Source organism: Zalophus californianus, chromosome 14, assembly GCF_009762305.2.
Source record: "Zalophus californianus isolate mZalCal1 chromosome 14, mZalCal1.pri.v2, whole genome shotgun sequence".
Classification (NCBI taxonomy): domain Eukaryota; kingdom Metazoa; phylum Chordata; class Mammalia; order Carnivora; family Otariidae; genus Zalophus; species Zalophus californianus.
Window position 1 is genome coordinate 54,878,826 of NC_045608.1, and position 288,358 is coordinate 55,167,183.

Consider the following 288,358-nt stretch of genomic DNA (forward strand, 5'->3'; position numbering starts at 1 on the left):
CCTAAACCCAGCACGAGAAGAGAAATAGTAAAGATCAGACAGAAATCAATGAAATAGAAACCAAAAGAACAGTAGAACAGATCAACGAAACTGGGAACTGATTCTTTGAAAGAATTAACAAGATTGATAAACCCCTGGACAGACCTATCAAAAAGGAAAGAGAAATGACCCAAATCAACAAAATCATGAATGAAATAGGAGAGATCACAACCAACACCAAAGAAATACAAACAATTATAAGAACATATTATGAGCAACTCTATGCCGGCAAATTAGATAATCTGGAAGAAATGGATGCATTCTTAGAGATGTATCAACTACCAAAACTGAATCAGGAAGAAATAGAAAACTTGAACAGACCTATAACCACTAAGGAAATTTAAGCAGTCATCAAAAATTTCCCAACAAAGAAAAGCCCAGGGCCAGATGGCTTCCCAGGAGAATTCTACCAAATATTTAAAGAAGAATTAATACCTATTCTCCTGAAACTATTCCAAAAATAGAAATGGAAGGAAAACTTCCAAACTCATTTTATGAGGCCACCATTACCTTGATCCCAAAACCAGACAAAGATTCCATCAAAAAGGAGAATTACAGACCAATATCCTTGATGAACATGGATGTAAAAATTCTCACCAAAATACTAGCCAATAGGATCCAACAGTACATTAAAGGGATTATTCACCATGACCAAGTGGGATTTATCCCTGAGCTGCAAGGTTGGTTCCAACATCCTCAAATCAATCAATGTGATACAATACATTAACAAAAGATAGAACGAGAATCATATGATCCTCTCAATAGATGCAGAAAAAGCATTTGACAAAGTACAGCATCCTTTCTTGACCAAAACTCTTCAGAGTATAGGGATAGAGGGTACATACCTCAACATCATAAAAGCCATCTATGGAAAACCTACAGCGAATATCATTCTCAATGGGGAAAAGCTGAGAGCTTTCCCCCTAAGGTCAGGAACGCCTCAGGGATGTCCACTATCACCACTGCTATTCAACATAGTATTAGAAGTCCTAGCCACAGCAATCAGACAACAAAAAGAAATCAAAGGCATCCAAATCGGCAAAGAGGAAGTCAAACTCTCACTCTTTGCAGATGATATGATACTGTATGTGGAAAACCCAAAAGACTCCACCCCAAAACTGCTCTAACTCATACAGGAATTCAGTAAAGTGGCAGGATATAAAATCAGTGCACAGAACTCAGTGGCATCCCTGTACACCAACAACAAGACAGAAGAGAGACAAATTAGGGAGTTGATCCCATTTACAATTGCACCCAAAACCATACGATACCTAGGAATAAATCTAACCAAAGAGGCAAATGATCTGTACTCAGAAAACTATAAAATACTCGTGAAAGAAATTGAGGAAGACACAAAGAAATGGAAAAACATTCCATGCTCATGGATTGGAAGAACCAACATTGTGAAGATGTCAATGCTACCTAGAGCAATCTACACATTCAATGCAATGCCCATCAAAATACCATCCACTTTTTTCAAAGAAATGGAACAAATAATCCTAAAATTTGTATGGAACCAGATGAGACCCCGAATAGCCAGAGGAATGTTGAAAAAAAAAAGCAAAGCTGGCGGCATCACAATTCCGGACTTCCAGCTCTATTACAAAGCTGTCATCATCAAGACAGTATGGTACTGGCACAAAAACAGACGCATAGATCAATGGAACAGAACAGAGATCCCAGAAATGGACCCTCAACTCTATCGTCAACTCATCTTTGACAAAGCAGGAAAGACTGTCCAATGGAAAAAAGACAGTCTCTTCAACAAATGGTGTTGGGAAAATTGGACAGCCACATGCAGAAGAATGAAACTGGACCATTGCCTTAGACCACACACAAAAATAGACTCCAAATGGTTGGAAGACCTAAATGTGAGACAGGAGTCCATCAAAATCCTAAAGGAGAACACAGGCAGCAACCTCTTTGATGTCAACCGCAGCAACTTCTTCCTAGAAACTTCGCCAAAGAAAAGGGGAGCAAGGGCAAAAATGAACTATTGAGATTTCAAGATAAAAAGCTTTTGCACAGCAAAAGAAACATTCCACAAAACCAAAAGACAACCGACAGAATGGGAGAAAATATTTGCAAAGGACATATCAGAAAGAGGGCTAGTATCCAAAATCTATAAAGAACTTATCAAACTCAACACCCAAAGAACAAATAATCCAATCAAGAAATGGGCAGAAGACATGAACAGACATTATTCCAAAGAAGACATCCAAATGGCCAACAGACACATGAAAAGTGCTCAACATCGCTCGGCATCAGGGAAATCCAAATCAAAACCTCCATGAGATACCACCTCACACCAGTCAGAATGGCTAGAATTAACAAGTCAGGAAACAACATATGTTGGCGGGGATGTGGAGAAAGGGGAACCCTCCTACACTGTTGGTGGGAATGCAAGCTGATGCAACCACTCTGGAAAACAGTATGGAGGTTCCTCAAACAGTTGAAAATAGAGCTACCATATGATCCAGCAATTGCACTACTGGGTATTTACCACAAAGATGCAAATGTAGGGATCCGAAGGGGTACATGCACCCCAATGTTTATAGCAGCAATGTCCACAATAGCCAAACTGTGGAAAGAGCCAAGATGTCCATCGACAGATGAATAGATAAAGAAGAAGTGGTATATATACACAATGGAATATTATGCAGCCATCAAAAGGAATGAGATCTTGCCATTTTCAACGACGTGGATGGAACTGGAGGGTGTTATGCTGAGTGAAATAAGTCAGTCAGAGAAAGACATGTATCATATGACCTCACTGACATGAGGAATTCTTAATCTCAGGAAACAAACTGAGTGTTGCTGGAGTGGTGGGGGGGTGGGAGGGATGGGGTCGCCGGGTGATAGACATTGGGTAGGGTATGTGCTATGGTGAGCACTGTGAATTGTGCAAGACTGTTCAATTACAGATCTGTACCTCTGAAACAAATAATGCAACATATTTTAAGAAAAAAAAAAGAAGAAGATAGCAGGGGGGGAAGAATGAAGGGGAGTAAATCAGAGGGGGAGACGAACCATGAGAGAGGATGGACTCTGAAAAACAAGGTGAGAGTTCTAGAGGGGAGGAGGGTGGGGGGATGGGTTAGCCTGGTGATGTGTATTAAAGAGGGCACATTCTGCGTGGAGGACTGGGTGTTATGCACAAACAATGAATCATGGAACACTACAACAAAAACTAATGATGTAATGGCTGGTGATTAACATAACAATAAAAAATTTAAAGTAAAAAAGGTAAATTACAAACTCTAATGCAGTAACAGTTTTTTGAAGTATAATTAATATGCTAAGAGAAGATAGAAAATAGAAACATATAATATACTCAGTTAAAACCTTAGAAGGAAGAAAATGAGCGGAAGATTTAAGAAAGGAAGAAATACAAATTATAATGAATAAGAAATACTTACAAACATGGTACATATTAATCTAACTATATCAATGATAGTTTAAATGTAAGTGGCCTAAATATTTTAAAGACAAAAGACTGTCAGAATAGGGGAAGGAAAAGAAACAAGACCCAACTACCTGTTATCCACAAAAATACTTCTTTATTATAAAATCAGACAGGTTCAAAGTAAAGGAATGGAGAAAAATAAAGATACTCCATGCTAACACTAATCAAAAGGAAGTGGGAGTAGCTGTATTGATTTCACCCAAAGCCAACTTCAGAACAAGGAAAATCAGGGTCAATTAGAGACATTAAATAGTGATAAAAGGGTCAGTTCTCCAAGAAGGCATGACAATCTTTATTCTGTATGCACCTAACAGCAGAATGTCTAAATACACAATACAAAACTGATAGAAATACGAGGAAAAATAGACAAATCCACTATTACAGTTAGAGACTTCAATACCTTTTTATCAGTAATGCCAACAGTGAAAGAAATCAATAAGTATATAGTTGAATTGAAAAGCACCATTAGTCAGGTTGGTCTATAAATTGACATTTTTAGAATGCTACGTACAATAACAGCAGAATACACATTCTTCTCAAGCACATATGAAATAGTCAACAAGATAGACCACATTCTAGGCCACAAAACATATCTTCACAAATTTAATATAATAGTAATCATTTAAACTATATGCTTATACCACAATGAAATTAAACTAGAAATGAATAACAGGAAAATAACTGCAAAGCAAAAAATATATGTATAGTGGAGATTAAATAATACTATCCTAAATAACGTGGGGATCAAAGAAGTCTCAAGAGAAATTTTTAGATATTTTGAATTAAATGAAAATGAAGATACAACTTAAAATTTGTGGGATGCAGCGAAAGAGAAGCTTACAGGCAAACATAGCATTGAATGCATATGTTGGAGAAGAAAAATACCTGAAATAGAAAATCTGAGCTTCTACCTTAGGAAATTACAGAAAGGAAAGCAATTTAAGCCAAGGCAAGTAATTTAAGCCAAAAGCAAGCAGCAGAAAAGAGAAATTAAAGCAGAAATCAGTAAAATTGAAAGCAAGGAAATCAATAGAATCAATGAAATCAAAAGCTGGTTCTTCAAAAATGTCAATTAAATGTATAAACCTCTGGCCAGATAAACCAAGAAAAATATTTCCAGCAGAGGGAAAATGATTCTAAACAGCCCCTTGGAAATGGAGTAAGATGAAAAAGCAATGAAATGGTAAGTGAGTGGGTACTTATAAAGTATACTGGCTGTACAGAATAATAATAGTAATGTGCAAAATTAACATGCATAACAATATTAGGGCAAATGATGAGAGGTAGGTAAATAGAATTGAAGAGTTTTAGGATCCAGCATTATCAGGGAAATGATAAAATTAATAATTTTATTAGATGCAATGTCACATTTCTATTCTCTAAGAAAGAGAGCTCTAAAAGAATAATAAAAGAATGTATAACCAGTTAAGGATGGAAAAATAATATAAAATATTTTATTAATTCAAAGAAAGACAAGAAAGAATAGAAAAGTGAACATAAAGAGATCAATCACATGTAAAGCAAGTTGCAAGATGGTAGGTATTGCTCCAAGTATACCAATATTTAGATGAAACAAGTATTTCAATTAAGGAGTAAGAATATTAGATTCCACTTTTAAAAATAACATGGCAATTAGAGGAGATACATCATAGATCCTGTGACACAGAACATTTGAACATAAAGGAGTGAGAATAACCAGAGTTACTTGGGGACATTTGATAATGATGAGACAATCCAACAAATAGGCATAAAAATACTAAGTCTATATGTGCACAATTTTGTATTTGAAAATTTATCAAAATTAAATAGTGATGCCAACATATTTCAATGCACCTTCTTTAATAGCTAATAAAACAACATAAGGAGTCATTCCTCTTAATTTGACTTCTATCCAAAAGACAAAACTTGAAACTCTAATAAGAAAAATTTTCATAAATAAAGAGTGATTATTTGTGGTTTTCTGGTGTCTGGACCTCTGTAATCACAGACTATATCTATTCTCCCTTGGAACTTACAAGGTTTTATAACCCGAGATCTGACCTTTCCTACTCATTATTGGACAGGATAACTGATACCTCCCAGAGGAAATGTCCTCACAAAATGAAACAAGATACTTGAAGAGAACAACTGCAAGGCAAAAGAATGCACTGCATGAAAGTCTTTCAGAAAGAGAAGCATTAGAATGAACAAAGCAAAAATTTTAAATATAGTATATTAAAAGATAAACAAGGTATTTTAAATGTGAACTATAATAAAAACACATTAAAAGAACAAACCAGAAAAACTATCTGAAAATAAGACAGTTGATATAAAGGGTACAATGGCTATACAGATTTGAAATGATATAAGTGAGGGAGGAATTAGTAATTGGAAGATCTACTTGAGTATCCAAAAGGAAGTAAAAGATAAAGAAAAAGAAAATATTTATAAAGGTTAAGAGATATGGAAGGTAGAATAAAAGTAGGATTTTAAAATATATGGATAAGAGACCCTAGGAAGAGCATAATAGAAACTAAAAAGAGGAATTTTTGAAAAAAATAATGGAGAAACATTTCCTGGAATTGAAAAGTAAATGAAACAATTCATACTGCAAGCATTCAGATTATTGAAAGGAAGAAAATTATTGAAAAGAACCCTAGGAATTAAAGAATATATCAAAGACAAGAAACCTCTAAAAGTTTTAGAAAGAGGGAGCAGACCAAGGAAAATGATCAGAACAATACATTTTTCAATGTCACTGGAAGCAATATGAAGATGGAACAGTATTTTGAAGGTATCAAAAGAACTACGTGATGGGCATTAAGGAGGGTACATGCTGTGATGAACACTGGGTGTTATACACAACTAATGAATCATTGAACATTATATCAGAAACTAATGATGTACTCTATGTTGGCTAATTGAACTTAAATTAGAAAAAAGGAATTTGAACATATATGCCAAACCAAATCTTCAAATTAGAGTATGATAAAAAAATATTCACATGAATTCAAAACTTTGGCTTTTCCCAAAAAAAGACTTGCATTTAAAATAGTTTTGGTTTAAAAAAAATAGTTTTGGTTTATAGCAGTATTGTCAACAATAGCCAAATTATGGGACAAGCCCAAATGTCTACCAACCGATGAATGGATAAAGAAGAATTGGTGTATATATACAATGGAGTATTACTCAGCCATCAAAAAGAATGAAATCTTACCATTTGCAACAGTGTGGATGGAGCTAAAGTGTATTATGCTAAGCAAAATAAGTCAGTCAGAGAAAGACAAATACCATATGATTTCACTCATATGTGGAATTTAAGAAATGAAACATATAAACTTAGGGGGGAAAAGAGAGAAGCAAACCATAAAACAATTTTAACTATATAGAACTGGGTGATCGGCATTAAGGAGGGCACATGATGAGGGTTGCTGGAGGGGTGGTCGGCGGGGGAATGAGCTAAATGGGTGATGGGTGTTAAGGATAGTACTTGTAGTGATGAGTGCTGAGTGTTATATGTAAGTGATAAAGCACTAAATTCTACTCCTGAAACTAGTATTACACTGTATGCTAAGTAACTGGAATTTAAATAAAAACTTGAAAAAAATGGGAATGGAATAAAAACTGAAATCATTTTGGATAATATTTTTAGTAGCCTTTAAAATCATATTTTTATCCTTAAGATAAATCTATGAGCTACTACACAAAACATTAAGAAAAAAGAAATGAAGAAGAGATTAAATATGTCAGTAAAGTTTGTTTTCTTTAAAAACACAGTGAGCATCAGAGAAAAAATACATACATATTAACCCAGAATTAAAATCAGATAACATCAAACTAAAAAGGAAGGAGAGAAGGAATAACAGAGGGATAAGAAAGTACGGTTAATAGATCATCTTGTTAGAGATAAGAGATAACAGTTGAAGACAATAAATAAAATGAATTTTAAAATAGACCTAGAAAATATGGAATAAGGTAGTAAACCAAAATACTAGATACAATATCTTAAGAATTAAACTAAATGTAAATTTTCTAAACTCACTGTTAAAGAAACTTTCATATTGGATTAAAAAGAAAACAAAATCAAGTATATGGTGTTTATAAGAGAAAGATCTAAAGAATAAAGACATGCAAAGACAGAAGCTTTTTAAAAAGGGAAAGCATTCCATCGAATAGCAATCAAAAGAAATCTGGTTTAGGTAAACCTACTATTAGAAAATTGTACATAGGGGCGCCTGGGTGGCTCAGATGGTTAAGCATCTGCCTTTGGCTCCCGTCATGATCCCGGGGTCCTGGGATTGAGTCCCGCTTCGGGCTCCCTGCTCCTTGGGAGCCTGCTTCTCCCTCTGCTTCTCTCTCTCTCTCTCTCTCTCTCTCTCTCTCTCCCTCTCTCTCCCTCTCTCATGAATAAATAAATAAAATCTTTAAAAAAATTACCCTTTAAAAAAAAGAAAATTGTACATAAAAAGCATTTGTGTATTCATTGAGCTTCTGTCCCTGAAGATTGCACTAACCTATGTGTGTACCATATGATCTATATAAAAGTGTGGGTTTCTCCATAGCATCACCAGCAGATGATGTTACCTAATTTTTAAATTTTTTCCAGTCTTACTATAGGAGGAAGTGGCATATCCATGTATTTTTAATTTGTGTTTCTCTTATTATGAATAAAGTACAATATCTTTTCATATGTTAAAAATTGTACTTAAAACCAGTACTAATTATGCACACAAGGTATAACCTATTTTGGTATGTACTACTGTTGGAGACATTTCTGATCTGTGACACGGGGAAGGGAACCAAAACAGTGGCAGGCAGTGTTACCAGTGGAGTGGAGGAGAGATAGATCAGGGTTCTGGGAGGCAAAGGCATCTGGAAATCGCCAGGCCATTGTAACAAAGAGGAGAGAACCATGCAGAAAAAGGGCTCCAGATGTCAAGTCTGACCACAGAATGACCAAGAAGGTGTAAGCTGGATAATCCACAGAGCTCACCCAGAGCTAGACACATACGTGTTTAGTCAGTCAGAAAACAGAATCTGTGAACACCTAAGGCATTCAGAAGAGACCTCTGAAGGGGTATGTCTTAGTAGAGGGCTAAATTTCAGAGAAAGGCACTATAAATGCACCATAAAACTCTTTAAACAAGCTTCCAATGGAAAAAAAAATAGAAAATCTTAATAGCCCTATGTCTCTTTAAAAAATTGAATTTAAAGTAAAAGTGTGCCAGATGGCTTTAATAGCAAATTCTGTGGAACATTTCATAAGGAATAATACCATTCCTATACAAAGCCTCAGACAATAGAGGAAAGAAGAACATGTGCCTACTCACTTCATGGAAAAGCATTGCCCTGATATCAAAACCAGAAAACTCTATTACAAAAGAGAAAGAAAGAAAGGAAGGAAGGAAGGAAGGAAGGAAGGAAGGAAGGAAGGAAGGAAGGAAGGAAGGAAGGAAGGAAGGAAAAAGGAAGGGAGGGAAGAAGGGAGGAAGTTAGTTAGTTATAGACCAATTGCTTTGATTGTTATTAAAAGGACACTTTCCCCAAACAATATTTTATCTTATCCTCCTGTTAAATATTCAGATTTGATAGTCTCAGGGCAATGCACCAAAGTAAGATTCTGGATGGATGAAGAGCAGGTGAGAAAGAAGAAACAAAATGATTTTAGGAAATGGCCTATATGGAAGTTCATGATTAGGAAACTGATATATTTAAAATTCATGTTACCTCTGATGTACTAATTTTGTAATCAAACTGAATTGCTAGTAATACTGTACAATCTGCCCTGTTGCTTCAACATGGCTTAAAGATTCTTCAGAAAGGGGATTCAGGCTCCTAGGACTCTGTTCTGCTCTGCCTTTTACTTGGTTTACAACTGTGTTTTATTTACATTTCATTTCAACTAGATTTTTACTCCCAAACATAATAAGCACAGAGATCATTTTATTTAAAAATCTCTATTATAATGTTATCTTGAAATATTTATTAGAGTTGTTATTGTTAGTTCATTTAGGCATGAGAATCCTGTACCCAATGACTAGATGATTATCTGATTGTGTTAGAATATTGTAGCATCTGCTTCCAATAAAAGTTTCATGCAAAGTACTTATCACAATTCCTTAAGGAGAGAGAGGTGGGACTTCAAGTCGAAAAGAATAGTTGTTTAGTATTTTTATACTTGCCTGCTAATAAATATTTAATTGTGGCAGAATTTGTCTAAGAATTGCTTTTATTATAACATACAACCTGCTAGAAAATTTGTTGGGGTGGTCTCTAAAGCTCTCACCTATCTGGGATTAATGAGGAATGTCACAATTCTGGATGGACAAACTGTCTGGGTCAGATCAGGTGACGATAATACCTCTTTTAAATTAGGAGTAAAAAATTTGATTTCTTATTATTCCCTTTCTTTCTTCACCCTTATATTCCTTCTCCTCCCTTCCCATAGGACAGAGTTCCAGCGTATGCATATAGATATTCCAATGTATTTAATCCCCATTAAATAGGTTCTTGGGGCGCCTGGGTGGCTCAGTTGGTTAAGCGACTGCCTTTGGCTCACGTCATGATCCCAGGGTCCTGGGATCGAGCTCCGCATTGGGCTCCCTGCTTGGCGGGAAGCCTGCTTCTCCCTTTCCCACACTCCCTGCTTGTGTTCCCTCTCTCGCTGTCTCACTCCATGTCAAATAAATAAATAAAATCTTTAAAAAAAAAATAGGTTAAGGATTTTTCCAGTTCTAAACAATCTCCTAAAAAATATAGTATTCTGATATTTCATAGCAGGTGCACCTCTTCCTGTAATGCTACAGTGGTCTAAAAAATGTACTGATATTTTTAAATAATGTAATTTAAATTTTAAAATATTTAAGGACTAGTAAGATCAATTTTTTAAATGTTGATTAATTGCATTGACTTTTCAGTACCTGCTGCATAGTGATTCTGCTTCTTCAAATAGAAATCCAGAACATTTTTGTATGTAAAAACACATACCACGTCTATTTCATCTTTGAACCTGCAACGTTAACTGCCAGCAGAAGTTCCTTGGGGGTTTTAAAAACATCAGTCAGTTTCACAGCTAGAGAGAAAGTACTTTTTCTTCCAGAACAATCTTAGCTAAAAGAAGAATCGGCTTTGTCATTTTCAAAAGACGTACAATGGGTTAACTTTAAGAAATTGCAAGACGCAACTTTTTACTCAACTGACTTATCTGAGAGAAAAAAAGTAGAGTAGGCAAATTGACTAAACACTTTATATCCTAGTTATGTCTCAGGACTACAGACAGTGAGCTGTGGTGATGACCACTGGGTAGGCTGGGCCTGGAGACACTACCACTTCAATCCTATAGAAAGGCCTTAATGTAACAGTGCTAGAGACAAAAGCACTTCTTTGTATTTATAGGTCTGATTCTGCTTTTGTCTGTGTATTCATTTGTTTTGATTTATAGGTTCCACAGTTATAGAATGAATAAGTCATGAGAATAAAAGGTACAGCACAGGGAATATAGTCAATGTATTGTAATAGCATCATATGGTGACAGATGGTAGCTACAGTTGTGGGGAGCAAAGAGTAACAGTTGTTGAATCACTATGTTGAACACCTGAAACTAATGTAACATTATAAACATTGTAACATTTTTATACTCAGAAAAAAAAAAAGGCAAGAGCACTTTATGATTTCTACTTATCCCTGAGACAAGATTTGAATCTTGACTGAAAAGGAAATCTAAAATCTCAAGTGAAAGCATTGCCCTTCACTTAGTTTACAGCTTGTGTTTTATTTACCTTTCACATGAACTACTTTGTTCTTACAAATATAATAAGCACACAAAGATGATTTCACAGAAATCTCTACTATAATTTTATTTTCCCATATTTGTTATAGTCTTATTAGTTCATTTAGGCAGAATGTGATAGTGAACTCATTGTATCTTCTTGGCATTTTAAAGGAAAATATAGGGTTTTTTTTTTAAAAGGATAATTATTTGACATATTCAATAAAGCTTGGTTCAGAGTAACTATGTTTTTACCAGTATTTTAAATAGGATAATTTTCTTCTTTATGTCATTGTCACAATATTTTGATCAATATGCAGAAGAATCAATGGGATACTTTTAGTCAATTAAGGTAAATGTAAAAAGGTACTATTGAATAAAGCTTGTTCATTTTGTATTGGTTCATACATATGAAAGACAACTATCATGTTGTATAACAATTGAGCTATTGCTCTTTTGAAAGTTTATAAATCTATGTCAAAAATATATTCATCTATGTGGCTAAAATGTGAACTAATAATTTGGTAATTGACATTTAATTTCACCCAAAGAATTGTCTTAAATAAACTGTAGAGATTTCCCTCAGAAAAATCCATCAAGCTTAGAAGCAAAGAATACTTTATTTCTTTTGTAATTTAACTAGCTTTTATGTCTGAAAATGGAAAAAAAATAGCATCAATTATGAAGATGGATTAATGTTAATAAAATCATTTGAAACCCTCATTTTTATATTTATTATGTAAATAGAAATTTATGAATAATAGGAACTCGAGTGTACATTAAAAGAACAACTTGAGACTTTCAGTTCTTTATTACAGATATTGCTCATATTATTTGTCTTCTCTTATTCTGACTGGCTGCAGTCTTCGAAATTATACATTTTATCTGGAATTTATTTGTCAGAATTCTCTTTACAGTTCAAATGTGCTATTATTGCTATCATTTATTTAAAGAGTTTACTTTTTCCATTAACAAAGAAAATATGGAAGGAGTTAGAAATAAAATAGCCTGATGATGAGTGGGGAGCCATTGGGGAATGGCAGGAGGAACAGTGAGCATTGTGAAGAAGGAAAAACACACTAGTTGAGGATTTATATGGAGTGATTCTGAGCACTTTATTTTTAACCTCACAGATATGTTGTTAGGTAATTATCATTTTCCACTTTAAAGGACCTGGGTATCAAGAAGATGAAGTAACTTGCCCCAGATCAGTTAATAAAAGCAGAGCTATGGCATGCAAAGGCAGGTCTGGCTGTCTCCAAGGCCTGCAAGGTGCCTAAATACAGTGTTTTGATCCTCCTGTGGAGTTCTGTAGAGGTGAGCATGAACCATATCCAGTAAAAACTGTGAAGCGGACAAAACTTTGGTTTACTGTTTCAAGGCTCTTTAATGCTTCCATTTCCTAGAACATGCCCCAGATGTAAACAAAGGTACTCTCCCATTCACCCAAGAGCCATCAGTAATGCCTTCCCAGTCCCTCCTGTTTCTTCCTGCTCTGCCTTTCACTATTCATTTATCTAAGTGTTCATTCATTCATTCATTAAATATTGTTTACTAAATGCCAGGCACTGCTCTGGCACCAAGGCTATAAACATGAACGAAACGGACCCCATTCTTGCCTTTGTGGAATTACCATCTAATAATATCTGAGAACAACCTTATGGAGGTATTCTAATTACACAAATAATAAACATTTAAATTGTAATCACTTCATTCTACATATCTCCATCATCAACCCCAGTCAATGTTATCCCTCAGGAACCATCTGAAAACTCAAATAAAATATAAATCTGTGCATTTTATCTTGTCACATTCTCATAAGAGTCCAACTACCAAATGAAAGGTGCCAAGGGGAAGAGGACACATACAAAGAAGAGCCTCTAGAGAAGGACAAGAAAGGCAGTACTAATCAAAAAAATCAAAAAGAGATGGAAAAAGCATAGATGATTGGTCAGGGCTGAAAGGAAAAGGCAGAAATAGAGCTAGCCTAGAGAAAATGCTTAAGGAGCGTTCTGATAGGCAAGTTGAGCTATGTACCATCTCTCTCCTTCTCTGCAAGACTCTAAGTGCCTTGAGGGAGGGACTGAACCTTTCTTACTATTTACTTACACATCATCGCCATGTCACCTAGCATTCTGTCTTGTACATAGTATGCGTATTATAACATTTGTTGAATGAAAGGAGGAGGGGAGAAACCCAATGTATTAGCCTAATCTGACTTATTAATATTAAATGCTAGTGATAATTGATAGGCAAGTTGTTAAATGCATACAACTCCATGCCTTCTGACTCCCAGAGCAGAGTTGAGGGATCTGCTTTTGGCTTTCAACTCTTTGGCCTATTTTCTGTGATAATCACAAAATCCATGAATTAGCCAGTGCTAAAGATTTTTTAGCTGTGGATTTAGCAGAGGAACATGAATGTCTATAATGTGCAAATTTCCTAAAGACCGTAACCGACAGAGTGGTCTCTCGGCTCTTTACCCTGATCCCTCAAGCCTTCTGAATGACCAGCTGGATACTGTACATTTAAATCAGGCATACCCACTCAAAGGCACACTAGCCTCGTTGAAAGTGATGTGTTATAGAGGCTCTTCTTGCCAACATTCTCTACTTCTCAGCACCAATCTGATTTCTGACCTTTTGATTTGGTCTCATGGATTTAGCCCCATGCTCAGGAGAAAATTGAGTTCTCATCCTTACACCTCAATACTCTCTAGGTCAGAGCTTGAGCTCACCCTTCAGCTCAACCTGCTCTTTCTTGGTTGCTTTAGATAACTGTAATGTAACATAACCCTTGTTCCTGGAACTGCATTTCAGCCAGTGTGACCTGATATCTTGCTCAGGCCTACTCCTCAGGAAGAAGAATTAAACTCTCACATGCCTAGGCCACTTTGAATTTCCTGCCTATGTGGATGAACAACTTGAATCTTGAATTTAGCTTGATACCACTATTGGATTCTCTCACCATTGACTAAGCTCATCCCTTCCCGTATACTCATATGCTCACTTTTTATCTTGCCTCCTTTATCTCTTCATGTTTGGCTTAACTGTTAGGTCAGCTTGGGAACGGGCATCCAGCTTTTCTTAGCCAGAATTTTTTATGACTGTGGAGTCCTTCTGTTTCTTAAACTCTAGGTCTTAACTTCTTACAAAAATATCTGGAAAACCAATTGGCTCTCAAATTGGGTAGACTATAGTTGGCCAAAAGGATGTCCTATACCCAAGAATTTCAGACTTCCCTCATTTTTCCAGAATTATTCAAGAAAACTCCAAATCACCCAGAGCAACACCATCTTTAGACTATCTCTTAGATCTTGACTATTCAACCTGATCCTCCCAAGAAAAATCTAGCAAAAGATGTGTAGTAGGTTCTACCATATTAAAAAAATATGAATATGAGGCTTTAGCCCTAGGAAAGTACCTGACAGCTAGAGAGAATAATAGAAGCCTTATGCTGTCTATTCTCTCAGATGGCATCCTATAATTCTCAGATTAAAAAAAGGATATAGAGTAAATAGTGGGGGGGAAAAAAACCTCTTTCATGCCTCTCAGTATTAGTGAGTCGAATGTTAGTGTGAATGTCTCTACGCATCTTTGTTACCATTTTTCTCTCTCCAGAGGCACAGGAAATAGGAAAGAATTGACTCAGCTCGACTGTTACTTATTTCATTGAGGCTAGTAAAGATTTATCAAGGTGTGAAAAGGGTTTCTAGTTCCATTTGGCACCCAATTTAAGATATCTGAATACTTACCTAAAAGACTTTATCAATTAAGACATATTTGCTTAAAAGAAAAAGAAATTCATCTAAGTTTACCCATGAGAATCTTCTGTTTCAAATTCCAGAATATCATTGTGCCAAATGCACAAATTACCATTTCTTCGATATATTTACAAATATGTATGTTTTTTTATTGCCTAAGGGAATGTTATGTCTCTTTTTCCATTGAATAAATGCATATTTAGTTGTGTTTATAGAAGAATAGAGGAACATTTGGGCAGAAAAAAGGAAGGCTCTCAAGGGCAAGTGTGACTTTCTGACCTGAGATTTACGGTCTCTCCTTGATGTGGAGACAGTTGTGCACGTAAATCTTTGTGCACCAAGAAGTGAATCTATTCCCTATGCTCTGTGTTAGGTTGGGGAAAAGAGAGCTCAGCAAGAACAGATGTGACCATTTGCTCAGTTACCCAATGAAAACAAGTAATTACCATGGCAACTAGAGAATATCACATGAGACACAAATTGACCTCTAAGACTCAGAGTGCTTTATGGTATAGAGATAGCATATGCATACTTGATTGTGATGTAGATTTTCTTCCTATGTGAGAGTACTACAATGTTAAGACAATTATTTTTTTTCTTTCTCCTTCTAATACTCTCCAGTTTTATTTGATCCAAAACTGAACAAACTGGAAAGGATATATAGTCCTTGATGTCAGAACTATAAAATATACTCTTAAAAGATGTAAATAAATGGTGAACCAGCATGAAAAGATGAAAGGACTCTTACTTACAAACAGCTCAGGAAATAAAAAGCTCAGGTTATGTTTGAAAGCATTTCAGCTAGCCTTCAAAATTCCTGCACACCAACCCAAAGCTGTATTCTTAGTCATATTTGTTTAATCCCTGTACCAACCACAGGTTCTTTCAACTGGAAAGTAACAACAAAACTGAATTGATAAATTGATTCCTGTAATAAATGGATATGTGTGTATAATGTGGATATTATAAAGATAAAAGTAAGTTAAAACAGGACAATTACACTGTAATTACACTGTGGTTAACATTCTCCATATTATGAACAATACCAAAACTTAACTTTTGCATGTGGAAACCTGAATTAATTCAGCTTTTACTAGAGAATTACTCTAAATATGAAAACAATTTTCTAGGGGCTGAATTTGGTAAAACTTCAAGTTAGATTCATTTCTGTTCCTTGCTACCTGCTAAGTGGAGTCACCAGGAAGAGCAGTGTGTGTGGTGAATGTGCACACTTACACTTCTCTTTAACTCATTGCTTTAAAAGGCCTAATATTAATCATGCTCTTATCTTTGTTCATTACAAAGTAAGTTGGTGTATCTAAAATCAGAGTACTAATTGTCCAATGTTACTCATTTCTGAAATGAAAGGAAACATACTAGTTAGAAATACCATAAACTTCTAATTCTGAAAAGCAAAATACATCTATTGGCTCTTGGGGCTCCTTTAGTTGTGAATCAATGGGAACTGAAGTGAATTGGGAATAAGTAGACATTGATGCTGCCTATACACCTCCTATGGATATTAGCTTTTTGGCCATAGCATTCTCTGTACTTTAGTGCTACCATGCGCAAAGGGAGAAAGATTATCTCTAAGGGTCCTTTAAGTGCTAAAATGTAGCAAGTTTGTGACACTAATCTTTAAAGTTCCATATCTCTTTTTCTTTAGATTTTATTTGTTTATTTGAGAGAGAGAGCAAGAGAGAGAAAGAGCGTGAGCATGGGGGCGGGGGGTGCTGAGGAAGAGGAATAAGCAGACTCCCCGCTGAGCAGGGAGCCTGACTCTGGGCTCAATCCTAGGACCTGAGATCCTGACCTGAGCCAAAGGCAGATGCTTAATCCCAGAGCCACCCAGGCACCCCTACAGTTCTAGATCTTTTAAAAATTCAAAGCTCACTGATGTTATTAATCATAGAAGCATAATAATTATAATATATTCCCAATAAGGTCATTCTTTCAAATACATTTTTCCTAAAAGTTAAAATACTATTTTTCAACCTAAATATTAAGTTGGAATTATAAGTCAAGAAGAACTGGAACAAGAATTGTTGATAATTATACTTTCGTGATCAATCAGAAGAGACATTATAATCTACATTTTTTTTCTTTTTTTTTCTGGTTACTTCAAGTTTTTTTTTTAATTTAATTTAATTTTATTATGTTATGTTAATCACCATACATTATAATTAAAAATAAATCATGTATATTAGTCAGCCCATAAAAAAGAAAGAATTCTTGCCATTTGCAACAAGAATGGATCTAGAGAGTATAATGCTAAGTGAAATAAGTCAGTCAGAGAAAAACAAATGCTATATGATTTCACTCATATGTGCAATTTTAAGAAACAAAACAAAGAAAAGAGACAAAACAAAACAAAAAACAGACTCTTAGCTGTAGAGAACAATCTGACATTTGTCAAAGGGGAGGTGGGTGGGGAGATGGGTGAAATAGGTGAAGGATTAAGAGTACATTTATCATGATGAGCACGGAGTCATGTGTAGAACTGTTGAATCACTATATTGTACATCTGAAATTAATATAACACTGTATGTTAACTATACTGGAATTAATGCTTTTTTAAAAGTCATGTATAGGGGCACCTGGGTGGCTCAGATGGTTAAATGTCTGCCTTCAGCTCAGGTCATGATCCCGGGGTCCTGGGTTGGAGCCCTGCATCGGTCTCCCTGCTCAGTGGGGAGCCTGCTTCTCCCTCTCCTTCTCCTGCTCCCCCTGCTTGTGCTCTCTCACTGTGTCTAATAAATAAAATCTTTAAAAAGAAAAGTCATGTATATAAAACACCATAATCAAATTTAAAAGATAAGCAACATACTAAAAGATATTTGCAACATAGTAAACAAAGATATTATATCTAGTATATATAAAGGTCCTTAGATAAATTTTAAAAATATTAAAAATGCAGTGAAACATAAAGTATTTGAATAGGAAATTAAGAAAAGAGAAAGTCTGAATATAAGAAAAAGTGCAACTAACATCATAATGAAATCTCTCACTCAGTTTTGACGTGTATTAAATGGCTGACACCATTATGTGTTGGCCAATAAGTAAGGAAACTGGAACTATTCACAACTGGTAGGAGTGTGCATTGGTACTTCGTTCAGTACACCTTGTTCAACTTTGTATTTTGTCTCTATATTACTATGTGGGAAGTATTTTGCATTACGATAGGTATCTTGAAAATTGTTGGCCATAGGGTGATACATATACGGAGTTGTTCACTGCAGAGTTGCTTATAACAGCAAAAACCTGGCTGTCAATAAGGAAATAGGTTTAAAAAATGTAGATTAGCAAAATGGGATCATATATAGCAGTAAATTAAATAAAGTAGTTAATTTTTTAAAGAACCATTTATTTATTTTTCTTTCAAATACCTTTATGGAAGGAGGAATGTGTATAGATAATATTCCTAATTCTAAATGAATCTGTACATCATTGATAATGGTAGGGTTTGATTAGAACTGCAGAAGTGAGGGATTTACCAATAGCCAGTGGGCTCATCTTTACCAGGTTAAGAAATAAAATCGACCTCTTCTAACAAATGCAAATTAGGTGAACAAACACAGTTTTTTGGAGTGATATTTGTTTATTGTTTGTTTGTTCGTACTTTTTCTGCATTAAGCCTGGAGTTCTTTTTTATTTTTCCAAATTTTTATTTAAATTCTAGTTAGTTAACAGACAGTGCAATATTGGCTTCAGGAATAGAATTCAGTGATTCATCTCTTCCATACAACACCCAGTGCTCCTCATAACAAGTGCCCTCCTTAATACCCATCACCCATCCATCCCACCCCCGACCCACCTCCCTCCATCAATCCTCAGTTTGTTCTCTATCTTTAAGAGTCTCTGATGTTTGTTTCCCTCTCTCTTTTTTTCCCCTTCCCATATGTTTATATGTTTTGTTTCTTAAATTCCACATATGATTGAAATCATACGGTATTTGTCTTTCTCTAGCTGACTTATTTCACTTAGCATAATACATTCTAGCTCTGTCTATGTCATTGCAAATAGCAAGATTTAGTTCTTTTTGTTGGCTGGGTAATATATATATATATATATATATATATATATATATATATATATATATACTACTTCTTTATCCATTCACCAGTCAATGGTCATTTGGGCTCTTTCCATAATTTGGCTATTGTTGATAATGCTGCTATAAACATCAGGATGCATGTACCCTTTGAATTTGTATTTTTGTATCCTTTGGGTAAATACCTAGTAGTGCAATTTCTGGGTAGTTAGGGTAGTTTTATTTTTGACTTTTTGAGGAACTTCCATACTGTTCTCCAGAGTAGCTGCACCAGTTTGCATTCCCAACAACACTTTGGGAGTGTTCCCCTTTCTTCACATCCTCACCAAAACCTGTTGTTAATTTTACCCATTCTGACAGGTGTGAGGTGGTAACCCATAGTAGTTTTGATTTGTATTTTCCTGATGATGAGTGATATTGAGCATCTTTTCATGTGTCTGTAAGCCATCTGGATGTCTTCTTTGGAAAAGTGTCTATTTGTGTCTTCTGCCCATTTCTTAATTGGATTATTTGTTTTTTGGGTGTTGAGTTAGATAAGTTCTTTATATATTTTGGATACTAACCCTTTATCAGACATGTCATTTGGAAATATCTTCTCCAATCCTGTAGTCTGCATTTTAATTTTGTTGATTGTTTCCTTCAATTGTTTCCTTCAAAGCTATGCAGAAGCTTTTTATCTTGATGAAGTCCCAGTTAATTCATTTTTGCTTTTGTTTCCCTTGCCTCCGGTGATGAGTCTAGTAAGAAATTGCTATGGCCAAGATCAAAGAGGTTGCTGCCTGTGTTCTCTAGGATTTTGATGGTTTCCTGTCTTACATTTAGGTCTTTCATCCATTTTGAATTTATTTTTGTATATAGTGTAATAAAGCGGTCCAGTTTCATTCTTCTGCACATTGCTGTCCAGTTTCCCAACACCATTTGATGAAGAGACTGTCTTTTCCATATGCTATTCTTTCCTGCTTTGTTGAAGATTAGTTGATCATGTATTTGTGGGTCCATTTTGTACCAGTATTTTACTGTCATTAATGACTACAGCTTTTTAATATAGCTTGAAGTCCAGAATCATGATGCCTCCAGTTTTATTTTATTTTATTTTTTCAGGATTGCTTTGGCTATTCAGGGTCTTTTGTGGTTCCATAAAAATTTTAAGATTGTTCTAGCTCTGTGAAAAATGCTGGTAGTATTTTGATAGGGATTGCATTAAATGTGTAGATTGTTTTGGGTAATAAAGACATTTTAACAGTATTTTTTCTTCCAATCCATGAGCATGGGATGCTTTTCCATTTCTTTGTGTCCTCTTCAATTTCTTGAATAAGTGTTCTATAGTTTTCAGAGTACAGATCTTGTAGGCTTATTCCTAGGTATCTTACTGGTTTGGGTGCAATTGCAAATGGGATCAATTCCTTGATTTCTTTTCCTGCTGCATCATTATTGGTGTACATAAATGCAACAGATTTTTGTAGATTGATTTTATATCCTACAACTTTGCTGAATTCATGTATTAGTTCTAGCAATTTTTTGGTGGTATCTTTCTGGTTTTCTACATAGAGTATCATGTCGTCTGCAAATAATGAAAGTTTGACTTCTTCCTTGATGATTTAGATGCCTTTTATTTCTTTTTGTTGACTGATTGTTGTGGCTAGAACTTCAAATACTATATTAAATAGTAATGGTCAGAATGGACATCCTTGCCTTGTTCCTGACCATAGAGGGAAAAAGGCTGTCAGTTTTTCCCCTTTGAGGACGTTATTACCTGTGGGTCTTTCATATATGGCCTTTATGATGTTAAGGTATTGTTCCATCTATCCCTACTTTGATGAGGGTTTTTGTCAAGATGGATGGTGTACTTTGTCAGATGCTTTTTCTGCATTTATTGAGATGATCAGATGGTTCTTATCCTTTCTTTTATTAATGTGATGTATCACATTGATTGATTTGCAAATATTGAACCGCCCTTGCAGGCCAGGAATAAATCCCACTTGATCGTGGTGAATAATTCTTTTAATATGCTGTTGAACTCAATTTGCTAGTATCTTGTTGAGAATTTTTGCATCCATGTTCATCAGGGGTATTGGCCTGTAATTTTCCTTTTTAGTGGGGTCTTTATCTGGTTTTGGAATCAAGGTAATGCTGGCCTCATAGAATAAATTTGGAAGCTTTCCTTCCATTTCTATTTTTTGGAACAGTTTGAGAAGAATAGGTATTAACGCTTCTTTAAATCTCTGGTAGAATTTCCCTGGGAAGCTATCTGGCCCTAGACTTTTGTTTGTTGGGAGATTTTTTATTACTGTTTTAATTTCTTTACTGGTTCAAATTTTCTATTTATTTTTATTTCAGTTTTGGTAGCTTGCATATTTCTAGGAATTTGTCCATTTATTCCAGATTGCCCACTTTGCTAGCATATAATTTTTCATAATATTCTTTTATAATTGTTTGTATTTCTGTGATGTTGATTATGATCTCTCCTCTTTCATTTGTGATTTTATTTATTTGGGTCCTTTCTCTTTTTGATAAGTCTGGCTAGGGGTTTATCAATTTTATTAATTCTTTCAAAGAACCAGCTCTTAGTTGCTCCACTGATACAGGATGGAAGTTGTAGGATAATCTTCCACATATTTGCATATCAGAAGAGCACCTATAAACTGAAGGACCAAAGAATTAGGGGTCTGATAAATGAGTATTTCATGTTTTTTAGTATATCAAGAACTGATACATTAGGACACTGGCTTCCTTAACATAACTGAAAGACTCTAAGCATGTTTAAAAGCATTATATATAAAAATCTGCAATCACAAGTGAATAAGATTGCAGATTTCATTGGTAAAGTGAAATATATATCAGCCCCGTCCTTCACTGTAGTAACTCAGTTAAAAGAAGAGTAAAGCTAAGTTCTATGAACTTCAGGTATAGCGCAAAAGAATCTCCAGGGGTATGTGACATTTACATTGTCTAAGAAAATGTAGAGCAAGATATTGTGATCCTATGTAGGATATTCAGATATTAAAAGAGCAAGTTAAAATTGTTTTAATTATGGGGCGCCTGGGTGTCTCAGTCGTTAAACATCTGCCTTCAGCTCAGGTCATGTTCCCAGGGTCCTGGAATCGAGCCCCGCATCGGTCTCCCTGCTCCCCGGGAAGCCTGCTTCTCCCTCTTCCACTCCCCCTGCTTGTGTTCCCTCTCTCGCTGTGTCTCTGTCAAATAAATAAAATCTTTAAAAGAAAAATGTTTTAATTATGATATTTAGACACTACAAATTACAGTGTTTCCTGGATGCTATGTTCTTCAAAATAATCTGAATAATGTCTTTTAAAGAAGAAAGGAAAAAATGATCTATCCTTTGTAAAGAATGATAAACAAAATGAGAGGTGGGTAGAAACCTACTTACTGGAGGATAGTTTTTAAAGCTTCCCGGCTTTGAGAAGTTACCTTCAAAAAGTTATAAACCATTTAAGCACTCAAGGGGGAAAAAAGTCCAGCAACTCTAGTTCCCAATAGGGGACATTCCCAACGTTTTTCTTTCCTGTGTATCTGAAACCAGAACTAATAATCTCATTATTTTTATTTATTTTTATTTATTTATTTATTTATTTTAAAGATTTTATTTATTTATTTGACAGAGAGAGACACAGTGAGAGAGGGAACACAAGCAGGGGGAGTGGGAGATGGAGAAGCAGGCTTCCTGCAGAGCAGGGAGCCTGAAGTGGGGCTCGATCCCAGGACCCTGGGATCATGACCTGAGCCAAAGGCAGACGCTTAACGACTGAGCCACCCAGACCCCCTAATCTCATTTTTAAAGTCAGTTAGTATTTCTCTGAATAGGATTAGTCTAGTTAACGAAAAGTGTACTTATGTGAAAGAGCTTATTTTCAAATATGTATCCCAAAAGAGTAAATATAAGGTTTCCAGAATTGGAGCCAGTCACAGTGCATGACAAAGAAACCAGAATAAAGCTTAGACAGTGAAAAGTAGAGTCAGAACAAGAGAGAAGGAATAAATAAAAATTAAGTTGGGATTAACTAGAGAGAGGTGGTTTGGGAAATAATACGATTAGGGAAGAAAGAAGCAAAAATATCTGGGAAAAGTGGAGAAAAGGCCTACTACACCTGGATTTTGTTGACATTTTAAGTAATTATGAAAACTGGCTTCTCTCAAATGGGTGCAGCTAACAGCGTCAGAGAGGAGCCAGATCTTCAGGTAAACACACATGCAGCAAACCACGTTCTTCTAAAATAATTTCCAAATACCTGGGAGCCAGCAAGTTAAACCACATTCTGAAGATTAGGGAAGACAGGATTTCACTGTACATTTTAGGACTTAAACTTAGCCTAAAGAGTCCCTACACATAAAAGTGTTAGGCCAGAGACTCAAGCAGAAATTTCTGGAAGGATTCAATCCTCACTCTTTATTAGCTACAAAATAAACCCCTCTCTAAAACTCCTGTAATTCAAATCCACATGTGCTGTGTTTAAAGTGGTATTAAATCTAGTTGAAGAGGTTCAGAAGTCTTAGATGATTCAGGTAACTTTCTCTCAATAAAGTGAGTTAATCCTGGAAGTACTCATAGAAGTTAACAGCTAATAGGTAGACAGCATTTGAAGATTTTCATTAATATAGGAGAAAAAAAATGGGAAAAAAATCCATCCAGATAAGGAAAGAACATCAAGAAAAATTTTGCCCTTATCTTTTCCTAAAATTTGACTCAATAAACCAATGGAGAGAAAAACCCACAGGCAGAAAAAGAAGACCTTCCATGTTAAAGATCATTATGCTAAGACAATGATTTTTAAGCTTGAGCCTGCATCAGTATCACCTCGAGAATTTATTAAAACATAGATTTCTGTGTCTCACCTCTAGAATTTCTAATTCAGTAGATATCAGATGGGGCCAAGAATCTTTTCCCATGTGCTTCTGCTCTGAGGCCTCCACTTTGAAAATCATTGATGTATGGGATGCGCATAGTTAGACATTGACAATTTTATAATGGAAGTTCTGAGTTTCACCTAGCTATTTTAACAGACTTTCGCTCATCTGTTTTCAGCCTTGCACTTTTTTGAGAATCAGGAGGTCACCCAAACAGAAGAGGATAATTTCTTCTCACTGAAGGATATTTCCCAACACTTCAACAAAGCACTCAGAGGTCAAGGGCAATTTATTCACTGGACCCTCCAGGAAGATCTTCAGAAAACCACTTAGAATTGCCATGGATTATCATCACACAGGACCATCCCCGATGTTGGTGTTAGAAGAAATTGTTTAACATATCAATCCATAGAAAAATCTAAATTAATCTCTATTTAACCACCACAATTTATTGATGTGTGAAGAGAAAGGACAAGAAACATGAGATCTCAAAAATGGATGTGAAGTGGATAAGTCCTTAGACATTTATTACATCAAAGCTATACTTCAAATGCCTCCTCTTACAACGTGCCTTATTGTTCCTTTGTGCTCCAGTCCTTCCAGCTAGATTGTAGACCCCAGGAGAATAGAGCATACCAAACTTGTCTAATATTTTGCCATGACCATAACTAAGCTATGAATTTCTGAGAGGGAAATTCTATTTGTGCAATGCAATGAAGATCTCTTTTACTCAAACCCAGAAAGCATACATTACCTTGGAGCTCTGTGGACTGTCATATTTTATGTGGCACAAGGCAGACTAAATTCTTAGCGGATTGATTCCTTCAAACCTCTACTTCTGAAAGTTTTCTGGTGAAATGGGAGTAGGAAGTATTCATCTTTGTATTTTTACATTTCTCTGGTCTTAAATTGGTTGTGGATCAAGTGAAGATATCAAGTGACCTAGGCAAGATACAAAAGCTAATCTAAATGCAAAAGGATATATTCCACTACTTCTCTAAATATTACCTTCAGACCCTTTGACATTGATGGCAATTTCCAACCAGTGATATGCCAGGGTTGGACTGCAGTGACCCACAAAAGCCAATGGTTCACATCTCTTCCCAACTCTGTGTCCAGTGACAACCATGCTAGAAACTTGAAATCAGGCATGGTGAGAATATTTACAGAACAGAACTGTCAAACCCCACAAATCAGGACTTCTGATTTTCTGGAGAGCCAGTGGTTAAACTGCTTCCAACTCAACACAACAGTACAGCATGTGTTTGTGACAAGTCAACAAGTTTCTGGACCAGTTGTTCAGAGCCTGTCACTGTTTCTTGTTGATTTTAAAAAGAGCTTGTAGTATTTGGTGAAAATATATATGCACTCCAATGAATGTGAAGCATTTGCCAATTCCACAAAGGGATAGTGGACTATCTATACTGAACAGGCAATATCAGCTGTTTGTTTTATGCACATAGCAACAATTTATCCCTAGACCATTTAATGAATAAACTTTATTTGACATAGAAGTACTTTATTTTACAGATGTTCAGCAATACCAGCAATGTGATTTTATGTCCTTTAATCTCCTAGATCCTTTGTTTTCTTATTTTTAAAACAGAAGAGAAAATCCCTTCTTTGTCTCAAAAGTTTGTTGTAAGAATCAAAAAGGTCAGGTATGTGAAAGTGCTATGTGAACTTTAAATCAGTATGCACATATTTAGTGTGAAAGGCATTTTTTAGAAGTAGGAAAGATAGCTATGCAATTTCTCTTATCTCTAACTCACATTTTGAAAATAACACATGTTTTCCTGCAGGTAAAATAAGTTGAAAATGCAGCCTTTTCTACTTTAGGATACTATTTGGATACATCTATTGAGGTTACGTAGCAGCATCATATACTATTCATACATGATTTAAATCATCCTAGATCAAAATAGCAATAAGTAAAATTAATTTGTCGACTTAATATTCGGGGAGATAAGACATAGAAAGAAGTGATTAATATCAGCAATTTACATTTTCACTTGAAGGATTTCAAAATACTTTGTAGTCAATAAAAGTACTCACACCTTATGGCATTTATTGTGTTGATTCTCTTCCAATTTGCCTCATTTAATGAAAAAAGCCACTTACTTAACTTCCTAGTGCACTTCATTAAATTAACTCTAAAATGTCTTGTTAGAGGTAATTTAGCCAAGAAAAAGCTCAATATTGTTTTCATTAACATCCATTTAGTCAAAGAGACTGTGGTGGATTTACCCACAGACTAGTCTAGAATGTGTAGTAGAACTTCAAAGACAGAGCAGTAAATTGATTAGGGGATGAGGCAAAGGAGTTTACCTTTAAAACCTGAATCACCTGGCCAGTTAACATAAAATCAGGCTGTGGTTATGACTTTTGCAATCAGATGATTCTCAGTTCAACCTTCCAAAAAGACAATTTTGCCCAGGCACGGTATTCTGAATTTACAGCTACACCCAACTGTAATTCAAATAATGGAAGTAGTATGTTTTCTTTAAAACTACCACATGGATGATTCTACGTGAAAAACATAATTAGTGCAAGGAAGTTTCAGAAATGAAGTGAATAATTACTCTACCACTTCTAGTTTAATACTATGAAGCTCATCACAGTTCCTCACATATTAGGGATACTAGCCCTTTGGCAGTGCTATAAATTGTAAATTTTTCTCCAGTTTGTCACTTATCTTTAGAGTTGCCTTATTGTGCTTTTTCATGCAAAGGTTTTCTTTAATATAGAAAAATCTGCTAATTTTTCAATATTACATCTGGGTTTTGAGTTATATTTAGAAATCCTTTTCTACACTGAGGTTATTGAGGAACTTGTATTTCCTTTTACTACTCATATGTATGTGTGTTTTATATTTAGGTTCCTGATCCATTTGGGTTTTTTTTCCCTTATATATGCTCTGTGACATGTATCTTCATCTTCATCTTTTTTAAAATGGCTACCCAGTTGTCGCAGCACCATTTATTAAAAATCCTATCTTTGCCCAGAGATTTGTGATCCCATCTTTATTATGTGCTTAATTTCCATATGTACTCTGGTCTGTTTCGAAATTTCTATTGTTCACTAGCCTATTTATGGGCCAGTACTCTACTGCTTTCATTATAGAAGCTATCTCATATGTTTTAATATCTTATGAGGCAAGTTCCTTATAGTTTCTCTCTTTCATCGTTTTTCTAGCTATTCTTCCATGATTATTTTTTTCACATGAAATTTAGTATCAAGTTTTCTAGCTGTATAAAACTAGTTTAGTGGTATTTTATTGAACTGTATAAAATTTACAAATTACTTTTGGGAGAACTGATATCTATATGATGTTGACTGGTTCTGTTGTGTTTCCTTTGTACAAGCCTATATTTGTGTATTTTAGGAATATTTCAAGCTTTTCTTCATACTGGTTTTGCTCATTTCCTATTAAATTTATTTTTAAGTAATTTTCTTTGATGTCTTAAAATGGGGTTTTCACTAACATTTTATCTTCTCACTGGTTATTTATATATATGAGGATTACTGATTTTTGCATATTATTTGTACATTCTGCTACCTTACTCATTTTTTTATTTGACAATATGATAATTGATTCTCAGGTTTTCTATGTATACTGTTGAATCTTTTGCTACTAGAGAATTTTTCACTTCTTTTCTAATTCATACTTCCCGATTTGATTTCTTCTAACTGCCTTGGGCAATACCTCCAGCACAGTGATAAATAATGGAAGGGAGAACGGGAGCATTTCCCTTTTCCTGATCATGAGTGTGGATGACATGAGAGAGGGATAACCAACCTTGCATTCTTGAAATAAATACCACTTAATTGTCATTACATAGTCAGTTTATCTTCATGAATTTTTTATTCATTGGTTTGTAACTTTCTTCTTGTGCTATTTTTATTTGGTTTAATTATTAATTTTAAACTAGCTTCAAAAAATTAAGGGCATTTTTCTTTGTTTACCCCACTTAATACATTATGTGTAGCATTTCAATTATCTGTTCTTTAGATATTTGGCATATTTCTCCTGGGACTCTAACTGGGCCTGGGGCTTTATTGTAGAGTAGCTCCTTAATAACTTTTTAAAAATTTCTACAGAGAAAGATGTTTTTTTTTTTAACATTCTATCTCTTGTGGCACCAATTTGCATGTTGTTTTCGTACATTTATTAATTTAAACTAGGTTTTCAAATTTGTTTGCATAGAGGTTTTCCAAGTAACCTCCTCCAATGTTTTTTAAAATAGTTCTTCTTGTGGCACCTGTGTGGCTCAGTCAGTTAAGTGTCTGCCTTCGGTTCAGGTCATGATACCAGGGTCCCTGCTCAGCGGGGAGTCTGCTTCTCCCTCTCCCTCTGCCTGCTGCTCTGCCTACTTGTGCTCTCTCTCTCAATGTGTCAAATAAAGAAATAAAATCTTTAAAAAAAATTAAATAGTTCTTCTCTGTTAGTGTTTTTATCTTCATGTTATTTCTTACTTTGTATGTCAATGTTTTCTTCACACATTAAATTAGCTGGAAGTTTGAATATTTTGTCATTTTTCAAAGAAAAACAGTATATTTACTTGTTAGAACTATCACTTATCCTGCTTTACCTCATTACTTTCTTCTTTTAAAACCACTTTATTTATTTATTATTATTGTTATTATTTTTGTGATAAGAACACTTAACATGGGGCACCTGGGTGGCTCAGTTGGTTGGCACCTGCCTTTGGCTCGGGTCATAATCCCAGGGTCCTGGGATCAAGTCCCACATCGGGCTCCCTGCTCAGCGGGGAGTCTGCTTCTCCCTCTCCTCTCCACTCATGCCCTCTGTCACTATTTCTGTCTGTCTGTCTTTCTCAAATAAATATGTAAAATCTTAAAAAAAAAAGAACACGTAACATAAGATTTATCTTCTTAACAAATTTTTAAGTATAACAATACAGTGTTGTTAACTATGGCACTATGCTGTACAGTAGATCTCTAGGACTTTTCATCTTGCATAACTGAAACTTTATACACTTTGTCTAATCCCTCCCCACTTCCCATCCACCTAGTCCCTTGCAAACACCATACTTGTATTGCATGATAACAGTGTTATTTATAACATTTCTCTATGAAAATCAATGATACATTTTTTTGTGACCTAACATATGACTAACTTTTGCAAAATTTTATGTTTAAGATTTTTTTAAAAGATTTTAAAAATTTATTTTATTTATTTGACAGAGAGAGACAAAGCGAGAGAGGGAACACAAGCAGGGGGAATGGGAGAGGGAGAAGCAGGCTTCCCGCAGAGCAGGGAGCCCAATGAGGGGCTCGATCCCAAGACCCTGGGATCATGACCTGAGCTAAAGGCAGATGCTTAACGACTGAGCCACCCAGGCACCCTATGTTTAGGATGTTTTAAGACAGAAAAACTGAGGAGCTATCGTAGACTGGAAAAGACTAATGAGATGAAGCAACCAAATGCAATATGGGATCCTTAATCGGATCCTATAACAGAAATTACATGATTTATTTTCAGAGTTAAGGATTTTATAATGCATGCTGTTCTGTGTCTCTGGTATATAAAATATACACTTAGCTTTAGTCTTTGTTTGCAATGCTACAGTTGTATCATATTTTACATCAACCATATATATCTAGTTGTTGAAACTAATTCTATTTTATACTCATTATTTTTCTAATTTTCTTTCCCCAAGTCCTCATAGTGTGATACTAGAAACAATGGGAGCTCTCAGGTTGGATCTAAATAGGTAGATAGATAGCTTGAATATTTTTTAAACTTTTCTTTTTTAAGTCATTTAAGTAATCTCTACACCCAGCTTGTGGCTTGAACTCACAACCCTGAGATCAAGAGAAGATCAAGATCCAACTGAGCCAATCAGGTGCCCCTAGATATCTTGAATATTAAAAAAAGACATGCAAGTACACTGTAAACATCATTACTCCATATCACGATAATTATTTTTATCTTCTTTTGTTTTATCAAACATCTCAGATCTGATCCAAAAAAAGTTTTAATCTCTATTCTCATTGTGTAAAATTTGATGTTTAGGTCTCCTGTACAATAACTTATATTTTGTTTTTGTATCAAAAGTGGTGTGTTAAAAATCTTTTATTATTAACATTTGTATCTATTTCTCTTTTTGTCTTCTGCTTTTTAAAGGTGGATACTGTGTTATTTGGAGCATAAATATTCATAAAAGTTATATCTGTATTGTAAAATATGGCTTTTAGACTTATAATACGTCCTTCTTTGTCATGGTTCAATGCTTTTTTACTTGAAGTCTACTCTGTTTTATATCAGAATTGCAAACTCTATTTTTATTTTGTTTTATTGTTTCACTCCAGTCCCCACTTTGGTTTTAGTGTTAGATCTACAATTGTCTACATTAAATGCTCACTACTAGTGTTTTCCTGTTTTCCCAGTTAACTCAGAAAAATTTAAAGAAAGGGGTTCCTGGGTGGCTCAGTCCATTAAGCATCTGACTCTTAAATCTCAGGTCAGGTCTTGATCTCAGGGTTGTGATTTCAAGCCCCGCATTGGGCTCTACACATAAATTTTCTACTTAAAAAAATTCATGAAAGGCATGAGCTTTAAGTTGAGGTTCATTTTTTCTGCCTATGAATATCCTATTGCTTCAGCACCAATTGTTGAAAGGACTATTCTTCCATTGAGTTACATGTTTTTTTGTCAAAAATGAGTTAGCTTGTATTTGTTTGGGTTATTTTCTGCCCTATATTCTGTTCCATCTATGTATCTATCCTTCTGCCAATACCACCCAGACTTAAATAGTGTAGCTATATAATTTGTGAAATAGAGTAAACTGATTCCTCATACTTTATTTTTTAAATAAAATTTATTATGTTAATGATTCTAATTCCTTTGCCTTTCCATTATAAGTTTTAAAATAATCTTGTTTATGCTTACACAAAGACTTGTTTTTCCTGCCTTCCTGGGGACTTTTGAACATTTTTTAGAGTTCCATTTTTATTTCTCCATAGTGTTTTTAGTGTCTCTGTATAGCTTTTTTAAGTGGTTGCTCTGGGTGTCACATTACCGTATTTCTGCATATTTTTGCTTACTGTGTTCTTTCTTCCTTCCTAATATTCAAAGATTCCATCTTTTATAATTTTCTTTCTGTTTAGAGAGCATCCTTTATCATCCATTCATTTTTGTTAGGTCTGTTGGCAACAAATTCTCTTAGTTTTTCTTTATCTGAGAATGTATTCTTATTTGTTTTATTATTATTATTATTATTATTATTATTATTATTATTATTATTATTAAGAGGGGGAGCAGGGAAGGGGCAGAGGGAGAGGGAAAAGAGAATCTTAAGCTGGGCATGGAGTCTGATGCCGGGCTCAATGCCAGGACCCTGAGATCATGACCTGAGCCGAAATCAAGAGTTGGACACAGCCAACTGAGCCACCCAGGGCCCCTGAGAATGTCTTCTTAAGTATTTTTGCAAAATATAGGATCCCAGATTAAGTATTCTTTCCCTCCAGCACTTTAAAAATATGTCACTTCCCTCTCGCCTCCATGGATCCTGATGAGAAATTTGTTGTTCATTCAAAGTGGGGTTCCCTTAAAAGTAAAGCAGTTCTCTGCTGCTTTCAAGATTTGTTTTCTTTTTGTCTTTAATTTTCAGAAGTTTAGCTGTGATGGGCTTTAGCATGGATTTCTTTCGGTTTGATGTTCACACAGCTTGGATCTATAGATTTTTTTCTTTTGCCAATTCTGGGAAGTTTTCAGACATTATTTCTTTGAGGTTTGTTTACTTCCTTCCTTCCTTCCTTCCTACCTTCCTTCCTCCCTCCCTTTCTTCCTTCTTTCCCCAGCTCTACCATATTTCTTCTCTCCTGGAATACCAAATACTAAATGTTAGATCTTTTGTTAAAGTCTCACATATCCTTAGCCTCTGTTCATCTCATTTTAGTTGATTTTCTCTCTGTTGTTTTGATTACATAATTTCTATTGTTCTACCCTCAAGTTCACTGTTTTGTCTTTTCATTCTGCTGTTGAGCCCATCCCCTAATTTTTTAATTACAGTTATTATATATTTTTGATCTAACATTTCCATTTTGTTCTTGTTTATATTTCTTATTTCTTACTGAGACTGTTTTTTCATTTGTTCAAAGTGTGTTTATAATTGCTCATTGAAGCATTTTTATGATGACTGATTTAAATTCTTTGCCAAATAATCCTTACATCTCAGTCATCTCAGCATTGGTATCTATTGATATGTTTTCTTATTCAAGTTGGGATATCTTAAGTCTTGATATGAGTGATTTTTGATGGATGCTTGAATATTTTGGGTATTATAAGACAAAAATTATTTGAATCTTGTGTTTTATCAGGTCTTCTCTGACACTGCTCCCATCCGGGAAAGGAAGACTCAGCCTCTTACTGCCAAATGACAGTGGAAGGTGTAGATTCTTCTTTAATACCTGAGTGGAGGGAAGGGGTGTTGAACAGGGTGGGAGTTCAGGCTCTGTATAGCCTCTGCAGTGAGGGTGTGGCTATTAACTCTGAGCTCTGGTGAAAGTCCTTAGGTCACCTCTGACACTACCCCTCCAGGGAAAGGAAAAAGTAACTTGTTACCACCAGTTCGGGGGTAAAGGTCTGGGCTCATTGTGTGGTTTTTACTGATAATGCAGAAGCAGGGAAGCTCTTTAATACCTGGAATGGATGAAAATCCCAGATTCCCACTCAGCTCTAACACGAGCCTGTCTTGAGGCAGGGGATATAGACAAGGGGGTTTGGGGCACTTCATTATGATTAGGTAAGAGTAAGTATAGACTCCCCATATGGCCTTTGCTAGCATGGGCGGAGATGCAGCCAGAGTTTTTTCCTTGGGGTATTTGGCTGTAATAGCACAGTAATTCTCTTAACATAGTCTGTTTTACTAGATTGTCCCTTTCCTGACCTAGATTGGCCCTCTTCTGGCCTTGATGGTTTTGTTTTATTTTGTTTTTTGTTTCTCTTTTCCCTGTACCCTTTGGTATTTCTGGGTAGTTTACTTCTCCAACACCCTGTTTGGGGATATATGAGGCAAAAACAGAACTGAGGGAATTCATTGCTTTGGGATTTGGATACCAAAGTTTCTAGCCAATCTTCTTCCTTCTCTTTACCTTTCAGTCTTCTTATGTTTGTTTATATGTAACGCCCTGGGTTTTTAGCCGTACTCAGCAGGGGGAATGGGGAAAAGTGTATCTTACGTGTCTTCCCTGAACCTGCAGTCCCCAGGACTGCCGTCTTTATTTTGTAAATCAGTTTAGTGTAAGCCTAGTTTTAAAAATATGAACATTTGAAATTAGACATCCTTGCTCTTTTATTTATTAAACACTGAGATCTTAAAAGTAATAATAATGATAGCTACCAGTTATTAAGCACTTAGCATATGTCAAACACTATGTTAAGAACTTTAAAAACAGTTTATTTAATCTTCAGAAGAAACCTATGAGGTAGGGATTAAGGTAACTGATACAGTGACTGTACCACTTCCTTAGTTCACACAGATGCAGATGGTGGGATTTGGTTTCAAACCCAGGTCAGAATCTGAAGTCCTTTTTATTCAGTAGCCCCTGTGACTACCTTTAGGAAGTCATGATCCAACAGATAAAGATAAGCATAAAAAGTAACCTGACGATTACACTGAATGTGAAGCTTGGCTGAATTTCACCATACTGCCTTTCAATGGCTTCACAAATATTTTAAATAATATCTTATGAAATATTAGTGAATTTCTCTTCTATATTGTAATCAGTCTCTTTCTTGGCTCTTTCTCTCAAGTGCTGGAGGCATAATCTCCTTCAAATTTAGAGCCAGTCCTGACTGAGGAAAAAAGCATATAGCATAGCCCCTAATACAACACCCCCAACACCCAACTGGTCTTGGAAAAGTCACACTCACATGTGGGATCTAATGGCCCACTGTGGCCACTCTGTTCCTTCATTCATTTCCACTCCTCTCCCATCAGACTTCCATTATGAGCTAAAGAATTTTAGGAATTTATTTTTAACCAGTTTGCTAAAATGATTAAAAATCCAACATCTTGGATTAATGCCAATTAGTTGCTTTAGCAACTAATTGGCATTGAAGAAAATGGAAATATATTAGGTGAACTTCAGCAAAACCTTTTCATTATTGGCGAATGTAGTTGACAAATGTGTATCATAATTTAGTAAGTGCAGCCAATGAAATCTTTCTTCCATTAGTTTTATGCATTTTTGTGAAGTACATTTTTCAGTTCTGTAGCCATTAGAAACAGGACTTGAAGCTAACCTAATTTATTTCTATTTCAATAAGTTAATTAATAGTTTAGGATTAAACTGTCTTGCTAAAAATAATAAAATATTTTTAATTATGATGTTCTCACTAAAAACTAATGTTGATTATTTGGTATTTCAGTGACAGCAAAAATATTTAGTACCATTAATAAATGAAGTGAAAAATGTCTTATTTAATCTTTAGAATTTTCTTTTAATTTTGTAATTTATGTATGTTTAATAATATATAAATTTGCCACCGTACCAACATTGCATATAGCAATATAGTGGTGCATATAATGCATTTTGATTTTTTTAACTCTTAGGGTGTATGCTTAGCAAAATGTATTGCAAGACCCTGCATTTGACCCTGTTAAGTGCCCTATAGGTCTTCCCTGAGGCTAATTGTACTCTAGGACTCCAAACCAATGTGAACAGGAGACAAAAAGGAGCTCCTGATCACAAACTCACAAATTCATAGCTGAAGTTATTTACATATAAAGACACAAACACATACACACAAAGGAAGTGCAAACGTAAGAATATATTAACTTTAATTATTGAATCTAAGTGGACAATATTATGTGTATTCATTCTTTTAGCTTTTAGCTTTGTTTACACATTTTTAAGCTAAAAAATGTGAAGACTAAAGCTCTTTATGTGTAGATCCAGTATGAAAAATTAATTTTTAATATTAATTTAGCTTCTAAATATCACTTCTATTCTGTAAGTACTTACTGGACTCCTGCTATATGAAGACATGTATTTGAAAGGAAATTTCTCTAATAATTGTTTTAATATTCCACTTTAATCTGTATTTCTCTCTATACATAGGCAATCCTAAATTGCAATTACAGCTAGAATGGATTCGTCACTAAGAAATATCATAAAAAGTATTTTTCCCTATAAAACAGTTCTAATACATTAGCAGTTCTAACACAGGATTTATTCTTGGCAGAATACATTCTACAGCTGCTATTTATATTCATTCCATTTTAATATTTTCTTTATCAATTTGTAAACAGGAGGCCAGACAAAAAAGATGAAAAACTCAAGAGGCTTGATGTTGCCTGAAAAAGGTGCTGAATACCCTTCGCCATGGGAACCATCCAGAAGACAAAAATGTACACAGATTTCCAGAACAGCCTTCCAAACCTTCAATTGCATTAAAGTTGAGTTTTATAGGTTTTCTCACTTCTGCATATGTATAAACTGAGAATAGAAACTATTCCCTATAAGGAGGCTTCTATACATATATCAAAGGATTTTGATGACATTATAATAACCAATAGAGTAGAGCTGGGGCAGTTTGTGATGATTCTGGAATCTCAAGACATTTCCTTTCTGTTATAAAATATTAATGAAACAGCTGACAAGCCAACAAAATTCTAAAGGAGCACGTCTCACAGGAGAGGAATTTGTTGACATTGACTTGGACTCTGAAGTGGGTTTTAAAAACTCACAGTTATGGATGTACCTATTACCTTTGTGTTAATTGTGTATTCAAGGAAGAGATGCAGCACTTTCAGAGATAGACATCATCATAACCTCTTTTATGATTCAATGTATTTCAAAGCTATAGGGCAGGGCAGAGCTTGGGCTGGTGCTATTTTAATCGCTTTTAAATAGAAGTGACTTATCTTGCAAAATGAATGTGGGTAGATTTTTTTGTTGTTTTGGTTAGGCATTTGTGGTTTAAATTTTTTTTTATTGCTGAAAGAATTCCAAGGCATGGTGCTTTTTCTTTTTTCTTTTTTTTCCCCAAACATATTTTATTTTATTTATTTATTTTTGTCATGATGTTTTTTATTAGGAGGAAAAAACATACCCGATGATGATCAGAAACATTTTCATCCATTGGTGGGGTGCAAGAGTGTAAGTTGCTATAGGAGCCAGGATGATGAGCTGCAGTATCAAAAGTAGCCTGCAAATCTGCCTACGGGGATAGAACAACTGACTTCCAGAGTATTCAACATTTATTTGGCTACTAATCCAACACATGCTTTACCTGTCCCCTGGGTATTTTTGTTTTGTTTTGTTTTTATTTATTCCAACAAGGCGATAAAAATCCACCACTTTCACAATATATACTTTGTGAGGCTGGGTTTTACCTGGATAAACGATTTAGAATATATTCTCTATAAGCAAGAATGTACATCTGCAAATCAGCAAGCAGTTAGAAGACTAGAAAACTTGCAGCATATAGAGGCACATGTATTCAAAACATTTTGTTGTATGAATCCAAATTGCTTATCTAAGACTTAACTTCAGTATTGACCTCACTAGCACCATCTTTTAAACAACCAAGTTGACTACAAACACATATTAAATGTGTCTCAAATGATCTTTGACAAAGTTTCCAAGATATTTCAATGGAAAATAGTCTTTTCAGCAAATGATGCTAGAACAACTGGACATCCATGTGCAAAAAAAAAAAAAATGAACCTAGCCATAGACCTTACACCTTTCGAACGGGATCATACATCTAAATGCAAAATGTAATACTATAAACCTTCAGAAAAGAAATGTATGTGACCTTAGGTGTGGTGGTGTGAATTTTTACCTACAATACACACAAAAATACACGATCTGTGAAAGAAAAAAAAAATTAGACTTGGAAAATATAAAATTTCTGCCCTGAGAAAGACTCTGTTAGGAGAATGAAGAAACAAGCCACAGACTGGGAGAACCTATCTGCAAAATCATATCTGATAAAGGATTTGTGTTTAAAATATACAAAGAACTCTTTAAACACAACAGTAAAAACATCCACAAAAATTAGGCAAAAGATATGTATAGACAATTCACCAAAGGAGACATACAAATGGCAAATAAGCATGTGAAAAGATGCTTAATATCATTTGTCATTAGAGGAATGCAAATTTAAAACAACAATAAGATACCACTACACACCTATTAGAATGCCTAAAACCCAGAAAAACAATTGGTGAGTATTGAGAGCAACAAGGAACTTTTATTCCTGGCTGGAGGGAATGTAAAGTCTTACAGCCACTTTGGAAGACAGTTTGGCAGTTTCTTACAAAGTGAGATAATAGTCTCACTGTATGATTTATCAATTGCACTTCAGTATTTACCCAAATGTTTTGAGAACTCATGTCCACACAAAAACCAAGTGTTTATAGCAGCATTCTTGATAATTACCTGAAACTAGAAGCAACCAAGTTGCCCTTTGATTGATGACTGGATAAACTATAGTACATCTATATAATGGAATATTATTCATCAATAAAAAGGAATGGGTTTTCAAGCCAATTAAAGATATGGATGAAGCATAAATGCATATTGGTATGTGAAAGAAGCCAGTCTAAATAGGCTATGGACTGTATGATTCCCATTACACGACCTCCTAGAAATAGGAGGTATAGAGATAGTAAACTGATTAGTGTCTGACAGGGTTTCAGGGGATAGGTGGGTGGTATGAATACAGGAGGCACAGAAAATTCTTTTAAGGATTTTACAGTATGACATGGTAATGTTTGATACATGACATTATAGAATGACAAAGTGGAATGCAGAATATGGCAAAGGAATCTAGCTTTATTAGAAATGTCTGAAACAATGTCATTGAAGGGGTGGACATCCGCCTTTTCATCATTTGTCAAAAAAGATGGTTTTCCATTGAAATATCTTGAAACAATGTCATTGAAGGGGTCAATGAAGAGTTCTTAAACATTATTAAGTTTTGTTGAAGTTTTTTTTTTGTTGTTTTTTTTTTTGCCATGGCAGTGCTGGGTAATTGTTCTAATATAGCTATGCATTTGTGCTGGAATTGAACAATTAAATAAATAGATGGCAGATGGTGGGAGTCAGGTTTCTCACTGTTGTAGTGGAAGGTTATAACTAGCCAAGGAGAGGAGGCTAGAATGATCCATGTGGTAATTAATTTGTTGAAGAGTGATTATATGAACTCATGTTTAGCTTAATATACATACAGATGGTTATATTTGGAAATATAGATACATGTATATACATAGGTTAGTATTCATACATATATTTCCTTGCTCTGTCAGCTGAGGAGGGCTAGAAAAAATACCTCAGGAGCAACAAGAACACTTAGCCATCAGATCTTGGTTTCTAATACCATTTTCCAATAAAAGCATGAGGGCTTCTTGGAGAAATGGCTGATTCTATAATTGGGGTAGGAAATGTACAAGATGAGCCTGGAGCATCTTGTAGTGCCTGAAGGTAGGGATGTGATTTAAAACAACAAGAACAACAACGAAAAGCAAAAAATACAATAATGGGGGTGTATCAAAAGGACATAGGGGCCACCTGAAAGAGACCCCAATGGCCAAATTGGAACAATTTGAGTAAAAAATAAATAATGTTGTATTGGTTTATAACCCATATGATATTAATAATGATCAAATAAATAAAATGTGGAGAACATACAAATTGTCATGCAGAAAAATCTAGCAATGTACCCACTTAAGTGTGAGTTGCACATACTGACAGCCTTCCAAAAAGTATAGTATGGAAATGAGGGGACAAAAGAAACTTCACAATGCAAAAATCTGACAAAAACTATCTCAGCCAGATGATCGAGGCCAACATCAACTGTGATAAAGCATGTTGATAGTATGTACTCTTAGAACGATGTGATGAAAATGGCAGTTTACCTCTGCGGTCTTCCTCACAAAAACCTGTAACTCCAGTCTAAGCATGAGAAAAATATCAAACAAATTCCAATAAAGGGGCATCTTACAATATACCTGAAAATATATCTGACCAGAAGTCCTCAAAACTGTCAAGCTTATCAAAAACAAGTCTGAGAAAATGTCACAGCCGAAAGGGGCCAAAGGAAACTTGATGGGCTACATGGACGATGATATCTTGATGAAATCCTAGAACAGAAGAAGAATGTTAGGTAAAAACTATGGAAATATGAAAAAAGTATGGACTTGAGTTAATAACAATATATCAATATTAATTCATCAATTGTGACAAATGTACATTATAATATAATAATATGGGAAACTAGATGTGGGGTGTGGGGAAACTTTATCTTTGCAGTTTTTCTGTAAATCTAAAACTAAACTAAAACACAAAGTTTATTTAAAAAATAATTGTCTCAAAGGGCCTAAGAAAGTTAAAGTACATGTTGGGTATTTTTTTTTATTTTATGTAGTTTTATCTATTTTTTTCCTTGACTACATTGTTATTGTGGATGATTATTAGTTATAATAATTATTAAATACCTAAGGAAAGTATTGTGTTTTCCAGTTTTCAAAGCTCTTTCACATATTAACTTATCTGGTCCTTTATTGCAAGTAACAAAATGTTAGTCTCATTTTATATCCAATGAAATTGAGGCTCAGAAAGGGGAAGAGAGTTACCTGAGATCACACAGCTAGTAGCAGCAGAGCTGGTAATTTTCCATGCCAATGCAGCGAAGCCCGTGTATGTTAAAGGACTTTTACATGTGCAAACATTTATATAACACAGCCTTATTAAGAATTGTACTTTTTTCAGCAATTAACCTAATTTTACTTATTAGTATCTATATCTTGTTGCGATGCTGGAAAGTGATACTACTATAATTTCCTTACGTTATGGAGTGCATGCTTTTCATTAAGTTGCACATATTTTTTTAAATAAACATGCATACACACACAAACATGAAAAAAAAGGGAAGCACTGCTTCTTTTAAAAATGTATGTGGATAAATTATGTAAATAATTTAACTGACTCAGTATCTTTCTTCGTGGCATATATTGCAGCAGAATTCTAGATACAGTAAAATATGTAGCCTTACTTTCACTTGTTAACAAAAGAGCAAAATATTTTATAGTAGAAAAAAATGCACACTGTCATGTGGTGGTGTGCTTAATTGGAGGAGGTGAAAGTAAGAAATTTTGACTCATTGCATAAAGTTTTATCTCAGCTCTGTCACTTGCAAGTTGTATGAACTTTTGCAAGATTTACTTAATCTCTCTGCAACCTAATTCCCTCATTTGTGAAAGAGGTATAATAATCGTATATAACTCATAATGTTCTTGCAAATAACAAGACCTTATAATAGCTGCTACAGCATAAGTGCTCAATAAATGGTGGCTATTGTTACAATTGGCATAACCCTAAGAACCAACCATTTCTACATATATATTGTCTTTAACATGGACAAATATTTGGCTATATCAATCCCTAAAAATAAGTCAGTAAAAGTCGTCTAAAGGTAGCTTTATAGATGTGAAGATCAGAAAATTCTTTATTGGTTATTAAGGCATTGAAAGGGAGAGTCCAAGTTCATCTCCTGTCTTTTCTTCCTCTCCATTTGTTTCTCTCTCAGTTTTTCCTTTTATTTTTCTTGCTCCTTTCAAGTGTGAGAATGACAGCATTTAAAAAAAATTTTAAAAAAATTACAAGGGAAAATGGAGAGGTCATATTAGAGTATCCTGACTGATGGTTGGTCTTAATTGTGCAAACCTAGATCCAACTGATGGTATATAATCCAACTAATGTGGTGATGTTCAGAGACATACTACTTAATCAAAATAAGTGAGTAGAACAAATGCTCTTTGTTGCTTTGCAATTCATGCATTAGTTCATTCAGATATTGCTTAACAACTGATATGTACTAAACCCTGGGCTAATCATAGTGCTACAATGCTGACAATAAAGATACCATTTCTTTCCTTAGAAAGCATCCAGTTAGTGAGGAGGTGGTGGAGGTTAAATACTAAATAGAAAAACCATTTGAAGATATAATGGATGAAATAGATGCAAGAAATTCAGTGAACCTCACACAAGAAACATGAAGCAAACTGCACCAAAAAACTTTATAATAAAATTTCTCAAAGCCGGGGCGCCTGGGTGGCTCTGTTGGTTAAGCGACTGCCTTCGGCTCAGGTCATGATCCTGGAGTCCCAGGATCGAGTCCCCGCATCAGGCTCCCTGCACAGCAGGGAGTCTGCTTCTCTCTTTGGGACACCTGGGTGGCTCAGTCGGTTAAGCGTCTGCCTTCGGCTCAGGTCATGATCCCAGGGTCCTGGGATTGAATCCCACATCGGGCTCCCTGCTCGGCGGGGAGCCTGCTTCTCCCTCTGCCTCGGCCTCTCTCTCTCTCTGTCTCTCATGAATAAATAAAATAAAATCTTTTAAAAAAATTTGCTCAAAGCCACTAATAATTTTTTAAAAATTTTAAAGCAGCCAGAGGGGAAAAAAGACTCATTATGAACAGAGGAACAAAGATGACAACTACTGCAGATTTCTCATCAAAAATAACACAAGGGAGAAAACAGTGGAGGGTTTTGATAGGGACTGCATATCAGCAGCCACCTTCCACCCCTATTTTGACAGAAATTGACAAGCTGATTCTAACATTTAAGTGAAATGTGAGGAATTTTGAATAGGTTAAACAACTTCAAAAAAGGGGAACAAAGTTGAAGATTTTACACAAGCTAATTTAAAAATATTTAACACTACAATAATCAAAACTGTGTGATATTGGTATAAGAATACATATATTGTATTGACTATATATAGAAGATCTAGATCTAGACCTATCTATAGAGCTATAAAGAATATATAGATAAAAATATATATGTACACATGTGTGTATATACATATACATACATATATATATGCAACCTAATAGATAGCCCAGAAAATTATCTATAAAATTATGGTCAATTGATCTTCAACAAATGTGCTGAGACACTTCAATGAATATTCTTTTCAACAAATGGTACTGAAATAATTGGATATTCATGTGCTACAACCAATAAACTGATTTACCTCATACCATACACAAATCCACACCATAACTCATGATCAATCATATATAAATATTTACAAGCTGAAATTAGAAAACCTCTAGAAGAAAACATACAAAAAATATTTGTGATCTTAGGTCAGGCAAAGATTTCTTAGATATGGTACCATAAGTCTACTACATAAAAGAAAAAAGCTGATTAATTGGGTTTTATCAAAATCAAAATCCTTTGCTCTTCAAAAGACACCATTAAGAATAAAAGAAAAATTGCTGCTATGAACATTGGGGTGCATATGGCCCTTCTTTTCACTATATAGCAGCAATGTCTACAATAGCCAAAATGTGGAAAGAGCTGAGATGCCCTTCAACAGACGAATGGATAAAGAAGATGTGGTCCATATATACAATGGAATATTACTCAGCCATCAGAAAGGAGGAATACCCAACTTTTAGATCAAAATGGATGGGACTGGAGGAGATTATGCTAAGTGAAATAAGTCAAGCAGAGAAAGTCAATTATCATATGGTTTCACTTATTTGTGGAACATCAGGAAGAGCATGGAGGACATTGGGAGAAGGAAGGGAAAAATGAAGGGGGGGAAATCGGAGAGAGAGATGAACCATGAGAGACAATGGACTCTGAGAAACAAACTGAGGGTTCTAGAGGGGAGGGGGGTGGGGGGATGGGTTAGCCTGGTGATGGGTATTAAGGAGGGCACGTACTGCATGGAGCACTGGGTATTATACGAAAACAGTGAAGCGTGGATCACTACATCAAAAACTAATGATGTATGGTGACTAACATAGTAAAATAAAATTAAATAAAAAGAATAAAAGAAAAATTACAGATTGGGAGAAAATATCTGTAAATCACATAATTGATAAATAAAAATAAAAAATTATTCTCTTATGAAGAATATATGAAGAACTCTTAAAACTCAATAATAACATAAGTGACAATAAAAAACGGGGAAAATATTTGAATATGCATTTCATCAAAGAATATAGTGCCACTTTGGAAACCAGTTTGTCAGTTTCTTAAAAATGTGAACATATTTAAAATAAGATACAGCAATTTAAAAGCTTATCTACTTAAGATACAGTAATTCCACTTGGTGTTTATAAAGAATAATGAAAATATATGTCCACATAAAGATGTGTATACAAATATTCATAGGAGTATTATTTATAATAGTCAAAAATGGAAACATTCCAGATATCCTTTCACTGGTGAATGGATAAATGAAATGTTGTATATTCATACAGTGGAATACTATGTAGAGATAAAAAGAAACAAAGTACTGATACATGCAACAAAATAGACACATGTAAAATAGATTATGCTAGGTGAAAGAAGCCAGACATAAAAACTACAGATAGTGTGATTATATGTCCTGCAAGAAGACTCAGGGTTTGAGTTTCATCCGGGCATGAGGGCATCTTTTGGGGTGATCAAAAGCTTCTAAAATTAGATTAAGGTTATGGATGCACAACCATATACATTTACAAAAATAAAAACATCAATTCATGGATTACATTGAGTAAATTTGTGGTGTATAAATTATACCTCAATAACATTGATAAAACTTTAACAAAATAGAATTCAGAGAAACAGTAGCGTGAATTAATAACTTTGCATATATTACAGAAAGCAAGGAAAATAAATAAAATGCATTAAATCAGAAAAACAGTGGACTTGTTATTTGTAAACAACATAATTATAGACATAGAAACTTTCCTTGAATCTATAACACCAATAAGTGAATTTAGCAAATTCAATATTGATCAAAGATCAATATTCAAAAACCAGTTTTGGGGCACCTGGGTGGCTCAGTCGTTAAGCGTCAGCCTTCAGCTCAGGTCAGGATCCCAGGGACCTGGGATCTAGCCCCGCATTGAGCCCCGCATTGGGCTCGCTGTTTGGTGGGAAGCCTGCTTCTCCCTCTCCCACGCCCCCTGCTTGTGTTCCCTCTCTGTCAAAAAAAAAAAAAAAACTTAAAAAAACCCAGTTTTATTTCTATGTATATCAGCAAAAAAACCCCTAAAATAAAATTAAAATACTATTTCCAAAAGTATAGAAAATACAAAAACTTGGGAATAAAAATAGAAGAATATTTGAAGCTGCGGTATACAAAGATTTCTTCAACAACAGTCAAAAGCCCTAATTGTAAAAGAAAAACAAATCAGGAACTGGACTTCATTAAATACCAGACACCATTACAAAAATGAATAGACAAGCTACAGGCAGGGGAAAATATTAACAGTCCATTAACAGGCCAAACTCTTCTATGGTGATTGAAGTCTGAAAGTGGTTATTTCTCTGAGGTGTGGGGAATGACTGGAAATAGCATAAGGAAACATTCTGGAGGTGATGGAAATGTTCTACATTTGCTGTGAATGATAGTTACCGAGGTGTATACAATTATCAAAAGTCATTGAACAAAACACTTGAGAGCTATGCATTTTATTATATGTTTCTTATACCTCAAGTAAAAAAAAAAAAGAACAGAAATAAAAAGACTTTTAAAAAAATTACCAGAGCCAAAACACTCCTTGCCTGGTTAAAGAACTCAGCAATAAGCTCACAAATAGAAGGGGAGAAGGAATTGGTTTAATGAAACTAAATAAATGATTATGGGTTAGGCAGAAGAATTGTGATCTAGACATTTTGGATCTTTACTACAGACTTAATCACCTCTTGGTCTCAAAAGAAAGAGAGTCTCCAGAGAAAATAATTTCCTGCTAAAAAATGCGCATTGATCAAAGTTCTTACCAGCAACTCAATCCAGATATTGTTCAAATGCATGATTCATTATTTTGACATCTAAATGTCATAACTATCTTTGATCCTTTTCCTTTGGGGATACCTTGCCTAAATGTGACAGAGTGGTAGAAAGTCAGGGGGAGTGGGTGAACAAGAATTTCTTTTTCTGGATCTCTCTATTCTCACACAAAAGGCAAATATGTTTAGCTCCACTCCTACCCTAAGCCTCACTGGGGCAATGAAAATCCTGGACAGATTTCAGACACTGCAGGGTCATTGTCCTCTCTTCTGCCTTTCCTCACTGCTAGGTGAGACTCTGAGTGGAGGTGGCAATTTCTGCACGCACCACTCCCCGCCTCCCACCAACTTCTTTTCTCTCACCACATAAACCAGTAGACAATTGGATGGCATTTCCTTGGCTACAATGGGCTCCTAAGAGATCTTCAAGTTATTCCCGCTATTTAGCTAATCAATCATGTCACCCACCCCATGGTTACTGGAAGTGTGTTGGCTCAGATGATCAGCCACGTCCCCCGCAATAAAACTCAATGGGAAAGCAATAAGAATTCTTCGGTTACAAAAGGAGCCCTATCTCCCCACCACTTCAATCCATCCTTGTAAAAGTTGTAGAATGGCCTTATATCTTCCTTTGAGTTTTTGGTGCTAGGCATGAAATGAAGAGGAAGTCCCACTTCTAGATTAATACCCACGGTGTATACTTTACATATCTTATGGTACAACTTAAAATAGCAGGTAGGTGAAAAAGTCACTGGAACAAATTCCTTGTTAGTGACTCCTCCAAAGTTCTTTTTTGGGGGTCTCAACCACAAACGTTACCCTTGGGTAAACATGGAAACTGAGGCAAGCAGATTATCAGTTAACATGGCCAAGATTTCCTTTGAATTACAGAGCCTGAAACAACAGTTGTCATCAGAATTCTAGTCTTTTCCTTTGTGAACTAAGAACATTCTTTCCACACAAAGATGAATTTAGCAGCATGTAATTTTCCCTCTTATCCACTAAATGTGGGATTGAATTAGAGTTTACCTAGAGAGATCTAATTTGTAGTTTTGAAAATAAGCAAAAAGCTGTTAGACGGTAATGTTGATATTCTGATCATGTTACATATGCATAAGAAGATAGTATCAAGCAAAGCTTTATTTACATTTCCTAAGTGTTTTTTCATTTTGTATAAACTAATGAGTGGTGCTGTTAGGGAATATGTGTATCCCTCTTTGTGTAATGGATTAAGCGTGAGTCCTGTTAAACACTAGGCCATAAATCAGACTGTGTTCTCTATGCCTAATTAAGGGTTTAAAGGGGGAAAAGGTAAATTCTTGAATGAAGGGCTCTACTCAGAAGCAGTGTGTTATTTCACAAAGGAAGTAGATAAAGCAGAAAAAAAAGAGGAAAACTATGAAAATATTTTGGCCACTTTATTCTACTTCTCCTCAGATTTAAGAATGCCTAAGTGTCCAGGTATAATGTAGAAATTTTTATTTTTTAATTAGTGCACTGAAATGTAGTAATAATACAGATTGACCAAAAAATTAAAAAAGACTGTCAAAGTAGCTCTGATAACTAAAAAAAAGAAAATTATATGCATTGACAATGCAAATAAAATCAGCTACAGAAAAGTTTTGAAGAAAATTCACAAGTGTTTTTTTTTTCTTTTTAGCTACACCTATCTATAATTACAGTGTACTAAAATCTCAACATATTAAACTATTGTAGATTTTGACTAAAAACCAAAATAATCACAGTTAATCCACTCATTTCCTAGTGGAAGAATTGTCATGAATTTTGATAAAATTAGTCTCAGATAATAGTATTAAAACACTTCTGTATGTTCCTGGAATGAGGATAATGTTTATATTCATAGTATAAACAGACTTTAAAATGAATATATTGAGAGACTTGAAAAGTGCATTATATAGCATATATAGGATTAGAATAAGAGAGACAAGGTCATAATTCATTAGCCCTTAGGAGCTCCACTCAGTAATATCTTACTATACATAATTAATAATGCTGATATTTGGCTTTATTTCACTTCACTTTGTATTACTCCTGAACTGTACAGTGAAATACAGGAGAGGGGTAGAAAAAGAAAACATTTTGCTATAATGAGAAAAAGAAATAGATCTTGATTGGACTTGTATTTACAATAAAAGATATCAATTTACTAAATGTCCAATCATTTATTTTTATTCAGCAAATATTTATTGAGGCCTACATTATGACAAGTAATTTGCTTCGTGCTGGAAATTCAGTGAATTGGGTAGGGGACAAAGCAGACAAGGTGACTCCCTTCGTGGACTTTCCAGACAAGTGAGATCCTAATTGGTCATTGACAAAAGATGTTTAGGAAAAATAAGATTATTAAATGTTCTTATCTGTAGAATTCAGATTCTCAGCTTATACAGAATAAAGATATTTCAGAAATAAAACTCACATTACATGGTCATCAAGACCACTGAAGAAGACCTCTTCCATCCCCCTGGCAACCTTTGCCTCCGTCTCTTCTCTCAACTTTTATTATTCCTTCCCACCCCACCTTCTGGTCTGTGTTCTGCCTGCTGGCAGGCATGTGTGGGGGAAGGGTGGAAGAGATTTCCATTAATTCTAGACTTCCACATGCCATGAGTGTGTGGGATGGCAGGAAAGCATTTCCTGTCCCTCATTCCTGACTGTAACACCTAAACTTGCACATACTTGGTCAACACTTTGATGAAGATTCATGGTGAATCCTTGTATTTCCTAAGAGACCAGTCATGACACTTCTGTCCCCAAATTTTTAAGGCTCTCTTCTCGTAGTACTGGAGCCTCATACAAACGTTAACCCTTGTCCAGCACACCATCACCTCTATTTTGTCTTATATAAATTGATATTCATTACTGTTTGGGTTTGGTTTGTATTGAGTGTTTATCAATTGTTAAACATCTCATAAAATAAAATGAAATAATATTCCTGGAGATGAAAAGAAAAGGTCTGCTGGAATTGACGAAGGCACACAAGTGCAACAGAAGTTTGAATTGTCGAATTTTGAACCTAAAAGCAGGAATGGCAATAAAGAAAGCAGGGTAAGGCAGAGAAGGTGCTGTTACATGCCAAATGAACATTGGAGTTATCCCTATTCTGTCTAATTGGATGGGCATCTATGAAAAGGAAGAATGTGTAGAGCAGTTCTAACTGGAACCTCTGCTCTTTGAGTTATTCCTCCTCATTTAAAGGAAGGATTCTTGAAATACATGTGATCTCATATGAAATTTAAATGAATGCCAACAGCACTTGGTAGATGTCATCTATCCATGTGAGTATTTTTCTCATTCTAAATTGTCCTGACTTGTACTGCACTCTATTTAGAAAAGCGTCTCTCCATTCTTACAAATGTGAACATTCAAATCCTTCCCATCCTTCAAATCTCATTTTTTAAAAATTTTTTATTGTTATGTTAATCACCATACATTACATCATTAGTTCTTGATGTAGTGTTCCATGATTCATTGTTTGTGCATAACACCCAGTGCTCCACGCAGAATATGCCCTCTTTAATACCCACCACCAGGCTAACCCATCCCCCCCACCCACCTCCCCTCTAGAACCCTCAGTTTGTTTTTCAGAGTCCATCGTCTCTCATGGTTCGTCTCCCCCTCTGACTTACTCCCCTTCATTCTTCCCCTCCTGCTATCTTCTTCTTTTTCTTTTTTCTTAACATATCTTGCATTATTTGTTTCAGGGGTACAGGTCTGTGATTCAACAGTCTTGCACAATTCACAGCGCTCACCATAGCACATACCCTCCCCAATGTCTATCACCCAGCCACCCCATCCCTCCCACCCTCCACCACTCAGCAACACTCAAGTCTCATTTTAAAGGACATCTCTTTCTTAAAGCCTTCTTTAATCTCCACAGTAGGGAGTTTTTTTTTTTTTTATTAGTTTTCACGTAATTTTACTTGTACACTTGTGACATTCATTCTTTCCTGCCTCTGTTAAAAAGATACTTGTATCATTTGCCAAACTACAAAAGAACTAACATTGATTCATATATTCCTTCCTTCCACTTCATTTATTGAGAGACTGAGTCATAAGGAAAAGTATGGCTGAACGTACATAGGTGAATGTAGAAGGAAAGAATATAACCATGGCAACAGCTTCTCTGCAGTGGGTGGCCCACCTCAGTCCTGGCGCTCTGTGAAATACGTTATTTTGGCATAAAACACAAGTCTTTAACTAAGAACTTACCAATTACAGACTATTTATACTCAGATATCCAAAAGTAGAGGTAGAATCTAAGAGTCTTCATAATATTGATTATTTATACTTGGCTCACTGTCAAAGAACCAGCGCACAAATAACTGCATTTAGTTTTAAGTTTTTTTGTTTTTAATGTACAATTTATACCCGCTTAAGTGGGATGATATATTTTCTCTTCTGAAAATATATATATTATGCTTCTGTCCTGTGCGCTCACCCTCACACTCTCTCTCTCTCTCTCTCTCTCACACACACACACACACACACACACACACACACACTCAAACTCAAACTCACTCCGCACTACTTCCCTCTGCTGGACTCCTTTAACCCTTTTCTGCTTGGCTGGGTGGATTCCCAGAGCCTTGCTGAAAGGGTACAAAACCAGCCTCTTACAGAACTAATACTGAACGTGCAACTTGACACAACATTGAGCCACCTACATCATCTTAAACAATGCAAGACCAAAGAGAATAATAAGTTACTGCAAAGCAACTGAATAAGTATGTTTTCCTTTAGCTGGCTCTAAAACTTCTTATTAAGCACTATTTCACAGAAAATAACAAATTATATGTTGTGGTCTGATTGCTTAAAAATAGGTATTTCTGAATAGAAGAGAAAACATTAGAATGAGAATACTTTGAAATATATCAATTGCTTTAGTTATAAAGAGAATTGTTGAAAATAAAAGCAGATGTGAACGTGATTCAAATTTAATATATTTGAAATGTAAAGTAAAAATATAATACACCTGGATAGAGTTATGCAAATTGCATGGGTAAATTTTTTCCCCTAGGGATAACTTCAGCGTGTTCTCTAAATCTACTTAAAAAAAGAAAGTAGGAAACTGGAGATAATTTTTAGATATTTCCTTAAACTGATGCATAGTTTTTTTATTATATTGAATTAATAAAGTAAATATTTTTAAAGAATTAATATAATCAGCTCTTTAGGATTGTGAACTGCCTCTGCTTAATTTTAGGAAATCAAACATTTTTATTACTTTAGTCATTTGACACTATTCACAACGGAATCACCTTACTAGTGTTGTTCTCATTCTTAGGCATATGTCTTTTCTTTAGATGTAGATGTTCATTTCTAGTTAGGTATATATATATATATATATATATATATATATATATATATAGACACACACACAGTTTACTGACTTGGGTTCTGTTCCTAAAACTGATTTGGCAAGGGATCTTGCATGAAATGTAATGTTTTTAAATTTCATTTCCTCATTTGTGCAGTAGACATAAAAATCTATGTTTGAGTGTCTTGTTTTGAAAGGGTCAAATGAGATAATGTATATGAAAAAACTCCAAGTACTATTTACATACCATTATTATTACATTTAGGAAATAACCTTACATAAATAATCCAGTATGAGCGTCCTTTTTGTTTTTTAGATACTCAAATACACACATAATTAATGTGTGGGTCATAAAGCCACTTCTTTCTTTGCTTAACAATAACTTTCTTAACCTAAACAATTTACCAGCGATCTAAGAAGGTGGAAAGGTTACAATAAACTTTCAAGTCTTAACATAACATTTTGTAGTTCGCTAACAAGGTTAACAATCCCACTTTTCATGCATTCCAAGCCCGGCAATTATAAATAATTTTCAAAACACGCAAGTGCTAGCTGTGCAATTAGTTATTTACAGATGCATCACGTTTTACGCTATGGAATGATGACCGTACGGTATTTAAAAATAGTGCTAAGGCATAGCATGGCACTGATCTACGCCACGGCCACAACTCTTTGGTCTTGCATTGTTTAAGATGATGTAGGTGGCTCAATGTTGTGTCAAGTTGCACGTTCAGTATTAGTTCTGTAAGAGGCTGGTTTTGTACCCTTTCAGCAAGGCTCTGGGAATCCACCCAGCCAAGCAGAAAAGGGTTAAAGGAGTCCAGCAGAGGGAAGTAGTGCGGAGTGAGTTTGAGTTTGAGTGTGTGTGTGTGTGTGTGTGTGTGTGTGTGTGTGTGTGTGTGTGTGAGAGAGAGAGAGAGAGAGAGAGAGTGTGAGGGTGAGCGCACAGGACAGAAGCATTGAGTTGCGGAGCGGACTCGTACACAAGTTCCAAAGGCCACAGCGTCCGCGGTTTTCGGCCCTAGCGGGCCCCGGGAACACGGCCTGCGCCCAGCGGGTAGCGCCCCGTGGATTTGGGGGGCTGGGTTGGAAGGAGAGGGGTCTGGCGAGGGTTTCAGGGCGTGGCTGGAGTGGGGGGCGCGCGGCGAGTGTGCGCGGGTGTGCGCGCGCGAGAGGGCGAGTGTGAGCGCGGCGAGTGTGAGCGCGGCGAGTGTGCGGCCGCGTCGCCATTCCCCGTGACGTCAGAGTGTATTGTTGTGAGCGGGGCCGAGCGGAGCATCCCTGGAGCTGTCACCGCGGCGGCCGCGGCGGCGGCGCAGCGCGAGCCCCGCACGAGCGAGCCTGGCCGGCGCCGCCCCCGCCCCTGTCCCCGGCCCAGCCGCCACCGCCCCAGCCCCCGCCCCCGGCCCGCCCGCCGCGCGCCGCCGCCGCCGCCCGCGCGCCCCCACCCACCCCACCCCACCCCCTCGCTCCATCCCTCCCGCCCGCCGCCGCCGCCGCCGCCGCCGCCCGCGCGCCTCCCCCCGCGGAGCGAGTGCGGGTCACCGGGTCACTGGGTCATTGTCTCCGCGCCCGAACCCCGAGCACCCCGTGGAATCCCCCACGTCATCATCAGAACCATCAATGAGATGCAAACATGAAAGACAAGAGGAAGAAGAAGGACCGCACCTGGGCCGAGGCTGCCCGCCTGGTACGTACCGCCCCCCGCCCGCCGCCCGCGCGTCCCGCCGGCCCCGCCGCTCGCCCCGCGCCGGCCCGCGGCGGCGGAGACGGCCACTTCCAGCCCGAGCCGCCGCCCGCTCGCCGGGCTCCTGCTCTTTGTTATTCTGCGGGAGTGGGCTCGCCCAGGGGCCCCTGAATGTGTGCGTGCGCGCGCGGAGGGGCGCAGCGATTATCTCGGGGAACCCCGCGCCCGCCGCGCCCGGGACCGCCCGGGACACTTATCCCGGTACTTCGCTCTCGGGGCTCAGCTGTGCCTTCGCCACGGGTGAATTTCCGAGCGCTCGGCCCCGCTCGACTTCCCTCTCTGCCGCTCCGGAGACCTTTGTGTGGCAATTACCACTCCCTCCCGGCCCCTCCACCTCCCGGAATTTCATCAATAACACTCTGTGCACGGTCTGTGTGTATGTTCGGCGTTTGTGAGTTCATACATTTTACACGTGCATGCACGGTGTGTGTCCGACACGGACTTGTGGGGCGTGTGTGCATGTGGGCTAGGTCGTGCGTGTCTGTGTGCCGTGTCGTGTGCATTATGTATGCACAGTGATACGTGCATGTTTTGTGTGGATCAAGTTCGTTTGTGTTTTGTAGGTATTGTGTTCTGCTCGATGTTTGTGTGTACATTCTGTGCACGTGTGTGCAGTTTTTGAGTGTGTGTGTCGAGGCGTGTGTGTGTTTGGTGAAGTTGGGTCAGTGTCATTTGTAGTGGGAGGTTATTAAGAGTGTACAGCTAGGTGTCTTTTAATGCTGGCTTCCTGGGCGGTGTTACTTGGCTTCTTTTCTTTAACCTTTCGGAGCTTACGTTTTAATCATCGAAAGAATGTCTCTATAGAAATGCTGGTTGGCAGAGGGGCGTCGGCGTCTTTGGTTTGATGCATGTGTATGTGTGGGTTTTTTTTTTTTTCTTCTTTTTCTTTTAAAGGACAGCTGTAAACGGATTTTTTAAAAAGGATATTTCTTTACAGTGTGCCTCACGGGAATGCGAGGCATTACATTTGAAGCTCAGCCTTTCAGGATTTGGGCTGCATAAATTAAATATTTATTTAGCGAACTTACTGTCTTTTATAATTGGCCAAAAGAAAGCAGACTGCATGCAATAGAGGGCGGGGTGTGGGGTGGAAGACTACAGAACATGTTATTGGGTTGACTTTGTAAAGATTGTCTTACTATAACTGGGTTTTTTTTTGTTTTTTTGTTTGTTTGTTTTTAAGCCTTGGAGTAACTGCATCATGCTCAAGGAGAACATTTGTCAAAAGTAATTATTTGAGTTTGGTTGAAGGGCCTTGCTGGTATGTTTCTGGATTGGAGCAAAGGGTTTTAAATAATTGACCCTATTGCCCTATGAAGCAGTGACAAAAGTCCTTTTTAATTACGGTCTAGTTATTGGAAGCTGAAGTGGATAGGCCCCTTTACTTCATCTCTTAATTTGTAGTAGTGTATATTATGATTTCTCCTCTTATCTGTGATTGTGTTAATTACTAAATCACTCACTGTCTGTGGATGAATGGGCAGGTGATAGTCATTCTCTAATGAACTGCATCTGGGAGAGGAAACTTATCTGTGAGGAATACGTGAAAAGTAAGCAGTAAGTGTTAAGTAGATGCCAGATTGATGTTATCACTGAATTTTTGCTAGAGCATAGTACGTTACTTATTGTTTGCTCAGCCACTAATTCGGAATTGTGTGGGGGTGTGCAAGGCTTCTGAACATGCATTATTCAGGTTCCTTAGAGTGGCAATCAAGTGTTATAGAGCTTCAGTGTATGTGTTTTAAACAAATGAGTGAGTTGACTTATAAATATTTTAAAACAATGCTTCATGAATTACCTATATCTGCCTGCAGAGAATTATTTAATAAATAACATCATCCTGATGGAATTTAAAGCTAACCATTTGTATTCAACCAGTATCTGTTACTATTCCTGAAAATACTGTGCTCTATTTGATGTAATCATAATGGATCTGTATTGATAAATCCTGAAATAGATTTCTTAGTTACAGCTTTTTGTTAAAAGTTGCCTTTTCCTCTTACAAAGTTTCATTGATGGGAAAAGACACACTAGGAGTCATCAACACAAAAGAATTAATCATAGACCAGATGTCTCTATTTTAACCAGACATATTGAACTTGTAGTTATGGTAATTTTTCAATTTGTTTCAAGTTATTTTTCCCCTGATAGTTGTATAAATGTGTATGTATTCAAAATGTGACAGTTGAAATAAAATACTGAACAAAATAGCAAGTAATTATACTAGAAATATCTTTCTGAGAAATTTGTGATTTGTGATTGTGACTTATGATCCTTCTTAACTTTGTGATTAAAAAGGGATCCATTTGAGTAATGGTGATTTTTTTCATATTTTTTTATGATTACATGAATACATATAGACTTAAACTCTCTTACAAACTTGCATGAAAAAATTTTTACTCTTATAATTTAGTATTAATTTACACTCAATTAAAAAGGAATGCTGTTTTGGGGGGCATTTCTGTGCTATAAATACTATCATTACACATTTCACACTGCCCCTGATGGTCTTGCTGTGGTTGTTGCTGTTAAGGACTTTTAGCCTTTTCTCCATCAAATGTTAAACTAGGTGTCTGATTTTAAAAGTAAAGACTGTGGATGGACAGAAAATATGCATGTGGTTCTTGAAATATATGAACTAAAGAAAGTATCCAAATTAACATTAAGAATAACCTTCCAATCATATCGTATATACTGTATATCTCCTACTGTAGTGTGTGTGTGTGTGTGTGTGTGTGTGTGTGTGTGAGTGAGATTATCTTAAAAGAGCGGGTATCAGGGGAGAGGAAATGCAAAATACATTTTTTGAACTGTGACCAAAAGCTTATGTTTCAATGTAGCTTTGCATTCATTTTTAAGAAAAATATAGATGGAAGAAGAACAGTTCTTTGCAGAGTAAGAACTTCCAGTCGACAACAGAATTTGTGCTTGCTTTCTTTGTGAGAAAAGTATATGGTCTGTAAATCTACAAACTCTGAGTGGCAACTCCAGGGATTTTGCCTTAGATAGAGATGCAGCTATCAAGCCCTACCAGTTTTCTCACAGAAGTATGTCATGTTTGTATGTGGTGAGCCTGCTTAGCTTAGGAAAGAAGGAATGGTAGTATAATTTTTCTGTATTTTCAGGAATGTCGTGATTATTAACAGGCTGCCATTTTAAAAACAGTAACACCACATCTTTTCTCTTTCTCTCTCTCTCTCTCTCTTTTTTTTTTTTTTGGTCTTTTTGCCCTGCATCAGTTGGAGAAATTTCAGCCTTTAGCGTCCTCCACTCCCCCTCAGCGTTCTGCAGTTGTGGTTGTTACTTTGCGCATTTCCATTTAATATGGAGGCTGCTCCTAAACCAGATGCATTTTCATCTGTTTTATCTGCTCTTCTAAGGTTATAGAGTCTCAGAGGATCCCACAATCACATGGAAGTATCTTCTGTCTTAATATTTGTAGACCACAATAAGAATAAAAATCAAAACCATAACTCATGTCGAGCTGGGGCTTTGACTTTAATCCTTTTGACTTTTATCTCAAGTCTTCACTCTGTTACTATAAATACAGTTTAAACCATTGTGAAAGGATCTTCATGCTTCTTTGTAAAAAAAAAAATGGGGATTTGACAGGACTTTGTTTTACTGCACTAAGGGGTTTCTTTGTTACTGACTTAACACAGAACATACTGTTATTTATATATTTATTCTAGTTTAATTCTTTTTTTTCCTGACATGCAAAAATGTTGCTTTGAGAAGTCCTTTTTGATAGTTTCATCACTTTGTTCTATAGGGGAATGCACTGGTAAGATAATGATTCAGTGTATTAATTTGTTCCCTGAGTTTCTTCTGTTTGTTTCATTCCTTACAATCTTTATTTAGTCTCACTGGCACCTGAAAATAAATCTTAACAATCTTCAGTAGCTTTGTGCTTGGTAACATGGCTGATTTATTTGCTTGTAGTTCACAAAGATAATGACTATTAGTAGGGGTTTTTTTTTTTGTGGGTTTTTTTGTTTTTGTTTTTGTTTTTTTGTTTTTTGGTAGTTCAAGGTGACCTTTGGGGGAAAAATTTTTTTAATGGAAAATTTGCCTCATTGTTGGGAGAAAACAGATACATATCTCTTTATGCCATAGCAAAGAGTTACTGAAGCTTTTAGTAAGTTGAAATTCTGTAAATCAGATTAAAAATTAAGTGGGGGTTTATGAATTAAAAGGAAATCTGTGTGAATCTTTTGCACAGAGAAGATTCTTTTGCATAATGCATTATATGCTAAATAAACTCTTAGGGTTCCTACGAAATAAAGCCGAATGATATTGGTAGCTGTTAACATAGAAAACAATTCACAATTGTTAATTTACTGGTTGCCTTGTCTTTTGTCTTTGTATTTTAGAAATATATATAATTTTTCAGGAATGATGAACATGGGGATGGAGGGGAGAGCATTGGTACTGCTTTTGGCATTTTCTCACTGTGCTTGGATTTCAGGTTATGACCAGGCCTTGACAGTTGAGAACATTTCTACTTGTGATTTGGGGTAAGCCCCAAAGGTGCACATGAGCATAATTGTGACAGTGCTTATTGGCTTATGAGCCTGGCTAACGTATATGGCAAATGGAGTTTTATTTTCAGTCGCTTACATTTCAATTGGTTTGATTCAGCTGTTTTCTGTGATCTACACGTAACATCATCTCTTTATGTCTGTATCTCATCATCTCTTCTTTCAGATGGGGAACCTAAATTTTCATTGCAATTTGAAAGATGGAAAAGAGTTTAGCAATCTCTCTGCCTCTGAGTTTCAAGTTGGGAAAAACGTGTTTGAAATAAATGAGAAATGTGAACTTAGGCCTAGTGTTTAGGTTGTTAATTTTTTATTTCCTGCTGACATGAAAGGGAATTTTAAGAGTTGATCCTTTCTTAAGTTTTTCTCTTCTTTGAGAAGTCTTTGGTAGCAGGTGATTCCTTGGATGTCAGAAATGGACTCTTGGTGTCTTCTGGCTTTTGTAGAGTTGTACCTGTAAAGGAATTTCACCACAGAGAAGTGAACTTATAAAGTAGTGAAATTTCATATTGAATAATATAATAGTTTCAACCTTCACTGAAATGCACTGGAAATGTGAAGTATGGTCCCTAACCATGTTGATGGTTCCTACATATACAGCTCAAATGCTGGAGAGGATACAAAGATACATCTTCAAGGAGTGTTGAGTTCAGTAGGGGAGACAAGGAAAACTGGAGGAAGACTGAGCAGACACCATCTGCAGGTGTCACAGGAATGATCAAGCAGGTGCTAGTTTATGGATTTACAGAAGGGAGAAGCTGTGTGGTATGTGGAGATTGCAGAAGGCTTAATGGATTAGGTGAAACTTGGTTTGTCCTTGAAATATGAGTAAGATGGAACCAGTGAGGAGAGGAGAACATTCTAAGAAGAGAGCCCTGCATGAGCAAAGGTGTCATGTCAGGCAAGAGGATGGGTTCAGGAGGCCATGAGTGGACAAGTCTAGAAATACCCAAAGACTTGAGGGGGGTTGGCATGGCAATAAAGTTGAAAGTTACATTGTGACCAAATTGGGGAGCGATTTGCAAGTTATTTCCAGAAAGTTGGGCTGGTGGGGTAGGTATAGAAATAGGATTTTTTTTTAAAAAACACACAAAACAAAATGACTATCTATTATAGAGAGAGGGGACACCAGTGCTCTGGGGATGTCTCTAAATGCTTCCATTATTGGGTAAAAGAGTCCGAAAACAAAATTGATGTTAGAAACATTTTAAATAACGCAACTTTATTCTGTCCCATAGCCTTTGCCAAATGAGGCAAAGTAAACATCAGTGAGTAATATACATTACATTTGTAGAAAACACACAGGGCACTCTGTTACCTAAAATACTCTCTTGAGATCAGTAGGTAGCTAGGGTTATTTCAGTAACTCAGTCGCCAAATGTGTGGTTTAATGATATGCCCAATATCATCACCCTGTCTGTAAGGAGCACAGGATTTTTTTCTTTTTTTTTTTTTTTTAAATCTGTGTTGTGTCTTTCTGATTTTTAAAAACGAACACAGGCATTTTAACTGATGTGAATTTAACTGATTTGTTGCATGGAGGCATAGGGAGGATCCAAGCCTCTAGCAGACTCATTTCCTGCTTTTCGGATGGACTGCTTTTCATTTCTCTTTCTCTTTTTCATCAAAAGTCTGCATAAAATTTTTATTATTAATTTATTATTATTAATTTATAATTTAAAATCCCCCCTCACCCCTCCTGCAGAAGTTGTCAATAGCAGGTCCAGGCTCCTTCCTGATAGGGCGGGGAGGAGGGGCATCTGTATAGAACCACTTTTAGCTATTTGCCAGCACTGAGTGCCTTGATTGTTCTGCTTTTGTCCCCGCACAGTTGGTAGCTGTGGAAATCTAGCCCGGATTGAAACTGTCCCTGAAGAGCCCTTGGGGAACAAATAGAAACATTATATGATTAGCCACATTGTTTTCATTATTAAACAAATCTACATAAAAGGGTAGCAATTAACAGCTTTATCAGCCTGAACTTAGACACCTACCTCTCCTCTCCCCTCAATATTCCCACTTGAAGTGGGAACAATTAAGTGTTGCTGGTTTTAATGTCAGCAACTGACAACATTAAATTGGGAATAGGCACTTCTCCTGGTTGATTGACATATGGCCCTCTGACACATTCTTACGTGTTTTAAGGCAAATTCATGCCCTGGGGTTAGAGCCAAAGGGCTTGTCAGAACATTGGCTTTAATAGCTGAAATGTATAACTTAAATGACATCCAAGACCTTAGCCTTTGGTGGAACTTTTAGAGCCTGAGGAATCCTCTAAGGCACTGCGATCTGTACTTAGTGGACACATTAGAAATTGTAAGATTTTTTTTCTAAGTATACAGATGTATAATTTATTTTACAATAGTTATTTACCATGGACTTATTTTGCATATATTAGCATAAATTAGTCCATGAAAAACTACATAATGATGTTTAAAATAACTCCAGAATTGCTGTTTTCTTTGGCAAGTGCTGTATTCTTCTTCAGTTATGAAGTTGTTGAGTTCCAAATATATTATTTATGAGTTAAAGGACGGAATAGGATGGACCCTCTTCACCTTATTCAGAAGACAGATGGCATTTCTGAGATTTCATTAACTAAAAGGTATTAGAACCTATTTTAATAACGTCGAGGAGTTAGAAATTGAGTTAGGATCTTTGGGCTTGTTTTCCAGATCAGTTACAGAGAAAACATGATATAATGAAGCTGTCGGTTATTCTTAGTTTTTTTTTTTTAATGTCAAAAATAAACGACTGCATATATAGTTTGTACATATATCAAAACCTTGTTGACTGAAGAACTGAGTTGCTGTTTGGATCATCAGGATTCTGTATGATGCTCTTTTAGTGTTCTGAGACTCAATTTCAGTGTGGGGGAAGGGGTCCCCACACATACAAGAGGCAACACCAGCAGGGTATCCAAGTATTCAACTCAGTTCTGCCACTGTCTACCCAGAGACACCATCAGATTCAACAGGTTAAGGCTTCAGTCCTACAGTACTTGCCCCCCACCCCCTTCAGAAGCCAATAGCAAGTCCAGGTGGTTATTACTTACGCTTCTGACTGACCGACAGGCTATAGATTGGAAGTTCCAATGACCTCTCCATGGACTTCAGAGGACAGTTGCAAGTCCAAGTTGTTACCTGTATTTCTGACTGGCTATAAAATCAGAGCTTCCCAAGACCTCTTCCTCAGGTTCAATTAATTTGCTACACAGTTCACAGAACTCTGAGAAACATACTACTTACTAGATTACTAGATCACTGGTTTATTATAAAGGTTATAACTCAGGAACAGCCAGATGAAAGAAATGCATAGGGCAAGATATGGGGTTAGGGAATAGAGCTTCCATGTCTCTCCAGGTGAGCCACTCTCTCAAAGTCTCCACGTGTTCACCAACCCAGAAGTGATCTGAATTCTGCCCCTGTTTTCATGGAGGCTTCATTACATAGTCATGATTGATCAAATCATGGGCCTTTAGCACTTTATTCAACCTCCAGCCCCTCCTCCTCCCCCAAGGTCCGGAGTAGGACTGAAAGTTCAAACCTTCTAATCACATGATTGGCTCCATTGTCAGCCAACCCCCATCCTTAGGTACTTTCCAGAAGTCATCTCATTAACATAATGAGACACTTTTATCATTCTCAACACTTGGGAAATTCTGAGGTTTTAGGAACTCTGTGCCAGAAAAAGGACAAAGACCAAATGCATATCATTATAAATCACAGCATCACCCCTTCACCCGCCCTCCCCCACACCGTGCACACACAACAGAGACTCTTATTTTTAAAAAGTGTTTATAAGAAAATCTCCTTCCTTTAAAATATGTTGTCTTCAAATTCTTGCAACCAGAAGTCGTCTTTCCTAAATCCTTTGTTTAATTTGTCTCTTTTAAAGCAATCCAGGAAATTAAATTAAAACATTTTGCATCAAACTTCTCTGATATTCTTCTTGTTCCCTTTCCATCACTATCCTTGCTCTTTCCTGCTTGTTTGAGGGTCTCTTCTCTCAGTTTCCCCTTTAGTGTCAATGTATATTAGAATGCTGCCTAGCCCCTCCATTTTATTCTCATATTCCTCCTGTCCATTGACCTTCTCGCCTGCTTCAGTGGTCATTCTCTCATGGTGAGAACTCTAGCCTTGATATTTTCCCTAAATTTCAAACTTACATTAACAATTCCTTTGTGTATCTCTAGGTACACTGGGTATTTCAAATGAAATTTATCCAGTTCATTTAAACAATTATTGGATATCTCCCACAAAAGTGTTGTTCATTGAGTACAAAAAGAGAAATGTGATAGCATTCTTATCTGGGTGGGGGTACTTATCTATGTACCACCTATCTAAACACCTGGTATCTGTGGGGAATGGTAAATTCTGTCTTAAATATAGTGCACATTTAGCTCCTCCTCTTTTCATTCACTATATTTTACATAGTTCTGACCTTCCAACTAATTTTGTCTCTAATCTCTTTTTCAAAATCTTAAGCTGTATTTCTCTTTCTAGAGTAGATCTGATCTTACTGAATCTTTTCTCTGCTTAAAAACTCTTGTGATTATCTTCAAGTTAAAGTCGAACAGGTCATGGGAAACCCTTTTCAATATTGGCAACACTTTTTAAAGTGGTATGTGATGATTGGTTTTCCTAATAATATGCAGAACTTTGCATTTTTTGTCCGTTATAAATCATCACACTGGTGTTCCAATTTCTACAGCCTTCTACAGATTTATATTCTTTTTAAAACACAATGAAGATAGTTAAACTTATCAGTGGGTAGTTACGCTTATCAACATTTTATCACCTTCTGTGCTCAACTCTGTTTCTTGTATCATACTCCCCCTTCTTTGTAAATTACTCCCCCTCCTTTTAACAGTTTTTGTTTTGTTTTGTTTTGTTTTTAAATGAGGGGACTCTGGGTTCACGAACAGTCTTCATATATCTAAAATGTTTTTGTTTTGCCCACTCCTTAATCTTTTTTATTAAGCTTTAATATTTTGAAAGAATTATAGACTCATATGAAGTTCTAAGAATTAAAAAAGAGAACTGCAAGCAAATGGCCACATGCTCCACTGTTATCCACACTCTCTCCCTAAATCCTTCCTATCCTCATAAATTTAATCTGAACACAGTCCAGATTGGGTGTACAAAAGTGACCAAGAGAAGCCTTTAGGAAGATTATCCCCCAAATATGTAGATTATAATTCAAAAAAGAGATGTCTTCACAAAGCTCACGACATCTTTCATTAAAAAAAAAAAAAAGTGGAGAAACTTGATAGGGAAAAACTAAAAGATATAATGTTCTCACCTTTGAGTGATAATTTATCTAGTTATAAAACTTTTAATTGACAGTTTTTTACTCTTAATATTTTGGAAATGTTTCTTCATTATGTTCTTGTATCAGTGGTTGTGACACTGTGTCTGGGGTAAGTTTATTACTTTTTACTACACTTGATCTTAGCCAAAAGGCCGAGAAGCGATGGTAAGTTTATTAGTTTTTAAGAGGTAATAAGCTTTTGTATCTGAGAGTTGTTATGTGTTCTCTTTACCCTTGAAATTCTGCAGTTTTAATACTCTGTCTTAAATGTTTATGGGTTGATTTGTCTTTGTTCTGCTTGGTATCGTGTGTGTGTGTGTGTGTGTGTGTGTGTGTGTGTGTGTGTGTGTGTGTATTTTAGAGTATATTTAATTGTTGCCTTCTTTATGCCTTACAATTTTAATCATGTTGTAGTGTAGAACTTACTTTTGGCATTGTATCCCCACCAGACCATGAATTCTTTGAAATCTTCTAAGAGTTCCCTCAACATGTAGTAGTTTAGCATATTCAGTTTTTGGTTTGGAAATGATTTAAGAACGATGCAGAAAGGACTCCCCCCACCCCCATACTGAACAAGATACAGCAGTGAATGCGTTAGCTTCATCAGTCAGGATTGTGGGTTGCAAGCAACAGAAAGCAAGTCTTGGTAACTTAAGTAGAAAAGGTTTTTTTGGAGTCCATAAAATAGTTCATATAATCATCAGGAAGGATCCAAAAAACCAGGCTGGAAAAATAGACAAGGATCAATATTGGCTGGGCAGCAGACACACACAAAGTCATGCTACAACAATAGTTGGGATATTGCTATGGGCACCACTTATGGTCACCACTGTGAGTTAGTGTTGACATAGGACACTGCCCTTGTTGCCAATGTATCATATGAATGTATCACAATCTGCTCTGTCTTTCCTCGCAGGTTCAAGATTCAAAATCACAGGCAGATGTGTTTAATTGTCTGTCAAATTCTAGTGCCCGTATTTATACCTTAGTTGTTAGGTACTGATGAAAAGGTGTAAAGGGCCTCTTCAGTACCATAGTGAAAATCTCTCCATCTGCATTTTCATAGCACTGATAAAGTCAACAAGATTAAAACCGAATGCCTCATTTCTTCCCCACCTCCTGCTTCCCAGCAAGTCTGCTCTTCCTCTCTTTCATCTCTTGGTGAAAGTCACCACCGTCTTCACAGTTGTTCAAGCCAGAAACCTTTTTGTCATCATTAATTTCTTTTTGTGTTTTTCCCCTATTATCCAGTAATCACTGAGTTGCACTAGTTTTATCTCTTTTTCTTCAAATCTTCAAATCATTATCTTTACATCCTATACTCTTATCCATTTCCACTGTAATTTACTTTGACACAGGCAGTATATAGGTTAGGAAGGAAAAGAATATAGAGTAATGATGGGCCTAAAAGTCACGTAGCTAATGTTTGAGTCTCAGTTCTGCCCCTTACTATGTATTTGACCTTGGGCAAATTATATAACATTTCTCAATTTTAGTTCATTGTGTATTAACAGGGAATAACATAAAAGAGTGGTTGGAATATTTAAATAAGGTAACATGTATAATGTATTTAGTACAGCGTCTGACATTAGAAGATGCCAGTTAATATCCATGTCTGCTAGTTTTCCTTTTCTCCTTAAGTTCCTGCAACAACCTTGTAATTGATTTCACTGACTACAGACTTGCCTCCACTCAGAGTTATTCTTCTTATTGCATCCATAACCGTGTCTTTAAAGGTGAAACTGGTTTATGGTACCCCTTGAGGCTGACTTAGTTTCTGTAGGAAACAGATGGTAGAATCTTAAAGGGGTGATTAAGTGAAGTTAGGACACCAGTAAAAGAAAAGAACAAGGGTTAGCGAGGCAAATCAGGGATGTTAGTAGCAAGAAACTGTCACTTCCCTTAGACTTGAGGGGCCAAGAAGAGTAGGGAATGGTTACTGCAGTGATGTGGTCTGTGCTTATAGGAGGAGGGTGCCTGACACAAACTGTGACCATAGGCAGAGGGATGTAGCCACTGGTGGTCTTTACTCCTGCTGGGGGGAGGGGGCACATCACATCAATACACTTACCCCTCTCCCTTCTATTCACTCATCTTCCCTTGGCTTCCTGTTGGCTGAACCCATCCGGAAGCTAGAGAACAGGGAAGTCTTGGTTGAGAAGATTCATAGATGTCAGCCTACTGGGTCACAGAGCTGTGTGGGGGAGGGCAGAGAGTGAATCTGGAGTTGCTAATGGGGAATATACAAAATGCCACTTTTTCAAAAACCTTTTATTAGCTTTGCATTATTCTAAAAGTATAGTCCATCTGTTTCAAAATCTTTTAGGTTTCTCTTATTTGTACTTCTCCAGTTTCATTGCTTGATTCTCTTCTCCAGTCATATAAAAGTTGTGTGAGATCTCTGAATTTATACTTTCCCATACTTTGCCTTAACTTTGTACATGTTGTTTTTTCTCTTTGTAACATCGTCCCGCTCCCCCTTCTTTTTATCTGACAAATTTCTGTGCTTTCTTCAGATTTCAGTCTCCCTAGAGAAGCTTTTATATGTTCTCAATGCATTATATAGTTGTGACAATATATTAATAATTAGTTGTTTACTTTCTTGTTTCTAATTGTTTCCTGAGTGCCTAATGCCCTACCTCGTTTTAAGTTGTTGCTGATTACAGTTGAATAAAGTGAAGGAGTCAAAGAGAGTTTTTCAGGGGAGCTGTTAGAGCTAAGTCTAAAAGTTTTCAACATATTTGTAGAACTATAAAACTTATGTCTCCTTGATTTATTTCCGTGCCATGCTGAATTGTCACTGTACAATCTAGAGAAGGGATCAAATTTCTCAAGAACCAACTGGACAACTGATGGATTTTGAAAGCCTCTGTCTACTTTCAGCTCACTAGCACCTTTTATTACTTTGGGATAATAATTTGATAGTCATCATGCGTAATGGCACTGGAAAATATTCAGTTCCTGCCATTAATATGTTAGGTGCCTTGGAAATGTAATAAGATATGGACCTTGACCTTTGGGAAATTAACTTTAAAAAAAAAAAACCAAAAAATTTCTTAGGGCCCAAGAGATACTTCGCTGTAAATTTAAAGTTATGTAGGGTAGGAGGAGTAAAAGTAATCTTCTGTATTTGATTTTAATAAGGCACAATGATGATTTATAAAGGCTTTCTGGGACTTCCAGAGCAAGAGAATTATCTAGTATATTGACTACAATGCAGATTGGAAATGTTTGCAGAGTGAATAATCTCCTTTTTACATATAAGTAAAATATTTATAAGCTTGGTGTCATAGCCATAGAGTATAGGAATCTTATATAACAACAGAATGGTCTTCTCGTGTCAGTTGCCATAAAATATTACTATTGCTAAAGTAACACTAATTAATAATAATAGCTAATAAGAACTAATAGTTATTGGGTACTTATATGCCTGACACTGCATTAACTTGTTATATGTGTTATATTGTTTAATCTTGAGAGCAACCCTAGAAGACACATTGTAATATTATCCACATTTTTAAAAAGATTATTTATTTATTTGACAGAGAGAGAGAGAGAGCGAGTGAGTGCACAAACAGGGGGAGCAGCAGAGGCTGAGGGAGAAGCAGGCTGTCCATCCCAGGACCCTGGGATCATGACCTGAGCAGAAGGCAGAAGCTTAAACGACTGAGCCAACCAGGCGCCCTCAATCCACATTTTTTTAAGTGAAGAAATTTAGATTTAGAATATCTTGTAGTTGAATTTCTGTCAGTTGAAAGTGCAATAAATTTAACTCAAACTGGTTTATGTAAAAAGGCTCACATAACCGAGAAATCCAAGGATAGACTTGAGTTCTAAGTAGATGTCAAGATTTAGAGACCGCCATCAAGGTATTTGCTTTCTCTATACTTTTGTCTTTGTTTTTGCTTGCCTTCAGGCAGGGTTCAAGCAGAGTTTTGGGCAAGAGAAGGTGGTCACTGGCACCCCAGACCTGTATCCTCTAAGCTTGGCACACCAGTATAAAAAAACTCAATCTTTTTCTATTCTTATTATTGGTTATTATTATAATGCTAATCCCAGGGAAGTCTTCACTCTGCCCTACTTGGTTGATATACTCATCCCTCACAGCAATGGCCAGGATCAGATAACATGATTGATTGCCACACAAGGATCACATGGAACAGAGGGAAATTACACAAAAGCACCAACAAAAAGCAGATGGAAAGTATGTTGGGAAAACAAATTATAAGTGCCCTTGCCTTTACTAGAGTGAGGGTGAATTAACTTGCTGTGCTAGTAAGTAGTGGAACAATGATTCAAATCCATGTCTGTCCAAATTTTGGGCTCTAGTCCTTGAGCATGTTAATGTGGCTACTTCCTCATTTGTTCTTTCTGGTATTATTTTTATGATACTCATTTTATATTAAAAAAAAATGTTAAAGCCAAGGCAGCTATTGCAAAGGTTCTAAAGATTTCTTTGGTCTGTTTCCTCTGAAATTTACTTTCCTGATTTAGAGGCTAAAAGTTACAATGGATGGTTTCTGTTCTATTTTCCCTCACAGACCAGTTTTAGAGTTCTATATGAACAGTCTATATATAACATTTACAACATAGTTTAACATAATTTAGGATCGGAATTCACAAAATATATAATTCTGGGTGAAGCTTCCAGGTACTTTCTGAATACAAGTAAATATTTTTATTCACCAACTAAATGCCACGGTTTCTTTATGGGGTTGACCATGACCCTTAAAGGATCTGAGCTTAGCAAAAGAGAGCGAACATTTCTGTAGTGTAAATCTTCATTTATTCTTCTGAATACTGAGATAAGATCAACATAATGACTCCTTATTTCATTTTAGAATTGTATGGACAATCTTACTGCTGTCACTTCTTGTCTACTCATCTAATAGTATTTCTCTTCTAGAGATTAAATGAATCAAAGATAGTGCTTTGGGAAATTTCTTCTTCCCCTTTGCCCAGTCTTATGGAAATTTGACCATACTTTCTCATTTTGGTTCAAGGTGCATGGTACTGAGAGTTGATGTTTATGTGTGGTCTGCTCTAGGTAGAGATGCTACTGTGTATAAAGAGAAGAACACTTTTAATCCACCAGGATTAAAAAGAAAGACACTCTTAAACATACGCAAGGATGTTGTCATCCTTTCTCCAGTTTTTATACGTCTTGTCACTTTTTGACTAATGCTGTCTTTACAAGCCAACTTCCAGTAACTAAATAAGAAAGACTGAAGAACAAATAGAGATATTGCATTTTTAAAAATCTTCTAATGACTCTGCCCCCCTTTTTTTCCCAGAATTCACTATTTACTGAGCTCAGCTCCATAGTAGGAAATGCAAGCTGCATGAAAGTTAAACATTTTTTTTCCCATTGTTAAAAGCTGGAGAGAAAAAGAGTTTTTTGTTTGTTTGTTGTTTTTTTTTTTTTAATTGTCCAGTCTTCCCACTCCATCTTTTCATGACATTTTGTCTCATTCTCTTGGCTCTAGGTGATATGAGAGGCAGCTTCCAGGGAAAAAAGCAACCCTAAGCACATACATGAAAGGTTTCACCCAGAAAAATGGATGGTGAAGAAACAAACAGTAGGACTTTAATAAACTTTAGCATTTTGTTACAGTCTTTTTCCTGTGTGTTTGTTCTTATATCTTTGTTTTGGATAGAGTCTACAGGGAAAAAAAGATTGTCTTCTGAGTTATTTAAAAGATCTTTCTCTATCTTTAACAAATGGTTGGCTGGATATTTTGTTAGTCAGTAGGCTGGTGCATGGTTCTTTCATTTTCCCTCCTTAGGGACAAATGGTGGGGCTGTACTTTGTCACCCCCTTGAAGTTAGGCATTAACCCTGTGAGCTGTTTTCTTCCCTCCAGTCAGCTTTTGATGCTCCTTATTTCTTTCTCAGTTGTGTTGATCACAGAAGCTGGTGACAAGATGGAATTTCAGTCATCCTGCTTCTAGAGATGTGGACATAGAGATGTGAGTGAGAAATAAGCATTTGTTTTAAGCCACAGAGATTTCAGGGTTTTTTTGGAGGGGGGGGTTGTTTTGTTTTGTTTTGTTTTGTTTTTACTATGTTCTATCCCTGCCTATCCTGTCAGAGGCAGCCCTTATAGCAAAACAGGTGTTTTTGTTCTAGGGCGCCTTCTACCTTTGTTTATGAGACACTAAATGTATAATTACATGCTTAAGAGGTAAGGGAGGCAAACAAGGTTAGGTCCCTTTTTTTCTTCTCCATTACATTAAATTGCTCTGTAAAAGCAGCCTCTCTCGTATTTATTCTTTGGTATTTTCAAACCAGTAAACAATAGGGAATTTTCATCGCCAGGAAAATTCTTTTATATTCCATCTTAAGATAATTCTGTTTATATTTTGGCTTTTTAAAATACTTGCTTTTCATTCTATCTGTCTACGGAGGAGGAAAGCTTTCTCACCAGAAGGAGTAGAACAATTAGGGTTCATAGGGAATTGAATTCCAAGATAGTTAAAGAGATAGAAAAAGGGCACCTGGACATTTTCAATGAGTTCACGTTCCCAAGTCCAGACAAATTGTACTTCATTGAAAAGGTATGACCAGATTTCCATACCGTTGAGAAGAGGAAGGCAGACACTGTAATAACACCTCTTTCTTTCTCTTTTTCTCTCTCTTTTGGCCTAGGGTAGAGGGAACACCCCCACTAAGGGATTAGGTTTCCTAGTCTGTCTCCATTTCCCTTCCAGTGAGGGCTCAGTCACCCTCGGGCTGTTTCCCACCAGTGTCCACTCTCCTCTAGGTAGAGCATACAGAAATTCCTGACAGCTGATAGACTCCCCGTTGAGTCTTACCCCTTCATGGAGCAAAAGGGGAAAAAAAGAGAAGAAAACTTGTCTTGAAAGCCTGCAGACTTTCACACCACAAGGAATGTGTTGACCAGATGCATCTTAAAACCAGATGAACAATGTTTGTCCAGCCCTTCCAGCTCGCCAGTGTGCAGCCCTGTCTGTTCCATGCTCTAAAGCAAAAACTCAAAACCAGATTTCCTACCAATCTTTTGCTCAAATAAGGATGGAGCTGTTAATACACAGTCCAGTACATGTTGAATTGTATTATTCATTTGCAGGGGACATTGATTTTCACAGTGAATTCCTTCAAATTTTTTGGCCTTTATATGGGGGCATATTAATTATAATTATCGTAGGCAAGGCCACTTCTGAGTTGCTAGGGTCACAAAACAGACTTTCATTTCCCTGTTTTAATTTCCAGTAATATGGAGATAATGTGTTTTATGTTTATTTCCCCTTTGCACCAGGATACCTACAGAATATTCCAGTGTTTTTTCTCCTATATGTTCTTTATACCTGATGGCAGACATAGTTATCTCTTAAAACCTGAACGGCAGAATAGTTAACGGAACTCTCAAAGCTTTTCCTATAGATAGCTTCTACAGGGAGCATTTGATTCCTTGTGGGCCTACTGCCTACTGCCTATAGTTGAGTGAATCCAAGAGAAAAACATCTGGCCTAATTTATCTTCAGGCATAATTTAATAATGCTGAATGGCAACCTCTGAGAAAAATCTACGTAAGACTTTATGTAACCACTAATTTAGAGTTGGTTAATAGGTAATTCTTATTTGTATTTCTTTTGAAGGAAATATGTATTTTGATTACATCAGAGCTAATCATTTTTCTTCATCCTGACATCTAAATGTGGTACTATAGTATAATGAGCTCCCAGCCTGGTTGTAGGCAGAACTCAACTGGTAGAATCAGGACTGAGGAAGGCTAGAAAGCAACAGGGACTATCTGATTTCATAAAGAATCTTTTGTTGGCGAAGGTAAGTTTTAATGCTCCTTTGCCTCCTTAAAGAGACTCAGCCCATATTTCATATCAACAAATATTGGCTGATTGAAAACAGTTCTGTTTGCTTTGTGCCCTGATAAATATGGGCTTTATTCCATTACATAGTTTAAGAAACAGGACAGAAAGGGGGGTAGGATGGAGAGGGTTGGAAAACTTGGCTAATATTAAGGTGGGTAGTACATCAAGTAGAGTATAAACATAATTGCCCCAGGAATGCACTTAGCATCAATCCATATGCAGATACTTAAATTATATTTTAATTCCTTGAGTATAGTAAATCTGATGGGAAATCTTTGACTTGGTTTTTAGTATAAACAGTTAGGCTAGATTCTTACTTTATGACTCCAGTTAGAAATGGGGACGGACATATCACATAACCCTTTTGGCCTTCAGAAGGCCTCTAGGATATATATCACAAAAATATTAAGGTACCTGCTTCATATTTTTAAAATGTTGGTCCTCTTTCTGAAGCATGGAATTCAGAAATTCTTTTAGCTGTTGCTCATCAAAGTTGTGTTCTAGGTAAGGACCTCTTACTGCAAGAATTATTTATAGCCTTGCCTGGTGAGTTCCCAATTTTATACAGTTTTTTAATTTTTAACTGTGTGTCTGGTTGGATCAAAGTGTGTATTTGACAAAGGGCTAACACTCTGCATTCCCAAGTTTTATTTCATTAAGAGTTTGGGTTGCCAATGATGAAGTAAGTGTTAGCAACAGCTACTCTTTTATTTATTTTCTAAAGGAATAAAACATTAACATTCAGGCTTAGAAACATGTCTTTTAAAAAATATCCTGTGAAAAGAACCAACTAAGGGCTTACTAATTAGTATAACGCACACATTAGTCATAAACATTTGGTCATGGGCAGTGACTAAAATCGAACTCTAACCAATTTAGTGAGAATTTATTGGACAACTTGTATAAGCCTAAAGCAGCATAGGAGATCAGAGGTCCTTAGCAACACCTGGAAAGAAGGAGTGAATGTGTCTAGGACTCCCTCATCTCTGTTTCCTCTCCATACAGAAGCCTTATTTTCTGGACCAGGCTCCTTCCACATGGCTAGAAACTTGGCTTCCTGCAGATCGCAGGCTCTCATCACATGGGGTTATTATCAGAAAGCAACTGAGATTTATTTTCTTGAGATTTAGGCCAACGTGTCCTGGGGAAGAACGATGATTGGCCCCCCTGTGTACCCAACCCCTTCCATCCCACCATTCCCATAGTTAGTAGATAACTCTGAAGTATCTACAGGAATATGATAGCTCCCATTCAGATCAAAACAGGAAAGGGTATTTTTCAGAAGGAGAGAATAAGGAGTTGTGTACACAAGACAATAAGTTCAGCACATTAGTTCTTGTCAGTTGTTCCTCTGGTTTTCATTCATTAGCCAAATTTTTATTAAGTGCCTACCTTGTGCCAGGTACTAGACATAAAGCAGTGACCAAAAAAAAAAAAAAAATACTGCGATGATTATCACTACTTGCATAGAATCTGAATTATAATACTACCCTTGGAAATGGCGTAGGCAAGGGTAATTTCTGTGTAGACTAAATTAGCATTTTGAATGAATATGAACGAAGGCATGTGGCGCGGTCTCCTTTCTTTTATTTTGAGTCCATTTCTAAGTAAATTAGCTATTTGCCACCCTCCCCTCCCTAACTGTAGTAAACCAGGGGATAAGTGTCTCTTGAGATGGTGATGACATGTTTTATTGTATTTCATTTTGGTGTATGTGTGTGCTTGGTAAATATTTGTTAAATCAATGAATTATTGAGGAGGTGATGTTGTTGTCTAACTATAGTCAGGAGAAAAGGGTGACTATTAACTGTGACAAAGCAAGCATCATTGTCTTTGTCATTCTTCAACATTTAAGTGGTCAGAATCAAATAATTCCATATAACAAAGTCATTTTCTGCAATTATCTCAAGATATATTTTGCAACTAATTCCTTCTGGCAGCTACATCTGGATGCTGTGTCATTTCAGATGAGTCTGTGAGAATTACACTGAAGAATTTTCCTGACTCAGATTGAATGATGAGTAATACTTGCTTTGGAAAAAATTCAATATACCTATATTTTATTTTCTCCACTGTGCTTTATAGTATAAGGTATATAACTGCTTCTGTTGCTGTTTGAGTATTCGTTTTTATTTTGTTTGAAGTGGATTTTTAAATTATTTATTAAATACTATGTAATTTATATAACATAGGCATAAATTATATAAATGGCATAATGTAGAGATTAATATACAATTTAAAGATTATGAAAGCAACTTGTGCTTCTAAATATGCAAGTATAAAAAAAGTATGACAGTTCCTCCTTGAACTTTTGCTTTTCTCTCCCTCTCCAGGGTAACAATTGTTAACTGCTAGAATATTTTTATGTGGTGTGAATGTGTGTGGGGGGGGTGTGTATGTGCATGGACAACACATACATTTGAATACATGCTTTCTCTATACGTGCTGTCATCCAGCCTGCTCAGTTTTACTCATCACCTTCTCACAGACATCTTTCTCCGTCAGTGCGTATTTTCTCTGCAATGCTGGTGTATTATTTTATGATATGTATGTGCCTTCATTTATTTAACTATCTCCCTCTTAGATTATCTTTTAAAAAAAATTTCAAATACTTCATTGAACCTGCAGGATGGGCTGTAGATTTCTGTAAGAAAAGTTTCTAAAGGTGAACAAATGGGACCACCTACTTTGTACATTTTAATAGTACTGCCGAATTACCCTCCGAGTATGTTGGCACCATGTACTACAAGATGGTATATTGTGATGGTGAAACACGTGGAGTCTGAGGGCTGGGGTTGGGTCCCAGGTTGTTTTCTTACTTAGGGATAACCTGGTAGAAGTGAACGAATGCATCTGTGTCCTCCTCTCAGTCCTCCTCTCCACAACATTAATACCTACCTTGACAGGTGGTTGTAAGAATTAAATATGTTAACGTAATTCAAGTTCTTGCAAAATTACCTAGCATGTTTCTATTACAGAATGCTTTCTAGCATTAGGTATGTACTACCTTCCATTAGCTTCCATACCACCACAAGCACCTTGTAAGAATTACCAAGATATGGAAATTTGGGGTCTCAACCAATTGCTGCTTCAGAATGTTATCTTGAGGAGAATGCTGCTTTGTCTATAGGTCTCCATGTAGACAGGTATTTAGTTTTCCAAGCGTGGACAAAAATATACATTAAGAGCCTTAATTTTCATAATATTGTATTTTGCCATCTGCAAACCTGGTTTTTAGTTCTTATATCCGTAATAATAAAATATAAATAAACTTCAAGTTGTTGGAGTATATAATCCTAATTTAATTATATTGGACCTTGGGAAGACTATCTATTTGGATGATTTTACCTAATTATTCTCAATTTTTATGTTTAGATTTTTACGAGAGGTTCTATGACAAAATTTATAACTGTCCTATGCTTGCTTTTGTGAAACTTTCATTGAAGATCTTGTTCATAACCCCCCAGTGCCACTATATGAATTTCCATAGGAGACAATTCTCGTAGTTTAGAAATAGGAAAACCTTTATTAACTCTGACAGGCTAATATTTCCTTCATTCAGCTAACAGGAGTTAACTGACTGTTTGCCTCTGCATTTTGGCTGCCATGAAATTAGTAAGATATTCCAGATCAGAGTGGTAACACCTTTATTACTAGGCATGATTTCTCAGTTTTGAAATATTTCATTACATTTTTCTCCTTTAAAATAGTACAGAAAATAAAGTAGTGCAGATTTTTTTAAGAAGGTGTGATAAAGAAAGTAACAGAGAAGTAATATGCACTGTATTTTAAATGGGACATGAAATGATGAAATGTGAGTTTGATGACAAGACACTGAAGGAATCTGCAGATAGGATAAGGAGTGCTGCTGATAATCGCTGGGAAAATCACAGAGACTGGGGAGTAATTGTCTAAGAATTGAACTACTGGGGTTCAAATCTTGGCTTTACTACTTTGTAGCTGTGTGACTTTGGGAGAATTAAATAAACCCCTTTGCACCTTAGTTACCTCATCCTGTCATAAAATGAGGGTGATAACAGTCCTTACGTGATAAGGGGGTGGCTATGAGGATTAAATGAATTTATATACATGTTAGAATAATGCCTGATGCAGAGTCACTGCTGTGTGTTTGCTATTGTTATTATTATAAAAAGAGATATAAGTGTTTGAAATCACAGATTATTGAGCTTTATCTCAACTCTCAGTGAAATTCTAGAGTGTATTATTAAACAGATGACTGTAAGCATTTAGAAATGGAAGTAGTGATCCCTGGAAGGCATTATGGATTCTCTAAGTTAATTCATGTCAAACTAAATTAATTTGTTTTTGATAGGCTTATTAGACTTACATATCGGGAGGATGCTCCTGTTGGAGCTAAATTTCAGCCAGTCATTTGAAGTATAATTAAATGAATTTTTAGAAGACTGAACATCTATAGCCAAGTATATTGATTGGCTAATCAGGATCCATCTGAAAGAAGATTCCAGCAGCAACCGCATGGTTGTGGCTTTGTTTTCCATTGGTTTGTTCAGCTCTGTCATGAGTAACTTGAAGGAATACATCAAAGTCATACTTGTCATATGTGCGGATATCACAAAATAAGGGAAACTGGACAGTTGAACAAGAGAATGATGATTCGAAAAGAACTTTATAAGGTAGAACAAACAACCTTCACCTAAAAAAATGAAATTTGACTGAGATAAGTATTTTTCAAATTTGTGGACACCACAAAGTTTAGCTGGTACCTGGAATAAAAAGATATTTTGGAAGAATAAGATTTCAGAGCCTGTAAAAATGGATTGAAACAAACACTGGTGCATTAAACAAATACACATTTACATCCAGCAAGTTTGGAAATATACACCACAGAATTATGCATGTGATTTCAGAAACAAATATTGAAATTTCTGGAAGTTTTAGTTGGTTGACGGTATGAGGACTGCTAAGAAAGAGTGAGTGTCATAGTAGGTTGTATTAATATAATTATATAAGTTAGGTAAAGGGAAGTAATAGTTTCACTATATTATGTTTTACTCAAACTACATTTAGGGTATTTGTTAGTGATATTTAGCTATTTTCTTTCAATTAGTATAATTCCTAAATCATGTATTTTACAAGTGACGGCAAACTCAAGAATGTTCAAAGGGTGTTTTGCGAGACAGTGTCTGCAAACTATTTTATGTGAGGAATGATGGAAGAAACTGAGGATCCATTAGCCGAGAGATAAAAGAAGACTGGGCCCTTAATACTGTGTTCAAAACAGGTGACAATATAGCATATGAATAAATGATTGGACCCCATTTTGTAAATTCATATAACACAATCACTTTGAGTTTTCATGTTAGGAAAGTGTTTGTAACTTAATATTAAATAATTGTCACATTCCAAGGCAAAAACTAGGACTACATAGTAGAAGTCATAGGAACCAGAATTTTTACTTGATGCGCAGAAAAAGCTTTTTAATGTTTAGTGGGTTTTAAATAGAGCACACTGCCTGCAAATTTCTGTGGGAGAAGAATTTCTTTCTTTAAAGAGCTGTTTTACTTTTTAAAATAGGTTTCATATGTATTATCATTTAAGTAGTTATTAATATTTTTCTTTTACCCCTTTTAGAATGTTGTAGAAATTCTGGGTTTCTCTCACTTTGTTTTCTTTCTGTGTTATAAGTAATGGCTACTGTTTCAAAAGATTAGAAACTTAATGAGGTAGAACAAAGTTGCCAAAACCCCACAGGAAATTAGAAGTCACCTCTCAGTCGCATAGAATTTTATCTACAAATTCAGGTAATGATCACTCTGAATTGTTCTAGGCCTCACAAAGCCATTTTTCTATTCTCAGCTGTGCTCAGTTTTATGAGGCTGAGCAATTAAAATAATCTTAGATTTTTTTTAGATGGATATTCAATGATACTCTGTTATAGTTGCTTGAAAGCTTGTCTTTAAGTGTATATACTCGGAAACAAGTAGTTACTGTTGATATTCTCTATTTTTACTTGATTTGTACCACAAGTATAACAGGATAATTTGTCCCTGTAGTGTGCTTTTCTTTCTGGGTAACACAGCAGTGTCTAAAAGAGTGCCATATTGTCTAACCCTTCTTGTTAAACACAGAAAGACTGTTGGATGATGAAACTAGGCACAGTGTGTGCAGTGTTTACCTGTGAGCCCGTGGTAGAAGAAGTTTGGCAGTGGTCAGGCGTTGAGGGATCACAGTAGGAGGCTCGCCCTATTTGTAGAAGCTCGAGTGCAGTTTACACAGGAAATCTCAAAGAGAGACATCTAATGCCCATCATTTTTTTTTTCAATAGCTCTCCTCATTTTCTAGGATGTGCTCAGAGGGGTCCCCACCTCCGAACCAACAGTGTTAACTAATGTTTATTAGCACATATTGCTCTAGGTAGTCATTTGACGTATTGGAATAATAAGTGCTTTACATTCATTATCTCATTTTGTCCTTGCAGCATTTTTATAAATGAGGAAATGAGGAAAGTGAGATCTAGGGAGGCTAAATATCTGAGATCAGACAGCTAGTGAGTAGGGGCTCCTGGTTCATCTGACTCCAGATCCCATAACCTTCTTTATTATTCCATAAACGTTCCTCAGACAGAGTGACTGAACACATCTCCCCAGATTAACTTGGTCTCTGTATAAGCCTGCTTGGTCGTGCTGCAGTCTGGGGATGTGGACATGAATGAGGGCCAAAGCTTGCAATGTAGCCACAATAGCATTAAACAGAGACTGCTAATTATCTATTTGACAGGTGCTACCGAGGGAAGATACCATTTAAACCATTATCTGAGAGTTCAAAGAAATATTCGATTGTTCTTAAGTGATAGATTGCTGAAGTGGGGATTATGAGGTAGATATTGTGTATAATATCTTGATTATAGACCCTCAGTTTCTGCACAACCCCTGCGCCCATGAGGAGAAGCAATTTAATGTAGTAGAAGAAGCAGACTTCTGTGTCAGAAGGGCCAGACTTCTCCCCTACTAGCTGCTGGACCTTGGGGGCATTTGATCTTGGGGGCGTCCTGGAGGATGCTGCTTCTGGGTGAAGTAGGCCTGATTCTCAAGGGTATTAAAACAAAATGTCCACATCTTTTAAGTTACACATTCATAAATACTGGGACAGCACATAGTTTCCCCCATAAAATGCATGCACGTAGAATAGAAAAATTGTGTCATCTTTAGACCCTTAACTAGCCCCCTCATATAAGAACAGCCTAACCGAGCTGCAGATACTGGGCAGTTGGTAAGGCGCTGTCACTTCTTACGTGGTTGATTTCCTCCTCGGAATACTGTCAGTGATCCAAATTCATGTGCCATCAGAATGACATGGGCCTTTGAGGTTTCTCAGGAATCGTGGAAGTAGGGAAAGCTAAAGACATGAATCCCAGAGTCTACTATAATACATGGAAAGCTCCTCCAGACTTTGCACAGAATTGTCTAATAAGTATGAACTATTCTTGTCACATTTAAACATTGCCATCATCAGTATTATCATGTATATAAGTCCCGTCCTCCCACTTACTAGCTTATGAGCTTGAACCAATTACTTCAACTTGGTGCATTGCTGACAAAGTTAATCCTGCCTCCTCTATGCGTCTCACCACGTTGTTGTAAGGGACAAATAAAATAATACGTGTTGTGTGAAAGCAAATACACTATGTTATGTGAAAGCACCCTTTTACTGTAGAGAGCTATATAATGGTTTATTGAAATAACCCCTTAATCATTTACCTAAGACGTGAGACCTTAAAGAGCTAAACATTTGAATGAATTGCCAACATGGACTAAGCAAGACATGTTGGTGTTAGAAAAGGGGAGGGAACTGGGTGCGGGATGGCCCCTGTAGGATTCCACAAATCTAATCGTATACCATTGACACGCTTTCAAATTGTGGAAATCTCTTTATTTTGCAATCTAATAAGCTCAGAAAATTTTATTTATTTAAAATTTTATTTATTTTATTTAGGACCAAGATTTTACCCATTAGATGAACATTGGTCTAATGTGTTTATCTTAGGGATGCTGGAGATGACTTTTGTGTTTGAGAGATACCAAGGAAATCTGGAGTAAGCCTTAAATAGAAACGTTTTATTTATTGGATTAAAATGTTTGAAACTAAAACATAGAAAAATACATTCTTAGCTTGGCCTGTGCCCTTAATGATATGGCAAACCAACTCTGTCCTTCTCTTAACTCTATTGCCATTCTTTCTTTGCAGGCTTTTTTTTTTTTTTTTTTTTCCTCCTTCTACTGGGACATGTAGAAGTCTGGAGGAGAGGGTTTCTGGGATGAGTCTGTCTTGTCTCAAAGTAGCATGAGGCTAGATGTTGTTGAGATAGGCTCCGAGATAGTCACATAAGTAGAGAAGGTGAAATCCGGTGGTGTATTTGGCAATCCTGTACATCTGTCGAGGTCCTGTGAAAAATACAAGGGGATCCATTTTGTATACAAACGTTGTATCCCTCGCCATGGAAATCCCCCTTCTTGGAGAGAGTGATGCTAAATTTGAAACCTCCTGGGGCATAGCACTGCCGAAGAAAGGAGGGAAAGGAGGATTGAAGAGACTTTGGTGCATCGGGCAGGCGGAAGCCTGAGAGGTGCAAGACACGGCTCCTAGAGAGTGAGAGTAGTAGACTCACAAATACGGCTTGAACACAGGAGCACGATTTGGTTTTACAAAGAAAGGGAGGGTATTTTATGTAAAGATTAAACACCGTGACAGACTGATTTGTCTAGAAGAGACATTGATATCTGGCCAGTGGTTCTAATTACAGTCCTCCCTTGGCAGGGCAGCTCTGAGAGTTGTAGCTCTGGATATTCTTTGTGAAATTCGGCCATTTTGGGGGCCTGTTTTTGAGGAAATAAATGACAAAGCAGCTTAATTTTCAGCAAAAAAAATTTTTGAAAGGGACTAGAAAAGATCAGTTTTTATCCAAAGTAAATAATATAGGAACGAGAAAACATAGAAGTGTTGGAAAGGAGACCCAATTCACATTATTTGTAGAAAACATGATTCTGTGCTTCTATACTGTTAGAACTATTAAGAATTCAATTAGCTGTTCATATAGATAGTAATTATCACAATTCAGTGGCTTTTGTGTGTTGTAGCAATAAAACGTGAGAATATTATATGAAAAAGTGTATTTATTCATAGTTGCAACTGAAAATATAAACAATAAAATGCTTATTACAGTTTATAAAACAAAACTTAAACACATGGAACACTGTGTAAATTGCTTAAAATTTAATTAGATGTCTCATTTAATTCCAGTCTGAATTTCATCTGGAAATATAAAGAAGTGAACAATTAAAAATTTAAGAAGGAATAATGAGAGCAGTGGCTGATCTAGATGGTGAAGTGTATTATAATATTAGAGCAATTTAAAACAGTGTGGTGCTGGCACAGCAGTTGAATGAAAGATCAGGGCATCTTTCAGGACCCCGGATGAGCCCCAGGGACAGTGGTTTAGTTCATTTTTTAGACACCCTGAAAATTCCCAGAAGTGCCTTTGGCCATTAGAGGGAATAAGTATGAGGGCTCTGAGCACTCTCATCTCCACCTTAACAAGAATAGCTCTGCTTTTGTGCATTTTATATATTGGGTTCCCACATTTATTTGGTTTCACATCCCAAAGAGTTTCCATTGCCCTAATATTAATATATGGTAGAGGATGACTCATTAACTCTGACTGGCTTATGAAACAAATTATAGTGGGGAATCTTATTCATAGGTGGTGGGGCTTAAGTCAGTGTTTCACCTTGCTACAAAATGATATAGATGAATTCCAAAGTAAAACCATAAAAATACTTGAAAAAATATTTGTAGATATTTGCTTGCTCTCTGGATAAAAGGAATTTCTAAACATAGGACAGAAGTCATAATGGAAAAAACTAACGGAGTTATTCATGTGAAAATAGAAAACTTTGCTTATCTCCCTAAAATACCCTCCCAAAAAGCAACAAAAACATAAATATCTATTATTAATATACAAAATAGTATTATTTTACTGTATGAAGGGCTTTTTACACATTAATAAGGAAAACGGAAATATCCTGTTATATCCCATATGATACTCATTTGAAAAAAAACAAAACTTTATCCCCATTAGTATTTACAGAAGTATGATTAGAATAACAATGAGCCATTACTTTTTGACCTACTAAGTTGACAAATACTACTAAAAGATAATGCTGAATATTGGCAAAGTTGTGGTAAGAGAGGCAGATTTAGTTCTGCTTGGTGAGAGTGTAAATTGTTAAAATCTTTTTGGAAGCAGTTGGCAAGAGACGTGACAAGAGCTCACATCCTTTGATTCAATAATACTCTAAGAAAGTTACATTCAACATAGTCTTTATTAATTGAATTTTTAAAAGACTATAAATCCCTATCTTCAGTGAAGTGTTAATTATGCCCATTTTGAAGAATTCGTATTGCATGGAGAAAATTCAGATAGCTAATAATATTTGCACATACTTTCTATAATTATATTAAATTGATATGTATGGATAGGAAAAACTAGAAGGAAGACACAAATATTCTTGTTTATGGGCTTATGGGTACATTTTGTTTTCCATAATATAGGTATGAGTTTGCATTTTTCCAATTTTTACTATCCAAAAATAAGATCATTTTAAATGATTATTATCCATGGAAAACTTTAGAATTTTCTGTTTTGTCACAATTAACATCATTACTGCCCAAGCCAGTTTCAACGTGTTTTGATTTTCTGAAATATTTACTGGCCCTATAACATCTTATTATGATAAAGAGTCTTAAAAATTGTGAGTAATCTTACTCTCTTCCGTGTCCTAATGCATCCTTGACCCCCGTTTCGAAAGAGGTAGGTACAAGATGGGAAACAAATCGGAGGAATGTGTTAACATCAACACAGGTATTACATAACCATGAAAACATATTCAAATATTAGTTGTATTTGAAACGTCACGAAGGATCATTCAGGAAGTTTAATTTTGCAGGGTGTATGAAACTGTTACACCTCACAGCCAGGAGAGCGCTGGGGCAAAGGGCGGTTACTCAGTCTGGTGTTTGGGCCTGGTAGCATAGCATGCTGTCTCACTCCGACTGTGGCTCGTGCCCACTGTGGTGTTTGAGTATGGCTGCCTGTGAGTCTGATTCATGTCTCCGCCATGTGTCGCGTTATTTCGATGGTATCAATGTTTTGTTCTGTGAAGGTAATTTCTCTCTCTCTTTTGTTCTGTCCATGTTCACACAGCTAGTTCAGTGAAGCTTGTTCACAACCAGGAACCTCTCCTTCTCTGTCTCCTTTCTCTGTCTTGCAGGAACTGAGGGTGGCTTCTGGTGTTCTGTGTGGCTTCATCATTTCCTTCCTGCCTCTCACCCACTTCATGATGTAATTCTTGGCACTTTTACTTCCTTTATAGAGTAGGATGTGATGTCATAGAGAAGGGGACAGGGCTATCCAAATTCTCTCAATTGCTGGGAGGAGCGGCCCAGGTGTGCTGAGGGGCCTGTACTCAGGAAGAGAAACAGGGAATCCTCCACAGTGAGTAACCCCACTTTTGAGTGCACCCAAATTTCCGTTAAAACGTTGCCCAGTACGCTGGAGTTTCCTCTTCGGCCCTTTCCAGATTTAATCAGTTTGCCTTTTGGACATTCCCAGTTCAGCTCAATTGTCCTCCTTTCGCTCCCTCGTGCCCTCTCCCCCCCTTTCTGCCGTCCTGTGTCTCTCCCCACCAGTTTCCCTCTTCCTTGCTTGCTTACTTGTGTCTGTCTGTGTCTTTTGACCTTCTGCCCATATCTCTTAGGAGAGACCATGAGTGTCGCCAGCATTGCCTGTCATTTGGGGTGATGCCCACCCTATATACAGTCCATGTGCCCACAGCATCTCCTTTCAGTAATTCATAAGTATGCACCGTTCTACTTACAGTTCTCGCCTTTTTGTTTTCATGTCTACTTCTTTCCCGCCTTTCTCTGTGATCTAATCTTCCTCCTTTTCAGCTCTACGATGCAGTTTCCTTCTTGCCTTTTTTTTTTAACCAATATTTTTACACGTTAGTCCTCTTCCCCATACAGCTGTGCCTATGTTTCTTTGTCCCCCTTCCCAGTTTTCAGGTGAGCTCTCCAGTGGCCTCCTCTGTGAGGACCATTTTCCTTCTTTCCTGTGGACAAACTCGTTGCCGTACCCGCTTTCTAGTGTAGCTCACGTTGCTGGGTTCTTTAAAGGACTTACCGACTACGGCTAAGGGACAGATCCGGACTGGGGAAAATGGGGACATTTCCTGAGAACTAGAGAGAGGGGAGAACAGGAAATTGGCCCCGGTGGTGAAGGCTGGAATGGGGCAGGCTGTCTGTAAGTCACCGGAGACCTTGGCCAATGCTAGTTGCAATTTGGCCCTGATAGTTAGGAGAGATCACAGAGCTATTTTGAACAGGTGCAGAAGCCTTTTCGATTTTTAGTTTTTAAAGTGACCCTGTTACTAATTATGATCGTTCTAGTAAATAATCCTAAATTAGAACTCTAGAATGTGCAGAAACTTCTGTACGGCATCTTTAGGTAGGTGTTGTCTACCCTTGGAGGAAGTCACTGTGAGGATGTGTGTAGACTTGGTTCTCATCCCCGGAGGTGGCTCCTGTCATCCGTGCTGGTGAGCAGTGTGGGCGCTCTTGTTGACTGCTTTCCCTACATGTAATGAAATCCCTGGATAAATAAAGAAACTTGATTTCCAGGTCTGATGGTCTAATGCCTGTGGAAATAATGAGCCAGGTCCCATGCATTCCCCACACTTTGTTTAAAACAACTCCCTTCCACTCAAAAATAAGGAGGCCAGAAGGGGAGAGAAAGAAAAATGGGACTCAGTTCATAAAACTGAGGTGGGCTGAGTGGGAAGAGGAAGGGGTTTACTTGAAATTAAGGAAAAAGGCAGAAGAAAGGAAACTGAGCTGAACTGGAACACACCCTGTAATGGCTTACTTGGGTTTCTGTAGGCTTTTTTCCCATTTTGGCCATGAAGGAATTTTTTTCCCCTCATTTTTTTTTTTTTTTAATATAAAAGAGGTTGATCAAAATGTGAATCCAGTGAGGTTATTTCTAACCAGCCCTTTGTTTTCTGCTGTTGCTAGTGTCCAGGCTCCATGTTTCCAAGGTCCTGGAGATTTAGGAAACATTTTAATAGCCTGAAAACCTGTCTTTAACCATAAAATATTGGTAATTTTTAATAAAGGAAATTATATACATTTATTAACTTGGTTTTTTCAGGTTTCACTTTTTTTTTTTTTGGTGTGTATGCCTTTGTGATATTTTTTTTTAAGAACGACCCCCATGTTGCAGAAATTGCCATAAATGTCCAGAAAAGAATTATTCTCACTTTAGACACCTGAACTGTGTGATGGGACCTTATGTTGACGTAATGGCCCCTTCCCCCTTTAAAATTTTAAGGAAGCCTTGCATGATTCACAAACATTTTTATTTCGTATGCTTTCATACAATAATACAGGAATTTTATGTTTATTTTTATTTTTTAGGCACTAGAAAAACACCCCAATTCACCAATGACAGCGAAGCAGATACTGGAAGTCATTCAGAAAGAAGGGTTAAAAGAAACAAGGTCAGTATTCATATTTACATTTTCTATTTTCATTGCCACTAATTGCAAAGCAGTAGATATATCTAGATTTTGATACTGTAGTTGATTGTGGATTAAGTAATTACCTGCAAATTCTTTTGTGATTGCCAAATATTTGGATGACCGAGGATTTCCTTGGAACTGCCTGTTGGCTTAATAAAATACATTAGACAGGTTAATATAGACTGTACTTTGTTAACAAAGAGCCTTGCTGCCTGAATTAGTCCTTCATTGGAGTTACTCCTCTTTCCCTGTGTCTTGTAAGAGGAGATTTTGTTTCTGAAAGTAAAGAGGAACACTTGTACGGGCTTACTAGATAGGTCCCAGGGTATAAAGATTAGGGCACTCTGATAAAATTCAAAGTGCTAATAAATGTGGTTGGAAATTTAGCCGTTTTCTCTTTAGACTTCCTCTACTTGGAGTGTCATTAATCAGTTATTAAAATTAATAACAATTTTATTGAGATATAATTCATATGCCATAAAATTCACCCCTCTAAAAGGTATGATTCAGTGGTTTTTAGTATATTCACAGAGTTGTGCAGTCAACACCACTATCTAATTTTAGGACATTTTTATCACCCTGAATGAAAGTCCATCCCCATCAAGCAGTCATTCCCCATTCCCTACTCCTTCCAGCCCCTGGTAACCATGATTTGACTTTTTGTGTCTGTGGATTTGACTGTTCTGGTCATTTCATATAAGTGGAATTATACAATATGTAGCCTTTTGTGTCTGGCTTCTTCCACTTTAGCAAAATGTTTTCAAGGTCCATCCATGTTGTAGCATTCATTCCCTTTTGTTGCCAGATAATATTCCATTGTATGGATATATACTGCGTTTTGTTTACCTATGATGAGCCTTTATTAATTTTACAGTTTGGCTTTTAGCCATCAGTTGAGGGCCATTTTGATATTACTCAAGGAGAAAAAAGAAGGTTGTTACAAAATAAAATAAACATAGAGCTGTCATATGAGTATGTAATCATCCATGTTACATAGAGTGAATTACTTTTGTATGACGTTGTCTGCCTATAAGCCATTGAGCATATAGTAGTTGCAGCTTGGTGAAAATTAGAGCTGCAGAGCTACCTTTTGGATGTTTTTACTGATAACTGAGGTAGAACTGCTGAGAGAAAGGAATATCTTCCCGATGCCAACTTTTCCTAAAAAAATCGGTATCACCTGTAACTCTTCTTACTGTAAAGGGTGGGTAACATCAGCTTCTAGCTGTTTAAAATGCATCCTTTGCAAGTTTGATCCACGAACATCACGACTTAGAGGGGTGTAGGACATCTGGGCTCAGATTTTCATGTCTGTGTTGGAGGCTCTTTCTGCCTGTTCTGAAGACACAGCCTGAGTATGTAGCTACACCGTTTGGAAGAATTGTGTCCCCAGCAGACTGGAGGCCACAGTGGGGAGAGAAGTTGCTGACAGAGCCTAACAGCTCTGCTAAGGGTAATCCTGTTCTTCGAAGCCAGATGTCAGCCTGCAGAGTTAGGGACCAAAATGGGGACCCCTGGAAATTTTCTCCTTGCTGCCTGTCAGAAGCCCCGAAAATATTTATGCCATTTAGAAAGCACTGAAAATGTTTGTACAGCAGCCAAAAGAAAAGAGGAGGTAAAAAACAATCTAAGGATATCAACTCCTGTTGCATGTAGGCTCTGTGCCAGTGGAATCTGCCAACGTAGACATAAAAAGCATCTCCTAGAAGCAGACATTTGAAATGTGTCCATTACGATATTCTTCTTAATAGGAGCGACTGTGCTGCCATCAGTCGTTGCATACCTTGAGATCTAAAATTCCTGTACTGTGCCTCTGAACAGCATTTTAATCACACTTATTATTGTAACAACATTATTTCATATTTTTCAAAAAGCTGGTCTTCCCAGAATGGTACATTAAAGGGCTTTACGCATAGGTAGTTTACAAAGCAAAACACAAAACAGCTCCTTGCAAGAATACTGAAATGGAAAAACGTAATCTGCTATTTCTCCGAATATAAACCTCCCTCTCTGCCCCCTCCACCCAATTATTATAAAGAAAAAAAAATGTTGGTTGTTACAAGTACTGATGAATCAGTATGGTAATATTGGATGTACCTGTGAGGAATTCACAAGTTGAATAGGAAAGGGAGCAGGCGAAGAAAGAGACCATAGTTCTCTTTGAATTCTATTCTGTAAAATCAGCTCTGCGTCAACGGGCCTCAGACTACACATTTTCATTCATATTTCTTTCTGCTTTCTTTGAGTCTTCTCTCTCTTGCCAATAGTGACCTGTTATTTATGGCCTGTGTGTCTGTGACCACTCTTCCCTTGTTTCCTGGTTTGCTTATGAGGATCATCTTTAAAATAAAAGTACATGCTTTGAATGAGTTTTGGGCTTTGCTACCTGTTTTGTATGTTGTTTTAGGAAGCAGATTCTGACATTTATTTTGCCTACTTAATGTACTCTTTTGCTACCTTCCAAGTTCCTAAATGTTTTCCAAATATTTATGGTAGCTGAGTAAATGAAGTGTAACTGTATCTGTTTTTCTTAAGTTACATTTAGAAATTCCATCATCATAAGGTCATACATGACTGTTTAATTTCTAGGTATTTATTAATGATGTGTTTTCCAAGAAATGCGGGTTTTATGATATGCCTGATTAAATGGAGGGGGAGGGGAGTGATTGTGAAAGTTACTAAGGTGGCCGTGACCTGCTGGTGGTCTTGGTGGGTGAGAGGTCACAGTGGTGGTCCTCCCCCAGACAGTCCACCACTGTACCTAGCATTTCTAGAAAAGAGAAGATTGGGGCTTTATCCATCATCATTCTGAACCTGGATTTAAACTAATGCCGTTTGTTGCAGGTTCCATGGGGGTCCTTCGTTCCGTGTAGTGCTGACCTCACTGTCCTGTAATTTTGTCCTTGTTTGTCTCCCTGTGCCTGCCTGTGGACTTTTTAAGGGCAGGGCCTCTAAGACTCCTGACACTCAGCAGATAGTCGATCAGTATTTGTTGAGTAAATAATCTTCTTTCTCAGGATGTTAATTTTCTGGTGCTTAGTGATGACTTTGGCTTCCATTTGGGGTTAGAAGCTTCTTTTTAACGTTATATGTTGTATTTTTCATCCTATTTAATACTTTGTGTGTTTTAATCAAAAGGAACCTAACGGTTTTGTGGGTACCCCATTAAGTATATGCAAGCTGATAATCTCTGGCAGATTATATGTGAGCAAGTGAGGCTATTGTGCTGTCACCTGTTTTCAAACACTGCAAGTGCCTCTGGTTTAAACTTGTCATTTGTAATAGAAAACTCACAAATAATTTTGGCAAAGCTGATAGGAGTATTTGAAAGAATTCAGTATATGTGATATTGTTAATTTATTTGACTGTGATGAAATTCTTGACATTTTATGCTATCTTTTCCTCTTTTCAAGTGATACTTTAAATTGCATACTTTTTTATGTAGACATAAAAAGAGGACAGCTTTTCTATATCATGTTCTTTGTATCTTTTTCATGTTATCGATGAAATGTGTAGTGTGTGATTAAATTCTATTTGGAAAAGACAGACTGCAAAAAGTACTTGCCATGTGGTTTTAAAAAAGGTCAGAAGGCCATATGATTTTTGTTGAAAAAAAATAGTATCGTGGCATGATTTGCTAGAATTTTTAATGAAAACATATTTGGTAGGTTTTAATTCCCTTCTGTATAATAACATAGAAGATTTTTATCAATATAATTTTACTCTGGTCCACCTATGTATTTGATTCTGAGTATTTCCAGGATTTTGTTACTTTGTGTTTATGAGTTGTGAACCATTGATAAGACATAGCTGTTTGGAATGCTTTTCAGATGATCAGAATCTTATAATCAATCAAATAGCCATGTTGCTTGTATAGAGGGGATAAAAATGTGTGTAGTCCAGTCTGCTGCTTTTGTGGATGGATATTTGATATAAAGCCTGTTTGAACTGCTTGACTAAACATTCCCCCTTCCTCAGGGAGTCAGGGTGCTACTGTAGAATATGGTCTTGTCTGCAGTGATTTCAGTATATGTACTGCCAAAGTGAGCACTTGTCTCCAGTAGTTAGAAAGATGTTTATAGAAAAAGAGGAGTAACTCCAGTTACCATGTTGGTTTGGATGACATTTGGGGTTGTCCTAATTCTGCTCTTCTGTCTTTGGTTTGCTTATTCAGAAGTTCTAATTCCTTTACAAAGAGGACTGAGGGATTTTTCTTGCCTGAGGATATGTTTTTCTCTGCTTATGTAATTTTTAAAGTGATGCTTCCAAAGAAGTATGTGCTCTCACATGGGAACACATCCAGGGGTGGCAAGGTCAAGCCGTGAGGCTTGCAGCACTTACCTAGTGAGAGCAGACCATTCATCAGTGAGGGATAATTTCTTATGTGCTGGGCATCATCATTACAAGATACCTGTCATTAAGGTAGCATGAACCTTGATTTAGTTTTCATATTATCTGCTAATAGGCAGATGGTTTTCTAATGGAGATAAGGCAGTCATAAAATAAAGGCAAAAACCAAACCAAAACAAAACAAAAACTGCCCCCACATACACAAAGCAATAAAGAAAACCTCTGTTGGTTTGGGGGCAGGGCAATATTTATGAGGTACATTTTTACAAGATTATAGATGTCTTACTTTAAAAAAAATCTGTTAGATTTCATCAACCATTTGCAGAGCAACAGCCTATAATTATATATCACAGTGGGGACATTTGAAAAGCTTTATCAACAGTCTCTGTTGTGTTTAGTGTTACTCAGAATATGGATGTATTTTTGATTTTGCAATGTGGAACATGAAATTGACAACCCAAGATTTTGTAATTATTCTGGTATCAATGAGAACTTTTTCCCCCCACTGATAATTCTTAGAATAAATTTGTTTTTAGCGACTCGCCTTAAGGTTTTGCGTGTTTTCTGTTTTGCAGTCTGTGTTATGATATGCTGAAATTAGGATCTCTGCTTCGTACTGTGGCTTATTAAAGATGTTGCATTTTTCTAGGGGGATAAATGTCAGAAAATTCTATTACCATGTATAGTGACAAACAATAAAATTTCTTGGCATTTCTCTTGGTGAGATTTACGTTTCTAATTAGTACTATAGGAGATGATTCTTTCTCACTGCTGAAATGTTTTGTCTAGAGATAAGAAAGAAACACAAATAATTTCTACTGCAAAATCAATTCTTATCTCCAGACTCCATGTTGGCATCCCTCCTTTCACACTGAAATGGTGGTCTAGTTTGTGCTGAGGCATTTTAGATTTACAGTGTTAACTGACAGTGTCACCCCTGCCATTTGCTAACATCTAATCCTTTCATTGTGTAAATGGTGTGCATGGTCAGCTACTTAGAGGGGGCAAATGAGACAATGGTGTTACTAAACAGAAACATAGGACAATCTGCATTTATTTATGCATGTGTATAGCTGTGTGAATGTGAGTGTTGTAAGCGAGCCTTGAGAATAATTTACCTCTTCGCTGATAGAAAATTTTACTTGTTATCCTTACTCAGATTAGAAGTCTCAGTCATTCATTCCCAACTCCCTTCTTTGATGCCCCCATGGCCAGTTCGTTCTTGGGTAGTGTTAGTTCTACTTCTTAATTACATCTTTCTTTCTTTGTATCCCTACTCCTTCCCATTCAGTCTTTGCACTTGTAATTTTTTAACTAGATTAATGTAGTATCTTCTTATCTGGTCTTCTTTAAACCCAGCCTTCCCCATTTTAAGTATGTTTTTTCCCTCAAATAAACACTACCATTTATAGTAGGATTTCTTAACTAATAATCCGAAATATTCCAGAGAATATATTGCACCTAGCAAACTATGAATCAGTAGGTATTGTCCATTGTATATTTGGTGATAATTAGATGAAACTGGGGTATGTTATTTTTTTCCTAGTCACGTGATACCTGAATAAATGCATGATTTTCTGATAATGTAGGGTTTATGATGTAAATGATGAGAACATCCATTATATTTTGTAGTTAGATGGGATTTTGAATTTGCAATCTGGTCATTTATGTATATATTTGGTTCTTCCCAAAAAATATCACTTAAAGTATCATTCATTGGCATTGTACATAATTAACTTGCTTTAAGTTAAATGGTGTAAAACTGGTTAAATAAGAATTCAGAATTTATACATGAATATCACTAATTGTTTAAAAATAACTTTGCAATCTGTCACAAATTAAACTTTTTCAACTTTTTTTTTTTTAGTTTCAGGTGTACAACATACTGATTTGACAGTTCTATACATTACTCAGGGCTCACCATAAAAATGCAGTCACTGTCTGTCACCATACATTATTACAATATTATTGACTGTATTCCCTATGCTGTACTTGTAATCTCCATGGCTTCTTTATTTTAAAATAGGAAGTTTGTACCTCTTAATCCCATTCTCCTATTTTATCTAAACTTTTTAAATTATGGTTGCTTTTCTTTTTGTGAAAAGTGATTCAGGGGAATAAGATTAAATATTCCTTTGGAATCATTTCCTGAGTTAAAAAGTAATTATGTGATATAAGGATTTTCTATAGATCAAAAAAAAAAAAAGTAATTATGTGAAACATTGCCCTGTGAGGTAGGCTTTCAGCTCCTAGCAAACTGGTCATGGGCAGCTTTAAAGCCTTAGTAGTCAAGCATCTGCTATTATAGCCACAGGTAACTGCTTGCCTTCCACTCGGACTTTTCATGATTTTGGAAGGTAGAAGTAGAGCCCCAGGAGGCGTTCATGAACTATGCCGTGTGTGTGCACGCGTACTCACACGCACTTGTAGTGGTTACCACAGTGTTCCATAAGAGCCTAGAAGATCGGGTTGCCAGAAGGAGAGGTAGCCCTTGTCAGATAGAATGCCTCACACTAATGTGATAAATTTGGAACAGGACTCTTCTAGTTTCCTGACTGAAGTCATGTTAATAGTGATTGGCTTAGTCTGCTCAGGCTGCCATAACCAAACACCAGGGACTGGGTGGCTTAAACAATAGAAATTTATTTTTCACGGTTCTGTAGGCTAGTAGAAGTCCCAGGTCAAGGTCCAGCAGGGTAGGTTTCTGGTGATGGCTCTCTGCCTGGTTTGCAGATGGTCCCCTTTTCACTGTGTCCTCACATGTCCTCTCCTGGGTGTGTGCGTGCAGAGAGAGAGGGTGAGCTCTTTGCCGTCTCTTCTTATAAGGACACTACTCCTATCAAGAAGGCCCCATCCTTATTAGACCTCATTAAACATTAATCACTTCCTTAGAGTCCCCATCTCCAAATAGAGCCACGCTGGGGGCTAGGGCTTCACCATATGAATTTGGGGGACACAAAAATTCAGTTCATAATAGTGATTCAGAACTTGGAACTTTAGATCGCCAGAACTCATGGCATAACATAAGAATATTTCTAGAATTTGGAATAGCTGATTTATCTTGGAGGGTATTCATAACAATATGCTTAACATTGTACTGTGCTTCTGTTTTTATATACTCCTAATATGTGTTTTCATATGTTATTCTTAACATATAAACCATAGAATACTCGGCTTAAGTTTTGTGTTCAAATATAATGTCTGTATTCATATAACATAAATTTATTTGGGTTTTATTTGAAGCCTTTGGTGAAAGTAGCTGTGCTGATTGCCTGTAACCCTTAAGGCATCAATATTCACTAAGGAATGCGATTATAGCTATGAAATGGCCATTTCTTAATACATCTTTTTATTCTGTCAAGCTTTCTTTTTCCATTCTACCAAATAATTGAACAAAAAAAGGTAATTTAGGTGATTTCAGCTTTATCAAGATCTAGGTATAATTTACTCCAGAAATACCGAGCACTCTATAAATATTTCAGTGCAGAAATAGAAGCAGAAATGGATATAAAATTACATTGTATGTGAGTCTAAGTAGCCTATGCAGGTGAAAACCTTTGGGAGGGAATAGGCATTAAACTGGGGTGATTTTATTTAATCTTTTTCTAAGTGGTATTTTTCTCTTTATCTCTTAATTTCATTGCTTGTGCTCTTAATTGCCACATGCCTATGATTTTAGTTTTGCTTCGTTGTTTTGAGCTTGACAACATAATTCAAATGCAAAACAGTTGATATGCTGACATGGGGACTTCTTTTTATGGTTGTTTGTTTTCAGAAGAATAAAATTACGACGTTTTGTTAAGCCAGGTTTTCTAAAAGCTACAATGAGTAATTCCTAAGAACAAGTCTTAGTTCCTTCAGGACAATTAAAGACTATTTATCCTGCAACTCCTGAGATGCTTAGATGCAGAATCAAATTGATAATTGTGGACTGGGGTTCTGCCTGAAATTCGGGTGATTTCTATCAACATTTTTTTTTTAAAAAGAAGTGAAGATCTACTGTAGGTGCTGTGCAAGGCTTGTTTTGGGCTCAGGCTCAGCCCTCTCTTCAGTCTGACCAGGTATAGGTGCGGGGCTTTGGTGCGTGGTGATCAACTTAGAGGACATCGGAGAAAAGAAAAGAAAGTTGTGGAGATGTTGGTATCATAACATGATGGTAATCAATTAAATACCTACTAAGTGCCTACACACTGTGCTCATTGTGTTAGATCCTGAGATTTTGTGGAAGCTTTAGGCATGTATTCATTCCATTAACATTTATTAAGCACATGTTATGTTATTGAGAGGGTAGAGGTCGCTGGATTAATGAATGAATAAAATGTAGTCCCGGCTTTTTGAGGATTTAACAACACAGTTCCAGACCATTTTTCTGTGTCATTTAATAAGGTCTTTTAATCTCTTCTCTGTAAAGCATGTCTTCAGCCTAGCACATAATGATTAAAAAAATAAATATATATATATTTAGCTTTATATATACATATGTATTAATATACATATTTAGTTTTTAAATTTGGGAATTTCTAATTCTCTCTTGAATTCTTTTTTTTTTTTTAAAGATTTTATTTATTTATTTGGCAGAGAGAGAGACAGCGAGAGAGGGAACACAAGCAGGGGGAGTGGGAGAAGGAGAAGCAGGCTTCCCGCGGAGCAAGGAGCCCGATGCGGGGCTCGATCCCAGGACCCTGGGATCATGACCTGAGCCGAAGGCAGACGCTTAACGACTGAGCCACCCAGGCGCCCTAATTCTCTCTTGAATTTTTGATAAAATATATGATATTTCAACATGTCAAGCAGTATTGTCTTTCCATCACAAATATAAGGCTGTTATGGTTAGGAATTTACATCTTTGTATCCATTAATCTGTTTGGCATAGAGCTGAGATACCATGCTTTATGCAAATTAATGAGTAGGGGCTTGATGGTTCAAAGGATTCTTAATTTTTAAAAATCATTTGCTTATATTAGGCCCAATGCGAAGGACTTTACAGGAATTATCTTTTTAAAAACTTTGAGGTGGGTTGATGATATTTTATTATCCATTTCACAGATAGGGAAATTGAAGCAGGTGAGATTAGGTAACTTGAGATCGTTCACCCAGCTAGCAATTGGCAAATCTTGGATTTGATGTCTGATTCAGAACCCATTGCACTTAACCTTTTTAAAATATTTATAGCTTGAGCCGAATAAAATTTTAGATTAAGGAAAGTGTTGGTTATGTGATTCTATTAAGTAAATTACTGCCACCCCAAACTTATCCCTTTAGCAGCTTTTCAGGCTAATTTTGATTTCAGGCTAATTTCTTATGTATTACTTACTGAGTTAAAGTCTAGTCTATAGATAGGTGTGTTCAGACTCTTCAAGTTTATAGCCTAATGATAAGTAGGATTGAAAGGTGAAAAAGACATTTCAATAATCTATTTAGATTTGGGGAATGCAAAGCCTCAGATGAGTTTTTAACTCTTATGCTTGTCCAACGTGACGATGACTTTGAACATTTGGGCTTACAGACAGCAGCAAGACATATTTGAATGTACCTTCTTCCTGTTTGTTTTAGAAGGTAATGCTTTGAGGATGGGAAACATGCCTCAGGTAATGGGAGGATCAAAGGCTTCAGAGGATTCTCACCATATTGTTGTTGATATTGGATTTAACAGATTGAAACTTGTTTCTGGGGAGCTTGCAAACTGTGACCAGTCAAAGCATAATTGCTAACAAAATGTAGATAATCCAAAGGGCAATTTTAGAGGGTGGCAGTGACTCCATTTGTGAAACAGTTGAATGAAAATAGATGGGATTGACTAAACTATGCTCAGATGGGGGGAGGGGAGGCTAAGTTATTAACACTGTTCTTCTTTTAAGAGGTGCATCTAGGGGGAGAAAAGGAGGCCCAAATGAATAAGTGAGTATGGTTTCAGAAGCAGCATTACTGCCTTTTTGGGGGAAATTATCTTAAGCAAAGAAGGAGCAGATGTACTTTCCTGTCATTGGTAATCTGTATCATGACCATTTATCCATCCTTCCTCATCTCATCCATCCATTGTATTTCCACTGGGAGATATAAAACACTACTCTTTCCTTTTTATTTTTATTTTTCATTTTTCAAAAGACAGATGTAAAATTTCCAAGCAGAGCACGTTCTCCTTCAGGCCACTATAGCTAACCTGAATTCATTACTCAGTTCTTTCTAGCATGTCTGCATGAAATACAACAATTTGTACAATGATTATTTTTCAGTTTGTTGCTTAATTTGTGTTTATTGAAGGTGACCTGCTGGTTCTAGATACAGAAGAATGGCATTCATGAAGATTTGTTGGAAAAAGTTGTTGCTAGTGGGAAAGTCTAAATGGCTCCAATCTTAAATTCTGAAGTGTTAAGATGAGCAAAGATCACTTTGGAAGGAAGGGCTAAGTCAGGAATACAGAAAGTACTATTTGGAATTACAACAGTTTTCACTGCTCACTTATTTTATCCAGCCTTAATATTAAAAATGTTAACTTGATTTTTTGAATTAGAATTTATGTAATTTACTATTTTTAGATACCACCCTTTTGAGGCAGCCACTTATAACTTAATTTTCAAAGTTTTATAAATTAGTTTGGATATTAGATACAATGGTATATTCTTACTTCTCATAACAGAGTGATGAGGAAGTGTGAAATAGTGTCTGTAGAAATTTGAGTAGGAGCAGATAATTATCTAAATTTTAAATCTAGTCCTTTCCTTACTCAATTTTCACCCACCTGGTCACCCAAGCAGTTTCCAGTCTTTTTTAGAAGAGTTTCTTGGGATAGAAGAATAGTGGGCTGAATAATTCCTAACAGCTGAAGAATTAGACTCTTTGGTAAAGTCAGGACTGTTTTACACAAGGCGCCGTTTGCTATTGTCATTACTATTCCAACTCTAAGCAATGCTTTTGAGAATTTATTTGAAAGCGAGCTTCCTCTAAAACAATGCATTCAGACCAGCCTTTACTACATTAGGTTGCAATCTGAGATGAAGTTTAACTCAGTACTATAACATTCTGTTTCTGGTAAGGACTTTGTAGATCATATAGTCTTAAACTTTTATTTTACGGATCAATAAACTAAAGCTTAGAGAAGATGAGTGGTCCACTATAATAGAACCAGTAAATATTTGACTCATCTTAAAACTTAGATGAGGCTGATCAGTTTTGAATTTAAGAATGTGCAAAAGCCTAGTAGTAAGTGAAGGCAAGAACATATAAAGAAAAGAAGATAAATCTATTCTAAGGTACTATTAGAAGGGACATGTCTTTCAATTGATTTTCCTGAAGCGATGGGTTTTCATTGATCCAGTCACCCTCTGTTACCTGATTTTATTGGCCTCCAGTAGTACATATTTGTAACACCGTTGGCAGGAGTTAGGGGTGTGAGAGAGATTGTACTGTAATTTATACTTCAACTAGTGATCTAATATTCTCGAATTTGGCCTCAGTAGCTCCTTGTTGCCATCAAGACCTTGCTCAAAGGACTTTGGGAAGAACAGAGGAAGAGGGTGCAACCACTTTATGTCCCTTCCTCTGTGGGCTGATGTAGCTAGCCAGTGAGCTCAGTAAACCACAATGCCTTAGTTCATTTTATTGAATATTCTTATTCCAATTATTCCTTGGAATGCCTGTAATATAAGGTAATATGTGAAGCAAGGGTGACTAGATTTGCGTGCAGACAAGTTGATGCAAACGGTCATCCGACAGCCATTCTCTTCTGTTCGTATTTCCCCTTTGGGCTCTTACAGCCTGCTCTCTTTCTTCATTCACACTGTGATAATATATTTCTGTTTACTTATTAAATTTTTCTCTATTCTCTATAAAAATGGATAGCAATTAAATATTTAGATGTAATCACAATAAAACTGAGTGGACTGAGAAGTCCAATGGGTAAATTGTCAACTTCCAGCAAAAATCTACTTTTCACTTATCGATTATTTTTTCTGGCATTGATGAGTCATTTGACTTTTCTTATAAATGGATCTCTAGTACATCAGTGTGGTATGGAATATATGTGATGATTATTTTCTGGATTAAGTGAGGTTAAACTCGGTATAATTTGGAGCTATCAGATTCTTACTAATTCATGATATGTTGTCTTATTCCTCACTTACAATATAATAATACTGACTTCTGACCTTTCCTCTGCCTAGGGTTGTTATATAGATTAAAATTTGAAAGCCTTTTATAATTATATGTTGCTGATTATATTAAACCCTTTGCAATTAATTTACATATGTTCAGGTTATTTTTCTTAGGTTTTGCGAATTGCTCTCCAAGAAACTACTTTGATTTTGCATTTACCTTACAGCATAGCCTGTTTATATAAGCTAGTGTGTAGTTTTGTGCAGGTATCATGGAATGCCAAAATAAGTGATTAAACAAAATAAAAGTTAATTTCTCACATTATATTTGAAAGGTAGGTAGTCCCAGGAATGATGAGATAACTTTGCTATGTCAGGCTATCCAGGGAGTCAGTGTCCTTCTGTCTTACGGTTCCATTATCCTTAGGATTTTGTCCTCATCCTGATGGTCTAACATGGCTTGCCACCAAATCCATGTTCCAAGAAGCAGCTGGAAGAAGGGACACATGCAAGTCCCTTTATTGATACCTTCTGAAAGTTGAGCTTAACAGTTTTCCTCTTGTCCATTGGCCGGTTACAGAGTTGCACTTAGCTAAATGGGAACCTGGAGACTATGTTCTGTTGCAGGTGGTGTGTTTCTAGCTAAGACGTAAGAGTCTTCACTGTAGGGAAAGGTAGTTATTGAGGAACAACTAACAGCCTCTGCTGTATCTGTTTTTAAATTAAATCTCATTCTTGAACTTGATATAGGTTAAATATGTATTATCATTTTTGACATTTGAAAACATAATTACCTATTTACTTGACTTGATGCAAACATTCCTTGTATTTTCAAGTCTTTCTGACTCTGCTCAGCCTGTAATGACCTTCACCATTTCTTTTCCTCCCTGCCGCCCCCAAAGCCCAATTCCAAAGTCCTATACCACTTCCTCAGTAAAGAATTCTTTAATTCCAGCTCTAATTCATTGTTTTATCCTTCCTATTCCATTATAACATAATATATGTGTGCCTTTGTTGTAGCATCTAATAAACTCTCTCCGATTTTCTCTTGTGATAATAGGACTGCAATTTCCTTAATGGTAGAGTTCATGTCTCATTGATTCGTCTCTTCCCCATGATGCCCTTCATGTAATAGGTTCATGATATTTTCTGATTGAGTGGATGGAAATTTTAATTCTCTATTTCTGCTTCTAACATAATGTGTTATCCTGGATAAGTTACTCAGTCTTTTTTTATCTTTCCAGTAAAATGGGGGGAAATTGCAACTCTATCTGCATTGTAAGACTGTTATGAAAATAATATAATTTCGAAAATGTGCTGTCAATTGCAAGATACTTGATTAATGAGATTTCACTGTTTGCTGCCTTATTAGGAATTTGGGGAAATTAATCAAGATTAAATGGATTTCAAGTCAAATTTGTATTCTAAGGTATTTCACAGTAGTGTTTTTGGCACACTGGTGCCAAAAGGTTGTTTCAGTAAGTATGTAATATTATTTAATACCTAAGTTTTAATCTAAAATTTCTTAAGTTAGAAAAGGGATTTTGGTTTATGTTTGCTCAGATGCAGTGATAAGATTGAAAGCCATTGTAACTTGATTGAGCAGATCCTGAGGTTTTTTTTTTTTTTAAGATTGATTTATTTATTTTTAGAGAGAGAGAGAGCATGCACGCATGGGAGTGGGGGAAGGGGTAGAGGGAAAGGGAAAGAATCTCAAGCAGACTCCCTGCTTAGTGCAGAGCCAGGTGCTGGGCTTGATCTCAAGGCCCTGAAATCATGACCTGAGCCAGAATCAAGAGTTGGACGCTAATCTATTGAGTCATGCAGGTGCCCTGATTTTGAGATGTTTTTAATATATCTGTCAATGACCAGTGTTGGAACTGTAGGATCAGGGATTTTCCTGATTTATAATATACCAACAAGTAAATAATTTTCCATTAAATGAGATAGTTTTTTGGGGGTCCTATTTGTAACCGAGAAGCTTTTTCTCTAGCTAGCTTTCATATTCGGGCCACTTTAGCCTTTTTTTAAAATTTTTTTTAAGATTTGTTTGAGAGATAGCATGAATGTGTGCAGGGGGAAGGGGCAGAGGTGGAGGGAGAGAGTCTTAAGCAGACTCTGTGCTGTGTGTGCTGAGCCTGACACGAGGCTCGATCTCAAGACCCCGAGATCATGACCTGAGCTGAAATCAAGAGTCAAACACTTAACCGACTGAGCCATCCAGGTGCCCCTGGGCCACTTTAGCCTTTTGAATGAATGATATCCATGTGGTATTTCCTGCTTTCCTACCCTCCAGATTTCTATGTTAATACAGTGTCCCTGATCGTACCTCCTGATAATTATCTAATTGGTATGTTGCGGGGGGAGGTGTCTCACTCAGAGTCCTGTGTATTTGTACTATCATCCAAATTCTGTTTGATATTTGATTATGAAGCTTCAAATATACAAAGTGAAATTTTGGAGTATAGACTTTAATAAAAAACACTTTGCTATCTCTGAGGAGGTCTCCATTTAAACATGTAGGAAATGACTATTTGGAAAATCCATGTCATTATTTGTATGCTTCTGTCATTAAGGTTCTCACAGTTTTGGCTTGTTTAATATGTATTAAATGTTCATAGTATACTGGGAGTTTTCCATTATACTGAGATGGAAATGCTGTCTATTACACTAAATATAGGACAGAATGTATTTTACTTTTGAGTAGTGATCTGATTTCCAAGATTCTACTAAATTACATATATGCTAATGCTTAGCTTCTGTTGATTATTACCATTACTGCTACCTTGCTACTATCTGTTTATCATTTAAGATGCAAATTATCACCTCCCCCGGGTAACTTTCCCTATGATTCTGAGGCAGAGTATGGTTCCTTCTTCAGGGGATGTTTTAAATGTATCCTTATCACAGTTGTTTTTGTTTATATGTCTTCCATCTAAACTATGAATTACAAGATATCTAGTGGCCTGTCTTACTCATGTTTGTATATCCTATATAGTTTGTAGATCATAGAAGATATCTCAGCAAATGTTTGGCTGAATATATATATATATATATATATATATATATATATGGGATGGTCTGAGAAGACTCTTATACTCACTGTACTTGGTCAGACCCTCAGGTTACACAACAGGGGGTCAGTATGTCAAACAAGAGGACTTTAAAATTTTAGGAGGAAAAACATTGTATATTGCTAAGCACCAAGTAGACTGTAAGTTTGAGCTGTCAACCTGGGGTCTGTCCCTTTCGGTATAGTATTTTCTAGGTCCTTTGCCTAGGTGATCCATTTAGTTTTTGCATCTTCCTTATGAGAGCTATGTCACTTTTTATGAGATGTGGTGGAGTCAGTGGAGAGTGTCCAGAAAAAAAAATATAATGAGTATTATGTTTGATATAAATCTCAGGTTCAAACCTGTCTAATAGATTTCTGGATGTTTGATATCAGTGGAGTAGTTGACTTGGGAACCAAAGTATATTGAGTGGGTGGAGGAGGCAGTGCACTGGATGGACATTCCTGAGATTTTTCATGTTAGTGCAGACTGAATATAGCTGACAAGGATGGGATGAGTCTGGCCAGTAGAGCAAGTGAAGTGGAGATTAGAAGACAGAATTCTATTTTAAATGGAATTATATATGACAAGCAGTCAGATAGCCATTTGCTTAATGCAAATAATAATTTAGGGTAAGTACATAGGAAATAATGCTGTGATGATTTAACCCATTTAATTTTATTTTAGACACATTCTGGAAATAGAGAAACTTAGTAAAATTTTGTGCTGGAATTGAAAGTTTTAGTTTTCAGTATTATATTAGTTTGGAGAAAGGGGAAGCAAAAGGGAAACATATAGTCTTTAATATTGTAATAAAGTTCTCAAGACGATAAAAATGGTGCATTCTCTGGTTTAACTTTGAAAACTCTATATAATGTCTATCTCTTTGTTTCTTAAAAGCCTATTCATTAAGCAGTGAGAGGGAAAATTGATATTTTAAATAAGTTGGTTTGTTCTTGTTATTTAACATATAAGAGCTCATGGGGCTTCATTGATCTTTTTTTCTTTTTTTTTTATTCCTACCATTTGAAGTTGCTATTCATTCAAAGGTTTCTGGTCCTGTCTGCATGATGAGCAAGTAGAGAGTTCCTTGATTAGTAGAGGTTCTGATAATGCAGTCAAGGCCATGGTAGCTAGGATTATGAAAGTGGTGTCCACATAGTGGGATTCAGGAGGAAGAAGGCACATGTTTGGTAATATGAAACAGAGCTTCAAGAGTTAATCTGGCATTGCTTTCTCATCTCCCGAAAAAGCCAAGGTTTTTTTTGTTTTGTTTTGTTGTTTTTTTAAACACCAGCATAGTTTGATCCTGTATACCAAGTTTAGAAGATTAGCCTTGGAAACCAATATTGTGTTTTCTCTCTTCCCTTCAGGACAGAGTATATTCCATTTGGGACCACCTCAACTACCTTACCAGGCAGCACCAGGTCTTCATATGCTATCAGTTTACCTTCTGCTATGAAAAGGATCTTTCCTTGAATGTTCATATTTCACCTTGAGAAGGCAATCTATATATATACGTATATATAGGATGGATTAAGCAGCTGTAAATAAATATGACATCGTAGAAGAGTGGTTTGTGGGAGTTTTACTATATATACACATATATAATATTTTCCAGTCTGGTTTCAGACCCCGGCATGGCTTGGAGACAGCGTTGGTGTGTATGAAGGATCTTCCTCGAATGAAGGATTTGGGACAACTTTCCATGATGATTATATTAGAGCCTCAGCTGCTTTCGTGTTGGTCATGAGGTGATGCTGAACCGAATGCTTGAACTAGCAGGAGTGGCTGGGATTGCATTGGAGTGGTTCCGTTCATTCCTTCCGGGTAGGTACCAGCTAGTGACGGGTGAAAATGGACATTGAGGGTCTTCCTGTGTGGAACCGTGTGGTTGTCACTCATCCCCCCCGTTCCTGTTTAGTGGGTTTGAGAAGACAACTGGACACCTGAAGGCCAGGCAGTGTGATTTGAATGACTGTGTAGAAGGTTATGAGGGTGATTCCCAGATTCCCAGATGGATGTCGCTCACATACGTTATTTCTGTTTTGTCAGTGTGACAGTGCAGACTAGAATCGAAACTGAGAAGTGTGACTTGTTGGAAAGGGAAAATTCGGGAGGCCCTGGTGTGCTTTCTAATTCCTCTGTCTCAGTTACAGTTTGTGTAAACTCTGGCCATATTTTGACTACCAATTTATCTACACATGCAAATCCTATTGCAGTGTTAGGTAGACATGTTTTATTTTCCTTTTCGTTATATACCTGAGCCTTCTTCCCTGTGAACATTGACTGCATCTCCATGATCTTTCTTGCTGAAGCTGTAGTCTGCTTGTTCACCCTTTTGCTTGGGGCTCTTTTAAGTGAAGTAGCCTGACTACGTTAATAAATATTCTTGAGGGTGGTGGCTGATTTTTCCCAGCAAATGTTTTGCTTTATCTCCACTGAGAGCACTTCATTATTCTCACCCTGTTTTATGAAGAATCAAATTGGGTTGTACTTTTAAGGAGTTTTGCAGCATAAATACTGTCTTTCTTTCTTTAAACTGATTAGGCATTTTAAGTTTTTACAGAGAATATGCTAGAGTTTCTTTAATTTTGAACATGTTCCTTAGAAACTTGGTGCCTTTTCTTGGCTATTATTTATTTATGAAATGTTATTTCAGTTGTTTTCCTTTAGGGTAATGAAAAGCTTGCTGAGTGTTGAACATGGAGGAAGTTTATTAGGCCTAATAGTAGAATACAGGTAAAGAACTGAAAAGAAGAAACACAGATGTATGTGTCTGTAAATATCATTAGAACTGTCTGTTGAATGTCATTTTGGCAAAAGGGCAGGAAACTAACATTTATGTGGTAACCGATCAGTGTCAGGCACTGAGCCAAGCAGTTTCTATTTTTTAGTTCATTTAATCCACACAGTAACATTGAGAAGTAGGTGCTGTTTCTTCGTTTTACAGATGAGGAAATTGATGCTGAGAGAAGTTAGGTATTTTTGCCTAACTTAACACGGTTATACGTGGAAGATCTGGTATTTGAGTCTGGGTCTTGCTGATTGCAAAGCTCAGTCTTTCCATCACAGTCAAATGTTAAGCCACAGGCAAATGTTAGACTTGTGGTGGGGGTCCCAAAGGGAAGGGGGAAAAAAAGAAGAAAAAGAATGACTATCAGAAGGCATGAGCAAACCAAGGAGGAAATGAAAGACAGGAATGTACTAGCATTGCGATTGTTTTGAAAATTTCTAGAGTTTTCTTAAAACTCAGTTTAACAAGCCAGGTGATCAAATGAACAATTTTAGGATCATCAGAGATTTGCCACTTACAGGATAAACAGGTTTAGAATTTTGGATTTTATCTTTTTGAACATTTGTCCATTCTCTGTTTTGAAAATGAAGTAGCGATATCCCACATTGGATCCTCAAAAACTATAAGGATCAGTGCATGGAGGTCAATCAGGGAGTTAGCAATTATCTGAAGAGAGATAGCATTTGAAGACCGATTCTAGGTGCTTGCTGTTTATAAAAGCTTTTTTTGTTTATCTTTTTAATGTGTCTACAAAACTTTGCCATGTGGGAACTTCAGCTTACCATTGCCTGTCATGTATAACATGGTGCTTATGACTGAAGGTGTGAATTTTTGTTTTCTTCTTACTAGTACTATATCTGGATTTCAACAAATACTTGTTTTCATCTTTAAATGAAGTTTGAATCAGTATTATCAGTTTTTCTTTTCATATTGATGGGCAGCTTGCTCCCACCATCACACAATAGATTTATTTCAGGCATAGCCAGAGAGAACGTTGTTTCTGTGCTTATAAACTGACATTTGGCAATAGAAAAGTACTGTGCCATATAGTAAAGTTGTTCTTGTTATCCTAATGTGATACACTGTTATTAATTATGTTAATGGTACCTTATAAAACAACCCCCCAAAGGAGGTAAAGCTCTTTAACTGTAATGATTTTCAATTTCAATGATATGTTTTGTCTACCAGTGGCTCATGAAGTAACAGTCATAATTGAATTCAGCACCTTAAGATTTCCTGACTTAGCTTAAGTGAAATATTGATCTCATGGAATTAGGTGGCAGGTGCATCGAGGAACTATTTCCTGAAAGCTTTAAGTGGCTATATAAATCCTCAAGAATATTAATTCAGGTTAAATGAGTGGGTTGGAGTCATGCTTACTTCAGATGTTTGCCAAATGGCCAGAAGCCATGATATGTCAAGTTTTGTTTTTTGAAACACTGAAAAATGAAGGAAGGCACAAAAATACTTCCCTTATTGTTACATCAACATAGAGATAGTTGTCTATAGTTCTGGCAGCTGCTTAATCAGTTACCCTTTAGTTAGCTGATTAAATAGGGGTCCAGGTTAAAAATAATTATTCCTGAATTATTATCATGGCTCACCAGTTCGCTTCCTTTCCCCTCCAATTACATTTACATATTTTTCTCCCTTTTCGTTACCGGAGTTGTTGTCTGGCGGGTCTCTGTGCGCCTGGCTGGAACACTGATATTGCTGTAAAATAATGTACAGGAAATCTTTTGTCTAAAGATACATTTCTCCCCATGGGTCATCAAAATGCGCATTTTTTTCCTAAGGAAGATGTTTATTTCTATAAAACAGAGGTAACACATATATAACGTATTAGTAGCATTACTTTTGGAATTTATTCATATGTATGTGTGTATAATTTTATAGTTTTCCAAAGCCATTAGCCTGAAACAGTATTGTTTATTCTCTTTTTACATTTGCACTGATCTCAGGCATTCTTATCTTTATCTTACTGGGTTTTTTTTCTGTATGGAAGAGTATTAATATGGCTTATAGGAGACATAAGCATTTCTGCAATCCCTGCTCCCAGCCTATGCCTCTCAGGAATTATATTTTCCTGAGGGTGAAATTAAAGCAAGAACTAGGTGTATTAAATTTCTTATAGGCCTACTGCCAGATTCTTAGATGTATTTTTAAGTGTCAAATACTAAGTTTGGGGAAGGGAAGGATGCTTTAAATTCACTAGGCTCTGCATTTACGCTTCCTTTCTCAGAGCATATTGTTTCCATGAGAGACCTTGCCTAGAAGTTAGGCCCTTTGTAAAGTTTGTTTTTACTTTATAATTCAATCTGAGTTTTGTGGATGTATTTCATGCCCTCCCAAGTAACTATGACGTTTGAATTTCAGAAAACTTCTGTTTTATAGCAGAAAGCTATGTTTACTAAATATCTTTCAATAGTAATACATCTAATTAAAGCAGATAACTACCACTGAACAAATTGCCTTAAGAACATAAGTAGACAGAGGAAGAGGGGGAGGAAAGAGGAGAAAACACAACTAATTGACATTTAACAGTGGCATGAATGCAACTCTTAACAGTAGTGGTTGGCATAGTTAATTTTAGACATTTCCTTTATCAAACATATAAAGGTAAAAATTTCCACATAGCCAGTAAAACTCTGAGCTGAATTCTTTTGACATTCTGCTGATCAAGGAATTTCCAATGAGTAGCACCAGATTCTTCGGCAGAGAAGGAGTAGGAGCATGAATCAGAAATGTCAAGGAAACTTCTCTTATTCTTTCTGAACCATAGAAAGCCATTAATAACAATAAATGTTTATTGAACATGTAATGTGTTAGTTGTGTTTTATATTGAAGAAGATATGTATGTGATTGAAAACTTATGTATGGAAAGTCATACCATTGGGAAGAAAATTAGAAAAATTCAGATCCAACATTTGAATCCACCTTTGATCGGGAAGTGACTTTTCACAGTGAAAAGCTATAAAACAAAGTGCAAAGGGAGTAATTGATATAATTGACTACAGAAATTTTTGTGCCTGCATATCAAAATATATTGTGACAGTGGAGAAAATATTTTTAGTTAATATGCTAGAGGTATTATATAAAGAGATTATTAAAACAGTTAAGAAAATAAACAATGACCTTAGAGCATCATGGTCAAAGGACATGAACAGAGGAGCTCCAATATATAAAACTAAGGAATAAGCAAGTAGCATTTGATCTTACTAATAATCATAGAAATGCAAGGTAAAGTAACCATTGGAGATTGTTTCTTAGTTTACCTAATAAATTAATCAGTCCACACACTTCACCCTGACTCCAAATGATGCTTCCTATTATATATTACCCGTGAGAATGAAAACCAAAATAACTCATTTGAAAAGCCAGTTGGCATTATTTGTAAAAGATCATTACATAACATATATCCTGAATTAATTATGCCACTTTTGCAAGCCTATCTTAAAATATTCCTGAATATAAGAAGAAATACATGTGCTAGGATATTTGTATTAATGCTATTTTGATTATAAAGGACATAATTTAAATGCTTACCAGGGGTATCAATGCTTTTCAGACTTGGCTGTAGATAAGAATCATTGGAAGGATGCAAGAAAACGCATGGTGTCTGGGCCCCACCCAGAGATTTTTTACTTAGTAAGTTTCAGTTGCCTAAAGATTTACATTTTAAAAATTCTCCTAAAAATTCTAATGTATAGACAGATTGAGAACCATGGACTTGAAACAAATTGATAGAATATTTTTAACCGTTTGATATATTTATGATGGCTTTATAGAATGGAGAGGGTATAGTATAAAATGAAATATTGTAATTCAGCATTTAGGTAACTTATAACTTTAGAAACATACCAAAAAAATAGGCTAGAAGGAAATTTATAAAATGCTCAGAGTTGTTTTAAGGAGTTCAAATTTTGAGTGATTTTTCCCATCTTTTCATCCATTGACAGATATTTAGTAAGGTTCTTGTATTACCTTTTAAAAGAAAACTATATTTAAAAGAAAGTTTCCTGCTGGCAAGATCATCTAGGTAATTTCCTATTTATAGGTTATTTCTACCTATGAATACAGAGATTTATTCTGACTTCTAAAATAATCATATCCTGAGGTTAGAGTTACACCTCATTATTATAATGAAATCCTTCGCAGGATTCTTTTTTCCTTTTTTGTCATCTCGGAAATATTTTCTCATGTAGTTTTCTGACTGTTGGAATATAATAAGCTCAAGTCAGTCATTTTTCTCTTCTTTTATTACTCTACATCTGTGCCTATCCGTTTTCACTTTTCTAAATACCATTCTAAATGCTGATGGTTCCCCAGTGTTTATCTCTAACCCCAGCAATAACTCTGTGATGCATGTATGTATCTGAATTTTGAATGCATACCTTTAAATTAGTAAGCCCAGAACTAAATTCATCATATTTTTTTCCAAATTGATCTCTTCTATATTAACTGTCTTAACTAATTATACCACCATTTGCCCCCAGCCATTAGAGCAGTCCTAAATTCCTTCTTCTCCCTTATCTCACACATCTAGTTAGTTTTTATGTCTTACTGATCCCCCCTCACACCGTAATTCTTCTCCTGCATTTCTTGACTCTTTGTCCATGTCTCTGGCCTACCATCCTTGCTCTTTTGAGGTTCTTGTTATCTTCCCTGCAGTCTGGTACTGCAGGCTCCTGATCCATCTGTCTTTTAGGCATGTCTCATTCCAGATCTATCCTCATGCTAACAAAGGGACAAGGGCATCTTCATCCTTAAAATTTTCTGGGGCTCTTTATCATCTCTTGTATGAAGACTAAGCTCCTGGCCACGGGATTTAGACAAGTGCATGGCATGGTGCATATCTTCCCTCTGGAAACTGATCCCAACCCTACTTTCCCTCCCCCTCACTCTCTGAAAATGCCAAATAATTAATCATGTTTCTGTGCACCACATTCAGTTCTGTCCCTCTGTGCCTTGTTCATGCTGTTCCCTTTACCTGGAATGACCTCTTCACTTCTGTTTTAGATAGATTAACAAAAATTTAAAGATTAATGCTCTCCACCATTGACTAGGGTGGGGAAAAGAGTTACTCTCAAGGGAAGGTAATTTGGAAGAAATGATCAAAATTTTAAAATCACCCTTTTAATCTAAAAATTATTTCAGGAATCTATTCTAGAGAAATACATGTTTTCTTAGTCTGAGCTGCTATGACAGAATACCATAGACTGGGTGGCTTATAAATAATAGAAATTTGATTCTCACTGTTCTGGAGGCTGCAAAGGCTAAGATCAAGGTTCCTGCAGATTTGCAGTCAGGTGAGGGCTCGCTTTCTGGGTCATAGATGTCCCACTACGCATTGAGTCCTTATGTGGGAAGGGGACAGAGAATTCTCTCGGGTCTCTTTTGTAAGGCCACAAATCCCATTCATGAAGTCTGCATCTTCAGGACCTAATCACTTCCTAGAGCCCCCACCTCCACATACCATTACATTGGAGACTAGGTTTCAACATAGGAATTTTGGGGGTTGGGGACACAAATAATCTATAGCTCCTATATAGAGGGAAGTATATAGTATATACTGTATAGAAGTATACCAGATTACTTATTGCAGCACTATTTTAATGGGTAAAATTAGATACAAACTAAATGTTAATAAGGAAATACTTTAAAGATTATGACATATCTACTATATAGGATATTAAAAGTACTATAGGAATATTAAGAATATCCAATAATCTGTACAATATTAAGAGCAAAAAATATTCTGTGGGAAAAATCTCCTGGTTGTGTTATTAAGCAAAAAAGCATGTACCTACCAGTATGCACTAACTGCTGTCATTTCTGTTGAAAATAATTTTAAATACCAAACCGTAGACTTGAATACAGGCATATATGTTGTCATAGTTGCTTTGGATTTTTTAAAATTAAGTCTAGCAGGAAAAGCTGGAGCTTCTTTGATTTCCTTCTTTTCTCAGGCAATCTGTGTCATAGATCTGCCATATATCATTGTAGCTCAGAATTGTATTGTTTTACTCTGAATATATAGGTGAAAGTATATCTGTGTCTAGAGCTATAATCTATTGCTGACTATTTAGTTTATTGACAGTTTCATAGTTTCTCTTTCTGGACATTCTCAACCAGTACTTGGTATTGCCAAGCTTCAAATTTCGTTCTACTCTGTAAATTGTGAAATGTTACTTTATCAAGAGCCCATGAATGTTTCATGAGTGGCCAAGCCTGGCAGGCCTCTGAGGGGACCACAAAGAACCCTAAGGAAGTTGGAGTCCTGAGTTGCTAGATGCCATCAAGCAATGTGGTGTTAGATGCACAGAATTAAATGCTACACTCCTGGGACTGGCTATAAAGCCTCTGGAAGTACAGAGATGATCATGGACTGGAGAGGTAATTGGAAGTTTTTAGGAGGTGAAGGTGAGGGGGGCCTTCACAAATGAATAGGAAGAGAGGAGAACAGAAGGCATTGAAAGTGAAGGGAGTAGGAAGACAGGCAGCATGGCTGGAATGAACAGGAAGCCAATAGTCAAACCATTATTAATTGTCCTTAAAACCTTAGCCAGAAAGGGATTAGCAGAGCTCTAAAGCACACCTATTTTAAACTCATCATTTTACAGGTGAGAAGATTGAGGCTTAGAAAAAGGAGGTCTGCTTGTATAAATCATTTAGCCTATTTGACAAGTGTCAAAAAAAAAAAGGGGGTACCTTGGCTTATTTAACTTGGATATCTGACGGGTTGATCTTCAGCATGACTAGATAATGCAGGAGTTCAAGTGATATCACCTTTTGCCCCCCTTTTCTTTCGATGTTTTGCTCAGCTTTCCTCTGGTTAGCCTTAGTCTTGGCAGGCTCTCCTCGTGGAGGCAGAGGTAGGCACCAGCTAATTGTTTTTGTACCTTCACAGCTTATGTTTCTACCGAAAATAGTGTATGCTCTTTTTCTTTATGTCTGTATCAGTTCCCCAAACTCCCACCCTTTGGCCATTTTGTTTAATCTGGCTGGTCTTCCTGGTGGGGAAATCAGGACCATCTCACTGAGAACTAACCTGGAATCACATTACTGAAGAGGGGAAAGTCCCTAAGAGAGAGGAATGCCTGAGTGGTGTGTAGGGTGTTTGACACACATGCTTGTAGTCATCAATTTAAATAGAATATGGATAGTAGTCATTGCAGGTGCTTTATGTCCACAAATGCCAACTTTCATGGGAGTGATCAAGTTCATCTCAACAAACATGTTTTGAGTGCATTGGGATTGCTTGTCACATAACACAAAAATAAATAAATATGTGACTATCCCCTAAGGAGTTCCCAAACTTGTAAGGGGGGGGGGGGGCAGGAAAGTTAGAGGTATAAAAATTTTGATGAAACCATAAGGGATATGCAAAGTGTTGAGATTGTAATACAGGAATGCCTTGGGCTCACGAAAGGTGTCACCGCACAGGCCATAGTTAAAAGTTTTATTTTGAGTGGTAAATGGAGCAAGGAGTGGGATGCGTTTCCAGACAGAGGGTTTCATATGAACCAAAACAGAGAGATGGGAAACCATGGAGACACACGATTTACAGAGTTGGATCAGATTCTAGGAGAGTGGCCTGAGAGTGAAGAGTAATCTGAGCTTTGGAGAAGATGAGCCAACTACACTATAGGAGACTGTAATTTCAGCCTAAAAGTCTGTGCTTCTGAAACCACTGATTTTAAAAAATAAATAAATAAAATCCAATGTGTGGCATGACCTGAGGCATCTAAGCAGTGTTTTTGTTTGTTTTTTGAATGAGAACATTGCTTTGCCTCCATTGGGTCAGCTGCATTGGAGCAAGGAGATACTGAAGGCAGGGCTGGGGGCTATAGAACTATCCTCCTGTGATGCAAATAATGTTTTAATTAGAAGGTGAGGAAGCAAAAAGGTAAATTGGAAAATGAACTTTGTTGAGGCGCAATGATTTGAAGAGTCTGAGAAATGCTTCAGTCCTAGGTGATGAGGAGATGGGTAGTACCCATCACTGAGTGAGAGAAAGAGAGAAACAGGAGGAAGATCTCCACTGGGAGGATGAGTAAGATGACCTTTATGTTGGGTAATATTGCAAATACATAGTATTTTCAATTATGCGTGGATACCATATGTAAATTTGTCAATGCTGTTCAAAGTTCCTGGATATATTTTTCAATTTTATAAATTTACACAGGGAAAATTACTCACCACAGTGCATTACTTTTTTCCACAGAAGAACAGATGTTTTGTGTACCTTTAAAATAATATTTTAAGCATTTGGCTAATAAAATTAAACATTCCTGGGAGTCTAACGGCTAGGTACTTTTTCCTAATGATCCTAGTCATAAATATAGTATAGCATTTCTTCAAGTATATTTCTTGGCATACTATAATAGGGGGTGCTGCTAAATATTGCGGTAGGGAGGATTTTTTTTTAATGCTTATGCTTAGGAAACAGTGAGTTAGGAGGTTTCTTAAGTAGGATTTTTTCAGAGACTTTAGTATATATGGTTAATGTAGTTAGTGATTTTGCAAAGAATACAGCATGCTGCTTTTCTGAAACTCATTTGACGGTTCTTTTGTAGCATCACTTGGGACTAATATCTCATAGAACACATTTGGAAATGCTGTAGTATTAGCTATTGCTAACAAGTTGGGAGAGGAGAAGTACAAGTAGAATATAGAAATTCACATTTTTATATGAAACTAACTTATCATACCAAATATAATTAATGTCTGTTTCTTAATATATGAAATCCACCATTTTATTTTGGAAGATACATTTTTTGGCTTAATTGAAAATAGTCTCTTTGAGATTGCAGTGATGGGAAAATAGTGTAAAGTCCTGAAGAGTCACCAGTGGCCATGGGTTGGTTGCCTCTGCATTGGGGCTGGTGACATAAGAAATTGGCATTTGATTCCATCTCAGTCATTTCCTTGGAATAAACTAAGGATAACATTTAAATTTGAAATGATTTTCCTCCTGTTGTGCCACATGCCTCAGGCTCCTTTTTCCTAGATCCCTTGTCATTTTGTATGTATTCAGAGAATTCACTTGAGCTCAGCCTGCATTTCTATTATGTGCAAAGCACTGTCAGAATGCAAATTTATTTCAAGATTAACTTGACATATATAATGTGCTCAATAGATGTTTATTCAATTAATGGATTGTGCTATTTTTTAATGGTCCAATTCTACAAAGAGGCATCTCAATTGTGGACCTGAATTCTCTACCATATTTTCTCAAAGTTCTTTCTTTTCTAGTTTGAATAGGTAGCATTACCTGAAGAAGATGAACAACAACGTCATCTTCTGCAGCCTGGTTCTTAGAATAAGGAAATCTACCCAGAGGGGCATCATTGCTATAGGTGGCATTGAACAAAGAGCCAACCGTATTCACCGTTTGCCAGCATCTAGCTTTCCTTTGTGTGTTTCCTTCAAGTGCTAAATATTCTTTTTTAGTATCCAAGGTTAATTAAGTGGAGGAGGCAACTGTGGGGAGAAGAATGTGGGGGATTGAGAAAAGCATGGGCTTTGGAATCAGAATAGAATTTTGATTTCAGCTATATCACTTAGTTGTTCTTTGTCTGCAGTAAGATTCTTAATCTCTCGGCCTCAGTTACATCTGCAAAACTGGCCATCATGCTTACATTTCATGGTGGCTCTAAGGAATATAGATAATAGGGATGAAAGCCCAATCCCATTATAAATGCTCAGTAAATAGTAACCATAATGACAGATATTTATTATTCTCATTCTTTTCCTTCTACCTTTGCAGAATAAGTTATTTTCAATATTATTCACATGTGAAAGGCTGTGGGGTTGGAGTGTAAGCTCGCTCATGTCTTCTCTTAGTTTTGCTCATGAAGTGAAAGTGAAATTAGACAAAATCTTACCTGAACCGATTCTTTAGACAAGTTATGAAATATTTAAGTTCTTTCCATTTGCCATCCATTGTACCTCTAGATTTTCGTTGCTTTGAGGAGGAGGACTATTCATAATAATGAGAGCTCACAATTTTTTGAACACGGTATGCCAGATGCATTTCTAAATGTTTTACGTGTTTTAACTCCTTAGTTCTTCAGAATAATTCCTCATAAAATAGTGACTTTTATTATTCACATTCTGTAGTCGAGGAACCTGAGACCCAGAGAGGTCAAGTCTCAACTCACACAGCTAGTAAATGGTCTAGCCTCTGTTGAACTCAAGCTGATGGGCTCCAGAAGCCACAGCCTTATTCGTTGTGCTCCATTGCCTTTCTTGGAATAGCAGTGGTAACAGGGCATGTAGAGAATCGCCAATATCCAGCTATATGTGCGTGGTGTTGTTTACTCAGTGTCTATAAAAGATTTAAAAGATTTATAGACACCTCACTTCAGATTTTAGTTGGAGGTCTTTTAAAAATTATAATTCAGAATATAGGCTTTAGTTTATACTTTATAGGCCCATTTCTTAATTTCCTTATAGATACTGTTTTAAAATAATAATAAGCAAGCTCTTGTCCTTGTTTTAATGTTTTGAGAACCTTGTCTCCTAAAACAAAAGGTCAATTTAATGAGTATGGTTATATGAACCACAGCAGTCTATCTGGTGGCAGCTTGGTAATGTCTCCAAAGTGAATGAAAGGTCTAAGTTCAAATCTCTGTTTATATTCTAAGAAGAATATCTTTTTATATTGTTCAAGCCGATCAGAGCCATGTGTTTAGGTTTGGAGTCTGAAATTGTTCCTCTAAATTTAAGAATTAACTTGCATAGCATATGTCACTTGGTAATTATTTCATGCCTCAGTATATCCACTTCATAAGAGTACTGGGGCTACATTTCTAATTTTACCTTAGAGACATGTTGAATATTGAAAATCATGTTGATATTCTTCACGTGGAAATATGCAAAGTATCTTCTTCTTATGACCCATCTCGAGTTAATTGGTTCTTCCTATTTATTTTTATATTTTTAAAACTCTAATACTTGTTATTTCTCATGTCTGTGCTCATGAAAAATGTTCATTAGTGATCTTCTTAAGGCACTACAAAGTTTGGGACACTGTTTTTGTCTTTAAAATCAAAATTCAGTGTTGCTCTAGGTCTTTTTTTGGTTAACATTTTATGTGCTGGGATTATTTAGGTAACGTATTAAGCTTTTAAGTTTTTATTTTCAGTCATTCTCAGGAGTTGCAGACTAGTGGTAATTTTTCTCAGAGTAAGAAGTTAGTTTGGCCTTGCCTTTCTACAATGTTTTTTAATCATCTAGGTTACTGACTGATCGATGGATGTACACTGTGCCTATGTGTGTTAAGGACTCACACTCACTGGTAGAAATAGTTTATTCTTCTCCACTAGTAATGACCTGCCCATTAAAGATGTAAATAAATAGACAAACCCAAGAATGCATTGCTCGTTTTTTTAACATTTTCTAAAAACATTTTAGTTAAGTAAAACATATACAAGAGTTAGATGCACAAATCCTAAGTAAACACATTAGATTTTCACATAGCAAACACAAAGATCTGCCATCAAGAACTAAAATATTACCTGCACACCAGAGACTCACATAGTTTCCTCTTAAAAATATATCCTTTATAGTTAAGATATTTTCTCTAAGCCATCAACACTGGAAATACTTGAAAGGAGCTATTATGAATTTTTTTGAAAGGAGAGTGAACATATGATTGTTTCTGTTAATTTATATTAATAGCAATTAGCACCATAACTTAATAACACAATAAATGCTGCTTAACAGTTGCTTCTTGCATTTGTTGAGTTTTTAGACTTACATTGTTCAGGATTAATTTTTTGATGTTCCCATATTTGAAAAATGAGATTAAAAATGTTTTGGGGAAAAGCTTTCATTTGACATTTTTTTAAAAAGACTTTATTTATTAGAGAGAGAGAGAGAGACAGCGAGAGAGAGAGAGCACAAGCAGGGGCAGTGGGAGAGGGAGAAGCAGGCTTCCCGCTGAGCAGGGAGCCTGATGTGGGGCTCGATACCAGGACCCTGGGATCATGACCTGAGCCGAAGGCAGACGCTTAAACGACTGAGCCACCCAGGCGCCCCTCATTTGACATTTTTAAGAGATACTTAGTAAAATAAAGTAGTTAATAATTTGGGTTACTTAAAAATATTGTATAGCATTATTATTTTATACATAAAGGAATGAAGGACCACACTTACGATATTTTCTTTGTCATGTCTATAAATTTTCTTCCAATTGCATTCCCTGGGTATTTTTTGTGGTTTTTAAAATTATTAAAATAGATAAGCCATCCATTCCCTTCACTAAGTGTGCACTATTAGTAAAATTTTATGTGTTCTGTCAGCAATTTGATGTGATAAAGCAATGGTTTTTCTGCAGTTCACACAGCACCAGGGCTCTGCAAAGCATCTCTGGGGGTTCTTTGATGTCTAGACAGTTTAAATTATGCCTGCTCCCCTGCCTCCAAATTCCACCCCTGTTCTGCTTCAGGGGTTGTGGGAAATGAAAACAAACCAGAAGGGTTCCACAACCCTACAGTCTAGGGAGAAAAACAAACAAGTAGAATAAGCTGTATATCTACCCTGGCAGGTGTATAGGAAAGGGCCCAATTACAGAGAACGGTAGAAAGAAAAGAATTAGGGACAAATATTGTCTTTCTTGTTTATTTCTAATTATATCCCTGATACAGAAATACATGTGCATTGCAGACAAAATGAAAACATGGTAGAGGCATTAGGGAAGGAAGTACGAGTTGCCTTTTACCCCAGCTCCCCGGTTTTTCCTCCCCATTGGCAGCCAAATCTGCAAGATTGGTGTGTTTCTTGTATATTTTCCTGTTTATTGAAATGATAAGATGCAGAATTGCAGTCTAAGTTGGAAAACTAACTTTTTTTTCTTCCTTTTTTCTTGGTTTTCCTTTTAAAATTTGGGACACCATGATTCTTCCAACTCATCTTTTTAGAAAGTAAGTAACTTTTGAAAGTTCAGAGTTTTTTTTTGTTGTTGTTAAAATGTTGATGCTTATTATTTCAGGTATACATATACACATACACTTATTTTATTACAGAATTTTTAACTTCTAAATTCCAATTGAGGTAATTAATTATCCTTGCCTTAACTGTGAATGAAATATTTTTAATTCATTAAAAATATGAATTGCTACATAGAAGGTGTTCATGCTATGTAAGAATACACTTTTCACATATATTTGCCTCACCTTCTTTCATACGCACAGTAAGTCATTGTAATATATATTCATATATAAACATATTTAAATATGTATGAATATAAGTATATTTTCCTTAAAATGGGCCAAGGCATGCTTTCTAGGTTTTTTTGAATATGAAAATAATAAAAATACATAAATAAAACTTTTATTTATTACTGTTCAATAGCAGTTCATTAAGACATCCATTTCTTCAGGAAAAGCAATCCAAATTTTCTAGACTGGATGGGGTTGTTGAGAATAGCAATAAGTAAATGGTATGAAAAACCTTTAAAAAATTCATTTTCCTATGTGTATTCTGCATTGGATGAAACAGTTACCCTTTATTAAGTATTTAACTCTATTGATGCTAGTATTTTATTGTTTTTAAATAAAATGGACCATATGATTATTTTTTTTCCTGTTAAGAAATGCAGGTGATATGCTTACAACTAAGTGACTAATTAGCCAGTGATTTGAGGTGTAAAATTTGCATTTCATTGCAAAATATTTTCTAATTCTTCTAAAATGCAAATGTTGTTTAGTTTTGAAATAAAACAAATTTCATATGTTTGTTTTGGGAAAGATTTGAGAGAATTATAGTGATTATTGAGACTTGGGATAACTGTCATGTGATTGTGAAATACATATTTTTAAATATTTCCATAGTAAATCTTGAGTTTATGGAATTAATAAACAGTATAATTTAATAATATATTCATGCTCAACAGAGCTTATTATTTCTATGAAACTAGGTGCTTATCACTTATATTTGCAGCAAGCATAGCATTAAACTTCTACTTAATAGTCAATTTATCTTCTACAGTTATCTTTCATTTACTGTACCTTAGAAAGAAAATTATAGTGATGCTAAATTATATTTGTTCAGCATTTTTTAGTTGTCTTGAAATCTGTATTATTCTTTTATATTCTAAATCTGTGTTGGGACTTTAGGAAAAAAGCAGGCAGAATGTGTGTGAGGTTCGATTTTAGGTGGGCAATTTTATTGTTATATTTTTGAAAGTCTACATTCTTTCATTTTTATGTATTGGATTCTGTTTTACTTGTAGTGTTAACATTTTCTTGCCAAGTCCCTACAGAAAGTCTGTGTTTCTGACAGTTTCACTAAATTAAAACTCCACAAATCTGGCATAATAATTTCCCAGCTTCAAATTGTCTGTACTTTTATCTAAAGAGAAAATGACAAAAATAGGTATTTTGGAGTGCTCAACATAACATGTACAGCATTATTTATCTGGAATTTGTTCATAGACAGATATTTCTGGGGGAGATGAATATATTTTACTGTATAAGGTATGCCTGGCCCACTTGAAATATGAGCGGAAAATCTTTTGCAAGGAAAAATAATGAAACGAGATCTGTAAACTTGGAGAAGCTTCACGGGGAAAGATATTACATAAGTGCACACAGTGCAATTACCATATATACTTTAGTGTTATCACTACATTGTTCTCTGACCACATTCATATTAGGGCACTTGCTTCCTGTCAGATCCATTGGGATCATACAGACATGTTGGCACAGAGAAGCTGCTTCCTAAGATAATAGTGTTATTATTATAATACTCATAAACCTTTATGACCATGATGAGTTTATATGCCATATATATGTATGGTATATAAACACACACACACATATATATGCACACACATATGTGTATATATGTGTGTCTCTGTGTGTGTGTACACATGCATACACTGGAGATAACTATCTATCTATCTATCTATCTATCTATCTATCTATCTATCTATCTATCATCTATCTATATATCTCCAATTCAGCAGATTGGGCTTTTTTCATTGTATTGGTGAGTTTTCATAGTAGGTAAGAGATTTCTTAATTTTTGTGTTTAGAAACTCTTAATTTAGTAACATAAAATTATGTTGTAACATAGTAACATAGTAACATAAAACCTTAATATCCTAGAGGTCCATAATCTTATCTGAGAATATTTTGGGTTAAATATTCAGAACCCCTAAGACACAAATGGGGTGGAGTAGGGCTTCTACTCAATATTGGTTCAACCAAATATTGATCTTTTAGCATATTAGGAAGTAAAATGTACATGGAAGGGTAAGTAAACGAAAGTAATAATTCTGGCTATAATTCTAGTTTGCAAAAAATATTAGTTTGCAAAAAAAAACCAAAAAAGTTTCTAAAGTCAACCCCAGAAAATACATAACATATACATTTCACAAACATCTTTCTAGGTATAATGAATACATTTCAATGTTTGTGCAAATGTGCTTTGAAATTTTTAATGTTTAATGCCAGTTGATTTCTTTAAAAAATCTATTTTCATAATTCAGTCACTTACATCTTTACTACAGAACATAAAGCTGGGCAGAATTCCCAAACATTATTATTTTTTTATTGACAAATCTGAGAAAATGATGTCATTGTAGAAACTGTATCAGGTATAAACACAGATACAGGTTTTTTATTTGGCCGTGTGAGAAATGCAATCCTGTGAGTAACTTAAACACTTGTAATTTCAAATCAGTTCTTCCCTGGTTTCTTATTATTCTTTTGTTGCTTTTCAACCTATAGGATGGGGCTGTCCTTGAACTTGGTTTATTTGATCATTCAAGTGCAACCATCAAGTTGTCTGTAATATTTAAAAACTGAGGCTTCATGGTATTATTTGTAAAATAACAGCACATAAACGTTTGGGCTTTGGTTTCTTTGAAATAGAGTGTTGGTTGCTTTATGAATAAAAGCATAATTTCAATTCAGGAGACTTTTTGCCTGAAGCCTATAAGACAGATGCATCTGATTAACTTTGGCAAAACTGGACTGGCCTGTTATTGTAATGTAGATGTTTTCGGGGTTGGGAGGATATTTTAAAAAGGCATGTGAGAAGGTCTTTTTTTTTTTTTTTTGAGAGAGAGACTGAGAGCACAGTTTTGCCACAGAAACTGCATCTCAGATTGCTTCATTTTTGCACACTTTTATTTTCTAGTGGAACTTCTCCATTAGCCTGTCTGAATGCAATGCTTCACACTAACACTCGAATAGGGGATGGAACATTCTTCAAAATCCCTGGAAAGTCAGGCCTTTATGCTCTCAAAGTAAGTTGGATTGTTCTGCATATTATGTCTGTTATTACTGTGTATCATGCATTTTTTCAGACATGTGAAGGTAAACAAAATTAGATTTGGGTGAAGGGTAGAAAAATGACCCCTGTGCCTTTTAAATGTTTTCAGATGTCTTAAAAATGATTTCATATTAAGAATAAACAATGACATTTTTCTTCAAGGAAAGCATATCTGTGGTTTCACTCTAACATATGGTAATGGAAAATAGTTGTGGCTTCCTTAAAATTCTTGATTCTTAAAAATTTACATGGAGGAGTGTCATGAATCATCAGCCAAGAGCTTAAGATGATCACAGTTGCTGTAAACTATTTGACTTAATGACCATCAGTTGATATACAGGCTTCACACCTGTATGCCTTTCTGTGTTTTATAAAAATAAATTTATCCTTTCTTCTTGAAAAGTTGCTGATTTAAATTAATCGTTCAATTTTAAAACAGTAATATCAAGGGAATTTTAAATAATGCATACTTGTGTGAGAATAGAGAAATGAAATAAAAAGCTTCAGATAATGGAGTCTTAATTATTCTAGTATAATCCCATTCCCAACTAGAATGGGAAATACTATCTAAGATGCAAAATTCCAGAGGATAAAAGCTGATGGTCTACACATGGTTGTGTAACTTGGAACAAATAAAATCAATGTATTATTTCTTATAAGTTAAAAATAAGTCACTGCTTTAATACATGATGGATTACATTTAAAGTTCATTAATGTCCTTTGAGAAGGCTGTTTTTAATGCTAAAAGTTATGCCTGGCAAAGAAGCAGGGGTTCTTTCTCAGCTACTAAGCATTACACCCTTTTCACTGTGTGTGTTTCAGAAAATAACACAGGTTAATTAAAAAGACTTGTATTATTTCAGTTGCTGTTTGTACCTACTTGGGTATTGAATTTACTGGTAAAATTCTGACTTGTGAAGCCATTTCCTAATATAAGGAAGAGGGAAGAATTGAAATAAAAAAAGGAAACAATGTATATCAAAAATAAACTTTGTATAGATTTTAAAAGGCCTAAAAAATCATCTGTGGCAATGTGCTTTTCCCAGTTTTTGTTTTTTGTTTTTAAGGAGTGATTTTACGTTAAGAAATAAATCTGTTGAAACTCCAAATCACAAATGACAGTGGTAATACTTTAGGACCCTGAGTTGCCAGTACATCTCCATTAAGTCTTCATTTTTTTAAAAAATAATATAGAAAGAGGAGTCATCATGCCCAGCTGACGGAACATTGGATTTAGGCTGTGAGTCTGAACTGGATGGCGCAGAAATGGCAGAGGCCAACGCCAGTGGAGAAGGAGATGGAGGTATGTGTGACAAATGTCAAGATACAAACCTTATTGTCTTACAAGTTGTATAGAATTCCAGAAGTTCACTGATTGATTCCGAACCATTAGAGATACAATTCCTTCTCTAAGCTTTTACCATCTACACAGATTCATCATCAAATAATTTTGACTCAAAAGGTTGGCAAAATTTATTTTTTTTTAACAATATGGACCTTTCTGGATAATATTCTTGAGTGTTATCAGTATGTTTCTCCTGTAAGATGAGAGTGTTACTGAAGGTATCTAGTGGTTTATTCTTTTGTGAGGCAGAGAATGCTAATGTTTTATCTCTGATTGTATTTCTTTTTCCTGTGATCACAAGTAGTTTTATGATAGCTTTTTTCCTGGGTTTGTCCTTAGTAAAGGAAGTCTGGGGTTAGTATTCCTCACAGTGAAACAAGGGTCAAGTAAGTTATATGCTTGTGAAACTCTTTTTTGAAAAGTGAGCGACCCTTTCAGAATTCTAAGGGGGCATTTTCTGCCTCTGAATTCTATCCATGTTAACTCATTTTTATCTTTCTTAAGACATTTACATTATGATTCCATTGGTGTGTATAATTTCTGTACTGCAGTTTTAACAAATCTTTGTTCCACAAATGCTGCTGGACTTTTTCCTACACTACCCACTAGTCCCACAAAGTGGACCCAGATCATGATTTGGGAGGAAGACTGTGTCATTAAAGCCTCTGTTGGTAGACTCATAGAAATCAGTAAATTATCTTTAAACAAACAAACCTTAAAGGATCCTTGCAGAAATATCGTATTTCAGTAATAGCCCAAAGCCATTCATTTTATTAACAGCCATAGGAGTGTCTTTGTATTCTGACTGGACACTCCTGCCCTTTAAGCTGGTATGCTTTCTGATAGTCCCCATGAGACTGATTTTGCTTCAGTGCCTATCTGATCTGCAATAGAGGTTGTGAATTAAGGTAGGAAACAACAGATCCTTTGTAAAAAGGGCTGAAGTTGGCTCTGTAGACTTCTTTTTTTTAAACCAACTTTCACTGAATTTGATGTCCCTATTCTTATACCTTTTAAAAACTCAGCTCAACCGCACATCATTGTTGTGGTAGTACTGTGAACTCCGGCAGGTCCTTGTGCTTACAGAGGGAGCAAGGCAGGTGCATAGCAATTTCCTGGCTTTCTGGAAGGGCTGGTAAACAAGGCAAACAGTTCCTCTTTAGGAGGATGAAGGGGAATCGTTGGGTCCTTCCTCTTGTAGCCTTGCCTGCTTTAGTGAGCACGTGTGTGCTCTCTCTCTGAACCTGTATATTGAGCTTCTACTATGTGTTGTGTACTGTTTTCAACACTGCAGTTAGAGCAGTAAAAAAACAAGAACAAAGAGATCTCTCATGGATCTTAGGTTGGTAGAGAGACAGATAATAAGCAAAATAAATGTGTAAAATGTATAGCTTATTCAGTGCCAAAAAGTGATATGGGGCAAAATAAATGAGATAAGAGTGAGAGAGAGGAGTACATTTGAGAAAAGATCTGAAGGGAGTTAAGGGAGCAGGTATTTAAGGGGAAAGAGTTCTAAGTGAAGAAGCAGCAATTACAAAGACCTTGAAGCTGGAGAGTGCCTGGAATGTTAACAGAAACATCAAGAGGCCAGTGTGGCTGAAGGGCAAAAATGAGCAAAGGAGCGGCTGGTGAGTTATGAAGTCAGAGAAGTTATGGGGCCAGATACTATAGTGCCTTGATGTTTCCTTTTGCTTTGAGCGAGATGTTCATCTTTTATAGGGTTTTGAGCTAGAGAGACAATGATCTCACTTAGATTTTAGCAGGAACAAAGTATAGCAGGAACACTAATTGCAAAAAAATATATGTAGAGGGGCAAAAAGGACAAAAACAGAGGGACCAGTTAGAAAGTTATCACCATAATCTAGATAAGAGGTGATCGTGGTTTGAATAAAAGGAGTAGCAGTGAGTGTACTGAAAAATGATTGGATTCTGGATATATATGAAGCTAGATCCAACAGGAGCTGCTAGAATTAACATGGTTATGAAATAAAGAAAAGAGTTGGAGATAACCCCAAATTATCAGTGTTAGCAAATAGAAGAATTAGCACTGTCTTACCTTAGATGGAAAGTCTGCAAGTGAATTAGTTTGGGGGGCAGGGGGTTGTTGATCAGGAGCTCAGTTTTGGGCATATTAAATATGACATTCATTTTTAACACCATGGTGAATGTGTTAAATAATTGGACTTATCTGCCTTGAATTTACGGGAAAGACTTTGCTGGAGATATACATTTGGAAGTGGTCAGTTTATAGTCAATATTTAAACACAAGAAACTGGATGAGATTACAAAGGAACTGAAGGGAAATAAAAAAGAGAAGAAGCCCAAAGACTGAGCTCAGGGGTACTTGAATTTTAAGAGCTTGGAAAAGTTATGGGAAATAATTACAACAAATGAGACTGAGGATAAATGGTTAGGAGAGCATGTTGTCTGTTCTGGAAACCAAGTGAAGAGAGTGTTTCTGGAGAGGAAGCACCTCAGATGTTTCAAATACTTTCGATATATCAACTTATAATGAAGACTGAGAATAACCATTGGATTTAGCTTTGTGAGGTTGTTGATGAACTTGACAATGACAATTTCTGTCCAGTGGTGAGACCACAAGCCTGAATGGAGTGGGCTTAAGAGAATGGGAGGACAGAAATTGGAGACGCCAAATGTAGCCGATGCTTTCAAGGATTTTTGAGGTAAAGGGAAGGAGTGAAGTGGGAAAATGGCTAGAAGGGAAAGTGGAATCAAAAGAAAGTTATGAGAGATAAATATGAGAATAATTTTATACTGATACAGAAAATCCAATTGAGGAAGAGAATTTGATAATGAGGAAGTTGTCCTGTGGCCATGTGCTTGATTAGAGGAGAGGAAACGGGATCTGTTGATGAAGAGATTGGCCTTATTTAGGAGTATAGACAGGTGCTCTAAGGAAGCAGAGGGAAAAGTCAGGGTATTTGGATAGAAATGAAGGTAGGTGAGTGTATGTGGGAGGGGCTTATGGAAATGTGTTTCTTATTGCATCATTTTTCTCCGTGAAATAGGAAACAAGTTCATCAGCTCAGGATGAGGACCAGGGAGGTAGTTTTGCAGATTCAGGGAGAATATATAAAATGTTTGCAGATTCAGGGAGAATATATAAAAAGGCAGCATTAAGGATACTCTTAAGTTTGCTAATTCTGAATTTAATATGAGACCAGACAACATGGTTGTACTTTTTTCCAGTCATGTTCATGACCACTGTTACAAGTGCAGAGTAGGTACAGAGTTGGACTTGACCGAAGTTGGGATTTTTGCCAGGTGTGAATGAAGAAGTGAGAGAGGAACAAAGGAGTTCAGGATGCGTGAAATGGAGTAGTTAGGATAAGCCTGCATGGTATTTAAGGTGGTTGTGGAGGTGAGTAAGGACAGGATTACATGAGGGATGGCATGAAGGGGGAGGTCTTCTTGGGGTGGAAGGATTTGGTGTTCTAGAGAAAATGAGTTAGAAGGACAGGTGATGTCAGAGGGGAATACATGAAATTGAGGTTAGGACAATATTATGTAATATATATCTGAGATGAGAGGAAAGAGAGAAGGAGCCTAGGTTTAAGGCTGTCACGAATGGTTAGAGTGTTCATTCACCCTCTTCAGGGTGGCCTGACTGAAGGCAGCCATCAGCAGCAGCTGAAATTCAGCAGCCCTCTGTTTGCCCAGCCTAGTGTTATGGGATGGAGCTGGGACTCCTTGGAGGATATGTTGCTTTTTCTTATTTGAACAAAGACGTAAAGGCTGGTGGTGGCCCAGGTATAAAACATTAGAGAATCATCTGTGTAGATATTGAAACAGTCAGTTATGTTAGAACTAGCATCAAAAGGCTGTGACATTTAGGAGCTAAAATCTTCGAAACCTGAAGGGGAGTAACCTGGGAGTTGAGAGGTAAGTGCAGGAGGGAGGGATACTTGCTACTTTCGTTTGATGGAATGAGATAGCAGGCTGGGGGCATCTAAGGAGCAGCAGGGGAAAATAGACGTCACCTATCTCATTTCCAGGCCCGGCAGTACAAGATGTGTGGAAAAGAAAGGGGCTTCGACCTGAGAGGGTTCTAGGGGAAGGGAGTCATCATTGGAGGGCGGGTGTTTTTGTAAATGAACATGCGAAAGGAGTTTTCAGAGAAAAGATGGAGGCTAATAGGAGATTTTGCTAACTGACTAATCCTGAATTTCAGAGGAGACAGCGGGAGGGCTGTAGTGGCTGGAAAGGGGTGGAGGACCAGGTGGGGGCACTCCGCCAATAGCTAAAACAAAGTGGGGAAAGAAAACTCCCCTAATTTGAAATGTGAATAGGAACTTCTCAAAATAACACATACCCACACATCCAGCTAATGTGACCAAGACTAAATTTCCTGGTCTCTCCTTTGAAGTTACATTAGAGAAATTGCTTTGGGGAATCACTGAACGGATAGTAAATAGCTTGTTTCCTTGAGTATTCCTTGACTTGCCCACTTTTGCAGCTTATGGCAAACCACAATTGCTTCTTTTTAGGACAAGTTTATTTCCTACCCACGTAAATACCGTATACTTCTGTGTATAGCCCATCAAACTTGCCACACTTAGATATTGAAAAGGACTGCCTCCACTGCCCGGCGTTTGTAAGCTGTTCACACGTATATGGTTTAATTCTCATAATATTCCTATGACATAAATAATCTTTCTAGGCTCTGTTAATTTTTTTTAATTTTTCTATTTTAATTTTTTTTTTTTTTTTTTTTTTGCCTGTGAGAAAACAAACTTAGATAAATTAAATATCTCATCCAAGTGGCAAGCACAAAAGCCAGGCTCTAACCACTGTGATCCTCCCTTGGAATCCCAAGAAACACTGTTAGCCAGCAGTCATTGATACAATTTTGCTTTTCCCACATTTGTGCAAATCTGTTGGTTATAGACTTGAGAATTTGACAAAGAGGAAGCCCTGGCTTATCCGAAGTAAGGAGTGGGATACCGCATGATTTCTTACAAATCGATAATAAAGTCCATGAAACTGAAGTGGTTCAGGTGATTTCCTTGCTGATTTTGTTTCTAATACATATTTGAACCAGAAGTTAGAATGGATACAATTTCTGCACTTCTAACAGCTGTACAAATATACTTTGAAAATATAATCAGAGAGAGAGAGAATGTGGGGGATGTGGGGGTCGGGTGGACCTGGGAGCCAGGGCAGGGGGAGAATGAGAGCGGAAGGAAATGGGGAGGGTCCCACCATCTGTTTTTTTCCTTCTCCTCTCCCATTCCTCCTTTGGGATGAAAGAGTGGGAAGTGCTGAGGTGAATAATAACTATCAAATGGTAACATACCCTTGTGGCAATCCAAAGAATAAGCCTCTGCTACCATAGAGTTATCTCAAATTAATAAAGATCAACTGACATTCATTAAAGAGGGTAAGCAAAGAAATATTTTTTTTAAAACAGCACTTTTAATTTTTTGAGGAACCTCCACACTATTTTCCAAAGTGGCTGTACCAACTTGCATTCCCACCAACATAGAGCTACCCTGTGACCCAGCAATTGCACTACTGGGTATTTGCCCCAAAGACACAGATGTAGTGAAAAGAAGGGCCATATGCACACCAGTGTTCATAGCAGCAATGTCCGCAATAGCCAAACTGTGGAAAGAACCGAGATGCCCTTCAACAGATGAATGGATAAAGAAGATGTGGTCCATATATACAATGGAATATTACTCAGCCGTCAGAAAGGATGGATACCCAACTTTTAACATCAACATGGATGGGACTGGAGGAGATTATGCTAAGTGAACTAAGTCAAGCAGAGAAAGTCAATTATCACATGGTTTCACTTATTTGTGGAACATAATGAATAGCATGGAGGATATTAGGAGAAGGAAGGGAAAAATGAAAGGGGGGGGAATCGGAGGGGGAGACGAACCATGAGAGACGATGGACTCTGAGAAACAAACTGAGGGTTCTAAGGGGAGGGGCGTGGGGGGATGGGTTAGCTAGGTGATGGGTATTAAGGAGGGCACGTATTGAGTGGAGCACTGGGTGTTATATGAAAACAATGAATCATGGATCACTACGTCAAAAACTAATGATGTACTATATGGTGACTAACATAGCATAATAAAATAAAATTAAATAAAAAATAAAAAAGCACTTTAAAAAAACTGGTAATAGAAAATCTTAGTAGCTTGATTCCAGTCAGTAATATTTGAACCTTTATTATTTGAGCTAATAATAATAATGCTTTAGTCCTCTTCTTGCAGTCAATTGGCCAGAGAAATATTCTTATTAAATGGGTGATCTTTTGCCAAGATACTTTAAAGTTTTGTTGAAAAATTTTCAATGTGGGGAAGGCGGTATATTATTGATTATAGGATTTACAAGACACAGAACTATAGTTATCTGTATGTTTCTTTGACTCCTACCAGTTTCTCAAATTAATGAGAATTAGACATATAGACTTCAGAAAGTAAACTCTTCAGATTTCACAGGCTTTAGCTCTAGAGATTGAAGAGTGATTTAGGTGGATCACTTGATATATCCTTGTTGACAACCCATGACCATTTATATCAATATAAGTGTAGATCTCTGTCACCCAAAGAAAATATTTTGAATTTTATGGGCTATTTTAGTCAGAGATTTATGGGTATATTTGTATCTGAGTTGTTTTCTGAGCATAATACATTGGTATATCATGAGTTTGCTCACACATAATAAGTTGACTTACAGTGCATTCCTGACTGCAGAACCCATACATATTTTATATGAAATGATAGCATCACTAGATAGTCTTCACCCTTTTCACCTTCTATTTATAAATTGTTATTAACAAGAAAAAAATGAATTTCTCTTTTCGTGGCCCTGATTTATATTACATGTTTAAAATCAGAAGCAACCATCCTATTTTTTTAAATTGAAGAAACTGGAGAATGTACAATATTCATCCACAGAGATCAAAAAAGGTTCTGCTTGTTATTAACCCTAATGGCTTTCAGGGAGGAAGCAGCACTCTAGCAGGGGAATTAGTATTTTAAAAGTCTCTATTTAGGGGGAAAAATTATAGAGAACAAAAATCCTATGTCTTAGTCCTTAGATCCCAGGGTAAATAATGTTTCCAACATTTGAAGAATTTTATATGGTCCTTTTTCATTATTCTTTATGGCCAGCTTTATAAGTGGGTTTCTGATCGTATGATTTTTGGCAGGGTTGTGTTAACTTAATGAAACATTATTCAGCTCACTCTTTGTTTTCATTGGCTCAGAGGCCACAGTTTAAAGGGTCTTTTTTCAGAAGTGAAAAGTGCTTTAAGATGGCCTGAAGTGTGTGGATAGGATCTCTGTTGAGACATCAATTACATACAGATGAGGAGCCTCCTGGAGGAAGTGAGAAGTGTACTAATGAAGGTTTAGGTGCCCTCAGGGAGTAGTCACACTGACAGTTTATCAGTGGCAATTTTAGAGAAGGGATCAGGGAAAGAAAATGAGGGGGTTGTGAAGACAGCGTTTTGAGTAACTTTGGAGGATGTTTTGCTAACCTATTTGGTGTTTCTTTCCTCGTGGTGGTATTGGTCTTGTTTGGAGGTTTTCCAGTAGCTAGTCTGTGGTTGCTCCAGCGTGACTGTACATAGGATGGCACCTTCATCTGGGTGTTCAGGATCAATTTCTACCTGACAGCCATTCCTTAGAATCTTGCCGATGAGGGAAGGGAATTCTTAAGTATTCTGAAACTTAAGTATGTGAAAATTGTATTGTTTTAGTTACATATGGAAGAAAATACGGAGGAAAGAGAATATTCTTCACAGTCAGAAATGACCATCGGCAGGATATCAGACGTCCTCTGCCCACGCCTTCCTTATTCTCCCTGCTTTCATCCCAGCCCACAGCGTTCATGAGAAGTATGAGGGACTTCAAGTTCATGTGGGCTGGACCTCAGGCCAGCATTTGACTTGTCAGTCGATTCAGTTAGATACTCTTCTAATAGTAAATGTCCAGAGGGATAGGAATCTCAGGCTCCTCCTTTATATTTGTCTCTGTGTTTTGATAACCTTTATAGTCAAGAATTTTTTCCTTATGCTGAAATCTTCTTGTGCTTTTAATTAAACTGACTTTCTCTTTTTTTCCCCTGATGATGATGAACAGCTGGGCATCATGTAGATAGCACCCCCTTCATCTTAACTTCTCCAAATGACTTATCCCAGCTCTTTCATACATTTTTGGTTTACTATTTTCTATTTCTTTTACCCATTAGGAACCTCGTTTTCTTACATGCTTCCTCTTGAACTGTGAACCTTGTTCTTGTGTAAATGGATTTTGATCAGTTTTAATAGCCTGCTTTCATGGAGGAAAAGAAAGTTTTCTAAGTGCTGATAAAGTAACCAATTTAAGTGTACTTTCCCCTTTTTTTCTTGTGCCTTGAGAGAAATATTCCAAATATAGAGATAAAGATTGCAAAGAGAGTATGATCTCATAATAAAAGCAAACTCCCTCTCAAATAAAATCAGAATTAAAGGTATTCCCTCAGTTACTCATCTTAACTAGCCACTGTCTAATTTGTTAGTTTATAATTAGTATATATGAACAAAGCACCCATTCTTTAAAAAGTAAAGTACTTTTTTCGTTGATGCCAGATAATCCATTCTCTCCTTTGTAAAGTGACAGTGTATAGCCATTTCTCAAACAGTTAACCACCTTAGTACATTATCTAACTCCTTTTTATTATATACTAGAGTTATCTTTTACGTGTCAAAGTATAAAGTACTTAGTAGTGATGCCCACAAGTGGAGGAAGCACTTACCCTTGACCTGTACCAACCTTTTAGTGATAATCTTCTTGCCTGCTTCTTGCTATTTCTCATTTTCTAAGTGGATTGCTATATTTCTGTGTCGATGTTTCAGGAACCTAATGCAGTGTAGAAGATCACAGGTTTTGTGCCATATAACAGAAATAGCTTCCACTGTTTTGCCCCGTGCAAGCAGTTTATTGTGTTATTGTTCTCCATAATTCTGAGAGAGGAATCTGTAGGAGGGGTTAGGTGGTGAAAGGCAGGTACCTATAGGATAAGCTTTTCCTATTAAATATTTTTATTTCTGGTTTGAGTTTCTCTTTTCTGAGTTTAAAGGGATATTTTTATGGATATCCAGAGATATTAGTATAACTGAATGGCTCCGGTGATAAATTGAGTGCCTGTAGGAGGGATTCCTGTAACTATACCTTCAGTGTGCAGATGTTCTTCCTAGTTAACTGTGGAGCTTCAGTGTCCTGTCCAGGGCAAACCAAAGTGCCTGTGAACCGTTTGTGGACATTGCAATGAAATTGCAGTCTATCCAGTTCCATGATATCAGATGAGCACCACTTGTAGCCTATGATATCAGCCTGATTACATCTTGTTAGGAGCATGTTCTTACTGATAGAAATTGCTAGTATAATTATCATCTGATTCACCATTCCTTTTGTTTTATTTTGCTCCCTTTTCTGCAACCCTCTTCTGACTAAGAAGAGGGCTTTATTGGGCTAATGAAGCAAGATATAAAATACGGTAAAAATTTCAGTTATTCTAGCCATATTTTATTCATAGATGATAGTCTAAATGTTACCGAGTATCAATACTTCAAATGTTTAGACAGTTTCTCCCTTGAAGATTTCTTAGGGGAAAATTGTTACTTTCATTATTTTATTGCCAGTATTTCTCTATGTAATTGTTGGCCTTTCTTGGAATCTCAAATGCTTTGAATGTTGTCTTTTATGACAATGAGGGAAATCGTTTAAATCTCAGTATCTATACTATCTTGGAATAAGGAATGCTTTTAGAGAAGGTAGTTCTCCTTAGTCTGGATCCAAAAAGGATTAAGGAATTACCTTTTCTCTGAAAGAAATGGAGTCCAGGAAAGATTTTGGGGTCAGATGGGGTTTGCCTGGTCCTCATTAAATCATTTTTAACAGTTTTTGGCATGTATTTTGTTACTGTGTATATCCAGAACATCTGATATGAACAATTTCAATGTAAGTATGATACATAAAGTATACACAATCCAAACATAAGCTTCTTTGATTATTTGCCATCTGGGGATACTTTTGAATTATGTGCTTATCGATCTTTCAGAACAAATTTTAGTGATCACCGGTAGGTTTTCGTACACTTGGTTTTCCTCAGATAGAATTAATAGTTCTATACCATTGTTCTTAGAAAAAATACATTAAAAAAAAAAAAGCTTTATCATCTCAAAGTCAGGTCTTGGGTTTTATTTGCTTTTGCTCCCCTGCATTTAATACAGTGCTTGGCACAAAGGTGCTCAGCCAAAATTTTGCACCTGAATGAATGATTCATAAATAAATAAGATTCCTCTAAGTCTCAGTTCTCTTTTAAAATGTGATTGAATTCTAACTGTGCACAGTGTTCTGTGCTCTTCAATTTATATCTTTTATTTATAAAAACTGTATTAAGCCTATAGTGTATGTCAGGATTATTTCTACAGAGAACTATTTTGATAGCATCTAGTTTGATCAGAAAATTGAAAGGGAGTAATTGGAGGGAGAATTGATAGAAATGAAATGGATCAAAGGCTGTTCTTCTTCCTGCCTGGATTAGACGTGCGAACACCAGTTACCTCTGAGAGCCTATTACTTATCATGTGGTTTAGTGGGGCATACAGCAATTAATATCTTCATTGCAGTGACTATATTGTGTGCGGATCCTGGTCTGTGTTGTGGTTCTGCCCTCACATAGCTCCTGCCATTTCAGATAAGCATTGTGATTTCTAATTTTGGCTTTTAAATTATTGTTTATTTAACTATGCAAAATCCCCAAACTGTGGCTTTCCTCTTAAAATAAGGTAACAACTCAGGATGGCAGAAGGAAGTTTATTTACATTGAGCAGCAGGTCATGTGACTTTCCACGAACATGCATAGGATGTTTTGTGGTTTGGTTTTCATATTTTCCCTAATTGATTTTAGAATGATTTAAAAAAATTTCATAAGATAAAAAAATTCACTTTATGTATGCTTTTCCACAATAATTAAACTCTGCTTTGCTGACTTCCCCTTCCATGAATTCTTATTAAAAGCAGTAATTGAATGTTAACATTAAAAATAGACCCTTTAGATACATTTCATGAAAATCGAGTTTGACGATTTCATTTAATAAACATTTATAGATCAACTGCTCTGCACCTGTCTTTGCACCTAAGTGTAAGTCCCTGAGTGGCTGGACTTGTGGGTGGTGAGGCAGACAGAAGCACTGTTTGCAAAGAATGCCGTGAATTCATATACTGAGTTCCAAGGAAATGTGGGAAGAGGAGGAGTGAGTCCACCTCAGAGACAGGCATAGTCAGGAAGGCTTTGGAGGAAGCTGTTCCAGGTTGGTCTGTCAAGATGAATTCACCAGGCAAAGAAATGGAGAAGGGTATTTGGTGAGGGACAGTTGGAGCAAGTGCAATAAATATAGCAAGTCACTGTGTTCAGGAAACACAGCAGCGTCTCAGTTGGTTGGATCATAGAGGATGGGAGTTGGGGAAGCAGACAAGATGTAAGATGAGAGAGAGACAAAGTCAAGGTTGCATTCTAATTTCTCCTTTCTTTGTGTCTTGGTTTAAAGGTCAAAGCCCTCTTGTACACTTGTCAATGGATTAGTAATTACACTTTGGGGGGGGAGTAGTGCCGATACCTTATGTCACTCAACTTTAAAAAATAGGAGCTCTAACCCATATTTTCTAGTTTGATCACATTTTCAAGTTGAAGGGTGAATGAAAGGGGAGCGAGGAGGACAACATGGAGACTCTGAGCGTCAGAAATCCAGTCTTGCTGGACAGCTACCAGTTTCTCTAGCTTTCAAGATGGTCTCATGATGATGTGGAATCTTCCATCTTTCTTTGGTCCTGAGCCTTCCAAATAGAATATTTTGGATGGGAGGTTTGGGAATCTGAGTGTGAGTGAGAGTGGAGGTAGTTGAGCAACAAATACTGAGAACCTCATTACCTGTTTGAATATAAAACAAGCAGATTAGCTTTTAACTATGTCTTTGGCTTTGCCTAGTTTTGGCAGCCAAGCAAAATGTAGACAGAAATAGCATTTCTGTACCATTAAAAAAAAATGTTTCCTTGTCTTCATTTTGTCCACCTACAGAAAGGGCAGGCAGTCTTGTGGGGTTTTGAGGTATAAATCCTGGCATTCGTTTTGTGATCATGCCAGTGAAGTTAGAAAAAAAAAAAGCCCCATTCTTGTTTGATGCCAAAAAGATATCACTTTCTAAGCTGCCTGTCAGTGTTTGATATTCATTGGATAAAACATCTGTCCTAATTCTTCAGTTTCCTGGTTTCTGTTATAATTTCACATACAGGGCATTTCCCTTGGTCCTTTCTTTAACATTAATTTTTCTTTGGCTTGTATTTCAGAGGCCAAACTCAGTTCCCTCTATAAATATTCAGGCAACTGTTTAAAATGAGCCCCACATTATTTATTTATCACATTGTTATTAAGAAAGCTGCAAGAATGAAGTAAAAGTGAAAAACCGTATGTTTTGTCAGAATATGAATCTGCATGAACCTCGACAGTCCAACTAGTTGGTGTTTTTCAACTCAGCCACCTTCATCATATATGTGGCAAAAGAATGAATAAAATCACTCATACACCCGTCTTAAGGGTTCATTTTTGTCAGCACACACACACACACACACACACACCCCACGTGCATGTACACAGCACACACGCAGGTGCACTGTTTGGAACTTATGGATTACATTGTGCATTTTATTATTTCTTGACTTTTTTCCTTAAAAATAGGTATTTGGTTTTTTTTTAACCCAAAGGAATACTCATTTGTAGATTTCATTTTCTATTACATTTACTGTTTTTAGAGGTTCGATAAATAGTTGATCAGAAATAATTAGGGAAACATGATTTGATCTGGGGAAGTAGGACCAAGTTCCAGAAAAGGGGATCAGGGAAGAAATTGACTATGTAGGAAGGAATTCTCATGATGCTTCACTTGAGCATAGGATGGAATGTAAGATAAAGCAAAATAGAGGTAAGTTAAAGAAAAATGAATCATCTTGAGAAAAACCTTTAAGGGATTGCTTGATGGCTGTTTCATTTTATTGTCCTGCCCTCCATCTGAAGTTCTGGGCCCCAAATTGAACCAATTCTTCCTTTTGGAAACACTAAATAAATGAATCACTATTAACTTGGTGTAATAGTGAATTTAAATCAAAATATGCATTATATCTTCTGATACTGAAATAGGTATCATGATACCCTATGGTTTCCTAGGTCAGAGGGAATAGAGCAAGTTATAAGATACCTGTTCTGCTCAGGAAGGAGGGCTAATTGTGTACTGCTTACTGTCGCAGTCAGATGAATGCGGGGCGGGGGGCAAGGCTTTCACTATAAACAGACTAATTCAGCATCTGTCATTTTTTGATTATGAATAAAAGCACTTCCTAAGCAAATGGGTAAATTTGTTTGGATGTCCAGTATGTAGAAGCATTCTCATATTTTCCCTAGTCCCTAAAATCCACGGACGGCATTTGGTGCTCCTTTTTAACTAATCAGTAAGTTTCCATTTGTCAAGGGGGGAATGTGAAGTAATAAAACATATTTGCTAATGCCCACTTTACTTCTGGCGGGGCTTATTTTGCAACTTTTAGGTCTGTTCAGTTAGAATCATTTGTCCTCTCTGCCACCTTCCTCTCAATTCCTCAGTTTGTCTCACTTCATAGAGACTTCAGAACATTAAAAAGGCCATCTGTGTAATTACTGTAAAAGTAAGTTTATCTTTGGAATGTAAACCTATGATTAATTTCTGATATTTCTTGATGAGTAAGATTTGGCAAAGTGTTACCATTCACTCTAGTGATCATTGCAAGGAGAAAAGTCTAGGGAGCCATACGTCATGAGAGCAGTGTTATAAAGTGTTTCTTGACTACAGTGTTTAGACTGTTTTAAGGAAAAGTATTGGATGGAATCAAATAGAAACAAGTCACCTGATCATTAATTTGGAGACTTCTCTGACTTCGTCCATGGGCAAATCCTTTGGCTTCTTCAACCCTAGTGTTTCCTGGGCCAATCACTCTCACCCACAGTTCTTAACTTTTTCATGTCAGTGGTTAAATGACTTGATCTCCCTGCCCTTATTAACCTCCTGTCTCAGTACCTTCAGGATACAACTAAATTAAACTTCTTTAGACATTGAATTTTCTGCATCAGTTCTGGGCTTTGAGGCCAAATATTTTAATATGGGTCTGGCCATGGCTCTTAGCTCTGCTATTTTGTTGACTGTGTTACTGTGGGCAAGTTGTTGAGTCTTTCTGAGCTCTAGTTTCCTCTCTCCAAAACAGAAGCAGTACCTTTCCATCTTGCAAGGAAGCAGCAATGAAGGGGCAGGGATGAAATGCGATCACATATGTAAAGCGCTTGGGATTAATAACTAATAATTATTGTTTAAAACTTGTTCATTTTGTTTAGTCCTCAGGAACTTAATCAAGACTTTCTGTCTTAAAACAAAACTTGACTCTTTTTTCCCAACATTCTCTTTCATGAGCCGCATTTTTATTTCTAGGCAACATGTGCTTGAGTCTATCTAAAGCAGCTTGAGTGTTCTCAACACTGTGCACGTGCATATGCTTCCATTTTTGACTAGAATAATTTTTACTCCTCCACCTGCCTCTAAAGCTCAGGTCAGAATCCTCTCAAGTTACTGTTCCTTGGAAAATTTTCTTGGATTAGTGTTAACCCTGGTGCCCTTAAAAGTCATATTTTGAGCTTTTCCAATATGTTCTCAAGTTCTTTTTTTCCATCTAACTTCCTCTTGCCTCCTGCCTTTGACATCTGTCTCCATTCTGACACCAATCACAGTGCTTCCTTACTTTGATTTTCCAAATAATGCCTTCCCCTCTGGTGTGCACAGAAGAGGGCCTGCATCTCTGTGGCCAGAGTCATGCAGTGTTCAGCCTTGTCTCTCGGGTGGAACGTTTGAGGGCCGAGGATGAGGGCCGGCTATAACCCAGGTTCCACAGAGCCGAAAGTGAATGTGAGCCCTTGTCACCCATGTCAGGGAAACATTGGTTCTTCTAAAAAACAGCCTCTTTGAAGAAAATGTCCTCTCTAGAACAGGCAACAGGAAAGCTTGACTCTGGCAAAAATGGGCAGATTATATGGTTATCTGCAGAGGGCATGATGTTCTTGAAAATAATTGCCTTAAATTGACATCCAGCATCTTGGCTTTTGTTTTTCCTTCTCTGTGATAGATGACTTGGCCTGTAGGACAAGATAAACATGTCCCAGTAGGCCAGGGAGTCTGTAGAAGGAGGGCTGTTAAATGGAAGAACACCATGGCGGTTGACAGATTTGAAACAATTTCATAAATTTACATTGTTTCTTCAAAAGACTATGCATTGCTCAATCTGCATATTCAGATTTGGAAAGTATCTACTGACTCCCAAGTCTTGAGGCAGATATTATGCTCTTTTTTTGTGTGTCCGCACAATAGCCCTATGACATAGGAATTATCATCAATTAGTGGGTAAGGAGACGGGGGAGTAGAAAGGTTACTTGTAACTGTGACCACACGGTTATTAAGTGATCTCTTCTCTCAAATCTAGATACTCTTCTTTTCACTGTGCCATTTGGCTTTATTTTAGGTATCCATTTTCAACTGGAGAGAAGCTCCAAGTGAGTTAATTACGGTGGATATAAAAAAAGGAATTCAAATTAGTAATATCATTATCTCTCTCTGTTTCTAGTTTGTGCGAAGCAGGTAACTGATGAAGCGTCTTCCACTCGAGATTCAAGCCTTACTAACACAGCAGTGCAAAGCAAGTTGGCGTCTTCCTTTCAGCAACACACCAAAAAGGCTCTTAAACAGGTAAAAGAGCTAGCATTCGTTCTTTGTTCGACCTCCTTAAAGTAATGGGTGTGAGGTAGAGAAGGTGAAATCAGTAAGAGCAGTCGCCAGAAAGCAACAGAGATGTCCTGAATTCAACCACTTCCATAATATTCATACGCTAATTTTACTCTATGCTAAAAACTAGGAGAGGCTTGGCTGAGAACCTTAATGTAAAATAGAAGAGGGAGAATGTACTTGGAACCATAAAAACTTATATTAAGATTTTCTTGTGTGAGGTTTATAGTAAACATTTTGGGTTCCATAAATGCATTGCATATCTTGAAAATGATGTCTCTGTGGCCTCATGCTTAACTGTAAAAAATAAACAGATAATTTCTTCCTTGTGACTGAGATGCATTAAGTTACAACTAAGAAAAATAGGAATTGTGGCTTACTTTTATCAAGAATGTCTACCAGCGTTTGGTGCTGCGTGGAGGTTAACGTGCAATATCATCTTGATATTACCTAAGTGGTCCTGATCTCTGTGTCCGTGCACCGAGATGGTGATGGGAGGGCATGGCTGCAAAATTGGCTGCTAGGCTCTGAAATACCCTGGTTTGAATTCCTGCAACTCTGAGCAAGACACTTTTCTTCTCTGAATCTTGAATTTCATCTCTAGAGGATGTGGAAAATAATAGTACCTTCCACATAGGAATGATCTGAGAAGTCTGTGAGGTGAGACATTGAAAGCACATGGCAGAATGAGTGACCCCTGATAGCCACTCAGTAGATGTTAACTATTGCTGCCACGCCGGCAAATTCCGAATTGGGCATGGAAGAGGGAGGAGGAGACGCTATGCTTAAAGGGGACATGGCATGACCGTAATGTGGTCGAGAAGTGGAAAGCTTATATATGTGACCGTTGATGTGAAAATTCATGATTTTCCCTTGTTTAACTGCCTTCCTCTTCCATATTTATTTTGCTCTTTCTATGACAGCCCCCTCAATCCCCTTACCAAGCGTAGGAATAGAAGTATCATTCCAGTGACATAACAAGAGAAGCCATGTTTAAAAAAAAAAAGTTAATTTTTTTAAGTCTCACTAACCTGTAAAGCTTCTTAATAATCTTATCCAGTTTCCTAGACTTAGAATGTCTGCCCCTACCTCCTCCTCTACTTCAAACAAGGAAACTTAGGAAAGAAACTCAACATTTTTGTACTGAATTATGTTACTTTTCTATTCTGTATTAATTATTGAAATTGCAGTATTTCCTTTCATTGGTATTATATTTAAGGTAATTAGTGTTACATCAAATAATCTTTGGTGAGCTTGCCATTAATATCTTGTGAAATGTTTTAGACCAAAGAACAAAATTGAATTCAGTGTTGAGATCCCTTTTTAATTGATGAAATAAAGGATGGATGACAGTAGGGAAGTCCAGGAAAAGGCTTATTCAGGCAGCAAATGGAATGCAGATAATAAAATACTAACCAGGAGAGAACAAAGGATACAAAGCTGGATACCGGTACTTGTAGCATTTAAGAAACATAGATGCAGTCATAAATGAAAGTCATACTTCTGAAAGGCAGTGATTTAGAAAATGTGTACACCATGAAATATTCCTGTACGTGAATGTAAAGATAAAGATTCAGATCTATGTCTTGTCATGTCTCACTATTTTTTACTTTCTCCATTTTGGTTTCATATCATTTGAACATTTTTTACAAGGGCTAAATCATTTCACAACTTTGAGTTAGTGTTTTTGTGTTGTTGCAGAGCATGTGTTCATGGAAAGTGCCACTTGCTTGCTTAGGATTTGAGCCTTGTTTTAAGAAACCGGTCCTATAAGCTTCTTAATGTCCTGGAGGAGCCGTGTATTAATTTCTTCAAACTTCGTATGGTATAACCAAATAGCAAATTAGCTACTCTGGGAATATGGCACAATATGTAGCAGATATGCTAATGTTTGATTAATAATCAAATTCATATTGGAAATACATTAGAAAAAAGCTGCTCTTGCAGAATTTTGCCCAGATTCCCTGTAATTGCTGAATTTCTTAAGACAGCATTTCAAAAATTGACTGAACATGAGGCATTTTAAATTGTAGCAGCCTCAGCACATCTGCAGCTTTCTTTTCTTTTGGGTACTTGAATGGCTATGACCATGTAGAATTCTTTGTAAGTGTATACATGCATTTGTGTACATACATATTATATGTGTTCTGCATTCGTGAATATATGTTTTGTGTGTATATATGCGTGTATAAATCATCTCATGAATGTAGGGCCAGCTGAATGACCCTAATAGTTACATTCGCTGATATTTACTTTTCTGAATTCTAGACATTCCGGCTCTGTATTTTATATATACTATGTCATTTAATCCTCATAGAAATCCTTTAATGTATGTACTAACATTCCCAGTTTTCAGGTGAGGGAAATAAGGCCCAGAGAATCTAGATTACTTGCTCACAGTTGTTCAGCGAGTACATTTTGGAGATGACACTTGAACTCAGAATCGTAGTTTTAGATTCTTCCCTCTTAACTGATACTGCCTTTTAGCATATGGTATGTAATATGATAGGTGAATTTTTGACATCTGAAGAAATTTACATTCTTCGGTATTTGTATAATGTAAGGAAAGCAATACAGCATAATCATTAAGAATATTATTTTTGAACACAGACTGTTTATGTTCAGTATCAACACATGTTACGGGCAGACACTCAAATATATCATTTATATAGCTCTTATCATTTTACTAGAAGTATATTCTGGGTCAGTCAGCCTTCAGTAATTCGACTGTACATTGGCCAGTGTAGATTCTTAGAAAGAAGTAGTTGGGAAAAAAAGATAAAGTCCAGTAGCTTTATAAGCATAAATGTAGTAAAAAAAATAATAATTTAAAATAAACCTTCATGCAAAATAAGCTAGACATAATTTCTCAGATCTGAGGCCCCCCTAGCCACCCGAAGCATGTTGCCATAGGAATGGGTCCTTTTACTTTGCAATACTGTTATAACTGCAATATAATTACAGGCTGGGCAATATGGAGGCTGTAATGTCCCTTGACTATTGACATAGAATATTTTCATTGCTTCCAAATATTTGGGTCCATTTTACTTTCTGATCATCAAAATGTTAGTTAACATCCTATGTTAGATATAATTGCATGAATAATATATTGTTATCTTAGTAGATTTTTTTTCTGAATAAGCATATTCCAAATAAACATATTCAGAAGCCTCTAGAGAGTAGCAGCTTGCTGATTATTACTTTGTTCCCTGTCTTCTTTCTGCCTCGTTATTTTAGTTATAATGACTCTAAAAAATAAGAAATGATTAGATTTTGAATTTTAAAGAAGGGTAATTAAGAAAGATTAAATTTTGGAAGTTTTTAAACAGCAGAATCACATGAAAGATTAAGGAAGGGTGAGTTCTGTGATGATGGGATGTAACATGGTGTGGAACAGAACCTTTCTATGTTGTTGCTGTTGTTTTATTTGACTTCATTATTTACTTAGGGTGGTAGAATTTGTTCATAAAGTTGCAGGTATTTTGCCCTCTCTTCTTATCACAAAACAGATATAGTGTTGGTAATTTGCTTTAGCTTTATATGTTTGACCAATACTGTGAAATTCCAAAGGTTATGTTGCATAATAGCAGTTTCTTGAACACGGGCGTTGACATTTAGCGTAAGAGCAACAATGCCAGTTGGTGGGGCCTGACTCAGCCAGCTGTTTCATATGTGTGTATTTCTAATTATTTTAGCATTCACAGCATGTGATATTTTCACATTTTTCAGTGAAGGGCTTATTGCATTCAGTGCATTCTTAAGTTATTGTTAGTGTTGTTTTTCTATTACAATAAAACAGGCAGTACTTGTTTATGCAAATTCCAAGTTAACTTCCAAGTTAACACAAAAGCCTGTGATTTGAGGTTTTATTTTATTTTTCATTAGAGTAGAAATGAGAAACCATTCCATTTTTTAGAGTTATCTGACAAGCTTTCTGTTGAAAAAATAAAATGTTTATTTAAAGGGTTAGCTTTTTTTTTTTTTTTTTTGGTTTCTTTTTACAGGAGAATATCACAATACATCTCTAGAGAAAAGTATGCTCAGTCCTCATCTTTTGATTTCTTTCCTTTTGCTTAAAGCCAGAATTGTAATTGATGCATGATGGGATCTTTACCTTTCCCTGACTGATTTAGCTCTGTTATGTGTTTCCTTTAAAAAATAAGTTTATTTCCAAGTTTCAGCCTGTAAATTTCTTTCATACTGAATAATACCTGGAAATATTAAACTTGGTTAGTACTGTGTACTCTGTGGAGCTTGGTCATGTTGGATATTATATATATGGGCAGCTTAAAGGTATATTCCTTCACAGTGGACTGCATTTACACTTGCCATCTTCTTATTTAAGTTTTTTTTTTTTAAGATTTTATTTGTTTATCTGAGAGAGAGAGAGGGCGCACACTCCCACAAGTGGGGGGAGGGGCCGTGGCAGAGGGAGAAGCAGGCTCCCCGCCGAGCAAGGAGCCAGATGTAGGGCTGGATCCCAGGGCCCTGAGATCATGACCTGAGCCAAAGGCAGAGGCTCAGCCAACTGAACCACCTAGACACCCTTATTTAAGTTTTGATGGCGTTTCTTTCTGGATTTGAAATTACAGGATTTAAAGTTGTTCAATAAGCTATTCCATTAGCATTTCAAACTATAACTAAGGCTTGAGTAGTTGGAAAGTACCTCATTGATATCATCCCCCTTAATTTAATCTAGACTAATACAGTAAGACTTATTATATAATGTCAGTGTCAAAATAAAACCATGTCACAGACTGAGCAACAGGGCCACCTCTAGCTAATTGAAACCTTTAGTGGAGTAGAAAAGGCCACCTCTCGTAATTTGCCACAACAAAATAAAATCTCCCCTTTCAGGGTACCCTTATGCTGAGCAAACCTCCCATGACCATCTAAAGTGACCCTCCTAGTCTTATTTTCTTAATCTATTACATGGCTTTATATTTTCCAGGCTGTGGGATATCCAAATTTAAATAATGTTAAGTTGCATTTAACTTCTATTATATTTGTAACATATAATGTAAAACAGGAATTTTCTTGTTCTTTTGCAATTTTAGCTAAAGCTCAAAGCTGAGGACAGTGGGAGACAAGTATACCTGTTGTAAAGAGAGGTGCTAGACACCACCTCAGAGGACTTAGTGAGAGAGGCCAGATGGCCCCGGACCATCCCCCAACAGCCAATATAAAAAATAGTTCACGATTCATTTGAAAGAGCATTAATTGAAGGGATTTTATAACAGTGGATAGAGTTCTGCTACATCCCCTCTCTCTCGGTGAAAGGAGGTACAGTCTAAGTGAGAGGAAGACTCAGAGAGAAACACTCGTGAAGGGTTGAGTTTTCCCAGAGGGGAATCTGGTACGTCACACACTGTTAGGAGGTGTGCACACACACACGCACACACATATATATTTATATATATATATATGATATATACATATATCACACATATATCTAGTTTCACCTAGATAATAGATGTATGGTAAACAGTATCTGTATAAATAGATAAGGTACACCATACAAATCTAGCAGCTGGCCTTCTGTCTCCCCAAAGATTGTGATGTTGTGTCTACGATAACACTAGGTAAGACAACTTTGACCTGTTCTTCTCATTTTCAACTCCGATCCTGGAGAACCCAGAAGAAGAGGAAGGAAATGGAGGAAGAGTGAAATCAGGAATTTCTTTGCTAATGAAGTTTTTTGAACTGAGACATAGGTGTAGCCTGGGGAGAGCAGAAAGAAGACTTCATATTAGATCTCATGTTTTTAAGCCTGAAAATGAGACTGTATAAATACTTGAAGGCGACCCATGAAGCTATGTGTTCTGTGTAAAATATTGTCCAGGAATGAGAAAGGGAAATTGGTCAGAAATCTGTGAAGGTGATATTAAGAGAATAAAATTATTTCTTGATTGTTTCATGCTGATTTCTGCCTTTTGAATAAACCAGTTATATATTTTAAAGAGAGAAGAGGGCTTTTCTATTTTTATTAAAATTATTTTTAAGAGTTTTTATTTATTCTTAGCAATTATTTACTGAACACCTAGTGTAGCCTAGGTAATCTTCTAGGCATTTGGGGATATGTCAGTGAACAAAAAAAGATGAAAATCCCTGTCTTTTGGAGTCTGTATTCTAGGTTGGGGAAGGGAAGACAAAATGACATCACATGGTATAATATATTTTCCATGGGGGGAAAATAAATTAGAGTGGATGGTGGGGATAGAGAATATGGTGGGAAAAGCAGTAAAGAGTGTGTGAGTTGAATGTTTGTGTCCCCCAAAATTCATATGTTGGAATCCTAAGGTTCAATGTGGTGGTATTGGGAGATGGGGTCTTTGGGAGGTGCTTACCTTACGAGTATGGAGCCATTATAAATGGGATCAGTGTATTTACAAAAGAGACCCCACCAGAGCTCCCTGGCCCCTGTCTGCCACGTGAGGGTACAGTGAGGGAGAAGCCCGCAGTCCAGAGGAGGGGCCCTCACAGGATCACACTGGCACTGTGATCTCTCGCCTCCAGACTGTGGAGAATGAATTTCTGTGGTTTACAGGTTACCCAGCCTGGGGTATATTGTTAGAGCAGCCCAATGGGCTAAGGTAATGAGTAAAGTCTCAAGTATTTGAGGAACTGAGCCAGATGTCTGAGGGAAGAGTGTACCATGCACGGAAGAGAATTCACACAGAGGCTCTGAGGCAGAAGGCTTCCTGGAGTGTTTAAGGACCCCCTTCCCTGAATTGCTCAAAATGTTCAGAACTGTTAGGAAGCTTGTCCAAGGTGTGAGATGCAATGTACTTCATGCAGTGGGACCTTAAAATGTATTCTGAAGCAGTGCATAAAGGCCAAGGGCAATCCTTTGCTGGAAGACACACTGTGCTTTCTCTTTGCTGGGCCTCTGTTGCATCTTTGAGGCAGAAGTGCTAGAATGGACCCTGCAGGCTGTGGGGAGAGACTGGGGTTGAGGGGTGCCTTTGCTTTGAACATAAATCTCCTGATCCTAATATAAACCCTTGGCAATCATTTCAGGGAATTCTTCTCCATTTCTGTAATCTTCCTAGTCCTTCTTCCGAGCTACCCCAGCTATTAATTCCTTGAACCACCAAAGACCTTTCCTGATAGAGGTATTAATACTATTTCTTTCCCTGACTGGAATTTCTGCCATCTTCACGTGGCCGGTTCTCTTTGTCATTTGGGGTTTCATCTCCACTGTCACCTCTCAAGAGATTTTTCTTCTCACCCCAGTTACTCTACCTCCTTGATATGGCATAATTTTCTTAGTGCTTATATGTGTGTAAAATTATTATGTTTATTTTCTGTGATTCCTTGTCAGTCTTTTGCTAAAATGTAAAATAAAACAAAAATTTTTTTTTTTGTCTTTTTCTTTGCTATGGATCAGCAGTGTACTACCAACAGTAAATCCTCAAAAAATGCATTCATTGCCAAATGGGTAAATAATATAAGAAGTAACATTTATTGACTATTTACTATGTGCTACAAATAGCGTTGAATACTGTTCTGTGGATTTCCTATTTAAAACACCTTACCAACGCTATTGTCTTTGTTTCATAGGGACATTTTAATCAAGTAATTTACCCAGCATACTCAGCTGGTTATTTCATTCTTTCTCTGACTCTGCGACCCATCACCCCACACAGTCATTAAGATGGCTCCGCACCGGTCCCGTCTTCTGCAGGTCAGCACATTAGAAGAGGGGGATTTTAACACTCCTGTTGGGCAGTGGTCAGACTTATTTGGGGAGGTGAGGAGCATTGGGAATGGTGTGTAGTAGGTCTCAAAGATTGGTGCCCTCAGGCTGAATTTAGCTCAGAGTCATCTTTGTTTTGCCTGGTACTTTGTTTAAAAACAGGAAAACTCACCTAAAAATCCAGTTGTGTTTCATCTCTTGAGTGCTTACTACCTCCTCCAATGGGGTATGTGCTTTTCTCACTCACTTCAACCTCCCCTTCTGCCATTGTCTTACCCCAATGTCCAAAAAAGCATTGCACATTTTTCAGGGCATTGTAAGGAGACATGCAGCATATGTTTGAGTGGTTGATGTGCACGTAGTTGCAGAAATAGAGTTACACAACCCGAAAACCCAAGAACAGCTAGCTTCTTTCCTTGCAGGATGATCACCCTACAGCAAGAGAACAGGAATTACTATAATGCGGGAGCCGTTGTACCGCCTGCCTCATGCCCACGGCAGGTGCCAGAGTTCTCTTGTGTGGAGCCCACACTGTCCCAGACATCTCAGTTACTGAGCTTGTTTTCTCCATCCCCGTTCACATTCTGATCTGCTTGGAAGTTTCCCTAGTGTCCAGAGTCAGATAAACCCTGCTTTGTGGGAAGTGAACTGGAATCTGCAAGTTAGCCTAAAGTGACTGTGGATCTAGTAAATGTGATCGAGATGCCCCTTCTGATAACTGAGCCGCGATGCTCCTCAAGTTTGCCTAGTAGCTTGCTGCTTTCACTGATGTGACTGGCCTCATAGGAAACAAAAACTTCCCAGTTTTGGCTGTCTGCCCCTAGAAACGTTATTCAGGGCCAGATATAATGCATGCTTTTCAGAATTAAAAAGTATGCATATTTTAAATACACTTAAGATAATTTTTTTTAATATGGTGGGCATTTAGTTTTGGCCACCTGTAGATACATTGTTTCATTTCAGCATTTAAAAAATACTGTATTCAGATATATTTGTCCAAATTTCTGAGTAGGAAATACAGATTTAGAAAAATATCATTGATTGGTCTCAATATTGAGTAGTATTCCTTTATCCCTACCTTGGCTCCACCTTGATACTATGGGTTATTATTATTATTATCTCTGTCATGGTTCCTTTCTGTCCAGCTACTAATTTGTCTATAGTAGAGTCCTCTCAGCTCTAAAAGTTGAGGGCAAAATTTTTATTACTTTAATAATTATTTACCACAAATGCTGTAAAAAGACATGTCATCTTTATGATTCCAGGTTCTAGGTAGGCCCTTTGTTATTTCACCTCTTTTTTTCTTACCAGTATTTTCAAATATATACCTATCCCAACATAAAATGAATGCTTTTAAAATACCCACTTGGATTGCCAAGGGAAATAGTTGAAGTGTATGATGTATAGACTCCTAAAAATTAATCATTCTTTGTACAAGTTTTATTGTCTTATGTAGTGGGCAAAAATGGACTTAATCGTAATATAAGGCACCGTGTTGCCTCATTCCATTTTATTATTGGATTGATGGGTTAATGTCTGTGAAGTGCTCTGAGCTCTTCCATGAGGCTGTAGAGATTTATTCAGTTGTGTACACCTTGATGAAAGAAAGGGTAAATGTCTTAAATATTTTATAGCACACATACTGTCATTAAATATATTATTGACAGCAAGCTGAAGGTGAGGAGGAGGGCATTTTGTTCATTTTTGTAACCCAAGCAGTGCCTGGTGCTTTCTAAAAGTTAAGTAGATGTCAGAATTGAAGGGAAATTGCTTGTGTTATCATTAGCCCACAGTACCATTTGTAATAGATTTTCCAAGCCATCCACTTTTCCATCCGGTTCTAAATCTCATCCGAATAGGCCTTCTCTCATTTAAATGGTATTTAATTTTTTACTTCTGTAATTATTTGATTGCTAAATCTTATGATCTACAAGTTGGACATTCAACTAATACCCTTCGCAAATAAAATGACATTGTTTCTGACAGCAGGGGATATATAGCCAATGCAGTATTTTAGGAGGTTGTGACAACTTCTAGTCGAAGAACATTAATCAAGTAACTGAGTTGTTATAAAATTGGTAGAAATGACACAGAAGCCAGGAATAAAAATGTTTGAGGCTGTCTGTGGTCAGCCTTTTAACCTTTTGAGGAGTTTTAGCATCCCTGTAACTGTGAATTTAATGTCTCTTCAGTTTCATGTGCTGCAGACCCTTTTTATTACAGGTAATTTTCTGTGTAAAGCGATCTGCTGGATAAGCTGTATTTCAAAACTTTTTAAATGTCTTTTATTACATTATCATCACCCTGGTTGATTCATTTATGAAACACAAAGCACTCCCATTTGGAGAGATTTATGCTCGTCTCAATTTTTTTTTCCCCCGGATTTGCCGGAATGCCGTCATGTTCGTGTTCTGAAGGTTAATGCCCAAAGTCAAGCAGACAGAAGCCAAGTGCTGCAAGGTTTCCAAGATTAGGACTGATTCCCTTCACAGAAATAAATGATTCCTGCCATGTTCAGTGATTTTGTGCAGCGCTCCCCACGGCTGAGTGAGTGCATCAATACTGTAGTCCTTACCTGCTGTACATACTGATGACACTCGGTGTTAACTTGATTGACCGAGCAGTGCACTGGGGAGGAGGCAGGCACCTGCAAGAGAAGTGCAGACACATCTATTTTTATCCTGGTCTCGAAACATTTATTTTACATTTATTTTACTTGGGAGTCATGGTTTCAAGTTCCATGGGCTCCCAAGCCACACGGCTAAGGTAGAACAAACCTTTAAGCGCTGCTTTGTTTTCAGAATTAAACTCCACATGGTCTCAGGTTGCTGCCCTTTGCCAAAGCCTGATTTTCTGCTTTTGAGGGAAAATGACGTGAAGATGACTATTGAGAATCAGGACCAATTAGTGACTCTGTGGAATTTAAGTCTCTTAAGAGGTTGTAGCTAATGATGGGCAAATGGATCATTTAATTCCATTATGAGAAATCATTTTGGCTATATTTTTACGTTACATTTTATTATCATGTTTTGTAGGCTTTGAGGCAGCAGCAGAAGAGAAGAAATGGAGTCTCAATGATGGTAAACAAGACTGTCCCGCGTGTTGTTTTGACACCATTAAAGGTGTCTGATGAGCAGTCGGATTCACCTTCAGGTAAAGAGCTAAAATATCGTATGCTTGGCCAATTTCTTCCCGGAGGAGACTTCTTCACTGAGGGAGACGTCACGAATTTTCTCTACAACCGAATAATATTTCTACTTGAGGTTTCATTTTAATTTTTTTTATACTTTTGACTCTTTCAGGGAGTCCAAAATAATAGGGCATTTCGCTCTTAAAAAAAAAAAAATAAAAGGCACCAGCTCGCTCATCATCAAAGGACTTCATTTGCTAATGTCAATAGGTGTTAAGAAAATGTGTGGTACTGCTCCGTGGATTTTTTGTTGTTGCTTTGGCTTTTGTTTGAATGTTGAACTTTAATGGTGGACCACATGCTGATGTGTAATGCCATCAAAAGCAGTTCTTCCGTGAGTGTGAATTTGTTTTTCAGTCTTCTGCTGCAAAATCAGGCATCCTTTATTAGTTTCTGTGTTCTGGGAACATTCTTCTCACCTCAGTGAAGCCCTGACCTTTTCTTCTAATTTACCTTCTGTCACTTTATCAGCTGTGTACCATTCTATTTATTATAGATTGATGTTTGCATTTTCTGTTCCTGTTTCCACGTAAAGTTATTTAGAAAGGTATGATCTCTCCTTCTCTTCAAGTTTCTCTTCTTCCTTCACGTTTCTATCTCTGTCTTGCATCATCTCTAAACTGTATAGAATTGTCAAAGCTTATCTGTGTGTTTTTACAAAAGATCTGAGTGGTTCTTTTAAAAGCTATCAGATCAGTGAATGTGTTTTTGACTCCGCTATTAGGCCATCTGTTCTTGCTTTTTGTTCTGTTTGATTGATTTATTGGGCTTTTCTCTTTATATCCGGCAGAGGAATCAGATTGTGGCCAAAGGTAGTGAATTAACTTATAGAAAAGGAGATTATATCTATGGTTTTTGAAATAATTTTAGATTTTTCTTTTCAAGGACAGCAAGAGGAAGATAATGACATAATAACTATTTCCTTTTTTAGGATCCGAATCTAAAAATGGTGAAGCAGACAGTTCAGATAAAGAAATGAAACATGGGCAAAAATCTCCCACTGGAAAACAAACAAGTCAGCACTTAAAACGATTAAAAAAGTCTGGTTTGGGTGAGTGTTCAATAGACTATGACATTTCACATTTTAGAGATTTATATCTTTTTCAAAGAAATGATGGAAAATTCTTAGAACAAATGTTTTAATGGTTAAACAAGGAAACTTAAAAATCTTCCCAGTTTATCGAAACCAAAAAGGATACCAAATAAGAAAATAACAGTTCCAAGAGATTGGGTTTAAGCCTATTGCTGAATTTGCAAATGATATTATTGGGTAAAGATAGGAGATTTAAAGTGATCACTGTATTCAAGAAATGATCTGCCAAGTCATGGTTTTATCTACCGTACCATGTTTTGTTCCTGCAACTGGATTTCAGTTTATTGGAATATACTGTATTGGGGGGGAAAATGCAGCTTTTGGTAAAGAGTTCATTCAGCCGTCGGGGACATTGTCATTGAGGTCTGCTTCAGTAAAGCTGCTGTGCTTTGCTTGCCATCCATGCTGCTTGAAATATTCAGTAGTGCTTGTCGGAAAAACAGTGTAAAATTGCTGAGAAGTGTAGGAGACACCGTCCCTGGGTCCTGCAAGTCAGCACCAGCTTTTCTTCTGCAGATTTCCTTCCTGATCACTTGTGTCAGGATCTCAACAGCAGCATTCAGGGAAAACGTAACATGAGAATTAAAGAGACAAAAGTAAACATATCCAGGGCTGAACATTGTAATTCTCTACTGAACCTGCCTCGTTGGATATCTGGACCTACTGGCTTCATTTCTCTCTCTCAGTTATTTCACCTCTGAGGAAGGGTAATGATAGTGACCTGGATCATTGTAATGTTTTGTAAAATGGTTGGTGGAAACTACAATGTTACTGACCTGAACTTTATTATTGGTTCTGCCACGTACTTTCTTGACAACTTAGGGCAATTCTTATTTGCAGTTCATCTGTTTATAAAATTCAAACAAGAGTTTTACTTTCTGTATATATACATATATACAAAGAGAGAGAGGGAGAGAGAGAGATAGTTATATATAGTAAAGGTTTACTCATTGCCTATTGTATACCAGGAATTTTGCTAAATCCTGGGAGCATGCTTTCAATAAAAAGTCTTTGAATAGGGGCGCCTGGGTGGCTCAGATGGTTAAGCATCTGCCTTTGGCTCCAGCCCTGATTCCAGGGTCCTGGGATCAAGCCCCACATCGGGCTCCTGGCTCAGTGGGGAGCCTGCTTCTCCTTCTCCGTCTGCCTCTCTCCCTGCTCATGCTCTCTCTTTCTCTATCTCTGTGTCTCAAATGAATAAGTAAGATCTTTAAAAAAAATAAATAAAAAAAAGTCTTTGAATAGAATTTATATATCCTTAGATAAGATCTCTTAGGGAGGCAGAATTTATTTTTGTTTTACATTCTTGACATGGAGCATAATTACCTGTTTTGCATTATTTCCAAGGCTAAATAATTTTATAATTTTTGTGTAGCCCAAAATGTATGCATGTGTGTTTGTATATAACTTCACTTACAGATAGACTGTTGTGATTTTTTTTCTAGTCTTTTGGAGGTTGTAAAGTAAGTACTTTAATAGGAGTAGCTTCTAAAATAGAAAACTATAATGGGAGAGTGATATGTAAAGGATGTACTAAAAAAACGCCATGTTATAATACCCTAAGTAATTTAAAAGTCAGTGACCTTCGGTTAAAAATGGCCTGCTACCAACGTCTGTGAAGTCAGTGCCATATCATGAGTTTAAAAAAAAAAAAAATCAAGGCACAGGGGCCTCCCTATTTAATTACTTGGCTAACTTCAGGATTGGGAGTCAAGAAGAGTGTGTATTATGTCCTCAGGCTCCTGTCAGGTGTTCAGGTCTTTAGTCAGGAGCTCTTGTATTCTAACTGTTATCGAGAAGCCCTGTGTGGCAGTAACCATCTTACATGTTAAAAACTGTATTGTCAAGAGTATTTCAGCTGACTTGTTAGCCAAATAAAAAGTTGATAAAGGAAACCATTGTGTTCATTTTAACCTGCTTTTTTTTTTTTAAAGACTGCAAAGTAATAGAATAATGAAGCTACCTTAGTGAAGGGATGTAGAAGTGAAATCATAGTCACTGCCCATATTTAATGCAATGGTCTAGGTATTTCATCTAGTACTGCCTTCAATTATGTACAGTAGAATTATCCCCATTTTTCAGCTGAAGAAACCAAAGCCCAGAGGGTGTTAAGGAGGTTTCCCATAAATGACATGGCTAAGATACTAGCCAAGGCATAGCTAGCTCCGAAGTCTAAACCATTATCTTGGGGGTCTGAATGTCACGTCATTCAGCCCATACCACAGACTTGCAGGCACCACTGAGGAGCGGCAGGGCGCACTGTGATGTCACAAGTCCACCGTAAGCGTTAAAATGCAGGTTCACTAGTTACCTATAGAAGAGAGAGCTAGCAACTCTAAGATTTCCTGTCTGATCCTGTAAAATCAGGGCAGATGGAAGAAGAAGATGGGACTTAAAATAAGTCAATTAAGGTAAAAAACTGCCAAAGAGAAGCTGAAGGTGATTACTGGGAAGGCGATGGGAGTGATGCCTAAGCAGCAAACAACTGGGGGGAGTGGCTTATTCGGCGCCAGTGAAGTCAGTGGGGCTTATGAAGCTTCCAGTAGAGTCCCAGCACTGTAAAATAAAAAGTGAAGAAATGGAAGAATGAAATGAAAGAAAGAGCCTTAAATGTAACCATTTCTAGACAATGCCCCGTGTCTCTTTTAGAAAGTAATATGTTTGATGTTCTATGACCTTAGGAATCTTACGGAATAAAAGAATCTCAATGCTGTGAAGGATTTTCGAATCGGAATGGTATTTAAGATTTCTCAAGGCATATTTATTTATATTTTGCTCTCCCCTCTTTGCCATTAAGTTGTTAATTCCGTGGGTGCAGTGACCTTCCTGTCTGTCTTTGAGGTCCTCACCACACCCATTATGCTCTTCTCGTTTAGTAGGTGCTGGATGAGTTTTGAATGAATTATGTTTAAGTAGCTGAAGGGGTAATAAGTTTGGATGAATGAGGCATCCTGTAGGTTTCAGCATGCTTACATACCCTTGAATAAAAATGGTCCTGTGCTCCTGGGGAGGGTCATTCTTGTATAGCTGCAGATACAGTGCAAAGAAAGATGAACCCAGCCAACACCCAGGAGCCAGCCAGACAGGGAGAGAGCTGGTTCTTTCCCATGTTTTCCCCATCAGGGTTAGATGTCTAATTCATACAGTTTTAGAAATGTGCTTTGAACCATCATTGCCTTCTCTAGGTAGAGGTAACTGTATATAACTCCTAACCTGTTGAAACCATTCTGAATTAAAACCAATGGTGTAAATCTTTTCTAACTTAAATTGGTAACCCTGAAACTAAATCCAGTCAAAATCAGAGGTTAGGATGTAAGTCTAAATTGTCATCCTTATTGTGAGATTTCCCTAACAGGATATAAAATACTTCTCATTGTCCCCTAAGTACTTCCTTTTGGTCTGTGACAATTACTCAGTCAAATTGCAGGCTAGTCACCCTATTCAGGTATAGATTTCACTTGGGTCTTGGAATCTCATGCATGTAGCCCAGGGCTTGGTGCACTTCCCTGAGGACACTGCGGGAAGAACGCACCATAAACCTCCTTCAGGTCCCTTCATATGCCAATTTCCCCGGAGAAGGTGAGGAACACACAATAAAAAATTACCAGGGGGCGCCTGGGTGGCTCAGTTGGTTAAGCATCCGACTCTTGGTTCAGCTCAGGTTATGATCTCAGGGTCATGCACTCAGTGGGAAGTCTGCTTGAAGATTCTCTCCCTCTGTTCCTCTCCTCACTTGCTCTTTCTCTCTCTCTACAACAAACAAATAAATCTTTCTAAAAAATCATTGAACTTTTGTATCCCTCAGTCATTTTAGTTCTTCTGATGGTGATCTTGAAACTTTTATGAGAAATATATCACTTAGCATGGGAACCCATTACTTCTAACATAGGTTTTTGTTTGTTTGGTTTGGTTTGGTTGTTCTTGTCCAGGGTTATGTATGAAAATTATGACACTATTTCTACGAGTAGCTCTCTGATTGAATAGACATGGTAACAGAGTGAGTGGGTGCAACTGAATAAAATTAATGGGTCTAAAGACTATTTCTCTAATGCTGTGAAAATAAAAATGCGTCTGTTACCCATTTTTACATCATACATGGTAGAAACACTATTCTGATAAGCATACAAACAAATGCTAATAATACCTACTGGGCTCTTTTGTCAAAGGTCTTGCAAATTAGTATCACAGTAAATATTAGATCACCAAGTAAAAAGGCAGTAGAAATTGCAGCTGGTGAGATGAAAGGTTGGTGACGGCTGAAAATAGGGTTTGAAGTGTATGTTTTCTTGCCTCACCAGTTTCTCCTGGCCTTAGCAAAAGATGGAACTCATTTAAAACCTCCCCCTATGGAACTTTCTGAGCTAACCCTGGTACATTTTCATCTCATGGTCTTCAGGGCACTTAGAGGATGGGTTGTAAACATTTTAAAAAATTGTTTAATGATATTCTCTCCTTCCACTTGTTTTGTATTAATTTCTCACATTTTTCCCTAACTGAAACGTAAGTTCTTTGAATTAGGGGTCATTGAGCTAAACCAGTTTTTAATTATACTTTTTTCCTACCTGGTCACACAGTAGGAGGTTGAAGGGGGGTAAATCGGAGGGGGAGACGGACCATGAGAGACGATGGACTCTGAAAAACAAACTGAGGGTTCTAGAAGGGAGGGGGGTGGGTGGATGGGTTAGCCTGGTGATGGGTATTAAAGAGGGCACGTTCTGCATGGAGCACTGGGTGTTATGCACAAACAATGAATCATGGAACACTACATCAAAAACTAATGATGTAATATATGGTGATTAACATAACAATAAAAAATTTTAAAGAAGTACTTGCTAAACAAATCTAAGCTTCTAATGGATTATCTCTGAGGGGTTTTTAATGAATGTCTTTACTGAGCCCAACTTCTAGGATTCATGTCAGTGTATTTTATTTGGTTTAATCTTTTTGTAGTGAAAAATTACAATTTTGCTGGTTTCATAAAATGTTATATACTTTTAAAATTAATGCAAGAAAACTAAAATAAAATTTGAATAATATCCCTAAATCCTATCATCCAAAATAATTTTCCCAGTGTTGTATAAACATGATTTGACATCTTTTTTTATAATCATATACATATAACACTCAGTGCTCATCACAAGAAGGGCCCTTCTTAATACCCATCACCCATCTAGCCCATCCCCCTTCCCACCTCCCCGCCGGCAACCATCAGTTTGTTCTTAATAGGTAAGAGTCCCTTTTGTGGTTTGCCGCCCCCCTCTCTTTTTTCTTTCCTTTCTGTTCATCATTTTTGTTTCTTAATTTGACATATGAATGAAATCATATGGTATTTGTATTTCACTGACTAAATTATTTTGCTTAACATAATATACTCGGCTCTATCCGTGTCTTTGCAAATGGCAAAATTTCATTCTTTTTGATAACTGAGTAATATTCCATCATATGTACATAACACTTCTTTATCCATTCATCGGTCGATTGACATTTGGGCTCTTCCCATATTTTGGCTATTGATAATGCTGCTATAGACATCGAGTGCATGTGCCCCTTTGAATCAGTATTTTTGTATCCTTTGAGTAAATACCTAGTAGTGCAATTGCTGGGTCATAGGGTAGTTCTATTTTTGACTTTTTGAGGAACCTCCATACTGTTTTCTGGAGGGGCTGCACCAGCTTGCATTCCCACCAGCAGTGTAAGAGGGTTCCCCATCAGCTAAGGCCGATGTCAAAGAAGGTGCTGCCTGTGTTCTCCTCTAAGATGTTCATGGATTCCTGTCTCACATTTTAGGTCTTTAATCCATTTTGAATTTATTTTTGTATATGGTGTAAGAAAGTGGTCCAGTTTCATTCTTCTGCATGTGGCTGTTCAGCTTTCCCAACACCATTTGTTGAAGGGATGTTTTTCTATTGGATATTCTTTCCTGCTTTGTCAAACATTAGTTGACCATATAGTTGTGGGTCCATTTCTGGGTTTTCTATTCAGTTCCATTGATCTATGTGTGTGTTTTTGTGCCAGTACCATACTGTCATGATGACTATAGCTTTGTAATAGAGCTTGACGTCTGGAATTTTGATGTTTCCAGCTTTGCTTTCCTTTTTCAAGATTGCTTTGGCTCTTCAGGGTCTTTTGTGGTTCCATACAAATTTTAGGATTGTTTGTTCTAGCTCTGTGAAAAATGCTGGTGGTATTTTGATAGGGATTGCATTAAATGTGTAGACTGCTTTGGGTAGTATAGAATTTTAACGATATTTTTTCTTCCAATCCATGAGCATGGAATGTTTTTTCATTTATTTGTGTCATCTTCAGTTTCTTTCATAAGTGTTATTGAACAGTTAGTTTCTGTAGAACACTTACAGAACACTATAGTTTTTAGAGTACAGATCTTTTACCTCTTTGTTTAGGTTTATTCCTAGATATCTTTTTTTTTAAGATTTTATTTATTTATTTGAGAGAGAGAGAGAGAGAGAGAGCACAAGCAGGGGGAGAAGCAGAGGGAGAGGGAGAAGCAGGCTCCCCACTGAACAGGGAGCCAATGCAGGGCTCGATCCCAGGACTCTGGGATCATGACCTGAGCTGAAGGCAGATGCTTACCTGACTGAGCCACCCAGGCGCCCCACTAGGTATCTTATTGTTTTGGGTGCAGTTGTAAACAGGATCAATTCCTTGATTTAACTTTCTGCTGCTTCATCATTTGCTATAGAAATTCCACAGATTTCTGTATGTTGATTTTGTATCTTGTGACTTTACTGAATTAATGTATCAGTTCTAGCAATTTTTTAGTGGGGTCTTTTTTAAAAATATTTTATTTATTTATTCAAAAGAGAGAGCACGAGAGGGGCAGAGGGACAAGCAGACTCCCCGCAGAGCAGGGAGCCCGACTGGATCGCGGGACCTGAGCTGAAGGCAGACACTTAACCGACTGAGCCACCCAGGTGCCCCTTGATGGAGTCTTTTGGGTTTTCTACATAGAGTATCATGTCATCTGTGACTAGTGACAGTTTGACTTCTTCCTTGCCGATTTGGATGCCTTTTATTTCTTTGTGTTGTCTGATTGGTGAGGCTAGATTTCTAGTACTGTCTTAAATAACAAGGCTGAGAATTAACTAGTATAATTCTCAGGAACATCCCTGTCTTGTTCCTGACCATAGAGGAAAAACTTTCAGTTTTTACCTATTGAAGATGATATTAGCTGTGGGTCTTTCATATATGGCCTTTATGATGTTGAGGTATATTCAATCCGTCCCTACTTTGGTGAGGGTTTTTATTAAAAATGGATGCTATACTTTGTCAGATGCTTTTTCTTCATCTGTTGAGAGGATCATATGGTTCTTATCCTTTCTTTTATTAATGTGGTGTATCACATTGATTTGTAGATATTGAACCACCCCTGCAGCCCAGGAATAAATCCCACTTGATCTTGGTGAATAGTTCTTTTAATGTACTTTAATGTTGAATTTGATTTGCTAGTATCTTGTTGAGAATTTTTGCATCCATGTTCATCAGGGATATTTTGCCTGTAATTCTTTTTAGTGGGGTCTTTGTCTAGTTTTGGAATCAAGGTAATGCTGGCCTTGTAGAATGAGTTTGGAAGTTTTCCTTCCATTTCTATTTTTTGGGATAGTTCAAGAAGAATAGATATTCTTCTTTAAATGTCTTCTAGAATTCCCCTGGGAAGCCATCTGGCCCTGGACTTTTGTTTGTTGGGAGATTTTTTATTAATGATTTAATTTCTTTGCTGCTTATGGGTCTGTTCAAATTTTCTGTTTCTTCCTGGTTCAGTTTTGGTAGTTTATATGTTTCTAGTAATTTATCCATTTCTTCCAGATTTCCCAATTTGTTGGCATATAATTTTTCATAATATTCTTTTATAATTGTTTGTATTTCTGTGGTGTTGGTTGTGATCCCTCCTCTTCAATTTGTGATTTTATTTATTTGGGTCCTTTCTCTTTTCTTTTTGATGAATCTGGCTAGGAATTTATCTATTTTATTAATTCTTTCAAAAACCAGCTCCTAGTTTCATTGATCTCTTCTGTTTTTTTTTTTTTTAAGATTTTATTTATTTATTTGAGAGAGCGAGAATGAGAGAGAGAGAGAGCACATGAGAGGGGGAGGGTCAGAGGGAGAAGCAGACTCCCCGCTAAGCAGCAGGGAGCCCGATGCGGGACTCGATCCCGGGACTCCAGGATCATGACCTGAGCCGAAGGCAGTCGCTTAACCAACTGAGCCACCCAGGCGCCCCTGTTTTACTGTTTTTGTTTTGTTGTTGTTGTTTCTCTATCATTTATTTCTGTTCTAATCTTATTTCCCTTCTGCTGGCTTTAGGCTTCATTTTGCTGTTTGTTTTCTAGTTCCCTTAGGTGTAAGGTTAGTTTGTGTATTTGAGACTTTTCTTGTTTCTTGAGGTAGGCCTTTATTGCTATATACTTCCCTCTCAAGACCACTTTTCCTGCACCCTAAAGGTTTTGGACCATTAAACTTTCATTTTCAGATGTTTCCATGTATTTTTTTTTATTTCTTCTTTAATTTCCTGGTTGATTCATTCTTGAGTAGGATGTTCTTTAGATTCCTTGTATTTGTGGTCTTTCCAAATTTTTTCTTGTGTTTGACTTCAAGTTTCATAGCATTATGGTCAGAAAATATGCATGGTATGATCTCAGTCTTTTTGTATTTGTTGAGGCCTGATTTGTGACTCAGTATGTGATCTCTTCTGGAGAATGTCCCATGTGCATTCGAAAAGAATGTGTATTCTGTTTTTTTAGGATGAAATGTTATGAATATATCTGTGAAGTCCATCTGGTCCGGTGTGTCATTCAAAGCCATTGTTTCCTTGTTGATTTTCGACTTAGATGATCTGTCCATTGTTGTGAGCAGGGTGTTAAAGTCCCCTGTTATTATTGTATTAATATCAGTGAGTTTCTTTATGTTGGTTGTTAATTGATTTATATATTCAGGTGCTCCCAGGCTGAAGATATAAATATTTACAATTCTTAGATCTTCTTGTTGGATAGATCCCTTTATTATGTTATAGTGCCCTTCTCATCTCTTGTTACAGTCTTTGGTTTAAAATCTAGTTTGTCTGATGTAAGTAGGACTACTCTGGCTTTCTTTTGATGGCCATCAGCATGATAAATAGTTCTCTATGCCATCACTTTCCATCTGCAGGTGTCTTTAGGTCAAAAATGAGTCTCTTGTAGGAAGCATTTGGAAGGGTCTTGTTTTTTGTTTGTTTGTTTGTTTTTTATCCATTCTGATACCCTATGTCTTTTGAGTGGAGCATTTAGTCCATTTACAGTCAAAGTGATTGTTGATAGATGTGAACTTAGTACCATTGTATTAACTGATAAGTTACTGTTTCTGGAGATTTTCGCTGTTCCTTTCTAGTCTTTGTTGTTTTTGATCTTTCTTTCCCTCTCAGAGTCCCCTTTGATATTTTTTGCACGGCTGGTTTAGTGGTCATGAACTCCTTTAGGTTTTGTCTGTCTGGGAAACTCTTTTATTTCTCCTTCTATTCTGAATGACAGCCTTGCTGGATAAAGTATTCTTGGCTGCATATTTCTCCCATTCAACACATTGATTATATCATGCCACTTTCTTCTGGCCTGCCATGTTTCTGTGGAGAGGTCTGCTGCTAAGCTTATTTGTCTTCCTTTGTAAGTTAAGGATTTCTTTCCCTTGTTATTTTTAAGATGTTTTCCTTATCTCTATATTTTGCAAATTTTACTACGATATGTCTTGGTGCTGTCCTGATTTTGTTGATTTTGATGGGAGTTCTATGTGCCTCCTGGAATTGGATGTCTGTTTCCTTCCCCACTTTAGGGAAGTTTTTAGCTATATTTGCTCCAGTAAACCTTCTGCCCCGTTTACTCCTCTCTTCTTCTTCTGGGACTCCTATGATACGAATGTTATACTTTATGGAGTCACTGAGTGGCCTACATTCTACATTCTACATTCATGATTCAGTATTCTTCTTTCCGTGTTCTTTTCAGCTTCATTATTTTCCATAATTAGTTCTTCTGTATCACTTATTTGTTCTTCTGTTTCTTCCATCCTTGTAGTCATTATATCCAGTCAGTTTCACCTTTCGGTTATACCATTTTTATTTTTATTTTTTGGCCTGACTAGTTTTTATCTCTGCGGTAAGGGACTTCCTGGTGTCTTCTGTTTTTCTCAAGTCCAACTAGTGTCCTTATGATTTTTGTTTTAGGCGACTGCCTTCGGCTCAGGTCATGATCCTGGAGTCCCGGGATCGAGTCCCACATCGGGCTCCCTGCTCAGCGGGGAGTCTGCTTCTCCCCCTGACCCTCTTCCCTCTCGTGCTTTCTATCTCCCATTCTCTCTCTCTCTCAAATAAATAAATAAAATCTTTAAAAAAAAGATTTTTGTTTTAAATTCTGGTTCAGACATATTACTTTTATCTGTTTCAATTAGATCCCTGGCCATGACCTTTTCTTTTATTTGGGATGAATTCCTCCATCTTGGCATTTTGTCTAGGTGTCTGTCTTCTTCTGTGTATAAGGAAAGCCTGTTATGTTTCCTGCTCCTGAGAACAATGGCTTTATTAAGAAGAGGTCATATGCTGTCCAGAGTCTGGTACTTCAGGAAGTGTTTCTGTGCACTCTGCTGCTGTGTTTTGGCTGCCCTTTCCCTCAGGTCAGTCCTCTGCAGAATTTTTACTTGCTTGCAGTGAGAATTGTTTAGATCTCTTCCAGAGTGTGGCAAGTTTTACCTAAGTGTATGCTGGGTCTGCTTGTTAAAAGAGGCCTGATCCTATTTCCAGCAGAGCGGAAGCTCTCCTGTGGTCAGTAGACTTGGTGCCTTGGCAGGGTTGTGGGGGTTATGTGGTCTTCTGGGGGGAGGGGCCTGCTGCTCTGGCTCTCAGACTCACTTGCCCTGGTAAAGAAGCACCTGCAGAGCATAGTGGGGTGAGGCTTGGTGTAAGTGTGGGTGCTGTGCTGCTCACCGAAGCCTGTCCATGTTGATGGGTTAAAATGGCATCAGCCCCTCTCCCTTGTCCCCAGGGAGGGACACCTATTGCTGTCCGGGAAGCCTTCACAGAAGAGCAGATAGTCTCCCCTCATGTCCCAGGCGTCCCTCGGATTCCTACCTTCACTCCGTCTGTGTCTGGGCTGTCTGCTCACCCCGCAGCACAGTGCATGTGTGTTTGATCTCAGGCACACTGGCTGTTTCAAAACTCCAAACTTTAGTGACCCAGTGCAGCATGGACCTGCACTGGTCATCTGGGGGAAGGTCTAGCTGTGCTGGGGCTGGTGCAGCTCTGTCCCTGAAGGGCAGTCACACCAGTGCACAGGAGCTTGCAGCTCAAAGGGCAGCAAAAAGCATGAGTTCAGGTTAGACGCCCCCAGATGTCTCTGGGCTTCTGCTAATGAATAGGACAGTACAACAGCACCTGCTGGCTCTTTTATCCCCTGAAAGGCAGAGCCACCTCTCCCAGATGCACTATAAGAAGGGGGAAAAATCTCTCCCAGTGTATCCCAGAGGATCCTCAGATTGCGCCATCTACTCCCGGGCCTCTGGCCGCCTTCTCCATGGGAGCACCTTTACACCCACCAGGCTCCACACCAGCCATAGCATGGAACTCTAAAACTCCAGTCTTTGAGCTCCACTGGTTGTAAACACTCCACATAATCAGCCCCCTTATTTTCCCAGTCAGTGGCTTTAGGGAGAAGTCTTTCTTGTGTGATCCCTTGTGCATTGCTCGCTCGCTGGCGCACTGTCTCTTCCTCTCCTCTCTCTGCAATCAAGGCTTCTTCCCCTCTGCAGCAGACACGATCCTTTTCTCACCAGATCATATCTCCGTACCCCCTACCCTCCACACTGGGGCCTCTTCTCTCCCTCTAGTTGTGCAGCTGGTTCTCTCGGTCCTCACATCAAGTCCTTGGGTGTTCAGAATGATCCAGTATTTATCTAGCTGTGTTGGAGGTATGAGGCAAGCATAGGGTTCTCCTACTACTCTGCCATCTTTATTCCATTTCTGGAGGCTGAAAGTCTGAGATCGGGGTGCCAGCAGAGTCAGGTGAAGGCCCTCTCCTGAGTCAGACTTCTCTTATCCTCTCCTGCTGGAAGAAAGTGATTTGACATCTCTTATTGTGTATCTATAGCCAGAGATCATCTTGGAAAAACTGTATGAACCATTTTAATTAAAAGTACTAAGTTTAATTAATTTTGGCTGAATAATAAAAAAGCAAAACCAAAAAAATTAAATTGCTGAACATTGCCACGAGATACATTCATATCTAAAAGTTCTCTCCAAAGGTATTAAAATATGAAAAACTGAAATAAGAGTGATTATTTTTTTTGATTACTCATTATAACTTTGGACAATCTATTATGAAGGGTGTATGAATTATTACAATTACAGACCCACCTCCATGTTTTTGTTAGTTTTATTATTTTTAAACATCAAGATTGCTAACATTTATGTTCTGTTTTATAACCATAATCTCCATAGTTCTTTAATCTCAGTACTATTTTTTAATGGATTCACTGCTACCCGATAAACTCATTATACAGGTACTTCATTTGTGAAGGCTATGTTGAATCACACCGTAGATGATTTGCTTTTGTCCTATGATAAATTTTTTTTTCCCCCGTGGACTGAATCTTTGAAAGCCTGTTTTTCTCTGAGCTCTTTTAGAATCATTCCTCTCTAATTTCTTTGAGACAATGAAGAATTCTTTCGTTTTGAACTTTTTGTATTTCTTTGGGTAGTTCCTCTTGTAACAAAAGACTAACAAAAGACCCTGGTCTGCCTCTTGCCTGGGCTCCTTCCCGCCAGGTGAGTGTTAATGTCTGTGTCTCTGTGTTTTGTACATTTTATGCCTAAATCCTCTTTGGGTGGAAATAGGAGTTTTTAAGCCTGCAGACTACCCATTAATCAACAAGTACACCAGAGTCTGCCGCCGTTACTCAGATTGGTGGTCTTTGAACTCCCTTTGGTCAAAATAATAGACAATTTCCCTGACCCTGATTGGACATATTCCCCGTGATTTTTATCATCAGGTCGGCCTAGTCTCTTCTTGTATGGCCTAGACTCTCACTGTGGTAATTTGGCAACTGATGCTTCTCTTCTGCCCTTCTATGGACTTCAGCTACTTTATTCTCTCTGGTGTTCAGGAATTAGATGCTAAAATGACATCTTTTTCTTCCTCTGAATGCTGTAGGGAGATGAGGTACCAGCTCTAATGAGATAAGACAATCAGATATAATTGGATTGTTCTTAAGCCAATTAGGAGTAAGTGTGTAAGGATAATTAAAATGGGATTAAACATCCTGTGTGGCTACAAATTTAGCAATAAGTTCATCAGCTTTGTCTTTGTTCCAAAATTATGGAACATGCTCTTGCTTAGTTGGACATCTCTTTGAAATCTTCTTTTGGATTTGTCATTAAAGATTATGTACCTCTCTGAATATTCTTTTATCAATGATACTCTTAAGACTTTTAAAAAAATTATTTATTTATTTGACAGGGCGGGAGAGAGGGAACACAAGCAGGAGGAGTGGGAGAGGGAGAAGCAGGCTTCCTGCTGAGCAAGGAGCCTGAGGCGGGGCTCAATCCCAGGAGCCTGGGATCATGACATGAGCCGAAAGCAGACGCTTAACAACTGAGCCACTCAGGCCCCTCCCCATGATACTCTTAAAGATTTTGAACCATACTAAATATTAACCTACAGCATAAGTCCTGCTTTTCACATTGCTTATAATATATGTTTCAAAGTCTTACAATTTTCTTATTTCCCCAGCACTCCTCCTCAGTCAGAATCACTCTTGGTAAATGACCTCAACTCCTTCATTTGAGATTATTTAGTCATAAATGAGAATTAAACAGACTCCTTTCCTATATTTCTCAACATTTCTGTCTCTAGGTTTTGCCTTTGGCTTCACTGCTGAGAAAAGAAGCTTCTCCCTAATTCTGCTCTCCTTGTGGTCTTTATTTTTTTTTCCAGCTGTGAAATACTTTAAACATATAGAAAAATACAGATGATAATAAAGCAGACACCTATGTACCTATCTCCTTGACTAAACAAATGTTAGAGTTTGTCAGATTTGCTTTAGTTTTTTTTTTTTAAATGATACAACTTTTGTACTTTTTTGTGTCATATTGGTTGATAGTTTTTTCTTTTTTTTTAATTTTTATTATGTTCAGTTAGCCAACATATAGAGTACATCATTAGTTTTTGATGTAGTGTTCAACAGTTCATTAGTTGCATGTAACACCCAGTGCTCATCACCACACGTGCCCTTCTTAATACCCATCACCTGGTTACCCCCACCCCCCACGCCCCCTCCCTTCTGTAACCCTCAGCTTGTTTCCCAGAATCCAGGGTCTCTCATGGTTTGTCTCACTCTCTGATTTCTTCCCATTCAGTTTTCCCTTCCTTCCCCTGTGGTCCTCTGCACTATTCTTTATGTTCTGCATATGAGTGAAATTATATGATAATGACTTTCTCTGCTTGACTTATTTCACTTAGCATAATCCCCTCCAGTTGCATCCATGTGGATGCAAATGGTAGGTATTCATCCTTTCTGATGGCTGAGTACATTCCATCGTATATATGAACCACATCTTCTTTATCCATTCTGTTGAAGGACATCTTGGCTCCTTCCACAGTTTGGCTATTGTGGACATTGCTGCTATGAACATTGGGGTACATGTGCCCCTTCTTTTCACATCTGTGTCTTTGGGATAAATGCCTAATAGTGCAATTGCTGGGTTGTAGGGTAGCTCTATTTTTAATGTCTTGAGGAACCTACAAAACTAAGAGGCAACCCATGGAATGGGAGAAGATCATTTTTTTCTCTTATACTGTTCTTGTTTGTCCTTATTTTGGAATAAAGGTTATATTAACTTTATAAAGTGAATTGGAAATATTTCTTTATAAACTTATTCTCTGGAATATGTACAAAATGAAGTGGTGAAAGAGTTCCTTAATGGACTGGTAAAACTCATCTTTCGGGCAACTTTTATAATATATATTCTGTGTGTATGTGGGTTAGGGGAGGTTGCCTGTTTATCAGTTTTTTTAAATTTTTGCAAATTTAGTCAGGTTTTCTATTTCAAATTTGAATATAAACTTAAAAATAGTTGGTCTTCAAAGATATTGGATTAAGTCATAGAATTTTATTATGCCACTTAAAATCTATTTTTCATTGTATGTTCCTTGTATACTATATAATTATGTCTCTGCCTTTCATTTCTCTATATTTATACCAAGTCTTACCAGAGGTATATCTCTTTCATTAATCTAATACAAAAAAACAAAAACAGTACCCCTTTTTTTGGTGTTGATGGTCTTCATTGTCCTTTCCTATTTCATGAATGTATACTCTTATTTTTGTAGTCCTTCCTTCTTTCTCAGATTTTTGAATCCAAATATTTTCTAATTTCTATTAAATTGTTTTTCTTTAGCTTATGAAATACTTAGAAGTGTGCTTTTGAGTGTCCAAATATATAACAGGTGTGGGAGGATTGGAGAGTTGCTGTGTTTGTGTTACTGCTACCTAATTAGATGAAATTTAATATTGTTCATCAGTATTTGTAGAGACTCACTGGTCAGATTTTTATTTGTTTTATCTATCTATTTATTTATTTATTTAAAAAGATTTTATTTATTTATTCATGAGAGACAGAGAGAGAGAGAGGCAGAAGGAGAAGCAGGCTCCCAAGGAGCAGGGAGCCCGATGCGGGGCTCGATCCCAGGACCCTGGGATCACGACCTGAGCCGAAGGCAGACGCTCAACCATCTGAGCCACCCAGGCGCCCTTTATTTGTTTTATTGTTCCTTGAGTGGTGACAAAACATTGCTTTCTCTAACAGCTCAGTGCAGTGCCCTATGTTAAATTCATTGGTTCAACCTTGATTATTGGGTTGTTAAAATTCTCTTATTAAGACAAGTTTTTTGTCTGATGTCTCAGTTTCTGGTAGAAGATATTAAGACTTCCCACTAGCATCATGTAATGGCACTTTCTCTTTTTAGTTCTCTCGGTTTTAAGTTTTTGAATGATATGCTGCTGAAATGGTTGCAGATTTAAGGTCATTATATCTTCTCAGTGAATTATTCCTTTTATGATCTTTCTCACCCCCAACAAGGTTTTCTACCTTTGTTTATGTTGTCTGATATTAATATTATTTTGTTGTTGTTTTGAATCTCAGCCTGGTGTTTATTTCATTTTCATCCGTTCCTTATGATTTTTAAGTTTATTTCTTGTAAGCAGCATATAGCTGGATTGTATTGCTTTTTAAATCTAGTATGAAAATCCATTTATATTTATTTTGATTTTGTTGGACTTAATTTTTAATTTTTTCCCCCTGCTTTTATGCCTTCCATTTGATTCATTGAGATTTCCTTCCATGCACTTATTCAGGAGTTATCACTCTTTCTTGTTGCTTCTAGTGGTCACCTCTAGAGCTTTCACCAAGTAAAGACTAGTCCAAATCTCTCTCCTTCCCAAATCAGACCAGGGTTTGTATACTCTCATTTCAGTTACGCCGTCCCATCTTGCATGCAATTATTTTCCATTTTATTTTCTCTGTATTTAACTTAGTTCCTTTATTTAACTCTTACTGGTTCTTAGTATTATTTTTCACAGTTAATATTTACTTGAAGATACTCTGATCTATTAGTCTTTTACTTAACCATGGCTTCTGCAACCCATTTATTTCTTCTTTGATTTAATTTCATTTGTTGAGAACATCCACTAGTGATTATTTTAGCGAGATTCTCTAAAGCACAGAGTTTCCATTTTGGATCCTGAAAATGTTCTTTTTTTTTTCTAAGATTTTATTTATTTGTTTGAGAGAGGGGGAGAGAGAGAGGGAGAGTGCACAAGTGGTGGGAGAGGCAGAGGGAGAGGGAGAGAAAGAATCTCAAGTAGACTCCCTGTTGATTGCAGAGCCTGACTGGAGGCTGGATCCCAGGACCTTGAGATCATTACCTGAGCTGAAATCAAGAGTCAGATGCTTGACTGAGCCACCTCGGTGCCCTGACCCTGAAAATGTTCTTATATTATTGCCATCATCTAGACTGATGCTTATATTCTCTTAACCCTTTGAAGATATTCTATTGCTATCTGTTATTCATTGATAAAATTTCCTAATATCATCTCTTTGGATGTAATCTGTTTTTCTTAAAAATTGTTATAAGATATTCTTTTTGTTTTTGATATTTTATAATTTCAACACATCAGATGAAAGTGGGTATTTGTCCTTCTTGAGATTTGGTGTATTGCTTTATCCAAGAACTCATAATATTTTCACTTCTAAAAACAAGAGCCATTAGCTCTCCAAATACTGCCTGTTCTCTATCTGCTGTTTTGAATCTCCTATAGATGTTCATCCTGACTGCTTGTGCCCTTCCCCACATTTCTTCACTAGCCTACTTTTTGACCCATCATTTTTTTTTATGCTGCATTCTAGATATTGTCATCAACTCTGTATGTTAATTAATGATTCTTTCCTCTGCTGTGTCCATTACTTTTTTTAGTTTAAAAACTAAATTTTCATTTCTAGGTGTTCTGTCTGGTTCTGTTTCAAAGTTGCCTATTATTTCATCATAGTTCCCCGTTTATTAATAATGACTTTTATTCTGTCTTTCATCACTAATTATTTAGCACAAGAGATGGCAACTTTTTCTGCCAAGGGCTGAGAAGCTAATATAGGTCATGCGATTTCTGGCACAACTATTCAGCTCTGCGTTGTCGCGCAAAGGCAGACCTAGGCAGTAGCTAAACAATCAGGCATTTACTATGTTCCAGTAAAACTTTATTTACCAGAACAAAAGTTGGACTAGATATAGCTCATGAGCCATGATTTGCTGACCCTTGATTTAAAACGTACTCTATTAATAAACAGCTCACATTCTTGGTGTTCTCTTAAGTAACTGAAAGTGGCAGTTCTTCTGTTTGATGCATCATCTGGCTGTTTGTTAGAGTGGATAATTTTCTTGTATGTCATAATTTTGAGTTGTGGACTCTACACACAGCCTTCTGTTGAAGGTCAGTGTACCTTGAATTGTAGAATTATCCTTCAAAGTGTATTGGTATTTTAGATCTTGAAACTAATGTTTTTATAAAAGATTGCTTTTTAAATTATTATTTTCAAAATACCCTGAACAGGCATCTTTTGAAATAATCCAGTGCCTGTGCTCTGCCTGGTATATGGGGAATCACATAGCTCTGAGCTAGCTATCAATACCTCTATTAAAATTAACAACACTGTTATTATTGTTATTATTGATCTTAGGTCTTATAGAATCTATAAAAATTGATTCCAAATTCTGATTACTTGGAAGACCATAATTAAAATACTTCTTTATCTAGACCTGATGCTACTTTGACTAAAATATATAGATGGTATGAGTGAAGTATACATTATGAAAATAAAAGACAAGTAAGACAAGACAGAAACACGAAAGAAGCTTTGGAGAGTTCCTTCTGAAATGTCACTTTTAAAAAGTGACAGAGTCAGACATATTATTGAATATGTTCAATATGTACATATGTGTATATGTGCATGTGCATGTTTTCCCCAGTCTACAGTGAATTAATGCTCTTCCTTGTTTATCACAGGACACTTGAAATGGACCAAAGCTGAGGACATTGACATAGAAACCCCAGGATCTATTCTTGTCAACACTAACTTGAGGGCTTTAATAAATAAACATACGTTTGCTTCCTTACCTCAGCATTTTCAACAATACCTCCTGCTTTTGCTCCCAGAAGTGGATAGGCAGGTAAGTGAGAGTTTTAGACATTTAATATTAGTCACTAGTTAAATTATCATGAAGTGGTAGTTCTGTTATCAAAGATGACTGATACACGTATGGACCCTTTTTATAACAAGATAGTCTATTTATAACATATACTTGTTGCTAGCATTGGTGTGTTTAATTTGCCAGAACAGAACCATTTTTATTATCAGTAGAGAGCCAATTCAAATTTTAAAATACAACACATTGCTGTAGAGTGAAAACAAAAGTCCTTTCCACATTGGAAAGGGAAAACAAAGAAATCAAACATTCCATTATCAAATAAATCTTTGAAGTAGCTGCTCCTTTTGCCTGGAGGGAATATTGAAGTGCAGCAATAAAAAGCCAGGGTTTCTAAGAAATTATGTAAATGTTTTTATTCTCAACTCTTTCCAAAAAGCATTTAAAATTTATGTTTGCTGTTGCCTTCTGAGACTCTATCATCATGAATATGATTGCCTATAAATAATCACCTTTTATCTTTCTTTTTTTAGTATAACTGGAAATGCTTTAAGTTTATTTTTGTATTTTGAAAGGCCTCTAAAATAAGGAAATACAAATATAGACCCATAATAGCAGGCATCAATCATCTTCTAAAGCTGTTTCCTTAGAAAAGAAAAGGAAAAAATATTTCATCACATAAACTTTTATTAAATTTCACAAAAGTTATTAAATGGCAACTAGGAAAAATTTCCTTGTCATTCTTATTTCAATAAATTTTGACACTGTATATAGTTTCCAGTTGATGGACATAATGTATATGTGTTTATGTATTTGCATCTCAAAATGAGAGGTACATTCATATACTGAAATGGGTAAGATTATTCAATATTTCCATATTACTTTGAATAAATTTTCTTAGCTTTTTATTTGATTCTATTTTCTACTAACTTAGCTGCCTCCTTTCATATATATTTAAAATGTGATGAGCTACCGTTTTCTACCACTCATATGTACCTCTTTGGTGGAGATTATTGTTCGCATTTAGAAAAAGATTATTGTGATTTTGGGTACATTTCTGTTTGGGAGTTTGCCTTCATTCTATGAAAATTTGTTTAATGTTTACTCTGAATATGGTATGTTTTAGGTCCTTTGGAGTAATGGAAAGACAGTAAGTGCCTATTAAGTATTTATTGATGATTAAGTATGCTTTTGTTGGATACATAAGCTATATTTGTGAATAATCAGAATGTGAGGTAGAAATAGGTAAGCCTTGAGGGGAAAGCACAAAGTATATTGAGCTTTCATATGCAGAAGGGAAAAATCAGACACAAATTTAAGGTCCTTGCATTGGGCCTTGAGATGTAGGCAGGATTTGAATAAAATGGATGGACTTCCAAGTGAAAAGTTCAAAGATACAAAATCAAGAGCTATTTTTGTAGGACTCCAGATTGTAGGATGAACAGTGCAAAAGAATGTGGACAAATTGGAAGTCAATTTTGGAAGATTCCTTGAGTTATGAGGCTAAGGAGTCTGAACAGTGTTCTCCCTGTGTTTGCAAAGCCATTGAGAGCTTTTGAGCACAGCTGTAATATGGTAAGATTGTTGCTTTTTAAGAAAATTATTCTGGCAATATTTGAAAGGGAGTGTAGAGATGGGATGCATAAAAGTAGGAAGAGTTGTTAGGACGCAATTTTAGTTGTTCCAAAAAGGCAAAATGAGGGCTTGAATTTGGAGAATACTGTTGAAATTAAAGAGGAGGAAGATAATGTGATCATCACCATCATCATCCAGTGGTAACAATTCTACATTTTGTCAGATAACACTTGAACAAGGTATAGGGAGAAGCCACTGATGACTCTTGGGTTTCACATTTGTGTGGCTGAGAACTGAGTTTGGGAGTTAAGGAAAACTTTTTTGGGGGGGGTGGGAGAGACTGATTTATTAGCGATAGAACTATTTCCTCCGCCTTAGCATACATGTGGTTCATCTTGTTTACAATTCTGTCCCCAGCTCCTGGAATAAGATTGGGCACACACAAGGTACTCAATAAATCTTTTGGAATGAAGAAATGACAAACTGCTCTAGGTTTAGCCAAATATTTTGGTAACCCAGAAGGCCAGTGTAAGCCTAGTATTTTATTCAACCTGTAGCCATTTCTGTTTCTCATTTTTTCCAGTCAGTGTGGTAAGTGTAATAAGGCACAATACCTGTCCTCATATAACAATTAGTCCACTGGCAAATTACTCAGGCAGTGTTTACTGAGCATGTACTGTGTACTGTATACAGTTTGCTAAATACAGAGGATGTAAGAATGAATCTTGGGGAGAAATCACAGGTAGGAGAAAGACAACCTCATGGTGATATACAGTACACTGCTTATTACTAGGGAAGAAGTCTAATAACTGGGTAAACCTGCACCAAATTTGGTATAAGACCAGGAAGAGCAACATAAATGTCAAAGTAGACTTTTAAAGAAAGTCTTATGTAGGCACAGAGGATGAAGAAATTTAATCGTAAACTAACATTGGAGAAGATTTTATGGTTGGAGAAGATACCTCAGTTGAGCCTTGAAGGACTAATAGGTGTTTTGCAAGTAGAGCCAAGGGAAAGTGAATTCTCTAGAGGGAGAGCATGTCATTTATAAAGATCTGCTGCTTGTGTGTTCTAGAAGATTTAGTAGTTCAGTATGATTGGATCATGCTATGGGGGAAAGTGGTGAGCTACTCTGCTGATGGGGAGTATGGTGTACAACCTTGATGACCTAGTTGCAGATTAAGGTTTCCAAACTTTTTCTGAAACCATCGTAGAGTTTTTCAAATGAGAAATGGCCTGCATACAATAATTTAAACAGATATTTTCATGCCTGGACATAGGGGAGGGAAAGGGGATAAATAAAGTGCATTCCTTATTTTCTCCTAGGAGCTAGTAGCCCTGTGAATGTTGGATTGGACAGGCAGAAAGATAAGACACAGAGAAACTGGGTAAGAGACAATTGTACTAGTTGAGATATGAGATAAGGGTGTGACCTTGGGCATTGGCCTTGGAAATGAGAAGAAAGGACTGAATTCCAGACATAGTTTCAGCCTACTTGAGTAGGAATAAATGACAGATTGCCTGTGGGATAGGGTTGTAAAAGGTCTAGAAGGCAACCGGATATTCTATCTAGGGTGACTTGGGAGGACAGTAAAGCTCTGTGGGCCTATCAACCATTTGATGCCAAGAAATTTAGAGCTCAGTGTCTGTGTGCCTTGCTTGAGGTGAGCTGAAGCACCCTCTCTCCTATCAGAAAGGGGCAGGCGTCTTGATGCAGCAAGCTCCCCACACTGCTGCTGTTGCAGCACAGCTTAGAAATAATCCAGATGGCATTGAACACCACCACTTTCTGGGCCAGAATGAGTAGAAGAGGCATGCAAACGTGAAGCTAATTACATAGATTTATTTGAACCAGTGGAAAGTACTATAATTATATGAAATACCTCAGAATTTCACTTGTATGAAAACTTGTCTTTATATATCTGTCTAGAATGTGAAAGTCCCAGGTTTCTTGTTCCCTTCCTTTAACTCCCCAGGTTTCTACCAGATTTCTCCCCTGAAGCAGTCCCTATCAGCCTCTGTCTGACTCTGGACCATAGAAAGCTGGGGATCATTCAGTTGTTACATCTTCATATATGGAAGCTGGGTTTCCCATTTATCTTATCAGTGCCAGTGGTCATTCTGCCAACCTGTCTGGTATTTTGTTTTTCTGTATTTCTACTTTTCTTTCTTTTATATAGGGCTGCTTATCTTAGATTTCATGTATATTAACTTCTAGTTGTTTTATAGCATTTTACACAATGTACTGCAAGTAGCAGAAAATCAAACTCAAACTGACTTAGATATAAAGGGATTTATTGGCTTAGGTAATTAGAAGATAGAAATTAGAGTGGGTCCTGGGATCTACTTATTGTCAAGAACCCATTTCATTATTATTTAATGAATTAATTTTAAAAATCATCTTTCTTCTTGTTGGCATTATTCTAATCCCCCTTTGTTTTTTTGTTTTTGTTTTTGTTTTTTTCCTAATTCCCCTTTGTGATAGGATGGCTACCTGATTAAAAAAATGGGTTTCAAAGAGAGGTCTGAGATTCACACCATTGGTACTACTAAGATCACAAGACCACTTCTTAAACAATGCCTCTAGCTAAGGAAATGGAATATGCAAATTGTTTAGAGCATCTAGACCTATTCTTGAACCTCAGTGTGCTCACCATCTCCTCCAGTAAAAATGATGCACTGTGATAGAGGTCAGGAGTACTTTAGAAATCTGGCTTTTAGGAAGTTATGTTAGAGGATTTGTAACCAGGGGTGAGGGATAATCTTGCAGTCCACGAACAGTGCCCACTATAGGGGGGTAGGTATTGAGTTTGGTTTTAACAGGTTGGACTGAGATGCTTCTACTATATGAAATGTTGAGAAGTAATTATACAGGTTTTAAAACTGAAGGAGATGGAGTTAGTTTATAGCTATTTATAAAATCTACATAGATAATGGTGTCAACTATGGGATTTGATGAGCTAGCAGATATAGCTATCCCAGAGGAATACATGTATTTGTGAGAGGGTGTGGATGAGAAAGAGTATGGGAAGGAGCCAGGGAGTAGACAGAACATTAGCAAATACTTCAGAGATCGTCATGTGCATGTTGTATACTGGCAACAGTGTCATGGCTGTTAGGAGGTCGCTGGGGAGTGAGTGGGATATCTTTCCTTTGTCCCTCTAGATCCACCCTTCAGCCTTCTTTACTCTGCTTTGCTGCAGGGGGCTGAACCATATACGGACTAATGCACCAGGAGGACCTATGCCTTCTGTATTTTTTTTTTTAATTTTTAAAAATAATCATACACTTTTAGAAAATTGAAGATACATTAGAGAATTAGTTTCCAGCCTGGTGATCCATCCAGGACCCCCTTCCCCCAGTATATTATGACTGTAATATATTTGCACCTTGCACCTATTAGTTGGCACATAATTTTTATTTGTCACAATACTGCTGATGTTCACTTGATCATTTGATTAAAATGTATCTGCCAATCCTCTGCAGTGCACAGTTACTTCTTCCCTCTTTGTAATTAAATAGTATTTTGTGAGGAGGTTCTTTTAAACTATGCAAATATCCTTTCTCTTCAGAACTTAAATTTACTCATTTATTTGTATCTGTATGGGTTCATTGTTTTTTATTTTTTCAATAGATACTATGCTTGAATTGTCCCACATTTGGTCACTGAGAGCCTGTTCAAGCTGGCTTCTGTATCTTCTGAGGTCTCCATTGCCCTCAGATCACTTCATTACTTTGAAGCACATCACATTGTCCCATTCTCTTCTTATACTTTTCTTGCCCAGGCCCTGGAATGAACCCTTTCTTCAAGGAGCCATGTTTCCCTCAAGTGGAGGATGGTACTTAGGAATCAGGAGCTCATAGCATGTGTACTCTTTGTGCACGTGTGTGTGTGTGTGTGTGTGTGTGTGTGTGTGTGTGTGTGTGTGAACTGTGGGAGACAAGGAACATCTTATAGATGAAAAAGCATGAGTCTTTCGGAATATATAAACATAACAATTTATTTTGACATTTATTTCTTTATGTGTGTCTATATCTTGTAAACCAGAAATTTACACTAATACCTCCAGTCTTAATCTAATACTCCATGGTTTATTCTAGTTTTCTCCCTTTCCATAGCTGATACAGTGAAAAACCCTGTTTTTATTACTCTTAATAAATCTAAATGTTTGGTTAATCCCCTTATAAGTAGCCACTCTTCCATACTGCCCCGTGTGGATGGTCTTCTTTGCTATACTTAAGCTCAGACTCCATGACAGACTACTTATCCACCCATCCCACTTGGACACCTTCCCCTTCCTGCTTGACCTCTGACACTACATATCAGGCCCCTCCTCTGTGTAGGAAGTGTTCCTCACTGTGCATTGCCTCTATAGCTCTTCTCCAGGCTTCCGTCCATATGGATACCTACCTCACCCTACTAGACTTTGTGATCACACTTTGAGCCATCCTGGGTACCTCTGTTCCTTTTCTGGCACAGGGGCCTGTATTGTTTTAAGCTTCAGGCCTGAATTATTTGGAAGCAGGAAGAGAAGGCCTGATGGATTTTAATTGGGTTCACCTACTGGGGAGCCCCAACAGGGATTTGGGCAAAAGAAGAGTGAGATTGAGCCCCTCACCTGCCCTGTGTGGTCAACATAGGATGCATCCATTGACCAGCTCCTATCACAAGGTCCTTTCCATATAGCCCTCTTTCTGTCCAAGTTCTGACAAACCCTTTCTGCTGGTACCCTTCAGGTCAAATACTACTTCCTATTACTGGCTTTAGTTTACTGAAGTATCCTTGGTGGTTGCTGCACCCTGACCATACCTTTCTTTGTAAGTAGTCACTTTAAATCTACCCTCTTCAAATGATGCTAACTTGAATGAGCCATCTGTGCCTACTGGGACTCCTGACTGACAGACTTTTTGAAGAGGTAGAATAATATGGATGTAGGCAAATTCTAGTGGTTCAGGGAAGGAATGGAATATATAGTTCATTCATTCATTCATTCATCCAACTAATGTTTATTTAACACCTATTATGTGCCAGATAAGGACTGATAATACAAATATTAATAAAGTCACAGTTCCAACCCTGAGAGAAGTGATGGTTCTAGAGGGGAAAGAGATGTAAAAACCTCTAGTTACTATGCCATGGTGGTGGTATATGCATTGTGCTATAGGAACAATGAGGAGATAATTATATTTTGTATGTGGAAGTTAGAGAACGCTTCAAAAAGAGAACGTGTCATCTAAACTGCATCTGGCAAGATGGAGAAAGTTTACCAGGAAAAGAAGTATGGTAGGCATTCCGAGTAAAGGAGACCATATGTGCCAGTAATAATATTGATTACATATAGTGCTAAGCCTCCTACATCAATTATCATTAATCCTTGCTATAACTCTCTAAAGAGTTCGTATTATTCACCCCTCTGTATCTATGTGGAAATAAGGGTTGAGGAGAAGAAAAGGATTTACCCAACTTCTTCCGAGTGAAAACATGAGAGCCAAAATTTGAACACAGATTTATCTGACTCCCAAGTTCATGGTGTTCCTTGCCCCCCAAACACAGGCAGAGAAGTATCTGCCGCCCCTCAACATGTAATTCGAGATGGAGGGGTACAGAGTGAGCAAACTGAGTTTAGAAGGGGAGGTTGGAGCAAATCTTTAAAAAAGGCCTTCTGTGTCAGTAAGCAATGTGGAATATATGTTTGGAGTATGACATTATTAGATTTATATTTTAGAAAAGGACTCTGTTGAAGGAGTAAAGCATGAAGTAGAGGAGAGAGATTCTCCCACTTTCCACCTTGCTATGCTTTAACCATTCCATCTTCCTTCCTGTCCCACAAACCTATACCCCAACCTTCTGTTCCTCGCCCTGGTGCTTGCTAAGAGCGCTGCTAGAAATGCTTTACGGCGTCTTTCGGCAAGGCCAGCTTACTCTCCTCCACCCAGTCAGTGTCCTCTCCTCACAAAGGCTTTTCTTGTCCTCCCTCCCATGTAAAGTAGCCTCTTCAGCTGTTCTCTTATTTTTCTGTTTATTTCCCTCCCAGCACTTAATCATTGTCAATAATTACTTGCTTATGGATTTGTTCATTTATCTTTCCTCATGAGAATAAAAGCCTCAGGACAGTGGCTTTATGGCTCTCTTCTAGTCACTGTGCCTGGCATGTAGTAAGTGTTCAGTAAATGTTTTTTGAATGAATGAATGAATTAATTAATTAATTAATATAGTCTAGGAATCCACTTATAAGCTAGTGTAACATGTCTGATAAACATAAGAACTTAGCCAAAACCGTTAAAGAATGAAAAAGAAAGGCCTATTTCATGAGATATTAGTTTGCTATTGTTGCCATAACAAAATACCACAGACTGGGTGGCTTAAAAACAAATCTGTTTTCTCCTAGTTCTGGGAGGCTGTAAGTCCAAGATCAAGGTGCTGACATGGTTGGCTTTTCCCGAGGCCTCTCTCCTTGGCTTGCAGAAAGGCTCCTTTTTGCTGTGTCCTCAGATGGCCTTTTCTCTATGTGCCCACATCCCTGCTGTCCCTTCCTCTTTTTATAAAGACACTAGCCATTTTGGGTTAGGGCCTTGCCCTACGACCTCATTTATGCTTAATTTCCTCTTTAAAGGCATTGTCTCCAAGTACAGTTACGCCGGAGGTTAGGGCTTCAACACAGGAATTGGGGTTGGGATGGGGTGCACAAATCAATCCAACACAGACATTCAGAGATAAAACCATCAAGACTTGGTAATTGGGTTTGGGTGAGAAGGAGGAATTAAATATATATTGTAGGCAGTAAGTTTATTGCACATTTGAGAATAGCAAAAGATTGCTGTGCCTTAAAAGCCAGGGTAGAATTAAACATGTTTTTGTCCTAAAAATTGAGGCCATTGATAGTAGAAATTGAAGATGGGCGAAAGAGGATTTGATTTATTTCTTATTTTTTTAAAGATTTATTTATGTGAGAGGGAGAGAGTGAGAGAGAGCATGAGAGCAAGGTGAGGGACAGAGGGTGAAGCAGACCGTGGGCCTCGATCCTGTGACTCCTGGATCATGACCTGAGCTGAAGGCAGGTGTCCACCCGACTGAGCCACCCAGGCGCCCCAAAGAGGATTTGATTTATTGACCAAATTTTAGAAGAGATGGGACAGGATGGACTATATTGGGGAAGAAGCTGGTTTAAGGGGAAAAAGGTACTGATTTCTGAGATCAGAGAGAAGAGAAGCAGGAAAGGAGGAGTGAAGAAATAGCTAAATGGGAAGAACAGATTAGAAAGTGAGGGGTTTTCAGCCGCATGGCGGTGTGTTTGCTCAGCCACTAGAGGCTTATGGGTGTCAGGAGAGTAACAAGGCTTAGGAAAGCAGACTGAAGGGTGGTTCTGTGGACCCATCCTGGTGAAAAAGTGGTTGCTCAACAGCTTTGAGGCCCCATGTGAGGTTAGATGGCAGTGGGTCCAGTTGGCCTACTTACATGTTTTTCACTCCAGCAATGCTAAATATTTGTGCATTTAGCTTGGTACTCGATGTGCCAGGAGTTGGGCTTTGCCAAGATTGGAGATTTTCAAAGGCTCACATTGAAAGAGCTGAGAGATTTTAGGGCACTCTGAGATGCTTGTTAGAATGGTTGATTATGGAGTCCAGGCTTTAGGGAGAGAAGTTAGGGTCAGGGGGCCTGGAGTGAGTGTAGGTCTCCGGGAGAGGAAAATATGGCTTGAAAGGAAGAAAGATATGTTGTTGAATGTAGTATAGGGCCTCAAAATAACACACTTCAAATATAATCAGGTTTTGGTAAACACATAGGTCAAAAGCTATCTTTTTGGCCACAGCATTTTCGTTCAGAGATCAAATGCAAAGAAATTAAAGGGTGAGAGCACCATTAGTCAGCGCTAGTGAGCAGGGAGAACTGTAGCTAGTTCTTCATTCAGTTCCCATGTAGGACTATTACCTGAATAAATTCAGTGCTCGTGTTTGTAGCCAGTCATGCCTTTGTGTATAACTCTCTGCAACGTATGCTTGGAGAATTTTTAGAACCTCCTTGCTTAAAAACATAGCAGATCCCTCCTTTCTTTAAGAATTGGTACTTCATAAATTGTATCTACATGGAACAATGCTGTGACCTTTTAAAAAATATATAGCAGCTGGTGGAATAAATGTCAACTAAAGTGGAGTCATATTTAGGTTTTTATTACACTTTCCAGTTGAACGTCACTGATGAATAAGTTGTCATTCCTGTCATCTGTATCATTTTTAAGTGATGTTCATCTCTACCTCCATTTGGTGGTATTGGGACTATTAGGGCTGTCTCTCCAGACACTTACAAAACCATCCCCCACCTGCTTCTAAATAAATTATGCCTATTATTTTTGTCAAAATGGTAATTGCAGCATTTCAATCCATTCTTACTAATCTCCCAATTTTGTTCTGCATTCATATCAGTGTCTCTGTGGTCTGTTAAATGACTAGCCACTGAAGGATATGTACTGTGTAGGCTCTTTAAAATCCTATCTAGCTTTGTGCTCTTCAGGTTTTTTACACTCACTGGCAATAATGCACATAATTTTAACTGTGGAGAATGTCATTAAACTAAAATGGAACATTTACACAGTTCCTTTTGCAGAGAATTTTGGACTAAGAAAATGAATGTGCATGTCAGACATTTTACAGCACATGAGAATGTGATTTATTGATTTCTGATGGCTCTGTTGGCATCAGTGTATATATTTAAAGAAGTCACGCAGCCTTTATAAATGCAAATGGGAAAGGGCTTTCCATCTTTTTCCTCCATGGAAATAGCTCATACATTTGCAATAACTCAGGCTCCTCTTAGAGATTGCTCTATGTACTGTATATATTGATTTAAAATTATGCCGTTATTTTATTCTACAAATAGCATTTATAATAAAATGTCAATTTACCTAACAGATTATAGAAATTCAAAAGTATTAAAGATATGAAAAAATACTAGTATCTTAAGCCTTTAGGTAAAAAGTAAGTGTGTACTTGAGATGTAATTATTTTAATGGAACTGACATTGGCTTTTTCCCTGCTTCTGAAAGCATATCTTAAAGTACTTAGGAAATCCAATATTCCTTCTAGCCTAAGTCACTTACTGATGATAGTAAATCATACATGGCCAAAGATATCCTCACAGACCACGCCTGATGTTTCCATGCTCGCCATTTGAGCTTTATGTTTATGGAGGGAACTAATTCTATCTGGATATTATCCATTTCTTAGCTAACTGGATAGTTAACATCAAATCCTGTTTATCAGTATCTGCTTCAAAGTATGTCAAATAATGTGTAGACTGGATTGAAGTACATATGTGCAAGTAATTTCATGTCATAGGCAATCTGACAAATGGAGCTTATTTCAGTCCTGTGCATAAGGAAGTTAACTGAGGAACCAGGATTCATTTAGCCTGGAGAACATCCTGTTTTGTGCATTAAACCACTTTCTTCCTCCTTCAGTGGAGATATTAAGTGGCAACCTCATGGCCTGAGAGGCTGTCTTTGGCCATGTATGATCAACTACATATGATCAAGCATACTGGATGATTAACTATTTGGTACTATCATCTAGTATTTACATAATTACCTTTTTTGTCATCTTATGTAAGTTTTAAAATAATATGTGTATGTGTAATACTTAGGTTATACGAGAAGGGAGAGTAAGGAACTTTAACTTAGTTTATCACACAAATGAATAGAGCTTGAGAAAGGGAGTCATGCAGATGGTAGATTACACATTAGTGACTGTGCCTGTCATTTTAATAAGGGACATTCTAATGTCCAGGTTGCCATGGACCATTATGAACAGGTGTCATTCAGTGACTCACCCCTAAAATAGGCTCAAGGGTAGAAGGAAGAAAACGAATTTCGCTCATTAAATCACCTTTAGAACTCATGGTAGTTATTAAACCCTATTCAAAAAAATATAGTTGCCTAAGAAAACACTTTGGTTCCATTTGTAAAATTTATTAAAGATCGTTGTAAAGAAATAAAGAATCAATTATAAGCAGGGAGTGAACAGTGTAGTAGTGTTTGAACCTCTAGATTAAAGTGGCAGCATTATTTAATTCCCTTCCCTGCTTCTAAATTCCATTAAAATGACACTGGCTTTTCCCATTATATTTCTTTATCAGTCCTAAAATCTAGGGAAGAATGCCATCCAGATGCCAAAAACTATGAGGAATTTCTGCAGGAGATAATGAAGGTGAGATTAGATTGAGCTAAGAGATTACTAAAATGAAAGGGGCTGCCTGGAAAGGAACACTCTTTGTGGGGTCTGACTAAAAGGGACTGTAGATTTCTCTTAGACACAACCAGCAACGAGTGGTCTGGTCAGAGGAAAGGGTGGAGCGTTCCAGAGATCTCTGTACTAACTTACTTTCTGGGAATGTTTGCTAGCATTTAGTCATTTAGTGGGGTACCACTGCAGAAAATGTTTCCAGGCTGTGCTTGTTGAGGGGTTGCCTTGTGTTCTCTGTCCAGAAGCTAGCTGTTTTGCTTACTTTCTGGGAATGTTTGCTAGCATTTAGTCATTTAGTGGGGTACCACTGCAGAAAATGTTTCCAGGCTGTGCTTGTTGAGGGATTGCCTTGTGTTCTCTGTCCAGAAGCTAGCTGTTTTGCTAGGTAAGGGGAGGCCTAGTCTCATTGAAGTGTCCTTAAATATGTGGTTAAGGTGTTCTTTATTAAGGAACCAATCCCTCTCCTCACAAGTGCCAAACCTCTACTTGTGCAAGCATCAGTGGAGTAAACATGTACTTTTTCCTAATCCCTTTCCTGAGCCTGAGAGATTGATACCAAGTCCAACAAAGTTTCTGACAGAAACCATCTCAGTAGCTAATACTGATCTGACACCTACTGACCTCTCGCTCAGGATGAAAAGACAGAGATCAGTAATGAGGCACAGGAAAGATTTAGCAGTTCAAAAAAGAGCCCCAGTGTGACAATTCAGAGAACAAGAATATGTGTTACTAAAAGAGGACAAAAATGGTTTTGAGAACATTTGTTAATAAACTGAAGGAGCTTTATGGGAATCCAGGCATTTTTATAAGTTGTACAGTGGGCCATGCGTGTGCTGCCCAGTAGGGACATCATGTTACCTGAGACTGCTCTGAATCTGCCTTCACGGAGCTTCCAGTCCAGCACTGGTAGTAGTGCACATTCACGGGGTCCCGTGGGAATACCATTTCGAAGATGTGAAATAAAGCTTTTGAGGCGGCATCTGAGTGATGCAGTTAAGGCACATGGAAGCAGCTTGATGCTTTGAAATCTTAAGATATCTTTGGCAGAACCAGAACAGTGCTCCGTCTCTGGCAAATTCCTCTCATCACTGAGGCATGTGTTTTTCTAGTCTGGCAGGTGGGAATGGACACTGAGCACGGGGCTCTGTTACTTCTATTCATTTCAAGTAGTTCTTGCCCAGCCTCTGGTAGTTTCCTCACATTTATACACTGATAAGGACTCAGCGGAAGAACTCCCGAATTTTCTCTCTGTGGTGCTATGGTTCCCTTCCAAAAGAATTGGCAGCCACCAACATCTACATGTTAATGAAAACCCTGAATATAAATGATATGTAGTATAGACCAGAATGAGAAGAAGTCCCAGGACTAAGGCTTGGGATTTCCAAATCTTAATGGCTGAATAAAAGAGCTGAAGCTGGCAAAGGAAAGTGGAAAGTAATAGCCAGTGATGTAAGGGACAGGAAAGCCAAGTGTGTATCACTGAAGTCAAGGGAGTGAATATTTAAGAAGGAGGGTGTGATTTATTTAATACTTAAGTATTGAGTAAGGTGAAGATTAAGAGTTAACTATCGTATTCCATATATGCAGTTCACTGGTGATCTTGACAGGAGCAATTTTGAAAGCATGGTGGGGAGGATATACTAGTTTGGAGGGACTTCAAAAGAGAATGGAAAGAGAGAATTTGGATGGAGTGCCCTCTTCCCCTTACCTGTGAAGTGAATAGAGAAATGGAGCAGTAGATCTTAGAATTACTTGTTGACTACATTGAGGCTAATGTGTTTCTAAAAGATTGCTGTCGTAAATGACGTCTTTTCTGCCATAATAGAGTTGTTGGGTTTGGTGTATAAGAAAGCTATTTTTTTCTTACCCTTCTTACTCAGTGTTTGATAATTTTGAATTCCTTTTCATTTTATGCTCTCGAGTTTCCCAGATAATCATACCACTTACTAAGAATGGTGATTTCATCTTCTTTCTATTTAGTATACTTTTTAGAACCATTTCATTTATTTGATAGGTAAGAAGGCCAGATTAGGGTTTGATGAGGCTTAAGTTAAAGAAGGAAAGAATATGGACGGATGTATCTTTTAAAAAATTTGGTTATGAAGTGGAATAGTCATAAGGATAATGGAAACAGCATAATTTAAGGATAAAGGTAGGATTTTGTTTATTTGTTCAGTTGGGAGAGGAGTTAGCATGTTTAGTGATCAAAGAGATAGAGGTCCCTTGAGAGGGAGCAGTTAAATAATCAAGATAAAAATGGGAATTGGTTGCTTACTATAATCCCTTAAAAGGCAGGGGTGGAGAAGGTAGCAATCAGAGTACTAGTTGAGAAATTTGCCTTAGAAAGGAGGTGGTGCACCATTTCCAGGAATACTGGAAGAGAGGGAGAAAATGGGTGAAGAAGATGGGTGTGGAGTCTGGTAGTGTAAAATCTAGGGATTTCCTATACGATTAGTTCTTTTTTTCACCTGCAGAAGTAGGAGACAAAAGCATGCACAGGAAGTGATGGGTAGGATGAAGGTGGGGAAGAAGGTAAAAAGCTTGAGTTTGGAAAAATCAGTGAAGAGGGAGAAAGTGAGTTCACTGAAAAGCCTAGTAGGCTAGCTGGAGAGTGGTCAGTGACCCACTGAAGACCTAATTATCACCTGTTTGATGAGAAGAGCAAATTTTTACCGAAAGTACTGGGTGTAGAAAGGTAAGGTCCACCACGGGTTGGGCCTTTGTCATACGTTGTGTATCCAAATGATGAGAAGAGCAAGAATCTTAAGAACCTAATAGATCAGAAAATCTCACCTGGAAAAGGAAGGAAATGACGCATGAAGAGGAAAAATGGACTGGGTGGAAGCAAAGGGATGAGTGACAGCGGGTCTTAGTCAGGAATGGTCAGAGCAGGGCTGTGTGAGCAAGCAAGCCAGGAGCGAGGTGGGCAGCATAATATGCATATGACTGAGTATTAGAGTGACAGAGCGATTTGGAAGATTTTCCTGTTTCCCCCCCAGACGTCTATAGTCTTTTGCCTTTTTTTAGTTATTAGAAGCTCTACAAAAATTTTAGTTTTTATTTATGATACAGAGTTTGGTGTCTAGTTTAAGAATATATTCTCTACATCAATATAATACAGATGGTCTCTAAAGTATTTTAATCTTTTTTTCTTAAACTTGTCCCTTTGGATTTTTAGAATTGTGAGTCCTGCAATTGTTTTTCTTTCAAGATTGTTTTCTCTATTCTGGGACCCTGAATTTCCATATGAATTTTAGGATCAGTTTGTCAATTTCTGTAAAGAAACCAACGAGAATTTTGATAGGAATTATCTTAAATCTGTAGATCACTTTGGAGAGTATTAGCATCTTAATGTGAAGTCCTCTGATCCATTGACAAAGGATGTCTTTCCATTTACGTGACTCTTTAATTTCAACTTTTTGTTTTGTTTTAAAAGTGTAACTTTTGCATTTCTTTTAAGTTCATTCCTTCCTATTCTTTTTAATGTTATAAATGTTTTTTTTTCATTTTTTGATTAATGAGAAGTCAGCTGATAATGTTACTCTAGTCCTTTTGGATGTAAGTCATTTTTCTCTTTCTGTTTTCAAAATTTTCTCTTTGGCTTTCAGCATTTTTACTGTAAGTGTCTGGGCGTGAATACCTCTGTATTTATCCTACTTAAAGTATGTCAGGTGTCTTTGATTTGTAGATTAGTGGTTTTCACTAAATTTGGGGAGTTTTAACCATCATTTCTTTGAATATTTTTTCTGCTCCCTTCTTTCCCATGTGTCTGTGTATGTTACTTCTACTCCTTATTTGTGGGTACATTTAGTTGTGTCCCACATTTCTTTGAGGCTCTGGGTTTTTTTGTTTTGTTTTTTAATTCTTTTTTCACTCAATTATTTAGAATATATAGTCTCTACTGCTCTATCTTCAAGTTTGCTGATTCTTCTGTCTGTTCAAATTTACTGTTAAGCCTCCCTAGTGAAATTTTCATTTTAGTTATTTTACTTTTCAATCCAAAATTTCTAACTGGTTCTGTTTCATAGTCATTATCTCTTAACGGATATTTTCTATTTGAAGAGACGTTGTCATCATATCTTCCCCAATTTATTTAAGCAAGGTTTCATTTAGTTATTTAAACATATTTGTGTTGGCTGCTTGAAGACTTTTTTTGTTAAATCCGAAGTCAGGGCCTCCCTCTCACCAGGAATTTTCTTTTCTGATTGTTTCCCAGTGTGTGTGGGTCACAGCTGTTTCCTTGTGCCTCTCTCCTTCCTCTTCTCTCTCTTCTGGATAAGTTCTGTGTGTACAATCTGTACGCTGATTCCTCCACCCCAATCTCTAGGGATTGTTTCTGTTGTTGTTTAATTATTAATTTGATTAGAGACTTGTCTGGATTATTTTATTTTATTGAAATTGATTTTCCCTGCAGTGTGAAGCTTCTAATACTGCTTCTCAAAGAGCTCAGCCTTGGCCAAAGTCAGTCATGGTAGAGTTCCCTTTGTCCCTGTCCCTCTTCTCTCAGGGAAATTACAAATACCTACATTAAAGTATTTTCTTTCCCTTAAGGAAGGAGAGCATTTCTTTTGTTTATACCTTTATTTTGTCATTGTCATAATTTTTAGGGTTTGTTTGTATTTGCTTTGGGGAATGAGATAATTATTTTATATTAGGTTTCCACTGGTCACAATGAAATTACATGTGCCGTTCATAAACATCGTGAGCCTATATCTAAGTGTTCTGTTTCCCTGGAAAGCAGTGGAGATGCAATTAATGAGTAAATACAGACGGTGCTCAATGATTTTATAATCCCATTTGGTATCACACCCAACCTTTAGGCTCCATTAATTGCTGCCTAATTGCCTTATTGTTTTTAACAATGCCTTGGGGCATAAATTTCTCCAGAAATTTCTGATCCAGTTAAATTAGAGCCCATTTGCAGGGTTAGTTTTGAGACCAGTGTTTGAGGTTTCTTTGGCCACCAGCAGGGCTCTTTTTAGCTATCTCTTTCCCTGGTTCTCTCTGGTAAATTAGTTGGCCTTGGTTTATTTAGCTTGTTGCCCTTAGAGAGCTGCCGGTCTCCTTTAGTTGCTCACCAGCAAAATCTCCATTGGTTTCCAGAGCACCTTTTGGCTTGAACTTTTCTATATTCTGTTTTAAATAAAATGGGTTCCTTTTGGGAGAACCTGGAAACTCTCTGTTCTTATGAAGTTCCTCTCTGCCTGGGCAAAATCTAGAGCCACTATTCCAGAGGTGGGAACAGGTGCAACCCTTTTGCTTTCATAGCAGAATTTAGGGTAGGGTGGTCGCCTCTGGTCTTTCTCATCTTGCCTCTGCTGGAATAGAACCTCTACCCTCTAAGTGAGTGGAAATGAGGGTATTCAGGGCCCCACTAATATTGGCCTGCCATACCAGGGGTAGAGCCACCACCCCAGAGTGGTCACTGCGTGATGAAAAAGACCCTGTGACTTCTTGGCTATACTTGCCAGGAATTTAGCCTCTGCAGCTCAGGGTTGGAGAGGATAAACGATAAAATTGGCCTGCCCCTTTCACTGAGTGACTGTATTCCTTGACTGAGCTGAGAAGAGAGTCAGTCTCTCTTCTTTGGCCACAAACACCTGCAAAGGAGTTACCTCACAGAAACCTGTTGAGTAGAGGGAGTGGTCTGGGGCTTAAGTGGCATAGACCTTTGCTGTGGTTACAGAGATTTATTAGATTTTTTGAATAACTGTTTTCTTCATTTGCTATATGCTCTTAGGACAAATTCCAGAAACTTCAATGTTTTTTTAAATAGTTTTCACCATTATGATTGTTCCACTGGGGACAGGTTCACACAGCTACTCACAACACCATTCCGGAAATGGAACTCCACTACCTATAGATTTTTAATGTAACATTTATATACGGTAATAAATACTGATTCAAATGTTGTTCTCTGCTAGATTACCAAGTATGCCAAAGTCATTTATTCAGTAAACCACTCTCTTTCCAAAAGTGACATGTTAATAATAGATGGATATTTTGATATATGCTGTAATGTAGTAGATACTCGATAAATATTTTTCAATGAAATTCATATTAACATCTTATTTCTATGAGTAAAAATGCCTCAAAAAACCTGCTTTGTATTCTTCCTATCATCTTAGATTACATTTCACATTTATACTTCGGTGAGAAGTTGCAGTTTTGCTAAGCTTTTTTATATTACAGAAGCTTGTAAAGAGAGAGTTGTATTAAAGCATAGATTATCTGCAAACGATGTAGAGAGCTTGACATTTACCATTATTAATACCTATATTAATTACCTGTAGTAATTGTTTAAAGTACTTTTTCCTCAAAGGAGACTATTTGTTTTGATTGTACCTTTAACCTATCATTATTTTTCATGATTTTGAGGAGTTTGTATTTGCTTTGGAGAATGGTAAAAATAATTTATGTTAGATTTTCAGTGGTCATAATAAAATTGCATTTTGCTGCTCATAAACATTGAGCCTATTTCTAAGTATCCTGTTTCTTTGGTAAGCAGTGGGGATAAAGTTCTTGAAGAGATGCCTGTACAGGATTTACAATCTTCGAAAATAATGTGATAAGTTGTAAAAGAGAAGTATGCCATTGAAATGTGGGAGCTCGGAGGTGATAATGATACTTAGAATATATGTCTCATTTATTTTTCTTCCGAGAGTAATTTTGCATCAAGCCTTTATAGATCTGTTTTTATTAATTGGTGTTTTAGTGCCAAAATTTTGGTTACTTAAATTTTGTGTTTTGTACATAGAGCTACCATTAAATAAATGGTGAGTGAAGGGAAGAAGGAAAGAATGCATTAATGGATGGTTGAGGAAATGCTTCAAGTGGTTCAATTTCCCCATTTTCTTTAATCTTCTCTTGGGATAGTTTCCAGAATGTTACTTTTTGTACTCTGTGTTCTTATTTAAATTATTCATCTAATGTTTTATCTATTCAGAGATTCCATTGAAAGGAAAGGAAAGAAGCTAGGAAAAAAGAAACTTTGTAAAACAAGATTGAATAAACCGCTTAATGTTCAGATACTATTTTATATGTTTAATAGCTTAGATATATTAATATATTTCAATTACTACATATTTCGATATATTAATATACATTTGATTCTTAAGAAATAAGGAATATATTTGCTTTCTGGATGTCCTACAATACACATTTATACATTTTATATTACAAAAGGCAAAATAACTTTATAGCAATATGAAGCTACAATTTATTGTGTTTTTTAATATCCCTTAAGAGTGTATTTCACTGGGGAAGAACAAGTATTGGGATTCCATCCCACCACAGAGATCTACTTCCAAAACTTGAAGATAATGCTGCAATTTTTTTTATAGAACTGAAAATATTTTTCTTATGCCACATGTGATTGACATCTTTATTTAAATTAAAAAATGTGATCAGTGAACGACTACAAGCTTTTAGTTTTATATAAAAGGAACCATATTCAGTAGCAGAACTGTTTGAACTCTAGATTTTTTTAAACATAAGCCAAACTACAGATAATTATAGAAAATGTTAAGCCAACATTATTTCTAAGCAAGCCCCCAGTGTGCTTTGGTCCTTTCTCATTTTACCAATGCCAGGTCTTCCTTATTTGCCCCCTTTATCTAATCCTGGCTGTTCTATAGATCAGTTGTTTCTAAAATTGAGGGAGTAATGGAAGGAAAACATAATTATCCCTTTATTTTTATGTAAACATTTTATTGAAGTGTAACATGCACACAGATAAATGCCCATCTGATAATTGTGTCATTTTATGAATTTTTTAAAAAATAAGCACACTCTTGAATTGGCATATGGGTTTTTAAAAAAGAGCAAGCATATCCTTACACTTCAGAACTTTTTTTTTTTTTTGCCCTCTTTAGTTAACACTCAGAGAAACCCACTACCTTGACTTTTGTCACCATAATTTAGTTTTGTCTATTTTTGTCCTGTGTATGTATGAAGTCACTCAGTATGTACTCTGTTTTATTTAGGTAAATATTGTGTTTGTAAGGTTCATACTTTTTGTTATGTGTAGCAGTAATTAATTTATCCTTGTTGTGTAGTATGCCATATGGTGATTATTCCATAATTTCCTTATTGATTCTCTTGATGGACATTTGGGTTGTTTTCAGTTTGAGGCTTTGAGTATTACTGCTCTGAATACTCTTTTTTCCATGTTTTTTGGATTGCCTAAGTACAAAATTCTTCAGGGTATATGACTGTGGCCTAACTGCTGGATTACAGAGTTTTACATGTATTCACCTTTTTTAAAATAGCAATAAACAACTGCACAAAGTAGTTACCTTAATTCCACCACGAGTATATGAGCATTCAGACTATTTTCCATCTTTGCCATGATGGGATATTGTCAGTCTTTATAATTTTATTTGTGATTTTAATTTGCATTTCTCTGCTAACTAATGAAGTTGAGCAACATTTTGCATGGTTTTGGGTATTTGGATATCCTTTTTCATGAATTACCAGTTCAAGTCTTTAGTCCACCTTTTTCTTGGGCTGTTTTTTTGTATTGATTTGTGGCAGTTCTTGGTGTTATGTCACATTTTGGCTTATCTCTAAATGATGATTCTCTAATTGTTGTCCTTTGATGGAGAGAAGTTCTTAATTTTAATGTACCCCAATTTGTTGATTTTTGTTAATAAGCCTTTTTGTGTCATGATAAAAATGTCCTTATGATACCTTTAGATTTTGATCTACAGACGACCCGGAGTTGAATATGTGTGTGATAATGAGGTACAGATTGTTTGATTTGTTTTATGATACTCAATTTTCCAAACATGTTTTATCAAAAAGACCATCCTTTCTCCCACTGCAATGTAATGTCACCTTTGTTTAAAAAAGAAAAAATGTATAGTTAACATGTGCATCTGTTGTGGACACTTTTCTTTTACATGGGTTTTCTGTCCATTCTTGGACCAAATCATTTTATTTTGATTATTGGTAGCTTAATATCTGGTAGAGGCAGTCTACCAACTCCCCCCCCCCCCACTGACTCTCAGTGGCCCTTTGTATTTTCATAGAAATTTTGGAATAATAGTATCAAAAGTACGTGGATTTTGATCAGGGAATGCATCTAATATATAGAACAGTTTGGGGAAGATTTTAAGCTTTTACCACATTCTGTCTTCTCACCCATGAAAATAGTTTGTCCTTCTATTTATTTAGGTTTTCTTTAATTTCACACAGTAATCATTGGTAGTTCCCTTAGGAAAGGTCTTTTACACCTTTCCATAGATTGTTCCTACATGTTTGCTGTTTTTTTGCTGGTATTCTAAATTGTTTCTAGTTCTTGTTGATAATCTAAAAATAAACTTTAGTGTATTGATTTTTTTCCTAGTGAATGTGCTAACTCATTAATTTTAAAGTGTATAGTTTCTTTTGGACTCTGAGTATACAGTTATGTTGTCTATAATAATTACAGTTTTTTAAAATTCTTTTAAAATACTTATGTCTTTATTACATTGTTGCGCAGAATAATATCTTCAGTACAAGTGTTGAATAGAAGTGGTGACAGCTCTTGTTTTCAATTTCAGGGACAAAGGTTTTACTATTTCAACTTTATGTAGGAAGCTTAATGCAGATTTTTAAAAGCATTTTATCATATTAAGGAGGTTTCATTCTTTTCCTACTTTTCTGAGTTTTAATCATAAAGGGTGTATTTTCTGCATCTATTAAGATGATTGTATTCTCCTTTATCATATTAATGTGGTAAATGACCAGTTGTTTTTCAGATATCAAACTTTGTATTCCTAGAGTAGACAAAACACACACCTATAAATGCAATTTGCTATTATTTTGTTTAGGATATTTCCATTTCTGATCAAGGGAGATTTGGCCTGTAATAGTCCTTTCTGGTGATGTCTTGGTCAGGTTTTGCCAGTAAAAGTAATGCTGGCCTCTTAAAATCACTTAGTAAATGTTCTATTTTTATTAACAGTTTATATATGATTATCATTTCTTTTTAAAATATTTGGAAAAATTCACTCATAAAGTTATATAGGTCTGGATATCTCCTTGTGGAAGACTTTAAATTACAGAGTGAATCTCTTTAGCAGCTGTACAACTTAGTCAGTTTTTGCAAATTATGATTTTTTGAGAATGAAAAAAATTAAATTCTATTGAAGTATAGTTAACATTGACAGTGTACATGTTGATAATTTGAAATATGTATATATTCATGAAACGATTGCCACAGTTAAGAAAATGAATAAGTAATATTCATTACCCTAAAGAATTTCCTCATACCCTTCTGATATTTATGCAATAGCAAATCTTCCAGTCTATAAGCACTGTATACTCCATTCCTGCCATTTCCTTAGAGCTTCAATTTTTTTAATGTTTTGTAGTTTTCAGTATACAGCAGGGTTTTTAAACCTCAGCACTAAAGATGTTTTGCCGTGGGTCATTTTTTGTTGGGGGGGGAGGGGGCAGGTATGGAATTTAAATATTATTTAAATAGAGGACCGGCTTGTGCATTGTAGGATGTTTGTTAACATACCTGGCCTCTACCCTACTAGATGTCACTAGGGTCCCCTTCTTCCAGTTCTAATAATCAAAAGTGTTCTCTAGATATTGCCCAGTGTCCCCTGCAGGATAAAATTCCCAAGGCTAAGAGGTTGAGAACCACTGGTATAGAGAGGTCTCAAACATCTTTCATTTGGACTTATTTATACCAAAGTATTTTTCGTGCTGTTGTATATTCTAGTATCTTTCTAAATTTTTACTCTCTGTTTGGAGATGTCATTTAGTGATGACATCGATTTCAATGGATTGGAATCCAAAAATTTCACTAAATTTACTTGTTAATACTAATAATTTTTATCAATTTAGGCAAGAAACTTGAGCTGGCACTTCAAAGAGTATGATATGAAAAAAGGCCAATAAACATTTAAAAAGGTGCTCAGCTTCATTAGTCATCAAGTAAATACAAATGAAGCTATGATGCAGGACAGCCACATACCCCAGAAGACGGCTAGTGTTACAAACAAACATAAAAATGAAAAACACTGCAACTTTACTGAATTCCGTGGATGGAACTGGAGGGTGTTATGCTGATTGAAATAAGTCAATCAGAGAAAGACATGAATCATATGACCTCACTAATGTGAGGAATTCTTAATCTCAGGAAACAAACTGAGTGTTGCTGAGTGGTGGGGGGTGGGAGGGATGGGGTGGCTGGGTGATAGACATTGGGTAGGGTACGTGCTATGGTGAGCGCTGTGAATTGTGCAAGACTGTTGAATCACAGATCTGTACTTCTGAAACAAATAATGCAAGATATGTTAAGAAAAAAGAAAAAGACGATAGCAGGAGGGGAAGAATGAAGGGGAGTAAGTCGGAGGGGGAGACAAAACATGAGAGATGATGGACTCTGAAAAACAAACTGAGGGTTCTAGAGGGAAGGGGGGTGGGGGGATGGGTTAGCCTGGTGATGGGTATTAAGGAGGGCACGTTCTGCGTGGAGCACTGGGTGTTATGCACAAACAATGAATCATGGAACACTACATCAAAAACTAATGATGTAATGTATGGTGATTAACATAACAATAAAAAATAAAAAAAATGAAAAACACACATAGACACTTACAAACAATGGCGAAGAAGTGAAGCACACTGAACAGTCACTTTGGTGGGAGTATGCAACCATTTTGAAAGAGTGATTTGACAGTGTTTATTAAAGTTGACTGAGCATTTAAATGCCCACATTTATATTCCAATGGAATATTCTACATATTTACCAAAACACATGAGCAAAAACGTTTGTATAGCCATACTAGTCACAAGATTCCAAACGTGGAAATTACTGAAATACCCATGAACAGCAGAATGGATACATTTCTATATAGTGTTCCAGTGTTTGAATTTACCACAGTGACAGTGAGTGATCTGCTACATGTAACAAAATGGATGAACCTCAGAAACATGTGGAACAAGAGTCTTTGACACACAAAAGTATATGTGCTAATTCCATCACTGTTAGGGTCAAAGACAAGCAAAAGTAATCTATGGTGTTACATTATCCCTGAGGATTAGTACTTGGGAGGTGGCACTTCTGAGTGTTGTTACCGTTTTCTTTTTTAATCTGGATGCTGGTAACATGACGGTGGGGAGTTTGTGAAAATGATTCAAGGTATATAGTTGTGATTTGTTCACTTTCTATATATGTTACACTTCAATAAAAAGTTACAGAAATTACGGGGCACCTGGGTGGCTCAGTCTTTAAGCATCTGCCTTCGGCTCAGGTCATGATCCCAGGGTCCTGGGATTGAGTCCCACGTTGGGCTCCCTGCTTGGCGGGAACCCTGCTTCTCCCTCTCCAACCCTTGCTGCTTGTGTTCCTGCTCTCGCTGTGTCCCTCTCTGTCAAATAAATAAATAAAATCTTAAAAAAAAAAAAAACTTAAAAAGTTACAAAAATTAAAAAAAAAAACCACTATTCTTCTTCCCATAATTTGGCTCTGCAGTAAGCTCATCTTTTCTATCACACAGGCAGCTAGAGTCACCTTACTTTTCCTTCCCACCTCTACTTCCTAGTCACCTCCACTCCCACTGTCACCCATGATGTCTTGTAGGTCTGACTTAAAAGCCAAGTTGTAGCTTCTGATCTGGATGAAATGTGTAATTTTTCTTTTTGCTGTACCTTGTTTCATTGGTACCTCATTAAGGCCAGCTAGGAAATTGTAATTAGCAATATTTCAGTTTAAAAAATTGAATCCACAATTGGAGTGTCTTGACTAGAAAGAGTTTTTTCAAAATTAGCATTTTATTTTGTGTGTGTGTGTTTTCTCTTTCATCTGATCATAGTTCACTCTAGAAGGGATACCTGTGAGCTTCTGAACATATGATCAAAGACACAAAAAGTAGATTCTCCCTCTTTGTCTTATTAAAGGTGTGTATTTCTGAAGTTGTCTTTTTAAATAGTATTGATTCCAGCCAATGTAAATTTTCTTGAATTTTTGTCCTTGATTTGATTATCTAATTTAGAATTCCCTACTTATTTAAATATGGATCTACTGGTGAAAAATTTAACAAATTTCACTTTCTCTCTCTTTTTTTTCTTTCAACCATAAGAGGTTTTGTTATGCCTTTAACCATATAATGAAATAAATGAATTTTCAGTTTATTCTGACCATATTGATTTTTGATTCTATTTCTTTTACTGAAGAGTTGGGTTTTGTTTGATTTTTTAATATTTTACCAACCCTTTATTTTACAAAATGATTTTTAAATTTTATGATAAAAAAGTTTATATAAAGCACTGCTAAATTTTATGTATATCATTGTATTCCATAATGTTGTTTTAAAATGTTATGCTTTTTTCATTTTTTCAGATTTATTATTTCATTTAGATTTTCTGTTTAGTTTCCTGTATTTTAGCCCAACAGAACAATTTTGTCATTTGAGAATGAATATGTAGATATCATAGTTTTCTTCAATTGATTTCTAAATTAACTAAATTACATCTTATTTTGTAAACAGATGTTTGAATTTACTTTATTGCCATAATTGCTCTATTCCTTTTGGCAAAATACATCATTTTTTTATTTCTAATCTCAGTGGCATTCACATTTGCTCTCTCTTTTTTTTTTGTCTTTATATACAAATTGGGTGAATATTCTTCCCATCTAATTTTTAATTTGATTTTGTGCCATATGTCTTAAACAGGCTTTCAAAATATACATGATTTTCTTCTAAAATTTAGTTTGGCTCCCTTTCCCTAATTGTATCCGATATTTATATAGCTGCATTTTATTCCTGCTTCTGAGGTAGGAACCACATCATGGACTGTCTGAATTCCCAAATGACTAATTGTTAACTTGTCAGTGTACGGTTATTATTTAATTAGATGGAAATAATTTTCGGTTATTATGATAATGAATTGTGTCACTGGTAACTGATTTTTAAACAGCTTGGAATTTTAAAAGCCATTCCTCCCCTTTATCATTTGAATCAAATCCGGTGGTTGAATTGATTGTTTGCACATAGGTCATACATGTCCTGTGGGTGAGAGCATATGGTGTGATTGGATTACTCTGTGTCGGGGGCGGGGGGCTGGGAATCCCTTGCAGAGACAGTGCTACATTTTTACAGTATTGCTTCCCTATGAATTCTTTGGGCTCCCACATTCTCACACTTGTGGTCTAGTCACTTGTGTATCATTCAGCAATGCAAAATTCTAACCATCCTGCAGTTGCTGAAAAAAACTGGCGATACAGTCATAGAATGTGCAATCCTTACTCTTACATTTTCACTATATGAAATTTAATTCATTAGTTCCACACACTCTTGCAATTTCCAGTTTACACACAATAGACTTTTCCGTAGTATTATTCCTTGCTTGCTATGATGAGATCTAGAAGAAAGATATAGAAAGGGAAAACAGACGACATTGTTTTGGCAAAAAATTTGAGAACTAATGTTGATCTTACGGTTGCCATTATTTTGCTAAAATTCTTCTCATATTCTTTTTAAAGCCTATTTGTTTTTTGTTTTTGTTTTTTAAGATTTTATTTATTTATTTGACAGCAGGGAACACAAGCAGGGGGAGTGGGAGAGGGAGAAGCAGGCTTCCCGCGGAGCAGGGAGCCCGATGCGGGGCTCGATCCCAGGACCCTGGGATCATGACCTGAGCTGAAGGCAGCTGTTTAATGACTGAGCCACCCAGGCGCCCCCTAAAGCCTATTTGTTTATATTGGTTAGTCATGAAGTTTGTTTTTGGCTCTTCGTTTTCTAGTTCATATATCTATTGCAAGATGTTTGCTTTAGATATTCATCCTTTATAAATGAGCAAAAAAATTGTAGTAAGTTCTCTCATTCAAAGAAGAATTGTATTATAGTTGTAGAGTCAAAATGATTATTACTCGGTATGTACATTAACACAGCTAAATACGCTTTGACATTCATTAAGATGTTTTGCTTGCAGGCCTGAAAATAGAGATAAGAGATTTGAAAGAATTTAAGTTATTGGGGAAGGAGTCAATCATTTATTCATACTTTGTTTCAGAATGCTCTCCTGTCTCACCTATAGATTGCAATACTGGCTGACAAAACGAGTTTCCCTGTGCCTGCTCTAAAGTAAAAGCTCCTCTGATATTTTTTAAGCCAATTTTCCTAAGAGACTCTTAGCTACCCCCAACCACTGCAAAATTTTTAGCTCGGAGCACCAAGAAAGGCTGTAGGTTCTATGACATCTGGAGTTCTGTGTAGCATTTTGCCATGTGAGTGTGTGTGTGTGTGTGTGTGTGTGTGTGTGTGTGTGTGTGTGTGTGTGCATGCACATGTCTATGCATTTGTTTATTGTTTATTTCCCAGATGTATCGGTCAAGGTAGAAGCTGTGTTGCTGTAACAAAGAGTTCCAGAAAAGGGCAGCTTAACTGAGGCAGCAGTTTTTCTCTTACATCACAGTCTACAAGCAGACAGTTAGTTGGCCCATGGTGATTAAGCAGTTCTGCCCTCACCGTGGCTCAGTCCCGAGGCTGAAGCTGAGACATCCCTGTTCTAGCTCAAGGGTTGTGGAGGGCAAGCATACAGAAGTGATGTGTGCTCACATTCTTTTTTTTTTTTTAATTTAATTTAATTTTATTATGTTATGGTAGTCACCATACATCATTAGTTTTTGATGTAGTGATCCACGCTTCATTGTTTTCGTATAATACCCAGTGCTCCATGCAGTATGTGCCCTCTTTAATACCCATCACCAGGCTAACCCATCCTACCACACCCCTTCCCCTCTAAAACCCTTAGTTTGTTTCTCAGAGTCCATTGTCTCTCATGGTTCATCTCTCCCTCCGATTTCCACCCCCCTTCATTTTTCCCTTCCTTCTCCTAATGTCCTCCATGGTATTCCTTATGTTCCACAAATAAGTGAAACCATATGATAATTGACTTTCTCTGCTTGACTTATTTCACTTAGGATGATCTCCTCCAGTCCCATCCATGTTGATGTAAAAGTTGGGTATTTATCCTTTCCAGTGGCTGAGTAATACTCCATTGTATATATGGACCACATCTTCTTTATCCATTCCTCTGTTGAAGGGCATCTCGGCTTTTTCCACAGTTTGGCTGTTGCGTATGTTGATAACTTCATCCTGTGGTCACAACCAACTGCCAAGAGAGTCTCGGAAATATTGTCTCTCATCCTGCTCAAACTCATGGGAGGTCTGTTACCATACAAGAATGAAGGGCAGAATGGGTACTGGGAGATGGTTAGCAGTCTGCCACACAGAGTTTTCATCTGCAGTTTTCATCAAATATACAAAAGTCACTATAGACCCAAAACACGTAAAACCACTGATAGAGAATCAAAGTTCTGGAAGTAGTGACCCTATTCTAAAATACATATTTAAAGCCCTTTTACAGTCTTCAAAGTCACAGAAAAATGTAATTTTCCTACACACACATTTTAAAAATGTATAAATAATATACAGCAACATGGCACTCAAGAGAAATGAAAAAAGGCAGTGTGATTACTCAGATCTGTGTTGCAGTGTGTCAGTAGGCCAGGCACGAGCATCTGTGAGGCGTGATGGGGAGTGGAGCTGCCGTGCACACACGTCTGATGGCTGTGGTGGCCATGGCTGCAGTTGGAGACTAATAGGTTGTCTAGAAATTCAGAGTTAGCATCCACACTACAGTTTTCTGTGAGCAATGTTTATAAATGTTTTGAATACAGCAATTTCAGGATTCTCTCAAAATACATCTTAGGTACATTCCTAGAAAGAAAATACAGTACATATTAAAACCCATGCAAAAAGATGCAGTGATATTGTCATCTTGGATCATCCTAGCAGTTTTTTGTTTTTTAAGATTTATTTGTTTTAGAGAGAGCGTGAGTGGGGGAGGGACCAAGAGAGAGGGGGAGAGAGAGAGAAAGAATCTCAAGCAGACTCCCTGTTGAGCGCAGAGCTTGTTGCAGGGCTCGATCTTAAGACCCTGAGATCATGACCTGAGCTGAAACCAAGAGTCGGATGCTCCACTGACAGGCACCCAGGCGCCCCTATCCTAACAGTTTTTACAGCAAGTGTTCCTTGCATGCAGGGCCTCTAAGTCATTTGTAAGGCCTGTGGGGTGCAGGGAAATTCTCCATTGTGTGTGTGTGTGACTGTGTGCACACTCCAGGGCCTCTGGATCTTTCCTCTTTGACCACTAAAGACCAGAAATGCCCCCCATAATTGTTAAAAATACCCTCCCCCCACCAACACACCCACTTCAAGTGGCAGGTGTTGGCTTTATAAAATTTTCCCCCTAGAACTCATCCCTGCCTTTTGCTCTCTTAGTCCTTCACACACGTGCACACCCACATACTTTGCATCTCAGCAGGATCGGTCCCCGTGTTTTAGCATAGCCACCTTCCAGCATCCAGACTCCCTTCAGTGCAGGTGGCCACCAGCCCAGAGAATCCCACCACTAGTTGTCCTCATGGGTGCCCACTTTCTCCCAAACCTGTTTCACCCTCTTGTCATTTACTGTCCCTTCATTGGGCTTGGTCTTTGGGATCACTGTCATTTTCCTTCCCTAGCTCTACCTGTGTCATTGAACATTGGATCTGGAAAAGACATTAGTGATCTTTTATTTTAATCACTTCATTTTACAGACCTTTTATATAAGTTCCAAATGGCTACAGTAACTTGCCCAAGGACATATGGTTACTTCTAACTCTAACGTAGGCCAAGGGTATTTCTTACTGCTTGCATATTTCCCTTGAGAGAAGCAACCATCCTTTTTATTCTGTCCAAGTTTCGCCCAACCTGGCTTTAGACCACAACTTGTGTCCTGAGTTAGTAGGTAGATACCCAAGGACCTATGTTAGACCTACTGTATTTCTGTTTGCTTCAATTTGCTCATTAGTGTTGAATCCATTTCTTGGCAGGGACTTTTTCAAGACCCTTGTCCATTTTTGGATGACCATTTTAGTTAAGATTTATAATTGGCAAAGTCACTTGACTGGGAAGGAGTAGAGTGCACCTCCTTTTTACTTTATTCCTGCTTCTCAGTGAAGCACGTCATGGTGTCCACACATTGGAGCTGAGGACCATGTTGGAGACATGAGTCCACTGAACTAACTAGCTTGTGCACATGCGTACGTTCTTAAATTTAAATTTGCGTGACCTTACCAGGACTTCTTAAGCTCCCAGTTCTGTCCGGATTTTTGTCCTGTTTTCTGCTTTTGAACCAGAAAATTCTCTAAAAGCTCTGCAGTTTTATTCCTAACACTCTGAAGACCAGTCTGGCACATAGAGGATTGCCCTGTACGTTCGTATATGAAAAAACTCACGGTAGGCCTGTTCCTTCAGCTGGAACATTAGCTCCTTGCTTGTCCAATCAGCCGTTTACATATCATTTAGACATTTTATCACATTCAGTTTAGCTTTCTGTTATCCCTCAAGCCATTAGTAATTGGAGGAAGGATGATTTTTCTGTAGGGAGTAGACCCAGTGTGGACTTGCAGTTATCAAAAATACATGTGATTAATGCCTGAAACGTCTTTGTGTGAGTGATATTTTTGTCATTAGCAATGTTTCTATTTTTCTGTGTAGTTTTAGAAAGGATACTATATTTTTTTCATATTTATAAATTATTTACAGAAAAATCAAGAATGTTAAAATTGACTTCACTTTTAATGATCTCTTTACATTTAAAAAATATTGGTATACATAGGATTAAAACGTGAAATGTTAATAGGTAAAGAGACCCATGGTAGCTCATAAAGAGGGGACTCAGGATGGTCATTATAGAGCACCTCTTGAGTGAAGGCCCTGCAGTTGAGCACACAACTTATTTCAAATATTTCTGAGACCAAAGGCAAAAGCCAAACACAAAAAATCATATAGACCTCATTTTTTGAAGAAGGCGTCATTGTTTTGCATGTAGGAAACAAACAGCATTTGAATAATGTTTCAGTGGCAATTTTGTGAGAATGGCAAGGACATAGTACACATAGTACACAAAGGCCATTTCTTATTCTGGCCTTTGACAACAGACGGAGAGTTCATTAAATTGGAATTTATGAAGATGTGTCAATTCGGGGGTAGAGTAGGAGAGTCTAGCTCTCTAATTCTCTAGTGCTCCAACCGGCTGTACTTACTGCAGTTGTTGCCTTGCTCCTGTGAGGCAACCTTTCCCATAGTGAACATAATCAGTAGAACATCAGTTCCCCAGAATCATCCAACAGAGGGCTGTGCTCTGAGTTTTCAGGAGTCCGAGAAATGCTTTACTCATGTGCACACTAAAGGCTCCAAAGCTCTGGAGTGGATGAAATTGTTGAACTTTGTGTCAAACAGAGTTTCTTGAACTTAATTGGTGATAAAATCTTTTATTTCCCTAGGAACATCTCATGGATTACTATCATAGAAAGTCTTTTGGGAAATGAAGAAGTAAAGAATGAAGGTTTGGCATGTATGTCACTAGTCGGTGACATGAGTATTGCAGATAGGAGGTGATGGACAGGCATTCTCTATCACTAACACGAGGAGAGTTGGGTGTCTTAGGATTTTCATCGAGGTGCTTGGCGTTAGTGTGATTTAGGTGGCATGTTTGGATTTTGTTGGGAAAATTTAAAGATTTATGAAATTCTACCCTTAGAGTGTGCTGTAAGTTGAACTGCTAGCTCGTTAGTAATTTGCATTGCAGTCCCAACTTTTTTCATGGTCTTTGGCTTTTTTTGCAAATGGAATTTCCTTCTCCAATGAACTGTACACTCTCTTCAAAGTGGAAAATGTTTAATAGATTACTCAGTGTAATACTTCCTAGTTATGTTAGTTTGGCCTTGCGCAGGTTGCAAGAAATAGAGATCTGTTGGGGGCAGGAGGAACTTTAAGTAATCGCAGGGGAAGAGGAGGGAGTTAAACATGCATTTGACCTCTTTTCTGTTGCTATATGATTTTGGGGTATCTTTGTTCTTCTCAAGGGTCTCTTGTGGTATTTCAGACCTTATCCCTTTCCCTTAAACAAGGAGAAGGTGATTATCTTAAGTCACAGTATGTCTCTCTGTGGCAGCTTTGTCTCTGGCACTGGTCTCATGGCCAATCAGCTATGGCCTGGGTAGTACAACTGGTTTTGCTCCCGGCTAAGGAGCTGATTTCTCAGGGGATAGTAGAGGTTAGGTGACAAGCCGGGACTGAGGCAGCAAAGCCTACCCAGTAAACTAGACTCTGTCCAGCTGTGATGCCTCATGTCAAAGCAGATAGTCCCCTCCAAATGTTGCTTCTTAGATATCATCGTATCGGGACACCTGGGTGGCTCAGTCTGCATTCGGCTCTGGTCATGATCCCAGGGTCCTGGGATGGAGTCCTGCATCAGGCTCCTTGCTCAGCAGGGAGCCTTCTTCTCCCTCTGCCTGCCGTTCCCCCTGCTTGTGCTGTCTCTCTGACAAATCAATCAATCAATCTTTAAAAAAATAAAAATTAAAAAAAGATAATTATGGTATCTCTGTTTAGGTGATACAAACTTAAGAGGACATACTTGAGAATTGCAAGATTTGGAAGATCACAAACTCAGCATTCAATAACTGATTGTTGGTGTTATTAGAAATTTCAGAATCTTTCAAAATCTTTTAAAATCTCACTCTTCATATGCAGTATTTTAAAATTTCACTCCTTGCTAAGTAGTATACTGGGTTCTTTACACTTACTACTTGCAATTTATCTAACAGCTCTGAAAGTATGTTTGATTTTCTCATTTGAATAATGAGACAAACAGAGACTCAAAGCTGTTACAAAACTGGAACATCTCAGACAACTAAGAAAACAGCAGAGCTGGGATCAGCAGCTCCATTTTCTAACTTTAAACCCAGTCCGCCCTTTTTCACTGTGGTATGCTGGGTTCCTTACTGGAGGAGAGTATCAGGAAACTTCTTGCGTCTATCAGAAGGTATTTGTTTTTGTTTTTTTTTTTTTAATTAGAAATGAAAGAAGATATTAGAGGGACCAGGATATACATAAAATTTAAAGCCTACCAGAGTATTTCTTCCATTTTCTGTTTTGCACACAACGGATTGATTTAATTTGAAGAGATAAATTGTTACACTCTGGAATGTGATGTTACATTAACATAACTGTGGTGTTGATAACCCCTAACGGAAATCCATTGTCTGCTTTCTTCCCTCTTCAATACTTTTTACATCAAAGACAGTAACTAAAAGTATCTCCAGCTACCTGTGTGTTTCCTACAAAATCCATTGTTTATATCCCCTAACAAAAGTGTCTTTTGGGTACTGCCTCATCAAAAGACTGGATAGGGTTACACAGATGCATCAAATAATGATACAGCTAAACTGCAACAAAATTGGTTCATTCCATGATATTTATTAAGCACCTAATCTGTCGTGGCATGCCAATTGCTGCCCTCATAGAGATTACAGCCTGCCCTTTCTTTATAATCCATCATCTTTGATAATCCTGCTTGTATTCCTGTGTTCTCTCTTCCCATCCCCTAGACAAAAATACACACACACACACACACACTTATCAATAGATAATTTTCTCAACTGATAAAAGAGAAGCAATCAAATAAATTTTCTTCACCTCCCCTATATTAGTTCTCTGTGCTGTGTAACAAGATACCACAAATTTAGCAGCTTAAAATAGCACATATCTATTATCACACAGTTTCCATGGGTCCGGAGTCTGTGCACAGCTTAGCTGATTTCTCTGTTCAGGCTGAAACCAGGGCTTGGCTAGCTGCATTCTCCTCTGCAGCTTGGAATCCTCTTCCCCCGCTCATTTAGGTTGCTGGCAGAATTCGCTTCCTTACAGCTGTAGGGTTGAAGCCCTCAGCTCTTAGAGGTCACCTCTCTCCATAGGCAATTCACAACATGGTTGTTTGCTTCTTCAGGGCCAGCAGGAGAGTGTTTCTGCTTCTGTTGGTTAAGATGGAGTTCTCTGTAACATAATCAAAAGGGCGGACGGCCCATCCTCTTTCCCATTTTCAATTGACTAAAAGCAAATTACAGGTTCTTCCCACACTCAGGGAAGGGGATTATACAAAGGTGTGACTCCTTGGGGGTACCCTAGGGTGTGACTGTCACACCTTCTACCAAATAATAATAATTATTATTACAGCTGCACTTCTTGAGCTCTTTCCCTAAACCAGCGCTGTTCCAAGCATTATACGTATATTTATTGATTTAATAATCACAAAAACTCTGTGACGTGAAGAGTTTGTTATTCTTAGTTTACATATGATGAAACTAAAGCATAGAGAGGTGGACCTTCTCAGCCAATCCTTATCCATCAAAAATAAATAATAAATAAATTAATTAAATAAATAAATAAATGTAAACCGGCAAAACAACAGCAACAACTTTTGGTGCCACACTACTCCTTCAGCTGCCACCACTTACTGAGTTTTCCTTTATAACATGGCTCTTTACCTCCCTTTGCAGAGTTTTGGTAGCTTCTCTCATTTTTACTGAGGTAAAACTGGTGTTTAATATTATATAAGTCTCAGGTGTACAGCATTATAATTTGACATCTGTGTACTACAAAGTGATCACCACAAAGTCCGGTTACCATCCATCCCCGTACAGTTGACCCCCAATTTCACCCACCCCAACTCCCTTCCCCTATGGTACCAACCAATTCTCTATATCTATGAGTTTGTTTTTGTTTTGTTTGTTCATTTGTTTTGTTTTGTTAGATTCCACACATAAGTGAAATCATTTGGTATTTCTCTTTCTCCACCTGACTTATTTCTTAGCATAATACCTTTAAGGTCCATCCATTCTGCTGCAAATGGCAAGATTGAACTTTTTTTTTAATCACTGAGTAATACTTATGTATAAATATATATATATTTATATATGTGTATATATATATACTATATATACCATATCTTCTTTATCATGCATTAATGGACATTTATGTTGTTTCCATTTCTTGGCTATTGTAAACATTGCTTATGTTTATGGATAAACATAGGGGTCTATATATCTTTTCAAATAGTGTTTTTGTATTCCTCCGATGGATGTGCAGAAGTGGAATATCTGGATCATGGTGTAGTTCTATTCTTAAATTTTTTTAAAGATTTATTTATTTGAAAGAGAGCGCATGCTAGCAGGGGGAGGGCCAGAGGGAGAGGGAAAGAGAATCCCAACTCCACACAGCACGGACCCTGAGATCATGACCTGAGCCGAAACCAAGAGTCAGACACTTAACCGATTGCACCATCCAGGTGCCCCCTATTCTTAATTTTTTGAGGAACTTCCACACTGTTTTCCATAGTGGCTCAAACAATTTACATTTCTACCAACAGTGCATGAGGGTTCTCTTTTCTCTACATCCTGTGGACATTTGTTATTTCTTCTCTTTTTAATAATAGCCATTCTAAGAAGTGTGAGATGATATCTCATTGTGGTTTTGATTTGTGTTTCCCTTACAATTAGTGATGTTGAGTACCTTTGCATGTTCCTGTTGGCCATTTGTATGTCTTTCTTAGAAAAATGTCTATTCAAATCCTCTGCCCATTTTTGAATCAGGTTGTTATTTTGTTGTTGTTGACTTGTATGAATTCTTTATATATTTTGGATATTAATTCCCTGTAAGAGGTATAATTTGCAAAAATCTGCTCCCATTCAGTAGATTGCCTTTTTGTTGCAATGATGGTTTTTTTCACCATGCAGAAACTTTAGCTTGATGTAATCCCATTGTTTACGTTTTTTTTTAATTTTTTATTGTTATGTTAATCACCATATATTACATAATTTGTTTTGGTGTACTGTTCCATGATTCATTGTTTGTTCATAACACCCAGTGCTCCATGCAGAATGTGCCCTCCTCAATACCCATCACCAGGCTAACCCATCCCCCCACCCTCCTCCCCTCCAGAAACCTCAGTTTGTTTTTCAGAGTCCATCATCTCTCCTGGTTCGTCTCCCCCTCTGACTTACTCCCCTTCATTCTTCCTCTCCTGCTATCTTCTTCTTTTTCTTTTTTCTTAAAATATGTTGCGTTATTTGTTTCAGAAGTACAGATCTGTGATTCAACAGTCTTACACAATTCACAGCGCTCCCGTAGCACATATCTTCCCCAATGTCCATCACCCAGCCACCCCATCCCTCCCACCCCCGACCACTCCAGCAAACCTCAGTGTGTTCCTGAGATTAAGAATTCGTCATATCAGTGAGGTCATATGATACATGTCTTTCTCTGATTGACTTATTTCACTCAGCATAACAGCCTCCAGTTCCATCCACGTCGTTGCAAATGGCAAGATCTCATTCCTTTTGATGGCTGCATAATATGCCATTGTGTATATATACCACATCTTCTTTATCCATTCATCCGTCGATGGACATCTTGGCTCTTTCCACAGTTTGGCTATTGTGGACATTGCTGCTATAAACATTGGGGTGCACGTACCCCTTCGGGTCCCTACATTTGTATCTTTGGGGTAAATACCCAGTAGTGCAATTGCTGGATCGAATGGTAGCTCTAATTTCAACTGTTTGAGGAACCTCCATACTGTTTTCCAGAGTGGCTGCACCAGCTTGCATTCCCACCAACAGTGTAGGAGGGTTCCCCTTTCTCCACATCCCCGCCAACATCTGTCGTTCCCTGACTTGTTAATTTTAGCCATTCTGACGGGTGTGAGGTGGTATCTCATTGAGGTTTTGATTTGGATTTCCCTGATGCCGAGCGACGTTGAGCACTTTTTCATGTGCCTGTTGGCCATTTGGATGTCTTCTTTGGAAAAATGTCTGTTCATGTCTTCTGCCCATTTCTTGATTGGATTATTTGTTCTTTGAGTGTTGAGTTTGATAAGTTCTTTATAGATTTTGGATACTAGCCCTTTATCTGATATGTCATTTGCAAATATCTTCTCCCATTCTGTGGGTTGTCTTTTGGTTTTGTGGACTGTTTCTTTTGCTGTGCAAAAGCTTTTTATCTTGATGAAATCCCAATAGTTCATTTTTGCCCTGGCTTCCTGTGCCTTTGGTGATGTTTCTAGGAAGAAGTTGCTGCGGCTGAGGTCGAAGAGGTTGCTACCTGTGTTCTCCTTTAGGATTTGGATGGACTCCTGTCTCACGTTTAGGTCTTTCAACCATTTGGAGTCTATTTTTGTGTGTGGTATAAGGAAATGGTCCAGTTTCATTCTTCTGCATGTGGCTGTCCAATTTTCCCAACACCATTTGTTGAAGAGACTGTCTTTTTTCCACTGGACATTCTTTCCTGCTTTGTCAAAGATAAGTTGACCATAGAGTTGAGGGCCCATTTCTGGGCTGTCGATTCTGTTCCATTGATCTATGTGTCTGTTTTTGTGCCAGTACCATACTGTCTTGATGATGACAGCTTTGTAATAGAGCTGGAAGTCCGGAATTGTGATGCCGCCAGCTTTGATTTTCTTTTTCAATATTCCTCTGGCTATTCGGTGTCTCTTCTGGTTCCATACAAATTTTAGGATTATTTGTTCCATTTCTTTGAAAAAAGTGGATGGTATTTTGATGGGGATTGCATTGAATGTGTAGATTGCTCTAGGTAGCATTGACATCTTCACAATGTTGGTTCTTCCAATCCATGAGCATGGAACATTTTTCCATTTCTTTGTGTCTTCTTCAATTTCTTTCCTGAGTATTTTATAGTTTTCTGAGTACAGATCCTTTGCCTCTTTGGTTAAATTTATTCCTAGGTATCTTATGGTTTTGGGTGCAATTGTGAATGGGATCGACTCCTTGATTTGTCTCTCTTCTGTCTTGTTGTTGGTGTATAGGAATGCCACTGATTTCTGTGCATTGATTTTATAGCCTGCTACTTGACTGAATTCCTGTATGAGTTCTAGCAGTTTTGGGGTGGAGTCTTTTGGGTTTTCCACATAAAGTATCATATCATCTGCAAAGAGTGAGAGTTTAACTTCCTCTTTGCCGATTTGGATGCCTTTGATTTCTTTTTGTTGTCTGATTGCTGTGGCTAGGACTTCTAATACTATGTTGAATAGCAGTGGTGAGAGTGGACATCCCTGCCGCGTTCCTGACCTTAGGGGAAAAGCTCTCAGCTTTTCCCCATTGAGAATGATATTTGCTGTAGGTTTTTTGTAGATGGCTTTTATGATATTGAGGTATGTACCCTCTATCCCTACACTCTGAAGAGTTTTGATCAAGAAAGGATGCTGTACTTTGTCAAATGCTTTTTCTGCATCTATTGAGAGGATCATATGATTCTTGTTCTTTCTTTTGTTAATGAATTGTATCACGTTGATTGATTTGCGGATGTTGAACCAGCCTTGCAGCTCAGGGATAAATCCCACTTGGTCGTGGTGAATAATCCTTTTAATGTACTGTTGGATCCTATTGGCTAGTATTTTGGTGAGAATTTTTGCATCCATGTTCATCAAGGATATTGGTCTGTAATTCTCCTTTTTGATGGGATCTTTGTCTGGTTTTGGGATCAAGATAATGGTGGCCTCATAAAATGAATTTGGAAGTTTTCCTTCCATTTCTATTTTTTGGAACAGTTTCAGGAGAATAGGTATTAATTCTTCTTGAAATGTCTGATAGAATTCCCCTGGGAAGCCATCTGGCCCTGGGCTTTTGTTTCTTGGGAGATTTTTGATGACTGCTTCAATTTCCTTAGTGGTTATAGGTCTGTTCAGGTTTTCTATTTCTTCCTGGTTCAGTTTTGGTAGTTGATACATCTCTAGGAATGTACCCATTTCTTCCAGGTTATCTAATTTGCTGGCATAGAGTTGCTCATAATATGTTCTTATAATTGTTTGTATTTCTTTGGTGTTGGTTGTGATCTCTCCTCTTTCATTCATGATTTTGTTGATTTGGGTCATTTCTCTTTTCTTTTTGAGAAGTCTGGCCAGGGGTTTATCAATCTTGTTAATTCTTTCAAAGAACCAGCTCCTAGTTTCGTTGATCTGTTCTACTGTTCTTTTGGTTTCTATTTCATTGATTTCTGCTCTGATCTTTATTATTTCTCTTCTCCTGCTGGGTTTAGGCTTTATTTGCTGTTCTTTCTCCAGCTCCTTTAGGTGTAGGGTTAGATTATGTATTTGAGACCTTTCTTGTTTCTTGAGAAAGGCTTGTATTGCTATATACTTTCCTCTCAGGACTGCCTTTGCTGTATCCCAAAGATTTTGGACAGTTGTGTCTTCATTTTCATTGGTTTCCATGAATTTTTTTAATTCTTCTTTAATTTCCTGGTTGACCCATTCATTCTTTAGTAGGATGCTCTTTAGCCTCCATGTATTTGAGTTCTTTCCGACTTTCCTCTTGTGATTGAGTTCTAGTTTCAAAGCATTGTGGTCTGAAAATATACAGGGAATGATCCCAATCTTTTGGTACCGGTTGAGACCTGCTTTGTGACCTAGGATGTGATCAATTCTGGAGAATGTGCCATGGGCACTAGAGAAGAATGTGTATTCCGTTGCTTTCGGATGGAATGTTCTGAATATGTCTGTGAAGTCCATTTGGTCCAGTGTGTCATTTAAAGTCTTTATTTCCTTGTTGATCTTTTGCTTAGAGGATCTGTCTATTTCAGTCAGGGGGGTGTTAAAGTCTCCCAGTATTTTTGTATTGTTGTCAATGTGTTTCTTTGCTTTTGTTATTAATTGCCTTATATAATTGGCTGCTCCCATGTTCGGGGCATAGATATTTACAATTGTTAGATCTTCTTGTTGGATAGACCCTTTAAGTAGGATATAGTGTCCTTCCTCATCTCTTATTACAGTCTTTGTTTTAAAATCTAGTTTGTCTGATATAAGGATTGCCACCCCAGCTTTCTTTTGGTGTCCATTAGCATGGTAAATGGTTTTCCACCCCCTCACTTTCAATCTGGGGGTGTCTTGGGGTCTAAAATGAGTCTCTTGCAGACAGCATATGGATGGGTCTTGTTTTTTAATCCAGTCTGATAGCCTGTGTCTTTTGATTGGGGCATTGAGCCCATTTACATTCAGGGTAACTATTGAAAGGTATGAATTTAGTGCCATTGTATTGCCTGTAAGGTGACTGTTACTGTATGTTGTCTGTGTTCCTTTCTGATCTATGCTGCTTTTAGGCTCTCTCTTTGCTTAGAGGACCCCTTTCAATATTTCTTGGAGGGCTGGTTTCGTGTTTGCAAATTCCTTTAGTTTTTGTTTGTTCTGGAAGCTTTTTATCTCTCCTTCTATTTTCAATGACAGCCTAGCTGGATATAGTATTCTTGGCTGCATATTTTTCTCGTTTAGTGCTCTGAAGATATCTTGCCAGTCCTTTCTGGCCTGCCAGGTCTCTGTGGATAGGTCTGTTGCCAATCTAATATTTTTACCATTGTAGGTTACATATCTCTTCTCCCGAGCTGCTTTCAGGATTTTCTCTTTGTCTCTGAGACTCGTAAGTTTTACTATTAGATGTCGGGGTGTTGACCTATTTTTATTGATTTTGAGAGGGGTTCTCTGTGCCTCCTGGATTTTGATGCCTGTTTCCTTCCTCACATTAGGGAAGTTCTCTGCTATTATTTGCTCCAATATACCTTCTGCCCCTCTCTTTCTTCTTCTTCTGGGATCCCAATTATTCTAATGTTGTTTCGTCTTATCGTATCACTTATCTCTCGAATTCTGCCCTCGTGATCCTGTAGCTGTTTCTCCCTCTTTTTCTCAGCCTCTTTACTTTTCATCATTTGGTCTTCTGTATCACTGATTCTCTCTTCTGCCTCATTTATCCTAGCAGTTAGTGCCCCCATTTTTGATTGCACCTCATCAATAGCCTTTTTGATTTCGACTTGGTTAGATTTTAGTTCTTTTATTTCTCCAGAAAGGGTTTCTCTAATAACTTCCACGCTTTTTTCAAGCCCAGCTAGTATCTTTAAAGTCATGATTCTGAACTCTAGATCTGACATTGTACTAATGTCCGTATTGAGTAGGTCCCTGGCTGACGGTACTACCTCTTGTTCTTTTTGCTGAGGTGATTTTTTTCGTCTTGTCATTTTGTCCAGAGGAGAATAGATGAATGAGAGAACAAAATGCTAACAGGTTTACAACGTCCCCAGCAAATATACTGTATACAAATCAGAAAAGACCTGAAAGCAGGGGAAAAGGAAGGGAAAGAAAGAAAAAAGAAAGAGAAAAAAAAAAAAAAGAAAAAAAAGAGAAAAACAAAAACAGAACAATACAAAAAAAAGCAGAATGTGATCAAATATGATCAGGCTAGTGCATAGATCAGTGCCACACACTAGATTTTGGGCGTATTTTGGTCTGTTAGAAAAAAGTGCCTCCTAAAATTTTAAAATAATGTACAAAATAAGGGTTGATACAATGAAGGGATAGAAGATGACTGTAAAGATGAAAATTATAAAAGATTTTATAAAAGGACTTGATAAGATAAGAAGTTGTTTGAAAAAAGAAAGAAGATTTAAAAAAAAAAAAAGAGAAAAGGGAGAGAATGTGATCAGGCAGGAGACTAGAACAGAACCATACACTAGTGATTTAGGGTATATTTTTATCTGTTAGAAGAAACTGTATCTCAAAATTTTAAAGAGAGAACAACTTATATATGTATATGCCAAAAATAAGGGTAACTACTATGAAGGGATAAAATATGACTCTAAAAATGAAAAATAAAAAATGTTTTTTTTTTTAAAAAGAGATTGATAAGATGTTGGTTGAAAAAGGGAAAAAGAAAAAGAAAAAAAAGTTAACAAAAATTAACTTTGATGAACTAATGAATCATGGTAAAAAAAAAAGCCATGAATTCTATGTGCAGTATTCCCCTAGCGCTGGAGTTCTCCCGTTCTCCTTGATCGGTAAACTTGGTCTTGGCTTGCTGGCTGTTCGTGCTGATCTTCTGGGGGAGGGGCCTGTTGCTGTGGTTTCCAAATGTCTTTGCCGGAGGCTGAATTGCCCCGCCCTTGTCGGTCCGGGCTAAGCAAGCTGCTCGGGTTTGATCTCAGGAGCTTTTGTTCCCTGCAAGCTCTCCGTACAGCCTTGGAGGACCAGGGCAGAAATGGTGGCCTCCCAATCTCCACCCGGAGGAGCTGAGAACTCGGGGCCCCGCTCCTCAGTGCGCCCCCAGAGAAAAGCAGTCACTCCCTTGTCCCGAGTCTCCGGCCGCACTCCGTGCTCACCCGGCCTGTGACCCAGCGTTTGTATCTCTGGTACCCGACCCCGTGTGGAGTCTCCAAACCCAGCAGATCCCTGCGGTGCGTTCCCGCGCCGCTCCTCCCCGGGAAGGAAGGGGAGTCTCCCCGGATCTGCCGCCTGTTGAGTCCCGGCTGCAGGAGCAGTGGCCCGACTGGGCCGCGGATCACAGTTTATAGCCACCCCGAGCTGAGAGCCCGCGCCTCCGCTCCGTCTCTGCAGCCGGCTTCCCTGCTCCGATACCTGGGAGCTCTGGCGCACTCAGGCTCCCCCGGTCTTTCTGTGACCCCAAGGGTCCTGAGACCCCACTGTCCCGCGAGGGTTCAACCCCCGCTTAGCCACTGGAGCGACGTCCCTCAGCGGAGCCGACTTCTAAAAGGTCCGATTTTGTGCTCCGGGGCTCTAGCACTTGCCAGAAGCGGCCGACGGAGGCCCCTCCCCCGCCGTCTATCCTCCCGAATATCGCCTCGGATTCACTTCTCCGCACGTCCTACCTTCCAGTAAGTGGTCGCTTCTCTGTTCAGAGAGTTGTTGCTACTTTCCTCTTTGATCTCCTGTTGAGTTCGTAGGTGTTCAGAATGGTTTGATCCCTATTCAGCTGAATTCCTGAGACCAGCCGAAATCTAGGTCTCCTACTCCTCCGCCATCTTGCTCTACCAGTCCCCCATTGTTTATGTTTTTGTTTTGTTTTGTTTTTTAGTCTCCCTTGCCTTTGGAGTCAGATTCACAGAAGTATTGGTAAGACTGATGTCTAGGAGCTTATCTTCTATGTTTTCTTCTAGGAATATTATGGTTTGGGGTCTTACATTCAGGTCTTTAATTCATTTAAATTTAATTTTTGTGTATGGTGTAATATAGTGGTCTGGTTTCATTCTTTTGCAGGCTGTCTGGTTTTCCCAACACCATTTATTGACGAGACTGTCATTTTTCCATTGTATGTTCTTGGCTCCTTTATTGTAAATTATTTGTCCATATATGTGTTGGCTTAATTTTGGGTTCTCAGTTTTGTTCCATTGATCCGTGTGTCTGTTCTTCTTTCTTTTCTTTCCTTTGTTTGTTTTAGTTTTGCCTACTTGGCTGTGGCTAGGACTTCCAATACTATGTTGAATAAAAATGATGAGAGTGGGCATTCTTGTCTTGTTCTTGATCTTAGAGGAAAAGCTTTCGTCTTTTCACCATTAAATATGATGTTAGCTGTCGGTTTGTCATATATGGTGTTTATTATGTTGTATATTCCCTCTATACCCACTCTGTTGAGAGTTTCTATCATAAATGGATGTTGAATTTTGTCACATGCCTTTTCTGAATTTATTAAAATCATCATATAATTTTCATTCTTTGTTTTGTTAATGTGCTGCATCATATTGACTGATTTGCAAGTATTGAACCCTCCTTGCATCCCTGGAATAAATCCCACTTGATCGTGGTCTCTGATCCTTTTAATGTATTTTTTAACTCAGTTCGCTAATAGTTTGTTGGACTTCTCCTTTATCCACCTTATGGCTTACACCTCCCCATCATTCACTTAAACATCTCTGCTTAGATATTAATACCTCGGAGAATCCTTCCTGCCCACACTTGAACTTAGAACATTGTGTTAGAGTATTTGTTACTCCTCCTTCAAGGACCTTAACACAATTTGTCATTACAGCCTTATGGGACAGGGTCTGTGTATTTTTTATCATTGCATTCCCAGCACCTAGCATTTAAGATTTTGAGTGGAAGAATGAATGACTGCATGTTAATTAAAGGAAGCCATATGGTAGGAAGAGGTATCATTTTAGGGGGTTACATCCTGCTTCACCACTTACCACTTCATCACCACTTCACCACTTCAGGGTTGTTGCAGATACAAAATTAAATATAGTTATTATAGTTACTGATTTTAGTTATTATTGAACATTTAGTAGATTGGGGCCATTGTTAAACTGTAGAGAGGAGGAAAGAGCTACGTTCAGGCATGGATATTAACAGACTGTAAAGGGGGAATTAAAAGCATTCCATATCCCCAGGCCTGGGGATTCCCATGGTGTCTTTTTCTGCTCTGGGTACTTATCATTCTGTCTGTCTTATTCTAGGTGCTGGGCTTTTGTAGCAGCAGAAGCTGTCCATTTCATGGTTCCTGGCACGTAGTAGATGCTTATGAAATGTTTGTTAAAGAAATGAATGACTAATAGATAGTCACTTAAACACAGCTGTTCAGTGTATTACAAGTAGAAACAGTGATTCATTGCTTTCCACTACATTATGACATAATCTTATTTTATCTACACAAGAACATGAGCTTGATTTTCACTAAATAAAGCATTAGTATTCTGTTTCATAGTTGGATACATTGAAAGTTTTCTTTATTTCCCTCCCACAGAGGGAACATTGATGAAAATGCATTTATAAGAGAGATTTTCTTTTAAGACATATATACATTCTCCTATTTGCTGAAGCTTGTTCAAATTTTATTTATCTGCCTTTGTATAAAAAAAAATCACTTCATATGAAGATCTGTCAAAATGTCCCAATTGGCCAGGAGTTGTCTGCAAAATTAAATAAAAGAGATGAACCATAAGCATCAAAACACACTTTTCTAGTTTTGAGAAGTTGATCAAAGCTTGATCTGTCAGTGACTTTATTTTTGCCTTTAGGTATCTTTATTTCATTTATTCTCACCTATTCCATTGCTGGCTATATTTCTTCTGAGAAAACGGCTAAAACATTGAAGACAGTATAGCACTGTGTTTTTTTTTTATTTTTTAAAAAAATTTTTCATCATATCATGTGCCCTCCTTAATGCCCATCACCCAGTTACCCCATCGCCCCACCCACCTCCCTCCAGCAACACTTAGTTTGTTTCCTAGAGTTAAGAGTCTCTCATGGTTGGGCGCCTGGGTGGCTCTGTTGTTAAGTGTCCGCCTTCGGCTCAGGTCATGGTCCCAGGGTCCTGGGATCGAGCCCTGCATTGGGCTCCCTGCTCGGCGGGAGGCCTGCTTCTCCCTCTCCCACTCCTGCTGCTTGTGTTCCTGCTCTCGCTAACTCTCTCTCTCAAATAAATAAATAAAATCTTAAAAAAAAAAAGACTCTCTCATGGGTTTTCTCCCTCTCTGATGACTTACCATTCAGTTTCTCTTCCCTTATGATCCTCTGTGCTATTTCTTATATTCCGCATACGAGTGAAATCATACGGTGTTTGCCTTATTCTGATTGACTTATTTCACTTAGCATAATACCCTCTAGTTCCATCCATGTTGTTGCAAATGGCAAGATTTCATTTTTGATGGCTGCATAATATGCCATTGCGTGGTGTGTGTGTGTGTGTGTGTGTGTGTGTGTGTGTGTATCACATCTTCTTTATCCATTCATCTGTTGATGGACATCTGGGTTCTTTCCATAATTTGGCTATTGTAGACATTGCTATTACAAACATTGGGGTGTAGGTGCCCTTTCAGATCAATACATTTATATCTCAGGGGTAAATACCTAGTAGTGCAATTGCTGGATCGTATGGTAGCTCTATTTTCAACTGTTTGAGGAACCTCCATACTGTTTTCCAGAGTGGCTGCACCAGCTTGCATTCCCACCAACAGTGTAGGAGGGTTCCCCTTTCTCCGCATCCCTGCCAACATCTGTCGTTTCCTGACTTGTTAATTTTAGCCATTCTGACTGGTGTGAGGTGGTATCTCATTGAGGTTTTGATTTCGATTTCCCTGATGCCGAGCGATGTTGAGCCCTTTTTCATGTGTCTGTTGGCCATTTGGATGTCTTCTTTGGAAAAATGTCTGTTCATGTCTTCTGCCCATTTCTTGATTGGATCATTTGTTCTTTGGGTGTTGAGTTTAAGAAGTTCTTTATAGATCTTGGATGCTAGCCTTTTATCTGATGTATCATTTGCAAATATCTTTTCCCATTCCATAGGCTGCCTTTTAGTTTTGTTGACTGTTTCCTTTGCTGTGCTGAAGCTTTTGATTTTGGTGAAGTCCCAATAGTTCATTTTTGCTTTTGTTTCTCTTGCCTTTGGAGAGGTATCTAGCAAGAAGTCTATGGCTGAGGTCGAAGAGGTTGCTGTCTGTGTTCTCCTCTAATTTTGATAGATTCCTGCCTCGCATTTAGGTCTTTCATCCATTTTGAGTTTATCTTTGTGTGTGGTGTAAGAAAATGGTCCAGTTTCATACTTCTGCATGTGGCTGTCCAATTTTCCCAACACCATTTGTTGGAGAGACTGTCTTTTTTCCATTAGACATTCTTTCCTGCTTTGTTGAAGATTAGTTGACCATAGATTTGAGGGTCCATTTCTGGGCTCTCTATTCTTTTCCATTGATCTATGTGTCTGTTTTTGTGCCAGTACCATAGAAGACAGTATAGCACTTTGACTAGAGATTCCTCCCTTTAAAATCTGCAAATGGGATGACTCGTGGAAAAGGTGGCAGAGTGTAAAAACATAGAATTAATGTCATTAGAAAATGATTATTGTTGCTGATAAGGTTGTATAGAAGACTGAGGAAATCTCATGTAAGTATAGTAATTGAAACTCAATAATTGAAAACTTTTAAGAATCAGTATAAAAATTCTTTTTTCATCTATTTCTAATATGCACACCCCACAAATGTGGTTTTCCTTATTGTATATGCTGAAATTCATAGCAGTAATTATGAGAAAAATTTTGTTTTTCTCTTACTGCTGGGGAATTCCTTTTTCCCTTTGCTTTGGGCCTGAGAAATTGCTTGCCAGCATGTCTTGCTCTAGGGAATGGCCTCCCCAACCTCTGATTCAACATTTCCTCTGTGGACTTGGGGGCTTGGTGAGGTCATCTGGTGGGAGAGAGAACAGTTCTCTTAGAATGTGCAAGAGATCCCATTTTAAAGAAGACCATTATCTTAGCCAAGTGGTTGGCTTGCTTACAAATTGTGTTTCCAGAGGAAGTAGAAAACTTTGTGTGTGTTTGGTTTTGTGTGTGTGTGTGTGTATGTGTGTGTATCCATGCATATATATATATATATATATGCATGGATACACAGATATATGTATATATATGTATAGATATATAGATTCATACACATATATGTTTCTATGCATTTTTAAATGAGAAGGCAGTAAGCAGTTCCCATAGGACTAGTTATCATTATGCCATCTTAAAATCTTTAGTCTCAAAGCCCTTTGCAATTTACATACACAGAAATCTCATTGAATAAGTAACTGTTGCTATGTACTTCTTTTGCCCATTCCTCTGTTTGAAGAACTTCATTCTAGTTAAGCATTACACCTGGCATTATCCAGAGCATGGGGGAGCTTCCATCTCCCAAACCCTTCCATGCTGAACTTTATACCCTGTGATTTTTGCCCTAGTGCTTAGCAGTGATCCCTCAAGGAGCAAGTAATAGAAAGAAAAGGCATCAGTTCAGTTCAGAAGAGGGACTTTTGTAATAAAAGCCCTATCATAACAGTGATAACACAAAAGCCTCCTACTTCTCCATCTAACTGTTGATTTTGGGAGGGGTGATATATTCTCTCTGAGATTTCCCTTTTGTTTACTTCATCTTATTCCATGCATATTTCTTAAAAATTAGGTGGAAGGAGGATGAACATGGTATAACATTTTTTTTCCTTTAACCTCCATGTAATTCCAAATAATCTTGGTTACAACTTTAAAATTACAGTCTCTACTTTTTATTTTTTTCTTTAAATTTTTTAATTGTTATGTTAATCACCATACATCATTAGTTTTTGATGTAGTGTTCCATGATTCATTGTTTGTGCATAACACCCAGTGCTCCACGCAGAACGTGCCCTCTTTAATACCCATCACCAGGCTAACCCATCCCCCCACCCCCCTCCCCTCTAGAACCCTCAGTTTGTTTTTCAGAGTCCATCATCTCTCATGGTTCGTCTCCCCCTCCGATTTACCCCCCTTCATTCTTCCCCTCCTGCTATCTTCTTCTTTTTTTTTTTAAGATTTATTTATTTGGAGAGAGAGTGTGAGAGAGCGCAAGAGAGACTGAATGCAGGGGGGGAGAGGTGAGGAAGAAGGAGAGAGAGAGAATCTCAAGCAGACTCCCCACTGAGCATGGAGCCCAAAGTGGGGCTTGATCTCACAACCCTGAGATCATGACCTGAGCCTAAATCTAGAGTTGGATGCTTAACTGACTGAGCCACCCAGGGGCCCCTAAAATTACAGTCTCTACTTTTTAAAAGAAAAGTTGTTATATTTGCTTATATTTTGGTGGTTTTTTTGTTTGTTTTTTGTTTTTAAGGAATGCCAAATAGTTGTTTCCTAAAGTAGGCTTTGAACTTGAAGTTGTTTAGGCCTGTAGACTAAAGCATATTACATCATCCATAACCAGTTTTCACTACTTTTAAAAATCATTGCTTAACTTCTCATCTTTTTTATTATTGAAGTATAGTTGACATACAATGCTATATTTGTTTGAGGTCTACAATTTTAAACATTATTCAGTACTCACCACAGTGTCATCACCATACAACGGCATTACAATATGCTATGCATTTCATCTCCATGACTTATTTTGTAACTGGAAGTTTGTACTTCTTACTCCCCTTTGCCTTTTTCACCCATCCCCCACCCACCTGTCCTCTGGCACCTGCCAGTTTATATTTAAGAGTGTGGGTGTTTTTTTGTTCTTGTTCGTTTTGTTTTTTAGATTCCACATATAAGGGGAGTCATATGGTATTTGCTGTGTCTGACTTATTTCACTTATCATAATAGTCTCTAGTTTTACTTTCACTTATTTATTTTGAATGTTTGATTCTTGCATTGTAGTGAAAATTATCCCATGTCCAGATCCGAGAGCATTTTTTTGTTCATTTGTTCAACAGGGATTTTGTATCTAGCATGTCCAAATTCATTGCACTTAGGTTATTTCATTTGACTGCTTCTGACTGATTTGCAGCTCTTAACACATCATTTCCCAAATTATATTCTGGAGAATACTTGTTCCATGAAATATTGGTAATTGTTCTGTAAGAGGATTACAGGGTTAAAAAATTAGAAAAATACTGCATAATAGATATATTCTTGGGTATTAAAATATAGTATATTAGAAAATACAGTAAAGAAAGCTATTTTAAGCATATTTAGTAAATACAAGCTCTATTTATCGGATGGCAGAATCAGTTTCCTTATAGATAGAGTACCCATTAAAATTAAAATTACCTATTTAAATTCCTGTTTTGCAAAGTACAGTTTGGGAAATACTGTCTTAATGCAGTTTTGGAAATAGCACCCAAAAGTTAGTGGCCCAGTTGTCCTAGTATATTGTCAGTCCTGTCTCCCTTACTGGTCCTCTCTCTCTCTGTCGGTAGCCCTCTTTCATTTTTATGCCTAACTTTATGCTTAAAGAATTGCATTTCTCCCTTATGGATAAACCTTGAGCATACTTATGGAGTCTCCTGAGCCACCCGCATCCTGCTAAATGATAAGGTGAAAAATTACCCATTAGAGAGAATGAATCCCTGACTTTAATTCTTACGGGGGTACTTAGCGCAAGAGCACAGGTGCTTGATCGGAGTATAAGAGGGTCAGTGATGACAATGTATAGTTCATCTGCTCATTACTCTTTTGCATTTGTCTCCTGGTTGGTCTCCCACTGCCTGACTTGTCTTTGCTGTAAAGACCTATGGATTTTTGGTTTTTAATTGGGCACCGCAACTTATATAGTGTATTGTATATTCTGTTGACCTAAATAATTCCGCCCGGCTTGATAGATATTAGCACACACATAATACAGATCACAACTTCCCTTGCATCTCTGAGGCCCCATGCTCTGATTTTCTTCCTACCTCTGTCAGAGAGCTTTTGCTCAGTCTTCCTAGTGGGATCTAAATTTTCTGCCCATTCCTTCTAGATTAGTGTTTCTAAGGGCTCTGCTTTAAAGCCGTCTTCTTTTTTGGTAAATTCTTCTTTCGTGTTCTTATCCATATCCATGTTTTTAACTATACTTTCTTTGCTGACAGTTTCTCATTTTCTTTATTTGATCCCTCCCTTGCTGTTGAGCTTCTCGCCCTAAGTCTTGGTTATTGATTGGAGATCTCTATTTGGATGCCTTTAAGATATCCTTATGTCAGCACATCCAAAACAAAACCCATCACTTCTTTGTCCAGAATACTGCTCCTCCTTGTACCTTTTCCTGTCCTGATTTCTGCTACCAGCATCCACCAAATTATCCAAGCTTAGTGCCTGAGACTCATCATTTGCACCTCAGTCTTACTCACTACCTACTACCTGTGCACACAACCCCATCAGTCTGGTTCCTATACCTCTCTTAAATAGCTCCCTTCTCTTTACTTCCATTGCCTGGATAATCTTAAGACTTTTCATCATTTATACTTTGGCCTTCCCTTGATGATTCTTGACAGGAATCCCTGCTGCTAGTCTTGCCTATGTCCAGGGCATCCCCTACACTATATGCAGAATGATCGATCAGAGGCATCTGCTTAGAATTGTTATCGGCATCTCACCCTTAACTGGTTTAAAGCCAAACCTCCTCTTCCCATTGTCTTCTTCATTTTAGTAAATAGAAATTTCATACTTGTAATGGCCAACACCAAAAAAAAAAAGTCTTTGGTGTCATCCTTGCCTGATCTCTTTCTCTCTCATACCACACACCCAATCCATCATCAAGTTCTGTTGGTTCAGCCCTTGGAAGAAAATCAGAACCCGAGCATTTCCCACCATTTCTTCTGCTGCCACTGTAGTCCGAGCTACTATCATCTTTTTCCTGGATCATCGCTGTAACTACATACTTGTGTTCTCATAAGTCTTTATCACCAAAAGCTATGCTCTTCTATACAGTAGCTGCGAGCCGCCGGTAGCTGCTGAGCAATAGAAACAGGATTGATCTGAACTGAGATGTTTAAAAATATGCTCTGGATGTTGAAGAATTAATACACAAAAACAATGAAAAATATCTTAATATTTCATATTGATTGTATATTGAAACAGTAACATTTGGGATAGGTTGGTTTAAATAAAGGGTGTTACTAGAATTTCACATGGTTTCTTTTTACTGTTTCAAAGTGACTACTGAAAACTTGAAATCACATATGTGGCTGACATTCATATTACCATTAGATGGCATAACGCTCAAGTCTTTTTTATACACAGCAGTCAGATCTATCCTTGCGAAATGTCAGAACTTCCCATTCCTCAGACCAGAATCCCCCAAAGGCTTCCCAGCTCACTTGGAGAAGCCAGGCTGGAAAGTGGGTCCGCGGCCCAGCCTGTTTCTGCCCCCTCCTGTGCCTCCCCTGTCCAGTGTGCCTCCGGGTCTTCAGGTCTCCTGGCGGCCCCTCCCCTCCAAGGGTCTGTCTCTGGTGGCATCTCTTCACTTCGCACACTCTTCCTCAGATGGTTTCAAGGCTCCTTCCTTGTTTCTTTCAGGTGTCTACATGAACATCCTTTATCAACAGTGAGCAGTCGAGAGAGAGGCCCATCCTGACTGCCCTGTCTAAACCAGCGGCCTACTAACCTGCACACACTCAATGTGGGGTGGCTTCACTTTGAATGGCTCCCCATTGTCTATAGAATGAAATCCACATTGCTTAGTATATCTAGGTGTCCCATTATTGTTGGGCTATTTTCAAACTCTCCGACACATCTCTCACTGTTCCACTTTGCAGCCCACATGTCATGCATTCTAAATCACCTACAGGAAACGTAAAATAAGAAAAAAGTGATAAAGAATATATTAGAGGTTTAAAGGATTATTATTAAAATAGATATATTCGTGTACAGAATTAAAATTCATCGACCTTCAAAAACTGAATAGGGTGCAAGCAGAATTGTCATTTCAACCCTTTGAATTCCACGGACATCCATCCCACAAAATGGATGTTATTATAACCAATACCAAAGACAAATGATAGACTCACCAATAAGGAATTTAAACCTTTGTGAAAGGATCTCAACACGAAGGAATTTCCCTTTACGCATATTTATTTTCCTCTGTAACAACTAAAATGTTCAGGATTTTTTCCTCCTATAAAAAGGAAGCATAATTTATCAATAGCTTAGTTAGACACTTAATTATAAGAGAGTTAAGGGAATTTTTAGAATGAACATTTCTAGCACGGGTAATCTGAAAAACAAGAATTTATAGCTCAACAATAAAAAAATAAATAAACCTTTCAGAAATGTTTATTGTTCCGGCTCATTAAAATGTTATGTCTTTTGGACAGTATTTCTTAAAGGCCATAAAATTAATAGTGTATTTTAAAAGTTTTATTGGCACGTATTTCCTAAGTCCAATTTAGCCCTAGTGTTTAATTGTGCTGTCTCATATAGGCTGGAAGTCTGGCAGTTAATATTTTCTGTTTTAAAAGAAAGACATTTTCCTTCAGGGCTAGCTTCCATATTTTTGAATGTGTTTATTTCACACTGCCTTGCATTTTCATGTGCTGAAATCTTGAGACTACGTCAGAGCTAATCTGGATCTGGTATTTCTTGTGTCTTAAAATTATGCTGAAATTTCAGTTAATAACTAATCACACTCTTGGCCTGGGAGAATACGTGAAATGAAAATCCTGTGTATCAGCTACCGAAGTTAAATTTTAAATCTTTCATTATAGGAAGCAAGAGCAGCAGTAAACATTTATTGAGTACCCGCAGTATGCTAGGTGTTGCACAGACTGTGGAAGTTAACAAAGCACCATGAATGTCCTCAAATACAGAAAAATTCTAACCTATTCATTGTGCCTTCTATAAATGCACTTCATAGCAAACAAATTTCTTTACCTCTTCAGGGAACTTGTCTTCCATCCACTAGTCCTATTTAAAATCTACACAATAAGAATACCTCTTCCCTGTTAGTCTGCCTAAGTGAAGTTGCTTTTTCCCAAGGCTCCCAAACCACGGGCAGACAGAGTCAACATTCGCAGAAAATTTCAGACTTCTTAGAAGCATATCTTTTAGATGGACTGTCTTCATCCCATTATCTTTGCTAGGCCTCTTTCATAACCCTGCTTGAAGATTTCCACTCAAGCCCAGCTGCCTCTTTCATCCACCCCATTTCCCAGGATCATCGTGAGCATGTTCGGTTGTCTGCTAAAATACTCTCCCAATGCTTTTACATAAATCCTTTACTCTAAAGGAGTCCTAAAGCCCTCCACCTAGTCCTGAATATCTCAAATTTGCCTTTCTTATCCTTTATGGAAGTATTCCATTACCTGCTTGTGATGTCTTTCTATCTGTGCATTCCTCGCCATTCCATCCTTTTCAAAGGTAATAAAGTTATCTTTTTAAACACACATCTTTTTGGACTTTCCCAGGCTTCAACCTTTTTAACGGTAGTTTCCCATTACCTAGAAGAGTGCTTCTGACCTTTTCCCTATTGTGATTGAAAAAGCAGTTAATATGCAGGGTCAAATCAGGAGGCAAACGTGGACCTGGAGGTGACTAGCCGGAGGCGCCATGCTGATTCCAGCCCTGCCTCAAGCCTCAGGATTACCTTATGGACATTCACTGGGCCATCTCCACAGAGAGGATAAAGCCCAAACTCCTTTGATTCAGAGTCTTAGTTAGTATCCTCCCGTGCCCCTTCCCTCCAAAAGTGGAGCCTGGAACAAGAACTTGAGTACAGTTAGTTTGGAAGCAGAAGCCAGGGATTAGATGATATGAAGACAGGAAGAGGAAAAACCCTCCAAATGACTGGGTCTCAGTTCTACTGAGGACCTTCAAAAATGTGTAAAATGAGTCCCACAGTTGTCTGCCAGGAGAACAGGGAAGCAAGACCTTTCACCACAGACCCTTGTCTCTTATGGATGGAGAGTTGCCCCCAGAGCCAGACTCTGCACTTCCAGGCTGCATCTGCAGCAGAGAAAGTCCTAGAGATTTGTAGGTGTGGGCAGGACAAGTGCACTTAACTGTTACCCCAGCTGCTCTGTACTCACGCAGGCTAGATACAGAATCACCAGTGTCCAGTCTGCTCTACTCAGGACCGCTCAGACCTCGTTGTGCTTCATGTTAAGTGTGCTCTCACTAACTCTTTAAGGAGTGGCCAGTCATGATATTTTGGAGAGGAAAAAAAAAAAAAAAAGACAAAAGAACAAAACTTACGGCCAGGGGGTTAGTGAACCAGCTGTGGACTCCGCTAGTTTCAAGCTGGTCTTAAGGCTGTGACTGAAGTTCATCATTTCCCTTCTCTGTCACCCATTTCTGAACACCCTCATACTCAGCAGGAATTCTGCTAGTTTGCCTGGTGGAGGTGGCCCAGACTGTCATCCCTGAGGAGTCTGAGCCTTTGGCTCCCTTGCCCTTTTTGGCTGTCATTGCTGTAATCCATGTTCACGGTTACCACCAGACGCAGAAGCGCCCAGGGAAGTCCCAGTGAATCTCCAGTGCTCCCACCATCCCTCTCTCTGCCTCTGCCCTACAGCAGCAGTCCTCTTTCCTCATGACTGTTGGGGCTGATTACCCCACCTGTCCAGTAGCCCCTTTCTTTGCCTACAGACCCACCAGCATGAGAGGCACACAGTAACCAGGCTGAGCTTAGCTACAGTGGAGCCCTCACCATGTCCAATACTGAGATGATTGTCACCTGGGGATGATTTTTCCCCAAAGGGACATTTGGTGATATTTGAAGACATTTACAGTTGTCACATTTGGCAGAGGGGTTGCCACAGGTATCTAGTAGGTAGAAGCCAGGGATGCTGTTCAACAACCTACAACGTACAGGACAGCTACCACGATAAAGAAGTATCTTGAACCTAAATGACAATAGTGCGAGGCTGAGAAACCCTGCCCTAGGAGAAATGATTCTCCCCCCGGGGACATGGACTTTTAATCTCACATGGTCTAGAGCTGTGGGGACAGAAAGTATACAGTCTGCCAGTGGTTTCCAGAGAGAGAGAGTACAAAGATTCCCTCACTCCACCCCTTGGCTCCCAGGCCCATGTATTCTATTGGGGACACAGGACCAAATGACATCCACTGGTTCAATGTATGGACTGCATTCCAGAGGAAGGAGTCCTAGAATTGTCCAGTCAGAAGATAGGAAGGCTGGGGCACTTACCCACTCAGGTCCTGGGGCTGTGGTAGGATGGTAGGACACTGAGGTGGTGTGGTGATATAACTGTGTTACAGTGTTACAGTTACAGTTGCGTGGGTGGAAGAGATCTACAGGAATCAGAAGCATCTGCCATGTGTAGAATGTATTCAGTATAAGGGCAGGGGCTTTTTCTTTAGTGCCACTGTATACGCATGCCAGGTACATGGCTTCATATGAGTGGCTTAATAAGTGTCTCGAATAAAGATGAAATAGCTCTGGGTGAGTAAATAATGATTCAATGAATGAACAAAGTCTTGCCTGAAATTTTCCAAGTGTATTGAATATTTTAGCGTCGTTATCCATATCTTCTTAGATGAAGAAACTTAGAATGCCAAGTCGGTGGCTTCCCTCTGGATGTCATGATGGCAGCATTCAACACACCTCGTGTTTATTCACAGCGTCTCTCTTCTGAATTGGATCTAGCATTATCCAGAGTAGTTGGTAAAATAATGACTTTTAGATTCAATGTTCTCCTTTGCTCCTGAATGGTGGTTCAGCTGACACGTTCATGAAGGCGTTGAGTAAAATTTTAAAAGCGGAGGAGTATTTCGGTGGTGAAGATGCAGTGTGGAAAAGGCCACAAACAAACAGAAACCTGGGGATGAGAAATCTCTGGGTGTGTTTTCAGGTAGCAGTGACAATTAGAGATTAGGACACCTGAATCGTGTATATGGGAGTAAGAGGAAATCTTTGAAAATGTAATTGGAGCTACAGTTTGCCAGGCCTTTGCCCAGCAGGTTAAAGCACCTCACACCTTCGTACGCGGTGCAGTTACCGATGGCCTGTGATGTCCTGTCTTCGCAGTAAAGCTCCCGAGCTCTACAGTGCACTACGTGCTTTATCTCTGAAACCGTGCTGTCCAGATCCTATCTTGCAGGACCTGGCTGTGCCTCTGGCATCAAGTTCTTCCTAACCGCTCATGTCCACCTAGATAGCATCCCCCAGCTTTTATTTTTTGTACTCCTTAATTCCCATTCACCCAGTGCTTGACATTGTTTTATCTTCACTCCTTGGTCACATAAGCGGCCAGTAAAGGACAGGGCCACTTCTTTTATCTTCTATGTTAGCAAGCAGACTACATGCACATAGGTGCAGTAAATAATTGGAAAGTTAAAAGCATCCAGTTTGATGATGCTTATTCGAATCCCTTCTACATGTGAGTTTTTAAAAATTAGTATGTTTGAGGCAAAAGGTCGGTAGCTTACAGTTGCACATATTGTACGCCTTACTATTTACCTTAGTAAATACCAAGGTTTTGTTTTTTTTTTTTTACCAAAAACTTACTGTTTTTTGTGTGCATCCAAATTAGAAGATGAGGGGGTATGTATGACAGTGTGGGGGTATTTGTTTTAATGTTTTAGAACTTTTTCTTGTCTAAACCTGAGCCAGAGAATGAACCCAAGTGATCCAACTGGATTTCTTTAGCTTTCACAAATTTTAGAAAATTTAATTTATGAAAGTTAATCGGAAGATGTCAACATGGTGATTTTTAATGTGGTACCATTTAAGGTGTAGTAAAACAATAAAGATATCAAACTGTTGTGATGAAATCCCACGCATTTGTTTTCCTCACCACCAATAATGGAAATGCCTGATAAAGATTTCCTTTAAATTTTTGTCATTATAGTCATCACTGTAAAGTGCACTTTTTCTACTGGGAGATTCCCCTTCTGCTAGGTTCCTTTTCTTCCTTTCTCCTACCCCACACTTTCTCTCTCATGCACACACCTTGTTTTTGCTTCTTTCCTGAGTACTTTTGCTTTGAATTATCCTTGATGGATCTTGTTTTTGTCGGCTTATTTCCTAGATGGGAAGCGATGGAATTTTACGCCTCAGTTCTTCAGCACTAAATAATGAATTCTTTGCATATGCAGCTCAAGGATGGAAACAGCGACTGGCGGAAGGTAAATTTCTCTTTTCCATTATTCTTTGGCATATCTGAGTACACATACTGTACTGAGCTTTGCACCTTTCTCTGATTTCTGAGTCTTTTTCTCCCCCTGAAGTATAAATTAGTAAAAACTTCCATTCTGTTCCAAATGACTTCACTAATTCTTTGTTATCCTTGGCAGTTTTGAGGTCCAATATTTTTGAAGGAAGCATGATATCTGGAACATAAAAATTTTTGATATAGCTAGATTTTCTTTGGAATGGTAATTTTAATCACTTGCTTGAAGCATTATGTATTCTCTTAATGTCCTAGAGCCTAAAGAATCTTCTTTTAATACTTTCTTCCCCTAAAGCCACCATTCACCTTATTCTTCCTTTAGTCACCAAGCTTCTTGAAAGACGAAAAATAACGAATGGTACTACATTTTTACTCCCTTACCCTCTCAAAGTGTTATGGTAGGTGTGATTCCTCTATCCACAACTGAAGTAACGCCTCCTGGAGAATATTAATGGCTTTCTAATGGCAAAGCCCAGTTTCCTCTTCTTAGTCCTTACATTTTATGTTCCTTCTGCAATATCGTATTTTTTTTTTTACCCCATCCAATTTAAAACCAGGTACCTTAGACATTTACAATATATTTTAAATTGTTTCCCGCGGCCGCATTGCCAATGACCATTCCTCAGCTTCCGTCCAGAGCTTCTGTTCTTCCATCTGATGATACATAGTGATGTCTCCACCATTCTCTCTGATACTTTCTCTTGTAGCTGTGCACATTCACTAAGCAGCCTCTTTCACCACCTTGGTATGGCCCCTATGCCAAATCTTCCACATCTGGCTCTCACTCTTCTTTCCTATTCCTATGTTCTGTTCCAAATGCCTGCTGGATCTCCCGAGCTGATTTCAAGCACCTGAAAACCATAATGTCACTGTTGACCTCATTATCTTCCCTTCCCTTAACCTTACTCTCTGCTCTCCCTTCTGCCCCCTCTCTACTGATGTCACCACTGTGCACAGAGCTCCCTACTTTGAAATTTGATGATCTCTCTTGCCCTCTTCCTTCTCCTGATCTGGGCATGAACTGTCAATTGTGCTGTGACTCTGAATGCCCTTGAACGTTCCCACAGCTGCTGGCCTGACTGTACTCTATGTTTCTCATTTGTGCCATTCAGCAGCCTCCTGGCTGGAGTCCTCCCATGTCTACACCTGGTTTCTAAGCCACTTGTTTGGCCATATTCCTCCCTGAGTGAATGCCATCAGGACCTCCCTCTGTCTCTTGTAGGAAAAATTTAGAACTCTCTTTAAACTATGTATTTGCTAATTGGCCTCAGCCTACCTTTCCCATTTCATTTCATTCTATTCCTACGTTCTCACAACTGGCCACTCAAAAGAACAAAAATATACATATTCTTATCTCTGTGCCTTGTGAGTTAATTACTTTATAAAACTTGGTCATCTGTCAAAAGCCAACTCAAGTACCATTTCCTGTATGTGGTCTTCCCTAATCGATTCAGGCAGAATTAAGTGCCTTTTCTTCTCTGCTTTCACTACCTTTATTCTTACAGCCCGTACAGGGCTTTCAACATTATATTGTAGTCAGTTGTGTGCCTTTTCTCCCACCAGACTGATTTCATTAAGGACTCAATATATGCCATTTCATTCACAGCCCCTAGCATACAGTATATTTGCTGAGGGTTTTAAAGTTCACCTACAACTAAATGACTATTTGAGCGATGTTCATAAAGAGAGAAGCTGTAGAAATATTGTCAGTACTCAACCTTTTACTTTTCAACATCCATAAAAGTTTATTCAAATTAATTACGTTTTCTTTATTAACCGGCAAAAGATATGACAACTTTTACTCAGTATATAAGCATTTGCTTCCTAGGAGAGTTTACTCCAGAAATGCAGTTGCGGATAAGGCAAGAAATTGAGAAGGAAAAGAAAACAGAACCTTGGAAAGAAAAATTCTTTGAAAGGTTTTATGGAGAAAAGTAAGTACTAGAGCATTTTTTTTTTCTCATTTCTCTCAGAAGGAAATGAAAATGTAATTCTTTGCTTCACATAGCACACTCATATGCTGTAAAACTTAATAAACCTGTGATAAAAGGCAATAGTCCCTCAGTGTAAGAAATTGCAGGTAAAATTATAGTGGCATATCAGCACTTAAATTTTAAAAAAATGCATTTTCAAGGGTTTATAACTTGTCCATGAAAATTCATTTTGGACTGAAAGTAGCACATGAAATCCTATAGAAGTCAATTATGGCTTTCTTAACTAGATTTTAGTAAAAATCTCCTGTTTTTAATCCAAGTATACTCATTAAGGAATACTTTAGAGCTAAGTAGTTTTAGACACCCTTAATTCTCACATTTTTCTGAAAAATGTTGGCTATGCATATACAATTGTTTAGTCCCTTGTTTGGGGGAGAGCCTGAGGTATTACTCTTCACTCTATCCATCTTGCTCTTTGAGTGTAACCAGTTTTTAATTTATTATTTTTCTTCATGTGTGTTTCTTTTTAAAATAACGCCAGCCACATGTAAGTGTGATAGTGACTGAATTAAATTGAAAGTAGTTTCTCCTTTGCCTTACATTTAGAAGGGACGTATTGTACTTGAGCATAATTTAAGCCTCAGAGACCATCAGATCCCTAAGGAAGAAGGAAGGATTTCAGAGCCGACAATTGACAGTGACTTTAGATCCTCCTCAGAAAGGAATTTTTCCTGGAACTCCCATGTACATACTTAATGGTTCTGGAAGTTGTTTTGTGTAAATGACACTGAGGTGGATGCAAGTTACAAAATCTGTATCATTTGATTTAATTTCATAAAATTTCCCCCCATAAATAGGGAAAACAATGTCAGGAGTCTCATATGAGTGCTCTTCTTAAAAAAGGATCATGTGATTAACAGCCTGCTTACCCAGAGTAGGCTCGCATTTTGTGGCGTGTCCTAAGTAGCAGTTATTCTCAAGTAGGAAGGCTTGTTTTTAGTTGCTATCCTAGGACCATGGATGCATATACATCTTTAAGCAGAACTAACAGGAGATAATTAATGTGTTTTCTCAAAAATTAAAAATGCAGCAGGCTCCTTATATGCCTTCAGATATTGTCACCGGCAGTATTACTCAAGCCTGGCTGCATCAGAATCCTCACTGGAGCTTTTAAAAATAGATACAGATTTCCAGGACCCATGGCAGACAGACTGATTGGGAATGTCCAGCAGGTGAGAAATATGTATTTTTAGATGCTCTTCAGGTCATGCTGATGCCCAGCAGGATTAAGAACCCTGGAGAATGACATTGCAGACCACTCAGGAGGGCTCCCCCACCTTGTGTCTGACAGAGGGAATGTTGGGAACACCCTTTTCAGTGCTGGTAAAAGCACAACTGAACTAGTTACCTCCAATGTACTGGTCTTGAGTGTTGGACCCCCCCCTTTTTTTTTAAATTCAGCAAAATTGATCCAACATCTCGTCTAGATGCCATAGGTATAGACATTCATAGGACTTTCTAGGCTCTGCCCTCGGAGAGCGTGTACCCTAGAGCACATGCATTACAGAAGGCTTTCCCTTGTTCAGCAAGCTGTGATTGAACATAGTCAGCTCTGATATGTGTCTAAGGGCTTCGCAAGTATTATTTCACTAACCCACCCAACAGTCCTATAAGGTGGATGTCATTATTACTTTTACATTAAAAAGGGGTTTAGGAAACTGAGAGACCATGAAACTAAGTAATTTTTCCAGGTTTACCCAGTGTGGTTAAGTAATTCGCTCAGTGTCCTAGTGCCGCAATTCCTTCTCAGAAAAATTCACACATATATAATATTTTTACATAAAATTTGAGGGCTTCCAGACTCCCATGCATATCAGGTTAAAGGCCCCTGCCCTGGAGGGTAACAGCTACAATACTGTGAGTAAGCATGATTCCGTCTTACCATCCCTGAGCTCTGAATACAAACACTTCTTTTATTTGACCCTTTTCTTGCTGTAGTTATCCATAGAGTTTCTATCCCCTTATGTCACTGGAATTCTTGCTTGACTTTTTCCATCTTCGATTACATATTGGATGACAGCTATATTTTGGACATTTCATTGAATACCCTTCAAATTTTGTTACTTCTAGATTACTTAAGCTACCCCAGTGTGTGAAGGATTGTTTTTCCTAGCATCAGATAATTTTCAGTTGACATGTGCCTTTTCACTGCTCTAAGTTTTCCCAAGAATATTGCCATCCAAACTCCCCTATTGTTAAGATTTGTCTGCTGTAGTTTTCAGCTGTTTGTTTGAGCTCTTTATTATGGTTACTCTGCTTATAACATAGTACTGTTCCATATTTGCTTTAGTTACTTAGAGCTCACCCATATGTATGCTAACTCAGAATTATAGGAGTTGGTTTGTTCGTTTGCAGTCTAGATTTCTGGACTTAACTGTTTTCCTTTGTGTTGTTACGTGGTGTGCTGTGAAAACCAACCTTCTATGCCTTATGCCATCTTAAATCCATTTTTTTCATGAAAATAATAAAAATGCTGACATAGGTATATTTTATACAGTGCTGTTGTCCACGTATATATATATATATATATATAATATATACACACATTCATAATATATACATTTATATATTCCATACATTTGTGATATTTAATATTAAGTATATTTCATATGAATTAATAAATTTATTATACCCTTATTAACCAACTAGCAGAAATTTGGCTGCCAGTAGATAGTTACTGTATATTCTACACCTAACCTAATATCAGTAGTATCTCTGCTTGACCTAGCCCCAAGGGACCGTATTTCTAGTTGATTATTCTTCTTTAAGTTTATCTGTAGTGTAGTTATTCTGTTCCTCTCAGTGTAGGATAGTTATAAATTGGAGCTTAGTTTGAACCTATCTTAGGAAAAGTTGAAAGAAAAGAGGCTAATTATGAGGGCAGTACTTCCTATCTTTCTTTTTGAGCCTTCTCAATGTTAGTAAAGAAGACAATGAATACACCCCAAAAAATCTATTCAATATTATTTCCTTTCATTTTGAGAATTTAAGTAAAAGGTTGAAGGAGATTTCACTGAGGTATTTTCCCACATCGATACTTTTAGCTGTATTTCTTCAGTCAAATATGTTCAAGAATATGTCTCTCTTTGTAATAATTGTCTGTACTCTTCTTTTAGAACAGCTTATTTCTCTACCATGTGATGCTGACATCATAAGTTAGTATGACAGGAAATAGTGGTTTACAATATTTTTGTAATTCTGATGAACTTTCCCTTACGACAAGAATATTAGGTTAGATTATTTCTTGATACTCTTTGCTGTCTTTCATGGAGTATCCTTACAGTAAGAGATGACATGAAAGAATTTTAAGGTCTTGCCTCCTACGAATGTAATCTAATAGAATCAACTTTGTTGACCCCAAATACGTTTGTTATTCTTTAGTGAAATTTCCATATTGTCTTAGGTTAGACACTGAGAGACTAAAATAAGGTTAGTAACACCTCTTACATTGGTTTAAGAGAACTTAATCTTTGGAAGTCATTTCAGTTTTAAGATTTTACAACATACCTATATTCCATTGATCTTATTTGCTTATATGGCATCCTTTGAAGACTGTGCAGTTTTCTATGATAAAGATAGATTGCTAATTTCTGACTAAAAAATTTTTGATCTTATCCATTCTTTTGCTTTTCTGCCCATATTTTCTAATCTTTTGTAGTCTGTAATTTTTTAATTCCTTTTACATAACATTTGGCAAAGTTCATATCTCCTTGCTTACAGAATAAAAATCTATACCAAATCAATCAATCAATCTATACCTTTTTTTAACCAGAAGTAGAGTTTACTTTAGTTATGATTATAAAAGCAGTAGAAGAACTAAGTCATCATAAACTAGTTTACATAAATTAAAACATTACATAAATAAAAACACTAAGCATGTTACTTAGTGATTATATAATTAATTTGATGCATTTACTTCTGTTGAATATACATACACACACATAAGTAAGTTGTACCTTTCACGTTTTGTGGTTGAACAATAATTTAATCTTTCTAATTTCTGTTCAGGTTGGGCATGTCAAGAGAGGAATCGATGAAGCTCACTTCTGGACCAAACAGTAATGGAGCTGAAAGTAGTTCGTGTGGAACCTCTGGCCTTCCAGGTCTTTCCGCACAGACTCCCTTGGAAGAACAACAGCCAAAAAGCATGAAAAGTCCAGCTTCTCCAGAGCCTGAGTTCTGTGCTACGCTTTGTCCTATGGTAGATGTAGGTAAAGATGTGATGGCAGAATCAGAATCAGAGGATATCTTGATCCCTGAAGAATCTGTGATTCAGGAGGAGATTGCAGAAGAGGTAGAGACTAGTATCTGTGAGTGTCAGGATGAAAATCATAAGACAATACCTGAATTTTCTGAGGTGTCTGAAAGTCCAGCCAACTCTCATGAAGAGCCCCAAGTAGCACCTCCGGAAGATAACTTGGAATCCTGTGTTATGATGAATGATGTTTTAGAAACTCTGCCTCATATTGAAGTGAAGGTGGAAGAGAAATCCGAATCTCCCCAGGAAGAAATGTCGGTTGTTATCGATCAGCTAGAAGTCTGTGACTCTCTCGTTCCTTCCACTTCATCTGTGACTCATGTCAGTGACACAGAACAGAAGGAGCCAGAAGCTGCAATAGAGACCAATATTCCAAAAATAAAAACAGGGTCATCTTCTTTAGAAGGCCAATTTCCCAATGAAGGAATTGCTGTAGATATGGAGCTACAGAGTGATCCTGATGAACAGCTTTCTGAAAATGCTTGCATCTCTGAAACTTCCTTCTCTTCCGAGAGCCCAGAGGGAGCCTGTACCAGCCTGACATCCCCAGGAGGGGAAACCCAATCCACCTCAGAGGAATCATGTACTCCAGCCTCCCTTGAGACAACATTTTGTTCTGAGGTGTCCAGCACTGAAAATGCAGACAAATATAATCAGAGAAATCCCCCTGATGAAAACCTTCATGCATCTTTGATGTCAGAAATATCTCCAGTATCCACTTCACCTGAAATATCAGAGGCATCTCTGATGTCCAGTTTACCTTTGACATCCGAAGCATCCCCAGTATCAAATTTACCTTTAACATCAGAAACATCACCCATGTCTGATTTACCTTTGACATCAGAAACGTCTTCAGTGTCTTCCATGCTTCTCACATCTGAGACCACCTTTATATCCAGTTTGCCACTTCCTTCAGAAACATCTCCGATTTCTAATTCTTCCATGAATGAAAGAATGGCGCATCAGCAAAGAAAGTCTCCTTCCCTATGTGAAGAACCACTCTCCCCACAGAAAGATGAAGGCTCTGCCCCTGCCAAGCCGCTGGGAGAGAGCCTTCTCTCTCAACAGAAGACTCTATCAAATACTCCTGAACCTATCAAAATGGGTTCCTCCATTGCTCCTGAAGCATTTCCATCTGAAGACTTGCACGGTAAGACTCTGAATCAGCAGCCTTGTAAATCACATGTTGAAACTGAAAAGCCCTATCCTGCTTCAATTCCAGAACTTCCTTCTATAGAAATGATAAAAGTAAAAAATCATAATGTCCTGCAAAGAACAGAAAAGAAAGGGGCGTCTTCACCACTGGAGTTACCTGTCTTTTCTGAAGAGACAGAGAATAAGGGAAATGAGCTTCCATCAGCTAAATTACAAGACAAGCAATATGTCTCATCGGTGGATAAGACTTCATTTTCGGAAGGCTCTAGAAATAAAACACATAAGCAAGGGGGCTCACAGAATAGGTTGGAGACCTCACATTCTTCCAAGTTGTCAGAGCCCTCCAAGTCACCTGACGGGGTAAGAAATGAAAGTAGAGATTCGGAGATATCAAAGAGGAAAACCGCAGAGCAACACAGTTTTGGGATCTGTAAAGAAAAGAGGGCTAGGATAGAAGAGGACCAGTCAACCCGGAGCGTAGCACCCGGCGGCCCACCTGAGAAAGAACAGCCTCCGAGAGAGGAGCCCAGAGTTCCGCCTCTCAAGGTATGGAACACCAATAATAACATCAAAGACAACTCCATAGCTAGGCTTTCCCTATTTTGATGCTTAATTTTCAGAATTAAATAAGGTTTTCTTCCCTCCAGGTTTTATGTGGCAGTTCATGATCTAATACTCTCAGCACTATTCTAATAGTAAATGATCCTTTTTAAGGATTGCTGAGCTCACAAGATAATCTTAGATGTATGTATATATTTAGACCTCAACATTTAAGGAAAAAGAAATGGGGAGGGAGAACAGGGCCCGGGGGAGCCGATAGGCCATGAGATAGAGGGTCTTTTGGGGACTCCAGGGTGTATAGGATGAAGACCTACATGCACGTGGGGAAAGTAAAGATATCAAAGTTCAGTAGGACTAGGGAAAGTAGTCAGAAGTCAGAGGCATACACGAAGGAGGAGAAGGTCGAGAATATCGGCTCATTTATTTTCCAGCAAATATTCACCACCCCACCATTTCCTAGCAGAAAGGACCTGACTTATGGAAGAGCCTCATTAAATATTTCTTGAGGAAATCAATGAAATTGCTTTGCACACCCTGAGGGAAAAATGCTGTAGATATACAGATATACAAATCTTATTTTTTTTTTAATTTTTGAGATAGTAAAGAGCTTTTTAACTTCACAAATAATAAAACCTGTAGTGAAACATTCTGACTTACATGTTCTCTTTTGGTCCCAGATAGGTTTTAACTCTCAGAAAACAAATCTTTTATATAAATTGGCCCTGCCTAAGTAAACTGAAAATTAAGGTTAATTCAAAAGAAATACTCTGTTTAATAAAAAAAAAAAAAAATCCTACCCAACATAATCTATATTTATTTGGTGCTTTCATTTCAGTCCATTTGTCCAACAGTTAAGTGGATTATTCCACCATAGGTTTGGTCTAGAATTATAACCGTATTCAAGCTGTGTTGCTCTTAATTTCTTTCTCTTTATTTTGCTCTGCCCTGACACCTATTTTATGTATGTGTCTCATGATATCCGTAAGGCTGACTTTTAAGAGTGTAGCTGTAGTTATTCTACTTAATAAAGTAACCCCTATTAAATAAGATTCTAAAGATGTGAAAGATGAACATTAAGCCCCAATTAAAGCCCCACTATGCATTTTAATTTCTGAAGCAGTGGAAAGAAAAATATAAGCATGCTTTTCATAGGAAGTATTTTTGAACATAGCAGTCTGATTTTTCTTGTCAAAAGCTTGTTTTCAATGTACATTTTACGGTAGATGGATAGCATAAGTATATTTGGTGTTTGGCCTTGAGCTCTTGCTTATCTAGGTGTAATTTTTTAAATGTTTTTAGTTGTTTCCTCTCTCTGTCACTCCCTAGTTATATGACTCCAGGGCAGCCTATTTTCCCTCCACAGGCTCAGTTTTTTTTTTCAACTGTAAAATGAGGGGCTTTAACTAGCTGCCTTCCAGCTCTCCAAATCTATGACCCTAAGAATGTTTTTAGTGACTAGAACATCACAGGCATTGCTATGGGATGTTAGTTTTTGAGTCTTGTGCTTCATTAATTTGGTGATGACTGTGAGCCTCTTAATTAGCATGAGTTAGGTGTACAGTGTGGGTTGGGATATTTATGAAACTCAACAAATTGTAGATTACTGATATCCGAAGAAACTGCCCAACCTGTAGTTGCTTTTAGAGGCAGAAAACCAGAGTTGCCCTTGCTTTTATGAAAAGATAATGATACCAAATCCCTTTGGAAAGCAGAGCACTCTCACAAATACAGTCTCATTCCATCTTTATAACAGCCCTGTGAAGGAAATAGACCAGAAATAACTAGTCTCATTTTACAAGTGAGTTTACAAACTCTTATTGTCTGCTGATTATAAAGGTATGAGTCAGCCTGCCAGGTGGTATGAGAGTACAGAAAAACGACAGAGTCTGTGGCTCACGGAGGTCACTGGAGAAAGCGAAGTACACGATGATTTGCCCAAGATTACAGAATTTCTTTGAGTGAAGGCAGGATGAGAATTCTAGTCTTCTGACCTCTTGGCTAGGGCTTTTTTTCTTTGTGGCAAATGAAGAGATAAACTCATATAGAATGAAGGTCCCAGTTTTCCATGCCAGGAAGGAAGATAATTTAAAAGCTAAGTATCTCTAAGTCTTTTTTAGCTAACCTCATTTTAAGAAGCAGGGATTTTGTTTCCATTTATAAGAGGCATTAAGAAGATGTTTCATTTCCATACCAAATGAAGTCACCGGTTGATGTTTCTGTAGATGAAAAACAGAGATTAAAAAGTTTAATTTCACACTCATGCCACATTTATTGTCGCTTTATACCTTAAAGGCCCATTTGGGGATTTAGGTGTTGTTGATGCCACATTATGAGAGGATGCAGCCCATCTTGTCTCTTGCATTATCACCTTCCACCTGCCTCCTCTGTGATCATGTACCAAGCGCTTTCTCTTTCTATTCTCCCTTTCCTGTAGATCCAGCTTTCCAAAATTGGGCCACCTTTCATTATCAAGAGCCAGCCTGTCTCCAAACCAGAGTCTCGAGCATCCCCTAGCACATCAGTCGGCGGTGGGAGGAACACAGGAGCCAGGACCCTTGCAGACATCAAGGCCCGGGCCCAGCAAGCGAGGGCCCAGCGAGAGGCGGCCGCGGCAGCTGCTGTAGCCGCTGCGGCGAGCATCGTCTCAGGAGCCATGGGGAGCCCAGGAGAGAGTGGAAAGGCGAGAACCCTGGCACATATCAAAGAGCAGACAAAGGCAAAGCTCTTTGCAAAGCATCAAGCCCGAGCCCACCTCTTCCAGAACACTAAAGAGTCCCGGTTGCCTCCGCTCGGCTCAAAGGAAGGGCCTCCAAGCTTAGAAGTCTCTTCTACCCCTGAAACAAAAATTGAAGGGTCAACCGGCGTGATTATTGTCAATCCAAACTGCAGATCTCCTAGCAACAAGTCTGCGCACCTCCGAGAGACCACCACTGTATTACAGCAGTCTCTTAACCCAGCTAAACTTCCAGAAACTGCCACGGACTTATCTGTGCATAGTTCTGATGAGAATATACCCGTGTCACATTTATCTGAGAAAATTGTTTCATCTACCTCTTCTGAAAATAGCAGTGTGCCCATGCTTTTTAATAAAAATTCTGTCCCTGTGTCTGTTTGCAGCACTGCTATGTCGGGAGCAATTAAAGAACATCCCTTTGTGAGTTCTGTTGATAAATCCTCTGTTCTAATGTCTGTTGACAGTGCAAACACCACAATTTCTGCTTGTAATATAAGCATGTTAAAAACCATCCAGGGAACGGACACTCCGTGCATAGCCATTATACCAAAATGTATTGAAAGCACTCCTGTCCCCGTCCCGGCCGAGGGCTGCAGTGTCTCGAGCCCCATGGACGACAAGCAGTTGCTACTGCCCAGCAGCAGTGCTAGTAACCTGGTCCCCAGCCAGTATGCCTCCGTGCCACCTCCCTCCGTTGGAAGTAACTTGCCAAACCATCTCTCCACGAGTTCCGTCTTGATTCCCCCGACGGGACTTAGCAGCAGATTTCCTTCTGAGAAGCTAGCCATGCCTGGGAGTGAAGAACAGGCGCCTGGGCCCCTGGGTACCACTGTGAGAGCTGCCCTGAGCTGCAGGGAGTCGGCCACGGCCACAGACGCTCTGGCCACACGCCCACCTGTCGCAGTGTTTACTGGAAGCATGCTGACCATAAACTCCTACGAGAGTCCTCCCAAGTTAAGTGCAGAGAGCTCAGACAAACATTCAGGGCCTCGAAACAGGGCAGACAATTCTGGGAAACCTCAGCCACCTGCGGGGGGCTTCGCACCAGCAGCCATAAACAGATCGATCCCGTGTAAAGTCATCGTGGACCACAGTGCCACGCTGACCTCCACTCTGTCTCTGACTGTCTCCATCGAGAGTGCAGAAGCCAGCTTGGACCTCCAGAGCAGGTCCGCGAGGACAGAAGCCTCCGTGCAGCCCATGGCGTGCCCCCAGGTATCTGTCATCAGCAGGCCGGAGGCGGCTGCCCCCGAAGGTGTAGACCACGGCTCGAGTTTCCTCAGTGCTGCCGCAGCGAAGCAGGAGTGCACAACGGTGCCGGCAGCCTGCTCGAGTCTCCGAGAAGGACCCCTGGTGGTTCCGGACAAACGAAGCGAAGGGCCCGCTCCTGGTACTAGCTTTGCCGAGCAGGCACGTGGCCCTGCCACTTTCAAAAGTGAAGCCGACACAAGCTGTAGCAGTCAGTACAACCCAGGCAGCCGGATTTGCTGGAATGATGAGGGCATGCGGAGCGCAGGACAACCTCTGGTTGGTCACCCTGCTTCAAGTAAACAGAAGGAGTATCTGGAGCAGAGCTGTCCAAAGGCCGTCAAAACTGAACACACCAGCTACTCCCACATGTCAGAACTTCACCCCAGGAATCTCATAACGAATGTCCCTCTCCCCGTGAAGTCTGAACCTCATGAAGTGGACAAGGGCTTTAGAATGGACACTGAAGACTTCCCCGGCCCTGAGCTGCCTCCTCCGGCCGCGGAGGTCACACCTAGCATGCCGCAGACACAGAGTGTGAAGGCTCCCGCCTCTGGCCCCATGGAAGAGGTGATTTCCTTGGCTACAGACCCCCTGAAAAGAGTCCCCAGCGCAGGGGGCTCCGGCTGCCGGCTGTCCTCTGTGGAGGCTAACAATCCACTGGTGACACAGTTACTCCAGGGCAACCTGCCTTTGGAAAAAGTGTTGCCTCAGCCCAGACTGGGAGCCAAGCTTGAGATCAGCAGGCTCCCTCTGCCTCTTCAAACTACCTCAGCGGGGAAGACAGCACCGGAGAGGAACATCGTCGAAATGCCGTCCAGCTCTCCGAACCCGGACGGGAAGGGCTACCTGGCGGGGACCCTTGCACCACTACAAATGAGAAAGCGAGACAACCACCCCAAAAAGAGAGTCGCCAGGACTGTGGGGGAGCACACTCAAGTTAAATGCGAGCCAGGGAAATTGTTGGTGGAGCCAGATGTGAAAGGGGTGCCTTGTGTCATCAACTCGGGCCTGACCCCGCTAGGAGGACACAGCCAGCCGTTTAAGCAGGAGTGGCTGAACAAGCACCCCATGCAGAACAGAATTGTTCACAGCCCCGAGGTCAAACAGCAGAAGCGGCTGCTCCCCTCCTGTAGCTTCCAGCAGAACCTCTTCCATGTCGAAAAGAACGGCAGCTTCCACCCTGATGCTGGTACCTCACACAGACAGCAGTTTTACCAAATGCCTGTGGCTGCCAGGGGCCCCATTCCGAGTGCAGCCCTGTTACAGGCCTCTGCCAAGAGCCCCATGGGCTGTAATGCATTTGCCTTCAACAGGCATCTTGAACAGAAGGCATTGGGAGAGGTTGGCCTTTCTTCCGCATCACACCAGCTAAGGTTAGCCAACATGGTATCCCCCAACATGCCCATTAAAGAAGGTGATGATGTGGGAGGGGCTGCCCACGCAATGCCAAACAAAGCACTCGCGCATCCCCCGCCCCCACCCCCTCCGCCCCCTCCGCCCTTGGCCTTGCCCCCGCCTCCCCCACCACCACCTCCGCTACCTCCACCTCTCCCTAATGCAGAAGTCCCACCCGATCAAAAGCAACCACCGGTTACCATGGAAACCACTAAGAGACTTAGTTGGCCACAGTCCACGGGCATATGTAGCAATATAAAATCGGAACCTCTTTCTTTTGAGGAAGGTTTAAGCAGCAGCTGTGAACTGGGCATGAAACAAGTTTCCTATGACCAGAATGAAATGAAAGAACAGTTAAAAGCATTTGCGCTAAAAAATGCAGATTTCTCTTCCTATTTGCTTTCTGAGCCACAAAAGCCTTTTACCCAATTAGCTGCTCAGAAAATGCAGGTGCAGCAACAACAGCAGCTCTGTGGAAATTATCCAACAATACACTTTGGTAGCACGAGCTTCAAAAGGGCAGCATCTGCAATTGAAAAGTCCATTGGGATTTTGGGAAGCGGCTCCAATCCCGCCACGGGCCTGCCTGGTCAGAACGCTCAGATGCCCGTTCAGAACTTTGCCGACAGCAGCAACGCGGATGAATTGGAACTGAAATGCTCTTGCCGGCTGAAAGCCATGATTGTGTGCAAAGGCTGTGGGGCCTTCTGCCATGACGACTGCATAGGTCCCTCCAAACTCTGTGTAGCTTGCCTGGTTGTGCGGTAAAGAGCTAAGGCAAGATGCAGTATCCCTTTTCAACACGGAAAAGCCAAACGGCGTCAGCAGCAACACATTGAATAACTCAGTGGTTTATATCGTGATAATTTATTTTACTTTGGAACAGATTATCCTTTCTCTCTGGGATTCTTTACTTGCGTTTCCCAGAAAGGGGAGATCGCATCCCAACCGAATGGCTCAGCGGCATGTCTTTTGCATATTAAGTTACCATCCGCAGCTTTGGAAAATTTCTGTCCAAGTGTACACAGGTCACTAACCCATTCGTTTTGTTTTGTTTTGTTTTTTAAACCAGGTGTAGATAGGAAAAGGACATTTTTAATTACTTAATGCTAACCAGAGATGCAAATGTAGAAAGAGAATGGCGAAAGTGATTTAAGGTAGTTGGTTTTTCATTCTTCTGTAGATAACCATTTCATCAAGGGTTTTCACAGTTGACTCTTCTGGACCTACCTTTACCGCAGTGATTAAATCATATTTGGAAAGGGGAATCTGATTTAAATGTATGATTCCTTGTATTTGCTCATATCATGAAAGATACATTAAAGGAGGTATGCCAGTAATGCACTCCACTCTCCTTATTCTCTTCCCTCCCTGTTTACTCTTTTCAGAGACTGGCAGAATGTCTGGGTCTGCCTTGGACATTGTGCACACATTGTAGTGAAATGTGTCTGATACCTGAAATTGCCATGTGGGCCTCAAGCCCAGGAATCTGGTTCCAGCCCTTGGACACCTGATACTGTAAGGTCAGTTGACCACCAGAGGCCCAGAGGCCCTTAGGATTGCAGAGCATCATGTGTAACTTTTAAGAGCAAGTATGAAAAAAATGCCCTAGAATTTAAGAAATCACGTAAAATGCTGTGTATGCAAACACATAGAAGTGGGTTGATAATGTAAATATTGGTCCATTCTATTCACTCTGATACAACTACTAGATACTAAAATTGGGGGGGGATAATTGTACCCTTTCTTGATGACACCAGTACATACATTCTGGCTTCTGACTCCGCAGAGGTTGGCCACCTCTCTTTTAAAGCGTCATTGATGATAAAAAGGAACTAGAGAAGGCTGACATGTTGATCTATTTCTGAACGGTTTTTTTCCTCATGATTCGCAATCCATATAATTCATTATATTTGACTCTGAAATAGCTCTTATTTTAAAAATCATTCTAGGTATTGCATGTTTTGGTTCCACACACCCCCCCCCCCCAGGTAGAATTCAGTACATTCTTCATATTTGGGGGAGTGGAACTGCTTTTGAAAATGGGATACTGCATCTTACAAATATCGTCAGTGTTTATCCAGTAAAGTATGGGTGTTGAGTATTTGAGTTACATTCCACATACTTTGGCCACCCTCATGCCAGAGAACAGCTGTAGTTCAGGAGGCTCTGTTCCCCAAAGCAAGTTCAAAAAGCACATGCACACTGTGGGAAGATGAAAGACAACAGAAACCATGCCCATTTAACTTCAGATTACAGAGCACAAAATGTGGAGTGCCATTAACCCATTGATTGATTGTGGCTGTAGAATTAAAAAAAGAAGAAAAACATGGGGGGGGGGGCAGAAATCATCTATATCCAGGGTAAGAATGACAGACATTCTCACATCAATGTAAACTTTTGACATTCCCTTAAAAGATGTCTTAAAAATTAACTGGAGTGAGCAGAGATTACATTCCTGAAAAGAAAAGGAAAAAAAAAAAAAAACACCTTGTGACTTTTTTTTATAATAATCAACCATGGTATATGTTTCTTTTTTTTCTCCATATTTATTATTGTGATGTTGCAAAATTTTATTAGGTGACACAAACGTCACTTTTATTAATACATTGCTAATAGTGAAAGATACTTAAAAGTAGAGAAGGGTCTGCCTCTGTGGCTGAGATTCGGTGCTTCGGTAACGTCACTTCTGTTGTTGGCGTTCACGTTGAAATTAACAAAGTTAGTGACTGAGAAAGTTAGCAGTGCACTTCACCAGCCCCTCCCAAGGAATGCAGAAGTCCCAGCTCACTCCGCACCAGGTTGTGTTGGAGCGACATCCTCTCTGTGGTCCCCTTGGCTGCAATACCATCTTGGTTCAGAAGAGCATGCTCTAGTCTCACAGAGGGGACCCCTACAATGTAGACACTTACATGCCAACTCCCTCCAAATCCACTTGCCCCTCGACCAGTGTCAGGTACTGTCCACACCAGCAGATTCAAAATTACTACATCAGTAACTGGCACGGGGTGTTGAAGAAACGCTGGTCTACCAAACTTTGTACTCTGTATATGAGGTACAATTGAGACTAAAGTGATACTGAGCTCATTATCAGTTCCATCATTGTGGAATACTTACTGGGAAAAACGAAAAAGTGTCCTTCCCTATGTTTTGATTTTTCACAAACTAGGTGATTTTTCACATAATTTTGGAGAACTGATTGTTGATCGTGCATGGATTCTGTCACCCAGGTCCAAAGAGGATAATTTTTCTGTGCCCTCTTTTTTGCCCCCGTTCAAATTCCTGGTGTTCGCATATGGTTTATATTAGTGAAAATTAGTATCTTTGGGCTAAAAAATAATGGAAAGAAAAATTCAGAAGTAAAATATGGGTCAGATGTTTTACAAATGTCTCCTTAACATATATATGAAAGCCAGTATATTTGGATTAGGTAAGTAGGTTCTTAGTTTCCTGATTTCCACAGGTGTCTGCCCATGTGCAACTGTAGTATGTTATTTACTACATGGTTATTGTGGTGTGATGTGCAAATGTTAGTGTGTGCATTATCCTGATTATTGGACACTATGATAATCCCTATCAGGAATAGAACTTGCACATGTAACATGTGATTTTTTTTTTTTTTTTTTTATCACAAAGGATGTATTTCCCTAAGTAGCACTTTTGGAGCAGGGGAAGGAAGAAAATTGCTATTCCCCCATCCCCCTCCTCTTATGATATGCATATGCCTGAAGTGTGTAAAGACATTTAAGTAGTTAATGGGCATGTTAATAAGAACGTTCTGATGCAAATTCATTTTCAAAATGAAAATAGTTTCCCTTCCCCATAGTGAGAAGAGCAGAAATGTTGGTGAACTGAGCACCATAGTTCTATATAATACTTCTCTGCTAAGGTCTAGTTTGAAGAAAAAACTTGAAAACAAACCTATGAGGTTGAGCCCGGTTGCTATAAAGACTTTATGGTGGTATGTGTTTCTGGGATGAACGATCTAGCAGGTTTAGGTGACTTCTAGACCTTGGATGTTCTTAGTCGTTCGGAATAAACCTACAGACCCCAACGGGCTGGTGCGTATGGTGCTTCATAAAGCAGCCAAGAGTAAGAATATGTGATGTTGCAGCCCCATTTTAAACACTCACACAATTTCAAGAGAAGAAGTTACTGTGGCCTTGGGTTCCCAGTTCCTCCTTGGTCTGGTGAGCCTCCAGGTCACAGAAGCTGAAACCAAGCTTAGGGATGCAGCGTCTCTCTGGTGTGGAGGCCAGCACCGCACTAGCTGCCTGGTGGGAATGAGCCCGCTGAGCGTGCAGAGCCCAGAGTCACTGTCTTTCTGTGTTTCTAGAGAACAATGTGAAGAGTCCTAGAAATGGAACTCGTCAGACTGTCAGGGGCCTATGTAGCCAAAATGTCACTGAATATAAAAATCTTGTCTTCAGTCCTCATGCTTTGTCACTGTAAAGCGAACAGAAAGCATTTTTACTATAATTTAAAGGAGCTGCTTTTTTATAGCACATACTATTTCGCTTTGTACTATATTTGATAGTTGCAGAATAATTTAGACTGTAGAAAAACTTTGTTGTATTTGTACTGTTCATGAATGTTTCAAAGAAAGTGCTTTACTTGGTTGCCATAATTTTCTTGTACTGCTGTATTTTTCCCCCTGCTTCCTGGAAACCTAATCTGATTCATATTTTCAGTACAGTTTTTTTTTTTTAAATGTGTGTGTGTATTTTTTTGGGGGGGTCAGTATTCTGAATGTTTACATCTGTTTGACATTAGCCATTTAATGCCTTTAAAAAAAAAAAAGGCGGTATTACTCCTACAGTGTAACAGCAAAATGTGAAATCAACCCAAACATAACATGCATGACAAACACAGATTGGGGGCACAGGCCCTGAACATACAGACATTTTATATCAGCATACAGAAAAGTAAAACCCTCCTTCAGTCCTCTACCAAAGAATATATTATTCCCACAGGAAAAACTCAGAAAAGGTGTGTAAAATCCTCAGAAGGGGGAGCAGTTGATTCAGTAAGACTGCTACAATTTAATACTGTTATGCTTGCTTTGATACCTGACTAAATGTGACTGAGTGCAAGGAGCATTTAAACAATTTTTAGACAGTGTTTTGTTTAGAATTCAGGGATCATGCATTCTTTAATGGTGCTGTTTGTTTTTTATTTCTTTTCTACAAAGAAAAAAGTGTTGCCTACAAAAGTGACTGCTCACAATAGCATAAGTTAAATGAAATGAAATGTTTGTCTCTTCATGTTTCTCTGTTTTTCCCTTTCTCAAAGTAACAATTTGGGTTTCAATATTAAAATATTCTGGAGAAAATAAAGAAATTAAACATTAAATAATTGTCATTTTTAATTTTTTGTGAAATGAAGTAGCTACATAAAATGTGTTAATACATTGAAAATTTTACTTAAAAAATTATAGGGAGAAAAAAACCATATGCTGTTAAATTATCTACCCTTTCTGGTTTGGTGAATTGCCAACACACAGTTATAACTACTGTTAAAACTGTCAAAACTGAAAGCTCTTTGAAATTAACAGTATCTACTGTGCTTATCATTTTAAAAGTATATTTGGAATTTGCTTTCATAAAGATCTTGTTAATTCTTTATACCAAAAGACATTCGGGTGAAATTGTTAACTACCATATTTAATTTTAATTTTCCAAATGAATTAACTTTAAAATTATTTTTTTAAAAGAATGGATTTGGTTATTTTTTTTATCTTGCATTAAATATTACAGCTAGAGTTATTTGAAGAAAATGCTGTGAACCGTTAGAACAAAATTGCCTGTTATATTTACATTGGTTAAAAACGCATATCTTTAGGATGAATCAGAAAGCATTAAACATAACTTATGGTTAAATCATAGTTCAACGGTTTTCATCTACATGGACAATGCTGTCTTTGGCCACCAGATGGCGAAAGAGGATGTTTACTTTTGGGGGGGGAGAGAAAGAACGAAATACACTGCTTCCTACAAAAACTGAATTAAATGCTTATAGTAATGAAAGTCCAACTTATCCAAGTAAGTCAATGGAAAATTGATAGCTGGGTAGCTATTGTAGCTATTTTCAGTACAATGATGGCATTCCCTTTTTGTCCTATTTTTTCTATTAAAATGTTTACAAAATGCTTTCTTAATTTTATTTAACATGGAATTTATTTATTGTTTGCATTACTCCACAGGCATCCTTTATTCCAAAATTCATTAGAGGAAGTTGAACAGTCCAGCGTTCTTTAAGCCGACATTTATTGAAACTGATCTGAATGCTTTATGTTTTAATTCCTATATTCTTATGAAATAGGAACAATTATACAGTTTTTACATAAATATTCAATTATCCTTAGTACCTTATTGTGGCCTTACTTGAGTAAAAATTGCTCTTAGCATCTGAAGTATTTATTTGTATCCATCATAGGCCTTGGCTGAGAACAAGTAGTTTACCCAGTGATTCATTAAGTTTCATGTACACACTTCATTGTGATCAAAGATAAGTATTTTATTTTGGAAGAACCTAGCCAGGAGAGCAGTTGACACAACTGTTTGGACTTTTTTTTTTCCTGCAAAAGACAATTGGACAGAAATCCTAGAAAGTGTGTCTGACTCCATAAATTTATTTGAAGACTTTAATTGTATGTTGCCTAGACTTAATGTTTCAACAAATCATTTACAAGTCTTTAGCCATCTGAATATGAAGGAAATTTTATAAACTATCTGAGTTCTAACTGTATAAGCAAATCAGCAATTTCTCCGAATTGTTCCCAAAGGGCAGACTGTATTTTAAAAAATAGAAAATACTTGCGGAATGCTAGTACGGAGTGCTGCAAAGCATTTCACAGGTATTAATGATCACATTTGTCCTTAGAAAAATCCCGTGAGGCAGGCACTGTTGTTACAGCCATGTAATGATCGAGGATCCCGAGGCTTAAAGGGTTTAAAGAAAAGAATACATGACAAAAATTTGGAGTATGAAAATGTTTTTCAGAGACCAATGCCTATGCTCTTATTTGCTACAATATTACAATGACTGCTTCGCAGACTTCTAGGTACTGGGGAGTCTGAGAAAAAAATCAGAGGGTCCCAAACCTTGAAAAAAATTACAGGCTAGTGGGAAAGATGATAAAATAATTTTAATATGACAAGAGTATAATCAAGGCATGTACAAGGTGCACTGGGGAAGGGAGACACCAAGTGGATGAAACCATTTAGGACTGCCACTGGGCGAGAACGAAACCTCCAGAGGAACGTCCTTTGCCCGTCCCTGACATAGTGGCAGGGAGGGCATGTTCCCCCCGCCCCCACCCTGGGGCAGCATCCCAATCATTTCCCTTGAACAGGGCCCATCGCTAAAGACACGGTCCTTCCTGATAATGATCTCTGCAAGGTGTGTGATCCTTTAGACATGTTAGAGCTCTGTCCCCAGGCCCTTCTTATGTGAATCTAGGAATTTGTTTAGATGTCGGTAATGTTGATAATTGATTTTGTAAAGTTAACAGCATATTAAAATGATGTTTGTGGTACCAGATGTCCTTGGTGGTCATTGACTTCTTAATAATTTTTTAGATCAATGTGATCCGTGTTTCTAGACATTAAAAAGTCAAATCGCATTACAGAGACTACAGCAAAAAATAGCAGTGTCCTGATATAAGTTGCAATGTGGGCTATTCTTTTCTTAAGGAAGAAGACATTGCTTCTATTTCTGTTTTTCAGTAGAGTTCAGATAACACAAAGATTGAGTCCTGCACATGCAAGTTGCAGATTTGGACTGGAGTCAGGGAATTTACAGTGCCTTGTGCAATACTTCTAAGAAATAAAAGCTGGTGATCACAGGAGGGAAATGTCTTGGTCACTGGGGACAATGAGAAAGCATAGATAGGACTGCCAACAGGTAGCACCAGGATATGTAGTGCCAGAGATCAACTTCGCTTACATCACCTACATTTTTCCAAGCAAACCTAACCTGGCTAAGTGAATCCTACTGCTTCCTTTATTCCAGACTGGCAACTAGGAACGTAAGTGGTAGAAATACAAAAAAGCTTATTCGGTAGTGCCCAGTGGTCTCTGCCCTTGTGTCTCTTTTCATGCCGCTAGGGTAAGAGCATGAATTTGGGCTACTCACATTCCTGTTCAGTGTCTGACTCACCATCTTCCCCAGAGGACAAAATCATCTTTTATCAACTCATAACTATTTTTCTTGAAGCCATCTGCCAAGCTAATATTTTAAGTATTTTAATAAGTAATTATTTGATGGTATATCAAAGTAATAATAAATTTATAAAGTTAGATTGTGTAAGAAATTTGTTATTTCCCAAAAGAGATGCCTTAACTTTCTTTTCTACTGAAGGAGAATATGTCATTTCACTCAATACAACAAGCAAGAGCATACTCCTCGACCCTCAGTACTTACAAGGGGATTCCAACACCTGGGGCATTTTTGATGCCAGGATTCATCCAACCTTCCATGAGCAAACTAGTTTTGTTTGATCACCACATCTATGTTAGGGGCTGCATTATAGGCGACAAAAGATTTTACTGATGACTTGATTCTTCAAGAAAAATAGTTAGCAAACATTTCTTTAGTGTGCTGTGCTTCAGAATTGTACCAAAAAAACGCTGTCATAAAATGAAGGGAATTTTCTCAGAAAATGCCATTTAAAAAAATTAACTTTAAATTCAGTAGAAAAGGCCATTTAAATGTACCTTTCCAGAAAACATCCTATTTTCCAGAACAACCTGGGTTTGGATGCGGAGAATAATTGAGGGAATGGAAGTTTTGGAGAGAAGAATCTCCTTTGAAGTCATAATTTAATTTACTTTATCTAGGTTCAGAGAGAGTCAAGATATTTAGGCAATATAATATGAGAAGCAAAATAATTCTCTGCATCTTTTACTGGAGGAATTATACTTTCTCACTTAAAATAGAGAAAGAAAAAGAAAAAAATGCTCCTTTGTATGGAGAATGGTTTGTCATCAAATTTGGCTCATCTGGAAAAAACAGCACAAATGGTCTGGTTTGCTTCAGGACTGTGGTCTTGTGGCCTGCATGATTCACCAGACAAGGGAAATCAGCATCTCCTCACTTCAGTTTGGATTCCACTATTTCAGTAATAGGTAGAAATGTGCATTAACATTGTTTTGTCACTAGACCTTAGCAGGAAAGTGAATGTTATCTTGTAGCTAAACTAGAGATTATTTTTTCCTATAATTTTACATCCAAATTAATGAGGGGATGCTTAAAAAAATACCATTGCAAGCTTAATAACATTTTGGATGACTTCGAAAGCTCTCTGGCCGAGACCTAATAAATCATTTCTTTTTTTTTTTAAAGTGAATATCAAGCTAATTTATCAGAAAAGAAAACCTGGGCTTTACAATTGGCTATTGTTACACATGGTCATTTATTAAACTATTGTCATGGGATATTTCTGTGTATAATTTACCTGTGGGGATGGATATTTAAAACATACTTCAGCGCATAGATTTGACCTGTTCTTGTGGTTTGCATCTGGCTCATATAAATATTACCAAGAAAAGAATGATAACTTTAATAATGGGAAATCTGATTTCCTGACCCATGGTTCAGCAAATAGATTTATGCAAATCTGAAGAGGTTAGCTCCTGCAGGAGAAGCAAATGTCTCCCTTGACTGTGCACAATACAGATTTCTAAATTCCTTTTTGATCATTTCCTGAGGTATAGTTTATAGTTACAGAGAGCTACCGTTCACATATAGTGAGCCTTGTCTATGTAACAGGACGGAGACCTTCTGAAGAGCAGGTGTAGGATCTCATCTATTTTGGTGTCTCTAGCAGGTTCCATCATGCATAACAGAGCGCACAGCAGTATTTATATTCTTGGCTTCCTCTGTGCCAGGCTCCATCATGGGTGCTATGATTACTGAAATGAATAGTCAAAATTTCTAAGTTTTAATTCTCGTGTTGGGAGACGGGTAACAAAGATATAAATATATGACATATATAATATGTTTGAAAATGGAAAGTGTTGTAAAGGAAAATAAATCATGGTAAGGGCACAGAGTATATCGTGGTGTAGAGGTTGTTAACGTAGATGGGCTTCCCAGGGAAGGCCTCACTGAGGAAATGCTATGGGCTGAATTGTGTCTCCTCCTCAGATTCATAGGTAGAAGCCCTAACCCCAAATGTGACTGTAATAGAGATAGGACCTATAAAGAGGTAACTACAGGTAAACAAGGTCATAAAGGCAGGGCTTGATACTATAGGATTATAAGTGTTCTTATAAGAAAAGGTACCAGAGTGTTTTTCTTCTCCCCCACGCCACCCCGCACCATGTGTAGACACAGCAAGACGGTGACATATGCAAGCCAGAAGTGGTCTCACCAGAAACCAAATCAACCAGCACCTTGATCTTGGACTTCCAAGCCTCCAGAACCATGAGAAAATTAATTTCTGTATTTAAGCCACCCAGTTCATGGTCTTCTGTTGTGGCTGCCCAAGGTGACTAACGTGGAAGTTTACTTTTAAGTCAAGAATCGAAGAAGGTGTGCGGGTACAGGATCATGCCAAGTGGACATCTGACGGAGAGGCCTTTGGATAATAGGTAAGAGCAAATGTAGGGCCCTGGTTCTCAGTGTACTGTGGGAGATAATTTACATAAAATTATCTATCATTCTCCAAATGACCCTCTGCATAGGGGAGGTTCATACAGAAGGCAAAATAATCACCTTCCTAGGCCTTCTGCTTACCAAGATTCTTGCATGACTGATAGGATCAGCTATTTCCAAAGGCCCAACTTGAGAAAAAGTGCAACTTTCCTAGTAAATGATTAAAATCAGTTCTTTTCCCTTTGCCCGTGTTATTAAGCTTCTGATAAAAAGTTGGATTATTTATTCGCCAAGCAAGGTATTAAAATGGTCTCATGTATAATATCATCTAGTGCCTTGCACAAACTTAAGCCACCTCTGATAACAAAGAAAGTAGTATGATCCCTATTTTCAATAAGGAAAGCAAGAGTCAAACCTATTAAGTCACCCGGAAAGGGCCCTGTGTCTCCAAAAACCATGCCCTTTTTAAACCATGCAATTCTAGTTACATGTCAATTTGCATGAACTACTTCAGAATTAGCTTGTCTGCCCACAGCCCCCTTGTGGTTGTGACTAGCTATACATTTTAAAGAAACTGTCAGCAAGGACATGTTTTTGTCTGCTATGTTATTACATTGTTTCCCAAAACCTCTGAACAATGTATATACACTTTCTGACCTGTAGTTAGTAATTGCACCATCTAAAATTAAAAAAGTTAAAAAGAACGAATAAATCCATTTGCCTCTCAGTGAACGCCATGATATATCACAGCATCAGCTCTGAAGTATTCTCTTGCCATTTGTAAATCACAGGGGAAAGCAACAAACCAGTAACTGTACATGACTTCTTAGCAACTTATCCAGCCAGGAGGAGACTTCATTTGCCTACCTATCCATACACCTTTCTGCCTGACAGAGTCCTAGAGTTGATGAACATGGGTTATAGCCCCAGAAAGACTTGTTTGAATTCTGATTTTGACTTTGACCAACTGTCACCTGGGTTGATCTACCTAACTAACCTATCTGAACCTCTGAGCTTATCTATTAAGATGAAATTATAGCAACCTAGCAAGATTGCTGTGAGGGATAGCAGTACGTGTAAACTGCTTAGCATAAAGTTTGTTGCATATGACAGTCACAATAAATGTTCTCTGGTATTCAAAGAAGCATATTCTTGCCCACAGTGTCTCCAAAACCTGCCTTTTAAGGTTGGAACTAAACTCTTGATAAACACCAGTATTCTCTTGACATCACCCTCACCTTAGAACACATCATCATTTCCACAGAATAAAGGAAGAAATGGAGACAAGTGAAATAGAAATGTTTCTCCAAGTTTGTGCATTTCCTGTTAACATTATTGTTGAAGTCCTCTGACTATATAGTTTGATTCAGAGTGCTGATGGTTCTAAACTTCAGTATGCTTTTAACTAGCTCAGGTAGGTTGTTAAAATGCAGATGTCTGGGCCTCAAACTTAACGTTCTGACTTAGGATCAGTCCAGGCAATTCTGATTGGAACGTTTGGACTCTCACCCAGAGAAAAGTTCAGGATCTCTCACTATATAAGATATTAATTTACCACTGAAGGCTGGCAAATTTACCATTGGAAGTCTGAAAACCATCAGCTACCTTGACTTCAAAATTAGCAAAAGTTGTCTGTAAGAGTAAATATTAGAAAAATTGGTAAATAATTGGTAAATGCTTAATCGGAAGGAATTCTTATAGCCAAGTGAGGGAATATTATTCTATTTCTAAATATAACATTGTAAACGGATACTTAATGAGACGAACACATAATTCACACTATATCAAATTAAAAAACCCAGCAGTTTAAATCATTATGTAAAAAAAAGACTTTATTATTTGAAAAAAAACAAGTACACATCAAAAATTATATATATATAAAATTATATGAATTGATTGAATCAATAAATTATTCATATATATATATGGAAGTGACTATGGTTAATTTAGGTTTGGAGATTTTGAGTAATATTATTCTTTGTCTTTTCTAAATTCCTCAGCATTTCTTCTTTGAATGTGTAGACTTCTGTTAGCAGATTTTTAAAACTATTAAAAGTAATGGCAGCAAGATGTCCATCGACAGATGAATGGATAAAGAAGAAGTGGTATATATATACAATGGAATATTATGGAGCCATCAAAAAGAATGAAATATTGCCATTTGCAACGACGTGGATGGAACTGGAGGGTATTATCCTGAGCGAAATAAGTCAATCAGAGAAAGACATGTATCATATGACCTCACTGATATGAGGAATTCTTAATCTCAGGAAACAAACTGAGGGTTGCTGGAGTGGTGGGGGGTGGGAGGGATGGGGTGGCTGGGTGATAGACATTGGGGAGGGTATGTGCTATGGTGAGCGCTGTGAATCGTGCAAGACTGTTGAATCACAGATTGGTACTTCTGAAACAAATAATGCAATATATGTTAAGAAAAAAAAAAAAGAAGCAGATAGCAGGAGGGGAAGAATGAAGGGGAGTAAGTCAGAGGGGGAGACGAACCATGAGAGACGATGGACTCTGAGAAACAAACTGAGGTTTCTAGAGGAGAGGGTTTGGAGGGATGGGTTAGCCTGGTGATGGGTATTAAAGAGGGCACATTCTGCGTGGAGCACTGGGTGTTATGCACAAACAATGAATCATGGAACACTACATCAAAAACTAATGATGTATGGTGATTAACATAACAATAAAAAAATTTTTTAAAAAGTAATGGCAGCTTTTAATTATCAGGAAAATAACTTATACCCATCTAAAGTCATCCTGAGTAGTAGTAAAAATGTGTATTATATTCACAGAATATTGGGTCATAAGGTTTAATGTTTTATATATTTTTCTCATAGTTGAATATGCTAGTTTACATAAGAGAGATAAGTTAGTGAATATTGTCTGTCAAAAGACATTTTGTTGAAAATAATGTTGTCTTTTAGTATGTTAAACAGTAAGCGATAAGATAAAACAATAAAGAAAGTAGATTCATGCCGTATATTTTTCAAATTTCTGCTGCCACCCAGTGGCTGCCCAGTCTGTTTTACATATATCATTCACCTAGCTAATTGCACAGCAAAGTTGCTCTGGAAGAACACGTCATTTGTGGGTAAAAATCAGCCTGCAGTGATTTTCTAGCTCTAAGAAATGACCAGTTAAACCATATGAAGTAACAGAAAAAAAAAAGTTTCAGTAGATCAGCCCTAAGATGTTTTGGGTCCACATGAGTAATTTGCCAATACAGCCCGCTTGTTCCACAAATTCTAGAATCCTTTTCTTGCTACAGCAGAGTCCCTCTGAAGCCAATGTTCCAGGAGTCCTACAAAGGGACAGTTGCCACACAGTAGCAATCACTAACACCTGCTCATTGAAATGGATCCCGTCACTTTAAACTCTCAGAGAAAAGAAAAGCTGAGGAGGAGGCCAAAGGATGCTTGGATATCCCAGAGGGCAGGCAGCCTCAGTTCAACCTGGACATAGCTCGACAGGAAGGCACTGGCAGGTTGGCTAATGGCTGAAGCAAAGTCCCCAGGGTGTGATTTCAATGAAAACATGCAAAAGCATGAAGAAAAATAAGAAAGAAAAGCAATACTTGAACAAGTTCGAATTCCAGTCCAAATACATTTTAGAAAACAAGCCACATCTAGAAAACCACGTCAGAGTAAAGGTCAAATATATAAATCTATATTTGCATATGTTTGCCAAAGCCTCGAGGTAGGAATGGAGAGATATACACTAAAATATTATCATTGGTTACATGATGTGGTTGGAAGAAGAGGAAAGTTATCTTTCTTCCCTATTTTTTTAATTGTTACAGTGAATATACATAACAAGAAATAGGATTTTTGTAAAAGCCTAGAAAATAGTTATTATGAAATGAAGGAAAATATAATAAGCACTGGTCTAGTGGCTCTTTCTTGTCTTTCTCTGGGCAGGAGGGAAAAGCAAACTGGAATTGTGCTCCGGGCTGTACCAGGGTTGTTTTTCCCAAAGAAGACATGAATGTAGGAAAGGATCGAGGTTGAGATGCCTCAACACAAAGCAAGGCAGTTTGGGGCCCCAGTAGAACCAGGTCAAACAAATATGAAATGGAAATATCTTTTGATTGAAAGGTAACTCACACAGTTGAAGCCAATATTAAATCAAGTTTTTGAAAGGGCTATGTCAAAAAGTAATTTAGGAGCTAAAGGGAAATGAATAAAAAAGCACTCATACGGAATAATGGCGCATTTCAAATTCTGATTGAAGCACAGTGACCTACAATGGTTGCTCTGAACAGGACAGAATGGAAAACCCTTCAGTACCTGTGAAAATCATACTTATGACCGGTGGCCTATGGGTTATTAATTCTAAAGCAGGGAAAGTGGACTTTGGAGGATTTGGAGGGTAGAGCAAGGATTGGTCAGTTGTAAAGATTTGGGTCTCAGAGTCTTTCACTCCTGCATAGATCTTTTTTGGACCAGGCTGTCACTTAAGTTTAGAGGGACAAGCATTATTCTCATTGTGTGTGTATGTCCTAGGATTCTTGTCTCCGTGGTACCCTTTTTGTTTGGCTTGTTCCTGTCAGACATTGATTTTGAAAGGCTCTGACCTCAAAGATATATGGAGATCTGTTTTTTATTTCTTTCTTCTTGAATAATTAGCTCCTTAGGAATTGAAAAGAAGCAAACTCTTGAGTGCCTTCTATTGACCACTTCAGAAACGTGATTTATATTTTAAAATCAAGAACATGTAAAATAACAGCACATACTTGTTTAAATTATGTTTCTGAACTATTTGAAAATCGATTTATCAAAATTTCTTGGTTTCAGAATGGTAACAGTTGATATACATTTCTAACACTGATGAAACTACCGGTGTTGAGTAAACAACACAAGAAATGCAAGAAATGTGGTAAGACCAATTAAGGTATTTATTTCTATGCATTTATAAGATTAAATACTTGCTGACCACCTGTATAAAATAGACTTCCCCACTCACCTCTTTCTCTTCCCCTTACCCTGCTTTATTTTCCTCTGAATAATTATCATTACCAAAGACAAAGCTTGAAGAATGGCTTGGGATAAGAATAAAAGGAAAGCAATCAGTTGTTTAATAATAGATATGGTGCTTTTATATTTTTCTGATCTCAATGCCAGTTCAAATATGAGACTGTTTTGCTTTTTCTTAAGAAAGAAAAAAAAGAAAGAAGGAAAGAAGGATATTTTCAAATGCAGATTATCTTCAGCCAGTCTGAAAACATTTGGGATTTGATCTATATCACTATTACTTAATTTGTATTGTGATGTTTTTAGGCATAATCTCATTTAACTTTGTGAAGAAACAAATTCAGGTGTCAGCTCATTAAACCTTTATATTTTGTTTGTTACCACTTAGCTCCTATTCAGTAGTTTTGTGTCTTTTTCCAAAATTTTTATTTATTTCATATTAGTTAACAAATATAGTGTAATATTAGTTTCAGGTGTACAATATAGTGATTCAACTATCTTATACTATAATCAAATATATTAGCTTGAAGCAAAGTTCATAAATATTAGTGTGACAAGAATCAACTTGGATGCTCATTGATAAGGTAGATTCTGGGTCTCTGCCATCAGAATTGGTATATCAAGAATGGTAAGAATCCACATATGCAATAGGCAACTCAGGTGATTCTGATATACATAGTCTAGAGATTTAAAGTATGTGATTGTCATCTGCTTTTACTATATCCTGACATGTAGTGTAACTCTAATCCTTTTAGAAGTTAATAATTCCTGGAGAAAAATGGACAGTGAAAACCATAATATGAGTACCTCTGACAGGTAAGCTTACATTGAGGAGGATGATTTGTTGAATTTGTGGGAAAAGTATATGGGCTGGGACTTCCCAAATATATGAAATGATTTCATTTCACAGTGGTACACATTGGCAAATGATATTTTTCCTTTTCCTTGATTTTTTAATTTAGTTTTAGCTCCTGGGTTTCTGTGTCTCCATGTTACCTCTATAATTTATTTGACTGTTCACCCCATAGTCTATTTGAGTAGGGGGATACAAGTAAGTTTTTGACAAATTAAATCTGCTGAATGAGTTTTCATGGACTTAATATTATTTTCTTTTTTTAAAAATTACGTTATGTTAGTCACCATACAGTACATCATTAGTTTTTGATGTAGTGTTCCATGATTCATTGTTTGCATATAACACCCACTGCTCCATGCAATATGTGCCCTCCTTAATACCCATCATTGGGCTAACCCATCCCCTCATCCCTCTCCCCTCTGAAACTCTGTTTGTTTCCTGTAGTCCATAGTCTCTCATGGTTTGTCTCCCACTCTGATTCCCCTGCCTTCATTTTTCCCTTCCTTCTCCTAGTGTCCTCCATGCTATTGCTTATGTTCCACATATAAGTGAAAACCATATGATAATTGTCTTTCTCTGCTTGACTTATTTCACTTAGCATAATCCCTTCCAGTTCCATCCATGTCGATGCAAATGGTGGGTATTCATCCTTTCTGATGGCTGAGTAATATCCCATTGTATATATGGACTACATCTTCTTTATCTATTAGTCTTTTAACTCAAGAGCATCTTACTTGAAAAGCAAATGTGTTGTTTGTTAAAAGCCAAGTCTCTTAGCTTTATTTCCAACTTGTAATCAGCTGTTATACTAAATCAACTAGAGTTATATAATTATATACCTATTTCATAAAAACCAGGAATGTATATTTACTGAAAGGAAATTTCCATCATTGAATAAGTATTATTCTATATATCTTGTACCATTTTTGTTTACATATATGTGGAATCATATTTTACAAGTTTAATATGGAGTTAACTTTATTGTACTTCATTCATATTGTTAATATTATTGTATTCATAAGATCCTCCAACTTCCTTTTGAATTTGCACAGCTACTCACTAAGCATGATTTTGGCTAATTGTATAACACTTGCCTTTGTAAATACTAATAGGCAATTTAACAATTTTAAGTTTTGTCTTCTCTACTTTTGCTATTCATGGTCTGAAATAAGTACAGAGAGTTGGAATTTGAAAGTAGACGATATATCAGATATTGGATAATTAACTGCCGCAGTGTTAAAAATTTTCTGTTGTAAAGTGAACTAATTACACTTTTCTTAGCCTTTAGATTATAAAATAGTAACAAACCATAACAATTTAAATTATAGGTGAGACCTTTAAGCTTTTGATCTGCAGTGACCAAAAGACCCTGGACAAAGCTCACAAAAGATACAGCAATAAAGATTGATGTGAATAATTGAGTTCACATTGTTCTCATTTCATTCCTGAGTGTGGTTCTTTGAACCATTACAGAAATGAAATTGACTCATTGTCTTCACGATATATCTTGCATGTTCTGTGTCTACACTCTGGCTCTCTGTACCATCCTCCTGAAATATATGACATGGCTTTTTCAGACTATCTGAAATTTACTATTTCACATATTCAAGAGGATTTGTCATAAGCATAATGTAGCTTGCTTGGAAGAAGAGTGTGTTTTATTTTGGTTAAAATATATGGCGGGGCGCCTGGGTGGCTCAGTTGGTTAAGCATCTGCCTTTGGCTCATGTTATGATTTCAGGGTCCTGGGATTGAGCCCCATGTCAGGCTCCCTGCTGAGTGGGGAGCCTGCTTCTCCCTCTCCCTCTGCCCCTCTGCCTGCTTGGGCTCTCTCTCTCTCTCGATCAAATAAATAAATAAAGTCTTAAAAAAAATATGGCATTATATTCTAGCTGAGGACAACATGAGGAGAATTCAGAAATTAAATTTAGTAAAATATGATATTTTAGTCTGGTCTAATTATTTGAAGTTTTTTTTTACTAATTGATTTTATTTTTTTAAAAATATTTATTTATTTATTTATTTATTTATTTATTTATTTATTTATTTATTTAGTGATCTCTGCACCCCAGTGTGGGGCTCAAACTCATGACCCCAAAATCAAGAGTTTCATGCTCTATTGACTGAGCCAGCCAGGCACCCCAATAATTGATTTTATTTTTTAGAATGGTTTTAGATTTACATAAAAATTGAATAGATAATAGAAAGAGTTAGCATATACCTTGTGTTCAGTTTTCCCTACTATTAACATTTTACTTTACTATGGTATATTCATTATAATTAAACAACATGCATTATTATTAACTAAAGTTGCTAGTTTATTCTTATTTCTTTAGTTTTACCTAATATCTTTTTCTGTTCCAGGATCCTATCTAGGATATCACATTACATTTAGTCATCATGTCTTAGGCTCCTGTTGGCTGTGACAGTTTCCTGGACTTTCCTAGTTTTTGATAACTATAATAGTATTGAGGAGAATTGGTAAGGTATTTTATAGGATTCCCCACGGCAGGAATTTGTCTTATGTCTTTTTCATGATTAGACTGCTGACATGGGTTTTGGGGAGAAAGAACAGAGGTAAAATGCCATTCTCATTACACAATATCAAGAGTTTACACTATCAACATGATTTATCATTGTTGATGCTGACCTTGATCATGTGGTTAAGGTAGTGTCTGTTGGGTTTCTTCACTGCATTTATGTTTCATCCATGTCTTTTCCTGGCTTGATAGCTCATCTCTTTTTGCCACCAAATAATATTGCATTGTATGGATGTACCACAGTCAGTTTATCCATTCATCCACTAAAGAACATCTTGGTTGCTTCCAGTTTGGGTGATTATGAATAAAGTTGCTATAAACATTTGGGATGCCTGGGTGTCTCAGTCAGTTAAGTGTCTGCCTTCAGCTCCGGTCATGATCCCAGGGTCCTGGGATCGAGGCCCAAATCAGGTTCCTTGCTCAGCAGGGAGCCTGCTTTTCCCTCTCCGTCTGCCTGCTGCTCCTCCTGCTTGTACCCTCTCTCTTTCTCAAATAAATAAATAAAATCTTAAAACAAAAAACATTTGTATGCAGGTTTTTGTGTGAACCTGAATTTTAAATATCAATTGGGTAAATAAGAACATAATTGTTAGATTATATGGTCAGATTATATATAACTTCATAAGAAACTGCCAATCTGTCTTCCAAAATCTGGTACCATTTTGCATTCCCACCAGTAATAAATGAGAATTGCTGTTGCCCTGCATTCTCATCAGTATTTGATGTTGTCAGGTTTGAAGTTTAACCATTCTAATGTGTGTACAGGTTATCTTGTGGCTTTAATTCACAATGCCCTAATGTCATTTGATGTTCATATTTCCATATGGTTATTTGCCATCTCCATATGTTCTCTGGTGAGTCCTTGGTTCATATCTTTTGTCCATTTTTTAACTGAAGTGTTTGTTTATTGTTGAGGTTTAAGAGTTGTTTCTATGTGTTCAGTACATGTGCATTGTCAAATTTGTGTTTGGAAATATTTTCTCCAAAACCATGGCTTGTGTTTTAATTCTCCTATAATGTCTTTTGCAGAGGAGGACTTTCTAATTTTAATAAATCCAACTTTTTTTTTCTTCTATTAATCATGCCTCAGTATTGTACTTGAAAACTCATCTGCAAACCAAAGAATTCTTTTCTTCTTCCCCTGCTCTTTTCTAAGATAGCTTCTGGGCATCTGGGAGAAGGGGTGTATATGATCCTATAGTGGAGGGGTCCTTATATATGTTCGCAGCTTTTTGTTCTGCTTTGTGTCTTATAGGGTCTTTCCAGAGGTGTCACCGGCATACCTGTGTACTATGTGCTCGGCAAGTGTCGGCAGCTAGGTCTGTGCCTGGTGAGTCCATGACCTTCCCTCTCCTGGCTCTGATGGCCCTCTCTGCTGACCCAGTCCCATGTTAACCTTGCTGGAACTGCAGACCTGCACAGACTGTGGAGTCTGAATCTGACCATCCTTCATGTAGCTCCGTATCAGGGCAGAGGCTTATCCAAGAGATAAGTCTTTTTCAGAGTCTCAAATAATCAATGGGCCAAAAGCCTCTCTGCCCCTGACTTTTCTCTCAATGACATCTCACATTTTTTCTTGTGGAATTTTAGCTCAAAAGGAGGGACGCCATGACAACCTGGTCTCTCTGTCAGCTTCTGCACTGTATCTCCTTCTTCATCTCAGGAATTGCCCACGTCCAGGAAGGATGGGCTCTTCTCTTGTTCAGTCATTTTTGCTGTGGCTTCACTCCACAGCATGGCCTCTTTCTTCCCAGTGGGTCATCCACCCCTTTTCTTTTTCGGAAATTATAATGGCATAACACTACACAGAAATATGACTAAATGGACAGAATAAAACACATTGGCTTAATATCCTCAATAGATTCTCATCTTTACAGCTATAAAATAGATATATCAATATCTATTTAAAGGTTCTGTTAAAGATTGGGATAATGTATTTGCAAACCATTTGTAAAATTCTCATTATTACACAAAATGAGGTTTTATTATTTGAGGATCTAAAAATAATCACTAATCACTATCATATAAAATGATACTAGTACTAAAATTCAGGAGTATATATTATGTGTGTTTGGGGCATTGAATGGGAAACTTTTGGCAAAAATGTAGCTACCATCTGGATTTCCAGAGATTCTTTTTTTTTAAGATTTTTATTTATTTATCAGGGGGAGAGAGAGAGAGCATAAGCAGGGGGAGTGGGAGAGGGAGAAGCAGACTCCCCACCCAGCAGGGAGCTGGATGCGGGACTCAATCCCAGGACCCTGGGATCATGACCTGAGCCAAAGGCTCAGGCTTAACTGACTGAGCCATCCAGGCATCCCTGGATTTCTAGAGATTCTTAAACTGGCTACCTTAATTATGAAGTAAAAGGATAGTAGCAAATATTAAAGAGCTTTTTCTATAATGTTTTAACCTATTACTCAGTATAAAGTTCTTTGTTTTTCCTCAAAGCATTAATAATGGATAAAGTTCTGTGGTTGTTTTTGTTTTGTTTTCCCTTGGAGAAGTATGCCATAGGCATCATTGGGGGCATCTCAAAATAATCCTAAGGAGGAGAGATAATAGAGATTCCAAATAGGAAACTTATAGCAAACCAGCTATGTTTTTGATTATTGCAAAAATAATCAAAGGAACAGTATGTTGTTTTGGGAATGTTGTGAATCTTCCATCTGGTTCAGTTAGACTACAGAACTAGACTTGTTTCTAACAACAAAAACACAGAAGAACAAATTCCTCAGGGCCAAAGCTGCAATGGACATTTCAGCGAAACTTTAATGGATATTTCAGCATAAAGTTCCTATTACAGGCAAGCCCTTGTGGTAGGCTGCAAAAATAAGCAATTAATTAAAAACAGTCAATGTACTCAGGTCTTTATTTTAGGTGGAAAGATGACAGTTACACAGAAAATTCAAAATAATGTGATAGTATGATAGAGGTAGCTATAGAAGCACAGGAAATAATCACTTAGGTCAGATTTGTGGTTGAAAAATGGCTTTTGGAAGAAGCAATGCTGAATCTGAATCTTGAATATTGAGTAGGGCTTATCCAGGCAAAGAAAATGGAGATAAATATTCCAAGAAAAGGAAGAGTATAAAGACAGATGAGAGTGTGGCATACGCAGGAAATTTTAAGTAATTTGTTGTTGCTGGAGCATAAAGCGTAAGTAAGGATAGTGGTGGGGTGGAGGGGGAAAGGGATATGGGAGGCAGGGCGTGGAGGGCATCCTGTGCCTCACTTAGGAGTTTGGGCTTTATCCCATAGGTGGGAGGAAGCTGGTGAGGGATTTTCAGCAGTGCTGAGACATGGTTGGTTTTATATTTTGGATAAACCACTTTCTTGTCACTGCAGAGAAGAAGGACAGAGGTGTTCATGCAGAGACTACTGTGGTAGTTCAGGAAAGAGGTGATCACAGAATTAATAGGAGATAAATTGGGGAGATATTTGAGAGCTAAACAGGATTTGGGAACCCTGTTAGAAGATGAGTATAATGGAGAGGGGGTAGATAAAGGACAAGGAGGGATGGGACCACAATAACCCTAGGTTTTCAGTGTTGAGCACAGAACCACATGGATACCTGAATTATCAAACAAGGGTGAGGAATCCATGTAGGGAGATGGTGTAAAATTCAACTTGATGCATATTGACTTTGATGTGTTTATGAGACATGAAAATTGTAATTGGAGTAGGTAATTGAACAGATGATTCTGAAGCTTGCTAAATATTAGCGTGTCATCAATTGATAATTATTCATACCATCAGAATCAATGAGAACGTTCAAGGGTAGTGTGCAGAGAGAAGAAACCAATGACTTGAGGACCAGACTCAGGAAAGCCCTATGCAAATTGGGCGGGACGCGTAAGCACTGCCGGAGCACTCCGCAATGCGACGAAGAAATGACGGTTTGAGTAAAAAGGGAGCAAAAGCACATATCATGGAGGGCAAGCAGCAGCAGGGTCACACATGGCAAAAAGCGCCAGTGAGAGTCAGGGGCTAAAGATGTCCTGTGCATTTGGAATCATGGACTTGCGATTTTCATGGACTTGTGACACTTTATATACCTATATATAAAGAGTAAATGAGTACATAAATGGGTAAAAAAAAAATAAAGTCCTACAATGATTCAGAGGGGTTGTTTTGTTTTTTGTTTTTTGTTTTTTGTTTTTTTTTGAAGGGCCGGAGGCAACAACACAAGTGGGTGAGGAGTGAATTAAAAGTGAGAAACTGGACACAGCATATACAGATAAAGCATCCCAGAATTGAAAAAAAAAAAAAAAAAGGAAGACAAGCAATAGGAAAAGGGTGATAGAAAGTTAAAGAGGGTTTTGTTCTGTTTCCGTTTTGCTTTCTTTTTTATTTTTAAATGGAAGAGACTTTTGCTTGTTGACGGACTGAATTTCCTCCAGCCAGCCAGGGGAGGCGGAGGTTGAAGATGCAGGCAAGAGACGCTGGACTGACAAAGAACTGTTCCTTCAGTGGAGAAAATGGAGCAGAAGTGGGTTGGAAATGTTGGCCTTTAAAGGGACTAGATCAGAAGAAAAGAAGCTAGGAGAGCACAAACATCGCTAGCTCCAGAGCTAGGGAGAACACAGTCCATTTGCTCTTGGAAAAGACAGGATCTACTGGGAGTGAGCGGGTGGGGCACTGACAGCATATGTAAATTTTTCATGAGTCTTACTAGGTAAGGATTGCCTATTAAACCATTTAATTAGAAGCGCTTATTGAATCAATGCTTCAGAGCTCCAAGGCTTTGTGTTCTCAAAGATACTCAGAATTAAAGCCTTTTATCTGGAATGTCAGGCAGAAATATAAAAACAAACAGTCATAATATTGACTTTCTTTCTGATCAACCTGCCTATACCATTTTAGAGGGAGGAAGATAAAGTGCCTTGTGCTACAGAACTCTTTTTGTCCATCTCCCCCCAGCCTGCACTGTGCAGTGAGTCAGGCTTCCTGTCTCCCACTAGAGGCCCTACGGCAGAGTGGGAAGAGCGTGCTTTGGAGTCACAGACACTGGCTTGCATCTTACCTTTCCAGTTAGTAGCTGAATGTCCCCAAGTAAATGGCTTCACGTCTCTGAGACGCAGTGTCCTCACTTATATAATATAGTTCAGAAACCTTCTGCATACATTTGTCGTAAGACACAACCTCTGAATATTGCCCAGGGCTGTTCATCTGGGTTCCTTTCCCAGGCTGTGAACCCCAGAAGGCAGGCAGTGTTCTAGTCCTGAATTCCTAGCTCTAAGCATAGTGCTGGGTACACACACACACACATGTACACACTTAATAAATGTTGGTTGATTGGTTGAATGAACAAATAAATGAATTAAGGATGTTATACAACTGTTAGCATTTTATAATCAAAAAGAAAATCTTAATGAGAACAATACACACCAATTTGTTTTGAACAAAAGCAGAGGCTTTTCAGGTTCCTGACCTTCCCTCTCTGCCTAATGCAATGGTGTACAGTAACTTTTTTTCAATATGGTAACTTTGTGCTCAGGGCACCTTCGACACCTAATGAAATATAACTCTGCCCATTTCATTTCTTTTTTAATTTTAGTATATTCTCTGGTAGAGTAGCTAATGGATAGTATAAGGTGAAGAAGAAAAGCACAACACATATATTGTGCAAGTGTATCCCTGAATAAAAGAAATAACACTTGACTGTATGTGTGTGTGTCTGTTTTCTGTGTAATTTTTATCATTATGGGGGTTTCTTCCCTAGCCTACTGATTAGGCCTAAAACAACACCTATGGAGATAATGTGATGTTCCCTGCTTTATTTTAAAAGTTTCCCAAACACTCTAGGAGCACCTGGGTGGTTCAGTTGGTTAATCATCAGACTCTCGATTTCAGCTCAGGTCATGATCTCAGGGTAGTGAGATAGAACCCCACCTCGGGCATGGAGTCAGCTTGAGATTCTCTCCTTCCCTCCCCCTCTCCCTTTCCCCCACACATCTCTCTCCCTCTCTTTCCCCATCGCTAAAAAAAAAAAAAAAAAAAAAGTTTCCCAAACACTGTAAGACAGGGCTCCCAAGGATATTTGAATAAAATCTAGCTTGGTTAAAAGCTCCTGTTTGAGCTATCAAAACCAGTGGAGGCAGAGGGTGCAATACAAAGAGGGACCATGCATGCTAACCCTTGCAGAGAATGACTTTTTTTTTTTTAAGGTATCAGGCCATATTTCCATGGTTACAGCTAATTTATTATTTATTCTTCATGTACAGAGAAATTCAGTAACAGCTCGGTCACTGAGTGGTGGTTGCTGTGTTTGCCACGCAGAGAATGAGGCTGAGTGGGAGGGATCATGACATTTGCTTGCAGTGGTCGTGTCTGTGTTGGGGGCTCATTAGTGGATCCTTGCAACACTCACCATGCTCTGCATCGCTGTATCTGGATGTGCAAGGGGAAATCTGGTGCAAGTAGAAGTCTAGATTCTGATACCCTTCTCCTGCTCCCACTAAAGGGAGCCGGGTGGAGCTGGACCCGTATTTTTTTCCCCACGGTTCAGTTTGTCACCTCCATTTGCAACTAATTAGTCTGTTGGTGAAATGCAAATCATAGCTATGCATCATAGAGGACAGCCAAGTGGGTGGTGGGGGTGGGGGTTCCTTAGAAGTCCTCCCTCCCTTCCTTAGGCTTGGCGGGAGCAGTTGAAGAGCATGGGCTCCAGTGGGCAAAAGCAGAGAGCTGAAAATCTGAGGTGTTTTTCTTACCTAAGAGATGGCGGGTAGGTGAGGTGTCTTCCCATCTCTCCCTATAATCTGGCATCCCAGGGGAGTGTTCCCACATGGCCTTATAAACAATGAATCATGGAACACTACATCAAAAACTAATGATGTAATATATGGTAATTAACATAACATAATAAAAAATTTAAAAAAGAAGTTCCATTTCTCAAGCCATTGAGGTTCTGCTCTCTACAGGAAGACTGTTGAAGTATAGTCACTGAGCACTAGTAATTTTGGCAGAAAATTACTATGAATTGGATTTAAATCTGGATCGATTCTATGTCATAAAAAGGGAAAAGAATGCAATTTGTTTGTTTGGCTTGGTTTTCTGTAGCTTAGTTGACCAGAACAATATGAAACTGAGGTTGTTTGTTTGCTTTGGTATTTAGTGAACAAAACTAGCCCTGTATGTAAGGACATTGTTGCTTTTTAAATTGTCTACTATTTTGCCAGCTATCAGCCTTCTCTGAGACCAAAAGCTTTACTCTCCTCTTTGGAAAGTGTATTTTTTTTTCTAAAACTTCTTTTCTTTATCTAAGTCTTTTAAAAATGGTCTTCCCTATCCAGAAAGGGATGGATTACCCATTATTCCAATCTAGTTTCCTTGGTATTCATTTGAACCACCTCAGAAATGCGGAAGCAAAACTGGCATTTCATTATCTTGATGTATCCTTCTTGTGTATTATAACACTGATTTTTATCTCTAGTCAGATATTAGTTGTTAATCATTTATTTTTTAATTTAATTTTTTTCTGGTCCTCACCCTCTTTCCATTGGGATCAACATTTCCAGAAAGACAATGATAGTTGCTACAAAGTACGGAGGATATACCTATGAAGTGTCTAAGTGCCTTGCAAACATTCTCCTTTTATCCTCACAACACCTGTGAAGCTCAGAGTTGTCACTATGTCCACTTTACATGCTCAAAGAAGTTACACAGACCTGGTGCATGGCGGACCTGGGATTCAAGGCCACATATACCTCATAATGGCCCTTTTCTACTGTTCTTGACTGTAACATTTCAAGCATTTTGGATTATGTTTTAAATACTTTAGAAACCAAAACTTCTGGTCAAACAGAAAGCTTACCTGCAGGCATATAAACAATGATTAAGGCATTTATATGAATAACTACTAGGTAGAAAACATGAAAGCTAGAACATTAATCAAATGCAATAGCTTCATCTTTTTCCCTGAACTTACAAAACTGCCCTTTTATCTGTTAAAACCTATATTTTACATCTTAGAAATCCTTCTTTTAGGAATGTTTAAATATATAATTATAAGAATATTAAATGCAGTGAAAAATGGAAGCAATGTAAATGTTCTCAGCAGAGGACTATTACAAATTATGGCTTGCCAGTGCAATGGCATTCTCTGCAGCAATTAAGAACAAAAATCTATATATTTTGATCTGGAAGGGTAATAGTGAGCAGAGCAAGTTAAAGAGCAATATGTTATATTATTTTATTTTTTTAAAGATTTTATTTATTTATTCATGAGAGACAGAGGGAGAGAGAGAGAAGCAGAGGGAGAAGCAGGCTCCCAAGGAGCAGGGAACCCGATGCGGGACTCGATCCCAGGACCCTGGGATCATGACCTGAGCCGAAGGCAGATGCTTAACCATCTGAGCCACCCAGGTGCCCTATTATCCTATTTTTTGAATAAAAATAGAGATGTGATTATATGTACATATGGCTATGTCCATATAAGAAGTAGCAAAAACAAAATCCAGTGAGGAAATATCTTAAGTTATATTCACCAAAATGTCAATAATGATTACCATTGGGGTCTCAAATCAGTGATAATTTTACCCCTCAGTATAAATACTTAAAAAGGAAGTAGGGGGATTAATGGTGATTTTCTATAGCTTTTAGTTTTTAAAATTAATTTTTATTAATTTCAGCATCTGACCTTTACCTTAATAAAGGTATTTCTCTGTGCTTAAGCATGGACACTCCATATCTATGGGCCAGATAGTCTTTTTAGATAGTCCTCACTCTCACCAAAACTATAAGAAATCTCCAGGCAACAACAACAAAAAGATCATAAATTCCTTTAAAACTAGTGAAGATCTTTGGATACCAAGAAATCTAAAAGAACTAAAGTCCAGGGAAGCAAACCCTTTCTACACAAGAAAGGGACAACTCATGTTTTTATACTTAGAAGAGTTGCTGAGGGCTGCAGCAGGGCTGGTAGAGAATCAAGCCTGCACCATGTTTGCCTGGAAAAAGAAGAAACCAGCTACCTTTTAACAAGCCCAAGCACTGGCAGGCTGGATTTGAAACTGCTGGAGCCTCAAAAGCAGAGACAATTCTTTTTGCCAAGTAATACTCTTACATAGGAATTCTGATGAGTCAGGAGAAGCTGGGGTGGGGCTGGAAAGTGGAAAATCACCACAGCCTTCTTATCTGCACTCCCAGTCTTGAAGTCTCATGGTCTCATAATCTCACAGATATGTAGTCTTCATGGTCCTCCAGTCTTGTGATGTGTGGGTCCCTACTGTAGGGAGAGAACTAACTCAATGTCAAACCAGTGGAAGCCAGAGATGAAGGGAGTCTAATCAAAATCATAACCAACTACTATCCAATTCAAATTCTGATACCATCAAAAGTATCAGTGCTTTCACAGTACACACATGGGGCTGACAAACACAGAGAGATCTATTAAATTCCTGGTGTTCTAATTCCAAAGTTCTGCTAGAGGAATTAAAGCCACCTCCTTCCAAACCAATTTAGCCTTTGACCAAATCAAGTTGAACAGCTTCTTACCCCATTTAACCCTAGCTACCTAACATTAATAGAAGAAAGTGGTGTTCTTTATGTTAAAAAAGGAACAAATAAAATACACAGTCTTTAGATGCAATGTCCAATGTACAATAAAAAATAAAAAGCTATGCAAGAAAGCAGGACAACTCACAGTTAACAGGAACCATCTGTCATAAAATACAAACATATAGATAACGAAGATGTAGGAATGATCAAACAAAATTTTCAAATAGCTGTAAAAATATGTTAAAAAATCCTTAGAAAAGCATAGATATAGTGAGACGGAGAATTTTGAGAAATAATTTGAAGCCTTTGGAAAAAGACCAAGTGGAAAACCAAGAACTGATGAATATAATGTTTGGAATAACAATATCTACCGGGGTGGGGGCAGGCAGGGGGGTTAACAGCAGACCAAACAAAAAAAAAAAAGAACAATTGAAATTGTAAACAGGTCAATAGAAATCATCAAAATGGAAGCAAAGAGAGAAAAAGATTGAAAACAGAACAAAACCCCAATGGGATATCAAATAGGTTAATATTCATGTAACTGGAATAACAGAAAAAAAAAAGAAGAGAGAATGAAAGAGAAAAGAATATTTGAACAAACGTGGGATAAAAATGACCAGATTTGATTTAAAAAGAATATAGCAACTCATTATTCAGGATAAATACAAGAAAACCACATCTGGGTGCATCCTAGTTAAACTGCCAATGATAGAGAAAAATCTTAAAAAGTAGACCAAGGCAAAAAGACAAAACATCCCCAATCCTTGCCTTTCCTTCCAGAATTGTTTCAGCTCTTCTATTTCCTTCAGCTTTCTATATAAACTTTAGAGTTAGTTTATTGATAACTATAAAGAAAAAAGCCTGCAGGGATGGTTCTTGTTATGCCTAGTCTTAGGCAGACACTGTCTTTGGGTGTCATGGGTGTGACCTTCCCAGGGCACCTGTCTCCCTTTAAGCTGTAATTCTGAGCCCAGCATTGTCCAGCTACCAAGAGGAGAGGTAACTTTTATTTCCTTCCCCAGCTACAAGTTTCTTTCTAGTGCCCTAAGGGTGTCTGCATTGACTGCTCCCCATCCAGCCTCATTTAAAGCTTTGGCTCAACAGGGGAGACAGGAAGAGAAGGACCTGGGTGCGATGTCATGCCGTTCTTGTTCACAAACAGCTCTTGCTCCCCATTTACAACTTCTTCCCCAGACTCTTATCACCAATTTTCTCATTCTGTTCCTTCCAAGTTCCTGACCCTTCAGCCAAACCATTAGTAGCTGCCCAGGAATCAGAGAGATGTGTACTTCGTGCCCTCTCACTCCAGACAGAGTGAACAACCAGATGAATTGCTTAAGGTCCTGTCCATTGAGAGGATGTCTTTCACTAATTGTGATCAGGGCTACCCTGTGGGACTCTGGTACTATATTTATCCACTTTCAATTAGAACTGTTATGTTGTGAAGACCCCTTTGGAAATCAGACTTGAGGTTTTGTTTGTTTGTTTGTTTTTCCTCAGACAACTGGTCATTGGAAATACCCCAGGAGCCCATAGGTATGAATTTGAGAGGCAGTGCAACATTTCTTGATGTTGAAGGAGTCCTGCTTCTGCAACTTACTCATACCTTGTAGACCTGCCCAAGCATCGTCTCTTATACACAATTTTTATATCATCTCCATCTGATGATAGATTGCTGTGGTTGCTGCTTCCCATCTGAGGGCTGTGTGGCTCAAACAATATAGTCTGTGAAGGTATACTCAACCCATACAGTCACCTGATGGTCCACTGTTAGGTGTTCACTCTCTACCAAGGCCCAGTAGAAAACCAGACCAACAAGCTGTTTCTTAAGAGGAGAGTAGTTATCTGTATTAGACATAGACTTAAGTATATATAGATGTACATAAGTATATGAATAGATGGAGATGGAGAGATTCCAGGATCTTAGAGATACACACTGTGATTTTTCCCTGTGCTACTTGCCAGGGTCTCCAGGCAGCATCCTTATTTGCTACTGAGTATATAATCAGATAGGCTTAATCATAAAGCCAAAGTGATAGAGGAGCTTATGCTACAGACTGAACTTGTTCCAGAGCCTTCTCTTATTCTGGTCTGTAAGAATTGGCAGTCTTACAGGCGGCTCTTTAAATGGTTGAAGTCTGCACTCAAATGTGATATAAGTTACCTACAAAATCTAAAAAGGCCTATCGAGCATCTTTTTTCTTGGTGGGTGATGTAAGGTGCTGCCATTTATCTTTCACCTGGAAGGAGATATCTTTACATGCTCCAAACCACTGATCCCTCAGACAGTTCAGTGAGGTGGCCCCCTACATTTTTGTACATCTGGCACCTTCTAGCTCACATATGTCTTACTAAGGCATTTAAAATCCTTGCTACTTTCAGTTGGCTATATCTAATAAGCAAATGTCATCAATATAGTAGACCAATGCAATTATTTTACTGAATGTCAAAAAGATCAAGGTCTTTGCAGACCATACTCCTGCAGAGAACAGGAGACATAAGAGAGGTCTCTGAAGGTGTACTTCTGGCTCAATCAGGAAGAGCTGCATATGAAGTGGCAAGGCCCATGTTGTTCCAGTGAAGATATTACATCTGGGATAGCAGCTTCCCTTGAAATGACCACTTTATTAATCTTACAGTATCCATGTTCATTCTCCAATATCTGTCTGATTTCTCCACAGGTTGAATCATGGAGTAGGATGTGGATATTATAGGTTTCACCACTTTTGCTTCATTCAAATATTTGATGATAGCATTAACATCTGAAATTCCCCCTGTGATGCAGTATTGCCTTTGGTATCCTATCTTTGTAGGGAGGGAAAAGTTCCAGGGGCTTTCTCTTGGCCCTTTATATAATAATAGTCCAGATCCTATGAATCAGAGCCAATATAGGGATTCTGACCCTTGCCAAGTCTCTATCCTAATTATACATTTAGGAGCTGGTCACATAACCACACGGTGGGTCTAGGGACTAACTTGGCTCATTTTAAATTGGACTTGAGCTAATACTCCATCTATCACCTGACTGCATTGGCACTTTGGGTCCCCAGGAATTAGCTTCAATTCAGAGCCAAAGTCCAGTAATTCTCTAAAGGTTTGGGTATTTCCACTTCACTAATGCACAATACCTCTAGTAAATGACCATAGGTCCCTGTGGAAAGCCTTCAGTAAAGATTTATAGCATGTAGCTGTGACAGTGGTCCTTCTTCAAGGGGACCAGAATTTTTCTTCAATCAAGGGGCTCTGGGTCTGTGAATTCACTCAAGTCTAGACCCTGGACTCGACAGGAGAGTAAACCAATCATATTTCCAGCTCCCTGACCTAGATTTTTTCTGGTGCTAAGTCTATAGTATTACCTTTAACAGAAAATGGAGTGAGGAGGGATGGACTAGGGAGAAGTAAAATGAACACTTTTTACTTATTCCATTACATCTAGGGATAAGATAGAGTGCCCAAGGAAGAGATACCCACTCCCGGAACCCAGCTCCAAACTCGTGATGTGTGGCCTGGCTGTCACTCATTGGAGGGAAGGGAAGTCACTGAGGTGCTGTGCTGATGGAACTTGCTGGTACTCCGCCCTCTGTCGTGATGGGGTAAACTGCCCTCAGAGGACTGACTATTGGACTCATACAGAGCCTGCTGTTCAGGGTCAGGGGGACTGCTGGCCACTGGGCATTGGGGGAGCCCCTGTGGGCAGGAGCCTAGAGAGAAGACTGCAGCAGAACCAAGGAGAGAGATCTTCACTTCCAGTGTCTCCCTTGTCCCTTCACCTGACAAAACTTAACATGGTGTCAGTTCACAAAAGAAAAATGTTTACATTTCAGTTTTATTATCACAGAGCAGGAGAAGGAGGATGAATTAGGAGCCATGACAACACATTGATAATTGGCACAGGAGGAAATGGAAAAATTCTCATTTTGTATATGGAATAGTGGATTGTGATAGTTTCCTCTTCTGTGCCTCAGAAAGTTAGCCTTCTGTTATTTGAAAACCCTTTGATAACCTTAACTAGAGTAAATGGCTTAGAGGTATAAACTCGGGTTCACTCATTAAAAAACAAAAGCAAACAAAAACAACAACCAAAAAAACCAAGCAGACAAACCATCAGAACTGATAAAATTCATAATTTAATAATTATTTAGGTTCTAGTGGGTGTAAGGCAAAATTCTGGGTATAAAGCCTTAATATACCATTTCATGTTACTTATAAAAGGTGATCTTTCTTCTCTATGTAGATATTAGCCTCTCCTAAAACTATGTTTAGTGATCGCTCCTTCTTGCCCTCTACCTTTCTCACCCACATGCAGTTTCACTAATCTTTGTTTTTATTTCATTATTTTATTTTAAAGATTTTATTTTTAAGTAAGGTCTACACTCAATGTGGGGCTTGAACTAACAATCCCAAGATCAAGAGTCACATGCTTTTCTGACTGACCCAGCCAGGTACTCCATGTTTTTATTTTTATTTTGTTGAGACTAGTTTGATAGAAGGAAAAAGTTGATTTTTATTTTATCTGTTTTGCTGGTTTTGAGAAGATGGAGCCATATCTGTTTAAAGAGTTGGCACACTATGGAGATGAACAGATAAGCATCCAGCTTTCATTGTCATTCCTACCAGTTATTTCTTCTTTTTAAAAAAATTTATTTATTTATTTGAGAGAGAAAGAGAGTGAGAGTGAGCATGCAGAGGGGAGGGGCAAAGGGAGAGGGAGAAAGAGAATCTTAAGCAGATTTGCGCTGAGCACAAAGCCAGATGCGGGGCTCGATCTCATGACCTTGAAATCAGGGCCCTAAAAATCACGACCTGAGCGGAAACCAGTAGTCAGAGCCTTAACTAACTGCACTACGCAGGCCCACCCCCCAACCAACCAGTTATTTCAGTTACTTGAATGTCAGTTTGTTATTGCCTTTGTACAAATGAAAACTCTAAAGCACAGGCCAAATAATGTTCTCAGATTCATATCCCAAGACACAAAAACACTAGGATACAGGTGTCATAATGCCCCCCTTTCCTACTAATGAAAAATTCATTTTCATTATATGATTTTATTTAGATACTTTAAACATTGTCTATATTTTTCAAGAATAAATAGCACTACTCTCATCCTACTATAATCCAGATCATGAAACTAGCCCCTCCTGTGTATCTTAAATATCTGTTTTCCTTTTTGATATTGCTGCAGATGTTAAAAGAAGAGATAGAATAAGAGAAAAAGTTGGGGTGTTTTTTTTCACTGTTTCCTTCACATTTCATTTTTATAACCTATAAATATTGGATAAAATCATCTAAATGTTCTTTGGAACTTCAATAAGTGGCTTCAACAAGCCCCTACAGCTTTCCCCATAATTCCTGGGTATATTTCTCTCCGTACACTACTAGCCTTCTGTGCTTAGTATGACCCAACTGATAGACCAAACATGAAAATTTACATTCTTATTGTTACACTTCATTTAATATATATGAGGAATATAACCTGTTTGTTATTTTATTTAAAATATATGAATATATGTGTTCAATATAGCAATTGGACCAACTGCTTTAAGCATGCTATTTAAAAAAATGTTGTTTGGTTTAAAAACAATTCTGTGGAATTGTTATAAGATTCTTAGAAATTTAAAGTGGAAGGAGAACTATACTTTGATTTTGTAGAAATGTTCTCCCAAATCAATAGTAGTAAATAATTAATCTCATTGGAAATATTCTTCTACCTCAGACTAGTTCACAATTGCATTATTCTTTTTGATCAAAATGCTTAAACAAGCTAAAGGCAAACACTTTGTTGGCTTTAGGCTCTGAAACAGACTTCTGATCATTTGCCTTCAGACCCATCTGATCTTTGTTCTACCAAGTTGAATTTTCTGTGTGCTGGTGATGAAAATGAGAGAATTGAAAACATCTCATGGTCTCATATATTTTCATCCATGCTTCACGATATTCCTTTTTTTCTTCTTCTCAAGGCTCAGCTTCTGTTGTGTTTCACTTGTTGGAAATGTACTACCTCTCTGATAAACTGAGGCCTGTTCCTTTACTGTTTTGAGAAAGCAGTCAAGTCATAAAGAGATAAAGGATAAAATTGTGTACAAATAGATACATTCCAAAGCCCAGATCATCCTCATAGGCTGAGTGTGAGAAAATCAAGTGATTTGCCTTGTGAATTAGCCTTATGGAATCTGTCTTTTCCCACCTAGAAGTGCATGTGTGTTTCAGTCAACTCCAGTGCTCCATCCCTGAAGAGAGACTTCTACCGCTTACAGAAGTTGCGAACAAGGGAGGGAAATTCTCAGAACCGCCTTGGGGCTGGGTGTCTCCATTGCCTATTTGTGTTCCATTTTCTGGCCCGATTCCCTAAAGCCTGAGCTGTGTTTTCACTGAGGCTTGGGATAGATCTGCCAAAAACCTCTGAATAGTATCTGTGTGTATGTGGAGGGGGAGGGGAATATTCAGTAGGAGGGAGAATTAAACATGAGTTCACTCTTGTGTTAGCAGATAAACACTGAGCTGCCCGGTCTCACTTCATGGTAAAGCGATACCTATACAAGGCCATAAAACACTAAAAATCATCTCCTTTTGCAAAAGGCAGCTGGCCTATTTGTATACAAATAGATTTTGTTGCAGCCTCATTTTTCGGTCGTGGTCTGAAAGCTTTGAGTGGTCAGTGGTAGAGTGTTCATTTGCCTGACTTGCATCCTCCATTCTGGACCTGTAAGTAGGTATAGTTGATAACATGGAAAATTAAAAAATTAGACCTAAGTCATTTTTTTTCTTATTATCGTCCTCAAAAGAAGGCAGAGGAGGGAAGGAAGAAGAACTAAAAGGAACTGTCCATAAGCCAAATTTAATTATTCCAATTTTCACATGGAGAGACTGAGTTAAATGCCCTCAAGAGGCAAGCAGGGGGCAAACATCACATAACCAGGGCAGGAATCAATACTGACAGACCGCTACTAATCTCCTAGGCCACGTGCCTTAGGATAGGCTGCCTGAGTTACCTGGTGTCACATAATTGGCCAAGAGTAAGGTCGGGGTTTTGCTCCAGCAGGTGCAAAACCTGTTGTTTACTTAAAAATGTTGGCGGTGGCGGCAGCTGCTTGTGCTTTCTCAAAGCAATTAAAGAGTGTGTTGTTTATTAGGTTGCCAGGTGCTGGCTTCCCCATGTGCTATGACAGGTGGGGCAAGATTTCATGGAAACACCTGCCAGCCTCTGAGAGAGACCTGTGCTAACTGGCTACTATGTACATAGCATTTAATCCTTTGTGGGCTTAGCTGACAGAGCAGGAAACATAGCCCCAGCACTGAAGAGATATGATATGTAAGCACTTTCTTGCTTGCCACTGTAGACAAGCATATTTTAGATATTAAGAAAATTTCAGAGCTTTCCATTTCTCAGCTGTGTTTGGAGAGCATAAGAAAACACCCCAAATAGAAAAAAAAAATGTTGTCTAGAGATAGAGCATGTTAATTATTAATTGTGGTTACCAAACTCACTTATTAAACCAATAAATACTATCAAACAATATTCTCCCAGTGCTGAAAAGCTCCTCACTGTCTTTTCCTTTAGTTAACAATTTTCTTCTTACAATAGTTGACAAGGGAAAAGTACCTTAATACTCATACTAGAAATAAATAAATGAAAAGAATCACTACAGCTTTTGGATTTATTTAAAAAAAATTTTTTTTTTAATTTTTGAAACACGTGTATAACTTGGGCTCTTTAGTTTTCCTTTTCACAAACAGTGGAAAGCTCCTTGGAGAAAAAATAGAAATCTAGAGAATTTTTAAAGGTTAGATCACAACTATTTTCTCTTTGGTAAAATAATCCCAGGTGAACTCAGGAGACACATATAGACTTCCTTTTAAAACACACTTGACAACTGTTAGCCATCTACCAAGAAAAATTTCTTGCATCAGTTTTAGAGCTGTGGAAACTCCATCAATTCAATAAAGAAGTCTAAATGATGCTATCTTAGAACTGTATTCTTTATATTTCTAAATTTCCACTGAAAAAAATGCCTGATAGTCTGTCTCCACAGACAAGCTCCACAGACATTGAGCTAACAGTTTGTGGTATTTGAAGTGTATCTTCAACCTACTTCTCATGCACCCCTTTTTCCTCATTTACTTTCCTCTATTCAAAGTTGCCTTCCAGAAAGAAGTTTAAAAACTTATTCATACTAAAACATCAATGACTGATATAGAGTACTCCGTTACCTGCTTCTAGAACACTTACATTTTAGGAGAAAATAATGCATATTATGTCAAAAACAACAACAACACAAAACTGCCTAATTTCGCAATGTTAAGGATCAGCAAAGAGAAATAACATTAGGGAAGCAAAGACATTTCTGGTTTGCGTGCACGTACTTAATGGCTGGCCCTTCCGTGTGTTTCCTTAGGGGCAGCTGAATGTTGGCTAGAGCAGTGACTTGGTTTTTGTTTGTTTTTACATTTTTTTTTTTATTTGAGTAGAGTTGACATACAATGTTACATTGGTGTCAGGTGTACAACATAGTGATTGGACATCTCTGTAAGTTTTGCTCTGCTCACCACAAGTGTGGCTACCATCTGTCACCATACAACGCTCTTACAATAGCACCGGCTACCTTCCCTATGCTGGACCTTTTCTCCCCGTGACTTATTCATTTCGTAATTGGAAGCCTGGACCTCCCACTCCCCTTCACCCATTTTGCTCGTCCCTTCCCCTCGCCCCTCTGACAACTGAGTTGGTTCTCTGTATTTATAGGTCTGATTCTGCTTTTTGTTTGTTTATTCATTTGTTCTGTGTTTTAGATTCTAGTGATTTGAGTCCTCGTCCTGCCACTTGCGTAGCAAGTCAGGCGTCGTAAGCCTCTGTTCTGTCATGTGTATAAAGGGAAACAACAATACCAGCACCTTCAGTGGAGGCTCCTGAAGGGATTTCAATGAAATGACAGTGTATGAAACCACCAAAGACGGGACCGGACACAGGTGAAATGAGAGAAATCGCAGTTTTCTTCCTTTGCTTAAATTCAAATCTGGTTTCTGGTTGAAGTTTCTTCAGTAGATAAACTTCATTCTAAGAGCACCCTTGCTGGTTCGTGTTCACTGAGGTGGAAACTGGCCACATCTTGGCATTTATGGTTATAGGGGACCACTCAGTATAGGATTTATTACCTTCTGTGGGAGAGACTGCTGTGTGAAATGTGAGCCTTTGATGATCTCCTCCCCGTCTTTCAAGGAAATAGTTCATAACCATCTGATTTAATGCTTGTGAAACTCAAAGTTAGTTTTATTAAGGATATCAAGCTTCATGTGACCTTCAACTTCCCATTTCATCTGGCAAAAACCTTCATTAATGTTCACCATTGTGATTAAGGTAGCATTTAAAAACTGTCACAGAATAATCTAGAGGTTATTATACCCTAGAAAAAATATGCCACCCTTTCCAAGTTTTTGCTGAGTCTACATTGCCTCCATAAAAAATTCTTTTAAACCATGTTGAAAAGCTGATTTTTTTCAATCAGGAAAAGCACCAGGTGGCAAATATACATTTTATATAAAATAGAACTGACCTTTTGCTGAACACAGGAAAAGAAGGATAAAGATGTGGAGTAGAAGCAGATAGAATTCACCCAGGAAAATAAAATCCTTTCCCATGACGGTCCAAAGATATACTCCATCCTGGATACTATAATAAGTTAATGTTATCAAACAGAGATATGGGACAGTTGATCTTAAAAGAAAAGCAGAGTGGTGTTTTTATAGGAAACAACATAAAAGAGTAAAAGTCAATTTCTAAGTAGGGAGTCAGGAGGAAAAAGAATAATGAACTGGATGGTGAACAAAAAGATTGGAAAGAAGATATAGAACACACATATCTGAGAAAAAATATGAAAAGCACACTTAGAGGTTATATTTACAAATATCAGAAATAAAGGGGAGCTCAGTCCTGTAGGTTTGGTATGTGTTTGTCTTCAATGTTCATATTGCAGTTTTAGGTGGATTTATTTCTGTTGTTTTACTGGCAACAACTGCAGGTGAAGAAGGAGAGTGGGTGTGGACTGGACACTATGCTTGATGCGAGTAGAATGTTCGAAGCAGCAATGATAAGAATAAAAGGACAGACTTGATCCAAACTAGCTTTGACCTCTTAAAATTCCAGGTGTGTGCTTCGGGTGAGTTACTTCCCCTGTATATCAGTTTGTCTTTGGTGAAATGAAATGAAATTTTATGCCTCATGAGGTTGCCAAAAAGATTACATAGATAATGCAAGGAAAGTATTCTAAAATAGAGCCTGGCTCTCAGTAAATAAACACTAATTGCTAACTATTGTTCTTAGTTATGAGGATTATATTTTAACTTATTTATTTTCTTTTACTAGGTAATTTCTTAGGAGAAATAATTTCTACAAAAAACACAACACACAGTCCTTTTTTTGCTTGCTTGCTTGCTTTCTGACCTCCAGAAAGTAAGTTCTATCTCCTTTTTAGGTAAAAATATGGAAACTTCTCCCAGTGATGGGTATTAAAGAGGGCACGTTCTGCATGGAGCACTGGGTGTTACACGAAAACAATGAATCATGGAACACTACATCAAAAACTAATGGTGTACTGTATGGTGACTAACATAACATAATAAAATAAAATTTAAAAAATATGGAAACTACTTATTGCAAATGTGTAATCTCAAAATTGTCTTCTCCTAATGCAGTCATCAATGAAGATGAAATCTGAATTTATATTAGGAGTCAATGTCTTAATATTTATGGACACTCCATGTCAGATGGTCAATGAGAAAAGGAAAGGAATGCTGAGAAAAGTGATTTTTTTAGTCAAAAGAATGATAATGCTTAAGGACTTGTGGACATGAGTGAAATGGAACAGCCAATTAGAATAGACATATTACCTCATCATAAAGAAGTTACCATCCAAGTTAGCTTAAATAGTTTTGAGTTATAGAAAAAAGAAAGAAATAAAATGATACGAAAATATATACAGAGGGTGATTTTTTTGTATGGTTGTCAAAGAACTTTGTATTGAAATAGGATTGTGACCTGCTAGAGACCCTGTTATATTTTATTTGTAATCTGTAGGAGAAAACTAGACCCAGAGTTCTGAGTGTTTTTCTGACCATCAGAAGAGCCCATGTAATTTGTCTGTTGATATACAAGCCTGGTGAGTTCATTTTCAATTTAAGTGAAAATACTCCACTTTTGGTCACAAATATATTCTATGGGAAGAATTGTAAATACAACGTTTTGCATGCCTCATAAAGGTTGAGTGTTCTGTTCCTGGGAGATGAGATATTTAATGCCCCAGGAAAAACAAATACCAAACTACCTTGTAATTCCCATTGAATATCTCCTGAAGATTACTGCTCCATTTTCAGTACCATAGCGAAGACATAGCCAGAGACAGAGCCTTCATAAATGTAAATAGAACATTTTCCCCCTTACGACTTGTCTCCCACCCTGCACTTGGTTTACTTGGAGTCTATCGTCACTGAATATAAGTATTCTAAACTGTCATCATAACTTTGGAATGTCAAAGTATGGACAAATAATATTCTTTCCTAAGTTTATAAAATATTTTTGTGATCTATAGTTTATTTTAATTGTAACAACATTGGATCAAAATTTTAAGGTTATAATTTGTATGCCCAAAATGTGAATATTACACTCTTGTAAAACTTTAAATGTTAAGCAATCACTCAAGAGCATAACCAACTATCCAATGAAATCTTTGTCCTTTTCCCAGGCAAATCCAAAATATAGAATCAGTGCCTTTTTGAGATTTATTAAGCAACTACAAAGGAAATCAACCTTTTTCAGATAGCAGATTCCCTCTTTGAGTCTCTTTGAATGAGGTGTTCATTGGGTGATATTCATGAATATACTATGATAAATATACATAGCAAAGAAAACCACCAGGCTTTTAATAGGCCACTATAATGGTACTCCCAGAATTTCTTTTCCTAAGAATTCAGGCCCCTGGGTTGTTGAACCATCATTTCATCCAGCACTGTATTTACTGCTCACAGATTCTTGAGTATTCTGTGCCTTGATTAGTCTACTGTAATAAATTTTAACAGAGAGAGGATTCTTCACCTTAACTTTAGTGTTTCAATTTGGAACTTTGAGTCTTTGTTTTCCTGCTAACTCTCACCTTCTCCTCTCACTTTCTCCCCATATCTTTACTAAGTTTCTTCCTCTCACTTATATGATTAAAGTACACAGAGTATCTAAGCATTTTAGGGGAGAGGAACGATGCCATTTTGTTCTTTTTTGTAAAAGAATCAAATAATACACAAATAGGCAAAGTCTAACATATATTTTTTTTCTTCATTTTCCCTCCTCCAAACTGAAGCTGTTCTCCTCAGAGGTAACCATGATTAAAAATTTGATGTGTAAACTTTCATGTATATCTACATATACGCATACTCAAACCTGCTCATTTCATTCATGTGGTTGTATGACTTGATTTTTTGGGGGGGATCTTTCCGAGTGTGTGTACATAATTCTACTTAATTCATTTTAATAGCTCTATGGTATTGCAAAGTATGGATGTTCATTTCTTAGCAATATTTAAAATAAAAGATACAAATATTACTGCTCATGAAACCACTGTCCAGTTTAAGAAGTCACATATTACCAGCATTATGGAAGTTCCCCATGTAACCCTCTGTGATTCTATCATACCCCTTCCCTCCTCCAATAACTCCAAACCTGATTTGGACTTTACTATTCCTTTACGTTTCTTTGTACTTTCTTTATACTTTTTATTACATATTTATGTATGCCTTACTGTATTTTTTCCACACGTTCTAAACTTTATATAAATAGTATCAAAATATATTTAATTATTTCCTTAGCAAAGTGTTTATGATAGTCATCAGTATTGAGCTAGAAAGTTCTAGTTCATTAATTTTTAATTTTTATCAATATAAAATAGTTTATTATATAAACATAACACAATGTATTTATTCACTCTTGTGTGAATGGACATTTGTGTGTTTTCAATTATTCATAACTAAAAACACATGTTGAGAACTTTTGGTTTCTGATCTAACATGTAAAGAGCTTGGAAGTCATTGTTCCCATCCTCACAAAAGCTGAACATATTGAAGATCAAAAACTCTTCTTAGATTCCTCAGAGAATTGGGGTCATAAGACAAACTGCTGGCGCCAAAACTAAAGAGACAGTTAGGTGTATACAAAGTATCACAGCTTACTGGAGCAGAAGCCCAGGGGTAGAAACATTCTAAAAAATAAGTAGAAAAACCTAAACTGTAATTGCCAATTTGCTGGAGGCTCAGGATAGACAAATTTGAGAGTTAAAGACTCCTAGGGCCCAGGCTCAGAGAGCCCCATACTATGGTGAGCCTTACATTTAGAAGCCCTACTAAGTTCTCACAGTAAAGATCACAAATAATTCCCTTGTGTTTATGACAGGGAGAAGGGGAAAATAACCATACTGAAATATGTCCAAAGCACTCTATTCCAAAAAAAAAAAAAAAAAAGTATTTATTTATTTGAGAAAGGACGTGCGTGTGGTGGGGGGCGGGGCTGGGAGGGAAAGGCAGAGGAGGAGGGAGAAGCAGACTCTCTGCTGAACAGGGAGCGCAAGGCAGGGCTTTGTCTGAGGACCCTGAGATCATGACCTGAGCCAAAGGCAGATGCTTTACCAACTGAGCCACTCAGGCGCCCCAAACATTCTGTTCTTCTTAATAAAGCATGTCATCAAGGGAAATTATTTACCAGAGTGTATCTAACTGATGTTTTATCAGAGCCTAACTGATCTGAGGCAAGGGAAATATCCAACTCCAGCCCCTGCTAGCCTTCCTGATTCATACAAGGGGGGAAAACCTGAGAAACACTGGTAAAGGTCATAGACCAGAGGCACAGGTTTAGTAAAAGCCTGAGACCTAATTATAAGACTATAGAATGCTTCCCCTCCCCCTACATACACTACATCAGTAGCATTCTTGTGTAATAACAGGAAAATACAACAAAATTATTGCAAATCTTAGACTTTATTTAAGAAGTGGTCTTTAGGAAAATCCAAAGACAGTAACAAAAATAAGGACACCAGAGGAAATTCTAGCCTCTGACATCCACAGCTATAACAAACAGTAAACAGACTAACTCCTAGGCAGGCAAATATAAAGCCTCACTTTGAAAACTATTTAACTGAGTTCCTGTTACCAGGTACATCATATCTGGCTTTCAACAAAAACTTCAAGGCATACCAAAAGGCAAAAAATAGTTGGAAGACAGAAAGCAAGCATTGGAACCAGCTACGGCAGAGATACTGGAATTAACAGAACAGGAATCTAAAACAACTATCAATAATACGATGAAGGCTGTAATGGAAAAGTGGACAACATGTAAGAACAGACGAGTAATGTAAGCAGAGAAATGGGAACTCAATGAATCAAAAGGAAATGCTGGAAAAAAAACCCCCACCATAACAGAAATAAATAATGGACTTTAATGGATTCATTAATAGACTTAATATGGCCAAGGAAAAATTCTCTGAGCTTGAAGAAATGTCTATAGAAACTTTCAAAACTGAAACACAGAGGAAAAAAAGAGTAAAAAGGACAGAACATAATATCCAGGAATTGTGGGCTAATTACAAAAGATGTAATACACATAGTAGGAGCACCAGGAGAAGAAAGAGAGAAAGGAAGAGAGATATTTGAAGCAACAATGAACATTTTCAAAAACTAACGATTGATGACAAACCACTGTTGCAGGAAGCTCAAAGAACAAGCAGGGTAAATGTCAAAACAAAACAAAAACCAAAACAAAACAAAAACCCAAAAAACCCTTACGTAGGCATATCATATTCAGATTTCAGAAAAGCAAAGACAACGAGAAAGTCTTGAAACTAAGGAGGAGAGACACGTGACATATAGTGAGCAGGGATAAGAATTACATCACTATTCTCTTGAGAAACCATGCTAGCAAGAAGAGAATGGAGTAAAACATTTAAGGTGTTGAAAGAAAAAAAAAACCCACCAGCCTGGAATTTATCCTTCAGAAAAGGACGTTCTTGGACAAACGTAAACTGAGGAAATTTATTGCTGGTAGAACTGCCTTGCAAGAAACATTTAAAGAAATTCTTTGGAAAGAAGGAAAATGATTTAGATCAGAAATTTAGATCTATATAAAGAAAGGAAAAGTATTAGAGAAGAAATAAAAATAAAATCAATTTTTCTTACTATTAATTGATCTGGCAGATAATAGTTTGTTTAAAATAATAATAGCAATAATGTATAGCTTATGGATCAGTAAAATTATTGACAGCAATACTATAAGGGATGGAAGAGGTGTATCAGGAATATTGTGTTGTAAGGTACTCATACTACCTGTGAAATGGTACAGAGTGACTTGAAAGAGGATTTGGATCACTTGCAAATGTATTTACAAATTGAAGGATAAGAAAGGAAAACTACATGTTCTCTCATGAAAGCAGATGCAAAATTCCTCAGCAAAATATTAGCAAATCAAATCCAACAATGTCAAATTTGTCAAAAATAACTGACAAAATTCAACATTCATTCATGATGAAAATTCTTAGCAAACTAGGAAGAGAACTTCCTCAACTTGATAAAGAACATTTCCCCAAAGCCCCAAACTTTACCTGCTTCTGGATGATAGGGTCATGGTAAAACAAGTAAAATTTGGGGTGATTACAGTTTCAAACTTCTTTTGGCATAAAAGTGTTCCAAGGTCAAAGACAATGTTATACTCTTTATATATATATATATGTATACCCTATACATATATTATTCTATTGCAACAATAATGTATGATGCATGCTGAATCTTGGATTCTGTCTCTAGTAGGGCACTGGGACCAGAAGAAACAATATTTCAAAAAGAAGAAGGGAAGGGGCTGCTGGATATAAATTGCATGTCCTGCCAACCAAGGAAGGGAAACATGTCTTGATTGATTGTTCAAGTAAACTGTCAACAAGCATGTGACCGGCTTGAGCTGACAATAATAAACATCAATAGATCCTTCACGTAAAAAAGCAGCTATCATGGACCAAATACGGTTTTTGCTATTTGTTGCCTCTCTCAGAATAACCAAGTGCTAGAAGGCAAGTGATTATTGTGAGTGGAAATATATTCTATTCACAATCAAATGAATGAGGTGGGCCCAAAGCCAAAGAATACTCTTGATTAGACTCTTATTTTATTGCCCTAAATTTAGCTAGCTAAATTTTGTTCAAGTTTTGAAATGGAGGTTTTGGCATTTATCATAAAATCTCGTTTTCATTGCAGAGATATCATAAGGCTCTATAATTACCCACACAGAAGGTCTTTTTTTTTATACAACATATATAGCATATAGTGAAGTCCCAAATTATATTATTGTTAACAGGTTGCCCTGGAGGAATCCAGACATAAAGATTTAGAATCTTGATGAAAGTGGGAACAAGCTATCATTTACAAGTTTCCAGTGGTTCTTCTCTTCTCTAGAAACAGAGCCTTCAACTCACATTTGGGGCAGACTTGTCTTTTGTGTTAAGGAAACTCCCAGAATTAACCCCTCAGTTCCACAAATATAAAACATACATCTACATGTTGTGAGGCAGAATGCCATTTCCTGCACAACCTTAATATGGTTGTAAACCGTTTATTTTGGTAATATAATATTTATATATCTCTGAAGCTGAGCTGGGTATAAAATGTTTTCAGGGTTTATTAAATGAGACCACACTTTCCCTGAACTCTCACATGTTTCTTTTGTTGTTGTTGTTTCTAAAGAGATTTTTTAAATGTATATTTTGAAATAATTCTAGACTTAGAGAAAAGTTGCAAAATAATGAGAGCCAGGCTTCTCACTGTGGTAGAAAGAAGTTGCAGATAAGAAAAAGGGAAAGCTTGGAATGAACATCATGGTGCTAGATTGGAATGAAAGGTATCTGCAGTATACAGAATGACGGATACAGTTTCAATATACTCTTCAACTAGTTTTCCCTAATATTAATATCTTGCATAACCAAAGCACAATTATCAAAGCTAAGAAATGAACATCGGTACAATACTGCTAACTAAAGATTTAATTTGAATGTACGAGTTTCCTCACTAGCATCTTTTTTCTTTCCTGGTATCCATTCCAGGATCCCACATTGCATTTAGTTAGGACTAACTAGTGTTAAGACTGCTTAGTTGTCTCCAATCTGTGATAGTTTCTCAGTCTTTCCTGATACCTTTGAAGAATATTGATCAGTTTTGTAATAGAATTTACCTCAATTTGAGTTTGCCTGATATTTTGTAATGATTAATTTGAGGTTATGAATTTTTGGCAAGAATATCTCGAAAGTGATGTGACTTTCTTGGTGCCTCATCACATCACAGGGCACACAAATTTGATACGTCTTTTCAATGGTAATGTTAACCTTTGTCATTAGATCAAGGGTTCATCAGGTTTCACACTTCCCAGTTTGCCACTGTACAAATATCTATTAGTTTCAATCTTTTGCCCCACTGGTGGATCTTGCCTATAATAATTAGGACTGTGGCACTCTAATGGTGATGTTCTTTTATTCCTTCAGCATTTATTAGTTAGAATTCTGTAAGGAAGAATTCTCTCCCATAAATTCAGAATTTATTCACTAATTTACATATGTCAGCATGGACTTATAGGTATTTATCTTATGCTGTGTGTTATAATTCAATATTTTATTTATTATTTGCTCAAATCACTCCAGCTTTGGCCTCTGGGCTCTTTAAGGCTGGCTTCTATGCCTGTTCAAAATGCCCCATTTTACTTGAGAAATACTTTACTTTCTGGCACTAAAAGTTGCCCCAGACTCATCTTATTTCCCCTGCCCCAGCCCTAGAATCAACCACTTCTGTAAGGAGCCCCTGGTTCCTTTTACTGGAGAACAATATTTACAAACCAAAATCTGGGCTCCTAGGTGTGCTCACTGCTACTGACATGTCATTACTTCTAGACCTGTAATCAAACAGAGGTTGGAATATGTGCATGTATACTAACCCATGTATACAAACACATCTATATTTATTTCCGCATTTATCTGTAAATATTTTTTTTTTAAATTACAGATATCTTTCATTCCAATCTAGCACCACGATGTTCATTCCAAGCGTTCCCTTTTTCTTATTTGTAACTTCTTTCTACCACAGTGAGAAGCCTGGCTCTCATTATCTAAAATATGCTTACTTGCTTGTTTAACTCTACTATATACATAAAGTATTTTCAGAATTTTTAACCCATATTCCCATGAAAAACACATTTGCTAACTAAAGTACAATAGTTGTCTACAGATTTTTTTGTCTTCAGCCTTTATGTATCTGGTCAAATATTGTTTTCCTTCATTAGTAGGTAGTTCTCTTCACCATCCTTAGATGCTGTCTTATTATTATTAACTATTAACTCAATTTTTAAATAGATATAGATCTATTCAGATTATCTATTTCTTCTTGTATAAGTTTTGGCAGCTTGTGTCTTTCAAGGAATTGCTCGATTTCATCTAGGTAATCAGATTTGTGGGTGTAGAGTTGCTCATAGTATCATTATTTTTTGCTTTTCATGGGAACAGCAATGATGGCACTTCTTTCATTTCTGGTGTTAGTAATTTGTCTCTCTTTTCTCTTAGCCTCTCTAGAGAGCTTAGTAATTAATTAGATTATTTTAGATTTTTCTTCTATTCTAATATGTACGTTCAATGTTATAAATTTTCCTCTAAGCACTGTCTTCACTGCATCTCACAAATTTTGAAAAGTTGTTTTTTCATTAACTATACTTGCTGTGGTGGGCATTTCATAATATATATAATTGTCAAATCACTGTGTTGTGCATCTGAAACTAATATAATATTGTATGTTAACTATACTTCAATAAAAAATGAAAAAAAAAGTTCTCTTGAGGTATCTTCTTTGACCCATGTGTTATTTAGAAGTATGTTTTATAATCTCCACATATTTTGGGATTTATTTAGTTATTATTTAGTTATTAGTTCTTTTTCCATTATTGATTTCTAATTTAATTCCATTGTGGTCTGATAGCAGGCATTGTATGATTTCTATCTTTTAAATGTGCTAAGGTATGTTTTGTGGCCCAGAATGTGGTCTGCATTGGTGAATATTCCATGTGAACTTGAGAAAAATGCATATTCTGCTGTTGCATGAAATAGTCTACAGATGCCACATACATCCAGTTGATTGACGGCATTGGTGAAATCAACTAGTTCCAGATGTAGTGTTCAGTGATTCATCAGTTGCATATAACACCCAGTGTTCATCACATCACATGCCCTCCCTAATGCCCATCACCCAGTTACCCCATCCCCCCACCTACCTCCTCTTCTGCAGCCCTCAGTTTGGTTCCCAGAGTCTAGACCCTCTCATGGTTTGTCTCCCTCTCTGATTTCTTCCCATTCAGTTTTCCCTCTGTTCCCCTATGATCCTCTGCATTATTTCTTATATTTCTTATATTCCACGTATGATGTATGATAATTGTCTTTCTCTGATTGACTTATTTCACTTAGCATAATACCCTCCAGTTACATCCATATGGATGCAAATGGTAGATATTTATCCTTTCTGATGGCTGAGCAATATTCCATTGTATATATAAACCACATCTTCTTTATCCAGTCATCTGTTGAAGGACATCCGGGCTCTTTCCACAGTTTGGCTATTGTGGACATTGCTGCTGTTAAAATTGGGGAGTATGTGCCCCTTTGTATCTTTGGGGTAAATACCCAGTAGTGTAATTGCTGGGTCATAGGGTAGCTCTATTTTTAACTTCTTGAGGAACGTCCATACTGTTTTCCAGAGTGGCTGTACCAGCTTGCATTCCCACCAACAGTGTAGAAGCATTCCCCTTTCTCCATATCCTCATCAACATTTGTTGTTTCCTGACTTGTTAATTTTAGCCATTCTGACTGGTGTGAGGTGGTATCTTATTGTGGTTTTGATTTGTATTTCCCTGATGACAAGTGATGTGGGACATTTTATCATGTGTCTGTTGGCCATTTGTATGTCTTCTTTGGAGAAATGTCTGTTCAGGTCTTCTGTCCATTTCTTGACTGGATTCTTTGTTTTTTGGGTTTTGAGTTTGGTAAGTTCTTTATAGATCTTGGATACTAGCCCTTTATCTGATATGTCATTTGCAAGTATCTTCTCCCATTCCATAGGTTGTCTTTTAGTTTTGTTGACTGTTTCCTTTGCTGTGCAGAAGCTTTTGATCTTGATGAAGTCCCAATAGCTCATTTTTGCTTTTGTTTCCCTTGCCTTTGGAAATGTATCTTGCAAGAAGTTGCTGTGGCTGAGGTTGAAGAGATTGCTGCCTGTGTTCTCATCTAGGATTTTGATGGATTCCTGAATCACACTTAGGTCTTTCATCCATTTTGAGTTTATCTTTGTGTATGGTGTAAGAGAATGGTCCAGTTTCATTCTTCTGCATGTGGCTGTCCAATTTTCCCAGCACCATTTATTGAAGAGACTTTCTTTCTTCCATTGGATATTCTTTCCTGCTTTGTCGAAGATTAGTTGACCATAGAGTTGAGGGTCCATTTCTGGGCTCTCTATTCTGTTCCATTGATCTATGTGTCTGTTTTTGTGACAGTATCGTACTGTCTTGGTGATCACAGCTTTGTAATATAGCTTGAAGTCAGGTGCTGTGATGCCTCCAGCTTTGGTTTTCTTTTTCAACATTCCCCTGCCTATTCGGGGTCTTTTCTGGTTCCATACAAATCTTAGGATTATTTTTTCCAGCTGTGTGAAAAATGTTGATGGTATTTTGTTAGGGATTGCATCTCCTTGCAATTCTATCACTTTTTGCCTCATGTAGTTCCATAGTCTGTTGTTAGGGGAATATACATTAAGAATTGTTATGTCTCCTTAGAGAATTGACCTCGTATCATCAGATAAGGTACTGATTTTTCTCTGATTACTTTCCTCACTTTGAAGTCTGCTTTGTCTGAAATTAGTATGCCACTATTGCCTTTTATTGCTATTTTTATTGTATCTTTTTATTATTGCTATCATGGTATATTTTCTCCATCTATTTACCTTTAATCTCTATGTGTCTTAATATTTCAAGCAGGTTTCTTACAAACAAGATATAGTTGGGTTGTGTTTTTTGACCTACTCTGGTAATCTTTTAACCATTGACATTCAATATGATTACTGATATAGCCAGATTAATGTCTACCATATTCGTTGCTATATGCAATTTTTTTCTTGTTCTTTGTTCCTATTTTTATCTTTCACTCTTTTTCTGCCTTTTGTGGTTTTAATTGAGCATTTTATAATTCCATTTTCTCTTTCCTTTCTTAGCCTATCAGTCCTTTTCTTCTTCTTCCTCTTCTTTTAGTGGTTGCTCTAGAGTTTATAACTAATCCAAGTCCACTTTCAAATAACACTATACCACTTGACAGGTAGTGTTAGTACTTTATAATAACAAATCTCCTACTTCCTTCCTCCTATCCCTTGTAGTATTGCTGTCATTAATTTATATAAGCACACATAAGCATACATATACATAATATGTAAATGGATATAATTGAATATGTTGTTGCTATTATTTTGAATAAACTGTGTTAGGTCAGTTAAGAATAAGAAAAAATAAAAACTTTTATTTTTCCTTCATTTATTCCTTCCTCAATGTTTTTTCCTTCTTTATGCAGATCCAAGTTTCTGACCTATATTATTTTCCTTCTCTCTAAAGAACTTATTGCAGAGCAAGTTTACTGGCAACAAAGTCCCTCAATTTTTCTTTGTCTAAGAAAAATCTGTATTTCTTCTTCACTCTTTCACTTTTGAGGGATAATTTTGCAGGGTACAGAATTTAGGTTGGAGGAGTTTTAAAACTAATTTTGTCTAATATTTTCTTGTTTGCATGGTTTCTGAGAGTCAGATCTAATTCTTATCTTTGTTCCTATATAGGTTAAAGTTCTTCCCCCCACCCCACTTCTTTCAGAGTTGTATTTTTTCCCCCTTTAATTTTCAGTAATTTGAGAATGGTATGCCTGGGTGTATTTTTTATTTTTATTTTTTGACATTTATCCTGTTTAGTGTTCTCTGAACTTCTTGGATCTGAAGCTTGGTGTCTGACTAATTTGGGGAAAATTCTTGGTCATTATTGTTTCAGATATTCCTTTTCTCTTTCTTCTTTGTTATTCCTGTTATGTGTACATTACACCTTCTGTAGTTTTTCCATAGTCCTTAAATATCCTGTTCTTTTTTTACTCATTGTTTTCTTTGCTTTTCTGTTTTTGAAAATTCTAGTGTATAGAGTCTTTTCATTTCTAGGTTGTGTCCAGTCTACTACTGTGTCTAGTCTACTACTAAGACTATCAAATGCATTCTTTTTTTTTAAATATTTTTATCTATTTATTTGACAGAGAGAGAGACACAGCGAGAGAAGGAACACAAGCAGGGGGAGTGGGAGAGGGAGAAGCAGGCTTCCCGCTGAACAGGGAGCCGAATGTGGGACTTGATCCTAGGGCCCTGGGATCATGACCTGAGCCAAAGGCAGACGCTTAATGGACTGAGCCACTCAGGTGCCTCCAAATGCATTCTTTATTTCTGTTACAGCTTTTTTATCTTCATCATATCTTTTCGTTTTTTTCTTAAGGATTTCTATCTTTCTGCTTACATTGTTCATGTGTTCTTGCATACTGTCTACTTTATCCAGTAGAATTCTTAGCATATTAATCACAGTTTAAAAACTTCCCAGTCTGATAATTCCAACACCCATGCTATGTCTGATTCTGATGCTGCTCTGTCTCTCCAAATTGTGCTTTTGGCCTTTGGAATGCCTTATTTTTTCTTGATAGATAGACATGACTTGCTGTAAATTGGCCTTTACCAATGAGGTGGTGAGGTACTGGGGAGGGGCATATTGTATGGTCCTATGATTAGGTCTCAGTCTTATACTGCGCCTGTGCCTCTGTGCTCTGAAATTCACAAGTGTTTCTCAGCCTCCCCCCATCCCGTCCCCCAGGTGACAGGTTGGTTTGAGTGGTTGAAATTGGGTATTTAACCTTGTCAGTTAGGCTCTGATAAAACCCCAGCAAGTTAGGCTCTGATTAGTTTCTCTTGAGGGCAGGCCTATTTAAGGAGAACAGAGTGATCTGGCGTACTTCAAAATGGTTCCTTTCCCTCTGCCTGATGCTCAAGGGGATTTTTCTCTGATATTTACTGTGGGAATCTGGTTGAGCTCCTGGAGGTAAATTTCACATATTGTGGGGGCCTCACCATGACTAGGTCCCCTGGATTTTGTAACTCTCAGACTAGTCCATGCTGAGCCTCCAGTAATTCGTCAGTCAAGAGTTCAGGTTTTCCTGCCTTGGCCCTGGTTCTTACAGCAGGTTCCTCTCACCAGTCCCTGCTCTGGTAAGTTGTTATTCTCTGTATTTTTCTGTTGTTCTCTCCAATCTTGAGGCCCGTGGTTTGTCCTGGGTATTCCCCTCTCTTAGTGATCCAAGAACAGTTGCTGAGTTTTTTGTTTGTTTTAGTCTGTTCAGCTTTTTCTTGTTAGGATGGAGTGGAGATTTCTAAGCTCCTCACATGAGAAACTGGTAACAGCCTGATTAAAAAAAAAAAAGTTTACACACAGTTAAATTCACTCTTTGTGGAGCACAAGTATTTGGCTTTGACACATATAGAATACAAAACAGTTCCATCAACCCCCCAAAATTCCCTGTGCTTCTCGTTCACAGTCAATGCCAACCCCTGTCCCTTGTAACTAATGATTTGCTCCCATCCTTAAAGTTCTGCCTTGTCATATAAGGGGAATCAGAGCATATAAAGCCTTTTGGATCTGGCTACTTTTACTTAGCACAATGCATGTGGGAGTCCTCCATGTTGCATTATGAACCAATAATTTGCTTCTTTTTTACTGCTGAGTAGTATGTCATTGACATGACATAACGACGCTTTGCTTATCCATTCTTGGGTTAAGGGATTCTGAATTATTTCCATATGTTGACAATTACGAATAAAACTGCAATAAAGTTATATAAACATAAGTTAAACTTTTTTGCAGTGAACATAAGTTTTCATTCTTTTTGGTAAAATACCCAGGAGTTGGG

General features: G+C 37.5%; 1 protein-coding gene and 1 long non-coding RNA gene across 3 annotated transcripts in view; one reads left to right on the forward strand and one right to left on the reverse strand.

Annotated features, from left to right (window-relative positions):
* Window positions 1-51,620: 51,620 nt before the first annotated feature.
* On the forward strand, window positions 51,621-237,438 carry ASXL3 (ASXL transcriptional regulator 3). Of its 2 annotated transcripts, XM_027575214.2 has the most exons (14): window positions 51,688-51,728; window positions 67,535-67,608; window positions 83,002-83,084; window positions 91,578-91,580; window positions 117,551-117,659; window positions 118,880-118,988; window positions 134,744-134,865; window positions 145,636-145,753; window positions 146,722-146,841; window positions 165,469-165,632; window positions 222,336-222,432; window positions 224,305-224,410; window positions 228,479-230,429; window positions 232,879-237,438. In XM_027575214.2, exons 3-14 carry the CDS (start codon window positions 83,029-83,031, stop codon window positions 236,590-236,592), a joined length of 6,669 nt encoding a protein of 2,222 aa, XP_027431015.2. In that variant the 5' UTR covers window positions 51,688-51,728; window positions 67,535-67,608; window positions 83,002-83,028; the 3' UTR covers window positions 236,593-237,438. The 2 variants fall into 2 exon arrangements, with proteins under 2 accessions (XP_027431014.2, XP_027431015.2); XM_027575213.2 differs by lacking the exon at window positions 67,535-67,608 and having other exon boundaries at window positions 51,621-51,728.
* Window positions 237,439-286,826: 49,388 nt separating this feature from the next.
* Window positions 286,827-288,358, reverse strand: part of LOC113913243 — a 4,368-nt gene continuing 2,836 nt past the window's right edge. The window contains exon 2 of the long non-coding RNA XR_003517129.2: window positions 286,827-287,853. This is a non-coding gene — a long non-coding RNA (uncharacterized LOC113913243). The remainder of the gene's footprint in view (window positions 287,854-288,358) is intronic.

Excerpts from the sequence above, each read along its gene's own strand:
- ASXL3 (XM_027575213.2), top strand. The coding sequence starts at position 51,675 with ATGAAAGACAAGAGGAAGAAGAAGGACCGCACCTGGGCCGAGGCTGCC. Across the intron at positions 145,754-146,721 it reads GCAGTCGGATTCACCTTCAG|GATCCGAATCTAAAAATGGT; the intron begins GTAAAGAGCTAA and ends TTCCTTTTTTAG. Across the intron at positions 222,433-224,304 it reads GAAACAGCGACTGGCGGAAG|GAGAGTTTACTCCAGAAATG; the intron begins GTAAATTTCTCT and ends TTTGCTTCCTAG.